General features: G+C 47.0%; 3 protein-coding genes across 6 annotated transcripts; all 3 read left to right on the top strand.

Moving 5' to 3' along the window:
- The first annotated feature begins 14,353 nt into the window (after positions 1 to 14,353).
- Positions 14,354 to 44,296, top strand: c34h2orf42 (chromosome 34 C2orf42 homolog). Of its 2 annotated transcripts, none has more exons than XM_080217005.1 (9): positions 14,354 to 14,461; positions 21,844 to 21,891; positions 25,836 to 26,701; positions 29,092 to 29,208; positions 30,920 to 31,021; positions 35,245 to 35,352; positions 37,895 to 37,995; positions 41,474 to 41,636; positions 43,519 to 44,296. In XM_080217005.1, the coding sequence occupies exons 3-9, from the start codon at positions 25,864 to 25,866 to the stop codon at positions 43,725 to 43,727; spliced, it is 1,638 nt and encodes a 545-aa protein (XP_080073131.1). In that variant the 5' UTR covers positions 14,354 to 14,461; positions 21,844 to 21,891; positions 25,836 to 25,863; the 3' UTR covers positions 43,728 to 44,296. The 2 variants fall into 2 exon arrangements, with proteins under 2 accessions (XP_080073131.1, XP_080073132.1); XM_080217006.1 differs by having other exon boundaries at positions 25,836 to 26,683.
- An 8,581-nt stretch (positions 44,297 to 52,877) lies between these two features.
- Positions 52,878 to 78,665, top strand: ankrd39 (ankyrin repeat domain 39). 3 transcript variants are annotated; one of them, XM_080217024.1, is made up of 6 exons: positions 52,878 to 52,959; positions 56,620 to 56,767; positions 57,795 to 57,898; positions 65,107 to 65,310; positions 68,706 to 69,166; positions 78,644 to 78,665. In XM_080217024.1, the coding sequence occupies exons 2-5, from the start codon at positions 56,665 to 56,667 to the stop codon at positions 68,859 to 68,861; spliced, it is 567 nt and encodes a 188-aa protein (XP_080073150.1). In that variant the 5' UTR covers positions 52,878 to 52,959; positions 56,620 to 56,664; the 3' UTR covers positions 68,862 to 69,166; positions 78,644 to 78,665. The 3 variants fall into 3 exon arrangements, with proteins under 3 accessions (XP_080073150.1, XP_080073151.1, XP_080073152.1); XM_080217025.1 differs by lacking the exon at positions 52,878 to 52,959 and adding an exon at positions 52,978 to 53,199; XM_080217026.1 differs by lacking the exon at positions 52,878 to 52,959 and adding an exon at positions 53,225 to 53,303.
- Positions 78,666 to 80,053: 1,388 nt separating this feature from the next.
- LOC145361252 (myoferlin-like) lies at positions 80,054 to 203,651 on the top strand. The gene is made up of 51 exons (XM_080216885.1): positions 80,054 to 80,079; positions 80,634 to 80,742; positions 81,985 to 82,048; positions 86,583 to 86,737; positions 88,807 to 88,935; positions 91,180 to 91,242; positions 94,297 to 94,347; positions 99,527 to 99,557; positions 101,419 to 101,534; positions 103,068 to 103,191; positions 105,659 to 105,762; positions 108,834 to 108,902; positions 110,277 to 110,320; positions 111,126 to 111,202; positions 114,908 to 115,023; positions 116,228 to 116,341; positions 118,724 to 118,901; positions 121,230 to 121,354; positions 124,638 to 124,738; positions 125,332 to 125,524; positions 127,263 to 127,418; positions 128,741 to 128,872; positions 130,006 to 130,169; positions 131,430 to 131,544; positions 133,160 to 133,262; positions 135,467 to 135,606; positions 138,495 to 138,662; positions 139,232 to 139,343; positions 141,441 to 141,518; positions 143,049 to 143,230; positions 145,014 to 145,172; positions 147,735 to 147,836; positions 149,591 to 149,752; positions 151,393 to 151,546; positions 157,499 to 157,551; positions 158,242 to 158,298; positions 163,567 to 163,662; positions 165,992 to 166,120; positions 173,458 to 173,613; positions 177,910 to 178,001; positions 179,079 to 179,249; positions 179,978 to 180,126; positions 181,670 to 181,809; positions 184,148 to 184,236; positions 184,982 to 185,077; positions 186,865 to 187,006; positions 188,998 to 189,097; positions 192,209 to 192,402; positions 195,600 to 195,709; positions 200,403 to 200,550; positions 203,559 to 203,651. Exons 2-51 carry the CDS (start codon positions 80,668 to 80,670, stop codon positions 203,613 to 203,615), a joined length of 5,835 nt encoding a protein of 1,944 aa, XP_080073011.1. The 5' UTR covers positions 80,054 to 80,079; positions 80,634 to 80,667; the 3' UTR covers positions 203,616 to 203,651.
- Positions 203,652 to 212,813: the final 9,162 nt, after the last annotated feature.

The raw sequence follows: 212,813 nt of genomic DNA on the forward strand, positions 1-212,813 counted from the left end.
GCGGGTTAGGTTGGCCATGCTAAATTGCCCCTTATTATCAGGGGGATTAGTAGGGTAAGTGGGGTTACAGGGATAGGGCCTGGGTGGGATTGTTGTCAGTGCAGACTTGATGGGCCAAGTGGCCTCCTCCTGCACTGTCGTGAATCTATGAGAATTCCCTGTTCTATGCTATCGCACAGGGATACTTTGGCAACACTTTGCAGCTTTCCTGGCAAGTTTGTTTAAAGTTAATTTGTTAGTGTCACAAGTGGGCTTACATTAACACTGCAATGAAGTTAATGTGAAAATCCCCTCATTGCCACACTCCGGCACCTGTTCGGGTACACTGAGGGAGAATTTATCACCTAATCAGTATGTCTCTTAGACTGTGGGAGCACCCAGAGGAAACCCACGCAGGCACAGAGAGAATGTGCAGGCTTTGCACAGACAGTGACCCAAGCCGGGAATCGCACCCAGGTCCCTGGCGATGTGAGGCAGCAGTGCTAACCACTGTGCCACTGTGGAATGCTGCCTTCCATCTTCCCTGCATCAGCCCACACTGTTGCTGTGCATTCAAAATGTTAAACTTGGAAACCTAGCAGCAAAGGGTGAGGGAAAGAGAATTTAATGTTTATGACAATGGCACACTTCCTCACTTAGCAACCAACGTGCACTGCTGTCAGCTTTATATTTACTTATGAGTGTCACAAGTAACCTTACATTAACACTGCAATGAAGTCACTGTGGAAAATAAAATCCCCTAGTCGCCACACTCCGGCGCCTGTTTGAGTACACTGAGGGAAAATTTTAGCATCTAACCAGCACATCTTTCAGATTGTGGGAAGGAAACTGGTGCACCCAGAGGAAACCCACACAGACACGGAGAATGTGCAGACTCCGCACAGACAGTGATCCAAGCTGAGAGCTGAACCTGGTTCCTGGTGGTGTGAGGAAGCAGTGCTAACCACTGTGCCATCTTCATGCACGTGTTTGTGGGGAACAGCTTTCTCCATACAGAGCAGCACAGAACATTCATGGATTAAACCAAGGTATTTTCTTTGATTTGATTATTTATTATTGTCACATTTGATTTGATTTCTTATTGTCACATGTATTAACATACAGTGAAAAGTATTTTTTTGCACATTGTACAGACAAAGCGTACCATTCATAGAGAAGGAAATGAGAGAGTGCAGAATGTAATGTTGCAGTCATAACTAGAGAAAGATCAACTTAATGTAAAGTAGGTTCACTCAAAAGTCCGACAGCAGCAGGGAAGAAGCGAGTCGATTGGTACATGACCTCAGACTTTTGTATCTTTTTCCCAACAGAAGAACGTGGAAGAGAGAATGTCCAGAGTGCATGGGGTCCTTAATTATGCTGGCTGTTTTGCTGAGGCAGCGGCAAGTGTAGATGGAGCCAATGGATGGGAGACTGGTTTGTGTGATGGATTGGGCTACATTCACGATCTTTTGTAGTTCCTTGTGGTCTTGGGCAGAGCAGGAGCCCATACCAAGCTGTGATACAACCAGAAAGAATGCTTTCTATGGTGCATCTGTAAAAGTTGATGAGAGTTGTAGCTGACATGCCAAATTTCCCTAGTCTTTTGAGAAAATAGAGACATTGGTGGCTTTCTTAACTATATGTCGGCATGGGGGGGACTAGGGCAGGTTGTTGGCGAACTTGACACCTAAAAACTTGAAGTTCTTGACCCATTCTACTTTGTCCCCCATGATGTAGACAGGGGCATGTTCTCCTTTACACTTCCTGAAGTATGCATTAGTATACAGTGAAAAGTATTGTTTCTTTCACACTATACACACAAGGCATACCGTTCATACAGAAGGAAAGGAGAGAGTGCAGAATATAGAGATCGATGTAAATTGGTTTACCAAAGATTCCATGATTAATCTGAGAATTCATTTGGTTCTTAACTCTCTCCCTCTGCTTGTATTTACTTCCAAGTTCATATTAGTTAAGGTGCAAAATATAATCTGAATCTCTGGGTGTTTTTAGTAAATGGAAGCTTGCTGAAGTTTAAGCACCCCCCGACCCCTCTCCCGGAAGGTGAAGTTATGAAGGGTTTGAAGTGAAGAAATCAAATAATCAAATTCTAGTTTTGAGTCTAGCTGTGCAAGGTTGCAGTTTGTGAATTTACAAGGGACGCTTGGAAGTGAGGAGCTCAATGGAGATGAGATTGGATATGGAATTCTACTTGGGAAAATTGAAACGCAGCTCAGAACAGTTGAGTTTTTGATTCAAGCTTTTAGCAATTGGGTTTAGATTATTATTCTCTGATAGAAACCTAATCTGCTCTGTGCATTATCCAGCTGTCTCCGGAACTGGAGACACAACTGGAGTGCTGTGTGCAGTTTTGGTCACCGCATTTGGGAAAGGATATATTGGCCTTGGAGGGAGTGCACAGAAGGTTCACTAGGCTGATACCGGAGATGAAGGGGTTAGCCTATGAGGAGAGATTGAATAGACTGGGTCTGTACTCGTTGGAGTTTAGAAAGCTGATGGGGGGGGGATCTTAGAGAGACATATAAGATAATGAACGGGATAGATAGGGGAGAGGTAAAGAGATTCTTCCCGCTTTGGACAGCGGAACTCGAGGGCACAGCCTCAAAATAAGGGGGGGGAGTCGGGGTGGCAGTTTAGATTGGAGTTGAGGAGGAACTTCTTCACTCAAAGGAGTGCTTTGGAATGCTCTGCCCATTGAAGTGGTGGAGGCTACCTCGCTGAATATATTTAAGTCAAGGGTAGATAGGTTTCTGATAGACAGGGGAATTAAGGGTTATGGGAGAAAGCAGGAAAGTGGAACTGAGCCACTTCAGATCAGCCATGATCTTGTTGAATGGCGGGGCAGGCTCAAAGGGCTAGATGGCCTACTCCTGCTCCTATTTCTTATGTTCTTACGGAACAATGTCAGAGATTTCCCTTGCCCGGAAGGTAATTCCAATTTCCTCTGTTTATTTACTTTTTTTTGAACTCATTTGTATCCAGTTTCCAAGTGAAACGTTGGGCGGCACAGTGGTTAGCACTGCTGCCTCACAGCACAAGGGACCTGGGTTTGATTCCCAGCTTGGGGTCGCTGTCTGTGCGGAGCCTGCACGTTCTCCCTGTGTCTGCGTGGGTTTCCTCCCATGGTCTGAAAGAGAGCTGGTTAGATGCCCGAACTGCCTCTGAATTGTGGCATCTAGGGGATTTTCACAGCAACTTCAGTGCAGTATGGAATAAAGATGAATAAATAAACTTTATTTCCTTCATCCTCCACTAACAGGCATTCCTATAGCTGCCTGGGCCTCAAGCACTGCAATTTCTTCCCTAAATCTCTCCCGTCTCATTTTCTGCCTCTTTTTTTAAAAAAAAAAATTCTCCTTAACATTTAGCTGCTGGACCAAGCTTTTGAGCACCGAAAGCAAAAGCAGAAAATTCTGGAGAAACTCAGCACTTCTGACAGCATCTGTGTGGAGAGAAGAGAGCCAACATTTCGAGTTTGGGTGACCCTTCATCAACTGAAGACAAGGTCTCACCACCCTCGGGAGAGAAAACAAATTCTTGCCTCTGTTCTAAATGAATGACCCCTTATTTTTTGTGGCCCCGAATACTAACAGGAAAGGTCGTCTCCAGACTGACCCTGCCACAATCCCTCAGGATCTTATACGTTTCATTAAAGTTGCATCTCTACAGTTCTGATGAAGGGTCGTCCAGACTTGAAACATTGGCTCTATTTTCTCTCCACAGGTGCTGTCAGACCTGCTGAGTTTCTCCAGTAGTTTTCTGATTTTGTTTCAGACTCCAGCATCCAGGGGGAGGGGAGGTGATGGCCTGGTGCTATTATCGCGCAATTCCTAATCCAGAAACCCAGATAATGTCCCAGTGACCCCGGGTTCGAATCCCTGCCATGTTAGATGGTGGAATCTGAATTCAATAAAAAAAATCTGGAATTAAGAATCTACTGATGAGCGTGAAACAATTGTGGGAAAAACCCATCTGGTTCGCTAATGTTCTTTAGGGAAGGAAATCTGCCGTCCTTACCCGTTCTGGCCAACATGTGACTCCAAAGCCACAGCAATGTGGTTGACTCTCAACTGCACTCTGAAAGGACCTAGCGAACTGCTCAGTTGACTCAATCGCTACGAGGTCTCAACAAAGAAAAGAAAAACTGGACAGACCACCCTGGCGTTGACATAGGTGGCATTGCGGTCCTGTGGACCCATAGCACATGGACTGCAGAGTGATTCAAGAAGGCAGCTCACCACCACTTTCTCAAGGGGCAACTAGGGATGGGCAATAAATGCTGGCCAGCCAGTGACGCCCAGGTCCCATGAATGAATAAAAAGAAAAATCCTCAGTCTTTTTATTTTCATCGCCTGACCCATGTGGCTATGTCTCAGATTTGATTTGATGACAGTTACTGCACAGCACCTTGGGGCACAATGTAAGGTTGACGGTGATATATAAATGCAAGTTGTTGAAGGTTTCCTGGAGGTTTGGATATACAAATTTCCTTGAAAGGAAAATCCAGCCGGCTTATTGGTTAGCATTTCTTCCTTTTGTTCATGTGGGCCACAGTTTTACTTGGTAATTTTTACAAAGTTAATCAGATTTATTCCAAAATACTGATTGGATGTTCTTTTCTGAATTGCCAATGCAAGATGAAAAGACCTGTGATTTGCTGGGTTTGTGTGGCATCTCTGCCTGTGTTTTGTCCCTTTTGTATATTCTTACCCTTGGTGATCTTTTAGTCAGCTCAGTCCCTCCTTTCCATTAATGTTCCCCATGAAATGGAACCTACAGTGGTGGCGGCATCTTGGGATCTTCATGTGTACATATTTGCAGAGATTACCCATGCGATTTGAACCCATTTTATATCCTCAAGCAACGGCAGCACAGCAGTTAGCACCGCTGCTTCGCAACTCCAAAGACCCAGCTTCGATTCCCGGCTTGGATCACTGCAGAGTCGACACATTCTCTCCATGTCTGCGTGGGTTTCCTCGGGGTGCTCCGGTTTCCTCCCAAAGTCTGAAAGCCGGGCTGGTTAGGTGCTAAATTCTCCCTCAGTGTACTCGAACAGGCTCCAGACTAGGGGATTTTCACAGTAACTTCATTGCAGTGTTAACGTAAGCCTACTTGTGACATTAATAAACTTTTAAAAAATATAAGCTTTGAAGAACTTTACTTTGCATCAGTTCCATCTTCCTTTTAAAGTGTTAAACGTTTGTTGAAAGTGATGCAGGTTGTTGGGTTGTCTGGGCAGGACAGCATAGTTTTGGTGTTTCTCCTCAATTCAATCGCTTCTCAAAGTGCGTGGAAGATTATACACTGCAATTAGAGGGTAAGATTGCTTTAGGATGCAGCCTTTAGTGGAAGCATAATCCTAACATGAATCACTGCCTTCACAAGAAAATGTGGAATGACCTTTTTTGTTGAAAGTTGAAGTAACTTCCAATCTTGAGGAAAAATACCTATGCTTGATAGATCCAGACTGTTCTAAAATTGTGAGTGGGATTGTTTTGTAATGCAAGTGTTATAATTCAGGTCAGAAACTTCAGTGTTTTTCCGCCTGGTTCATAAATTTTACACTTTGAATTTGGCATGGGTGAGCATGAGAGGTTTCACTTTAGGTATGATCCAATTGACCCACGAGAGAGCTTTTATTAAAGTTTATTTAAGGATATAGTTTACATGTACAGTAATAAAAATAGCCATAACTCTTACCAGTTACAAACAAGAAAAAATAACAACCATGTTATTGTATAAACCTTAACAGCTAAGTACAGTTCCAACCAAACACATCCCATAAACCAAATCCTTGCCATAGGCTTAGCACAGAAAATATGAATGCTGTCGTGATGCTGAAACTTAGTCCTTTGGTTGGATAATTGAAACTCGGACTTCCCAGCCTTCTAGCAGCCCTCTTGATGTGCACACAGACAGATTGAAGTTAGAACAGCTTCCCAAAACGTCAAGGAGAGAATTTAGTTACCAGCTAGCAAACCACCAACAGCAGAATTTTCACTCCAGGAATGTAAGGAGGCCTGCTTCCAGCTACCTGGCAGACTTTTCGGTACCAGAGAGAGTGATAAAAGAACTGTTTACCACTTGACAACTAGGGCAGGTTCTGACTTTAAAACCAAAACTGAAAATGTATCCTTGGATTCTCCTGGGGAGGAACCACCTGCCTTTGACTTGTCAACTAATCTTTCCCCTCACAACGCAGCGTTGCAAAAGATCCCAGAAAGTAGCTGAGGCTCCAAATAAAAATAATCAAAACCCCATTTAAACCACTGAAGCAGCAATAAAAGGACTTCTAACCAGACATTTCAGCAATAATGAAACCAAAAGGCCTCCTTATACGGAGAACATGATTTTTAAAACAATTTTTTTTCTTAAAGTACACAGTTATAAAGCAGAGGTTGATTCTCCCCTCTGGGAACTAACACCAGAACATCCAGAGGAGTACTTCACCCTGTAATCTGTAAAAAGTGTGTGAGAAGTGGTGTCACCTGCTCCTCAGTGACTTCTAGTTGTTAAATACAAAATAAATCCCTAACGTTCAATCTAAAATCAATACACCACAATTTTTTATCAAACTAACAGTGAGCAAATTAACTAAACTATTAACAAACTGAATAAATCCCATTAACTATTCCTGAAGAAAACAAGACTGTAGTGGTATGATGTTCAAATAAATACAAATCCCACTCATTAACAAAACAGAATTTAGTCCCTCTCTAAATTACAACCAAGTTTTGTGTCTCCCAGAATATTCTGAGCCTTTTCTGTTGATTCTTCTGTCTGGAACTTCTTCCTTTGGTACTTTTTCTATCGAGATGGTGCTTTCTCTAAGACATCGATGAAGCTATGAGAGCCAGCAATTCTCTCTCCCTGTCTCTCAAGAGAGGGAGCTGTGAGCTGTTAGCTCTGGCAGGTGGCAGTTGCTGTACCTCTTTGTTCCACTGCCCCCTTCTTTTACACCACTGATCAAATATCAATATTTCCCAAAAATAGCATAGGTCCAAGGTTGTCAAAACCATCAGATTTAAATTTAATAGGTTTTTGGTATTGAAGTATCTGACTCAAATTGATTGGCTAAATTCAAAAGCATGTTGTCTTGGTAACACTGCTGCTTGGCCTTAAGATATAAATGATTCAGTTTGGGTACTCGATGTACTTGAATTTTAAAAAAATCTCTAAGCACAGAAAAAGCACCACTTTTTAACTTCCTACCTCCCAATCTACAATTATTCTCCCAACTTCGCAACAACACTGGCATCACAGAAGGGCAGCAGTTAGGAATTTGTTGTACTTCCTCGTGGCCATAATTTTCTGGGCATTGCCTTAGTTTATTCAAGGGTGGAACAGCCTTGATCTTTGAGTGGTCTGCTGTTCCTATTTCTTACGAGCGTTTGATGATAATGGGAGCGGGAGGCAAATTGATGACTCTTTAATGTGGTCCTGGTGGATGCGAACACAAACAGGGAAATAATACCTGGCTAGGTTGCTGGCTGCATACGCAATATTCCCAATTTAGATGAACAAACAAATTAGGAGCAGGTAACATTAGAAAAGGAATTTAAATGTAGATTGTGGAGCTCCAAGATAGAAGTATCTATGCATCCTTTTTTTTATAAAGTTCACGTAATGTCAGAAGTAGGTTTGCAATAACATTGCAATGAGGTTACTGTGAAAATCCCCTTGTCGCCACACTCCGGCACCTGTTCAGACCAGGAAAGATTCTTGCTGATCTGATTACCTAAAAACCTGAAGATCCTGACCATTTCAGTTTGACCCTGTTAATGTAGAGGGGGGCATGTTCTCTACAGTGCGTCCTGAAGTTGATGACTATCTGTAATTAAGAATCTACTGATGATCATGAAACCATTGTCGATTGTCAGAAAAACCCATCTGGCTCATTAATGTCCATTGGGGAAGTAAATCTGCTGTGCTGACGCAGTCTGGCCTACATGTGACTCCAGAGCCACAGCAATGCGGTTGACTCTCAACTGCCATCGGGCAACTAGGGATGGGTAACAAATGCTGGCCCAGCCAACGATGCCCATGTCCCACGAACAAATAAATAAAATTCAATAAGATCATGGTTGATCTGATTGTAGCCTTAACCTCACATTCCTGCCTATATTCAATAACCTGTCAACCCCCTCCCCTTCCCCACGCTTATCAAGAATCTATCCCGCTCTGCCTCAACTGCGTTTTGAGGAAGTGTGTAGCAAAGACTCAGCACCCTCTGAGGAAATAATTCTCACCTCTAAATGGATAACTCCTTATTTTTGAAGACTGTGGCCCCCTAAAGCTGGATTCTCCCATAATAGGAAACATCATCTCCATATTAACCCTGTCGCATCCCCTGAGGATCTTGTACATTCACCTGTTACTCCAAGATCCAGCTCCAAGATCCAGCTCCAAGCTGAGCCTGGGGCAGCTTTCCCTCAAAAGACAACCCTCCCATTTCCGGTGTTAATCCCATAAGCCTTTTCTGAACACCTCCGACACATTTACATACTCCCCTAAATAAGGAGACCATACCATATGCAATACACCAGATGTGGCCTCACCAATGGCTTGTACAACTGAAGCACTGTAAGAAGTCTCACAACACCAGGTTAAAATCCAACAGGTTTATTTGGTAGCGCACTAGCTTTCGGAGCGCTGCTCTTTCATCAGGTGAGTGGAGAGATCGGTTTTCCAAACGGGGCATATATAGACAAAGGCACAATTACAAGATAATGGTTAGAATGCGAGTCTTTATAGGTAATCAAGTCTTTATAGGTACAGACAATGCAAGTGGAGAGAGGGTTAATCACAGGTTAGAGAGGTGAATTGTCTCAAACCAGGACAGTTAGTAGCATTTTGCAAGCCCAGGCCAAATGGTGAGGGTTATACGTAGTGTGACATGAACCCAAGTTTGAGGCTGTCCTCACGCGTATGGAACTTGGCTATCAGTTTCTGCTCGGCGATTCTGCATTGTGTGTCTTGAGGGGCACGTTGAAGATTGCTTACCTGAAGATCGGAGGCTGAATGACCTTGACCGTTGAAGTGTTCCCCAACTGGAAGGGAACAACTCCTGCCTGGTGATTGTTGCGCGGTGTCCGTTCATCCATTGTTGGACCGTCTGCATGGTCTCGCTGATGTACCATACTTCAGGACGTCCTTCCCTGCAGCGTATGAGGTAGACAACGTTGGCTCAGTCATATGCATGTGCACTGAAGTATTACCTCCCTTTGGTGTTCATTTCCACTCACAGTAAACACTAACATTCTATTTGCTTTCCTAATTACTCGCTGTACCTGTGTGTGCCATTTACAGTCCATGCTGTTGGACGCCTCGCTCCTTCTACACCTTGCAATGTATCGACATTTGAATTCCTTTTCCAATATTGAGATAAGTTGACCTTAATTTTGTGTCAGCTTGCCTTACTTAATCACAGTTTTGTCACTCATTTATTAACTTTAACCTCCACTCTCAATTTCCTGCAGTGCAGAAGGAGGCCGTTCGGCCCATTGAATCTGTACCGACCACAATCCCATCCAGACCCTCTCCCTGTAACCCAATGTATGTACCATTCTAATCCCCTGACACTAAGGGATAATTTAGCAGAGCCAATCAACCCAACCACATCTTTGGACTGTGGGAGGAAACCGGAACACCCGGAGGAAACCCACGTAGACATGGGGAGAATGTGCAAACTCCACATAGACAGTGACCTAAAGCTGGAATTGAACCTGGGTCCCTTGCGCTGTGAGGCAGCAGTGCTAACCACTGTGCCACCATGCCGCCCCAAATTTTGAGCACATAAAGTTTATTTATTCGTCACAGCAGATTTACATTTAGTGTGAAATTTCCCTGGTCGCCACACTCCAGCACCTGTTCGGGTACACTGAGGGTGCATTTAGCACCTAACCTGCACATCTTTTGAACTGTGGAAGGAAATCAGAGCAGCTAGAGGAAATCCACGTAGACACAGAGATATCGTGCAGACTCAACAGGCACTGACCTAAGCCAGGAATCGAACCTGGGTCTCTGACACTGAGAGGCAACAGTGCTCACCCACTGTGTACCTTGCCGCCCATAATCTAGCTTTGGAACAATTGAGCTTTTATTTTAGTTGTGCTCTCCCACCAAATCTCTGGAAACGTAAAGACAAGATGCTGGAATCTGAAACAAAAAAGAATGAAAATGCTGGATAATCTCAGCGCACCTGACAGCGGCCGTGGAGAGAGAATAGAGCCAACATTTTAAGTCAGGATGACTGTTCATCAGAGTTCAGGAAGTGTACATTGGCCTTGAAGCGTGCAATGATTCTAAACAACACCAAAGTTTAAATGGAGGCCTGTATAAATTCGATAATCTGCATTCCCCAGTACTTAAATGAAAAATAGTGGACCAACTCAGCAGGTCTGGCAGGTCCATTGACTCTTCTACAGAACTGATTTTCATCCTCCACGGTTTTTTTATTTTTGTTAACAACCTCTCTATCTTACACACTCTCCATAAGTATCTGAAACTTCAATCAAACTATAGATTATTTCTATAGATAAGTACATGGAATTTAGTAAGATAGCAGGTTATAGCTAAGCCTAATAATCTCTAAGGTAGGGACGTGTTCGGCACAACTTTGTGGGCCGAAGGGCCTGTGTTGTGCTGTAGTTCTTCTACGTTTCTATGTTTTTCCAAACTATCCTTACCTTGATAAATTCTAGGACGTAAAAAACCCTCGTTTGTGTAATCCCGCCTTGTAATTTGGAGTCCAGGTAAATTCTGCACTGCACTCCCTCCTAAGAAGGTATTGCTTATTCATGACATTTTAAAGAACTAAGTGGCATAGTGGTTAGCACTCCTGCCTCATAGCACCAGGGACTCGAGTTCGATTCCCGGCTTGGGTCACTGTCTGCCCACTGTCTGCCTGGGTTCCCTCTGGGTGCTCCGGTTTATTCCCACAGTCCAAACGATGTGCTTGTTGGTGCCAGAGTGTGGCAACTAGGGGATTTTCACAGTAACTTCATTGCGGTGTTAACGTAGGCCAACTCGTGATATAAATAAATAGACTTTAAAGATCTGCTGTCTGGAACTGCTCACAGTACTGCAGGTGTGGTCTCACCAGAGTTTGGTATAGCTGAAACAAAAGGCATACCTGATTTGCATTATATGTTCTATGGGTATAAAGGTCAACATCCATTAGCTTTTTTAATTCATTTATGGGACACGGGGCATTGCTCGTTGGCTTGCATTTATTGCCCATCCCTAATTTCCCCTCAGGGCAGTTGAGATTCAACAACATTGCTGTGGCTCTGGAGTCACATGTTGGCCAGACAGGGTAAGGACGGCAGATTTCCTTCCCTCAAGGACATTAGTGAACCAGATGGGTTTTTCCAACAATCAACAATGGTTTTATGGTCATCAGCAGATTCTTAATTCCAGATTATTAAAAAAAATTGAATTCAAATTCCACCATCTCCCATGGCAGGATTTGAACCCACGTCTCCTAGAAAATTAGCAGTTTTTGGATTTCTAATCTCGTAATACTACCACTAGGCCATCACCTTCCTTAAAAATGATGTGCCTATTCATGACACTTTAAAGATCTAAGAACCACCCCCCTGCTCCAAATTCTAGTGTTTCTGGTGTTTTGCCATTTAGAAAGTTTCCTGTTTTCCCCTTTTGGACCAAAGTAGATGACCTCATATTTGTCTACATTGAAATCCACTGATTTAATAATTTTTAACTCAATAATTTACTCAATTATTTAATTTTAATCAATTTGTTAATTTTTTTTTCTAAATTTCTGCAATGCCATCTAAATTTGTCATTGGCGGACTTGAGAATGTGGTTTTCATAACAACTAGGAGCAGGAGTCGGCCATCTGGCCCCTCGAGCCTGCTCCGCCATTCAATAAGATCATGGCTGATCTTTTCGTGGACTCAGCTCCACCTGCCTGCCCGCTCACCAGAACCCTTAATTCCTTTACTATTCAAAAATCTATCTATCCTTGCCTTAAAAACATTCAATGAGGTAGCTTCAATTGGTCAGGGAATTCCACAGATTCACCTTCAGGTGAAGAAGTTCCTCCTCAACTCAGTCCTAAATCTGCTCCCCCTTACTTGACTGTGTCCCCCTAGTTCTAGTTTCACCTGCCAGTGGATACAAGCTCCCTGCTTCTATCTTAGCTATTCCCTTCATAGTTTTATATGTTTCTATTAGATCTCCCCCCTCTATCTTCTAAATTCCAATCTGTCTCACCTATACATCTTGGGATGTTAATTTAGTATGGCCAATCAACCCAGCCTGCACATCTTTGGAGTGTGGGAGGAAACCAGAGGAAACCCACGCAGACATGCGCAAACTCCACACAGTCACCCAAGCCGGGAATCGACCCTGGGTCCCTGGTGCTGTGAGGCAGCACTGCTAACCACTGTGCCACCATTGACTTCAATCCCATAAGCTTCAACTAGCTAACATCTCAGCTTTTTAGCTAAATTCAACTGTTAGCACCTGATCTTGTGCTTGATCTATGTCTTGTCAGTTTGGATCTCGTATGCCTACCTTAAGGGGATTATGAATTGGATTCCATTTGAATTGTTTTTTGGAGCAGGCAAGGAGATGGATTAATGGCTTGCCTAGCCCCCTCTGCACATTGGCTTTGTAACTTTAAGAATGGATTAAGAATTAAAAAATTTATTTTTGAGGGACTCCTGTGCAGTATTTCAAAATTTTTTTTAAGGGGTGACCAATCTGATAAGACAGAGTACAGGAATGAGATAGAGAATCTGCTGAACTGGTACGACAACAATAATCTCTCCCTTGACGTCAACAAAATGGTCCTTAATTATATTGGCTGCTTTGCCTAGGCAGCGGGAAGTGTGGACAGTGTCAATGGATGGGAGGCTAGTTTGCATAATGGACTGGGCTGCGTTCACAACCCTTTGTAGTTTCTTGCAGTCTTGGGCAGAGCAGGAACCATACCAAACTGTGATACAAGCAGAAAGAATGCTTTCTACTGTGCATCTTTAAAAATTGGTGAGAGGCATAGTGGACATGGCAAATTTCTTTAGACTCCTGAGAAAGTAGAGGCATGGTGGGCTTTCTTAACTATCGCGTCACCACAGAAGGACCAGAACAGATTGTAGGTAATCTGGACAGCTGGAAACTTGAAGCTCTCAACCATTTTCACTTCATTTTATTTATTATTGTCACATGCATTGGGATGCAGTAGAAAGTATTGTTTCTTGTGTGCTATACAGACAAGACATACTGTTCATAGAATACATGAAGGAAAAGGATTTATTATTCATATATATTGATGTGCAAATGAAAAGTATTGTTTCTTGCGCTGTACACACAAAGTTCATACTATATATAGGGGAGAAGGAAAGAAGGTGCATAATGTTTAAAAGGAGTTCCTTAAAAATTTATTTATTAGTGTCATAAGTAGGCTTTCATTATCCAGAATTAAGATGACCGTAAAACCATTGCAGTAACACTGCAATGAAGTTCCTGTGAAAATCCCCTAGTCACCATATTCTGGTGCCTGTTCAGATTCACTGATGAAGAATTTAGCATCTTTTGGACTGTGGGAGGAAACCCACATGGGGAGAACATGCAAACTCCACAGACAGCGACCCGAGCTGGGAATCGGACCCGGGTCTCTGGCGCTCTGAGGCAGCGGTGCTAACCGCTGTGTGCCATTGCAGTGTTATGTAGTCGTAGCTAGGGTGTAGAGAAAGATCAACTTGATATAAGGTAGGTCCATTCGAAAGTCTGCATCACCATTGATGTAGAGGGGACTGTCCTCCACTATCCTTCCACCATGCTTGGTAACAGTCAAAAGCATTGTTCCTTGTAGGTTATAAAGCCAAAACATACTGTTCATAGAGTACAGAGGGGAGAAAGAGAGTGCAGAGTATAGTGCTACAGTCACAGATAGGGTATCAAGAAAGATCAGCTTAATATATGGTAGTTTTTACCAATAAAAGCCTGGTTTTAAACAGTGTTGTTCTCAACAACAACAAGACATTGCCACCTCAGCTCCTCTCCCCAGCTGCAGGAGAGGATAGAGCATGCTGGGAAATGTAGTCAACCCGGTGGTAGGAACTACGTCTCCCAGAAAGCCACCGGCGGGGGACACATGTGGGGGGGCGGAGCATTCTGGGAAATGTAGTCGATCCGGCGGGAAGAACGACATCTCCCGGAACGCCATAGGCGCTGCCTTCCTCAGCTGGGAGGGCGGGCGGTGGGGCATTCTGGGAAGTGTAGTTGACCCGGCCGTAAGGAGAACTACATCCCCCAGAATGCCGCGGACGGCGGCAGCCAATTGGCGCGGCCGTTACAGCGCAGCGCCGAGAGGGTTTTGTAAGGCGAAATGGCGGTGCGTCTTGAGGGAGCCCCGGCTTCGAGCGGGGAGGGTGTCTCAGGCCCGGAGCACTGAGGGCAGGACTGGGCTTATGGGGAGGGGTGGAAGGTGAGTCTATCTCTTTCTCTCTTTAATTTAATTATTTAAATTCTCGGCGAGAATCGATATGAAAGGCGGCGAACGAGCGGCTGCGGAGTGGGCTGTGACGGTCGGGCGTTTTTCTTTGGCAGTTTGTCCTCCCAGGTTGGGCTGCTGGGCGGGGCCTAACGCTTTGACTGACAGCCGACCTGACCAATCAGACTGCAGTATGGCTCGGGGCTGAACCAATTGGGGCTGACGCTATGGGCGGGATGATGAGTGTCGGGCGGGTGGCCTGTCAATCAAAGTGCTGGTTCGGATGGGAGGACTTGCTATCAGTGGTTCCAGCTGTGATGAGGCTTAGATCTTCATCCTACGTTTTTTTTAACTTAATGTGCACAGAGTGGTCTAAATTCGATAAGTTATAAAACCATTGGAGAATCTTAGCATCCTTTACGGTGCAGAAGAAGTCCAAAAATGTGTAGGTTAGGTGGATTGACCGTGCTAAATTTGCACCTTAGTGTCCCAGGATGTGTCGATTGGAGGGATTAATGGGGTTGTGGGGATATAGCCTGGGGAGGGATTGTTTTCAGTGCAGAGTCGATGGGCTGAATGGACTCCTGCACTGTAAGCATTCAATGATTCTTTCTATGATTTGATTCATGGAGGCTATACCACATATTAATCCCACTAGTCCCCCTAACATTAAGGGGCAATTTAGCATGGCCAATCAACCTTCACATCTTTGGACACTAAGGGGCAATTTAACATGGCCATTCCACCTAACTTGTACATCTTTGGACACTAAGGGGCAATTTTGCATGGTCAATCGACCTAATCCGCACAAATTTGGACACCAAGGGTTTAAATTTATCTATTAGTGCCACAAGTGGGCTTACATTAACACTGCAATTAAGTTACTGTGAAAACTCTTTAGTCACCACACTCTGGCACCTATTTGGGTACACCAAGGGTGAATTTAGCGTAGCCAGTGCACCTAACCAGCATGTCTTTCAAACTGTGGGAGGAAACCCATGCGGACACGGGGGTAAGAATGTGCAGACTCCACACAGTCACTTGAGGCTGGAATTGAACCCCGGTTCCTGGCACTATTCAGGGAGAAGCAGAGGTTGTGTGGTAGAGCTGCTAACCATTGCGCCACCTTGTCACCTAAAACTCAAGAACAGCATTTCACATCCAGTCATTTCTAGGAGTAGAATGTTGCAGAATTTGATGTAGCTTGGTATTTTACTGGGATGGGTCATTTCAATAACCTTCCCCTCCCTCCACCGAAACCTAGCAGCCCTTTTTTCTTAAGATAAAGGCAAAATATTGCAGATGCTGGTGTCTGAAACAGAAAATGCTGGAGAAAGACTAGAGTCAATGTTTCAAGTCAGCATGGCCCTCACAGACTCAAAATGTCAGCTCTTATTCTCTGTCCACAGATACTGTCAAACCTGTTGAGATTTTCCAGCAGTTTCTGTTTTGTTTGAGCCCTTTCCTCTTTTGCTTTTAGCTTTGGGTCATTTACCCCATTCACACTGCATGAGCTTGCTGTCACAAATTGACTCCCACAAGAGGTAGTACAGTGGTTACCATGCTGCCTCACAGTGTCAGGAACCCAGGTTCAATTCACAATTGGGCCACTGTTGGTATGGAGTTTGAAGATTTTTGCGTGGATTTCTTCCCACAGTCTGAAAGACATGCTGGTTAGGTGCTAAATTCTCTCTGTGTACCTGAACAGGTGGTGACTAAGGGATTTTCACAATCGGGTGGCATGGTAGCACAGTGGTTAGCACTGCTGCGTCGCAGCTCCAGGGACCTGGGTTCAATTCCCGGCTCGGGTCACTGTCTGTGTGGAGTTTGCACATTCTTCCCATGTCTGTGTGGGTTTCCTCCAGGTGCTCTGGTTTCCTCCCACACTCCAAAGATGTGCGGGTTAGGTTGTTTGGCCATGCTAAAAAAAATTGCCCCTTAGTGTCCTGGGATGTGTAGGTTAGAGAGATTAGTGGGTAAAATATGTAAGGATATGGGAGTAGGGCCTGGGTGGAATTGTGTTCGGTACAGACTCGATGGGCCGAAGGGCCTCTTTCTGCACTGTAGGGTTCTATGACGATTCCATGAAGATCCTACCTCACAATTGTGTCTTCACTTCAAAAATTCATCAGAATGTGATAGGCTTTGGGGGCGCCTGTGACATCTAAGTCATTATATAGATGCACGGGGGCACAGTGGTTAGCAGTGCTGCCTCACAGTGCCAGGGATCTGTGTTCAATTCATGGCTTGGATCACTGTTGATTGGCCATGCTAAATTGACTCAGTGTCAGAGGGATGAGCAATGTAAATACATAGGGTTACGGGAATGGGGCCTGGATTGGATTGTTGTCAGTGCAGGCTTGTTGGACCAAATGGCTGCCTCCTGCACTGTAGAGATTCTATGATTCAATATCACCTAAAATTCACATTAGGTCTCCCTGAAAGTCCTGATGCATTGACCTCCATGGGATTTTCTGGGAAGATTGTTCCCTCAGACCCTCCGTGAATGTCCCTGACTTTGAACTGCAACCTTTATTGGCAGCACAGTGGTTAGCAATGCTGCCTCAAACCACCAGGGGCATGGATTCAATTCCCAACTTGGGTCACTGTCTGTGTTGAGTCTGCACGTTCTCCCCGTGTTGGTGTGGGTTTCCTCTGGGTGCTCTGTTTCCCTCTCACAGTCCGAAAGACACGCTGGTTAGGTGCTAAATTCTCCTTGGTGTACCCAAACAGGTGCTGGAGTGAGGCGACTAGGGGATTTTCACAGTAACTTCATTGCAGTGTTAATGTAAATCTACTTGTGACACTAATAAATAAACTTTAAACATTTTTTAAGTATAATCATCTGATGTAAAGCTTTTTTTGGGATTACTAAGATCATGAAGGAAGTTCTCAAAATGGAGAAATCCAATATTTTGCAAACCTGGGCAAGGTAAGGACAAAGTTCAGCCACATACTTTATTTCATCCTTAATACTGTATTCAGTTCTGCCTGAAACCAAACTTTAACCATTAGAAAATTTTCATAATCAGCAATTCTCCCTTAGTCAGATTCACTGGAGCTTTGGGATATGCCATTTTATAACAGTTCTGAGTGTGAGTAATGCAGTGTGATGGAGAGATGTGCACATCATCATAAAACTCTTCAGTGGCATTACAGGGAGTCAAGTAGTTTGATTTGATTTCTTATTATCACATGTATTGAGATACGGTAAAAAGTATTGTTTCTTGCATGCTATACAGTCAAAGCATATCATACATAGAGAACGAAAGGAGAGAGTGCAGAATGTAGTGTTACAGTAATAGATAGGGTGTAGAGAAAGAGCAACTTAATGTGAGGTAGATCCATTCAAAAGTCTGGCAGCAGGAAAGAAGCTATTCTTCAGTCAGTTGGTATATGATCTCAGATTTTTGTATCTTTTTTCCAATGGAAGAAGGTGGAAGAGATGCGAGGTGGTGGGTTCCTTGATTATGCTGGCTGCTTTTCTGAAGCAGCAGGAAGTGTAAACAGAGTCAATGTGTGGGAGGCCAGTTTGAGTGATGGACTCCCACATCACTCAAGGCTACTCAAGTTTCTTGCGGTCTTGGGCAGAGCAGAAGCCATACCAAGCTGTGATACAACCAGAAAGAATGCTTTCTGTGGTGCATCTGTAGAAGTTGGTAAGAGTTGTAGCGGACATGCCAAATTTCCTTAGTCTTCTGAGAAAGTAGGAGCATTGGTGGGGCTTTCTTAACTATAATTTTTGCATGGAGGGACCAGGACAGGTTGTTGGTGATCTGCCTTGAAGTTCTTGACTATATCAACGTTGCCCCCATTGATGTAGACGGGGCATATTCCGCACTCCTAAAGTCGATGACTATCTCCTTTGTTTTGTTGACACTGAAGTTTCTAAGTGAAGTGAAGAAGGTGGTCAGAGTATCATTGTTCTAAGAAGAAAGAACTTGCATTTTTGTACTGGGGCTATTTTGGGAATTTAGGATGCTGGAAAGAGATTCACAGCCAGTAAATGACAATCTACTTCATAGGGACATAATCAGACAAAAACTGACACTGATCCAGAGGAGACTGTTTTGTGATTGTTACAGCGCAGGTCAGAGACTCCAAAGTATTTTGTGAAATCCGCCCAGATCATAATTTTTGCAATTTAAATTGGCTAGGGCAAGCATGAGATGTTTCACTTCATGTACAGTTAAAATGACCCACTGGGGAGCTTTTATCAGATAAAATTTATTTAAAAATGCAGTTAACATATAGAAAGAAAATTAGCAATAACTTTTACCAATTACAAACAAGAAAAACAGCCATGACATTGTATAAACCTTAACAGCTAAATACTGTTGCAATACAACAAAACCTCCCTATAAACATGCATGGCCAAGGTCAAGAGAATTAGCATGGCCAATGCACCTAACTAGCACATCTTTCAGACTGTGGGAGGAAACTGGAGCATCCAGAGAAACCCATGCAGACATAGGGAGAAAGTGCAGACTCCACACAGACAGCGACCCAAGCAGAGAATTGAACCTGGGTCCCTGGCTCAGTGAGGCAGTAGTGTCAACTGCTGTGCCACTTTGCTGCTCTTTTATTGGAATTAGCACAAGAAATCAGAACACTCACATGATTTTTCAGCTTAGTCCTTTGGTTGGATTCTGCAGCTTTCTTGACACACAGACAAGCTTGAAGTCAAAAACTGCCTCACAAAACACCAGGGGAAGAGAGAGAGAGATAGAACATTGCATCCAGCCTGAAGTAAAACACCTTCTCACTAAAACAGCAGCCCAAAGCTGAACGAAAGAGCTCTTGTCGCCTGATCTGTCAATCGTTCTTGCACTTAACAATGCAAAAGGTCATAAACTTCCAGAAAATGCATTAAACCCAGATTAAAAAGATCAACGTTATCAAAATACATTTCTCAAAAGAGATCAAGATTTAAAAAATACATGTCTTAAAGGTGCAGTTGCATCACAAGTTAGATAACCGTAGAGTCCCTACAGTGCAAAAGGAGTCCATTCAGCCCATTGAGTCTGCACAACCACAGTCCCACCCAGACCCTATTCCTGTAACCCCACACATTTACCCTGCTGATCCACTGACTCTAAAGGGCAATTTAGCATGGCCAGTCAACCTAACCAGCACACCTTTGGACTGTGTGAGGAAACTGGAGCACCCAGAGGAAACCCACACAAACACAAGTGCAAACTCCACACAGTGCACCAAGGCCAGAATTGAACCTGAGTCCCTGGCACTCTGAGGCAGCAGCGCTAACTACTGTGCCAGCCTGTCACCCCGGATGATAATGAAATGCTATTAGATAAATATTCATGCACCATTAACTAAAACTGGCTCATGAATCATTACAAACCTAATGTGGCATGCCCTCTGGTTGCCTCCAGAACATGTTGTCTCAGAAAACCATCCAGAACACCATTCAGAAATTCCCCACCTTTCTATCTGACTATATGCCTCGATCTTGTTCCGGCCAATGATAACCCCTCTAGGATATTGTTTTGAGGAATTCACTGATGATAATGCCATTAAATGTCAAGTGTCATTGCCTGGCATTTGTGTGTCACAAATGTTACTTGCTGCTTATTAGCCCAAGCCTGTATATTGTCCGAATCTTGCTGCATTTGTACATGGACTGCTTCAGTATGTGAGGAGTCATTGTGCAATCATCAGCGAATATCCCCACTTCTGACCTTATGGTAGAAGGAAGATCTTTGATGAAGCAACTGAAAATGGTTGGGTCGAGGACACTGACCCTGAGGAACTTCTCCATCAGTGTCTTCGAGCTGAGATGATTATTCTTCACAACCTCAGCTATACTCTTCCAACGTCTGTATTTACACAACTATTTCACAGTTGCTACCACAAGGTCTGTAACTCCCTCGACAATCATAAATCATTTTCTGTTTCATAATTCTACTGGGCGGCACAGTGGTTAGCACTGCTGCCTCACAGTGCCAGGGACCTGGTCCGATTCTGGCCTCGGGTGACTGTCTCTCTGTGTGGAGTTTGCATATTCTCCTTGTGTTGGCGTGAGTTTCCTCTGGGTGCTCCAGTTTCCTCCCACAATCCAAAATATGCGGGTAAGGTGGATTGACCATGTCAAATTACCCCTTTGTGTCAAGGGACTAGCATGGTAAATCCATGGTGTCACGGGGGTAGGACTGTTGTCACTGCAGGCCTGATGAGCTGAATGGTCTCCTTTTGCACTGTAGGGATTCTCTCATTCTCTCTTTGTGATGCCAATAAAGTCATATGCTCTGAGAGATCTTGGAGGGCTATGGGGCTGCAGTGACGAATGTGATTGCAATGATAGGGAGAGACAAAGTCATGGATGGAATTGTACAATTGAACACTCTGGTGAGATGTTTTATACAATGAGTGTAGGTGAACTGACAAGGGATTACTGCTCGAAAATAAAAATAGATTTTATAGATTTGATTTCATTATTGTCACATGTATTGGGATGCAGTGAAAAGTATTGTTTGACTTATTATTGTCACATGTCTTGGGATACAGTGAAAAATATTGTTTCTTGCGCGCTGTACAGACAAAACATATTGTTCATAGAGAAGGAAATGAGAGAGTGCAGAATGTAGTGTAACAGTCATAGCTAGAGTGTAGAGAAAGATCAACTTAATGCATGGTAAGTCCATTCAAAAGTCTGACAGCAGCAGAGAAGAAGCTGCTCTTGAGTGGACTGGTACATGACCTCAGACTTTTGTATCTTTTTCCCGAAGGAAGAAAGTGAAAGAGAGAATGTCCGGAGTGCGTGGGATCCTTAATTATGCTGGCTACATTGCTGAGGCAGTGGGAAGTGTAGACAGAGTCAATGGATGGGAGGCTGGTTTGCGTGATGGACTGGGCTACATTCACGAGGTTATTGAAAGAAGCAATGCTTCTCTAGAGGCATTATTGAGGCAGGTGCTAGAACATATTTCTTAAAGGGATTTTGATCAGTATTTAAAGAGGAGAAATGTAAAATAATACAGGGGAAAGTTAAATTTATTTATTAGTGTCGCAAGTAGGCTTACATTGACACTGCAATTAAGTTATGTGAAAACCCCCAAGTCACCACGCTCTGGCAGTTGTTTGGGGTACACTGAGGGAGAATTTAACACCTCACACGCATGTCTTTTGGACTGCGGGAGGGAATCGGAGCACCCTGAGGAAACTGACGCAGACGCGGGAGAACGTGCCGACTCCACACAGTGACCCAAGCTTGAAATCGAACCCAGGCCCCTGGCATTGAGAGGTAGCAGTGCTAACCACTGTGCCACATGAAATAACCTGAGAGTAACAACTGGTATAATGTGCTGCAGATTTCTATGATTTTATAATCTTTTGTGTGATTTGTAATTTTTTTGCAGAAATCTGATCAAAAGTATGGGAAGAACAAGCATGAAAAAAACAAGAAGGTGGGTAGGACAAAGAAATGTACGGCACAGGAATGGGCCCTTCGGCCTTTTGAGTCCGCACTGATCGTGATGCCCGAACTAAACTAAATAAAACCTTTTGCCCTTACTCAGACCATATACTCCCTTCCTATTCATGGACGCTCCAGATACCTCTTAAATGTTGCTAATATGCCTGCTTCCATCACCTCCTCTGGCAGCACGTTCCAGGCATCCACCACTCTCTGTGTGAAAAACTTCTCCCACACATCTCCCTTAAATTTTCCCCCTCTCACCTTGAACCTATGCCCCCTTGTCATTGACAGTTCCACCCTGAGGAGAAAGCCTCTGCCGATCTACCCTTTCTGTGCCTCTCATCATTTTGTAGGCCTCTATCAGATCTCCCCTCAGCCTCCATCTTTCCAGTGCAAACAATCCAAATTTATCCAACCTCTCCTTATGGGCAATGCCCTCAAGGTCAGACAACATCCTAGTGAACGTTCTTTGCAATCTCTTCAAAGTTTCCGTGTCCTTCTGGTAATGTGGTGGCCAGAACTGCACGCAGTACTCCAAATGCGGCCTAACCAAGATTTTGTGTCGCTGCAACAGGATTTGCCATCTCTTGGACTCAACACTCAAGTTTGGCATAAATGTGTAGCATAAATTAAAACAATTACAATAGAGGCAACAATTGTGATGATTTAGTATTTTGGGCAGTTTTGAAATGAATATTTGAAGCCATACATATTTGGTTATTCCTGCATTGTAGTCACTATTTATATAGTACTTTCTTTGGATAACGGCAGTAGTCCAGAAATGCATTATCTTATACAAACTGAGTACTTGTTGTGTGCCTGCTAGATTTTAGAATAATTGGAGGAGAGCTTACTCAATTGTTAATTTTCTCCAGAGCATTGGACTTTTTTTATTCATTCGTGGGACGTGGCATCGCTGGCTGGCCAGCATTTATTGCCCATCCCTGATTGCCCTTGAGAAGGTGGTGGTGGTGAGCTGCCTTCTTGAATTGTTGCAGTCCACGTGCTGTGGGTTGAACCAGAATTGTCAGACACTTTAAGACTTGAACAGCAGGTTAGGTGTAAAGATTCGCAATCTAATCAGTAATCTGTAAACTGTCTATGCTTTATATGCTCTGTCTGAGGCCAGAACTCTCCATTCACCTGACGAAGGGACTAACCCCGAAAGCTAGTGAGTGTACTATCAAATAAATCGGTTGGACTTAAACCTGGTGTTGTCAGACTTTTTACTGTGTTTACCCCAGTCCAACGCCGGCATATCCACATCATTTGAACCAGAATGCCATTAGGGAGGGAATTCCAGGATTTTGACCCAGCGACTGTGAAGGAATGGTCAATATATTTCCAAGTCAAGATGGTGAGTGGCTTGGAGAAGAATTTGCAGGTGGTGATGTTCCCATGTGTCTGCTGCCTTTGTCCTTCTAGATAGAAGTGGTCACGGGTTTGGAAGATGCTGCCTTGGCATCTTTAATGAGTTGCTGCAGTGCATCTTGTAGATGGTACACACTGCTGCGACTGAGTGTCGCAGTGGAGGGAGTGGATGTGGTGCCAGTCAAGTGAGCTGCTTTGCTCATGATGGTGTCAAGCTTCTTGAGTGTTGTTGGAGCTGCACCCATCCAGGCAAATGGGAAGTATTCCATCACACTCCTGACTTGTGCCTTGTAGATGGTGGACAGGCTTCGGGGAGTCAGAAGGTGAGTTACTTACCACAGTATTCCTCGCCTCTGACCTGCTCTGGTAGCCACTGTGTTTATGTGGTGAATCCAATTGAGTTTCTGGTCAATGGTACCACCAAGGATGTTGACAGTCGGGGGGGATTCAGTGATGGTAACACTACTGAATGTCAGAGGGTGGTGATAAGAGTGTATCTTATTGGTGATGGTCATTGCAATTGTATTTACAATTTTTTGTTACCTTCTTGAATGTTGGTGAAAAGTGAGACAGAAGCTTTTTGTCTTGCACTCAACAGGGCTAATGCAAGAATGACAAATTTCAAACTGTCACAATTTATACTTGATCTGATGAGTGCAAGAGGCAAAGGTATGGCAACATGCTTCTCTTTACAACATTTGCATTCAAGATTTGTATCAGCAAGCTGGTATCTTTCTGGTGACGTTGTGTGGGTTGAAGCCCTGTTGTGAGACTTGAAGACTGGCACTCCAGTCTGTTTCTGAGTCAGTACTGTGCAGTTCAATTGCCACACGTTTGGGATGAGATCGTAATGAGCCTTGTACATGTGCTCAAGGATTCCATCAGCCTGTGGTGTTTTAGCCAACATTCCTCCCTCAACGATGAAAATTAAGAATTAGCTGGTCATTTATCTCAAGGAGGCTTTTGGAATGTTGGTGGCATGCCATGAATGATTTGTTTTCCACTAGCACCACTGTCATTGCCCTCAAAAAATAATTCTTTGATCATTTGGTGGTACAGAACTTGAATATTGCTGCAAGGAGAGACGTGTTGCTGAAACTTTTCACCTAGCACTCAGCAGGACAAATGTAAGAGTGCCACGTTTCAGACTGTCACAACAACTTACACTTGGCCTGCTAAGTCCAAGAGGAAGAGTTTCAGCAACATTCTTTCCAACTTTCAAACAATCACAACCACTACAGAAAAGCATTGGCTGGTAAATTGACTGGATTATAAATAAATGTCATTTGAAATGTGGCATACTTGCATTTGTCCTGTTAAATGCAAGTTGAAAAGCTTCAGCTGCATGTCTCGTTCAGCAAAATGTTACTTATTTGGCATAATAAGTTGTTAAATAAATGCAAGACACATAGATTTGAATGACCAAAAACAAGGCCAAGTAGGTAGGTTTTAAGGAGTATAATTAAGGTGGAATGATTGAGGAAGGCAATTGTAGCATTTATGGCTCAGGCTGCTGAAGGTAAGGCGCCCCATTGAAAATTGGGGATGTGCAGGAGGCTAAAATAGGGGCGAGTGCAGGGATCTCAGAATTCTGTGGTTGATGCAAATAACCCTGAGGGGGAATGTTGTATCGTATTTCCCATGGCTTTGCCTGTTGATATCCTGTCAATGGTGACACTAGGAGGGGGCACAGTGCTGCCTCACAGCACCAGGAACCTGGATTCAATTCCCGGCTTAAATGACTGTGCAGAGTCTGCACGTTCTCCCCGTGCCTGCATGGGTTTCCACCAGGTGGTCTGGTTTCCTCCATGTTTGAACCTCTTAGTTGCTGTAGAGTTAAGGGAACACAAGTCCAGCTTCTTTTCAAAATATCTTTATTTCTTTGCTCCAATTCCACATACAATTCAACCCAGTGCCACCTGTGGCCTCTTTAGAAATCAGTGACTTATATTGAATAATTGACTTCAAATGGGTCTGCTAACCCATTCCTAACACTCCCATACTCCAAATACGTGCAGCTAGATTGGCCATGCTAAATTGCCCCTTAGTCTCCAAAGATGTGTGGGTTAGGTGGATTGACCATGCTAAATTGCCCCTTCATGTGCAAAGATGTGCAGCTTAGATGGATTGACCATGCTAAATTGCCTCTTGGTGTCAGGAGGACCTGCAAGGTAAATACATGAAGGGGATGGGACTGGGTGGGGTTGTTGTCAGTACAGACTCGAATGGCCTCCTTCTGCACTGTAGGGATTCTATGAGTCTGAAAGGGAATAATATTTGTTGAGACAAATGTCAAGCCTTTTTATGAAGGAAGACATGTATTTGTGCTATATACTGGTGGGTTAACCAGGTGGGACTGGAAGTGCTGTGAGTGACCTTTTTTCCGACCATTGTGCTAATAGCCATTCCCAAAATGGACCTTTCCAGATCTGGTCCCTACATCTTCATTGCAGTGACAGTCAATGTCAGAGGCAAGTTGTGTCTTTTGTGGTGTGCCTTAGTTATCTCTTAAGATCTTGCCATCCCATTTTGACAAACTTAACTCCCTTTCCTCTCTGGTAGGTTTTTAACAAGACCAGCCCCATGAGAGATGGAGCAGCACCCAGAGAGGACGAAAACCTTGGCTTTCCTAGCCGACCTCGGCAAACCTACTCTCCGTGGCATCAAGAAATGCCCCAAGTGCGGCACCATCAATGGCACTCGCGGGCTGAGCTGCAAGAACAAAAGTTGTGGTGCTGTCTTCAGGGATGGCGTGCGGAAGCAGCCACCCAGCATTGACGCAGTTCGAATAGTCACCGGCTCGGCGTCGCAGGTCTACTCAGTGAGGCTTCGGGACCGTGGGCCTGACTACCGCGGCTTTGTGGAGCTTGGCACGACGGAGGCAATCCAGACAGTCGACGGCACCATCATCACCCACATAACTGGCCGCTGCTTAGTGCCGACCTGCTTCAAGGTGTCCTCACAAGAGGTGTCCGAGAACCAGTGCCAGCACATCAAGCTCGCCATGGAATGCCACATGGAAGCCACGCCGCACACTCTGAAGAGCTCGGTGCTGAACTCACTCCACGTGAGCGCCGAGACCAAGCAGGCCATCTGGACGCTGGCCACGGAGTCGAGTGGACCCCTGGTGCAGCGCATCACCAAGAGCATCATGGTGGTGAAGTGCAAAGCCAGCCCCAAGCACAGCTTGGGCTTTCTGCACGTTTCCTTTCATGAGAAGGCGAGGATGAAAGGCGTGACAGAACGCAAATTCTACTGCTCCTGCCAGGCTTTCAAAGCCAGCAAGCCTGGCTCCAACAAAGGGGAGTCCCCAAAACGCTGCATTCACTTCTACGCCTGTGTCTGCGCTTTTGCCAGCGATGAGAAGCTGGGGCAGGAGTTTTCCTACTTTGTCAACTTTGATTCCGCCGGTAGGTACAGAGGTCCAGGTAAGTAAGCTGCATCATTCAGTGAACTATCAGACAATGTTCAACTGGAAGCTGTACTGTTTTCCTGTCTGGAACCTGGAGTCAGCACCCCTGAGAATCATATAACTCCTACAGTGCAGAAAGAGGCCATTCAGCCCATTGAGACTGCACTGACAACAAGCCCACCCAGGACCTATCCCCATAATCCCACACATTTACCCTAGCTAGTCTCCCTGACACTAAAGAGGCAATTTAGCATGGTCAATCCACCTAACCTACACACCTTTGGACACTAGGGGGAATTTAGCATGGCCAATCCACCTAACCCGCACATCTTTCTTTGGAGTGTGCACCCGGAGGAAACCCACACAGACACGGTGAGAACGTGCAGACTCCACCAGACAGTGATCCAAGCCGTGAATCGAACCCGGGACTCTGATGCTGTGAGGTAGCGGTGCTAACCACTGTGCCACCATGCCCCCCAATGATTTTGAGCATTCCTTCGTACAAACTGTTAATCTGGGTTCTGCCCACCCCCAACTCCCTCTTGCTCTCCCGGTTGGTCAATGACACCTCCCCCAGTACTATTACGAGAGCACAGTAAGAATTCTCACGACACCAGGTTAAAGTCGAACAGGTTTATTTGGCAGCACGAGATGAAGGAGCAGCACTTTGAAAGCTTGTGCTGCCAAATTAATCTTGGATTTTAACCTGGTGTTGTGAGACTTCTTACTGTGCCCACCCCAGTCCAACGCTGGCATCTCCACATCATGACTGTTACGGGGAGAGCAGGGCACAACCGATCCCTCAACCAGCACCTAACATCAGAGTACCCGATCATTAACACGTTAGTGGGAGCTTGCTCTGCCTGACTTTCCTGCCCACCTTCCCATATTTGGGAATTCCCATATCTGCCCTGGGTGGCACAGTGGTTCGCACTGCTGCCTCACTGCGCCAGGGACTTGGGTTCAGTTCCGGTCTGGGAGGAGTTTGCACATTCCCCGTCCGAAAGATGTGCAGGTTGGTTGGATTGGCCATGCTAAATCGCACCTTAGTGTCCAAAGATATATAGGTTAGGGGAATTAGTGGAGTAGATGCAGTGGGTTGCGGGGTAACTCTGGGTAAGATTTGGTGCAGACTCAGTGGACCGAATAGCCTCCTCCTGCACTGTCGGGATTCTATGATTACAATGACTACACTCTGAACTCTATGATACTTCGGGAGATGAGAATGATTCCAGACAAATGCAAACCTTTGTTTTACACATAATTCTGTTAACTGAATTGAGTCATAGAACCCCTACAGTACTGAAGGAAGCCATTCAGCCCATGGAGTCTGTATCGACCACAATCCTAACCAGGTCCTATCCCCACACATTTACTCTGCTAATCACCCTGACACCAAGGGGGAATTTAGCACGACTGATCAACCTAATGCGAACATCTTTCGGACTGTGGGAAGAAACCGGAGCACCCGGAGGAAACCCACGCAGACACGGGGAGAATGTGCAAACTTCACGCGGACAGTGACCCAAGGCCGGAATTGAACCTGGGTCCTTAGCACTGTGAGGCAGCAGTGTGAACTGCCCTGCCACCATGCTGCCCTAAGATGCCCTGAGTCGCTCGAGATGTGCTAGGCAATGTCAATAATATTACTGGGGAGCCACTAATAAGTTCACCAATTTGGTTCAATCGAAAATACAATACAAGTGAAGGTATGTACCATTGTTATGGCTTCATGATTCCCTGAAACAGTGCATGTTTTATATCTGTAGAAATGATTCTACAGATGACTGCATGAAAATAAATATCCTAAGGCGTCCTTCATCAATCCATGGTGCTGCAGCGAACCATAACCTTGTGCTTTGTCATGTATAGATCTGTTGTAAGCAAACACTGATCAAACAACAGTCAGAGAATCAAAGAATCATAGAATCCCTTCAGTGCAGAAGGCAGCCATTTGGCCCATCATGTCTACCGACCACAATCCCACCCAGGCCCTATCCCCATAAAGGGAAGAAAATCTGCCATCCTTACCCGGTCTAGCCTACATGTGAATCCAGAGCCACAGCAATGGGATTGATTCTCAGCTGCCCTCGGGTAACTCGGGATGAGCAATAAATGCTGGCCAGCCAGTCACGCCTGTGTTCCACGAATGAATTCAAAAAGTAATGGTCCAAAGGTGTGCAGGTTAGGTTGACTGGCCATAGTAAATTGCTTCTTAGTGTTAGAGGGATTAGGGGATAAATATGTGGGGCTTGGGGGGGGGGTGGATGAGACTTGGTGGATTGTTGTCAGTGCAGACTTGATGGGCCAAATGGCCTCCTTATACACTGTACATTCCATGATTCTATGAATATTTACTTTGCCGCTCTTGACTTGTTTGTGTCGGATTTAATTTCTTTAAACCAGGTCTTCAGGCAAATGCTGAGACACAGTTGCTGGCGATTTATCCCCAAGATCCCACCTCCCAGGCTGCGGTGAGCGCAGTTTCAAAAGCAAAGAAGAAGAAAAAGGACGATGTCACCGGTAAACACTTGAGTGCTGCTAGAATTTTGCCTTTTGTTTTACGCGGGAACTTTACAGAGGCTGGGCTGAGAGCTGCCTGCGCTGACAGGGAAACATACCCGTTTTCAGATTGTACTACGCGCAACAGGGGAGAAGCCTTCTCTGCTTTCCCCAAGAATGTACCTCAGAGCCCACCCCAGTAGAGCCTGCATTCTGCTGCTGTTACATGTTACACATGTGGCTTCTTTTCCAGCCATCTTGAGAGTGAGATTCCAGTTGTCCCACCATTGCTGCCTTTAGGTAACACACCTCAAACTCTGAAATTCCATCTCTAAAGTTACCTGCCTCTCTCTTTCCTTGAAGGCAGTCCTTGAAAGCTATCCCTGACCAATTTTGCTCACCTGTCCTAATATCTCCTTATGTGGCTGGGTGTCAAGATTTGTTTGATAACACCTCAGTTAAACATCTATAATTCTATATTGCAGAGAGAGGTCATTTGACCCATTGAGTCTCCCACCCTGGCCCTATCCCCGTAACCCCATGAATTTATCCTAGCTAGTCCCCCTAACACTAAGTAGCAATTTAGCATGGCCGATCCATCTAACCCGCACACCTTCGGACTGTGGGAGGAAACCGGAGCACCCAAAGGAAACCCATGTAGACACAGGAAGAACATGCAGACTCCCCACAGACAGTGACCCAAACTAGGAATTGAACCTGGGTCCTTGGCGCTGAGAGGCAGCAGTGCTAAGTCCTGTGCCATCATGCTGTCCTAGCGGTCCTTTGGAAGTATATCTCCATGCGTTGATTGTCACTGGGGTCAATCCTGGAGCTCCGTATCTAACGTCTCACAGGCGGCTCAATTTCTCAATGGCAATTAGGGACGGGCAGTAAATGTTGGTCTTGTTAGCCGCCTTCCTATGCCACGATAAAAAGCAACAATTTGTATCACATTAAATAAGGACCAGTTTCACACTTGTAAACTCATCAATTCAGTCCGTCACCCTGATTAACAACTGAGAAGCTCACAAAGGCGGAGTCTCTTTTCACACGGGTGGAATGTATTTTGTCCTCCTTCAAGGAGGTGTGTTCTTTTGGATGTGCAGAGAGCCAAGACTCACATCGGCAAGTGAGAACGGTTATGTCCACAATTCCTCCTTGGCACAGTGGCACAGTGGTTAGCACTGCTGCCTCACAGCACCAGGGACTGAGGTCCGATTCCCAGCTCGGATCACTGTCCGTGTGGAGTCCGCATGTTCTCCCCGTGTCGTGTGGGTTTCCTCCCAAAGTCCAAAAGACATGCTGATTAGGTGCTAAATTCTCCCTCAGTGTATCCAAACAGGTGCCTGAGTGTGGCGACACAGGGATTTTCACAGTAACTTCATTGCAATGTTAATGTAAGCCAATAAATAAAAAAAAAAGTTTATTTATAAACTTTAATGTAAAAACTTGAACTTGATGTACTTTAAAACTTGTGTTAATTTTCCACTGTCTTAATATTTGTGTACTTTTTGTATGATTTGCCTTCCTGAAGCTTCATCTCACTGCACCTCTATTTGCCTGTAGACAGTACCCTGGCTGCGTGAGTGTGCTTCGTGCCCCTGAGGAAGGGAAAGCACCTTCACAACAAAGCCAGTTAGAGAAATGAATGAATGTTGTCTGTTAGTACAGCATCTCACGTGGACTGATGCCTATGTAGTGACTGTTATTTCTCTCTCTCTCTCTCTTTCAGTGAGTCAACCCATCGATGAATCCCAAGTGACCCTGTCATTTCAGGACTGGCTTGCTAGTGTCACAGAGCGCATCAACCAGACCATGCATTACCAATTTGATGGTGAATTTTGCAAAGCTTTTAGCTTTGATATGATTTTGCAAAGCTTTCAGCTTTGCTAAAGGGGCTGTTACTCAGTAATTTTACATTGATTGGTCCCTTACTGGGGAGGCAGTGGCCTAGTGGAATATTGCCAGAAACTCAGCTAATGTTCTGGGGACCCGGGTTCAAATCCCGCCACGGTAAACAGTGGAATTTGAATTCAATAAAAAATATCTGGAACTAAGAATCTACGGTGGAGCGTAGAAGGCTGAGGGGTGATCTTATAGAGGTCTATAAAATAATGAGGCGCATAGGTAGATCAGTGATAATAGTTAATATCTTTTCCCAAAGGTAGGGGAGTCTAAAACTAGAGGGCATAGGTTTACGGTGAGAGAGGAGAGACACAAAAAGGTCCAGAGAGGCAGTTTTTTCACAGAGGGTGGCGAGTGTCTGGAATGAGCTGCCAGAGGTAGTCATAGAGACGGGTACAATTTTGTCTTTTAAAAAGCATTTGCACAGTCACGTGGGTAAGATGGGTACAGAGGGATATGGGCCAAATGCGGGCAATTTGGAGTTTAAAAAAGGGGCAGCGTGGACAAGTTGGGCCGAAGGGCCTGATTCTATGCTGTAAACCTTTATGACCTCTACTAATGACCATGAAACCATGTTGATTGTTGGAAAAATCTGCTCACTAATATCCTTTAGGGAAGGAAATCTGCTGTCTTTACCTGGCCTACATGTGGTCCAGAGCCACAACAATGTGGTTGACTCTGCAAGGGCAATTAGGCTTGGGCTATAAATGCTGTCCAGCCAGCAATGCCCATGTCCCATGAATGAATAAAAAAAAATTGGTGTTGATACTGCCAGTAAAATAATTTATAATTTTTACATTTTTTTTAATGGCTTGAGTGGGTTTGCAACAGGCTAATTCGATGTCTTTTGAGGGGAAACAGGCTGTGAATGTTACATGCCAACTCCTGTGGAGTACTTGACCGTCACCTATGCTGAAAGACAGCAGAAATGGTCACTGCAGAAAAGCTTGCAAGAACTAGGAGCAGGAGTAGCCTATTCAGCCTCTCGGCCCTGCTCTGCCATTTGATAAGATCATGGCAGATCTGATTATGGACTCATCTCCATTTTCCCGTCTGCCTCCATCACGTCAATCACAAATCTATTTACCTCAGCCTCGAATGAACCATCCTTGACTGCTCCCTGGGGAAGAGAATTCCAAAGACTAACGACCCTCTGAGAGAAAAAACTTCTCCCAATCTCTGTCTTAAATGTGGAGTCCTTGTTTTTAAACCATGTGCCCTAGTTCTACACTGTTCCATAAGGGGGGGGACATGATATGAAACAGATGTTTTTTTTTATCCAGTAGTTTTCACCCTTGTATCCTTGCTGCAATCAGAATCTCAGGCAGGAAGTTCTCAGACTTGTTTCCCGTAATAAATACACTCTTTAAAATGAGCATTTGGAGCCCATTCCAAGTGGCACGGCAGCACAGTGGTTAGCACTGCTGCCTCACAGCTCCAGGGATCGGGGTTCGATTCTCAGCTTGGGTCACTCTCTATGCTGAGTTTGCACAATCTCCCCATGTCTGTGTAAGTTTCTTCCAGGTGCTCCGGTTTCCTCCCACGCTCCGGAGATGTGCGGGTTAAATTGATTGGTCATGCTAAATTGACCCTTAGTGTCCCGGGATGGTTAGGTTAGAGGGATTAACGGGGTAAATATGTGGGGTGATGGGGCTAGGGCCTGGCTGGGATTGTTGTTGGTGTTGACCCGATAGGCCAAATGGCTGTCTTCTGCACAATAGGTATCCTGTGGTTTCTATAAATAAATGAGGTAAAGGTATTTGTGAACAAATATGCAGTTTGGGGAGCTGCGTCTTGAGGAGGTGCATTATCTCAATGGAGGCATCCAATCAGTAAATAGAATCGTAGAGGTTTAGAGGTTGTCCATGCCACCCTACGTTGCAACCACAAAGCTAGTCCCAATTGCCCCACATTTGGCTCATATCCCTCTATACCCATCTTACCCATGTATCTGTCTAAACACTTTTTAAAAGACAAAATTGTACTGCCTCTACTCCTTCCTCTGGCAGCTCGTTCCAGACACTCACCTCTGTGTGAAAAAAATGCCCCTCTGGAACCCTATTGTATCTCTCACCTTGAACCTGTGCCCTCTAGTTTTAGACTCCTGTACCCTTGTGCAAAGATGTTGACTATCTAGCTGATCTATGCCCCTCATTACTTTATAGACCTCTACGTGACCACCAAAGGTGATCCTACAAAGGTAAAATTGCCACATTTCCTGATGACCACAGGCAGTGAGTGACTGGTGATGATTTAACCTGAAGATCACCACACCTCAGCCAGTACAGCAATTGAACCCTCACCGTCAGTGGCATTGCCCCACATCACTAACCAGCCGTCCAGCTAGCTGAGCTAAACTGAACATAGTAATTCTAACATAGTAAAATAGCCAAGGCTCTTCACAGGAGAGAGTTAGTTATACAAAAGCACGTGTATATATAAAGTTTCAAATGCTGTAATAAGTAGCTCCAGATAGGATTACCAACTCTTGTTGGATATATTCCTTGAGGTTTCAACAGATCACCTCCAGCAGCCTTTATTCTTTCCTCCCCAAATCTGGCACTTATTGAGAAATGAGAAGTGTTGAAAGAAAATTATCTTTTTTGTTGTATTTATTTTTGCCTATATTTCTCGCAGCAGCATCTAAGAACATAAGAACATAAGAATTAGGAGCAGGAGTAGGCCAACTAGCCCTTCGAGCCTGCCCCGCCATTCAACAAGATCATGGCTGATCTGAAGTGGCTCAGTTCCACTTTCCTGCTTTCTCCCCATAACCCTTAATCCCCTTGCCTACCAAAAACCTATCTACCCGCATATAAGAACATAAGAAATAGGAGCAGGAGTAGGCCATCTAGCCATGTCGGGGTCCTTAATTCCAGGGCGTTCCAGGATAACCCTGGAGGGTTGGCAGCGTTAGCTCCATCTGGCCCCTCAGTCGTCAGCAGCACTCTTCGAACACGGATGTCAGTCTGGAATATTGGTATTCACTGCCAGCCGTTCTATCTCTAAAGCTGTGCCTGTGATCTCCCCATGGTTTAAAGTTAATGAAGTAATTATACCCTAGCTGGAGAATTTGATTGCAGCAATATGTCACCGTTCTGACTTACTGTAGTGTTTTTCCATCACTCACTGATTTATGTTGGCTCCCGGTAAATGACAGGCTTGGTTTTAGTGTTCTTCCCCGGCCTCCTGCTGCACCACCTCCGACAATTCTGCAAGACATCTGTCCTCCTCCAATTTTGGCCTCTTGTATCATAACGCAGGATGCTATTCGTCCCATCAAGTTCCTGCCAGCTCTCCGTAGAGCAATGCAGTCAGTCCCATTCCCGACGCTCTATCCCCACAACTGTACAAGCTTATCTCCTTCGGTGCTCCTCCAATTTCCTTTTGATCGTCATCACTTCCACCACCTTCATAGGTGGCGAGCTTCAATTCCATCCCCCTTTTATTTTTGCATCTCCCCCACCATTCGAAGCTGTGCCTTCATCAGCCCTCAGTTCTAGAAATCACTTCCCAAATCTTATCTCCCAATCTCTCTCTCTCTCTCTTTTAGGATACATCTTCAAATCTATCTCCTTTGAGATTACTGCAGCACAGTGGTTAGCACTGCTGCTCTTCGCTCCATGGACCTGGGTTCGATTCCCAGCTTGAGTCACTGTCTGTATGGAGTTTGCACGTTCTGCCCGTGGGTTTCCTCCCACACTTCAAAGATGTGCTGGTTATATTGATTGGACGTGCTAAATTAAACTGTAGTGTCCAGGGATGTGATGGGTTAGAGGGACTAGCAGGGTAACTAAGCAAGGATAAGGTCCAGATGGAATTGTTGACGGTGCAGATTCGATGGGCCAAACAACCTCCTTCTGCACTGTAGAGTTTCTGAGTCACCCGTACCAATGTCTCCCTTTTTTGACAAATGTGCAGTTTGGGGAGTTGGAGCTTGAGGAGATGCATTATCTCAACAGAGGATCAATACAGTAAAGGTAAAGTTGCCATTGTCCCAGACGATCACAGGCAGTGACTCCACTCCGTGAAGCATCTTGGACCATTTTGCCACTTCAGAGGCACCATATAAAGGCAGTTTGTTGCTAAAAGCATCTATATAAATGCAGATTGCTGCAGGCACTGGTAAAATGCAAGTTGTCATTCATGCAGGGAAGCCCGAGCCACTGGTGTTCCACGTGCCTCAGACCTTCTTTGATGCCCTGCAGCAGAGGATTTCGATGGGAAGCAGAAAGAAACGTCTACCCAACTCCACCACAGGTAACACATCTTTCTATAGGTATCACTCCTGGGGCTAAAGGGAGAAGGTGGGATCAGGATATTTGATTTGATTTATGATTGTCACGTGTACTGGGATACAGTGAAAAGTATTGTTTGATTTATTATTGTCACGTGTACTGGGAACCAGTGAAAAGTATTGTTTGATTTATTATTGTCATATGTATTGGGATTCAGTGAAAAGTATTGTTTGATTTATTATTGTCACGTGTATTGGGACACAGTGAAAAGTATTGTTTCTTGCACGCTATACAGACAAAGCATACCATACATACAGTGGAAGTTTTTTTACATGGGGGAGAGGGGAGCAGATACGATAGTAACTTTTAAGAAGTGTCTTGACAAATACACCAATAGGATGGGAATAGAGGGATCTGGTCCCTGGAAGGTAGGGGGTTTTAGTTCAGTCAGGCAGCATGGTTGGTGCAGGTTTGAAGGGCCAAAGGGCCTCCTCCTGTACTGTAATTTTCTTTGTTCATAGAAACACATTTACCCCACTATTTCCTAGAACCTATACATCCCAGGTCACTAAGGGGCAATTTAGCATGGCCAATACACCGAACCTGCACATCTTTGGACTGTGGGAGGAAACTGGAGCACCCATAAGAAACCCACACAGACACAGAGAGAATGTGCAAATTTCACGCAGACAGTGACCCGAGGCCAGAATTGGACTGGGTTCCTGGCGCTGTGAGATTGCAGTGCTATCCTCTGTGCCATCGTGCCATCCAAGGAGAGGGTACAGATTATAGTGTTACAGTCATATTTAGAGTATAAAGAAAGATCAGTTTAATATAAGATAGGACATGTGAAAAGTCTGATGGCAGCAGGGAAGAAGCTGTTCTTGAGTCGGTTGGTACGTGACCTCAGACTTTTGACAGAAGAAGGTGGAAGACAGAATGTCCTGGGTCTGTGGGATCCTTGATTATGCTGGCTGCTTTGCCAAGGCAGCAGGAAGTGTCGACAGAGTCGATGAATGGGAGGCTGGTTTGTGTAATGGACTGGACAACGTTCATAATCCTTCATAGTTTCTTGGTCAGCAGCCATACCAAGCTCTGATGCACCCTGAAAGGATACTTTCTATGGTGCAGCTGTAAAAATGGTGAGAATCGTAGCAAGCATGCCAAATTTTGTAGCCTCCTGAGAAAGTAGAGGCATGGGTAGACTTTCTTAACCATAACGTTGGTGTGGAGGGACCAGGACCAGGTTGTTGATGACCAGGTCACCGAGAAACTTGAAGCCCTTGATCATTTCCATGTTGAATTTGATGATCAGCCATGGTCAAAATGAATGGTAGTGCAGGCTCAAAGGGCCAAATGGCCTTCTCCTGCTTCTAGTTTCTATATCTTAGTTACCTGCATTATCGAAAACCCCAAGTCAAGGTGAAAGTGTGTGGCAAGCAAGTGCGTGCCCATGGTCTGCTCAAAAGGATTTGGTATTGCACTGCATTGTACAGCATGCTTTTGCTTCTGGTAAATTAAGTTCCAATTCAGTTCAGCAAAGTGGAATGAAGGTTGCTTTGTCTGCTGCCAACCTTCCCAGGGCAAGTGCATTTGGAATAGGATCATAGGACCAGGAGTAGGCCATTCAGCCCATCAATTCTGCTCCAGCATTTAACATGATCATGGCTGATCCATTCACTTCAATTCCTTAGCAAGCCTATTGCAAAAGGCCGTTAATATATGTTGGTCAGCAGGAAATTCAAGAGGGATTGATGCAAATATGGACCCCCATATCACAAAGTACTCATCCAACAATCTCTTTAGTGTCTTTTATACTATTTGCCTCAGCCGCTCCTTATGGTAATGAGTTCCACTTTCTACCCACTCTCTGGATAAACATGTTTAACTTCAAGTCCTGAATACTGAAGTAGGGAGGCACAATTAGGTTAAAATTGCAGCCTCACAATGCCAGGGACCCGGGTTTGATTCTGGCTTGGGTCACTGTCTACGCGGAGTCTGCACTTTCTCCCCGTGTTTCCACCGGGTGTTCCGGTTTCCCCCCACAGTCCGAAAGACGCGCTGGTTAGGTGCTAAATTCTCCAGTGCACTCGAACAGGCACTGGAGCGTGGCGACTGGGGGATTTTCACAGTAATTTCATTGCAGTGTTAATGTAAGTCTACTCATGCCACTAATAAATAAAACTTTATAAAAAAACTCCTGGGATCAAGGGGAGATTTTGTTTTTGGCTGTGCTGAATTCTGTTGGCTGTCGATGGGCTAAATGGCCTACTCCTGCTCTTATGATCCTATTCCAAATGCACTTGCCCCAAGGAGGGTAGCAGCAGACAAAGGCAACCTTCATTGTGCTTCGCTGAACTGAATCAGAACACAATTTACCAGAAGCAAAAACGTGCCATGCAATGAAAGGTAGTACCAAATCCTTTTGAACTGAACAGGGGCACGCACTTGCTTTTTAAATCTCTCCTGCCTCGGGAGAGAGGCAGAACAAAAGCTGTTACTCTTTTCTGTTGCGCTTTTGAGCGATGCTGACTGATGTTTGATGTGTGTGTTGTGTCTTATAGGTTTTGTTCGAAAGGATGCTGTGCCTCTGGGAACGTTCTCCAAGTACACTTGGCAGATCACAAATGTTCTGCAGGTCAAGCAGATATTTGATACCCCGGAGGTAGGTGCTCCGCAATAAGGCTATGTAAGAGTAGGTTCCATTGAGGTAAGCCCTAGCCTCAAAGTTTATTTATTAGTGTCACAAGTAGGCTTAGGTTGACACTGCAGTGAAGTTGCTGTGAAAATCCCCAGCTGCCACGCTCCGGTTCCTGGTGGCACAGTGGTTAGCACTGCTGCGTCACACCCCCAGGGACACGAGTTCGATTCCCGGCTTGTACCACTGAAAATGTGGAGTTTTCACGTTCTCCCCGATGTGTGCGTGGGTTTCCTCCCGGTGCTCCAGTTTCTTCCCACTGGTTAGGTACATTGACCTGAACAGAAGCCGAAGTGTGGCAACTAGGGGAATTTCACAGTAACTTCGTTGCAGTGTGACTGTAAGCCTTACTTGTGACTAATAAATAAACTTTATTTTATTGTTCAGGTGCACTGAGGGGCAATTTAGCATGGCCGGTGCACCTAACCTGCACGTCTTTTGGACTGTGGGAGTAAACTGGAGCATCCAGAGGAAACCCACACAGACACGGGGAGAACATGCAAACTCCGCATAGACAGTGACCCAAGCTGGGAATCGAACCTGGGTCCCTGGCACTGTGAGGCAGCATTGCGAACCACTGTGCTGCCCTTGAGTCCACAGCAAGAGAAAATGCTTGTCACTGCATTTCAGCGAACTAATGGAAATCGGGGAGATGCCTGGCGTGGTTCAATGGCTGACCACTCAAAGAATCGTACAGCGGGCCTATGCAGAATCTTTATAAGCAAAGCTTTTTCCCCACAGTGCTGCAAATCCTCCTTTGTCAAGTGTGTGTCCAGTTCACTTTTCACAAGTCACCATTGTCTCAGCCACTGTGTTTCAGATTACAACAACTTGCTGTGTGTGTAGAAATAATTCTCCTCTCCCCTCTGGGATTTTCCACACATTATTTCAAATCTGTGTCCTCGGTGACTGACCCACCCCTGTTAGCAGAACTAGTTTCTCCTTATTTACTCTCAGCAAAACTATTTTTCATCTTGCCTTCTATGTTGGAATCAAGTGTTTCCGGACTGGGTACGACAAATTGAAAATAGAGTGAAGATGTCTCAACACTGGTGCTGAATTTTGATTTGATTTATTATTATCACATGTATTGGGATACAAAAAAAAGTATTGTTTCTTGCACGTTATGCAGACAAAGCATACTGCTCATGGAGAAGGAAAGGAGAGGGTACAGAATGTAGTGTTACGGACATGGCTAGGGGGTGTACAGAAGTTCAACTTAGTGCAAGGTAGGTCCATTCAAAAGTCTGGTGGCAGCAGGGAAGAAGCTGTTCTTGAGTCAGTTGCTACGTTTCCTGAGACTTTTGTATCTTTTTCCCAACAGAAGAAGATGGAAAAAAGTACATCCTGCTTGAGGTCCTTGATTATGCTGGCTGCTTTTCTGAGGCAGCGGGAAATGTGGACACAGTCAATGGATGGGAGGCTGGTTTGAGTGATGGACTAGGCTTCATTCACAACCCTTTGTAGTTTCTTGGGGTCTTGGGCAGAGCAGGAGCCATACCAAGTTGTGATACAACCCGAAAGGATGCTTTCTGTGGTGTATCTGTAAAAGCTGGTGGGAGTTGTAGCAGACATGCTGGATTTCCTTAGCCTCCTGATAAAGTTGGTGGGCTTTCTTAACTAAATTCTGTTTGCTAGTATTGGCAGAAACTGGGCCAGATTGGTGCTGGAAACTGCTGAGCTTGTTGCCTCATTTCCCAATTCGATATTTTTCAAAGCACAGAACAGCACAGCGTGGCATGGTAGCACAGTAGTTAGCACTGCTGCTTCACAGCTCCAGGGACCTAGGTTCGATTCCTGGCTTGGGTCACTGTCTGTGTGGAGTTTGCACATTTTCCTCATGTCTGCATTGGTTTCCTCCGAGTGCTCCTGTTTCCTCCCATGGTCCAAAGATGTGCGAGTTAGGTTGATTGGCTGTGCTAAAATTGCCCCTTAGTGTCCTGAGATGAGGTTAGAGGGATTAGCGGGTAAATATGTAGGGATGTGGGGGTAGGGCCTGGATGGGATTGTGGTCGGTGCAGACTTGATGGGTTAAATGGCCTTTTTCTGCACTGTAGGATTTCTATGAATCTATGAGCACAGGAGGAGGCCATTCAGTCTGTTGTATCTGTGCTGGCTCTCTGCGAGGCCAAACATCTAGTCCTGAGCTCCTCCACCTTTGCCCCATAGCCCTGCAATTTTTTTTTTTGTCCAGATGATTATCTAATTTCCTTTTGAAAGCCATGATTAATTCTGACTCTTATACACCCGCCAGATCCTAACCACGTGCTTGGCAAAAACAAAATTGTCCTCATTGGTCCTTTGCCAATCACTTCAAATCTGTGTGACCTACTTCTTAATCCTTCCACCAATGGGAAGAATTTCTCTCCATCTCGTCCATGTGGACCCATCACAATTTTGGACGCCTCGATCAAATCTTAGCTCAACCTTCTCTCCGTGGAGAACGGCCCTAGCTTCTTCCGATCTGTCCATGTAACTGAAGTCCCTCATCCCTGGGACCATTCCCATGATCTTTTCTGCCTCCTCTCAAAAGTTTTCACACCCTTCCTGAAATGCAGTAGAATAAGGTTCTCTGGATTTGTTACCACCCTTCCAGCCTGATAGAATTTTTGATTCTGATTTTTGATTTGATTTATTATTGTCACATTCAAAGAACAGTACAGCACAGGAACAGGCCCTTTGGCTCTCCAAGCCTGCACTGAGCACGTTTACCTATTGAAACCAACTGCTTATATCCTTCTATTCCCCATTTGTTCGTATATCTATCAAGATAAGTCTTAAATGTCACTAACCATCTCACTTGGTAATGCATTCCAGGACCCCACCACCTTCTGTGTAAAAAAAAACTTCCCCCCGCACATCTCCACTGAACCTTTTACCCCCTTATCTTGAACTTGTGCCCCCTTGTGATTGTCATTTCTGCCCTGGGAAAAAGCTTCCAACTGTTCACCCTATCCATACTTCTCATAATTTTATAAACTTCTATCAGGATGCCCCTCAGCCTCTGTCTTTCCAGGGAGAACAATCCCAGTTTATTCAATTTCTCCTCATAGCTAATATCCTCCTGGTAAATCTTTTCTGCACTCTTTCCAAAGCATGTACATATATATAAAGTGAAAAATATTGTTTCTTGCGCGCTATACAGACAAAACATACCATTCATAGAGAAGGAGAGGTCGCAGAATGTAGTGTTACAGTCATAGCTAGGGTGTAGAGAAAGATCAGTAGGTCCATTCTAAAGTCTGAAGGCAGCAGGCAAGAAGCTGTTCTTGAGTCGGTTGGTATGTGATCTAAGACTTTTGTGTCTTTTTCCCAACGGAAAAAGGTGGCAGAGAGAATGTTCGGGGTGCACTGAGTCCTTGATTATGCTGGCTGTTTTTCCGAGGCAGCGGAAAGTGTAGACAGAGTCAGTGGATAATCCAGCGCTCTCTGTTCCATCATTCAGATGCCCCTGGAAGTTACCCGCAGTTTCATTGAAAACCGCGATGGCACTTACGAGTTATTTAAGTGCCCCAAGGTTCAAGTAGAAAGTATTTCGGAGACTTACGGACGCATGGAGAAGCAGCCAACAATTCGACCTCTGGAGCTCAAGACTTTCCTGAGAGTTGGTGAGTAATGAGGGCATTGCTATTTGGGAGTTTTTATAGTCAGAGGAAGCATCCAGGGGATACAATCCATTCTCACTGCTCCATAAACTTTTGCTCACAGAGGTTTGCTGTGTGGTACTTTGTCATTCAGCATGCATTCAACATCGTCTACACTGCCTGTTGCGTTCAAGACAAACATGATTTTATTGTACATTATCTAGATTGCCTATCACTTAACACATTTTTTTGAGTGCCAGTGAATTTTGTCTCCGATCATTGTCCCCAGCACCAGTACTAGGCAGGCTGGCTGACCTGTAGTTCTGAACCCATTTTCAGCACAGGTGTTGAATATCTAAGGAGGATCAGATGATTCATAGAATCCATACAGTGTAGAAGGAGGCCATTCAGCCCATCAAACCTGCACCAACAATAATCCCACTCAAACCCTGTCCCTGTAACCACACATAATTGTACTCATTCAGTACCTCAGGCATGTCCTCTCCTTCCGCAAGCAAACCTCCTTTGTAATCTTATTCAATCCTATTACCCTCTGAGGTATCTGCATTCCTCCAATTCAGTCCTCTTGAGTATCCCCCATTTTAATTGCTCTGCCATTTGTGACTGCACCTTCAGCTGCCTGGGGGCCCCAAGCTCTGGAATTTCCTCCCTCAACTTCACTTTGGAGTGTGGGAGGAAATCGGAGCACCCAGAGGAAACCCATGCAGACATGGGGGAGGACGTGCAAACTTCACACAGTCACCCAATAGCAGAATTGAACTGGGGTTCTAAGCACTAGAAGATGGCACTGCTAACCATAGTGCCACCCTTGGATTCAGCAATTTCCATCCATGCTTTCCTCAGTAACCTAGGAAATGTCCGATCCAGATGAGGTAGCTTTCTGGTTTGAGGACTGCCAATCACTGAAGTACATCCTCATTATTGGGACCTTATACTGGGACCATTATTGCGAGTACACCTCCTTTATATTAGCATCATCCTGACTTCTGGTGAAAACAGATGTAAAACACTCATTCAGGACCTCAGGCACACCCCCTTCTCCCACCAGCAGATCTCCTTTGTAGCCCTGAAGAAACTCCACTTTTGTTTTGACTGCCATTTTACTGTTCGTGTTAGCTGCTAATCTGTTCTCAGATTCTCTCTTTGCCTCTCCAGTTCCTGTGCTCCTTGATTTGGCCTGGTCCATGCCTATCTCTCATCTCCTCCAACACTATTACCCTCTGAGGTATCTGCATTCCTCCAATTCAGACCTCCTGAGTATGCCCCAGTTTAATCGCTCCACCATTAGTGGCTGCATCTTCAGCAGCCTCCAAGCTCTGGGATTTCCTTCCCATCACCCTCTCTACCTCACTTTCTCCCTTTGGGCATTTCTTAAAACGAACCTGTTTGGCCAAGCTTTTGATCATCAGAGCTAATGTCTCCTTACGTGGTTCATTGTTGTACTTTGTTTATAATGTGTCTGTGAAGCAACTTGGGATAGTTTGTTCTGTCCAAAGGTGCCGTAATGCATGTATCGTATCTATAAGAAATAGAAGTTGTTGTCTTAAGATTGAAGTCACACCAAAGGCACTAATTCCTTGGAATGGTCTTTGCTTTATGGTATTTATAGGATCCCTACAGTGCAGAAGGAAGCTATTCGGCCCATTGAGTCTGCACCAACTACAATCCCACCCAGGCTCTATCCCTACAACCGCACACATTTACTCAAGCTAGTCCTCCTGACTATTTAACCTGGCCAATCAACCTAGCCTGCATATCTCTAATAGCAAAATTCAGCCTCTTGTGGTGGTGTCTCTGTTGGGGGCTAGTCAGTGGACTGTAGCAAGATGGTGCTTTGATTTGTGGCTATTGTGAAATTCACTGCGGAATTTTCGTTTGCATCCAGGGAACATGTCCCCTGAGCAGAAGGAGCCCACTCCATTTATTATTGAATGGATCCCAGACATCCTGCCCAGATTGAAGATTGGGGAGATGAGGATTAAGCTCGAGTACGGCCACCACCGGAATGGACACATTGAGTACAGGGAGCAGCAGCCATCTCCGGAACAGAGTTTCGAGCTTAGTCCATCCCTAGCCACCATTAACATTCACTGAAATCAGGGGGCAATGATGTAGCCGTCGCCGCTACCTCTTTCAGAGGTAGGTATTGGAATGAAAGTCCACTACAGCAGCTAACACGGGACACAAAAGGAACTCTGGGAAGCCCGGCTCGAATCCTACCGAAGATCTGCCAAGTCATTTGGCTTTACGGGATTTGGAGACTGACTGCCTCTGAATGATCTGTTCAAGGACATGTGGGTTGCATTCAGATGCACTTATCATGTTTGACCCATTGACTTGCGAATCCCATGCACTCTTTAATTATGACTTTGAAAGTGCAGCACAGTATTTAAAGGCTCCTTCCTGGGAGCAATATTGCGCTTTGATTTCCGTTTGCTCTTTTTTTTTACCTCAAAGAGGTTGTCAGCTTATCATACAAATCCTGGAAAAGTAACTTAATACTGCTGTGCAGAGAATCATTTTGAGCTGGTTGCGTGGCCCCCACGTGGGAGTTAATTCTGCTTTGTCCCGGGCTTATGACTCAAGTTTGTGTTGCGGCTTGTATGTAACCGAAGGTGGTTATTCACCTTGTTGCGTAAACAAAAAGAAGCCCGTTGGCAGAATTACTGCATGTGGAGTCTCTATTGGTGTTACAGACAGGACTGGAGGGGTCTATTCAGGGTGGTGAAACCCTTACAGTGCAGAAGGAGGCCCATCGAGCCTGCACCAATGGCAATCCCATCCAGGCCTTATTCCCCCAACTCCACAAATTTACCCTGCTAATCCCCCCTGACACTCGGGGGCAAATTAGCATGGCTGATCCACACACACACACATTTGGACTGTGGGAGGAAGCCGGAGCATCCGGCCGAAACCCATGCAGACACGGAGAACGTGCAGACTCCGCACAGACAGTGACCAAGCCGGGAATTGAGCCTGGGTCCCTGTCACTGTGAGGCAACAGTGCTAACCACTGCGCCACCCTCATTCATGTCAGTCTCAACTTGCACTGGCAAGCACCCGACACCCCTGAAGCTGTATCTTGGAATTAATCGTTGCCTGCAGAGAAAGCACGGGTACAGGTTTGGGCCTTTCCATCTTGCAAAAAATTTAAAAACAGTCAAAGTGAGAACTTTCAACTTTGCACCGAAAAGCAATGAACACAAAAGCTTTCTGAAATTAATCCCTCGCAAGGAGTCCTCACATGGCATCTCATCAAATCATAGAATCCTTCAGTGCAGAAAGAGGCCATTCGGCCCATCAAGTCTGCACCGACCATAATCCCACCCAGGCCCTATCCCCATAACCCCACACATTTACCCTAGCTAATCCCCCTAATACTAGGGTCAATTTAACATGGCTAATCCACCTAACCTGCATATTTTTGGAATGTGGGAGGAAACCCACACAAACACGGGGAGAACGCACAAACTCCACACAGACAGTGACTCAAGCCGGGAATTGAACCCGGGTCCCTGGTGTTGTGAGGCAGCAGTGCTAACCATTATGCCACTGCGTCATCCTTACGTTGCCCACAAAGTGTACTGCAACTCGTTTTCTATAGAATCATAGAATCCTTCAGTGCAGAAGGAGGCGATATTCGGTCCACCAAGTCTGCACCAACTACATCTCCACTCAGGCCCTATCCCCTTAATCCCATGCATTTACCATAGCCAGACCCTTGACACTAAGGGACAATTTAGCATGGCCAATCCATCTAACCTCCACGTCTTTGGACTCGAGTGCAGGAGAGCAAGACAGCAAAGTCCCACAAGTTGCTGCAGTGCAAGCACGTTAAGTGACTGTGTGTGTGTCTTTTTGATTGTGTTGCTTAAGGGTGAAACAGCGGTCACAGCATTGGGATCATTCCCTGCTCCTCTTCGAATGGTGCCGTGGAATCTATCGCACTCACCTGAAGGCACCTCCATGATCTCCATTTAACAGCTGAAGACAGCATCTGCGACTGTGCCGCACTCCTTCAGTATGGCATTTGGGAGTATCAGCTGAGACCATTGTGGACAAGGCGCAGTGGACCTGCAACTGAACACCAGAGCTCAGAAGAGATGTAAATGTTCCTTCTTTTCTTTTAAGCTTATTTTGTTCCCTGTTGGTCCTACTCGGTACCTTGACATACCTAAGTTGCATTTTTATATAGCTTTTTGCAACCTCCTGATGTCCTCCAGCCCTGATTGGACAATTAAGTAATTTAGGGCTTGCTGGATTGTAAAGCCATTGGCTCCAATTTGCAAATGCATTGTCCATAAACAGTGAGAGATAACAATTGCATCATCTGAATTTAAAGAGGCTGTTTAAGGGATAAATATTGGGCAGAGCTCCAGGAAGAACTTTCCTGCTTCCCCTTTGGGATTGTACCTTGAGAACTTTGGAGCCCAATTAAGAGGCAGGATTGACAATTGTTCTGAAGGACAGCACCTCCCACAGTGTGGCATGCCTTTAGTACTGTGCTGAAGTTCTTTATTTATATGATCATGAGATGTGACGATGAAACCATTATTCATTGCCCATCCCTAATGGAGCCTGAGAGGTTGATCGTGAGCCGCCATTTTAACTGCTTGTCCATATGATGTAGTTACATGCACAGTGTCAGGGAGGGAGTTAGAGGATTTTGACTCAGCAACAGTGAAAGAACAGCAGACGTACTTCCAAGTCAGAACAGTGTGTGGCTTAGAAGGGAGTTTGAAAGTCCTAGTGCTCCCATGCATCTGCTGCCCTTGTCTTTCTAGGTGGTCGAGATCATGGGTTTGGAAGGCGCTGTCTAAGGATGAGTTGCTGCAGTGCATCTTGTCGTTGGTACACACTGCTGCTACTGAGCGTCCGTGGTAGAGGGAGCGAATCTTGAAAATGGTGGATACGGTACCAATCAAGCAGGGCTGCTTCATCCTGGATGTTGTCGAGCTTCTTGAGTGTTGTTGGAGCCGCACCCATCCAGGCAAGTGGGGAGTATTCCATCACACTCTTGACTTGTGCTTTGCAGATGGCGGACAGGTTTGTACATAGCAGACAACTTCAGTTGATTTGGAGGAGTCAGGAGGTGAGTCACTCTCCGCAGCATTCCCAGCCTCTGACCTGCTCTGGTAGCCACAGTATTTATATATCTGCGTCCTGTTCAGTTTCTGGTCAATGGTAACCTCCAGGACATTGATAGTGGCAGAATCCAACGATGGTAATGCTTTTGGATGTCAAGTCGAGAGGGTTAGGTTCTCCCTTGTATCTGAGGAGATACTAATGGTGCTGAACATTGTGCAATCATCAGTAAATATCCGCACACCTGACCTTATGATGGAGGGGAGGTCATTGATGAAGCAGCTGAAGATTCAATCCAGATTATGCGCTTTGTTTTAGCGCAGGAACCCTGACTTGGAGCTGAGCGCGTTACTACTGTTCCAAGGCTGACACCTTTATTCGTAAATGTTGCAGGAAGTGTGACATTTCCTGACCATACAGACTGCACGGCAAATTTATATTTTCCTCCTGTACGTTTGCTCCTTTTCTGAAAGTATTAATTCACATTGAAGTGCTGCTCCTTCACCCAAGCAGTCATTCCCCTTGTCTGATTCTAGTTCCAGCAGCATTTCATTATGGAGAAACTTTCACCCAAAACATGTTGCCCACTTGTGCAACATTTAGCAATGGCAGTGACTGCACACCAATTCTTACACTGTGTTTATTTATTAGTGTCGCTTCCATTACATTGCAATGAAGTTACTGTGAAAATCCCCTAGTCGCCACACTCTGGCACCTGTTCGGGTTACACTGAGGGAGAATTTACCACCTAACAGCATGTCTTTTGGATTGTGGGAGGAAACCGGAGCACCCGGAGGAAACCCACGCAGACACGGGGGGGGAGAAGGTGCAGACTCCGCACAGACGGTGATTCAAGCCGGGAATTGAACCCGGTACCTGCTGCTGTGAGGTGGCAGTGTTAACCACTGTGTCACTGTGCTACCAGATATTGAAACTCCAACCTGTCTATCCCTGGCCTATGGTGGTGGTCCACACCAGGGACTTGTCTTTACCCCAATGAGCCATTGGGATGCTGATGCAGGTTAATAACCTTCCCAAACTACTGCTCAGCGCAGCTCAGCTTAACACAAAGACAATAGGTGAATTAGAGGCTGGCAGCCAGAGTTGTCAAGAGGGGAGGTGTGAGTGTGATACAATTAGGCGAATCAAAAAGCTATCAGCACTTCTAAAATTTGTCAGAGAAGAATCATTTAGCTATATAGAACCATAGCATCCCTACAGTGCACAAGGAAGCCATTCGGCCCTTCGAGTCTGCACCAATCACAATTCCATCCAGGCCTTATATCCGTAACCACACACACTTGCCCTGCTAATCCCCACCTGACACTAGGGTCAATTTAGCATGGCCAATCAACTTAACACACATTTTTTGGACTGTGGGAGGAAATTGGAGCACGAGGAGGAAACCCACACAGGGGAGAATGTGCAAACTCCACACAGACAGTGACCTGAGGGTGGAATCGAACCCGGGTCACTGGCACTGTGAGGCAGCAGTGCTAACCACTGTGCCTCCCATTGAGTTGGAGCATTCCTGTTGCTGAGTACTGAGTTCCTTTCTACCATCCCTCAGACCTTGGAGAGAGCAAGCAGGAGTTAACTGCAGAGCCAACAGCAATTACTCTCAGTTCTCCCATTTTCTAATGACTTTCAGTGAATTATATGATGCTCTTTGTCCAGAAATCCTACATGAATATACGCTCGGCATTAACTGGGCTCGTTTAATCCTGTGCTCCCCCCCCCCTCCCCGATTGTGGAAATGATGCTTGGATCTTTGTGGAAAACTGGTTGGAATAAATCCTGTATCATCAATTTTCATTTTTGTCTTTCTCCTCATTGTGTTCTTAATAAGTAATTATATTGGTGTAGCACCCTCCAGTTGGCAAGTGCCAGGTCAGGATCGGTGCTTCAGAAGTGCTGACTAACGACCTCGAAGAGACGGGCATCACCCCTCGTATTTGGACATCCCCACCATTGGCAAGTCAACCACCTTCCACCTTTTGACAACCTTCTCCTGCCAAGAGCAAGTATCGTGGGGAGCTATTGAAGAGACTTGGGTGAGTTTCTGTGGTCCACCGTGCAGCCACAGTGCGCCAGGGCACTGGTGGATATTGAATCCAGTGGCAGGGGCACTGATGAAGTGATGGGTCCTACCTTGCATGCTGTTCACCTTCAAATATTGTTGCACTGCATCCATCCCAAGTTCATTCACCTCTGCCTCAGATCACACCCAGTCATGTCAGCCGCAGTGGTAAAGTTGAGCACTGACGTCTTTGTCTTGCCCAATTGGGATATTGGTACAGTATAAAAGAAATCTGGAATCTAACCGCCATGTAAGGTGTGACAGTTTATGAAGGAGGATAGTGTGGCCTCTCAACCTGCTGAACCTTATCCTTCTACCTGGCAACTGTTCAAGGCTGAACCAAACAATTCGCAATCTTGGTGTGGGATCTGACTTCAAGGTGAGTTTTTAACCATCTACCTGCTCCATCACTAAGACATTTTTAATCATCCATGGGACATGGGTGTCGCTGGTTGGGCCAGCATTTATTGCCCATCCCTAGTTGCTCGAGGGCAGTTGAGAGTCAATCACATTGCTGTGGCTCTGGAGTCACATGTTGGCCAGACGAGGTGAGGACAACAGATTTCCTTCCCAAAAGGACATGAGTGACCCAGATTGGGTTTCCGACAATCAACAATGGTTTCACGGTCATCAGTAGATCCTTAATTCCAAATTTTTTTTTATTGAATTCAAATTCCACCATCTGCTGTGGCGGGATTTGAACCGGGTCCCCAGAACACTAGCTGAGTTTCTGGATAAATAGTCTAGTGATAGTACCACTAGACCATTGCCTTCATGTTAGCTACTTTCACCTCCCTAACATTCCTCCCTCCCTTCACCATTCCTCCCTCCCTTCACCCCACCCCCCCCAACCCCAACCACCACCCCCCACCAGCCCTGTCCCCCTCTCATCTTATCTACTGCGGGAATCCTCGTGTAAAGTTAAAGTTTATTAGTCTCGAGTAAGCTTATGTTAACACTGCAATGTAGTTACGGTGAAAATCCTCTAGTCACCACACTCCTGTGTCTGTTTGGGTACACCGAGGGAAAATTTAGCACCCAACCACATCTTTTGGACAGTGGGAGGAAATTGGAACGCCCGGAGGAAACCTATGCAGACACAGGGAGAATGTGCAAACTCTACACAGATGGTGACCCAAGCCAGGAATCAAACCTGGGTCCCTGGTGCTGCGGGGCAGCAGTGCTAGGTGCTGTGAGGCAGCAGTGCTAACCATTGTGCCAGCATGCCGACCCTTGTTACCACAAGACATGCCTATTCCAATGCCCTCATGAGCTTGAGCTCATTTGAAACTCTGCCTCCTGTATTTGAGCTCACACCCAGTCCTCACGCAAAAGCGAAACATTACGGATCCAGGAAGTCTGAAAGATTAAAAAAAAATGCTGGAGATACTGGCAGCAGCTGCAGTGAGGGTGACGGAGTTGGACACTGGCCTGCTGGTCCCTACTGGGCATTTCCTGTATTTGTTGCTCTTCTCTCTCTCTCTCTCTCTCTCTCTCTCTCTCTCTCCTTTAAGACGCTCCTTAAAACGTACCTCTTTGACCGAGCTTTTGGTCATCTGTCTTGATATCTCCTCGTGTGGCTTGGTGGCAAATGTTGGCTACGCTCCTGTGAAACACCTCAGGATATCTTACTGAATTAAAGACACTCCATAAATGGAGGCATTATTGGTTTGAATTCCATGTAATAAAACTGCCAAATATTACAAAGTCATAAAAGTCACCTTGTCATGGAGGAATATGCTGCCATTCTGTTACTGGGATATGAGGGGGCAGGGGGAGGGGTGATGGTGTTGGTGCAGAGGTGGGCAACTACACTTGCCCTGAGATAAAGCTGGGGTTTTCTCCAATCATTAAGTGCACAGCTACAGCAGGAGGTAAAGAAAGTAAATGGTCCATAAGTTCATAACATATAGGAGCAGAATCTTCTCCGCCATTCAATCATGGTTGATGGGCTCCTATTCCCCATTTTCCTGCCTTCTCCCCATCCCCATTTTCCTGTCTTCTCTCCATAACTTTCATCCCATTACCAATTAAAAAATCTAACTCCTACTTAAACTTACTCACTGTCCCAGCATCCACCACACTTTGAGGTATTGAATTCCACAGATTCAGTAGTTTCTCCTCAACTCTGTTTTAAATTTGCTACCCCTTATCCTAAGACTATGGCCTCTTGTCTGAGAATGCCCCACAAGAGGAAGCATTCGTTCCACATCTACTTTTATCATCTTGTATACCTCAATTTGATCTCCCCTCATTCTTCTAAATTCCAGAGAGTCTCGGCCTAAACTCTGGTGTGTGAGAGGATTTGAGTATAGAAATAGGGATGTTTTGCTGCAATTATATGGGGTATTGGTGAGACCACATCTGGAGTATTGTGTGCAGTTTTGGACTCCTTATCTGAGGAAGGATGTCTTTGCTATAGAGGGAGTGCAGCGAAGGTTTACCAGGCTGATTCCTGGGATGGCAGGTCTGTCATATGAGGAGAGACTAAGTCGGTTGGAATTATATTCACTGTAGCTGAGAAGAGTGAGAGGGGATCTCATAGAAACCTATAAAGTTCTAACAGTTAGGGTATATTCAGAAAGAATGTTCCTGATGGTGGGGGAGTCCAGTACTAGGGATCATAGTTTGAGGGTAAGGGGTAAACCTTTTAGAACTGAGGGGAGGAGAAATTTCTTCACCCAGAGGGTGGTGAATGCGTGGAATTCACTACCACAGAACATAGTTGAGGCCAAAACGTGTGATTTCAAGAAGAAATTAGATGTAGCTCTTGGGGCTGAAGGGATCAAGGGAAGGGGGGGATCAGGATATTGAATTTGATGATCAGCCATGATTGTAATGAATGGTGGAGCAGGCTCAAAGGGACGAATGGCCTACTTCTATTTTCGATATTTCTACTTGAATGGCACAATCCCAATGGTGTGGAGTAGGGAATGCTGAGAGTTTGATCGTGCATGTGGGGAAACAATGTCCCACATGCCCAGGCAGGGCAGTGCTTAATTTGGAGTCGATGTTCCCACATGTGTCGACTGGGGCTCAATATGAAACACGCTGGTCTCAAAAGTCACAAGGGTGTGGGTTTGAAGTCCCACTCCAGGCACCAGGGAATCTAGGCTGACACTCCAGTGCAGCACCGAGGGGACGCTGCACAGTCAGTGGTGCTGCCATTTGGGTGGAGCGTTTAAGCCGATTCCCATGGCATCTAGTTTGAAGAAGCACAGGGGAGTTATCCCTGGTGTCCTGGCCCTCAACAACATTGCAAAAAGAAAAGTGGTCAGCACTGCTGTGTCACGGCACCCCCAGGACCTGGGTTCGATTCTGACCTCGTGACTGTGTGGAGTTGGCACATTCTCCCTGTGCCTGCATGGGTTCCCTCTGGGTGCTCCAGTTTCCTCCCACACTCCAAAGGTGTGTAGGTTAGGTGGATTGGCCATGCTAAAATTAACCCTTAGTGTCCAAAGATGTGCAGCTTAGATAGATTGGCCATGCGAAATGCTTAGGTGGATTGGCCATGTGGAGTTCCCCCTTAGTGTACAAAGATGTGCAGCTTAAGAGGACTGGCCACACTAAATTGCCCCTTACTGTCAGAGGGACGAGCAGGGTATTACATGGGGTTATTGGAATAGGGCCTGAGTGGCATTGTTATCAGTGCAGGCCTGATGGTCCAAACGGCCTCCTTTCTGCACTATCAGGGTTCTATGCTCTTTAATGGGAGCTTACCTTATTTCCAGCTGGGCAGCAGTGACATTTCACCGGCTCTGAAGGCGCGGTGGCCACGAAAGGCGCTGTGTAAAGTCCAGATGTTCTGTGTTTGCTGGGGCTGGCGGTCTGGAAGGGGGCAGAGGTGGCCGGGTGAGTGATTGGAACCACTGAGATTGTGTGGGACTCTGTTCACAGCGGCAGCGTCTGCAAACCGCAAGCTTGCAGCAATGTTAAACCCTGAAAGGATGACTGGGGTTTGCAATGAAGTTTGGTGACAAGGTTTGTGGTTTTTAAAGGAAGTTCCGCGATGGGTGATCTGGTCTCCCTGATTGGCTGCTTAAATTTAGATACATTTGGGATCCCGCCCCTTCTGCTCTGTGATTGGCTGCCAGGCTGCTCTGTATCTCTTTGCCTGGTTATTTTCAGAGGCTGCTTGCTGCTTTAAGCAGCTCTCCAGAGGTGAGTTTGTACCGACGAGCACACACGGTGATACTGTTTGAATGTTGCTGGAACAAAGTGCTGACTCACCCAGAGCTTTCTTGATGTTAATTCTGCGGTTTGCACTCAGCTCTGTGCACCCTAGGCCGGATCTTCTCCCCACGACCCTTGTCTTTATCACACGCTCCCCGGGATTCAGCAATTTGCCAGTTTCTAGTCGGACTTGACGCGGTACAGCCTCCTGGGCTTGTGATACAAGAGGTGGGCACGTCTGGCCTTCTGTTCTTCCATGGGCCGAGAGTGTCACTGGCAAGACCAGCATTTGCTGACCTTCAACTGAGTGGCTTGTTGGACCATTTTAAAAGGTGGTGAGACTGTGGAATTCGTTGCCATGGAAGGCCAGTTCATTGAGTATGTTTAAAGTTTATTTATTAATGTTACACATAGGCCTACATTGCAATGAAGTTACTGTGAAAACCTCCTAGTCATTCAGATACACTGAGGGAGAATTTAGCACCTAACCAGCATGTCTTTCGGACTGTGGGAGGAAACTGGAGCACCCGGAGGAAACCCACACAGACACGGGGAGAATGTGCAAACTCCACACAGACAGTGACCCAAGCCAGGAATTGAACCTGGGTTCCTGGTGCTGTGAGGCAGCATTATTAACCACTGTGCCACCATGCCGCTCTTTCAAGAGGGTTTTGGTAAATCTGTGGAATTTGTTGCCGCAGAAGGCTTTGGAGGTTGGGTCATTGAGTATGTTTAAGACAGAGATATATAGATTCTGGATTGGTAAGTGGGTCAAAGGTTATGGGGAAAAGGCAGGAGAATGGGGTTGAGAAACATATCAACTCTGATCAAATGGTGGAACAGACTCAATGGGCCAAATGGCCCAATTCAGCTCCTTATCTTATAGTTTAGAGTCAGCCCACATTGCTGTGCAGCTGGAGTTAACTGTAGGCCAGATTCAAAAAGGCAGAATTCCTTTTCTGAAGAACATTAGCAAACAAGCAATGATGGTTTCACCATTTCTGTGACTAACTTTGCATTCCAGATGTTTTCATTAATGGAATTTAAATTTCACTCTTATTGTAATAGCCCCCAAATCCCAGTGCAATGGAACAAGGTACAATGTGGCTTTTCTGTACAGTGGGCAGAACATAGAACATATCCGAGGAAAAAGGCTATCACTGTCCACCCTATCTAAACCTCTAATCATCTTACATGTTTCAATAAGATCCCCTCTTAGCCGCCTTCTTTCCAGCGAAAACAACCCCAAATCCCTCAGTCTCTCCTCATAGGACCTCCCCTCCATACCAGGCAACATCCTGGTAAACCTCCTCTGCACCCTCTCCAAAGCCTCCACATCCTTCCTGTAATGTGGGGACCAGAACTGCACACAGTACTCCAAGTGCGGCCTGCACTGACAACAATCCCACCCAGGCCCTATCCCAATAACACCATGTATTTACATTGCTAATTCCCCTGACACGAGGGGGCAATTTACCACGGCCAGTCCACCTAACCTGCTCATTTTTGGACATAAGGGCAATTTAGCGTGGCCAATCCACCTAACAACACATTTTTGGACACTAAGGGGCAATTTAGCATAGCCAATCCACCTAACCTTTGGGCAGTAAGGTGGCATAGTGGTTAGCACTGCTGCTTCACAGCGCCAGGGACCCAGGTTCAATTCCTGGCTTGGGTCACTGTGCGGAGTCTGCACATTCTCCCCGTGTCTTTGTGCGTTACCTCCGGGTGCTCTGGTTTCCTCCTGCAAACCAAAAGACGCGCTGGTTAGGTGCATTGGCCATGCTAAATTCTCCCTCAGTCTACCCAAACAGGCGCTGGAATGTGGCGACGAGGGGATTTTCACAGTAACTTCATTTCTGTGTTAATGTAAGCCTACCTGTAACACTGATAAATAAACTTTAAGCTGAACTCACACATCTTTGCACTGTGGGAGGAAACCCATGCAGACACAGGGAGAACATGCAGACTCTACACAGACAGTGACCCAAGCTGGGAATTGAGCATGGGTCCCTGGCATTGTGAAGCAGCAGTGTTAACCAGTGTGCCATTTTTGGGATTCCTGAAGTTAAACGAAAATGCTGGAAATGTGGAAAGAGGAAGTGAATATCAATGCCCGAATATTAGAATTCAAAGGTGTCTGGAGGTGGAACGGTTTGAATGAACGCTGAATTGGAGAAAACATGAGGGGACATCTGGGATTTCTCATAGCACCCATGTGGAGGGCAGGAGTGGTGAAATGACAAGCAACTGGATATTTAAAAAGATGTTTGTTTATCTGGTGCTTTTCCCGATTGCCAAACGCCTCAAAGCATTTCACCCCAACTGAAGTACTTTTCAAACAGAGTCACTTGTGGATGACACAGCCTCAAATTTGTGCACAGGAAAATTCCACAAACAGCCAAGTGATAATGACCAGGTAGTTTTGTTGTGATGTTGGTTAGGGGATAAATGCTTTTGGGATGCCTGTGGCGAATTCCCCTGATTTTATTTGATATGTTATTGTCACCTGTGTTGGTATACAGTGAAAAGTATTGTTTCTTGCGTGCTATACAGACTTAGAATTCATAGAATACATAGGGGAAAAGGAGAGGGTGTAGAATGTAGTATTGCAGTCATAGCTAGGGTGTAGAGAAAGATCAGTTTAATATTTAATTTCTTGTTGTCACGTGTATTGGGATACAGTGAAAAATATTTTTTGATTTATTATTGTCACATGTATTGGGATACAGTAAAACGTATTGTTTGATTTATTGTTGTCACCATGTATTGGGACACAGTGAAAAGTATTGTTTGATTTATAATTGTCATAGAAACCCTACCGTACAGGAAGAGGCCATTCGGCCCATCAAGTCTGCACCGACCGCGGTCCCACCCAGGCCCTACCCGCACATCATGTGTATTGGGATATGGTGGAAAGTATTGTTTGATTATTGTCATGTGTTTGGGACACAGTGAAAAGTATTGTTTCTTGCACACTGTCCAGCAAAACATACCGTTCATAGAGTACGTAAGAGAGAAGGAAAGGAGAGAGTGCAGAATGTAGTGTTATAGGTATAGTAGGGTGTAGAGAAAGGTCACCTTAGTGCGAGGTAGGACCATTCAGAAGTCTGACAGCAGCAAGGGAGAAGCTGTTCTTGAGTTGGTTGGTACGTGACCTCAGACTGTTGGTGGCCATGCCGGTTTGTTACATTCTCTGGAACAGGCGGATGCTCCACGTGGGCACTGGTTCTACATTCCTGGGGCAAAGAAGTGGGGCTGAAGGGGTGCTGGAGCCTGGTTTTGTGATGTAGTTGCCGTCTCGTGCAACTCTGGGCGCCTCTGGCCAATTACAGCATTGTCACTGCAACCTCCTAAATCAGTTGAGGCTGACAATCAACCCTGGAATTTTCTAATGGCTCAGATTTTGCCTGCGATCCCTGTTTCCCAGTTAAAAACTTCGCCGACAATGAAATTTTATCCGTATGGTTAGAGGTTTGTAATATCACTGAACTTGGACCAGTACTGATTTTCACAGTGACTTCATTGCAGTGTTAATGTAAGCCTACGTGTGACTCTAATAAATAAACTAAACTAAAACCTCGGAGGAATGTTTTAATCATTAAATTCCTGTGTTCCTGTTGATTGCATCTCTGTTCTCCCTTGCAGCTGGGGTCCACCAGATAGCCACTCAACAACAGAAGGCAAAGAACCATGGCTTCCGATAGCCATAGTTTGGATTGTAGATGCTGTTCTCATGACTCCTCAGTGCCCAGTAGTGTACACCAGACACTGGAGGAGATGGACTTTGATAGAGGTACATTTCCGTTTCTGTGTGGGGTGGGCCATTGAACCAGCAAGTTAATGCATTGATATTCTGCCTTCATTAGAGGCCATTTCTTCCCTAGGAACATTATCTGTGGTGTTACTAAGGCAATTTGGACCGAAGAATGAGTTTGCATTGATGTACAGTGCCTATCACTGCCTTGGGATGTCCTGAAGTGTCCGGCGGATAGTCAAGTATTTTTGGAAGCTCTTATTACAGGGATGAATAGGTGGTACAGTGGTTAGCGCTGCTGCCTCACAGCACCAGGATCCGGGTTCAATTCCTGGCTTGTGTCACTGTCTGTGTGGAGTTTGCTCAAACTGGAGTGGCACAGTGGTTAGCACTGCTGCCTCACAGCGCCAGGGACCTGGGTTCGATTCCAGCTTGGGTCACTGTCTGTGTGGAATCTGCATGTTCTCCCCAGGTCTACATGGGTTTCCTCTGGGTGCTCCAGTTTCTTCCCGCAGTCCGAAAGATGTGCGAAATTCTCCCTCCGTGTAACCTGAAGAGGCACCGGAGTGTGGTGACGAGGGGATTTTCACAGTAACTTCTTTGTAGTGTTAACATAAGCCCAGCTTGAAACTGGGATTGCTTTCCTTGGAGCAGAGAAAGATAAGGGGAGATTTGGTAGAGCCATTCGCAATAATGAAGGGTTTTAATTGAGCGAATCAGTTTTTACCAGCAGCACAGTCAGTAGTCAGAGGAGACTAAGAAAGTGAAATAAGTGGCATGAAGAGATTGTAGTGAGTTGCCCACAGGAGAAAAGGGGTAATCAGGTGCAGATCCAATGGGCCGATTGGCCTCCTTCTGCACTGTGGGGATTCTAAGAAAACAGTTCAACTTCAGCTGCTTATTGCCTGAAGGGCTGTGATCTGGGAGGTACAGCCTGAGAGGATGGTGGAAGCAGATTCTATAGGAGTTTTTAGACAGTGATGAGACAGCGCATTCAAGATGGAAGATGTGATGGTTAAATAACTGGCGCACTCCCTGACACGGTTTCTCTTCTTCCCACATGTAGGCATCTGGTCCGCAGCCAGTACCGGTGACTTCAGCAGGGTGCAGAGGTTTCTGGAGAAGGGAACAGACCCGAACGTGCCCGACCTATCTGGCTATACTGCATTGGTGAGTGATGATGTGACTCTCTCCACAGCTGACAGTAAAACAGTCAGGCCCTGCTCAAACTGGGGTGGTGCAGTGGTTAGCACTGCTGCCTCACAGTGCCAGACCTGAGTTTGATTCCCTGCTCGGGTCACTGTTTGTGTGGAGTCTGCACGTTCCCCCGTGTCTGCGTGGGTTTTCTTGGAGTGCACTGGTTTCCTCCCACATCTGAAAGACATGCTGGTTAGGTGTATTGACCCAAACAGGTGCTAGAGAGTGGTAACTTCATTGCAGTGTTAATGTCAGCCTTCGTTCTGACATACAGATAAAGTTTACCTTCCATTCCTTAATTGTACTCTTTTTCACCGGATGTGTGTGTGTCGCTGGCAATGCCATCCCTAATTGCCCCTTGCTGCCTCACAGCACCAGGGATCCCAGTTGAATTCCTGTCTTGGGCCACTGTCTGTGTGGAATCTGCATGTTCTCCCCATGTCTACGTGGGTTTCCTCTGGGTGCTCCGGTTTCCTCCCACAGTCCAAAGATGTGCGGGTTAGGTGGATTGGCTATGCTAAATTGTCCCTTAGTGTCAGGGTGACTAGCTAGGGTAATTGCATTGAGTTGTTGGGCTAGGGCCTGGATGGGTTGTGGTCAGTGCAGACTGGATGGGCCAAATGGCCTCACTCTGCACTTTAGGATTCTACGATTCTGTGAACCCAATTCAAATTGAACCACTGACTGCCTGAAGCATGAACCCAAGAAGGAATTCACCTTAACAACACTAAAGTACCTTACTCCCCCTTTCTCCCTGGGCAAATATGGCCCACCCTCTCCGTCAAACTGTTGCATAGTCTCAACCAGACCTAGAAGGACAGAGAGGACAGGAGAATCAGGAAAGCAGAGAGAGAGATAAGAATTTACCTGTTAAAAACCTGTTTAAATTAGTTGAAAGCACTTTGTTCCTTGTAGAACTGTTTAAATCATTTAAAAGCATTTTTGTGGGCTTTTTGCATTTACCGCTTTAAGAATTCTGAGGGAGTGGTTCGAAGGGAGTTGTGGGCCAGCAAGCTTTAAATCAGCGCCAGGTTTAAAAGGAGGCCTGGTATAGACAGCGGGCAGCATCGGAGTGGGCAGCGGAGTGAGGGGGAAGCAGAGTGAGCTATTAGGGCTTAATATCAAAAGGGCTGGAGAGAAAAAGGGCCAGGTGAGTTCGTGTCGAAATTTTCAATACTACTACAGTGAATAATGGAGGGGCATGTGATGTGTTGTTTCTGTATAATGTGGGAGCTGGTGGACCCCAGGGTCCTTCCCAGTGACCATGTCTGCAGTAAGTGCAGGTTGCTGGAGGATCTCCAGCTCAAGGTAGATGAACTGGCCTCTGAGCTACAGACACTGAGGCTCATCAGGGGGAGAGAGGGTGCCATTGTCAATGGGGTGCAAGTGACATCCACCCCCCCTAGACAGGCTAACTCTAAGGGTCAGGAACAAGAGGGGGCTGCTGAGAGGAGGAAGGGGGGTGGGGAGCAGAGGCCTCAGCCTCTCAATCTGCATAACAGGTTTGAGTTCTTGCTTCCAGTGTGGACGAGGACGAGGGAGGTGAGGTCGGTGAGCAAACTGCACACGGTACAGTGATGCAGCAGGACATAGGCAAGGAGAAGGTGAAAAGGAACGTAGTAGTGATTGGGGATAGTGGGGTGAAGGGTATTGACACTGTCCTTTGTCACAATGACAAAGTGCACAGAAGGGTGTGTTGTCTGCCTGGTGCTCGGGTTCGGGATGTCGCATCTGGGCTGCAGAGGAACCTGGAGTGGGAGGGTGAGAATCCGGTCGTTGTGGTACATGTGGGTGCCAACGACATAGGCAAAATGCAGACTGAGGATCTGGGGAGGGAGTATGAAAAGCTGGGAATGGAATTAAAAAGTAGAACCGACAAGGTGGTTATCTCTGGGCTACTGCCTGAACCGAGTGCAGACGGGCGTAGGGTTGACAGGATTAAGGAAGTGAATGGGTGGCTCAGGGATTGGTGTGGGAGGAATGGGTTTGAATTTATGGGGCATTGGCACCAGTATTGGGGTAGGTGGGACCTGTTCGGGTGGGATGGGGTTGGTCTGAACCGTGCTGGGACCAGAGTGCTGGCGAATAGAGTGAAGAGGACTGTAGACAGGGCTTTAAACTAATTGGGGGGGGTAGGGTGCGAGGGTAGGTGACATTACGGGGTCTAAAGGTAAGGGAAGAGGCCGAGGATGTCCCAATAATAGAGGGAGTGGGGGTGTGAGTATGGTTGGTGGCGTTATAGCAAATAGGGTCCAGGTGAAGGCTGGGTTGCGGGCACTTTATCTGAATGCATGAAGCATTCGGAATAAAGTGGATGAGCTGGTGGCGCAGATTGGCACAAATGGATATGATCTGGTGGCCATTACAGACATGTGGCTGCAAGGTGACAGGGACTGGGAGCTGAATGTCCAGGGGTATCAAGTGTTCAGGAAGGATAGGCGGGAGGAAAAAGGGGGGGGCGTAGCTCTGCTGATTAAGGATAGCATCAGGGTGGTAGCAAGGGATGATATTGGAGCCAAGGAGCAGAAAGTGGAATCGTTGTGGGTAGAGATTAGGAACAGCAAAGGGAGGAAGACACTGGTGCGTGTTGTCTATAGGCCCCTGAATAATGATCTGGAGGTGGGGCGGGCTGTTAACGCACAAATAAGCGCGGCGTGCAGGAATGGGATGGCCGTAGTTATGGGGGATTTCAATCTACATATTGATTGGTCGACCCATGTTGGACGCGGTGGGCTCGAGGAGGAGTTCTTGGAATGCTGCCGGGATAGTTTCCTGGAACAGTGTGTGTTGGAGCCGACGAGGGAGCGAGCTATCTTGGATCTGGTGTTACGTAATGAGGCGGGTAGAATTAGGGACCTTGCGGTGAAGGATGCTCTTGGGGAGAGTGATCATTGTATGGTGGAGTTTCTGGTGCAGATGGAGGAGGAGAAAGTGGGTTCCCGGACCCGCTTCCTTTGTTTGAACAGAGGGGAGTACGGTAGGATGAGAGAAGAATTGGCGAATGTGGACTGGGGGAACACGTTGGAAGGTAGGTCTGCTGAGGAGCAGTGGAGGATCTTTAAGGAGATCTTTCTTGGTGCTCAGCGGAAATTTATTCCGATGGTCAAAAAGGACAGTAGGAGGAGAGGTAATAAGCCGATGATAACGAAGGAGGTGAAGGAAAGTGTTAAATTAAAAGTGGATGCGTTTAGAGTAGCTAAGAGTAGTGGGCGAGAAGAGGATTGGGAGAGGTTTAAATGTCAACAAAGTTTGACAAAGAAGTTGAGAAAGAAGGGTAGGAGAAACTATGAAGCTGGGCTAGCGCTTAATATAAAAAAGGATAGCAAGAGTTTTTATAAATATATAAAAAGGAAGAGGCTGGCTAGGGTGAACGTTGGTCCCTTAGAGGATGAGAAGGGGGACTTAGTGGTAGGGGATGGGGATATGGCTAAGGTATTGAATAACTTTTTTGTTTCTGTCTTCACGGAGGAGGACGTGAATAATTTGCCGGATGTTAGAGATGGAAAGGTGGTAGGACTGGAGGGTCTTAATGACATTACTGTTACTAGAGAGGCGGTGCTCGACAGACTGGAGGGGCTGATTGTGGACAAGTCGCCAGGACCGGATGGAATGCATCCGAGGGTTCTGAAAGAAATGGCGGAGGTGATAGTGGATGCCTTGATGGTTATTTTCCAGACATCGCTGGATTCCGGGGAAGTGCCGGAAGATTGGAAAACTACTAATTTTACGCCGTTGTTTAAGAAGGGTGCCAGGCAAAAGGCAGGGAATTATAGGCCGGTTAGTTTAACGTCTGTTGTAGGTAAAATGTTAGAATCCGTCATCAAGGAGGAAATAGCGAGGCATCTTGAGAGGAATTGCTTGATAGAGCAGACGCAGCACGGTTTCGTTAAAGGGAAGTCGTGTCTGACAAATTTGCTGGAGTTCTATGAGGATGTGTCTAGGGCGGTGGATAGAGGAGAGCCGGTGGATGTGGTCTTCCTTGATTTTCAGAAGGCGTTTGACAAGGTACCTCACAGGAAATTATTGCAGAAGGTCAGGGGACATGGAGTTGGGGGTAGGGTGTTAGCGTGGATAGAGGATTGGTTGTCAAATGGGAGGCAGAGAGTGGGGGTCAACGGGTGCTATTCGGATTGGCGGATGGTGACTAGTGGAGTGCCCCAGGGGTCGGTGCTGGAGCCTCAGCTATTTACCATTTATATAGATGATCTGGAGGAGGGAACCGAGTGTATGGTGTCGAAATTTGCTGATGACACCAAGATTGGTGGAACGGCAAATTGTGCGGAGGGTGTGGAGAGTCTACAGAAGGATCTAGATAGGCTGGGCGAATGGACCAGGAACTGGCAAAAGGAATTTAATGTTGGCAAGTGCGAGGTGGTCCACTTTGGTAGGAATAATGGTAGCAAGGACTATTACTTACGTGGCGAAAAACTGCAGCAGGCGACGGTGCAGAGGGACCTCGGGGTCCTTGTGCATGAGTCGCAAAAACCCAGCTTGCAGGTGCAGCAGGTGGTCAGGAAGGCGAATGGGATGCTGGCCTTCATAGCGAGGGGGATTGAATATAAAAGTAGGGAGGTCTTGCTGCGGCTGTATAGGGCATTGGTGAGGCCGCAGCTGGAGTACTGTGTGCAGTTTTGGTCGCCGTACTTACGCAAGGATATTTTGGCCTTGGAGGGAGTGCAGAGGAGGTTTACTAGGATGATGCCAGAGTTGAGGGGGTTGAGCTATGAGGAGAGGCTGAATAAATTAGGCTTGTACTCGTTAGAGTTTAGAAGAATGAGGGGAGATCTCATTAAGACGTATAAGATGATGAATGGGATGGATAGGATAGAGGTGGAGAGACTCTTCCCGCTCAGAAAGGACAGTAGGACTAGGGGGCACAGCCTCAAGATAAAGGGGGGGCGGTTTAGAACGGAGTTGAGGAGGAACTTCTTCACTCAAAGGTTGGTGAATCTCTGGAATTCCCTGCCCGTTGAAGTGGTGGAGGCTGCCTCGCTAAATATTTTTAAGACGCGGGTTGATGGGTTTTTGATGAGAGAGGGGATTAAGGGTTATGGGGAGAGGGCGAGAATGTGGAACTGAGCCATGACAGATCAGCCATGATCTTATTGAATGGCGGGGCAGGCTCGAGGGGCTAGATGGCCTACTCCTGCTCCTATTTCTTATGTTCTTATGTTACTTATCCTGTCTTTCTCTGACATTAGTACAGGGGCCTGGGATGTCCACTGGTGTATAGTCAGCTTGCAAGTTGGGCAGTGGACCGTTCACATCATAGGATCCCTGCAGGGCAGAAGGAGGCCATTTGGCCCATTAGACCTGCACCGACTCTCTGAAAAAACATCTTAACCAGGCCCACCCCATCTCCACAACCTCACATATGTACCATGCTAACCCCGTCTGACCGACACTAAGGGGCAATTTAGCATGGCCTGTCCACCTAACCTGCACATCTTGGGACACCAAGGGGCATGGAGGAGAACACAGATAGTGACCCAAAGCCAGAATTGAACCTGGGTCCTCGGCAGCAGTGGCACCATGCCTCCCCAATTCTCCCTCAGTGTAACTCGAACAGGCGCCGCAGTGTGGCAACTAGGGGATTTTCACAGTAACTTCATTACAGTGTTAATGTAAGCCTACTTGCGACACTAATAAATAAACTTTAAGTCTTTTATCCCTGCTCCCATTCCAGTAAATCTCCTGTCCATCCTCGACATCTTTCCCACAACAGTGGTCTACAGAATTGAACATAATATTCCAGCTTGGGCTAAACCAGAAAGATCTAGACAAATTTCCTTGTATTGGTACTTTAAACCTCTGTTCATCAGCTATGTGATCCCTGTGACTTCTCAACTTGCAGGCATTGTGACTGCTGTTCATGCATGCCACCTTGTGGCTGATTCAAAAACAGCAAAGACAAGAGGCCAAGGGCCTTCATGACACCAGGAGGCACAAACTGGTCCAAAGTAACAATCCCAGCACCGTCTCATAACAGACAGCGATGTTTCAAAGTGGCTAGGGTTCCACTGAGTGGCGTGGTTTCATCTCCCCAATCTGGAGAATCTACCCCGATTCTCAGTCCAAACCGCAAGCAAGTATAATTTATCATGGGCAGCACAGTGGTTCGCACTGCTGCCGCACAGCACCAAGGATGCGGGTTCAGTTCCTGGCTTGGAGTACAGTCTGTGCAGAGTTTGTATGTTCTCCCCATGTCTGCGTGGGTTTCCTCTGGGTGCTCCGGTTTCCTCCCACAGTCCAACAGATGTGCAGGTGAGGTAGATTGGCCGTGCTAAATGGACCCTTAGCGTCAGGGGGATTAGGAGGGCAAATATGTAGGGTTGTGGGAATAGGGTCTGGGACGATGCAGACTCGATGGGCCAAATTGCTCCTTCTACACTTAATGATTCTCTGAAAATTTAGCGTGGCCAGTGCACCTAATCAGCATGTCTTTCGGACTGTGGGAGGAAACTGAAGCATCCGGACGAAACCCACGCAGACACGAGGAGAATGTGCAGACTTCACATAAACAGTGACCCAAATTGGGAATTGAACCTGGGTCCCTGGCGCTAACCACTGCCATGATGTGGAGATGCCAACATTGGACTGGGGTAAACAGATTAACCAGTCTCATAACACCAGGTTAAAGTCCAACAGGTTTATTTGGTGGCAAAAGCCCCTAGCTTTTGGAGCGCTGCTCCTTCATCAGGATTATTATTTTTTATAGATAATTTTCCCACTTACAGTGGGAAAGTTCAGGCAGTGCTCCGAAAGCTTGTGGCTTTTGCTACCAAATAAACCTGTTGGACTTTAACCTGGTGTTGTGAGACTTCTTACTGTGCCACCATGCCGACCTCAGTACGTGAAACAGTATTTGTTTGCTTTTAAGTGGCGCGGTGTGTTGTAAGGCACAGCCTGAAAGGGCAGTGGAAGCAGATTCGACTGTGACATTCAAAAGGGAAGTGAATGAATACTTGGAAAAAGAGAAGAAAAACTTAAAGGGCTTTGGCGAAAGGGAGGAGGGTGAAGATGACTTGGGTAGCTTGCTTGGACAGGATGGGCCGAATGACCTTCTGAAGATTCAGCCAAGGGGCTACAGCCCAGCCCAGTGCAAGTCAGCTAGTTAGGCGATTACGGGAGGGGTTTGATTTGACTGCCGCTATCTGATCTTCTGCATTTATTCTCCCCAGCACTACGCCAGCCGCCGCGGCGATTATGAGATCTGTGAGTATTTACTGAGGAAGGGTGCCAACAGCAATGCTCAGACCAAAGGCGGGGCGACCCCACTCCACAGAGCAGCCTACTGTGGCCACCTCCCCGTCCTCACATTGCTGCTGTCCTATGGAGCCATGCCCACAATCACAGACGATGATGGTGCAACGCCTTTACACAAGGTAACGTGGCAACACCTTCAGCACATGTTCTGTTTCTGATGCGTCATTCCTTTTGTCTTGGTCTTTTTTTTTAAATAAAGGGGGAGATGGTGGCCTAGTGGTATTGTCACTGGAGTAATAATCCAGAGACCCAGGGAAATGCTCTGGTTAGTCAGCAGCTTTCTCCCAGGGTGGAAGAGTCAATTAACAGGGGCCATAGGTTTAAAGTGTGAGGGGCAAGGTTTAAAGGAGATGTACGAGGCAAGTTTTTTCTACAGAGGGTGGTGGTTGCCTGGAACTTGTTGCCGGGGGGAAGTAGTAGAAGCAGATACAATAGTGAATTTTAAGGGGGCATCTTGACAAATACACGATTAGGATGGGAACGGAGGGATATGGTCCCCAGGAGGGTAGGGGGTTTTAGTTCAGTTGGGCAGCATGGTCGGTGCAGGCTTGGAGGGCCAAAGGGCCTGTTCCTGTGCTGTAAGTTTCTTTGTTCTTTGCACTTTGACTTGTGTTCAAATCCCACCATGGCAGATGGTGGGATCTGAATTCACTAAAAATCTGGAAGTAAAGCATAATGAGGTGAAGTGAAGTGAGGAGGCGACCTTCCAAAAAAACAAACTCTCATGCTGTCTCACGGGGAGGCGATGGCTTAGTGGTATTATCGCTGGACTATTAATCAAGAAACTCAGCTACTGTTCTGAGGACCCGGGTTTGAATTCCATCACGGCAAATGGTGGAATTTGAATTCAATAAAAAAATGCCTGGAATTAAGAATCTACTGATGACCATGAAACCATTGTGGATTGTTGGAAAAACCCATCTGATTCACTAATGTCCTTCAAGGAAGGAAATCTGCCATCCTTACCCGGTGTGGCCTACATGTGGCTCCAGAGCCACAGCAATGTGGTTGATTCTCAACTGCCCTCTGAAATGGTCAGATGAGCCATTCAGTTTCAAGGGCAACTAGGGATGAGTAATGAATGCTGGCCTATGTGTCACAGATAAATTAAGAAAAAGGTGAAGGGTTTGATGGTGTGAATTGGAATGTTAATTGGACTCTTAAATGCCCTCTGGAATGAACCATAAATACTGAATCATGATGTGGAGATGCCGGCGTTGGACTGGGGTAAACACAGTAAGAAGTCTCACAACACCAGGTTAAAGTGGGGAGCTCTGATCTCCCCACTCATCTGATGAAGGAACAGCGTGCCAAAAGCTAGTGGCGTTTACTCCCAAAAAAAACCTGTTGGACATTAACCTGGTGTTGTGAGACTTCCTATCGTAAATGCTGGTCAGCCAGCAAAGCCCACAACCCATGAATGAATAATGTAAAAAATAATAATACTTCCTCATCCTTAATTGCTATAAAAGCAAAGACGCCTAATTCTAGGAACATCTTTCATGCCCTCAGAATGTGCCAAAACATCTTACTGCCAATGAAGTACTCTCAGAATCCCGACAGTGCAGAAGACCATTTAGCCCATCAGGTCTGCACCGATTTTCTGATAGAGCATCTTACCTAGGCCCACCCCATGCCTTATGCCTTAGGGGGCACAGCCTCAAGATAAAGGGGGGGCGGTTTAGAACGGAGTTGAGGAGGAACTTCTTCACTCAAAGGGTGGTGAATATCTGGAATTCTCTGCCCGTTGAAGTGGTGGAGGCTGCCTCGCTAAATATTTTTAAGAAGCGGGTTGATGGGTTTTTGATAAGAGAGGGGATTAAGGGTTATGGGGAGAGGGCGGGAAAGTGGAACTGAGCCACGACAGATCAGCCATGATCTTATTGAATGGCGGGGCAGGCTCGAAGGGCCAGATGGCCTACTCCTGCTCCTATTTCTTATGTTCTTATGTTCTTATCCCCATCACTCCACACATACGATTTTGCTGGGGCTAGTGATCAGAGTTAGAGATGTCGCTTGCACCCTTCAATCTAGAAGAAACTTATTTTAACTTTTCCCTTTAGATGAGAAATGTTTCTTTGTGGCCACTTGGTTGTGATGCAAGGGCCCCAGGGAGGAGCGCTGTAGGGATCTCGCCTCAACATCACACTGCATTTATGTAGCGCCACAGTAAAACAGCCTGGGTGCCTTGAGACAGAGTTATTGAACAAAGTGTGATGCCAACCCACAAGGGATAGTGGAAAGGGTAACTGGAAGTTTGGTCAAAGAGGTAGGTTTTAAGGGATGTCTTAAAGATGGAGAGAGATGGGTGATATAGGGAGGGAATTCCAGAGCTCAGGCTCCCAGGCATGGCCGCCAAGGGTGGAGCGATTAAAGTCGGGCAATGTGCAGCAGGCCACAATTGGAGGAGCACAGATCACACTTGTCCTGGTATCACTTTAAAAAAACACGATCTGGCTATCTGTGACAGCTTACTTCTGGTGTGCAAATTGGCTACTGCATTTCCTGCACAACAGCAGTGATTGTGCTGCAGAAAGGGTGGCACGGTGGGTTAGCACAGCTGCTTCACAGCGCCAGGGACCCAGATTCAATTTTGGCCGCGGGTCACTGTCTGTGCAGAGTCTGCATGTTCTCCGTGTGTCTGCATGGGTTTCCTCCCACAGTCTAAAGATGTGCAGGTTAGATGGATTGGCAATGCTAAATTACTCCTTAGTTGAAGTTTATTTATTAGTCACAAGTAGGCTTAAATTAACACTGCAATGATGTTACTGTGAAAATTCCCCAGTCGCCACACTCCGGTGCCTGTTTGGGTTACACTGAGGGAGAACTTAGCACCTAACCAGCAAGTCTTTGGATGTGGGAGGAAACTGGAGCACCCAGACAAAATCCACGCAGACACAGGGAGAATGTGCAAACTCCACAGTGACCCAACCTAGGATTCTAACACGAGTCACTGGAGCTGTGAGGCAGCAGTGCTAACTATTCTGCCACCATGCTGTCCAAAGATATGCTGGTTAGGTGGATTGGCCATGCTAAATTGCCCCTTAGTGTCCAAAGATGTGTATGTTAGTGGGATAAATTTGTGGAGTTGCTGGGATAAGGCATGGGGATAGCCTGGGAAAGATGCTCTTTCGAAAAGTCGGTGCAGATCCGATGGGCCAAATGGCCTTCTGCATTGTAGGTTTTCTGTGAGTATTTCACTGGCTGTAAGATGCTTTGGCACATTCTGAGAGTGTGAAAGGTGCTGCTCGAATTCTGAGTCTTTGCCTTTATAATGATTGGAAGGATTAGAATGTTTAAGCAATGAGCTGCCATAACTTTGACTTTTGAAGAGTTTGTGGGAAGCGTTTTAGCTAAGACCCGTAGAGGAGCAGCCCATAGTACAGACAGCCTCGGTGACTGTGCAGTTTGAATTGTAAGCAGACTGTTCTGCCAGCCCGTCCCTCCTGAATGTGGCGGGTCTGAATGCCCGCCGCTCTGCTTTTTGTTTTGATGGGTGTCTTTTGTTTGTCAGGCTGCAGAAAGGGGTCACCAGGAGGTGTGCGAGGCCTTGCTTCAGCACAACCCAGCCTTGAGGACGGTGAAAGACAAGAGATCCAGAGCACCTCACGACCTGGTGAGGGACCACCCAGCATTGAAGGAGTGCCTGCAGCCCGGGATGTTGACGTGATGCCTGCTCCCTGGTACTCAAGTTGTTGACAAACCTTCCCTGCCCTAACAATGGAGCGCTCTCAATCTTGGCAAAGGTCCACCCACCCCATTCTTTAGTCCTCATGTCACTGCATCGTCTCACGGATCAGTTCACTGATCAAGTCTTGCCTGATTTCTAACACGCATGTGAAATCTCTCAACTGGGGAAAAATTTGATGGAACGAATGATTGAAGATCTGGATTCTTTTGTTTTGTGGTTTGCTCAGTACCACAGTGAAGAGATCATCACTTCATTCAACACCCCTGAAGCAGTGACACTTTGAGGTATTAAAAATGTTCAAATTAACTGGCCGTTGTCCATCACTTTATTTTTTTCCATGCTGACATTGCTGTTCCCTTTTTTTGCTCCCCCTCACCTCCAAGTTGAAGATGACAAGACATATTGAGAAAGTGGTTAATATGGTATCTTGAACTTCGTGGCCAGAAGGTTTGCCATTCACGCCAGTGGGACTCTCTGGTCCCGTTGGCAGTGCACCCCTGCTGCGGGTTTCCTGATGATGTCATTGGGAATTTCCATTGACTTGGATTTGCTTTATTATTGTCCCATGTATTAGCGTAATGTTCATAGAGAAGGAAAAGAGAGAGTGCAGAATGTATTGTTACAGTCACAGCTAGGGTTTGGTTTGATTTGATTTATTATTGTCACATGTATTAACATACAGTGAAAAGTATTGTTTCTTGCGCGCTATACAGACAAAGCATATCATTCATATAAAGGAAAGAAGAGGATGCAGAATGTAGTGTTACAGTCATAGCTAGGGTGTAGAGAAAGATCAACTGAATGCGAGGCAGCCCCATTCAAAGGCAGCATGGAAGAAGCTGTTCTTGAGTTGGTTGGTACGCGGTCTCAGACTTCTGTATCTTTTTCATAGAACATAGAAAAACTACAGCACAAACAGGCCCTTCAGCCCACAAGTTGTGCTGATCATATCCCTACCTACTAGGCCTACCTATAACCCTCAATCCTATTAAATCCCATGTGCTCATCCAGAAGTCTCTTCAAAGGCCCTAACAAATTCGCCTCCACCGCCACCAACGGCAGCAGATTCCACTCACCCACCACCCTCGGAGTGAAAAACTTACCCCTGACATCTCCTCTGCACCTACTCCCCAGCACCTTAGACCTGTGTCCTCTCGTAGTGACCATTTCAGCCCTAGGAAATAGCCTCTGAGAATCCACCCGATCTATACATCTCAACATCTTATAAACCTCTATCAGGTCACCTCTCGCTCTTCGTCTCTCCAGGGAGAAAAGACCGAGTTCCCTCAACCTGCCCTCATAAGGCATGCCGCCCAATCCAGGCAACATCCTTGTAAATCTCCTCTGCACCCTCTCAATAGCTTCCACATCCTTCCTGTAATGAGGCAACCAGAACTGTGCATTGTACTCCAAATGGGGTCTGACTAGGGTCTTATAAAGCTGCAGCATTATCTCCCGACTCCTAAACTCAATCCCTCGATTGATGAAGGCAAAAAGGCCCGATAGAAGAAGGTGGAAGAGAGAATGTCCGGGGTGCATGGGGTTCTTGATTATACTGGCTGCTTTTCCCGAGGCAGCTGGAAGTGTAGATGGAGTCAATGGATGGGAGGCTAGTTTGCATAATGGACTGGGCTTCATTCACAACCCTTTGTGCTTCCTTGCGGCCTTGGGCAGAGCAGGAGCCAAAAGCTGTGATACAGCCAGAAAGAATGCTTTCTATGGAGCATCTGTAAAAGTTGGTGAGAGTCATTGTGGAGAGGGGGGATCTTATTGCAACTTATGGGATACTGCGAGACCTGGATAGAGTGGACATGGAGAAGATGATTCTACCAATAGGAAAAATTAGAACGGAGGGCACAACCTCAGACTAAAGAGACATTCCTTTAAAACAGGGATGGGGAGAAATTTCTTCAGAGAGTGGTGAATCTGTGGAACTCTTTGCCACAGAAGACTGTGGAGGCCAGGTCATTGAGTGCCTTTAAGACAGAAATAGGTTCTTGATTGATAAGGGGATCAGGGGTTATGGGGATGAGAAAAATATCAGCCATGATTAAATGGCGGGCAGACACGATGGGCCAAGCGGCCTAATTCTGCTCCTGTGTCTTATGGTCTTATGGACATGCCAAAATTCCTTAGTTGGCGGTGGGACTGGAGAATCCGAGCGCTAACAAACAACCTGCCACCTCCCGCCGGCAGGAAACACATGGCTGGGAGGCTGAAGAATCTTGCCCAGTTTGGGGAGATATTGAGTACAAAAATAGGCAAGTTATGCTTGTACCATTTATAAAGGTCTAGTTATGCCCCAAATAAAAGTATTGTGGCTGGTTCTCATCGCGAAACGTTAGGAAGAATGCGAGGGTCTTCAAGAGGGTGCAGAGGGAGATTTACCAGAACGGTCCCAGGGATGAGGTGGGTTTTAGCTCAAAGGTGAGGTTGGAGAAGCTGGGGTGGTTCTCCTTGGAGCAATTGAGGGCAGATTCGATCGAGGAAATGATTTGATTGGCTTAGCAGTACAAGACAGAGGGTGGTGACAGACAGAGGGTGGTGACAGACAGCTGCTTTAGCGACTGTGGGGGGCGGGGGGGCTAGGATCAGTAAGTTTGCTGATGACACAATGATTATGATGTGGAGATGCTGGCATTGGACTGGGGTAAACACAGGAAGAAGTCTGACAACACCAGGTTTCAGTCCAACTGATTTATTTGATGGTAAACTCACAAGCTTTTGAGGTTTCCCTCTTTGTCAGGTGAATGAAGAGTTCTGGCCTCAGACAGAGCATATGAAGCACAGACAGTTTACAGATTTCTGATTAGAAAGCGAATCTTTACACCTAACCTGCTGTTTCAAGTCTTAAAGTGGCTAACAATGTGAGTGGAACCTCACTGTGCTGTCTGGAGACAATACACATCTCTTTAACCTGTGATCAGTGCTCCTTCCACTCACATTGTCAGCCACTTTAAGACTTGAACAGCAGGTTAGGCGTAACGATTCGCATTCTAATCAGTAATCTGTAAACTGTCTGTGCTGTTATATGCTCTGTCTGAGGCCAGAACTCTCCATTCACCTGACGAAGGAGCTAACCCGAAAGCTAGTGAGTTTACTATCAAATAAATCGGTTGGACTTAAACCTGGTGTTGTCAGACTTTTTACTGTGTTTACACAAAGGTTAGCCAGGCCACTGCTGCAGAATTTCTGGATTGCTGTATGCCCGTGGGGGTTTTCCATTGCCTGGATGTAAATCTGTCCCTTCTAGGCCACCAGATTTAAAATTGCTGCATGTGGCATCTTGCTGTGCGCACATTGGCAGCAGTGTTTCCATCGCGATGGCTACACTTTTTAATCATTGAACAGGAAGTGCTCTGAGCTGTGATGAACTCACTATTCTAATACAAATAAGATTGCCAACATGTCCTACCTGATGTAGATCTGTCTTAAGATAGGATAAATTGGAATAGTCTTATCGGCAAGGCCTCCTATGATGTGGGAATGTGTTACAGCACATCTGTAGTTCATAAGATATAGGAGCAGAATTAGGCCTTTCAGCCCATCGCATCTGCTGTGCCATTCGATCATGGCTGATGTGCTCCTCATTCCCATTTTCCTGCCTTCTCCCCATAACCCTTCAACCCATTACCAATTTAAAAATCTGTCTAACTCCTCCTTCAATTTACTCACTGTCCCAGCATCCACCGCACTTTGGGGTAGCGAATTCCACAGACTCACAACCCTTTGGGAGAAGTAGTTTCTCCCCAACTCTTTTAAATTTGCTACCCCTTATCTTCAGATTATGACCTCTCGTCCTTAAATGCCCCACAAGAGGAAGCATCCACTCCACATCTATTTTATCGGTACTGTTTATCATCTTGTATCAATTTGATCTCCCCTCATTCTTCTAAATTCCAGAGACTATTGGTCTAAAGTGTTCAATCTCTCTTCATATGCCAAACCTCTCATCTCTGGAATCAACATGAGAACATAAGAAATAGGAGCAGGAGTAGGCCAACTAGCCCTTCGAGCCTGCCCCGCCATTCAATAAGATCATGGCTGATTTGTCGTGGCTCAGTTCCACATTCCTGCCCTCTCCCCATAACCCTTAATCCCCTCTCTCATCAAAAACCGATCAACCCGCGTCTTAAAAATATTTAGCGAGGCAGCCTCCACCACTTCAACGGGCAGAGAATTCCAGAGATTCACCACCCTTTGAGTGAAGAAGTTCCTCCTCAACTCTGTTCTAAACCGCCCCCCCTTTATCTTGAGGCTATGCCCCCTAGTCCTACTATCCTTTCTAGCGGGAAGAGTCTCTCCACCTCTATCCTATCCATCCCATTCATCATCTTATACGTCTCAATGAGATCTCCCCTCATTCTTCTAAACTCTAACGAGTACAAGCCTAGTTTATTCAGCCTCTCCTCATAGCTCAACCCCCTCAACTCCGGTATCAGCCTAGTAAACCTCCTCTGCACTCCCTCCAAGGCCAAAATATCCTTGTGTAAGTACGGCGCCCAAAACTGCACACAGTACTCCAGCTGCGGCCTCACCAATGCCCTATACAGCCGCAGCAAAACCTCCCTACTTTTATATTCAATCCCCCTCGCTATGAAGGCCAGCATCCCATTCGCCTTCCTGACCACCTGCAAGCTGGGTTTTTGCAGCTCATGCACAAGGACCCCGAGGTCCCTCTGCACCGTCGCCTGCTGCAGTTTTTCTCCATGTAAGTAATAATCCTTCCTACCATTATTCCTACCAAAGTGGACCACCTCGCATTTGCCAACATTAAATTCCATTTATCAATCTAGCAAACCTCCTCTGAACTGCCTCCAATGCCACTACATCTTTCAAAGATCCCTCCATTTACACGGGAATCTTACCCTCATCCCGGGATTAACCGGATTGAGCGACCAGGAACCGAGCATTTGCCTCTTTCTTGGAAGAGAAAACGAAAACGCGGAGGCCGGCTGATTTGTGTCCTCCCTGAAGGTGCTTGGTGTCCATACTATTTGGACATTTCTCTGTCACTGTATCAAAGCGTGCATCAGAAAGTCAATGCAACCTTTCTGTCCGCTTCCCAGCAAGGCTGACTGCAGAGACTTACTCTGGCTCATGGGCCAGTATTAGCTGAGGGCTGGGGCTGTTGTGCCTTCGGCCAGTTCCTCCTATCTGTGCTGCTTATTGTTGCCCACTGTTACTTGGCCTCCTTTCTGTCACATGACAATGGAGCGTAGAACCAAGGTCATGTGACACTCTTTTTGTTTTCTGCTGTCACAAGACCTTGGTTCCATTGTGTTGCCATGTGACCCTCCCCCTCCACCCCATTGTGGCCCGGTACCACCCAACCTTTGTTCTATAGTCCAGTCATGTGACCTTGGTTCCGCCCTTTGTCACTATTGTTGCTGGCTGTCATATGACTCTCCGTTACACTACTTTTTCTTTCTTTCTCTCTCTAAAGTTGTCTACATTCTGCCAGGGGGGGAGTGAGGAAGGGACAAAGCTGGGGGGTGGGGTGGGGGGATCTTGGACAACGACAAGCAGCGGCAATGCCTGAAGGCAACAGTCAAGCCAGTTCTGAGAGCGATGTAAGAGACGAGACGCTGGAAGGATGCTGAGCGTGGGCAAACTAGCTGCCTACAGGCCGGAGAGCTCCCGGCTCTTCGTGTCTGTGCTGTTCAGAGGTGAGCGGAAAGAATGATAAAATTCTTGTAGTGCATCATGAGGCCATTTGTCCCAGTACGCCTGCACCGACCCACCTTTTTATTGTACCTAGATGCTATCCCCATAACCCAATGTATTTACCCCACTAATTCCCCTAACCTGTACATTTTTGAACAGTAAGGGACAATTTAGCATAGCCAATCCACCTAACCTGCACATCTTTGGATACTAGGGCAGTTTAGCATGGCCAGTTCCGCTAACCAGTACATCTTTGGACACTAAAGGGCAATTTAGCATGGCCGATCCACCTAACCTGCACATCTTTGGACTGTGGAAGGAAACCGGAGCACCTGGAGGAAACTCACTCAGGCACAAGTAGAACATGCAAACTCCACAGTCAGCCAAGGCCGGAATTGAACCCAGATCCCTGGCACTGTAAGGCAGCAGTGTTAATCACTGTGCCACTGGGCATTGTGGGTGACTTACAGCAACAGCTTCACCCTGTACAGCTTCACTCACCCTGCATCAACCTCCCTCCGCAGTCAATGGCTGCTTCCAAACCCAGCCCAACATGGCAAATCGAGGAGGTTGAGAGGAGATCGGATGTACAAGGTTACAATCGTGTTGAATAAGGTGGACAAAGAAAAAATGCTGGTCCCATAAGAACTGCTAGATGCCTGTATGGAAGAAACTTTTTTACCCAGTGAATGGGACAGGCTCCGGAGTATGACGACTATGGGATTTTCACAATAACTTCATTGCAGTATTAATGTAAGCCTAACTTGTGACTCCCATAAATAGAATTTTAATACTTTAAACTATGTGTACAATTCTGTCTCTGCATTAACTGATCCACATAGCAAAACGTTCCTCCTGTACCAAGGCATCTCTAACTTCTCGACTGAGGTTTTACTTTAAACACCTTTTACTGAGTCAAAATTTAATCTTTCAGAGCTGGAACAATGACAGCTGGTGGAATTCAAATTCAGTTAGTCACTTGGAACTAAAAATGGTCTCAGTAACACTAACCATGACAACTGCTGTGAAAGCCAGTCTGGTTCACTAATGTCCTTTAGGGAAGGAAATCTGCGTCCTTACCCAGTCTGGCCTACGTGTAACTGCAGAGCCACAGTAATGTGGTTGACTCTCAACTGCCCTCTGAAATGGCCTAGTGAGCCAGTCAATTCAAGGGCAACTAGGGATGGGGCAATAAATGCTGGCCCAGCCAGCGACGCTCGTGTCCCACGAATTAATATAAAAGTCTCCAGAGTCGAAATAGAATTGAATGAGGGACAAATCTCATGGGGAGGTGATGGTTGAGTGGTATTATTACTAGATTATTAGTCCAGAAACACAGCTAATGTTCTGGAGACCCAGGTTCGAATCCCGCCAGGCAGATTATGGAATTTGAATGCGATTAAAAAAAATATCTGGAATTAAGAATCTACTGATGACCATGAAACCATTGTCGATTGTCGGAAAAACCCGTCTGGTTCACTAATGTCCTTCAAGGAAAGAAATCTGTCATCCTTAACTGGTCTGACCTACATGTGACTCCAGAGTCACAGTAATGCGGTTTATTTTCAATTGCCCTTTGCAATGTTTGAGCAAGCCGTTGGGCTCAAGGGCAATTTGGGATGGGCAACAAATGCTGGCCACACCCTGTCAAAAGAAAAAGACACTGCCAAAGCCAGCATTTATTGCCCACCCTGAAATACCCTTGAGAATATGATGTTGAGCTAATTCTTCAACCATTGAAGTCTGTGTGGTGTAGGTACACCCACAGTGCTGTTAGGGAGGGAGTTCCAGGATTGGTATTGGACATCAGTCAGTCCGTGTGGTGTAGGTACACCCACAGTGCTGTTAGGGAGGGAGTTCCAGGATTGTTATCCCCCTGTGTTATTTGAGGTGGGTGGGGGGTGGTATGCAGGGGTGGGGGTATGTTGCGTTACTGGATGCCATATTTTGCTGAGCCTTTATTCATTAACTCATTGAAAACTTTTGAACATTTGAATGGATTCCACTGAGTCAGTGAGGTAAGTAGGTCAGATGGTAGGGTGGTGAAGTCAGAGGTTGCGGGGCGAGTCAAAGCGGGGGGGGGGTCATTCAGGTTGGTTGGATGGTCAGGGAGGGAATTGGAGTGAGAGGGTTGAAGGCAAGGGGATATCAGTTGGGGATTGGTCAGCAGATGAAGGAAGGAGTTAGAGAATTGGAGGTTTGGAGCATTATAAAATCCTATAGGGCAGAAGGAGGCCATTTGGCCCATCGTGTCTGCACTGAGTACAATCCCACCCAGTCCCTAACCCCATGCCTTTACCCTAGCTAGACCCCCTGACAGTAAGGAGCAATTTAGTATGGCCAACCCAACAAACATCTTTGGACTGTGGGAGGAAACTGAGCACTCGGAGGAAACCCACGCTGACACGGGGAGAACATGCAAATTCCACACAGACAGTGAGTGTCTTTGGTTGTCGGCAGTGTGGGAGTTGGAGGGTCAGTGTGGGAAAGCCCGGGTGGGGTTGATTTAAAGTAAAGCTTATTATTAGTGTCACAAGTCGGCTTACATTACCACTGCAAGGAAGTTGCTGTGAAAATCCCCTAGTCGCCACACTCCGGTGCCTGTTCGGGTACACTGAGGGAGAACTTAGCACCTAACCAGCGCGTCTTTCAGATTGTGGGAGGAAACTGGAGCACTTGGTGGAAACCCACACAGACACAGGGAGAACGTGCAGGCTCTGCACAGGCAATGACCCAAGCTGGGAATCGAACCTAGTCCCTGGCGTTGTGAGGCAGCAGTGCTAACCACTGTGCCACCCTATTGCTCCACTCTGGTGGGGAGCCAGGAGGTTAGTTTTAGGAATTAACCTAGGAATTAAACATGGATTTTTTTTTCTATCTACTATTTCCTGGGTAACTATCCAGGTCAGTAAGTCTGAACCCTCCCAAGTCTGTATCTCAAGTTGAGAGTTTTTTTGGAGGGTTCTAGTGGTCGAGAATTGCTGGTTAGGGGTTGAAACTTGCAATTCCCTTGGCGACCTTGTGGTGGGACTTCCGAGGGTCCTGGAGTGCAGCTTTCAGGGTGCATCCGATCTCTGGCCACCTGGAAACAGGAAGATCTGGACTGTTAGACTTCTTATTTGTTACCCCTCCTAATTGGACTGGAAAGACGCACCCCCCCCCCCCCCCCACCCTCCCAGCTAATTGGTATGGCATGGTGTCCCAGTGGTTAATACAGCTGCCTCACAGTGCTAGGGACCCAGGTTCGATGCTCGGCTTGGGTCATTGGCCGTGCGGAGTCTGCATGTTTTCCCCATGTCTGTGTGGGTTTCCTCCAGGTACTCCAGTTTCCTCCCAGAGTAGAAAGATGTGTAGGTTAGGTGGATTGGCCATGCTAAATTGCCCCTCAGTGTCCAAAGATGTAAAGGTTAGGTGGATTGGCCATGCTAAATTTCCCCTTAATGTCCAAAGATGTGTAGGTTATGTGGATTGGCCATACTAAATTGCTCTTACTGTCCAAAGATGTGCGGATTTGGTGGATTGGCCATATGAATTACCCCTCAGTATCAGGAGGATTAGCAGGATTAATGTGTGGGATTGTTGTTGGTGCAGATTTGATGGGCCAAATGGCCTCCTTCTGTACTTTTGGGGATTCTATGATTCTAATCATTCTTTGAGTGTAGTTAAGATTCACATGTAGGCCAGACCAGGTAAGGATGGCAGATTTCCTTTCCGAAAGGACATCAGTGAGCCAGATAGAGTTTATACAACAATTGCTGCTCGTTTGACGTTCACCAATACTGAGATTACCTTTATACTCCATATTTTAATAAATTGAATTTAAGGTTGAACCCATGTGTAGGGTTGAATTACTAGGCTGATGACATTATCTTGACCCCGTTGGTGTCAATTTAACACTAGCTTCTCTGCTTTTGAGTCCTATCCCTCAAGGAATGAATCCCCAATGCTCTTATTGCCCTACATTGCGGCCTTTGATGTGTCTGTCTATCTCAGATCCCTCTGTCTGTTAGCCCAGTCAAACCTGCTTTCCCAGGACTGTCACTTCCTGATTCTCCTGAGCAAACACCACCATCTCACACCTTGTGTCTTGCCAGGGAAAAAGAAGAGGACGAGCTTATCGGAAGAGGATAAGAATGTCAAGTGGACTGAGGCAAGTAGGAAAATGTTCTCCATGTGATCTCCTCGGGCAGTGCGAGGGAGGAAGGTTGAGTCAGTGGGTGGCACTTTGCACTGGCATTTGGAGAAATGTGTGCAACGCGGGAAGAGTCAAATGTTAGATTATTGGCATCACGTACACTAATGAATGTCATTTCCAGTCATAGTTTGGAGTTGATCAGCCTCAGTTGATGACAGATGGCACAGAGCTTTAACCACTGATTGGGATGGACAAGATTGGCACAGAGAGGGAGAGTGCTATTGAAATGGGGTGAGGCAAGAGAGAGCGAGGGAGAGGTCTTCGAGTGCTGGGTGGAAGCTCTGGCATTAGATGAGGCATTGTGCCAATGCAGGGAGAGTCATGGAGGAATATGCAGGGTACAGTGACAGAGGGAGTGTGGTGTCGGGTGGTACAGTAAGGGATGTGTCACAGGCTTGGGTGTGCAGTGTTGAGTGTCACAGTAAGGGTGTGTGGTATTGATCATAAGACTGTAAGATATAGGAGCAGAATTAGGCCACTCGGCCCATCGAGTCTGCTCTGCCATTCAATCATGGCTGATGTTTTTCTCATCACCGTTCTCCTGCCTTCTCCCCGTAACCCTTGATCCTTTTATTGATCAAGAGCCTCCCTATCGCTGTCTTAAAGACACTCAATGACCTGGCCCCCACAGCCTTCGGAGGCAAAGAGTTCCACAGATTCACCAAACCCTCTGGCTGAAGAAATTCCTCCTCATTCTCAGTTTTAAAGGAGTGTCCCTTTACTCTGAGGTTGTGCCCTCAAGTTCTAGTTTCTCCTGTTAGTGGAACCATCCTCTCCACGTCCACTCTATCCAGTCCTTTCAGTATTCTGTAAGTTTCAATTAGATCAATCCTCATCCTTCTAAACTCCATTGAGTACAGACCCAGATTCCTCAACCGCTCCTCATATGACAAACTCTTCATTCCTGGGTATCACAGGGAGAGAGGGGTGTGCGGTATTGGGTGTTGCAGGGAGGGGTGTTTTGTACTGGGCGTCACTGGAAGGGCTGTGTGGTGTTGAGTGATACTTGGAATGGTGTTGTGTGGTACAGGAAAGAGTGTGTGATGTTGGGTGTCATATGGAAGGGTGTCGAGTGCCACATGGAAGGATGTGTGCTGTTGGGTGTCACGAAGGTGTGTTGGGTGTCACATGGGAGTGGTGTTTGGTTTTGGGTGCTTGGGTGCAGTCAGCCTCATTTTGGGGTGAGTTGCTGTTTGAAGGGCTTAATTATAAATGGTCACCAACCCTATTTTGAATCTTTTAGACACTGGACTTTAAGTTGAAAGGACATGCTCTCGACGCAAGATCTTCTCTGCAGATTCAGCTGAAAAGCAAAGATAAAGTTGGAAAGGGCAGGTAACATTCTTCTGCACGTTGCCACGAGCTTACTCATTGAGTTGGTGAAGCAATGTCCTCACATTTATGTTCTGTCTGGCTAAGCAAAGTCAGTAAAGGCTGGGTCTCTCAGAGTTGGAGTAGGGAGAGAGCTGGAAACCCATGCAGACTCCACTCAGACAATGAGTGACTCAAGCCAGGATTTGAACCCGGCTTCCTGGTGCTGTGAGGCAGCTATGCTAACCACTGTGCCACCATTTCCCCCCACAGTCTGAAAGACGTGCTGGTTAGATGCTAAATTGTCCCTCAGTGTACCCTAACAGGCGCCAGAATGTGGCGACAAGGGGATTTTCACAGTAACTTCATTGCAGTATTAATGTAAGCCTACTGTGACACTAATAAATAAACTTCATTAAAAAAAACCTTGCCGACTATCCTTGAAAATTAACTTAGGTTGTGTGTCCTGTTTTTGAGTTGTCAACTGTGAAGGTAGTTAAGTGGATGGAATGCCAGGGTGTCCAGTGATAAGTTAACCCACGGTAACTGGATTTTATCTTTCTTGCTCTCCCCCACAGACTTATCGGTTCCATCAATGTCCAGCTTGCCAGTATGGTCAGTGAGAAGAGCAAAAATGTCTCTTTTGTCAAAGTTCCTCTGCTGGATAAGAGGAAACAAAAAACCAAGGTGAGGTTTCTGTAGGAATGTAGAGTGGACCTTATGTGCTCTCTCTCACTGACTGTCTGTCTGTCTGTCTGTCTGTCTCTCTCCTGCCTGCACTCCCACCTTACACCCACTACAAAGCTGAGCTCATCAAAATGCTGCAGCTTGATATTTGCATCAAGGGGAAGTGACAGCCTAGTGGTATCACTATTCTATTAATCCAGAAACTCAGCTAATATCCTGGGGTCTCGGTTTCAAATCCCACCATGGCAGGTGGTGGAATTTGAATACAAGAAAAAATATCTGGAGTTAAGAATCTACTGGTGACCATGAAACCATTGTCAGAAAAACCCATCTGGTTCACTAATGTCCTCTGGGGAAGGAAATCTGCTGTCCTTATGTCGTGTGACCCCAGAGCCACAGCAATGTGGTTGACTCTCAATTGCCCTCTGAAATGGTCTAGCAAGCCACTCAGTTCAAGGGCACAGTGGCACAGTGGTTAGCACTGCTGCCTCATAGCGCCAAGGACGAGGGTTTGATTCCCGGTTTGGGTCACCATCTGTGTGCGTTTCCTCTGGGTGCTCCGGTTTACCCCCACGGCCCAAACATGTGCAGGTTAGATTGATTGACGATGCTAAATTGACCCTTCGTGTTCTGGGGCGTGTAGGTTAGAGGGATTAGTGGGTAAATGTATGGGGTTACGGGGATCAGGCCTGGGTGGGATTGTTGTCAGTGCAGACTCGATGGGCCAAATGGCTCCTGCACTGTAGGGATTCTATGATTGAATGATATTTAATCAATCAATATCCTTCATCTTTTTACCCTTAACCCTAAGAATCTAACTGACATAACATTAATACTTCTGTCCACCAATGCCTCAGCCCAAAGCCTCCTCCTTTAAGATGCCTCTTAAAATGTCCTCCTTTAATTAAGATCTAAGCCATCTGTCTTAAAGATGCCTCAGTGTTAAAAGCTGTCTGACCAGGCTCCTTCCTGGGTTTTCGTTGGTTAAAAGTGCTGTATGCATGCAAAGTGTTGATGTTGTACCCAAATGCAAGCTGTGAGCCCCCTCCCTGACTTGACGGAGCCTTCTGCCACTCCCTGCACGAGAGATTTGATGGGAGGGGGGAGGATGATGGAGGACGACCAGTGCTTGGATGACAACAGGATCCAAAGTGGGCCGCCGGGCTGGTCTGGGCTGGGGGGAATGAAACAGAACTGGTGGGAATTCATGCGTTTGCTTGTCATCGCCCTCTTGTTTTTCAGAACACTCTCAGCTTTGAAATCTTCCATGAGCCTCCCCTGATCAAGAAGAAAGAGAAGATAGAGAGTAAGTGAGACACTCCATGAAGCAACGTTTTCACGTGTTAAGCAACAGTGTTTGGCTCTAAGCCTGGCGATCACAGGGAATGCGCTGTTGTTGGGAAACTATCACGCTGGAAAGCAACATAGAGAAGGCAGCATACTCTCGCCGAGAGATAGATTCAGTGACTGGAAACAGTGACGAATAACTTTAAGCTTAAGAACATCCATTTTTGGACCAAAAAATTAACAGATCGGGGTCCTTTCAAAGGGTCAAATGTGGGGGACTGGGATGATTGAAAGAAACGTAGAAACTAGAAGCAGGAGGAGGCCATTCAGCATTTTGACCTTTCTCTGCCATGGCTGATCATCAAATTCAATATCGTGAATCCGCCCCCTCCCCCAAATATCACTTGATCCCTTTAGCACCAAGAGCTATATCTAATTTCTTCTTGGCCTCAACTACTTTCTGTGATAGCGAATTCCACATTCACCACCCTCTGGGTGAAGAAATTTCTCCGCACCTCAGTTCTAAAAGGTTTACCCCTTATCCTCAAACTGTGACCCCCTACCCCTGGACTTCCCCCACCATCAGGAACATTCTTGCTGAATCTACCCTGTGTAACCCTGTTAGAATTTTATAAGTTTCTATGAGGGCAGAGTGGTGGCGTAGTGGTTAGCACTGCTGTCTCTCTGTGCCAGGGACCTGGGTTCAATTCTGGCCTCGGGTCACTGTGTGGAGTCTGTACGTTCACCCCATATCTGTGTGGGTTTCCTCTGGGTGCTCTGGTTCCAAACTCCAGTAAATCTCATCCTAACCAACTTCGTGTCTCATCATATGACAGACCTGCCATCCCAGGAACCTGCCCTGGTAAATCTTCTTTGTACACCCTCCATAGCAAGGACATCCTTAGATAAATCTTGTACTTCTGAAGTCCCCCCACCGTGGGGAACATTCTTTCTGAATCAACGCTGTCTAACCCTATTGGAATTTTATAAATTTCCTATGAGATCCCCTCTCACCCTTTTAAACTCCAACTCATCAAGAAACTTGAATATAGATAGTTTGATCCCTTTACCCCCAAGAGCTATATCTAATTCCTACTTGAAACCACACAACATTTTACCCTCAGCTACTTTCTGAGGTAAGCGCTCCAGGATTCTGCCGAGAGCTGGTGTGGTCAGTGGGCCCAACCTCTGCAGTTGCGACTCCATGCACGGAGTTCCCAAGATAGTTAAAAGTCCGGCACAAACGAAATCAAAAATATTGATGAAATTTGATTTGATTTATTATTGTCACATGTATTAACATTCAGTGAAAAGTATTGTTTCTTGCATGTTATGTAGACAAAACATACTGTTCATAGAGAAGGATTTGAGAGAGCGCAGAATGTAATGTTACGGGCATAGCTAGGGTGTAGAGAAAGATCAACTTAACGCGAGATAGGTCCATTCAAAGACCTGGCTGCAGCAGGGAAGAAGCTGTTCTTGAGTTGGTCGGTACGTGACCTCAGACTTTTGCATCTTTTTCCCGATGGAAGAAAGTGGAAGCGAGAATGTCTGGGGTGTGTGGGGTCCTTAATTATGCTGGCTGCATTTTCCCAAGGCAGTGGGAAGTGTAGACAGAGTCAATGGATGGGAGGCTGGTTTGTGTGATGGATTGGGCTACGTTGACGGCCTTTTGTAGTTTCTTGCGGTCTTGGGCAGAGCAGGAGCCATACCGTGCTGTGATACAACCAGAAAGAATGCTTTCTATGGTGCATCTATAAAAGTTGGTGAGAGTCACAGCAGACATGCCAAATTTCCTTAGTGTTCAGACAAAGTAGAGGTGTTGATGGTCTTTCTTCACGATAGTGTCATCATGGAGGGACCAGGACAGGTTGTTGGTGACCTGGACACCTAAAAATCTGAAGCCCTCGACCCTTTCTACTTTGTTTCTATTGATGTAGACAGGAACATGTTCTCCTTTCAACTTCCTGAAGTCGATGACGTTCTCCTTCATTTTGTTGATATTGAGGGATATTGTTGCCACACCAGTTCACCAGATTCTCTATCTCATTCCTGTTCTCTGCCTTGTCATTGTTTGAGATCTGACCCACTACGGCGGTGTCATCAGCAAACTTGAAAATCAAATTGGAGGTGAATTTGGCTGCATCGTCATAGGTGGACAAGGAGTACAGTAGGGGGCTGAGAACACAGCCTTGTGGGGCACTGGTGTTGAGGAGGTGGTGTTGCCTATCCTTACTGATTTTGGCCTGTGAGTTAGGAAGTTCAGGATCCAGCCACAGAGGGAGGTGCTGAGGCCAAGGCTGCAGAGTTTGGAGATGAGTTTTGGGGAATAATGGTGTTGAAGGCTGAGCTGTAGTCAGTAAGTAGGAGTCTGACTTAGGTGTCCTTGTTACCTAGGTGTTCCAGGGTTGAGTGCAGGACCAGGGAAATTGCGGCAGTAGGCAAACTGTACTGGAATCAGGTAGTCCGGGAGGCTGGAATTGATTTGTGTTATGACTAACCTTTTAAAGTTAACCCTTTATGCTTAGAGAGATCAAGATTGTAAAGGAGAGGGTGTTTAGTTGCTGCTAAGCGAAATCCTGGTTGGACTATCAATGATAGGCTCGCATTGCCCTGGATTGATAGGGGATTTGATTGTTGTTCTTGGCATTTTGGAAGAAAGATTCAGAGGTTAAATCAGAGGTTCATCTGCTCGTGAATGGAGTTGGCACAGTGAGTCAAAGGTGGCATACTGGTTAGCACTGCTGCTTGACAGTGCTTGGGACCCAGGTTTAATTCTGGTCTCGGGTGAATTTCTGTGCAGAGTCTGCGTGTTCTCCCGGAGCTGGGTGGGTTTCCTCCGGGTGCTCCGGTTTCCTCCCACAGTCCAAAGATGTGCAGGTTGGTTGATTGGCCATGCTAAAATTGCCCCTCGTGTCAGGGGATTAGCAGGGTAAATGTGTGGGATTATGGGAGTAGGGCCTGGGTGGGATTGTGGTCAGTGTGGACTTGATGGGCCGAATGGCTTCCTTCTACACTTAAGGGATTCTATGAAGAGTCTCAGACAGAGAGACACAACCAGAGCAAGTCCATTCAGGAGAAAAGTTAGGAAGCACATCTCCATATAAAAGGGGGTAGAAGTCTGGAGCAAGCTTTCTCCTCCAAAATGCACAAGATGTTCGCTTGATTAATCATTTGAGAATCCAAAATAGAGGACATTAAGAGGTAAGGAGGAAGTGGAGATAACCTATGATCTCACTGAATAGTGGAACAGGCTTGAGGGGCTGAATGGCCTCCTGTTCTGAGTTTGGTTATTGGACACAGTGGCACAGTGGTTTGCACTGCTGCCTCACAGTGCCAGGGATCTGGGTTCAATTCCCGGCTTGGGTCACTGTCTGCACAGAGGCTGCGCATTCTCCCTGTGTCTGTGTGGGTTTCCTCCGAAAGTTTGAAGATGTGCTCGTTAGGTGCTAAATTCTCCCTCAGTTTACCCGAACAGGCGCTGGAGTGTGGCAATTAGGGGATTTTCACAGCAACTTCACTGCAGTGTTAATGTAAGCCTTACTTGTGACTGATAATTTTAACTTTACTCGGTGTCTCACCATGCTGTACCTCCCCTGGGATGCCTTGATCGAGGGTCTGCAAAAGCCAGAAGGCGAGACCATCAACTTAATAGTAACAGAGATAGTTGGGAGTACTTGGCAGGTCTGGCCACTTCTGTAGAGAGAAATAGTGTCAATGTTTTGAGCTGATGTCCTTTCATCAGAGATTCAGTCGGTTTTGAGCAAGGCTTGGGTGCCTGATGGAAACCTTGCCTTGAGCTTCACTGGAACGGTGCTTCAGGCCAAGGACAGGGATGTCAGTGTGGGTGCAAAGTGGGGAATTAAAATGACAGGCTACTCAGAACCTCAGGGCCATGCTTGCACAGAGTGGTCACCCAGCTTGCATATGATCTGCCTCTTATGTTATTTTAACCCCTTCATTAACTAACTGGCCTGATACAAAGCCGGAGGGTATTACTGTCAAACCTGATTCAGTCTCTGGTGCTTGTCCCGTAGAAGTGCTGATGCCATCTGGCCATGACTGTGTTCCAATCCCGACCGTGAGGAGGCCATTCAGCCCATCAAGTCTGCAATAACCACAATCCACCCCAGGGCCTATCCCCATAACCTCACATTTTTATTCTGCTAATCCCCTGACGCTATGGACAATCTTCCATGGCCAATCCACCTAACCTGCACATCTTTAGACACTAAGGGGCAATTTAGCAAGGCCAGTCCCCTAACCTGCACATCTTACGGACTATGGGAGGAAACCGGAGTACCTGGAGGAAACCCACGCAGACGCAGGTAGCAATATGCAAACTCCACAAAGTGACCCAAGGCCAGAATTGACCAGTCCCTGGCACTGTGAGGCAGCAGTGTTAACCACTGGTCCACATAACTCATTCTGTCGTTAGTCTGAGACTTTGATTCAGTAAATTCCTTCCTTTCTAATAGGTGAGGTGTGTGTGTGTATATACGTGTGTCTGTATGTACACTGTCAAGGCTATACTCAATCTGTATTCTTCTCAGGCAAAGTGGGGCAGCCAGAACTGCGCGACACCACAGACATTCCCAAGTTACAGGAGTTTCCATTGAGATCACGATCACCGACTCCAGAAGCCAGCTCCCTCAAGGAAACCTCAAAGGTCACCAGGAAGTTCTCGGACAAACCTCAGGAATTCCAGGTAACAGATGAGAGGAGAGTTGTGTATGAAAGCCAAATGCCTCACCATGAATCATTCACTTGTGCGCAGTCTCACAGTGACTGGAGGATGAAACAGAGGGGAGGCAGTGGCATAGTGGCATGGTCACTATGCTAATAATCCAGAGACCCACAATAATTCTCTGGTTCGAATCCCAACTCGGCAGAAATTTGAATAAAAAAAAAACTGGACTTAAAAGTTGAATTATGACCGTGAAACCATTGCCGATTATTGTAAAAGCCCATTTCGTTCACAAATGTCCTTTAGGGAAGGAAATCTGTCATCCTTGCCCTGTCTGGGTACACTGTGGGGCGGCACAATGCTTAACATTGCTGCCTTACGGCGCCAGGACCTGGGTTCAATTCCCAACTTGGGTGATTGTCTGTGTGGTGTTTGCACATTCTCCTCATGTCTGCATGGGTTTCCGCCGGGTGCTTCGGTGCTGGTTAGGTGCTAAATTCTCCTTCAATGTACCCAAACAGGCACTGGAGTGTGGCGACTAGGGGATTTTCGCAGTTGTGAATGTCAGCCTACTTGTGACTAATAAATAAACTTTCTTTCTGTACGTGTGACTCCAGGTCCACACATTAATGTGGTTGGCTCTTAAACGTCCTCAAAGATGGGCAATAAATACTGGCTGAGCCAGCAATGCCCACATTGCATGAATGAATAAAAAAAAGCCAGTTACAATGACTTGGGTTCAGGGCTCACGTGAGGCTCGGGGTTGAGGTTGGGAATGTGAGCCACTGTGTTGGGAATATTGGACCCATCCTGAGAAGGGAGCGACATAGCTGCTGAATTTGCCCTGTTTAAAACCGTCGGAAGAGTGAATGACTGGTCAGGAATTGCTACACTATCAGAAGGGGGTGGAAGCTTTGGAGAGAGTGCAAAGAAGGTTCATCAGGATGTTGCCTGGTCTCAAGGGCATTAGCTATGAGGATATGTTAAATAAATTGGAATTGTTTTCACTGGAAAGACTGAGGCTGAGGGGAGACCTGATAGAGGTCTACAAAATTATGAGGGGCATTTTGGAATGGGGGCATCTGTGATGGCAGGGAACTGATATGGATTTAGATTTGATTTGATTTATTATTGTCACATATTGGGATAGTGAAAAGTATTGTTTGATTTATTATTGTCACGTGTTGAGATACAGTGAAAAATGTTTAGTTTATTATTGTCACATGTATTGGTATACAGTGAAGAGTATTGTTTCTTGCGCACTATACAGACAAAGCATACAGTTGCTAGAGAAGAAAGGAGGGGATGCAGAATGTGGTGTTACAGTTATAGCTAGGGTAGAAAAATATCAACTTAATGCGAGGTAGTTCTATTCAAAAGTCTGACAGCAGCAGGGAAGAAGCTGTTCTTGAGTTGTTGGTACGTGTCCTCAGACTTTTGGATCTTTTTCCCGATGGAAGAAGGTGGAAGAGAGGATGTCCAGGATATGTGGGGTCCTTGATTATGCTGGCTGCTTTATCAAGGCAGCAGGAAGTGTAGACAGAGTCAATGGATAGAAAGCTGGTTTGCATGATAGACTGGGCTACGCTTACAACCCTTTGTAGTTTCTTGCAGTCTTGAGCAGAGTAGGAACCACACCAAGCTATGATACATCCAAAAAAGATGCTTTCTATGGTGTTTCTATAAAGATTGGTGAGAACTGGAATGGACATGCCAAATTTCCTTCACCTCCTGATGAAGTAGAGGTGTTGGTGGACTTTCTTAACTGTAGCTTTGGCATGGAGAGAGCAGGACAGATTGTTGGCAGTCTGAACATGTAGGAACTTGAGGTTGTTGACTGTTTCTACGTCATCCCCGTTGAATTTGGATAGGACTCTATTAATGGCATGTTGTTGTGATGTGGAAGACGCTGTCTGAAAGGGTAGTGGAAGCAGAATCTGGACAAGAGGAAAATTCTTAGTATTGTTTGGGGAAAGAGGTGGGAGTGGGATTAACTGAACAGACATAACGAAGAGCCAACGCCGGCACAATGGGCGGAGTGGTTGGATGATGCTACAGAGGAGCCGGTTGTGACATTTCCTTGTCGTTAGGTTCGAATCCGTGTTATCGAAGGCCGTCAGCTGCAAGGTGGTAACATCAAGCCCGTGGTGAAGGTGTACGTGGGCGACACTGTATTCCGAACACGAATCAAACGGGGAAACAACCCTGTCTTCGACGAGGTAAGAGGCACTGTCTTTATGCTGCAGAGGCTGACTCACACCTTTCTTGGGCCGATAGATAATCGATTTATTGATTATTGATCATTGTGGCAAGTGCTGAATTGTGATGCTGCTACAAATAAAACAGGTCATCCTAATTCAGAACAGAGTTATAGGCAATCATTAAAATCAGGCATAAAAATAATATAAGATCGGTACAATTCTGAGCATACAGATAATTACAATAGATCACAAAATGCTGATCTCCTTACTGTACAGAACAGAAATGAGAGGCCTTTTACGCTCTGCATTTTGTATAAAAGTCCATCGTTCATATATCGTCAGGCTGAGTTCATTCGATTCTCAATCATTTGCATCCTATTTACCAGCCTTATGAAGCAGGGTACTGGGCTTTGTCACAGTCTGATCGTTCCCTGTCTTCTTTCCAGAATAATTATGGGGCGGCACAGTGGTTTGCATTGCTCCCTCACGGCGCCAGGGACCAGAGTTCAATTCCGGGCCTTGGGTGACTCTCCGTGTGTACAGTTTGCACGTTCTCCATGTTTCTGTGTGGATTTCCCCCAGGTTCTCCAGTTTCTTCCTGCAACTCTGGAGATGTGAGGGTTTCGTGGACTGGCCATGCTAAATTGCCCCTTAGTGTCCAAAGAAGTGCAGGTTAGGGGGATTGGTCATGCTAAATTGCCCTTTAGTGTTCAAAGATGTGCCACGTTAGGTAGATTGGCCATGCTAAATTGCTTCTTAGTGTCCAAAGGTGTGTGCAGGTGAGGTGGATTGACCATGCTAAATTGTCCCTTAGTGTCCAAAGATGAATGGGTTAGGTGGATTTTCCATGCTAGCTGCCCCTTAGTGTCCAAAGATGTATAGATTAGATCGATTAGTCGTGTAAATATCTGGGATTACGAGGAAAGGTCCTGGGTATGATGCTCTGTTGGAGAATTGGTGGAAACCCAAGGAGCTGAATGACCTCCTTTTGCACTGTAGGGATTCTATGATGTCTCTCCTCCTCAATTTAATTGCATGCTTACTTTTGTGTTGTTATGGCAAGTGAGCTAAGTGGAGATCCAGCCAAGATCGGTTAGGAGATTCACTTTGTGTCGGCAGGGATAAACTATCCTTTATTAAGAGAAGTCCAGAATGAAGGGACGTTAAAATTAGAGCTGGCCCATTCAGAGCAGCTGCAAGGAAGTATTTGTCACACAAAAAGGGTGCTGGAAATCACACATATTGCTCCAGAAGGCTGTACTCCAACTGAAGTTTGCCTGAGATGGATGTTGTTGAGTGAGGGTACAAGGAATTGGGACAAGGAAATAAGTCAACAAAACAACGAGACCCATCAAACTGTCGCAAAGTGGAAAGGTCTCATTCAGCATAAATACAGCTTGGTAAACTAGATAGTAATAACAAGATAAAGGCAAAGCACTGCCAATGCTGGAATCTGAAACAAAAACAGAAAAATGCTGAAAATCTCAGCTCTGACAAAGGCGCATCCTGACTCGAAACATTGGCTCTATTCTCCCTCCACAGATGCTGTCAGACCTGCTGAGATTTTCCTGCACTTTCTGTTTTTTGTTGTAGACATTAATAACATTGTTTTGGTTATGGATATCTTTAAAACCAGAACTGGATTTCTCTTGTAGACTTTGCTTGTGGGCTTCTTAAACTTTCGTAGTTTCTTTGGACCCTGTCATGCTTCTCTGAGAAAACAGTGGGGAACTTTGGCTCCTCAGGTTCCCAGGTACTTCAAAAGATGCACTAGGTTTGGACATAGCCCTTTTGTTTGCAGTGAACTGTGTATTGATGTATGTCACTTCTGGCAAATGTAAATAAACCATGTTACGAACTCGACTGATTATCCTCAATTGGTTGTTAGCGCTGTTGGAGCAGTCAGGATTGTACAGCAAGTGCTGCCCATTCACCATATCGCGAATAGGTTATCCACTATTATCTTCCTACTGCAAGCCCACCTTCACCAGCCAGCAGACAAATTGGGATTCCTACAGTTCCACACAGATTGACCAGATCAGCCATCTTGTAAGTCGGGCCCTTGACTTATCCATGGCAATGCATCGACCAATCAGAGTTGATGCACCTTTTCTCCTGTAGTACAAATGGTTGCAATTTGTCTGAGATTTGCGTTTGTCCTGATGAGTGCAGGATGAAAAGCTTTGGCAGTGTGCGTCACTTTTTAGCAATGTTCAAGTTCTGTGTGACCAAGCAACTAATGCTGCTGTTCTGTCTCGGCAGATTTTCTTCCAGAATTTTAATAAGCTCCCAAAAGAGGTCTTTGACACGCTTATACACCTTCAGGTAGGTCAGTGCAGGGTTGAACTTGGATTACAGTTAAAAGATTTTTTGAACTTAGAGCTAGGAATCAGGCCTTTCGGATCTGTGCTGGTGTTTATGCTCGACAAGAGCTTGGTCCCACTGTGAAACTGCTTCAGTATCTGGACCCTGGTTCTTCCTCACTCATCATTGGGGTGGCATGGTGGCACAGTGGTTAGCAGTGTTGCCTCACAGCGCCAGGGATCCAGATTGAATTCCGCCTTCGGGTCACTGTCTGTGTGGAGACTGCACATTCTCCCCATGTCTGCATGGGTTTCCTCCGAGTGCTCCAGTTTCCTCCCATAGTCCAAAGATGTGTGGGTTTGGTTGACTGGCCATACTAAATTGTCCCTTAATGTCAAGGGGATTTGGACTGTAAATATGTGAGGTTACGAGGATGGGACCTGGTTGGATTGTGTTTGGTGTAGTCTTGATGGGCCAAATGACCACCTTCTGCACTGTAGATTCTACAGTCAGCAGGGAATGGAACGGGGCATTGTCTGCTCATTCGACAAAAACTTGTCCATTCAAATTCTGTCCCACTGCCTGATCTTTGCTGAAACCGCAATTCATTCAATACCACCAAATCCCTGGGCTGAAGGAGGGAGAACAAAAATCGAACCGGGTTCCTGCTATTGGCCCTTGAGAGGGTACAGAGGGAGAATGGTTCCAGTGATGGTTCCTTTCACCCTATTATAGAAAGGATATTATTAACCTAGAAAGAGTGCAGAATAGATTTACTAGGATGCTACCGGGACTCGATGGCTTGAGTTATAAGGAGAAGCTGGATAGACTGGGACTTTTTTCTGTGGAGCGTAGGAGGCTGAGGGATGATCTTATAGAGATCGATAAAATAATGAGGGGCACAGATCAGCTCGATAGTCAATATCTTTTCCCAAAGGTAGGGGAGTCTAAAACTAGAGGACATAGGTTTAAGGTGAGAGGGGAGAGATACAAAAGTGTCCAGAGGGGCAGTTTTTTCAAACAGAGAGTGGTGAGTGTCTGGAACGAGCTGCCAGAGGTAGTAGTAGAGGCGGGTACAATTTTATCTTTTAAAAAGCATTTAGACAGTTACACGGGTACAATGGGTATAGAGGGACATGGGCCAAATGTGGGCAATTGGGATTAGCTTAGGGGTTTTGAAAAAAACGGGGGCATGGACAAGTTGGGCCGAAGAGCCTGTTTCCATGCTGTAAACATCTATGACTCTATGACCAGGGGGCTTTCGCTCTCAAGGTAACATTGAGGAAGCTGGGATTGTTTTCCTTGGAGCACCAGAGATTGAGGGGGAGATTTGATGGTGGCGTACAAGATTATGACAGGTTTAGATAAGGTCGACATTGAAAAGCTGTTTCCATTAGCTGACGGGACAAGGAGTGTGGGGGGAGACACAGATTTAGGATTTTGGATGAGACATATGGTGGGGAGGCATGTGAGGAATAACTTTCATACCCAGCAAATGGGAATGAGCTGGAACTCTTTGTTTTATTCATTCGTGGGATATGGGCGTCGCTGACTAGCCAGCATTTATTGTCCATCCCTAATTGTCCTTGAACTGAGTGTTAATTAGATAGATCGTTCTAACAGCTGGCACAGGTACGATGGGCTGAATGGTTCCAGGGCTTTCCTGGAAGGATTTATGACTTGTATAGTCTTGAGAGGATGCTATAATTCTGCATTGTAATGGCTTGATGAACAGTAACTGCATGTTACATAGAAACTTGTAGCAGGAGTAGGCCATTCGACCCTTTGAGCCTGCTCCATTGTTTATTTTGATCATGGCTGATCACTGAATTCAATATCCTGATTTCCCCCTTCCCCCCCCCCCATATCCCTTAATCCCTTTAGCCCCAAGAGCTATTTCAAATTTCTTCTTGAAATCACACAACGTTTTGGTCTCAACTACTTTCTGTGGGAGTGAATTCCACACATTCACCACCCTCTGGGTGAAGAAATTTCTCCTCACCTCAGTTCTGAAAGATTTACCCCTTATCCCCAAACTAAAACCCTGAGTTCTGGACTTCCCCACCATTGGGAACACTCTTTCTGAATCTATCCTGTCTAACCTTGTTAGAATTTTATAGGTTTCTATGAGATATCCTCTCAGTCTTCTAAACTCCAGTGAATGTAATCCTAACTGGCTTCGTCTCTCCTCATATGACAGACCTGCCATCCCAGGAATCAGCCTGGTAAACCTTCGCTGTACTCCCTCTATAGCAAGGAAATCCTTCCTCAGATAAGGACACCAAAACTGCACACAGTACTCCAGGTGTGGCCTCACCAATACCCCCATAGTACTTCACACAGGGAATACAGACCCATTATGCCAGAGATTATAATTTGACTGAGGCACTTGCACATAATTCAATCACCGTTTTAAAGTTGTACATTCCGTACCTAGTTCTGCAAAAGCACTTTTAAGACCAGGCTAAACTAGCAGAACGAACAGAAACTTGAGAAGCAGGATTGGTTGGAACAAAGAGTTTCTCTGCAGCACAGGCCAGCTGAGAAATGAAACAGAGCAAAAAAAATAGGGACAGTTTAGCATGGCCAATCCACCTAACCATTGAGACATTATAATGCAGAACTTGGGGTCATAGTTTGAGGATAAGGGGTAAACCTTTGGGACTGAGGTGAGGAGGAGTTTCTTCACCCAGAGGGTGGTGAATGTATGGAATTCACGACCACAGAAAGTAGCTGAGGCCAAAAATTTGTGTGATTTCAAGAAGAAATTAGATTTGGCTCTTGGGGCTTAAGGGACCAAGGGATATCGGGGAAAGAGGGGGGCTATCAGGATATTGAATTTGATGATCAGCCATGTTCAAAATGAATGGTGGAGCAGGCTCGAAGGGCTGAATGGCCTCCTCATGCTTCTGATTTCTGTGTGTCCAAAAGTTGTTCTTCAGTGATTACAACAGTGAGCTTAGGTAGTTCTGCCCTCTGTTGTGCATCAGGTATGGAGCTGAGGACTACCAACTCTTGAGCTCTGAGAATAGTCATTGCCTTTCATCCTGACAGAATCTTCCCTCTTTTCTGAAGGTGTTAAATTCACGCTCACTTCGATCTGATTCCATGATTGGCGTTTTCAAGGTGAGTCTTTTCACATCAATTTGAGGCCACGCATGTTTCAGGTACAGTATAAACTGTTAACAAACACCTTTTACTTAGACATTGCCCAGACAGAAAAGTCACAGGTACAGTGAGACTGCCTACCAGGCTGCCCCAGGTCACAATGCAAAGGAAATCTTGTCAAATTTAAAACAAATTTGGGGAAAGGGCAAGAGAATGAGACTGAGAATAAGGCAGCACAGTGGTTAGTCCTGCTGCCTCACAGCGCCAGGGACTAGGGTTCAATTCCTGGCCTTGTGTCACTGTCTGTGTGGAGTTTACACATTCTCCCTGTGTCTGTGTGGGTTTTCTCTGGGTGCTCCCCTTTCTACCCAGAGTCCAAAGATGTGCGGGTTAGGTGGATTGGCCATTCTAAATTGCCCCTTAGTATCCAAAGATGTGCAGGTTCGGTGGATTGGACAAGTTAAATTGCCCCTTAGTGTCCAAGGATGTGCAGTTTAGGTTATCTGGAATTCTGTCACAGCATGGGTCTCCCAGAGGTAACGTTTTTGGGACATCCTCAGAACATCCCTGAAGAGGCTAAACATTCCCAGTGGCCCATGGGAGACCCAGGCTTGTCACCCAAAATGGAGGAGGCCCCTTCGGGGAGGCACCGAACACATCGTGAGACTCTGTAGGGTATGTGCAGAGGGGAAGCAGAGGTATGGGATGGAATGTGCAAACACCCAAACACCCTGACCCTTTAAACACCAAGCAAGTCATCCTCCCTCCGAAGCAAGATAGCGGAGAGGCTGCATTCCCTCAAGAGCAGCAGAGCTGAACTCTGAAAGAGTTCTGGACAACATCAGAGAAGAGCTGCATGATTGGGAGCAGCTTATGAATAAAGTTGTTTCTCATCCCGCACAAGGCAGACTGCTATCGGTTTCCATAGCAAGATTTTCCTGGAACAGCTCACTAGCCTGTCGCCACTATGTACAAGATGGTGCTCAATTGAACATCAGGATCTCAGATGGTGACTGTAAAGGATGGAGAGAGCATTGAAGGATTCCAGTAGGGCGTGTGTGGAACAGATCTCAGGTGTTCGAACAGAACTACGAGCTTTTGGAGCTCTGCTCCTTCATCAGCTGAGTGGAATCATCACTCTGCTCACCTGATGAAAGGGCAGCGCTCCAAAAGCTCGTGCTACCAAATAAACCTGCTGGACTTTAACCTGGTACTGTGAGACTTCTTACTGTGCCCACCTATTTCTAGGGTGAGAACCACCTCCTGACATTGCAGAGGACAGACAACGGCCTAGTGGTAATTATTGCTAGGTGGTTAATCCAGAAACTCGGCTCATGTTCTGGGGACCCAGGTTTGAATCTCACCACGGCAGATGATGAAATTTGAATTCAATTTTAAAAATCGGGAATTAAGAATCTACTGATGATCATGAAGCCATTGTCAATTGTTGGAAAAAGCCCATTTGGTTCATTGGAAGGAAATCTGCCATTCTTACCTGGTCTGGCCTACATGTGACTCCAGAACCACAGCAATGTGGTTGACTCTCAACTGCCCTCTGAAATGGCCTAGCTAAGCCACTCAGTTCAAAGGCAATGAGCAACGGGATGTAAATGCTGGCACAACCACAGGCACCCATACCCCAAAAATAAATTTAAAAAGCTGGATCCACCCCGTAGTCAACTTTTCTCAAAGGTATTCTTCGAGCTGACATCCACCACACGGGAGCCTTAATTTTGCACTCCTGTCCCTAAAACCTGGAGGCGAGAGTGTGTGACCACCATGTCACACATAAATAATCTCCGCAATCTAAAGATGTGTGGGTTAGATGGATTGGCCATGCTAAATTGACCCTTAGTGTCCAGAGATGTGTGGGTTCAGTTGATTGGCCATTTTGAATTGCCCGTTCATGTCACGGGATTAGCAGGGTAAATACGTGGGGTTATGGGAATAGGTCTGGGTGGGATTGTGGTCAGTTCACACTCGATGGGCCAAATGACCTCCTTCTGCACTGTAGGGAGTGTATGATCCATATCTTGCCCCTTATCCTTTCAATGCACCAGAAAGATATCCACACATCAATTGAGTTTTGAGGGAGGAATGTTGGCCATAAGAACATAAGAAATAGGAGCAGGAGTAGGCCAACTAGCCCTTCGAGCCTGCCCCGCCATTCAATAAGATCATGGCTGATCTGTCGTGGCTCAGTTCCACATTCCCGCCCTCTCCCCATAACCCTTAATCCCCTCTCTCATCAAAAACCCATCAACCCGCGTCTTAAAAATATTTAGCGAGGCAGCCTCCACCACTTCAACGGGCAGAGAATTCCAGAGATTCACCACCCTTTGAGTGAAGAAGTAAACCTCCTCTGCACTCCCTCCAAGGCTAAAATATCCTTGCGTAAGTACGGCACCCAAAACTGCACACAGTACTCCAGCTGCGGCCTCACCAATGCCCTATACAGCCTCAGCAAGACCTCCCTACTTTTATATTCAATCCCCCTCGCGATGATCCCATTTGCCTTCCTGACCACCTGCTGCACCTGCAAGCTGGGTTTTTGCGACTCATGCACAAGGACCCTGAGGTCCCTCTGCACCGTCGCCTGCTGCAGTTTTTCTCCACGTAAGTAATAATCCTTCCTACCATTATTCCTACCAAAGTGGACCACCTTGCACTTGCCAACATTAAATTCCATTTGCCATTTCCTGGCCCATTCGCCCAGCCTATCTAGATACTTCTGTAGACTCTCCCCACCCTCCGCACAATTTGCCTTTCCACCAATTTTGGTGTCATCAGCAAATTTCGACACCCTACACTCGGTTCCCTCCTCCAGATCATCTATATAAATGGTAAATAGCTGAGGCCCCAGCACCGACCCCTGGGGCACTCCACTAGTCACCAACCGCCAATCCGAATAGGACCCATTGACCCCCACTCTCTGCCTCCTATTTGACAACCAATCCTCTATCCACGCTAACACCCTACCCCCAACTCCATGCCCCCTGACCTTCTGTAATAACCTCTTGTGAGGTACCTTGTCAAACGCCTTCTGAAAATCCAGAAAGACCACATCCACTGGCTCTCCTCTATCCACCGCCCTAGACATATCCTCATAGAACTCCAGTAAATTTGTCAGACACGACTTCCCTTTAAGGAAACCGTGCTGCGTCTGCTCTATCAAGCAGTTCCCCTCAAGATGCCTCGCTATTTCCTCCTTGATGACGGATTCTAACATTTTGCCTACAACAGACGTTAAACTAACAGGCCTATAATTCCCTGCCTTTTGCCTGGCACCCTTCTTAAACAACGGCGTAACATTAGCCGTTTTCCAATCTTCCGGCACTTCCCCGGAATCCAGCGAGGTCTGGAAAATAACCACCAAGGCATCCACTATCACCTCCGCCATTTCTTTCAGGACCCTCGGATGCATTCCATCTGGTCCTGGGGACTTGTCCACAATCAACCCCTCCAGTCTCTCAAGCACCGCCTCTCTAGTAACAGTAATGTCATCGAGACCCTCCAGTCCTACCACCTTTCCATCTCTAACATCCGGCAAATTATTCACGTCGTCCTCCGTGAAGACAGAAACAAAAAAGTTATTCAAGACCTGAGCCATATCCCCATCCCCTACCACTAAGTCCCCCTTCTCATCCTCTAAGGGACCAACGTTCACCCTAGCCAGCCTCTTCCTTTTTATATATTTATAAAAACTCTTGCTATCCTTTTTTATATTAAGCGCTAGCCCAGCTTCATAGTTTCTCCTACCCTCCTTTATCAACTTCTTTGTCAAACTTTGTTGACATTTAAACCTCTCCCAATCCTCTTCTCGCCCACTACTCTTAGCTACTCTAAACGCCTCCGCTTTTAATTTAACACTTTCCTTCACCTCCTTCGTTATCCACGGCTTATTACCTCTCCTCCTACTGTCCTTTTTGACCATCGGAATAAATTTCCGCTGAGCACCAAGAAAGATCTCCTTAAAGATCCTCCACTACTGCTCAGCAGACCTACCTTCCAACGCGCTCCCCCAGTCCACCTTCGCCAATTCTTCTCTCATCCTACCGTACTCCCCTCTGTTCAAACGAAGGACGCGTGTCCGGGAACCCACTTTCTCCTCCTCCATCTGCACCAGAAACTCCACCATACAATGATCACTCTCCCCAAGAGGATCCTTCACCGCAAGTTCCCTAATTCTACCCGCCTCATTACATAACACCAGATCCAAGATAGCTCGCTCCCTCGTCGGTTCCAACACACACTGTTCGAGGAAACTATCCCGGCAGCATTCCAAGAACTCCTCCTCGAGCCCACCGCGTCCAACATGGGTCGACCAATCAATATGCAGATTGAAATCCCCCATAACCACGGCCGTCCCATTCCTGCACGCCGCACTTATTTGTGCGTTAACAGCCCGCCCCACCTCCAGATCATTATTGGGGGGCCTATAGACGACACCCACCAGCGTCTTCCTCCCTTTGCTGTTCCTAATCTCTACCCACAACGATTCCACCTTCTGCTCCTTGGCTCCAATATCATCCCTCGCTACCACCCTGATGCTATCCTTAATCAGCAGAGCTACGCCCCCCCCTTTTCCCTCCTGCCTATCCTTCCTAAACACTTGATACCCCTGGACATTCAGCTCCCAGTCCCTGTCACCTTGCAGCCATGTCTCTGTAATGGCCACCAGATCGTATCCATTTGTGTCGATCTGCGCCACCAACTCATCCACTTTATTCCTAATGCTTCGCGCATTCAGATAAAGCACCTTCATCCCAGCCTTCACCTGGACCTTATTTGCTGGAACGCCACCAACCATACTCCTGCCCCTTACTTCCTCTATTATTGGGACATCCTCAGCCTCTATCCTTACCTGTACCATCTCCTTAACCTTAGACCCCGTAATGCCACCTACCCTCACACCCTCCCCCCCCCCCTAATTAGTTTAAAGCCCTGTCTACAGTCCTCTTTACACGATTAGCCAGCACTCTGATCCCAGCACGGTTCAGACCAACCCCATCCCACCTGAACAGGTCCCACCTACCCCAATACTGGTGCCAACAGGCCATGGAGAACTAATTGAATAGTGTCACGGGATTTTTTACAATGCAACGCCATGTCTCGTGCTTCCCAATAGGAATTTACCAACCCTTATCTCATGATTTCACAAACAGTTTGATGAACTTTGCCAAATGTTCTCTTACAGCTGGACATTGGCTCTATCTATGATCTCCCAGGTAAGTGATGTTGCCATCGTTTCGTGTAATGTGAGCATCTTGCAGAGTGTCAAAGAGGGAGCAAGTCCAGACGAAAAGGGTTATCTAACAAGCTGCATGGCCTAGGCTTATCTTTGCTTGAGTATAGGAGAGGTTAAGTGGTGATCAGATTGAGGAAATGTTGAGCAGGTTGGGTCTATTTCCGTTGGAGTTTAGAAATGGTGGCACAGTGGTTAGCACTGCTGCCTCACAGCACCATGGACCTGGGTTCAATTTCCAGTTCTGGTCACTGTCTGTATGGAGTCTGCATTTCTCCCCGTGTCTGCGTGGGTTTGCTCCGGCTGCTCCAGTTTCCTCCCACAGTCCAAGGATGTGTAGGTTCAGTGCATTGGCCATGTTAAATTGCCCCTTAGTGTCAAGGGGGATTAGCAAGGTTAAATGCATATGATTATGGGGATAGGGCCTGGGTGGGATTGTTGTTGGTGCAGATTTGATTGGCTGAATGGCCTCCTTCTGCGCTTTGGGGATTCTGTAATTCTATGAAGAATGAGAAGTGATCTAATTGCAGCATACAAGATTCTCAGGAGTCTTGACAGGGTAGATGGTGAGAGGATGTTCCCCCACATGAGGGAACCTTGTCCTCAGGGGCACAGTTTAAAAATAAAGAGACTTAAGATGCCCGTGAAGAGGAATCTCCTCACTCTTGAGGGTCAAGAATATTTCAAATTCTCTAGAAGTGTGGAGGCTGGGTCTTTAAGTATATTTAAGGCTGAGTTAGACAGATTTTTGGCCTGCAGGGGACAACCCCCATTAGATCAGCCATGATCTTATTGAATGTGGAGCTGGCTGCAAGTTCTAATATTGTTGCATAGAAAACCAGGAGTTGAGATAGGGAAAAGCTGTTTCTCTGGCTAATGGAGTCCTGAACACGGCATGGTGGCACAGTGGTTAGCACTGCTGCCTGACAGCGTCAGGGACCTGAGTTCAGTTTCCCGCTTGGGTCACTGTAATGAGTTTACACTTTCTGCCTGTGTTTGCATGGGTTTCCTCCGGGTGCTTCAGTTTCCTTCCACACTCCAAAGATATGTGTGCATGTTAGGTGCATTGGCCATGCTAAATTGCCCCTTACTGTCCAAAGATGTGTCGGTTAAGCGGATTGGCATGTTAAATTGCCCTTTAGTGTCCAAAGATGTATGCATTAGGTGTGTTGGCCATGTTAAATTTGTCTCTTAGTGTCCAAAAATGTGCAGGATAGATAAATTGGCGATGCTAAATTACTCCTTAGTGACAAAGATATCCAGGTTAGGGGGACGAGCCAGGGTAAATGCTTGGGGTTACTGGGGTAGGGCCAGGCCCTACCCTCGATGGGATTGTCATCAGTGCAGACTCGATGGGCTGAATGGCCCCCTTCTGCACTGTAGGATTCCATGAAAAGGCCATTACCTTAAAGTAAAAGCAGACAGACTGGGGCAGTGTTGGGAAGCACTTCGTCACACAATGTGTGTGTGAAATCAGAAACTCTCTTCTTTCTGCTGCTTAACTTGTAACTCCTTGTAAAATTTGGTATTCTTGTATCTGCCCATATGAGTACAAGATGAGAAACTTGAACAGTGCATCTCTTTTTCAGACTAAACGAAGATTTGTTAGCAAGCGAAGGTTGCCACACATGGGAGTGTTAGAGGGGAATAGCATGGGTGCATCTCAGGAAGGTAGATAAACACATAAGGGGGAAAAAAATAGGTATGCGGGCTAACAGAGTTCGATGAATTAGAGCGGGAGGAGACTTGTGGAGTGTAGGTGACCAGCATAGAGTATTTGGGCTGAATGGCCTGTTGCTTGTGCTGTGAATACAGTATAATGCTATGGCGGTTTTCTGCTGCAGGTCATGCGGTGTTACGGAAATGGCTGCTCCTGTATGAGCCAGATGACTTGCGTGCCTTGGCCAAAGGGTACCTGAAAGTCAGCATCATTGTCCTGGCAGCGGGTGATGAGGCACCGGTGAGTACAACCAAATTTTATTGGTTCTTTAAGGATTGACTTGAAGGGGCTCAGGTAAAGAACTTGTCTTAATATCCTCCCTCGGCCCAATGTCCACACTCCCAAAGCACCTGAAGAGTCACAATTGTTGCAATGTTGAAAGGGCTGCAGTTGGAGTCCTCGTGATAATATCTCATTCAAAAAAAACAGCACTTCAGACACTGCTGCACTCCCTTGGTACTGCACTGGTGTATTATAGCCTAGGTTAAAAATGAAGTTTCTTTATTAGTGTCACAAGTAGGCCTACACTAACACCGTAATGAAGTTACTGGGAAAATCCCTGAGTCACCACACTCCATTGCTCGTTCCGATACACCAAGGGAGAATTTAGCACCGTCAGTGCACTGAACCAGGACATCTTCACAGAGACCATGAGGACAGATTCCACATCTTTCAGACTGTGGGAAGAAACCCGAGCACCCGGAGGAAACCCATGCAGACAAGGGGAGAATGTGCAGACTCCACACAGACAGTGCCCCAAGCCGGGACTTGAACCCAGGTCCCTGGTGCTGTGAGGCAGCAGTGCTAACCACTGTGCCACCGTGCCATTAAGAGCTGACTTGGGATTTGAACTGGTTGGACTTTAACCTGGTGTTGTGAGATTTCTTACGGTGTTTACCCCAGTCCAACACTGGCATCTCCACATCATGACATTGGGATTTGAATCCATGTTCCGCGAACATTAGCCTGGTCTTCTAGATTGCTACTTCAGTGACATAGCAGCTATGCCATTGACTGCCCATCTGGGCACTTCTAAAAGACACCACTGTGTGGGTGGTTAACAATAGCAGCACTTGGTAATTAATCCTGTCCCAAGACAGGGTGTTAGTATTCAGCTACTAATTTAAACCCCTCCAAGCATTCCAGTTCAATGAGACAAATAAGAGCAGGAGTGGACTCTTAATTCTCTTAACAATCTTCCTTTATTTAACACTTTAGATACTAACTCAAACTTAAACAGTTGCAAGACTTCAACTCTTTTACTGTAATCCCAGTTGAATATTAGCTCTTTAACTGAAAACAAACACTACCTGGTTGCAATGAAATGGCGGAGTTCATTCCCCATGTAAAACCTGTCCTCATGGTCTGTCTGAAGATGTTCTTCAAGCCACATTTCATCTTGCGATGCTTGATCATTAGAGACAAAAGACTGCACGTATCTTTTATCTACACATTGTTTCAGTTTAGGGGGATTGGCCATGCTGAAGTGCCCCTTTGTGCCCAAAGATGTCCAGATTAGGTGGATTGGCCATGCTAAATTGCCTCTTAGTGTCAGGGAGACTAACTAGGGTAAATGCATGGGGTTATGGAGCTAGGACCTGGATGGGATTGTGGTCAGTGTGGACTCGATGGGCCAAATGGTCTCTTTCTGCACTGTAGGGGTTCTATGATTGGATGAAATATGTGTACAAAATACAAGGAAGTAGAAACTGTGTTTTTTATAAAAGTGGGAATGTAATTTTTTTTGTAATCGAAGTCCCTTTGCTGCACTAGATAGACAAGAGAGGGACAAACGAGGAGGATGATGTTGAGAGTAACCTGCTACAGCCAATCGGCATTCTTTCCCGATGGGTCACTTTTGAACTGAACGTCTACAGAGGGGAGGACATTTCACACAGTAAGTATGTGAGGGAGATGTCACAACACGGCTGCTTCCCCACCAGTGCCGAGTTGGGAGAGTCTGGCCACACTGTGGCTGAGTTGTGCTGCTTTTGTGGTCTGCCATTGCCCCGCCCTTCCCTCCTGGGCGGCACAGTGGTTAGCACTGCTGCCTCATAGCGCCAGGGAGCTGGCTTCAGTTTCTGGCTTGGGTCACTGTCTGTGTGGAGTCTGCACGTTCTCCCCGTGTTTGTGTGGGTTTCGTACGGATGTTCCGGTTTCCTCCCACAGTCTGAAAGACATGCATTGACCCAAACAGGCCCTAGAGCCAAACGGGCAACTAGGGGAATTTCACTATAACTTCACTGCAGTCATAGAAAGAGTCATGAATTATAGAAACCCTACAGTGCAGAAGGAGGCTATTTGGCCCATCAGGTCTGCACCGACCACAATCCCACCCAGGCCCTATCCCCATATCTCTACATATTTTACCCGCTAATCCCTCTAATCTACGCATCTCAGGACGTTGGTCATGCTAAGTTGCCCCTTACCCTAACCCGCACATCTTTGGACTGTGGGAGGAGACCAGAGCACCTGAAGGAAACCCACGCAGACATGAGGAGAATGTGCAAGCTTCACACAGACAGCGACCCAAGCTGGGAATCGAACCCAGGTCCCTGGAAGTGTGAAACAACAGTGCTAACCACTGTGCTACTGTGCCACCCAGTGTTAATACAAGCCTTACTTGTGACTAATGAATAAACTTTACCTTCCATTCCTGTCTTGTATTCTTTCGCTGGATGTGTGTGTCGTTGGCAAGGCCAATGTTTTATTGCCCATCTGTAATTGCCCCTTGAGAGAAATTAACAGGCAACCACATTACTCAGTCTGGCCTACATGCAACTCCAGTAATGGTGGCCGACTTCCTTCCCTACATTAAGTTTTTTTTGTAAGTTTTTATTTATTAGTGTCACAAATAGGCTTACATTAATACACAGCAATGTAGTTACTGTGAAAATCCCCCAGTCGCCACACTCCCGCACCTGTTCGGGTACACTGAGGGAGAACTTAGCACCTAACCAACATGTCTTTCGGACTGTGGGAGGAAACCGGAGCACCCGGAGGAAACCCACGCAGACACAGAGGAGAATGTGCAAACTCCACACAGACAATGACCCAAGCCAGGAATCGAACTCAGGTCCCTAGTGCTGACCACTGTGCCATCCATGTACCAGATGGATTTATACAACATCTGCTAATCGTTTCATGATTTCAACTTTCAATTCCATTTTATTTTAATTAATTGAGTTTAAATTCAGCCAGCTGCCATGATGGGATTGGAACCCATGTCCCAGGAATGTGAGCCTTGGCCTCTCCATTACTGGTTCAGTGGCCTCAGCCAATCAGAGTCAGCTTGCCAACCATTCAGTACCCCATCTCTCCTGTAGTATAAATTGTTGTGATAGTTTTGAAATTTGGCATTCTTGCATTTGTCCTGATGTGTCCGACGTAACGCTGAGGCAACATGCCTTTCTTTGCAGCAATACTCGAGTTTCATTGCCAGTGGGAATCCGTGCCATCAGCCCCGCTCTCTTCCTGCCGTATTTGATCAGTTCCTTTATACTGAATGAATACAGGGGGAGTGAGGGAAGGGTTGTCATAGGTCAGAAGACCATCAAAGAAGAGATAAATTGACAAATAGGGGTGGCACAGTAGCACAGTGGTTAGCACTGCTGCCTCACAGCGCCAGGGACCTGGGTTCGATTCCCGGTTGACTGTCTGTGTGTGTGTGGTCCATCAAGCCTGAATTGACAACAATCCCACCCAGGCCATATCCCCATGTATTTACTCTGCTAATCTCTTGACACTGAGAGGCATTTTTTTTAAAACCATGGCCAATCAACCTAACCTGGGTGGGATTATGGTCAGTGCAGACTCGATGGGCCAAATGGCTTCTTTCTGCACTGTAGGGTTCTATGATTCTACCTGGAGGAAACCCACACGCTGACATGGGGGGATCGTGCAAGCTCCATATAATTAGTGATCCAAGCCGGGAATCGAACCCGGATCCCTGGAGCTGTGAGGCAGCTGTGCTACCGTGCCACCCCTATTTGTCAATTTATCTCTTCTTTGATGGCAGCTGTGCTAACCAGTGTGCCACCGTGCCTCCTTTTCCTGGGAAAGTTTAGGGTGGATTCTGATTGCACCTGTCATTCCCATCTGGCCGGTCTCCCATTTTTATTCACGCTGAATGCAGAAATGAAAATGGCGCACAGCGCAGTACAGAACAAGGTGCAAGCTCGCAATCAAATGCTTTGCACCGTCACATGCAGCCACGATCTACCCACTTTGAACCAGACTACTAAACCAGCCAGCATTGGAAGGAACATAGGGAGGTAAACTCGAAGTACATCGTATTGCCAATGAAGCAGAGAGAGGTGAGGGCGGAAATGGTCGTCACATTCACTCTGTTGCTCTCTTTCCAGTGGCCAAAGGACTGATGTCAAACTTGAAGCACATGTTTGGGGTGGATTCTGATAAAAAGGATGGCGTCGACTCATTTCTGGAAGTCAGCTTTGCCGGAACTAAGGTGAGATCACGTCGCCCTTCCTCCCTTAGCCATCCAGCGCTGTAATGAGTTTGTGCCGTGCGCATCTTGAATTTCAGGGACTGAAGTTTGATACCCTCCCCTGCAGTCTGTCATGTCGTGGGATGGTGATGGTTGGGGTTGAGGGGAATGTCCCATTGCAGGGGTAGGGGAGAGTGTCCCGGGTTGGGGTGAGGGGGGGAAGCAATAGGTGGAGGAGTTTCCATAACTCAGTCTTGAGATATGGCACGTCGCTGGCTGAGTGCTAATGGCCCACCTGTGATTACCATTGAGAAAGTGGTGTCAGCCGTGGCTCAGTGGGTCGCACTCTCCCCTCAGAGTCAGAAGGTTTCAGGTTCAAGTCCAACTGCAGGATCTGAGCACAAAAAAAAAATTAGGGTGTCATTTCAGTGCACAACTAAGGGAGTGCTCCAGTGCGAGGTGCAGGGCAGCATGGTGGCACAGTGGTTAGCACTGCTGCCTCAGCACTGGGGACACGGGTTTGATGTCCTGGCTGGGTCACTATCTGTGCGAAAGACATGCTGGTTAGGGGGATTGTCCAATTTAGCATGGCCAATGACAAATTGCCCCTCAGCGGGATTTGCAGAGTATATACAGGTGGGTTCCGGGGATAAGTCCTGGATGGAATTGTTAGAATTTGCTACTGCAAAGTGTGGTGGATGCTGGTTCAGTGAGTAAATTTAAGGAGGAGTTAGATTTTAAATTGGTAATGGGTTGAAGGGTTATGGGGAGAAGGCAGGAAAATGGGGATGAGGAACATCTCAGCCATGGTCGAATGGCGGAGTGGACTCGATGGGCCGAATGGTCTTAATTCAGTTCCTATATCTTATGAACTTGTCAGTGCAGGTTTGATGGGCCAAGTGGCCTCCTCCTATACCATAGGGATTCTATGATTTTGACCCTGTAACAGCGGAGGAACTATATAAGCTGAGCTGGTGCATGACCTTGGAAGGGCACACGTTGGGTTTGTGTTCCCACGCATCTGCCAGGTGAGACCAGCCACAGGTTTGGGAAGTGCTGGCTTGCTGCTGCTGAAGTGGAAACTCATTGCGTGATCCCTGTGCGACACATTAAGGACCTGTGTTCCCATTGGGAGAGATATTACTGAAGCTCAATATCAGCTCGAGTGACAACATTTCAGTTAGACACTTTACACTTTTCAACGTTGTGTTCAGCAACTTCCAGCTGCAAACTCTGTCCTTTCCATTGCTGGTTTCACTTCTACGTTTTCACTTCAGCCTGCTCCAGGCCCATAATTTATTTCTTTTCCTATCCATCTCCATTCCCTTTGGCCCTGGGAGACGAATACTTCCGTCACTCGCACTTTGCTATCTTCCAGCCCATCACAGATCTTCTTGCCCTTATCCCATCTGCTCCTTGCTCAAAACCGACTGAATCTTGAACTTTTCCCACTTCTGCTGGAAGGTCATAGAGCAAACTGACCTTGACACAAGGGCACACACAGTAGCAAAGTGGTTAGCACTGCTGCCTCACAGCGCGGGGGACCCGGGTTTGATTCCTGACCTTGGGTCACTGCTGGTGTGGAGTTTGCACATTCTCCCCATGTCTGTGTGTGTTTCCTCTGAGTGCTCCGGTTTTCTCTCTCAGTCCCAGAGATGTGCGGATTAAGTGGATTGGCCATTCTAAATTGACCCTTGTGTCCAATGATGTGCAGGTTAGGTGGATTAGCCATGCTAAATTGCTCTTTTGTGTCAGGGGGACTAGCGGGATAAATGCATGGGATTATGGGGATAGGGCTGGGTGGGATTATGGGCAGTGAAGACTCAATGGGCTGAATGTCCTCCTTCTGCACTGTAGGATCCAAGATTCTATGACACCATGGTAAAGGAAGCTGTTGAAGTGAGGGGTTGTTTGGAACACTATAGTCAGGAAGAGGGGGGGTGGGATAGACACAGTTTTCTGCAGCTGGCTGTTTTGGGCTGGAGAGGAATTTGCAGTGGGAGGGGAAGAGTCCAGGATGTACCAACAATATACAGTTCTGCTGAGTATGGACTGCTAGGGGCTATACTTCAGCCATGAATAAATTGGCATAGGGTAAATCAGAAGACAGTTAAATGCATGGTTCAAAGGCTGCTGTGCAAGAAATAAGTTTTGATTCGTGGGGCCCTGGCACCAATATTAGGGTAAAAGTGGGAGATATACTGTTGAGTCGCTCTTCATTTGAACCATGCTGGGTGACTGTTCAGGTGAGTCACAGATCACAGGTGAAAGAGAGGGTGGCACAGTGATTAGCACTGCTGCCTCACAGCACCAAGGACCCTGTTCAATTCCTGGCTTGGGTCACTGTCTGTACGGAGTCTATCTGTTCTCCCCATGTCTGCATGGATTTCCTCCGGGTGCTCCGGTTTCCTTCCACAGTCCAAAAGATGTGCGGGTTAGGTGGATTGACCATGCTAAATTGACCCTTAGTATCCCAAGATGTGTAGGTTCGGTGGATTGGCCATGCTAAATTGCCCCTAAGTGTCCAAAGATGTGTATGTTAGGGTGATAGGCCGTGCTAAATTGCCCCTTAGTGTCCAAAGATATGCAGGTTAGGTGGATGCTAGATTGGCCCTTAATGTCGGGGGGATCAGCAGGCTAAATATGTTGGGTTAGGGGTATAGGACCTGGGTGGAATTATTGCCATAGAATCATAGAATCCCGACAGTGCAGAAGGAAGCCATTCGGCCCATCAAACCTGCACCAACCACAATCCCACCCAGGCCTTATTCACATAACCCTACGTATCGCTGCAGACTCGATGGGCCGAAGGGCTTCCTTCTGCACTGTAGGGATTCTATGAACTCTGTTCTTCTCTCCCCAGGTGTTGTCTGAGCTGCCAAGCATTTTCAGTTTTTATTTGCAGTCTTACCTAATTACAGACCTCAGGCTCGCTGCACCCAACTGTGTGGGGAGGGGGTTGTGCAATAAACGCCAGAGATTGGTTCACGATTTTCTCTTACACTGTGATACTCTTCCAAAAGTTGGGGATTAAATGGGTGGGGGGAGAAAGTTGAGCGGACAGCGGGAATCTAACACTGTCCTCCTTGCAGGTAGCGACGAAAGTCATTGAAAACCACGTCAACCCAGAATGGAACCAAGTGATTTATCTGCGCAGCCGGGTATGTTTCACACCACTGCTTTTGAACCTGGAATTCAGAATCACAGGCCAAGGGAGCCAAGGTTTGGAAAGACGTGACTGCACAAAATAGCAGTGATACTTAAACTATGGGTTCCCAGAATGTGCAAAAGGGTTAAAATATAAAAATTGGCAGATCATATGCAGCTGTACAGAACCTTAGTTCAGCCTCATTTGGAATATTGTGTACAATTCTGGTTGCCACACTACCTGAAGGATAAGGAGGCTTTGGAGAGGGTACAGAAGAGGTTTACCAGGATGTTGCCTGGTCTGTAGGGTATTAGCTTTGAGGAGAGGTTTGGGGGTGACACAGTGGTTAGCACTGCTGCCTCACAACGCCAGGGACCTGGGTTCAATTCCCAACTTGGGTCACTGTCTGTGTGGAGTTTGCACATTCTCCCTGTGTCTGCGTGGGTTTCTTCCCACAATCCAAAGATGTGCAAGTTACGTGAATTGGCTGTGCTAAATTGCTCCTCGGTGTTAGGAGGTTAGTAGGGTAAATAAATAAGGTTATGGGGATAGGGCCTGGGTGGGATTGTGGTTGGTGCAGATTTGATGGGCCGAATGGCCTCCTTCTGCACTGTCTGATTCTGTGATTAGTGAACCGGGTGGAATTTGTGACAATTGATGCTGATTTTATGGTCATCATTGTGAACATTATATTTATATTCAAGATTTTATTAATTGAATTTAAATTCTATCTGCTGTCGTGGTGGGATTGGAACCCATGTCCCCAGACCTTTAGCCTGGATTACCATTCGACATAGGAGCAGAATTAGGCCATTCGGTCCATCAGTTCTGTGATATTATCACTATGCCACTATGTCCCTTTAAAGATTATTAAAGGAACATGTAGGTCAGAAAAAATTATTGCTGTTTCCAATACCCTGGGTCAGGAGTGAGGAATCGGGCTGGTGCATTTAGTTATTATGACGATAGTATGGAAGAGCTTTCATTGGAGTGACTCGAAATAGATCAGTTGGTGGAGGTGATAACTTGCAACAAGAAGTTGGGTTTCCCATGAAGAAAACGTTACCGTGTCTGGTCAGCATACAGTGTTCAAGCCTCGCTTGCTGTAGGGTAACAGAGACACACGTTCTACTTCTTCATAAAGTATCTTTATTTCTTTGATCCATTTCCACGCGTCATTCTCCACCAACAACCCAATGCCATCTGTGACCCCTTTATATATCAGTGACTTCTATTGAATTATTGACATCAATAATTGGAAGATCTGTTAAGCCATTCCTAATATACAGTGGCGCTTAGTGTTGGCGAATGGTCTTGGGGAATTGCAGGAAATTAGATACTTTTGGGCCAGTGACGATATCACCTTTTGTATTTATTTTCCCCACAGTTTCCTTCCTTGTGCGAGAGTATTCGCTTCACGGTGTGTGAACGGTAGGTGGAGATTGCTTCATTTCATTCTCTGAAGCAGGACAGGCTGGTGTCTGGTTCCTGTCGCATTAGAGACTACCCTGCTTAGCTCGTGCTGCCATTTTGACCTTCCCTGCAACTTGTTGCCTCAGCTAAACTCATCTCCAGGGAAAAAAAGTCACAGTCTATCCATCGCCTCCCTATAACTCACGGTATAGTGGCACAGTGATTAGCACTGTTGCCTCACAGTCCAGGGATCCGGGTTCGATTCCCAGCTTGGGTCACTGTCAGTGTGGAGCTTGCATGTTCTCCCCATGTCTGCATGGGTTTCCTCTGGGTGTTCCGGTTTCCTCCCACAGTCCAAAAATGTGCGGATTAGGTTGATTGGCCATGCTAAATTGCCCCTTAGTGTCGGGGAACTAGCTAAGGTAAATGTATGGGGTTATGGGGATGGGTCCTGGAGTATGATTGTGGTCAGTGCAGACTTGATGGGCTGAATGGCCTCCTGCATTGTAGGATTCTATGAAACATGTGGGACTCCAGGAATAGGGCCTGATGGGATGCTCTGTCAGAGAAACAGTGCAGACTCAATGGGCTGAATGGGCTCCTTTTGCACTGCAGGGATTCTGTGACTCTCTGAAACCATCAAGTCCAGGTAGCATCTGAGTAAATGTTTGCTGCAATCTTTCTGGTTCAATAATATCCTTGTGGTTGTGCGTCGGGTCAGAGTTTTTAATATGCTTTAATATGCCTGTTTTAATATGCTGAAGAACCTCAGTTCAGTTGTCCATGAAGCTTACTGAAGATCTTGAATGGTTCCTGTTTTCAGGAAGAGTGCCATCAAAAGTATTCCTTTGGGAACAACGTTCTTGAGCATCTCAAAAATCTCATCCAACGGGTCAGAAGGTAAGGGATGTTTGTCTCCATGTTGATGAGGAGAAGCCTTTCTTCCACCTTTCCATTTAACCAGGACATCTCAGCTCCTGCTTTGTTCCATCTGAAAACTCAAATTGCCTCCAAACAGCCACAAAGCCTTTAGTTTGCTCCCAAATCCTGTGTAACCTTGCTCAAAGGCAATGCATCAGGATAGGGACTGTTATCCGACTGGAATACTGAAACCTTTTTCCCCAAGTATTTTCCCCTTGTGCGACCGATGAAAGACAGACAGTCAACTCAGCATTCACTTTAATGGAATCTTCCTTTATTTAACAGTCCGAGTCACAATGCTCAAAATAAATATACGTGAGTCGCAACACTTACTTGAGCACAGCCAGGAGGTGGAGATGCCGGCATTGGACTGGGGTGGGCACCGTCAGAAGTTTCACAACACCAGGTTAAAGTCCAACAGGTTAATTTGGAATCGCTAGCTTTTGGAGCACTGCCCCTTCCTCAGGTGAGTGGAGAGATAGGTTTCATAAATGGCATGTTTAGGCCAAGACACAATTGTCAGATAATGGTTGGAATGTGAGTCTTTACAGATAATCAAGTTTTTATTTTGCCAGGGCTTGCAAAATCCAAATTCCTGTTCCCGTGCTGTAATTTTCTTTGTTCTTTGTTCTAACTGTCCTGGCTTGAGCCAATTCACACCTCTTTAACCTGTGATTAACCCTCTCTCCACTTGTACCATCTGTACTTGTAAAGACTGGATTACATATAAAGGCTCACATTCCAACCATTATCTTGCAATTGTGTTGTGGCCTATATGCGCCGTGTTTGTGAAACCGACCTCTCCGCTCACCTGAGGAAGGAGCAGCGCTCCGAAAGTTCGTGATTACAAATAAACCTATTGGACTTTAACCTGGTGTTGTGAGACGTCTTAAGGTACTGCACTTTAACGTACTCAACTCGTACTTAACCTTAATTAACTTTTTGATGAATAACAAATAATACCCATTTGAGTGAACTGTCCAGGTCTGCCTTGAAGTGTAGATCTTCCTCGTGGTTGTTTCATCTTCTCTGAAGATGATCTTCAGGGCACAAATTGCGAATGTGATCTTCAAGTTCCTGCTGGGGAAAAAGACTCCAAGTACCTCTTTTGTCCTCAACTTTGCACGTTCTTCCAGAAAGTTCTCTGGCACTCAGCCAATGATATCATCGAAAACACATGATAATGTTCGATTATAGCCAGTAGTGTTATTCATAAACAACTCCCAAATGTTTATCCCAAGTTGCATGCAGCATCACCATCAGGGACCTGGGTTCAATTCCTGACTTGGGTCACTCTCTGTGCGGAGTCTGCACGTTCTCCCTGTGTTGGTGTGGGTTTCTTCTGGGTGCTCCAGTTTCCTCCCACAGTCCGAAAGACGTGCTGGTTATGTGCTAAATTCTGCCTCAGTGAAACCCGAACAGGCGCTGGAGTGTGGCGACTAGGGGATTTTCACAGTAACTTCATTGCAGTGTTAATGTAAGCCTACTTGCGACGCTAAATAAATAAACTTGAAAACTTGTCTCTGGACTGACTTTGGACTGTTTTAAGACATGAAATTGTAGGAATGTGCATTTGTCCTTCATTTCCTTGGAATACTGTGTAGAGTTCTGGTCACCCTATTATAGAAAGGATATTATTAAACTAGAAAGAGTGCAGAAAAGATTTACTAGGATGCTACCGGGACTTGATGGCTTGAGTTATAAGGAGAGGCTGGATAGACTGGGACTTTTTTGTCTAGAATGTAGGAGGCTGAGGGGTGATTTTATAGAGGTTATAAAATAATGAGGGGCATAGATCAGCTTGATAGTCAATATCTTTTCCCAAAGGAGGGGAGTCTAAAATTAGACAGCATAGGTTTAAGGTGAGAGGGGAGAGATACAAAAGGGGCCAGAGGCAATTTTTTCACACGGAGGGTGGTGAGTGTCTGGAACAAGCTGCCAGAGGTGATAGTAGAGGCAGGTACAATTTTGTCTTTTAACAAGCATTTAGACAGTTACATGGGTAAGATGGATACAGAGGGATATGGGCCAAATGTGGGCAACTGGGACTAGCTTTGGGACTTTTAAAAAAAGCAATTTGGGCAGAAGGGCCTGTTTCCACGTTGGAAACAGCTATGACCTTATTGATAGGTTTGCATTTTTAGAAACACTTAATGATATATCAGTTTTCCAAAACAGATGTAGTCACTGATGTCTCCTTCTGCAGAACGTATTAACTGATTAATATGCAGTGGAATAACTTTTAATAAGTTTTATTATCCAAACTGCAACTGCTTTAATTTATTCATTCATCACAAGTACTCTTAATTAATACTGCAATTAAGTCATTGTAAAAATCCCCTAGTTGCCACACTCCAGCGCCTGTTCGGGTACACAGAGAGAATTTAGCACCTAACTGGCATATGTTTTGGACAGTGAGGAAATATAAAGCAAGTTAGATGCAGTGAACACTGAATTGTTGAATTAAGACTGACATTAAAAGGCGGCACGGTGGCACAGCACTGCTGCCTCACAGTGAAAGGGAGGAAACTGGAGCATGAGAAGGAACTCCACGCAGACACGGGGAGAACGTGCAGACTCCACACAGTGACCCAAGCCGGGAATTGAACCCAGGTCCCTTTTACTGTGAGGCAGCCGTGCTGTGCCACCGTGCCGCCTTTCAATGTCAGCCTTAATTCAACAATTCAGTGTTCACTGCATCCAACTTGCTTTATATTTCCTCACTAGACTTAAGAACTAAAGGAATAGGAGCAGGTATAGTCCATTCGGCCCTTCCAGCCTTCTCTGTCAATTAATAAGCTCATGGCTTTTGAATGGACCTACGTTGCATTAAGTTGATCTTTCTCTATACCCTAGCAATGACTGTAACACTACATTCTGCAATCTCTCCTTCTCTATGAATGATATGCTTTGTCTGTAAAGCATGCAAGAAACAATGTATTTCACTGTATGTAAATACGTGACAACAATAAATCAAATATAACAACAAACTAATTCTGCATCATTTCTGAAGAGTTATTTTTAATTAGTTATTTAAAATTAGCTTACTTACTGACTAAAAATCCTGAGGGCTTAATTTTCCAACACTTGCCAATGGCAATATCTTCCAGTGCCCCACTGATGGCGTCCCCCATGCTTCTCCGGACGTACAGCTGATTAACAACACAAATGCCGTTGACATCAGTGGAACTGGAAGATCCTGTCTCTCTCTCTCTCTCTCTCCTTTCCTTCTCTATGAATGGTATGCTTTGCCTGTAGAGTGTGCAAGAAACAATACTTTTCACTGGATCCCAATATGTGTGACAATAATAAATCAAATCAAAAACCATTGTCGGAAAAACCCATCTGGTTCACGAATGTCCTTCAGGGAAGGAAATCTGCTGTCCTTACCCTGGTCTGGCCTACATGACTCTCAACTGCCCTCCAAGGGTAACTCGGGATGGGCAGTAAATGCTGGCCCAGCCAGCGACACCCATGTCCCACGAATGAATGAAAAAGAACTCAGCCGGGAGTACCGAAGCTTCTCCCTATGGGAGTTATCAGTGAGCATTGTGTATGATGATCCTTAACCCCCAGCTTCAGGTTACCCCAGCTCATGTCCAGACCCCTTGCCTGCACTTTGCTGTATGTATGCTGTGTGGTTGGTGAGTTGGTAATTTTGCATGCTGTTTTCTAACTGAACAGATGATGAGATGCCCGGCTTCCTGCCGATGTTTGGGCCGTGCTTTTTAAACCTCTATGGGAGCCCCCGGGAAGGGCTGGACGGCACCGACAAGAATGATGAGCTCAACCTTGGAAAGGTGACCGACTTTATTTCCTTACTTGACTGTGTCTGTGCAGAGTTTGAACATTCTACCCCCCACCGTGTCTGCGTGGGTTTCCTCCCGGTGCTGCGGTCTCCTCCCACACTCCAAAGATGTGCGGGTTAGGTAGATTGTCCATGATAAATTGCCCTTCAGTGTCAGTGGGGGGCGAACAGGGTAAATATGTGGGCTTATGGGATAGGGTCTGGATGGGATTGTGGTCGGTGCAGACTCAATGGGCCAAATGGCCTACTTCTGCGCTGTTGGGATCATATGGTTTTATGAAGCCTCTGACATTCTCATCCTGGGGTGGCACACTGGAAAGTCCAACAAGTTTATTTGATAGTAAACCCACCAGCTTTCAGGGTTTGCCCCTTCATGAGGTGAACGGAGAGTTCTGAGAACTAGTGGGTTTACTCTCAAATAAACTTGCTGGACTTGAATCTGGTGTTGTGAGACTTCTTACCGATGTTACCTCAGTCCAACACCGGCATCTCCGCATGGCATGGTAGCACAGTGGTTAGCACTGTTTCCTCGCAGCACCAGGAACCCGGGTTCAATTCCCAGCTTGGGTCACTGTCTGTGTGGAGTCTGCACATCCTCCCCGTGTCTGCATAGGTTTCCTCCGAGTGCTCCGATTTTCTCCCACAGTCCAAAGATGTGCGAGTTAGGTGGATTGGCCATGCTAAATTCCACCTAACCTACACACTTTAGATACTAAGGGCCAATTCAGCATGGCGAATCCACCTAACCTACACAGCTTTGAACACTGAGGGGCAATTTAGTATGGCCAATCCGCCTAACCTGCACATCTTTGGACACTAAGGGGCAATTTAGCATGGTCAATCCCCCTAATCTGCACACCAAGGGCCAATTTAGCATGGCCAATCCATCTTACCTGCATTTTTGGGCACTAAGGTACAATTTAGCATGGTCAGTCCTCCCAACCTGTACATGTTAGACACTAAGGAGCAATTTAGCATGGCCAATCTACCTATCTTGCACATCTTTAGTCAGTGGAAGGAAACCAGAGCAACCAGAGGAAACCCACGTAGACACAGGGAAGGAGGTGCAGACTCCGCACAGACAGTGACCCAAGGCCAGGAGTCAAATCCGGGTCCCCAGCACTTTGAGGCAGCAGTGCTAACCGTTGTGCCCCCCAATATATTCAGCATAACATTCTGATTTCCCTCCCTCATAGAGCGAAGGCGTCTATTATCGAGGGCGGATTTTGATAGAATTGAGCACAAGGATGGACGAAATTTTGGGGAAACCCATTGACAACTTGTCCTCTGCAGATTCTTCGAGTGTACAGGTATTCCTGTGATAAACTTGCGTTTTTCCACACGTGCCGTGGTTTGATTCGAGCTATCAGGAATTGTGGATCGCTAGTATGGGAGAGCAAGTGTTGGTTTCAGCATTCTTATTTCTATGAAGGGTCTAGATTAAATTAAACCATTCTTAAATTGCTAATGGCAACATATAATATGATATAAACATGATTAAGTGCCCACATTGTACAAAACTCTTCAAATCTCTTTTTTTCCCCTATATCTCTACCTGAGTGAACTGTGAATGTACAAAGGAGCTTAATCACATGACAGCCATTCTCTGCCATCTTGTAACTGATGTTGTCTCTCCCCATTCAGCCATTATCCCTGTGTGCTTTGACCCCGCTGGTCTGGCAGTTTCTCAATTCTAAAGTCCTCATCCTGGGCTTCAAAAAAAAGAAAAATAGAGGCAGGAGGAGTCCATTCAGCCCATCAAGCCTGCCCTGGAATTCATTGAACCCCTTCGGTGCAGAAGGAGGCCATTTGGCCCATTAATTCTGCAATGAATACAAGCCCATCCAGGCCCTATTCTCATAACTCTACATATTTACCCTGCTAGTCCCCTGATACTAAGGGGCAATTTAGCATGGCCAATCATATCTTTGGAGTGTGGGAGGAAACCAGAGCACTTGGAGGAAACCCATGCAGACATGGGGAGAATGTGCAAATTGCACACAACAGTGACCCCAGCGAGGAATTGAACCGGATCCTTGTTGCTGTGAGGCAGTAGTGCTAACCACTGTGCTGCCCATTCATTATGGCTGATCCCCTATCTCATCACCATTTTGCTGCTCTTTCTCCCTTTCCCCTTGATGCCTTTAGTGTCAAGAAATCGATCTATTTCTTCTTAAAGGCATTCAGTGACTTGGCCTGCAAGGCCTTCTGTGCGAGAGAACTCCACAGGTTCACCACCCTCTCAACGAAGCTGTTTGTCTTCATCTCAGTCCTAAATGGCCTTTCCCCATATCTTGTGACCCTGTAATGACTTCAGTCAGGCCATTGAGGTTGGGCTATTGAAGTAGGAATTCCCTGATTAAGGATCCAACTGATGGGCCAATCAGGGAGTCTTTGCCTTGTCCTTAACTGGGTGTTTCAGTTCCCCTCGCACCCCCCAAGTTAAACTGTTGACTGATAGCACTCTGTGTACTGCTGTTAGAGTTTGTAAATAAAGGGATTTTGCTGAAGGGACTTCTGTCTCCAAAGACTTATTACAGACCCCTTGTTCCAACCCCTCACCTCCCCCCTCAGCCAGTGGAAACAACATTCATGCACCCTATCTGTCCATCCCTCGAAAGAATTTTATCCGTTTCAATGAGATAATGCCCCTGTGACCTTGCACCCTCCCTACCTCTGATGGTAGCAGGGTGGTGAAATTATGGGCAAGGAATGCAGAGGCCTGGAGTAATGCTTTGGAGACATGAGTTCAAATCCCACCATGGCATCCAGGAGAATTTAACTTCCATTGACGAATATATCTGGAATGTAAATGAGTCTTCTAATTAATGTTGCAAGAAGTTAACGGATTCCAAGGTGTTCTATGAAGCTCACCTGACCTGTAACATTTTACGCTGAATTTGATTAGGACGAGCTTGAGGTTCACTCTGGGTGTGATTCAACTGGACAACGAGGAGCTTTTATTAAAAACAAAGTTTAATTAGGAGTATTGTTGACATGAATAGTAAGACATTCAGCAAGAACCTTTAACAATTACAAACCAGAAACACAAAAACCACCATGTTGTATGACTCTTAAGGAAGTATTTCTGTTCAACCAACCAACACGGTGGCACAATGATGAACACTGCTCACTGGATAGCCAAAAAGGTTTATTCTGTGACTATTGGACCAAAGGCGGCACGGTGGCAGAGTGGTTAGCACTGCTGTCTCACAGCGCCAGGGACCCTCGTTCGATTCCCGGCTTGGGTCACTGCCTGTGAGGAGTTTGCACGTTCTCCCTGTGCCTGTGTGGGTTTCCTCTGGGTGCTCCGGTTTCCTCCCACACTTCAAAGATATGCAGGTTACGTTGATTGTCCATGATAAGTTGCCCCTTCGTGTCCCGGGATGTGTAGGTTGGAGGGATTAGCGGAACAAATACATGGGGTTACAGGGATAGGGCCTGGATAGGATAGTTGTCAGTGCAGACTCGATGGGCCAAATAGCCACCTTCTGTACTGTAGGGATTCTATGATATGCTATGAGAAAGTAAAATACAAAAAATGTAATTCTATTGCACATTACTAAGTTTATTTAGCACCCACCTGTCAAATGTTGTCTGGTGGGAGCTTTGCAACGTTAAAGATGCTACCTAAATGCAAACCATTGTTGTGGGAGGGAGGTGAGAGAATCTCTTTGATTGCGTTTCTACAGAAGTACTTGCAGCGACGGAGGTACAGCCTCTGTGTGGTGTTCTATTCAGCAACGCAGATGCAGCACGTGAAGGAGCCGGTCCAGTTCGAGGTCAGCATGGGCAACTACGGCAACAAGTACGACAAGTCGTGTAAACTTCATGCGTCTACCACGCAGTACAGCCGGACTGTATTTGATGGTAAGCGATTGCGTCAGGGTCCATTGGAAACAGGTCAGGCTTCCGCTGAACAAAGAAGAATTCGGGATATGTTGCCGGCAAGTTTAGGGTACCCTTTCTTGTCTGATTCCCCGCTTGCGATACTCGGAATGGATCAATGGTCATGGGGAGAAAGCAGGATTAGGCTGTTGAGGGATGATCAGCCATGATCGTAATGAGTGGCAGAGCACGCTCGAAGAGCCAGATGGCCTCCTCCTGCTTTTATCTTCTATGTTTCAACGTATGCTAAACATTTGCAGTGAAACTTGGGTCTTTGGAGCGACACCAGGGCAGCACAGTGGTTAGCACCGTTGCCTCACAGTGCCAGGGACCTGGGTTCGAGTCCTGGCTTGGGTCACTGTCTGTGCGGAGTCTGCACATTCTCCCCGTGTCTGTGCGGGTTTCCTCCGAGTGCTCTGGTTTCCTCACACAGCCGGAAAGATGTGCCAGTTAGGGAGATTGGCCGTGCTAAATTGCCGCTTAGTGTCAGGGGGATTAGCAGGGTAAATATGTGGGGTTATGGCAATAGGGCCTGAATGGGATTGTGATCAGTGCAGACTCAATGAGCTGAATGGCCTCCTGCACTTGTAGGGATTCGATGATAATTGTGGTGTGTTAAGTTCAGTCTGGAGTCTGAGTTGCTGTGGCAATATATACTTGCACCTGAGTGTTGGAGAACAATGTATAGTGATGGTAGAGGCCCCAGTGTTCTTTCTATCACAGGAATCTCTCCCATTGTTGACACTGCCATTGGCGTGTTGGAAGGATGTGGAATTTGAGCATCCACCTTTTTGGCCATGTTATGACTGCAGCTTCCTTGGCCATTGAGTCCTGGGGCGGGAATTGAACCGAGGGCTTCTGGCTCTGAGTCGGGGGAGGGGAACACTATCCACTACGCCACAAGATCTCCCAGGTATAAGATGGCCACTAATAAATCGAACAGTGTTTTCAGGAGAAATGCTTTTACCCAGAAAGTGATGGGATTGTGGAACCCACGACCAGGTGGAGTGGTTGAGGTGAACAGTATTGACACATTTAAGAGGAAGCTGGATAAATTGGAGAATCCCTGCAGTGCAAAAGAAGGCCATTCGGCCCGTCAATCCTGCACTGACAACAATCCCAACCAGGCCCTATCCCTGTAACCCCATATATTACCTTGCTAATCTTCTGACACTAAGGGACAATTCAGCATGGCCAATCCACCTAACCTGCACATTAAAAACAAAGAAAATTACAGCACAGGAACAGGCCCTTTGGTCCTCCATTGACCAAACCACCCAGCTGAACTAAAACCCCTTACCCATCTGGGGACCATTTCCTCTATTCCTATCCAATTCATGTATTTGTCAAGACGCCCCTAAAAAGTCACTATTGTATCTGTTTCCACTACCTCCCCGCCAACGAATTCCAGGCACCCACCACCCTCTGTGTAAAAAAACTTGCCTCGTACATCTCGTTTAAACCTTGCCCCTCGCACCTTAAACCCCTACCCCCTAGTAATTAACTCTTCGACCCTGGGAAATAGCTTCTAACTATCCGCTCTGTCTATGCTCCTCTTTGGACTGTGGGAGGAAACTGGAGCACCCAGAGGAAACCCACACAGACACGGGGAGAACATGTAGACCCCACGCAAACAGTGACCCAAGGCCGGAATTGAACCTGGTTCTCTGGTGCTGTGAGGCAGCAGTGCTAACCACTGAGCCACCGGGCTGTCCTAAACACACGACGGAGAAAAGAAAGGTACGGTGACAAGGTGAGGTGAATATAGAGTGGGAAGTGTGAACTGAAATGTTGGGCCAAATGGCCTGTTTCTGTACTGTAAATACTTTGTAACGTACATAAGAACATAAGAAATAGGAGCAGGAGTAGGCCAACTAGCCCCTCGAGCCTGCCCCGCCATTCAGTAAGATCATGGCTGATCTGTCGTGGCTCAGTTCCAAATTCCCGCCCTCTCCCCATAACCCTTAATCCCCTCTCTTATAAAAAACCCATCAACCCGTGTCTTAAAAATATTTAGCGAGGCAGCCTCCACCACTTCAACGGGCAGAGAATGCCAGAGATTCACCACCCTTTGAGTGAAGAAGTTCCTCCTCAACTCCGTTCTCCGTTCTCCACTGTCGTATCCACAACGTATCACCACTGTCGTTCTCACTCACAAGCGATAATCATAGTCCTTTATCCAGTTGAACGTAAAGTTTATTTCTTGGTGACTTTTGGCATTACCGAGGCAGTGATTTGCAATGAACATTGCGGCTAGTTTATGGGAGCACTAATCTCTCCGTAAAAACCTAACCCTCTGTGTCTTTGCAGGAAACTACTACTACTACCTCCCCTGGTGTGACGCCAAGCCGGTGGCAGCCCTGACGTCGTACTGGGAAAACATCGACCACCGACTCGACAGATTAAACATTCTTCTCAAGATCATTGACAAACTGGTGAGTACTCCATCATGGCCAAAAGCAGCAAGTGTTCGGAAAGCACCCACCAGGTCGGGCAGTCTCCGTGAAGAGAGGAGCAGAGGTCACACCTTCGACAAAAGGTTGCTGCCCTGAAGCATGAGTTCCCTCCAAAGCCTGTTTGCTGAATATTTCCATCATTTCCCCATTTAGGGTAGCATGGTAGCACAGTGGTTAGCACTGCTGCCTCACAGCGCCAGGGATCCAGATTCAGCTCCCGGCTTGGGTCACTGTCTGTGTGGAGTCTGCACATTCTCCTCCCTGTCTGCATGGGTTTCCTCCGGGTGCTTCAGTTTCCTCCCACAGTCCGAAAGATGTGCTGTTTAGGTGCTGATTTCTCCCTCAGTGTACCCAAACAGGCACAGGAGTGTGGCAACTAGGGAATTTTCACAGTAACTTCATTGCAGTGTTAATTGTGGCTAATAAATGAACTTTACATTTTCCATTTCACAATTCCCCTCGGTTTCTCTGGATGTTGCCTCCATGATATTTGGAGTTGGGGACCAAGTGTAGTGTGTCAAAATTCACAGATGACACTGAGATGAGTGGCAGAGCAAAGTGTGCAAAGGATATTGAAAGTGTACAAAGAGATATAGATAGTCTAAGTGAGTGGGTGAGGGTCTGGCAGATGGAAGACAATATTGCTAAATGTGAGGTCATCCATTTTGGTCAGTATAACAGCAAAATTGACTATTATTTTAATGGTAAAAAATTGCAGCATGCTGCTGTGCAGAGGGACCCGGGCGTCCTTGTGCTTGAATCACAAAAAGTTGGTTTGCACGTGCAGCAGGTAATGAAGAAGGCAAATGGAATTTTGTCCTTTATTGCTAGAGGGATAGAGTTTAAAAACAGTGAGATTATGTTGCAGCTGTATAAGGTGCTGGTGAGGCCACACCTGGAGTACTGTGTACAGTTTTGGTCTCCTTACTTGGGAAAGGATATACTGGCACTGAAGGGGGTACAGAGGAGATTCACTAGATTCTGGAGTTGAGAAGGTTGGCTTATGAGGAAAGACTGGGCAGACTGGGGCTATACTCATTGGAGTTCAGAGGAATGAGGAGAGATCTTATGTAAACATATAAGATTATGAAGGGAATCGATAAAGTAGAAGCAGGGAAGTTGTTTCCACTGGTGGGTGAAACCACAATGAGGGGGCATGGCTTCAAAATAAGGGAGAGCAGATTTAGGACTGAGTTGAGGAGGAACTTCTTCACACAAAGGGTTGTGAATCTGTGGAATTCCCTGCCCAGTGAAGCAGTTTGTTACTTGACCCATGAATGAACACCATGTAGGATGGCAGAGAACTGGGAGGAGACCATTCAGCTCATCAAGCCTGTTCCACATTCAAATGGTTGATCTGCAATTTAACCCCATTTGCCTGCTTTGGTTCCTTAACCCTTAAACCTCCTTTCCCATCAAACATTTATTCATCTCTGTTCCGAAAAGGTTCCATTGACCCACCAGCTTCAGCAGATATTTTATCTCATGACTGAGAGTTGCAGTTTTCCATGTTTTTTTCTGAACGTTTATCTCCATGTTCGTTCCTTCCCTTGTTTGGGAGAAATGGGTCATATGGAAGAGACTACAAAACGGTCAGGTGACAGATAGCCTGGGTCTCCCACCCTGGGCCATGCCAAGAAAGTGGTGCCAATCCCTACAGTGCAGAAGAGGCCATTCAGCCCATTGGGTCTGCACTGTCTCTCTGACAGAGTATCTTACCCAGGCCCTTTCCCCTGCCCTATCCTTGTAACCCCACATATTTCCCATGGCTAATCCATCTAACCGATACATCTTGGGACAATAGGGACAATTTAGCATGGCCAGTCCACCTAACCGACACAGCTTTGGAGTGTGGGAGGAACGCCACGCAGATACAGGGAGAATGTGCAAACTCCACTCTGACAGGTCACCCAAGGCTGGAATTGAACCCGGGTCCCTGGCATGGTGAGGCAGCAGTGCTAACCACTGTGCTGGCACGACATTGAACTGAGGGGGAGAGGAAGATAGTCAGTAAATAATGTATGATGTTGCTGCAATTCAACAGCCATCTGACTCTCGGAGGGTGGAATCTTGCTGTCTTTAAAGATCTTCAAAGGTCAAAAACGGGTCACAACCCCACTGGCAATGCCTGCTTGCCTGATCTTACTGGATGGAGGCATCTTCTGTGGATGCTTGTCCAGTTATTGTCACGAATAGGCTTGTACTGCGATGAAGTTACTGTGAAAATCCCCTAGTAGCCACACTCCGGCACCTGTTCGGGTTACACTGAGGGAAAATTTCGCACCTAACCAGCACATCTTTCGGACTGTGGGAGGAAACCGAAGCACCTGGAGGAAATCCACGCAGACATGGTGGAGGGGGGAACACGCAGACTCCGCACAGACAGTGACCCAAGCTGGGAATCGAACCCGTGTCCCTGGTGCTGTGAGGCAGCAGAGCTAACCACTGTGCCACCATGCCACCCTACAGGATGGTGAGTGGGATCTGCCAGGCTTTGCCGTCAGTGTGGGGGCCCGTCTGCTGCATCTCGATGACATCCCAAAATTGTCTCCAATTCACCAGGCTTTTTTTTTCTTCATGGACATGGGCATCACTGGCTGGCCAGCATTTATTGCCCATCCCTAAGTGCCCTCCATTTCAGAGGGCATTAGTGAATTGACCACATTGCTATGGCTCTGAAGTCACATGTTGGCCAGACCGGGTAAGGATGGCAGATTTCTTTCCCTAAAGGGCATTAGTGACCCAGATGGAATTCTCGGACAATCGACAAGTGCACTCATTCCCTATCCGTCTCTGCTGCCAAGGAGCAATGCGACTCAGTCACTCCCAGTTGGCAGTGACGGGGATGCATCGGGCCTCCATCCTGGCGGAAATGTTTCAGTATTTTCTCACCACCCACCACAAAAGCCACCTCCAAGAAGCTGGTAAGAACCCTTCCCTCAGTGTCCGGACTTGAATGTGGAAAATGGGTACCTGGAGAGGGTACGGAGGGCTCACTTGGGAAGGGTCAGTGGGACAGAAATTCCTCACAGGTGGCACTTGAATGGTTCAGGTGTCTGTTCCACTCAATGCCCGGTGTTCCAGTGGAAGGGACCTGCAGCCCTGTGTTAAACCGGCACCATTTTGATATCGCCCATCGGCACCAATACAGAAATATCTGTGCCATTTAGGCCTAATTAGGTATAGTTAGGGTAAGCGTAAGGATCACATTCGCCCCAGAGGGTAACATGCCACACTGTCTTACTGTTTTCATGTCGTTTAGAGAACCAATATAGAAGACATCCGGACAACATTGCCATCTGAGGGAACGCGTCTCACTGGCATGTGGGTGAAGATGCTTGACCGCCTCGTGAAGGATTGCAAGTAGGTGACACAAGAAACTGAGCCGCCCACAATCTAATGGTGCATTCAAGACTGGCACTTGGGCAGTAAAGGGCATTTTGGGCTGACCAGAGTAAGCTCTTCCCAGTCCTGTCCCTCACTTGCCCGCCTGGTGACTGAGTGTGCCGTTCAATCTCCACTGGCTGCCATTTATTTGACGGTATTTAGTCAGATTGTTTGATTTATTCTTCCATGCCATGTAGCAAGGCCTGTGTTTCAGTACTCCGATTTCCTCCCACAGTCCAAGGATGTGCAGATTAGGTGGATTGGCCATGTTAAATTGCCCCTTAATGTTCAAAGATGTGCAGGTTAGATGGATTGGCCATGCTAAATTGTCCCTTAGTGTCAGGGGAATTAGCAGAATAAATACGTAGGGATATGGGGATAGGGTCTGGATGGGATTGTGGTCGGTGCAGGTTTGATGGACCGAATGGCCTCCTGCACCGTGGGGGTTCTATGAATCTAAGAAATGACGTGGCTCCGTAAATACCGACACTCGGCTGTTGTGTGTTACTCAATGCGGGGTCAAAGTTGAATTGACTTTCTCTTTATCCTTTCTCACTCCTTTGCTTTAGCCGCTCACTGCCGCCACTGAAAAAGCTTCCTCAAGTGACCGCCCTCGATCAGCAAATACACGAGCAGCAGGTCTCCCTGCTGAAGAAGATCAAGAAATCTGCGGACAAACTGAGGGAGAAAAACATCAATGTGGAGGAAAAGCTGCCAGAAGTGGAAGAGTGGCTCGAAAAGCTCTCCTCAGTAGCCCAGGAGGTTTGTCTTTTGGTGTCTAAAAGTGAGGTGGGGGGGGAAGAGATGTTCTCACGTTGTTCAAAGAAAGACTTGTTTTTCACTCGTGCTGTAAAAAATTCTGCAAGCTCCCACGGCTAGGTCAGTAAAGTTTATTTATTAATATTACAAGTAAGGCTTACATTAACACTGCAATGAAGTTACTGTGACAATTACCTAGTCGCCACACACCGGCGCCTGTTTGGGTTACACTGAGGGAGAAATTAACACCTAACCTTTCGGACTGTGGGAGGAAACCGGAGCACCCGGAGGAAACCCACGCAGACACGGGGACAACGTGCAAATTCCATACAGACAGTGACCCCAGCCAGGAATCAAACCCGGGTCCCTGGCGCTGTGAGGCAGCACTGCTAACCCACTGTGCCACCGTGATGACCAAATCATTATGTTTATGCAATGTGGATTGAGGGATGAATGTTGCCCAGGGCACCAATTCCCTGCCTCCTCTTCAAAGTAGTGTCACATCACCTGAGAGGGTGAATGGGACCTTTGCATCTGAGAGATGGCATTCCCAAAACTCAACACTCCCTCAGCGCTGACCCTCTGACAGTGCGGCACTCCCTCAGCGCTGACCCTCTGACAGTGCGGCACTCCCTCAGCACTGACCCTCTGACAGTGCGGCACTCCCTCAGCACTGACCCTCTGACAGTGCGGCACTCCCTCAGCACTGACCCTCTGACAGTGCGGCGCTCCCTCAGCGCTGACCCTCTGACAGTGCGGCACTCCCTCAGCACTGACCCTCTGACAGTGCGGCACTCCCTCAGCACTGACCCTCTGACAGTGCGGCACTCCCTCAGCACTGACCCTCTGACAGTGCGGCACTCCCTCAGCACTGACCCTCTGACAGTGCGACGCTCCCTCAACGCTGACCCTCTGACAGTGCGGCACTCCCTCAGCACTGACCCTCTGACAGTGCGGCACTCCCTCAGCACTGACCCTCTGACAGTGCGGCGCTCCCTCAGCGCTGACCCTCTGACAGTGCGGCACTCCCTCAGCACTGACCCTCTGACAGTGCGGCGCTCCCTCAGCACTGACCCTCTGACAGTGCGGCACTCCCTCAGCGCAGACTGTGCCACCATACCAGGTCTGGAGTCATGTAGGCCAGACTGGGTAAGAGTGGCAGATTTCCTTCCCTGAAGGACATTAATGACTGATAATGGGTTTCATTTGTTGCACGTCAGAGGGCGGTGTCTGGGATGAGTTGCCAGAGGTAGTAGTAGAGGCAGGTGCAATTTTGTCTTTTAAAAAGGCATTTAGACAGTTACCTGGGTAAGATGGGTATAGAGGGATATGGGCCAAACACAGGCAATTGGGACAAGCTTACTGATGAAAAACTGGGCGGCATGGACAAGTTGGGCTGAAGGGCCTGTTTCCATGCTGTAAACCTCTATGACTCTAATTCAGGCCTGGAAAGGTGCATCAGAAGAGTTTAATGAAGATTGTCCTCTGTTTGAGGCTGTGTTCAGGCAAGGGAGGAGGTTTTGCTGCGATGCACAATCCATGTCGCTGGAAAGCTCACGTTCCAACATCGAACACGCTGGCCAGTCCCCTCACCATGCATCTGGCGAGGGACAGGCAGCGTGTTGGCAGGAGCAGTGGGGAAGGAAGGCTGCAGGAGGGGTATCCAGAGTCTGTAAGTTGAAGCCCAGTAGAAGCAGCGATCAGCAGCTGACACATTCTCCTCTTCTCCTGACCCCCGCAGCCTCAGAACAGCCTCCCCGACGTGATTCTCTGGATGCTCTGTGGCGAGAAGCGGGTGGCCTATGCTCGGATCAAAGCACACTCGGTCCTGTTTTCCAAGGACAGTGAGAAATCCTGCGGGAAATACTGCGGGAAGCTCCAAACGGTGTTTATGATGGTAGGTCAAAACTGGCTTCAGGTGGGTGTTGGTGTCGGATGTGTGAGTTTGTTTTCCATTTCAAACTCCTCAGTGTTCCCCCAGTCCACATGTTATAATTCTTCCCCATATATTCAACACTTCAAAGATACAGGAATGTGCTGGACTATAAATAATATATAAATATATTCCTGTATAGGTATTGTTACAAAGGTGCTCTCCTCTCTGAGAACAAGCACCTAACGATTTAAAGAGGAATACCTCGCCTCATAATCTGTTAAAGAGCGTGTGAGGTGTGTGGAGTTTGCACGTTGTCCCCATATCTGCGTAGATTTCCTCCGGGTGCTCCGGTTTCCTCCGACAGTCCAAAGATGTGTGGGTGAGATAGATTGGCCATGCTAAATTGACCCTGGTGTCTGGAGGATTAGCGGGGTAAATACACGAGGTTGCGGGAATCAGACCTGTGTTGGTTTGTGGTTGGTATAGACCTGATGGGCCGAACAGCTGCCTCCTGTACTGGACAGATTCTGTAGTGTCAGTTGTTGCGGTTATCTTTCTGATGCAAAAGCTGAATAGTAACGAATTGTCAGGATAAAACCTGGGATGTAGGGGAATGAGTAAGGATAACAATACCTTCAAGCTTTTGGTCCAGAAAGCATTGGCAGAGATAATTGCAGCAGATTATGCACCCCTGCCTGTACATTCGGGCAGTGCATGGGATATGGGGAGGCACTATCTTCGTGGTATTGTCACTGGACTAGTAATCTAGGGACCCAGGACAAGATCTGGGTTCGAATCCCACCAGGGTAGATGGTGAAATTTGAAATTAATAACCAAAAAAAAACTGGAATTGAAAAGCAAGGACCCATTGCTGTTCATTAATGCCCTTCAGGGAAGGAAATCTGCCACCCTTACCTGATCTGGCCAACTTTCAAATGCCCTTTGAAATGCAGTTAGAGATGGGCGTTACCAGGGGTCACAGTCTGAGGATTTGGGGTAGACCATTTCTTCTGTGTCTCCTGACATTAGGGTCAATTTAGTTTGGCCAATCAACCTAACCTGCACATCTTTGGGTTGGGTGGATTGGCCGTGCTAAATTGCCACTTAGTGTTAGGGGGACTTGCAGGGTAAGTACATGGGGCAATGGGGAGACAGCCTGAATGGGGATTGGGGTTGGTGTAGGCTCAATGAGTCAAATGGTCTCCTTCTGCACTATAGGGGTTCGATGATTCTATTTTCCAGAGATGATGAAAGTTGACTGCTTTGCATTTTACCCACTGTGGTACTTATCTCATGTTTAGCTACAGCCAGTAACGGCCCGATTCTTGTCGTCCTGTTGACAGCAACCACTGGACAAGTCCCAGGACAAGAGGAGTGTCGCTCAGCTGCGAGTACGGATCTGGTTGGGACTGTCTTCTGATGAAGAAGAGTTCGAAAAATACATTGATGGAAAAATCCTGGTGTCTGCAGAGAGAGTGAGTTGAGCGGGTAGGGGGTTTAATGTATATTCCTTTTTCGAATATATTTTGTCGAACACCGTTGGGTTCAAATGCATCCCCTGAAGGGAACCCCCCCCCGCCCCGCCCCATTGAAGAATTCCCTGACAGATGCTTGCCTCATCCCCAGTATGGCTGTCAGTTGGATACACCGCTGAGGACCGACTGTGTGATCAGTAAGAGATCTCTCAACACCAGGTTAAAGTCCAACAGGTTTATTTGGAATCACGAGCTTTCGGAGCACTGCCCCTTCGTCAGGTGAATGGAGAGGCAGGTCTCACAAACGCGGCATATAGAGGCAAAGACAAAATAAGATAACCTTTTCCTGCAGTTGTGTCTTGGTCTATAAATGCTGTGTTTGTGAAACTACCTTTCTGCTTACCGATGAAGGAGTGGCGCTCCGAAAGCTTGTCATTCCAAATAAAACTGTTGGAATTTAACCTGGTGTTGTGAGACTTGTAACTGTGCCCACCCCAGTCCAATGCCGGCATCTCCACAACTATGTTGATGGAATAGCCAGCTTAGTCCCGTTAGCTTCCAGCTCCTCTTACATATCCTGCCTTCTGAACAGACTCTCTGGAGGCAGAGAGATTGCACAGCAAAATATGGAGAGTGGAGGATAGTTATGGCGAGTGGGGGGGGCGGTCACGGCGAGTGGAGGGGGCGGTCACTGCGAGTGGAGGGGGGGTGCGGTCACTGCGATTGGAGGGGGGGTGCGGTCACTGCGAGTGGAGGAGGAGGTGCGGTCACTGCGAGTGGAGGGGGGGTGCGGTCACTGCGAGTGGAGGGGGGGGTGCGGTCACTGCGAGTGGAGGGGGGGGTGCGGTCACTGCGAGTGGAGGGGGGGTGCGGTCACTGCGAGTGGAGGGGGGGTGCGGTCACTGCGAGTGGAGGGGGGGTGCGGTCACTGCGAGTGGAGGGGGGGTGCGGTCACTGCGAGTGGAGGGGGGGTGCGGTCACTGCGAGTGGGGGGGGGTGCGGTCACTGCGAGTGGAGGGGGGGTGCGGTCACTGCGAGTGGAGGGGGGGTGCGGTCACTGAGAGTAAAGAATTGTTATTGTGAGAGTCGCAACTCTTCTCTTCAATGTTAGAGCTTTCTGCTTTTAATTGCAGTATGAAAACCAGGCAAAGGTTATGGGCCACTGGGGTACCAGTGGATTACTGCAGCATCCATCATTCTCCGACGCCATGGGGAAAACACGGCTGTCAAGGAAGGACTTCTATCCTCTGAAGGGCTGGCAGTGGGATGGAAAATGGACTGTCGACCCTGAACGGTGGTGAGTTTGCTTTTTGGCTTGTGAGGCATTGGCTGGGGTGGGGTAATGTCTTGAGGATCCCAAAACTGACATTAATATTTGTGTAAAATTGAGCAAGTCCAAACAAAGATTTTATGTCACTTTTTAAAAGGAGACCTGGCGGCTAGACCTGCACACAGCCAACTCCCACATAAAGCACTGGGATAAATCATCGATGACCTGTTTCAATGATGTTGATCGAGGGGTAAATATCAGTCAGGACACCAAGGGGAGTCTGCACTCCTGTTCCTTAAATAGAGCTTTGGACTCTTATACCTCCAGTTCCAAGAGCAAAAGGGGCCTCAGATTAACATTTCATCGGAAATACGGCACCCCTGACAGTGTAGCTCTCCCTCAGTGCTACATTGGGCGAGTGTCATAGAATCCTACACTGCATAAGGAGGCCATTCATTCCATTGGGTCTGCGCCGACCCTATCCCCCTAACCCTGCCCTAACTCCCCCTAACCCCGCCCTAACTCCCCCTAACCTCGTGCATTTACCGTAGCTAATCCTCTTGACACTTGGGGCAATTTGGGACTGAGAGGGGAAACTAGAGCACCTGGAGGAAACCCATACAGATATCGGGGAAAATGTGCAGACTCCACACAGACAGTGACCCAAGCCAGGAATCAAACCAGGGTCCCTGGTGCTGTGAGACAGCAGTGCTAATCACTGTGCAGCCCACGTCAGGCTGGATGACGTGCTGAGGGCTCCAGGGTGGGACATGAACCTGCAGCCTACTGACTCAGAGGCATGCATGATATCCATTGAACCACTGACTGAAAACACAGTGGTCAAGCCCAGTTGTCCACCCTGGTTGAAGGAGATGGGTAGTGAAAGTGGGAGGAGGGACGGCTGGGTGACGCAAAGAGGGGAATGAATTTGCATGTAGAAACAAAGAAACCCTACAGCGCAGATGGAGGCCCATTGAGTCTACATCGACTACAGTCCCATCCAGCCCCTATCCTCATAGCCCCACATATTTACCTTGCCAACTTAGTGTGGCCAATTTGCCTAATCTACATATCTTTGGCGTGTGAGAGGAAACTCGTGCAAACTCCACACAGCCTGGAATTGAACCCAGGTCCCCAGCTGTGAGGCAGCAGTGCTAACCACTGTGCCACCCATGTGTCTGAGGTCCTGGTGAAGGATGCATTAGGGAGGCACATGTGTTTGAGGATGATTCTGTGTTGGAATTGTCATTGACGGCCTCTTACTCTCTGAATCCCTCTTTTTCCCAGCTTGCTGTTTGGTGCTGACGCAGGGCACAGTGAATTTACAGACGATGTTTACGAGAACGAGACCCTTTTGGCCGGAGGTGAATGGATCCCAGCTCTGGAGCAGTACACAGATGCAGTGGGTGTTGCACAGCTCTCTCGGTAGAAGACAGATCAAAACGTGTTCGGGACTTTAAACTTGTGTGGCAAGGGGGAGAAACATCACCATCAGAGGACAGCCCAGAAGGAAGGCTTGTGTTTTAAGACTTGGCTGGGTTCCAGTTCGGATCCCTGAGAGAAAAGGGCAGACCGTCATAGAGCCACGACAGCACAGAGGAAGGCCATTTGGCCCATCGTGGACGTGCTGGCTCACTGCAAAGCAATCCCAATTAGTCCTATTCTATCCTCATAGCTCCACAAGTTTCTAACCCTCAATTATCCATCCAATCTCCTTTTGAAAACATTCTCCATCCTCCCTTCCACCACCCTTGTAGGCAGCCAGTTCCAGCTCATAACCACTCGCTGGGTGAAAAATGTCCTGCCTCCAATCTGCATCCCTCATCTTTTTTATTAATTCATGGGATGGAGGCATCTGTAGCTGGGTCAATGTTTGTTGCCCATCCCTAGTTGCCCTTGAACTGAGTGTCTCACTTGGTCATTTCAGAGGGCAGTTGGGAGTCAACCACATTGCTGTGGCTCTGGAGTCACATGTAGGCCAGACCTGGTAAGGGTGGCAGATTTTCTTCCAAAAAGGACATTAGTGAACCAGGTGGGTTTTTCCAACAATCGACAATGGTTTCGTGGTCATCATTGGACTTTTAATTCCAGATTTCTATTGAATTCAAATCCCACCATCTCCAGTGGTGGGATTCAAATGTGGGTCCCCAGGGTATTACCCTGGATCTCTGGACTGCTAGTCCAGTGACAATGCCACAACACCAGTGCATCCCTTCTCTTACCCAAGACCTTAAATCTGTGACCCCCCCTTAGTCCAACTATTAATGGGAAGAGCTTTGTCGACCTTATCTAAATCTGTCACAACCTTGTACGCCTCGATCAAATCTCTCCCTGAATCCCCGTCCCTCAAGAACAACCCCAGCTTCTCCAACCTCACTTTGGAGCTAAATTCCCCTTGTCCATGGAACCGTTCTGGCAAATTTCCCTCTTGTGGACCCTCACATCCTTCCAAAAAAGAACTGGAGTAGTTGTGGCCTGACCAGAGTTTTACATCAGATTTGTACAACATGGTGCCATGGAATAGAGACTTTCATAGAATCCCTACAGTGCAGAAGGAGTCTGCCTCAATCACAATCCCACCCAGGTCCAATTCCCATAACCCCATGTATTTACCCTCATTAATCTCATTAATTTAGCATGGCCAATCCACTGAACCTGCACATCTTTGGACACTAAGGGACAATTCTGCATGGTCAATCCACCTAACCTGTACATCTTTGGACACTAAGGGGCAATTTAGCATAGCCAACACACTTAATCAACATGTCTTTCAGACTATGGGAAGAAACCAGAGCTCCTGGAGGAAACTAAGCAGACACAGGGAGAACATGCAGACTGTACACAGACAGTGACCCAAGACCAGAATCGAGCCTGGGTCCCTGGCACTGTGAGACAGCAGTGTTAACCCACTGTGCCAGCTTTGTATTCACCTCTTGTTCTGCAGTTGTTGTTTTAAAAGTGTTCTTGGTAGAAGTCTGAATCGTAAATCACTGCCCGGCTTCTCTTGTGCCTTTCAGAAAGGGAACCGCCACATCCCGATGGAAGACATTGAATGTCCTACTGGATGGGAATGGACAGAGGAATGGAGCCCTGACTTGCATCGAGCTGTGGATGAACATGGTAAGTTGGCATGTGCCAGCGAAACTGGCCAAAGACATTTCACTGCTGATAGCAATCTATTCAATTTCATCTGAACCTGTCTGAATTATTGATAGAACTGGCTCTCTCTGTGACATTTCCTGCCTCTTCCCTTTCAAAACCATGGGACCTGATGAGCTCCTCTGAGCCACCCTCGCTCATTACTCCAAGCTGTTATTGCACCATCCGAGGCCTGTTACCTCTCCCTGAATGCTAATTGTGAGTCTTACCTCGGTGCTCAGCACTGTGGCAGACAATTGTGGGTTTGGATCCACTTCCAACAATACTGACAGTGCGGAGGGAGCGCCGCGCTGTCAGAGGGTCAGTGTGGAGGGAGCGCCGTGCTGTCAGAGGGTCAGTGCGGAGAGAGCGCCGCGCTGTCAGAGGGTCAGTGCGGAGGGAGCGCCGCGCTGTCAGAGGGTCAGTGTGGAGGGAGCGCCGCGCTGTCAGAGGGTCAGTGCGGAGAGAGCGCCGCGCTGTCAGAGGGTCAGTGCGGAGGGAGCGCCGCGCTGTCAGAGGGTCAGTGCGGAGGGAGCGCCGTGCTGTCAGAGGGTCAGCGCTGAGGGAGTGCCGCACTGTCAGAGGGTCAGTGCTGAGGGAGCGCCGCACTGTCAGAGGGTCAGTGCGGAGGGAGCGCCGTGCTGTCAGAGGGTCAGTGCGGAGGGAGCGCCGCGCTGTCAGGGGGTCAGTGCGGAGGGAGCGCCGTGCTGTCAGAGGGTCAGTGCGGAGGGAGCGCCGCGCTGTCAGAGGGTCAGTGCTGACCTTTGCACTGTCTGGGGTTTACAGTGTTGGAGCAGAATACTATGAGAGAATACTACGAATGCAGTGCACTATCAGACAGTATTGTGGGACTGTGGCACTGTTAGAGATACCACTTTACAGATGAAGAGCCCTATCAAAGACCCCAGGGCACTACGATGGTACAGTGGTTAGCACTGCTGCCCTCATGGTGTCAGGGACCGAGGTTCGATTCCCAGCTTGGGTCACTGTCTGTGCGGAGCCTGCACGTTCTCCCCGCTGTCTGAATGGGTTTCCTCCAGGTGCCCTGGTTTCCTCCCACAGTCTAAAAGATATGCTGGTTAGGTGCTAACTTCTGCCTCAGTGTACCCAAACAGGCCCAGAGTGTGGTGACTGGGGGATTTCCACATTAACTTCATTGCAGTGTTAATGTAAGCCTACTTGTGACACTAACAAAATAAACTTAAAGCTATTTCCTGGAAGAGCTGGGGAATTCTCCCCGGTCTCCAAGCCAGTACTTATCCCTCAACTAATAGCATGAAGATGGATTGTCTAGCTGTTACCACATCGCAGTTTGTGAGAGATTGCTGTGCCCTTCATGAAGTTTAGTTAATTATTTATTAGTGTCACAAGTAGGTTTACATTAACAATGCAATGAAATTACTGTGAGAATACTCTGGCACCTGTTAGGGTACACTGAGGGAGAATTTAGTGTGGCCAATGCATCTAATCTGCACATCTTTTAGATGTGGGAGGAACAATGGCACAAGAAAGGGCCAGTGCCACAGTGGTTAGCACTGCTGCCTCACGGCGGCAGGGACCCAGGTTTAACTCCGGCCTCGGGTCACTGTCTGTGTGGAGTTTGCACATTCTCCCAGTGTCTGCATGGGTTTTCTCCCACAGCCCAAAGATGTATGGGTTAGGTGGTCTGGCCATGCTAAATTGGCCTTAGTGTCAGGAAGATTAGCAGGGTAAATATGTGGGCTTACAAGAGTAGGGTCTGGATGGGATTGTGATCGATGCAGACTAAAATAGGCCGAATGGCCACCTTCTGCACTGTAGGGATCCTATAAGACCTGGAGGAAACCTACGTAGACACAAGGAGAACGTGCAAACTGCACAGACAGCGACCTGAGTTGGGAATCGAACATGGGTCCCTGACGCTGTGAGACAGCAGTGCTAACCACTGTGCCATCTAACACTTGGAAAGGACTTCACCGGCAGTGAAGGGGTGATCCTCAGGTTGCGGGAGGTGCTGTCGAGATGCACAGCTTTCTCTACAACTCCGCCTTGTAGCTTATTCTGTCCTGGGATCTCTGTTCTGTTTTTGTTCCTTATCCTCTCTATATTGTGCCTTCCTGTTCCCAAACTGCTGGCAGGAACCGTGGCCTCCAGGGGGACGGGTTGCTGGGTATTTATCTGGTACGTGTTTTCTGCTTCACTTGAAGGATGGGAGTACGGGAAAGCTGTTCCACCAGACACTTTGCCCAAGCACTGGAACCCCGCTGAGAAAGCCTACCACACCCACCGACGGCGACGCTGGATACGGAAGCGCTCCAGGAAGCCTGGCCGGCCTCGTCAAGTTAAGGTGCAGTACCATTGGCATCATGGTTCTCCATATCCCGCTTCTCACTGTGAACCACACTTCTCCAGAGGGCTGTGGAGGTGAGGTTTGGATTGTGGGGTCCCGTCCTCTATCGGAAACATGAAACGGGACAACCCCCCCTCCTCCCCCAAGCTGGGTATCCAAGATTCGAGATGGAGTGTGGGAGTTCCCCTCAGTGTGCCTCAAATTGCCATCCCAAAGAGCTTTCGCTGGTCTTAATCACTTCACTGTTTGTGGGAGCTTGCTGTGCACAAATTGATTGTATGACATTTTTCACATTTCAACGGCTCATCTGCTGTTCAAATTCTCATCTTTGCCCTTGTTACCTGCAGCGTGACTGCTCTGACAGTCCCCTGGCACATTCTCTCTAGACTTCAGGACAGAGAAACTAGAAGCAGGAGGAGGCCATTCGGCCCTTCGAGCTTGCTCTGCCATTCATTTTGATCATGGCTGATCATCAAATTCAATATCCTGATTTTCCCCCCCTTCCCCCGATATCCCTTGATCCCTTAAGCCCCAAGAGCGATAGCTAATTTCTTTTTGAAGTCACACAATGTTTTGGCCTCAACTACTTTCTGTGGGAGTGAATTCCACACATTCCCCACCCTCTGGGTGAAGAAATTTCTCCTCACCTCAGTCCTAAAAGGTTTACCCCTTATCCTCTAGCTATGACCCCCTAGTTCTGGACTCCGCCACCATCGGAAACATTCTTTCTGAATCTACCCTGTCTAATCCTGTTCGAATTTTATAAATTTCTTTGCGATTCCCCCTCACTCTTCAAAATTCCAGTCAATGAAATCCTAACTGACTTAGTCTCTCCTCATATGACAGACCTGCCATCCCAGGAATCAGCCTGGTAAACCTTCGCTGTACTCCCTCTATAGCAAGAACATCCTTCCTCAGATAAGGAGACCAAAAGTGCACACAATACTCCAGGTGTGGCCTCACCAACACCCTGTACAATTGCAGCATAAAAACGTCATCTAAAACTCTGCTGCCCGGATCTTAACTCGTATCAAGTCCTGGTACTCCTGTCAGCCGCTGTGCTTGCTGACCTGCACTGGCTCCCAGTCAAGTCGTGTCCTGATTTTAAATTTCTCATCCTTGCTACCAAATTCCTCCATTGTCTCACCCCTCCCTATCCCTACCTCCTCCATCCCCTGCAACCCTCTGGGAAATCCACCCTCCTCCAGTTCCGACCTCCTGACCATCCCCACTCTTAATAGAAACATAGAAGATAGGAGAAGAAGGAGGCTGTTCAGCCCTTTGAGTCTGCTCCACCATTTATCACAACTGTGGCTGATTGTCCAACTCAATAGCCTAATCCTGCTTTCTCCCCATAACCTTTGATCCCATTCACCCCAAGTGCTATATCCAGCCACCTCTTGAATACATTCAGTGTTTTGGCATCAACTACTTCCTGTGGCAATGAATTCCACAGGCTCACCACTCTTTGGGTGAAGAAATGTCTCCTCATTTCTGTCCTAAATGGTCTGCCCCGAATCCTCAGACTGTGACCCATGGTTCTGGACTCCCCCCACCACTGGGAACATCCTACCTGCATCTACCCTGTCTAGTCCCGTATGAATTCTGTAAGTCTCTGAGATCCCCCCTCCCCCCTCCATTCATCTGCACTCCAGTGAGAACAATCCTAATGTAGTCAATCTCTCCTCAAACATCAGTCCCGACATCCCCGGAATCAGCCTGGTAAACCTTCACTGTGCTCCCTCGAGAGCAAGAATGTCCTTCCTCAGATAAGGAGGCCAAAACTGCACACAATACTCTCGGTGTGACCTCACCAAGACCCTACATAATTGCAACAAAAACATCCTGCTCCTGTACTCGAAACCACTTGCAGTGAAGGCCAACATAACAACATAATTGCTGTGTCATTGGCGTCCATAACTTCAGCTGCTTCGGGACCAGAGTTCTCCAATTTCACACCATCCATGTGTCAATAAGGGCCTTTCCAATTTTGATTCTGAATGCTCTCTTCCTAATTTTAAGATTGTGCCCGTTTTAATTAAAATTCTAGAGGTATAGGTTCATAGCTCCTTGGAAGTGGAGTCAAAGGTGGAAGGGTGGTGAAGAAGGCATTCAGCATGCTTAGTTTCATTGGTCAGAGCAATGAATACAAGAGTTGGGATGTCTTTTTGAAGTTGTACAAGACATTGGTAAGACCACACTTGGAATACTGTGTGCAGTTCTGGTCACCCTATTATAGAAAGGATATTATTAAACTAGAAAGAGTGCAGGAAAGATTTACTCGGGTGCTATTGGGACTGGATGGTTTGAATTATAAGCAGAGGCTGGATAGATTGGAACTTTTTCCTGGAGAGTAGAAGGCTGAGGGGTGATCTTATAAAGATCTGTAAAATAATGAGGGACAGAGATCAGTATATAGTCAATATCTTTTCCCAAAGGTAGGGGAGTTTAAAACTCGAGGGCACAGGTTTAAGGTGAGAGATACAAAAGAGTCCGGAGGGGCAATTTTTTCACAGAGGGTGGTGAGCGCCTGGAACAAGCTACCGAGGTGGGTACAATTTTATATTTTAAAAAGCATTTAGATCGTTACATGGGTACAATGAGTATGGAGGGATATGGGCCAAATGGGACTAGCTTACTGGCTTAAAAAAAGAGTGGCATGGACAAGTTGGGCCGAAGGGCCTGTTTCCATGCTGTAAACCTCTATGACTCTTAACCTTGTCTCTTGAATCGGCCTTATTCCTAAAGTGGTTTTCATTAAAACATGGGGACTTGCAGGATGAGTTGTCGCTTTTTGCTACAAGAATTCTGAGCGCTTTACCAAAATAAATTCCGCATAGGCCTCAAAATTGAGGCCTTTTAACTTATGACCTGATGTTCCACAGAGAGATGAGTTTGATCGCGAAGGCTGGGAATACGCCCCTCTGTTTGGTTGGAAGTTTCACGTAAAACAGACCAAGGGAGACACGTACCGACGTAGGCGTTGGAGGAGGAGAATGAGCCCCAAGGATCAGCAAGGCCCAGTGGCCATTTTCAGACTGGAAGGTTCTTTGGTACGTATCTTTGTCGGCATAGATCGGGTGAGATAGTCTCAAATGCACAATTATCGAACGTTTTTCATTACAAAGGGTGAAGCAAATGCACAAACACTAGAAGCAACAATGGTTTAGTGTCCAACATCAGTTCTGAAGGCTTGCCAACCCGCAACCGTACTGATGCACAAACTCCTGGGAGTGTTTGATGCGGGACAGTGTAGAGGGAGCTTTACTCTGTATCTAACCCCGTGCTGTACCTGTCCTGGGAGTGTTTGATGGGGACAATGTAGAGGGGGCCTCAATCTTTATCAAATCCTGTGCTGTACCTGTTGTGGGAGTGTTTAATGGGGACAGTGTAGAGGAAACTTTACTCTGTATCTAACCTCATGCTGCACCTGTCCTGGGGTATTTAGTGCATTCACAGGCTGCCCTAAGTGTTTTAGTTCTCTGATAGAGTTCCGTCATGTTGAGTGCAGACTGGTGCAGAAGGGATTGGATGTGTACTGGGTATCTGTGTGGAGTGACAGTGCTTTCAGAGTGTTCACTGTGGCAGTTCTGTGTGTGATGGTGTATCTGTTCTCTCTCAGTGTCGGCAAAACAATGAGGAGCAGCTGGACGAATTTGAGCCACAGGAGAAGATATCCACGCATCAGGAACTTTATGGGATGACTGCCCCCTTTATATCTTGCGTTCTGGACCGTAAGTTGCAAAGTGGTTTTGGAAAACTATAACTTCGGCTTATTTGTTCAAGTCTCACCACAGAGTCTAGTGTGTAGATATCTAGGCTGAGGTGAGAGCTCAGGACTGAGGACAAAACATTGTACCAAAACTGCCTATCCCCTCTGGTTGATATAAAACATCCCTTGACACTTTTGAAGGGTAGCTGTCTCCCATCCATTGATGCTGTCTACACTTCCTGCTCCTCAGGAAAGCAGCCAGCATTATCAAGGACCCCATGCACCCTGGTCACGTACCAAGCGACTCAAGAGCAGCTTCTTCCCTGCTGCCTTCAGACTTGCGAATGGACTTACCTTATATTGAGCTGATCTTTCTCTACACCCTAGCTATGACTGTAACACTACATTCTACACCCTCTCCTTTCCTTCTCCCCTTTGCACTCTATAAACGGTGTGCTTTGTTTCTGGTGCGCAAGAAACAATACTTTCCACTGTATCCCAATATATGTGACAATAATAAATCAGTTATTAAGTTGATCTTTTTCTACACCTGAGTTGTGACTATAACACTACATTCTGCCCCTCTTCCATTCTTCTCCGCTCTGTACTCAATGAACGGTATGCATGGCCTGTATTAAACTTCTAAAGTTTATTGATTAGTGTTACAAGTAGGCTTACATTAACACTGCAATGAAGTTACTGTGAAAAAGTCGTCACACTTAGGCACCTTTTGGGTACACTGAGGGAGAATTTAGCACCTAACCAGCACGTCTTTTGGACCGTGGGAGGAAACTGGAGCACCCGGAGGAAACCCACATCGACACTGGGTGAACATGCAGATTCTGCACAGACAGTGACCCAAACCTGGAATCGAACCTGGATCCTTGGCGCTGTGAGGCAGCAGTTGGTGGAGAAGGAACAATACTTTTCACTGTGTCCCAGTACACATGACAATATATGACATGGGGCACAGTGGTTAGCACTGCTGCCTCACAGCGCCAGGGACCTGGTTCGATTCCAAGCTTGGGTCACTGTCTGTGTGGAATTTGTACGTTCTCCCTGTGTCTGCATGGGTTTCCTCCGGATGCACCAGTTTCCTCGCACAGTCCAAAGACTGGGTTGGGTAAATTGGCCATGCTAAATTGCCCCTTAGTGTCAGGGGGACTAGCTAGGGTAAATGTAATGAATCATGGAGATAGGGCCTGGCTGGGATTGTGGTTGGTGCAGACTCAATGGGCCAAATGGCCTCCCTCTGCACTGTAAGGATGCTATGATTCTGTGAATAATAAGTCAAGTCAAATCAAATCTCCAGCACCCTGCCAATTTTTATCTCTCAGTCAGCATCACAGAAACAGATGATCTGCTCATTATTTGCATTGCTGTTTGTGCGATCTTGCTGTGCTCAAGTTCTGTGCCACTCTTCCTATATCACAACAGGGATTAACGTGGAAAGGATACTTAATTGGCTGTCCCACTGCTGTGATGGGCGCTATATGAATGCACGTACTTTGTTACTTGCAAGGACTGTTTTGCACCCCCCCCCCGCCCACCCCGACTGGGGATTGCAGTGTTGTGCCATGCCGCAAAGCGGGCTGGGTCGGCCCGGGGACATGACTGCCCCAATTTCCTTCCAAGATTCACGATGGGGAAGTTCCTCAGGCTGAGGCAGAGGAGCTTTTGACTTGGGAGAAGGAGCAGGCCATTCAGCCCTTCGAGCCTGCTCTATCTCCTGTCTGGCACCTTCAACTCTTGACCCTTCAGTTCAACAAGAACCTAACCAAATCGGCCTGGAAAAGCTTGATGGCCAGCCCCCGCCACTTTCTGGGGAGAAGAAAATTCCACAGACTGGCAACACTGGGAGAAGAAAGTTCTCATCTCCGCTTTAGAAGCATGACCTCTTAATTTGTTTTTAAAAACTCATCTTAGTTTAAACAGTGGCAATGCTTGCTGACTTGTGAATGCAGGGGCTCAGAGGAGTAAAGACAGTCAGAGTGTTGCTGTAACGGTGGTATTTAAAGTTTGCTGTTGGTATGTTTAGGGTTTAAGGGTTCATGTATTTGCATCGTGGTGAGCAATCCTTCTGACTTGCCCTGTCATTCTCTCTCCATCCTCTACACAGCACCCAATGTTTTCCAGTTCCGCGGCTACATCTACCAGGCAAGAGCTTTAATTCCCAACGATAGCAGCAGCTCCGCAGGTTAGTGCCTTGACATGAGATGGATTGCGTTTGTTTGGTGATGGATGTAGAGTGGGGGGGTGGGCATGTATGGCAGGGGGGAAGGGGGCAACAAAGCACTTGTGCGTTTGTGTGGGTATTAAAACAATTTATTTATTAGTGTTGTAAGTAGGCTTACATTAACGCTGCAATGAGGTTACTGTGAAAATCCCCTAGTCGCCACATTACTGTTCGCATACACTGAAGGAGAATTTAGCACCTAAGCAGCATGCCTTTCGGACTATGGGAGGAAATCGGAGCACCCAGAGGAAACCCATGCAGACACAGGGAGAATGTACAGACTCCACACAGACAGTGACCCAAGCAGGAATCTAACCTGGGCCACTGGCGCTGTGAGGCTGCAGTGCTAACCACAAATCCCCCGTGCCACCGTTACAGAAAAGTGCAAACATGTGTAGAGCAATGTGCCTCAGGAAGGGGTGGCAGCTGCAAAGACAATGGATTAAATTATAGGGAGAGAGCGTGATTTACTCTGTACCTAACCTTGTGTTGTACCTGCTCTGAGAGTGTTTGATGGGACGGTGTAGAGGGAGGTTTACTCTGTATTTAACCCCATGCTATACCTATCCTGGGAATGTTTGATGGGGACAGTGTAGAGGGAGATTTTCTCTGTATCTAACCCCGTGCTGTACCTGTCCTGGGAGTGTTTGATGGGACGGTGTAGAGGGAGCTTTACTCTCTATCTAACCCCGTGCTGTACCTGTCCTGGGAGTGTTTGATGGGGATAGTGCAGAGGGAACTTTCCTCTGTATCTAACCCTGTGCTGTATCTGTCCTGGGAGTATTTGATGGGCGTACAGTGCAGAGGGAGCTTTACTTTATATCTAACCCCGTCCTATATCTGCCCTGGGAGTGTTTGATGGCGGACAGTGTAGAGGCAGTTTTACTCTGTATCTAACCCCGTGCTGTACCTGTCCTGGGATTGTTTGATGGGGACAGTGTAGAGGGAGCTTTACTCTGTATCTAACCCTGTGCTGTATCTGTCCTGGGAGTGTTTGATGGAGGGACAGTGCAGAGGGAGCTTTACTTTCTATCTAAGCCTGTGCTGTACCTGTCCTTGGGAGTGTTTGAGGGGCAATGGAATACTGCACGATGACTGTGGTCAGTGAGTAAATTGAGCTCCATGTCCTGTTCCGAACTTCGTGTGCCAGTCCCGGGCTCAGTGTGGCTATGGGTGCATTAACTGCAAATTGCCACACCCTTCCTGTGAGATGCCATCAGTGCTAAAATCAGTGGCAGCTCCCACTTTGGCAGCACCAGGTTGGTGTTTGATGGGATTGCGGTTCAAACACAATCCCTGCTGCAGCCAAACGTGGGTGAAGTTCCAGGTTTCCACTTTGGATAGAGAGGAATGATTGGCACCATAAGCATTCAACTAATAGTCTGGGGCATGGAGAGGGAACGAGAGCTGGCACCTTAACATGAGTCCTGTGGCGGGTTTCATTTACCCTTCCATGAGGGCTGGACTGAAACCTTCCTCCTCCTCTTTCAGATCCTTACATCGAAGTGTCATGCCTGTACCAGAGCAAGCACACTGAGGTTATGAAAGGCACTTTGAATCCAATCTGGGACCAGACACTGATTTTTGAAGAGATTGAGATCTACGGCAGCCTCCGGGAAGTAGTTGAGAGCCCTCCGTTTGTCTCGCTGGAACTGTTCGACAGTAACCGTACGGTACGTTACCTTGCTGTGATCTTTTTATTCTTGAAGATACAAATCCTACTGGCGTTCTTGTCAGAGATCCTGGGGTATCAGCAACCCTTAGGTACACTTAGTCGCCTCTTAACTCATTTGCATAGCATATCCCCATATCTCGCCTTTGGTATTTGTTGTGGAAAAAAATCTGGTTTTGTTCACCCTCTGGCCAAGGTCAAAAGCAGAATGTTTTGAGGCCTAGGCAAGGAGAAGATTAAAGCAAACAGGCTTCCTTGAACGTCTGAAAATAATAACATTCTCACAAGCTGTTACAGAGAAGGCATGATTTTTTCCGAATAGGAGCATATTAACTTCCACATTATTTCCATCCCTTCGGAGACCCCATGTTATTTCCCCGTCCCAGTGACTGTAGCTGAAGAGTGACTCATTCATCGAGGAGCACCTCTTGTGAAGTTGGCCACAGTTGGCTGGCAGAGTAATGCAAGTTGGAAAGTTGCACTGTGTGTTACATATACCATGTGCTTCTGAGAGGTTTTCTCACCACTTCTGCATTCCAAGGTCCATTCAATTTCATTTGCTGGTCAGTCCATCGTCCATGGACGCAGACGTTCTGCTGTGTGATGTGCCCTGAAAGCAGAATGGAAACCAATCCCAGACCCTGGAGTGGGCACCTCATTGTCAGTTTAATCTCAGCAGTTAGGAGAGGAGAGTGATTTAAAGACAGGCGGAGGTCATTTGGCCCACCACCTGTGTGCCAGCCCATTATCAGAGCAATTTGGCTGTCGTTATCCGTTCACGGAGAGCGCAAGTCCAGCATTTATTGCCCACCCCTCGACAAGGTGATGGTCAGCAGTCACCTTCAACTGCTGCAGCCCATGTGGTGTGGTATAACCATGCCATTCTGTAATGGCCAAACCCAACTGAGGGCAGTTCAGAACCAAGCACACGGCTGTGGATCTGGTGTGGCATGACCGGTTAAGGGTGGCAGAGATCTCCTCTCCACTTGTGACCCAGATGGGTTTTGACAACAATATTTTTTTAATTCATTTGTGAGACATGGACATTGCTGGCTGGCCAGCATTTATTGCCCATCCCTAATTGCCCTTGAAATTGAGTGGGCTTGCGAGGCCATTTCAGAGACCAAATAAACCTGTTGGACTTTAACCTGGTGTTGTGAGACTACTTACAGTGCCTACCCCAGTCCAACGCTGGCATCTCCACATCATTTGAGAGAGCAGTTGAGAGTCAACCACATTGCTGTAGTTCTGGGGTCACATGTCGGCCAGACGGGGTAAGGACAGCAGATTTCCTTCCCTAAAGAACATTAGTGAATCAAGTGGGTTCTTCCGACAATGGTATCATGGTCATTAGTAGATTCTTAATTTCATATATTTTTTTATTGAATTCAAATCCCACCATCTGCAGTGGCGGTATTCGAACCTGGGTTCCCCAGACCATTAGCTGAGTTTCTGGATTAACCAATCACCATGACAGGATTTGAACCTTGTCCCTGAATTATTAGTCCCAGCCTCTGGATTATCAGTCCAGTAGCTTTACCGCTATGCTACTGCTCTCAACTGGTTGCCCGCTGGAAACCGTGGCCAGGATTTTCCCATTCCGTCCACCGCAGGACCGGAAATTTCCACCCCAAGTCAATGAATGGACTTCTGGCTGCTCTGTAAAATTGGCTGGCAGCTGGCAGGAGTGGGGAATCCCAGGCGGCGGACAGAATTTGTGTTAATGAAGTGAAGGGGGCCCGTTCAGAAGGAGAGGTGCTGATAGTTCTTTACTGTCTTCCCAGAGCAAGAACGAATACATGGGCACTGCCCTGTGCTACCCGAGCGTGAAGCTGGACTCGTCAGCGCATTACAGCTCCGTCCTACAGTGGCACCCAGTCTTTCGAGGACAGCGGTTCAGCGGCGAGCTTCTGGTGTCCTTTGAGCTGCTCATGAAACAGAGAGTAATCGATTTTTCTTGCATCATCTGAAATTTACCGACTGTACCCACTTGATAGACAGCTTGCGGTGGGGGGAGTGGGGGGGGAAGGGCCAAGGGGGCTGGGACTCATTAGATCATGCTTTTGCAGAGCTGGCACGAGCACAGTGGGCTGGATAGCCTCCTCCTGTGCTGCATGACTCTGGGCTATGAAAGGATGGACGTTTTCCTGTCTTGCATCCTCGGCAATTCATAGAATCCTTAGAGTGCAGAAGGAGGCCATTCGGCCCATCGAGTCTGCTCCAACCACAATCCCACCCCAGGCCCTATCCCCATAACCCCATGCATTTACCCTAGCTAGTCCACCCTGACACTAAGGGGCAATCTTAACACAGCCAATCCACCTAACCCCGCACATTTTTAGACAGTGGGAGGAAACCCACACAGACACGAGGAGAATGTGCAAACTCCACACACTCCACACAGTGACCCAAGGCCGGAATCGAATCCAGGTCCCTGGCGCTGTGAGGCAGATGTGCTAACCACTGTGCCACCGTGCCGCCCCGAATGATATTGCAGACAATAATGTGAATGGGCTGGAACATAAGAATGGAGTAGGCTATTTGGCCCCTCAAGCCTGCTCCTCTGCCATTCAATGCAAACATGGCTGATCTTAGAATCATCGAATCCCTATAGCGCAGAAAGAGGCCATTTGGCCCATCGAGTCTGCATCGATCAGAATCCCACCCAGGCCCTATCCCCGTAACTCCACTTATTTACACTGCTAACAGCTCTGATACCAAGGGGCAATTGAGCACAGCCAATCTACCTCACCCTCTTGGGCCTCAATTCCATTTCCTGCCTGCTCCCCATATCCTTTCATTCCCTCAGAGTACAGAGCATCCATCCATAGCCCTCAGAGGTCAGGAATTCGAAAGATTCATGACCCTCTGAGTGAACGATTGGAGACCCTGCCTCCATTTTGTTTCCTTCTCTTTGTTCGTTTTGTTGTTTCTGTAATGAGTCTTCAGAGGGCGAAGTCCCTTCACCAAAATCCTTTTACTTACAATTCCAACATCAGTACACAGAGTGCTATCAGTCAGCAGTCTACCCTTGGGAGTGCCAGAGGAACTGACACTCCTGGTTAAATACAAGGAAAAGACTTCCTTTATTGGCCCATCAATTGACTCCTTAATCAGGCAGTGATCTTTCTCCACACCCGAGCTATGACTGTAACACTACATTCTTGCACCCTCTCCTTTCCTTCTCTATGAATGGTATGTTCTGTCTGCGTAGCACACAAAAAATAATACTTTTCACTGTATCCCAATACATGTGACAATAATAAATCAAACAATACTTTTCACTGTATCCTAATACATGTGACAATAATAAATCAAACAATACTTTTCACTGTATCCCAACACATGTGACAATAATAAATCAAACAATACTTTTCACTGTATCCCAATACATGTGACAATAATAAATCAAACAATACTTTTCACTGTATCCTAATATATGTGACAATAATAAATTAAATAATAGTTTTCACTGTATCCCAATACATGTGACAATAATAAATTAAGTAATAGTTTTCACTGTATCCCAATACATGTGGCAATAATAAATTAAATCGAAATCATTCTCACCACCCTCACCACCACCCTCTGTGAGAAAAAACTGCCCCTCTGCACCCTTTTTGTATCTCTCCCCTCTCACCTTAAACCTATGCCCTCGAGATTGAGACTCCCCTACCTTTGGGAAAAGATATTGACTGTCTAGCTGATCTATGCCCCTCATTATTTTATAGACCTCTGTAAGATCACCCCACAGTCTCCTATGCTCCAGGGGGAAAAATCCCAGTCTATCCAGCCTTTCCTTGTAACTCAAACCATCAACTCAGGTAGCATCCGAGTAAACCTTTTCTGCACTCTTCCTAGTTTAATAATATCCTTTCTATAATAGGGCGACCAGAACTATGCACAGTAATGTAAGCTTCCATTAACACTGCAATAATGTTACTGAGAAAATCCCCTAGTCGCCACAGTCCAGTGCCTGTTTGGGTACACTGAGGGAGAATTTAGCACCTAACCAGCACATCTTTCAGACTGAGAGGGGAAACTGTAGCACCCGGAGGAAACCCATGGGAGATTGTGCAGAGGTCGTACAGACAGCGACCCAAGCCGGGAATCAAACCCGGGTCCCTGGCACGGTAAGGCAATAGTGCTAACCATTGTGCCACCATGCCGCCCAACATCTGCACCATATTCTGTTTCTAATTGGGAAGATGGATCGAGATTTCCTCGGGGTTGGGTCGTAAGGGCATTCCCGCAAGCTAAGCTTGGGAGACAATGAAATGGGATTAGGTGGGGAGGGGATCGGCTCGGTTTGGGGGAGCCTTTTATGTTTGGAGGCAGGTATCTTGAAGTCACTTGGAGTGGATAGTGTTACTGATGCTTGGAGATCTGATGTCACAGAATGTTGCAATTCGTAGGAACCAAAAGATCTGAGGGTTGGTTTTAGCTGTTGCATCAGTGGCTCCTGTCAGATTATGGTGTTGTGATTTTCTCTTGTGGTTACTTAGGATGAGGATCAGAACTTACCTCCGCGGCCACCAATGAAAGGCAACAACACGTACATGGTGCCAGTGGGAGTGAGACCACAGCTGCAGATGACCACGATTGAGGTGAGATCGCCACCCTGCAGCTTGCTCTTCTCTCCCTGTGGCTCCCTTATATAAGACCATAAGATGTAAGAGCAGAATTAGGCCATTCGGCCCAGCAAACCTGCTCTGCTCTTAAATCATGGCTGATAAGTTTCTCACCTCCCTTCTCCCGCCTTTTTCCCATAACCTTTGACCCCCCCGTGCCAATCAAGAACCGATCTACCTCTGTCCTAAATACACTCAATGACCCGGCCTCCACAGCTTTCACACAGTCCTAGAATCCCAACAGTGCAGAAAGAGGCCAATTGGCCCATTTAAGTCTGCACCGACCACAACCCCTCCCAGCCACTATCCCTGTAACCCCACATATTTATCCTTGCTAGTCCCCCTGACACTAAGTGGCAATTTAGCATGGCCAATCCTCCTAACCTGTACATATTCAGACTGTGGAAGAAAACTGGAGAACCCAGAGGAAACACACGCGGACATGAGGAGAACATGCAAACTCCTCACACACTGTGACCCAAGCCGGGAATTGAACTCGGGTCCCTGGCGCTGTGAGGCAGCAGTGCTAATCGTTGTGTCACCATGCCGCTGTTACTTTCTGTGGCAGTGAATTCCACAGATTCATCAAACCTTCTGGCTAAAGAAATTCCTCCTTGTCTTGGTTCTAAAGGATCGTCCCTTTACTCTGAGGCTGTGCCCTTGGATCCTAATCTCTTCGACTAATGGAAAAATCTTCCCCATGTCCATTCTATCCAAGCCTTTCAGTATCCTGTAAGTTTCAATAAGATCCCCCCCCATCCTTCTAAACTCCATCCAGCAGGACAAGGGCAGCAGACACATGGGGAACATCACCAGCTGCAAGTTCCCCTCCAAGCCGCTCACCATCCTGACTTGGAAATATATCGGCTGTTCCTTCACTGCCGCTGGGTTCAAATCCTGGAATTCCCTCCCTAACAGCATTGTGGGTCATCCCACAGCATGTGGACTCAGTGATTCAAGAAGGCAGCTCACCACCATCACCTTCTCAAGGTGTAATTAGGGATGGGCAATAAATGCTGGCCAGCCAGTGACACCCATGTCCCACCAATGAATAAAACAAAACTCCACGGAGTACAGACCCACACTCCGGCACTCTCCCCACTCTCTATCAGAGTAAGAATCTTGAATCAGGAGGTTCTGAGCCCGTCAGCCAGAATCACATTCCCAGTTGCAGCTGAAGAATCCCCCCCTTGCCATGAATTCTGGTCCTGACCACACTGTTGTTTGCAGGATGTTGCTGTGCACTGTTAGGCTGTCGCACCTCCTGCCTCACCATAGTGACTGTCCATGCGCTTGGTTCACAGAATCCCTACAGTGCAGAAGGAGACCATTCGGCCCATCGAGTCTGCACCGGCCACAATCCTACCCCAGCCCTATTTCTGTAACCCAACATATTTACCGTAGCTCGTCCCCGTCACACTAAGAGTCAATTTAGCATGGTCAATCCACCTAACCTGTACATCTTTGGACGGTAAGGGCAATTTAGCACGGCCAATCCCTCTACTTACCTTTAGAGTGTGGGAGGAAACCGGAACACCTGGAGGAAACCCATGCAGACATGGGGAGAATGTGCAGACTCTGCACAAACAGTGACCTGAGGCTGGAATCGAACCTGGGCTCCTGGCACTGTGAGACAGCAGTGCTAACCACTGTGCCACCATGCTGTCCCCCGTTGGCAGCAAAGTGTTTGGGAAGGCAATCAGTGTAACACAAGTTTGTCTTTTCCTCAGATTCTAGCCTGGGGGTTGAGGAACATCAAGAGCTACAACATGCTGAGGGTGACTAGCCCCAGCCTGGTGGTGGAGTGCTGCGGGGAGATGATCCAAACAGCTCCCATCAAGGACTTCAAGAGGAACCCAAATTTCCCGACCCCCATCTACTTCCTCACAGTGGTAGGTTCATGTGTTAATTCTCTCCATCTCCTTGTGCACCCAATTTGGAGCCCTCTTCCCCTCTTACCAGCTGATCCACTGTTGAGTGTAGGCTCAGGAGACAATGGAAGATCCTTGCTTCACCATCTCAGAGAGTGACCACACTGAGAGCTGTCATGTTCAACCCAATTTTGTCTCCGGCTGCTCTCAAACGTTGGGCTTTCCGGTGGTGGGGGGTTTGGGGGAAGGAAAGGTAGTAGGATTTAATGGACAGTGATCAGGAGCAGGAATCTTGGCTGATTTCCCTTCTCTTTCCAACCCAACGGTCAGTGGACAGTGATCAGGAGCAGAAACTCTGACTGACATCCTCCCTCTCTCATACCCAGGGGACAGTGATCAGGAGCAGGAACCCTGGCTGATTACCCCCCTCTCTCAAACCCAGGGGACAGTGATGAGGAGCAGGAACCCTGGCTGATTTCCTCCCTCTCTCATACCCAGGGGACAGTGATGAGGAGCAGGGACCCTGGCTGACATCCTCCCTCTCTCATACCCAGGGGACAGTGATCAGGAGCAGGAACCCTGGCTGATTTCCCCTCTCTCATACCCAAGGGACAGTGATCGGGAGCAGGAACCCTGGCTGATTTCCCACTCACTCTAACCCAGGGTTCTGTGATCAGGGCACGGATCCTCACTGATTTCTCCCTCTTCCTCTAACCGAGGTATCAGGGTACAGTGACCAGGAACAGGAGTCCTGGCTGATTTCCCCTCTCTCTCTCTAATGCAGGGGACAATGATCAGGAGCAGGAACCCTGACCAATTTCCCCTCTCTCTCCAACCCAGGGTACAGTAATCAGGAGCAGGAACCCTGGCTAGTTCCTCTCTCTACCCAGGGGTGACGCTTGCTGCATGAATCACAGAACCCGGACGCAAGTGAAGTTGTGTCACAGTCCCATCCCTCTGGCGAGAGAACATGTTTCCTTGTGACTGTGATGTGGAGATGCCGGCATTGGACTGGGGTAAACAGAGTAAGAAGTCTCACAACACCAGGTTAAAGTCCAACAGGTTTATTTGGTAGCAAAAGCCACTAACTTTCAGAGCACTGCCCCTTCGTCAGGTGAGTGGGAGTTCTATTCATATAAAAGAGATGTGTATTGTCTCCAGACAGTTAGTAAGATTTTTCAAGTCCAGGCAAGTCTGCAGAGTCGCTGAGCAGAGACCGATACCCAAGTTCCGCACAGGAGGACGGCCTCAACCGGGATCTTGGGTTTATGTCATACTATCTGTAACCCCCACAACTTGCCTGGGCTTACAAAATCTCACTAACTGTCCAGTCTGGAGTCAATACACATCTTTTTAACCTGTGCTTAATGCTGTCTCCTGTCACATTGTCTGAACCTTTTAAGAATTGATTAACTGTAAAAACTCGCATTCCAATCATTATTTTGGAAATTGAGTTTGTGTCTTTATATGCCTGTTTGTGAACACAACTCCCACTCACCTGATGAAGGGGCAGCAAGTGCTCTGAAAGCTCGTGGATTTTGCTACCAAATAAACCTGTTGGACTTTAACCTAGTGTTGTGAGACTTCTTACTGTGCCTTGTGACGAGTCATAAGTTGTTCAGAAGCAATAACTGTGATTTGTGACTGACATCTTGCCTCAGTTGCTTCCTGTAGATGCCGTCCACAGCCCTCCCATAATGCTGAAAGTGCTGGATTATCGAGCGTTTGGGCACAAGCCGGTAGTGGGGCAGGCGACGGTAAAGTCTCTCAGCGAGTTCATGTGCGACCCCTTCGCTGGCTTAGCTGACTCCGAAGGTAAGCAGCAAAATGCGTGTGAATGTTTTATGCCTGCCACACACCCCATCACGTGGAGTCCTGATAAGAGGTCACTGGAACATAGAACAGTTCAACACAGGAACAGGTCCTTCAGCCCACCATGTTGTGCCTAACATGACACCAAATTAAACTAATTCCTTCTGCCTGCCCTTGCCCCATATCCGTCTACTCCTTGCGTATTCATGTGTTTGTCTAAAAATCCCATAAACCACACCCCCACCCTATTGTATCTGCCTGCACCCCCACCCCGGCAGCATGTCCGAGATACCTCCCATTCTTTGTACAAAAATATTGGCCCCTCGCATACACACACGCACGTAGAGCGCTGGGAGTCTGGGTTCGATTCCCGGCTTGGGTCACATTCTCCCTGTGTCTGCGTGGGTTTCCTCCGAGTGCTCCGGTTTCCTCCCACGCTCCAAAGATGTGTGGGTTAAGTGAACTGGCCATGCTAAATTAACCCTTAGTGTCAGGGGGACTAGATAGGGTAAATGTGTTGTGTTATGGAGTTAGGGCCTGGGTGGGATTGTGGTCGGTGCTGACTCAATGGGCTGAATGGCCTCCTTCTGCACTGAAGAGATTCTCTGCCCCAAGTACGAGACATTTCAACTCTGCAAAATAAATTCTATCAACCCAATCTAAGACTTTCATAATTGGACTGGAAACATTAACTCTGTCTCTCTGTTGATGCTGCCAAATGTGCTGCATTTTGCCAGTATTTCTGTTTTTGTATCAGATTTCCAGTGTGCACCGTGTTTTGCTTTCATGCTAAACCTTATCGTACACCTTTTTGTTCTTTATCCCACTACATCACTTTTTCCTGTCTCCAAACCTGTAACATCTCTTAACACTTTCTTTGATTTGATTTGATTTTGATTTGATTTATTATTGTCACATGTATTGGGACACAGTGAAAAGTATTGTTTGATTATTGTCACATGTATTGAGATACAGGGAAATGTATTGTTTCTTGCGCACTATCCAGACAAAGCATGCTGTTCATAGAGAAGGAAAGGAGAGAGTGCAAAATGTAGTGTGACAGTCATAGCTAGGGTTTGATTTGATTTATTATTGTCACATGTACTGGGATACAGTGAAAAGTATTGTTTGATTTATTATTGTCACGTATTGGGATACAGTGAAAAGTATTGTTTGATTTATTATTGTCACATGTATTGGGATGCAGTGAAAAGTATTGTTTGATTTATTATTGTCACATGTATTGGGATACAGTGAAAAGTATTGTTTGATTTATTATTGTCACGTGTACTGAGATACAGCGAAAAGTATTGTTTCTTGCATGCTATACAGACAAGGAATACCATGTGTAGAGAAGGAAAGGAGAAAGTGCAGAATTTAGTGTTACAGTCATAGCTAGGGCGTAGAGAAAGATCAACTTAATACGAGGTAGGTCCATTCAAAAGTCTGACAGCAGCAGGCAAGAAGCTGTTCTTGAGTCGATTAGTGCATGGCCTCAGGACTTCTCTGAGGGTGGTGAATTTGTGGAACTCACTGCCCCATGGCGCGGTGGGGTCTGAATCATTGGTTACAAGAAGGAGATGGATGTATTTCTGACAGAAATAAGGGTTAAAGGGATGTGGGGAACAGGTGGGGAGGTGGATTTGAGATCAGGGAGGGATCAGCCATGATCTGATTGAATGGCTCAAGGGCTGAATTACCTCCTGTTCCTAATTCCCATGTATCCCTGGTGTCCTGTCCAGCCTTTTTCCCTCAGCCAAAAATGCTCTGGTTGCCATCACATTGCTATTTGGATGGCTTGCTGCGCACACCTTAGCGGCTGCATTTCCCATATAGTCATCAGGACTAAATTTCATTGAATTATAGGGTAGAGTCCCGAGGGTACGTTCGGCCCATCAAGTCCACCCCAACCACAATCCCACCCAGGCCCTATTCCTGCATTCCCATGCATTTACCCTGCTAATCCCCCTGATACTAGGGTTAATATAGCCCAGCCAATCAACCTAACACACACATCTTTTGGAGTGGCGGAGGAAACTGGAGCACCCAGAGGAAACACACGCAGATACGGGGAGAACATGCAGACTCCACAAAGTCACCCAAAGCCGGAATTGAACCTGGGATCCTGGCACTGTGAGGCAGCAGTACTAACCACTGCCACAGTGCAACTGTTTCAGAAGTGCTTCATTGGATGTAAGGCACTTTGGGGGCACTTGAGACTTTGAGAGCCATTTTGTAAATGCAAGTTTTTTTTAAGCCCTTTTAAAGGAATTAGCATCATAACTAGTGTCGGAGAATGGCACAGAAAGACCGCACAGAAAGAGGCCATTCAGCCCATCATGTCGGCCACCAGCTTTCTGCATGAGCAAATCACTTAGGCCCACTCCTCTGCCTCTTCCCAGCTGCTCTGCAAAAATACAGTTTAAGGAATGAACTTAAGGAAGGAGAGGCAGGCGGAGGCAGGTGTATTTGAACGATCTGAAAAGCAAGAACGTGGAAGTTTTATGGGGATAAGGCAAGGCAATGGGACTTTCCATTGTGAAATAGAAGGGGAGTGGCACGGTGGCACACAGCTCCAGCGACCCGGGTTCAATTCCTGGCCTCGGGTCACTGTCTGTGTGGAGATACGTTCTCCCCATGTCTGCGTGGGTTTCCTCCCACAGTCCAAAGATGTGCAGGTTAGGTTGATTGTCCATGCTAAATTGACCCTTCGTATCAGGAGGATTAGCAGGGTAAATATGTGGGGTTACGAGGATAAGGCCTAGCTGGGATTGTTGTCAGTGCAGACTCGATGGGACAAATGGCCTGATTCTGTGTTTCACATCTGCAAGATCTAAACCCCCAAAGTAAATTGGAGATAGAGTTATAGAGCCATTCAGCATGGAAGGCAGGCCCTTTGGTCCACCCAACCCATGCTGACCACAGTGCCCTCCTAGGTTAGTCCCAATTACCTGTGTTTGGCCCATATCCTTTCCCATCCATGTACTTAACCAAATGCTTTTGAAATGTTGCTATTGAACCTGCCTCAAGTACTTTCTCTGGCAGCTCATTCCATACACGCACCATCCTGTGCATGAAGAAGTTGCCCCTCAGGCTCCTTTCCCCTCTCACCTTTAACCTGTACCCTCTCGTTTTCAATTCCCCTTCCCTGGGAAAAAGATTCTGTGCATTCATCCTACCCATGCCCTTCCATTATTTTATACACTTTAATAAGGTCACCCCTCATTCTCCTACATTTCAAGGAATAAAGTCCTAGCCTGGCCAACCTCTCCCCATACCTCAGGCCCACTAGTCCTGGCAACGTCCTCAGAAATCTAACTTCTACACAGTATAACAAACATATACTGCCCTAGATCAGAACTGAGTGGCTATAAATATTGGGAAAGACTGAACAGGCGGGGTGCTATTCTCCAGAAAAGAATACACCGAGGAATGATCTGAGAGTGATCTTAAAAATGCTGAAGGGGTTTGACAAGGGAGACATGGACAAAACCAGAACTAGGGGTGGCACAGTGGTTAGCATTGCTGCCTCACAGTAGCACGGTCCCAGGTTCAATTCCCTGCTTGGGTCACCTTCTGTGCGAAGTTGGCAAGTTCTCCCCATGTCTGTATGGGTTTCCTCCAGTGCCCCAGTTTCCTCCCACAGAGCAAAGATGTGCGGGTTAGGGTGATTGGCCATGTTAAATTCCCCGTTAGTGCTAGGGTGACTAGTTTGGGTAAATGCATGGGGTTATAGGGATAGGGCCTGGGTGGGATTGTGGTTGGTGCGGACTCGATGGGCCAAATGGCCTCTTTCTGCACTGTAATATTCTATGATTCTATGATAACTATTGGATAGTTAATCAGAAACCCAATGGGGAATTCAGGAGAAACACCTTTACTCAGAGAGTGAGGAGAATGTGGAACACGCTACCACAGGGAATGGGTGAGGCAAATAAAGGAGAAGCTGGATAAACTGGGCAGGAAGGGATAACAAAGGATTGGGTGAGATGAAGAGGGATAGAAGAAGGCTTGTGTGGAATTTAAACACCAGCACAGGTAGGTTGGGCCAAATGGCCTGATTCTGTTCTGCGGACTCGATGCTGCATACAATCCTGGCCCCACCCTCGCCATGATGTGGAGATGCTGGCGTTGGACTGGGGTAAACACAGTAAGAAGTCTCACGACGCCAGGTTAAAGTCCAACAGGTTTATTTGGTAGTAAACGCCACTAGCTTTCGGAACACTGTTCCTTCGTCAGGTGAGTGGACAGTTCTGATCACAAACAGGGCATGTAAAGGCAACACACAGTACACAGAATGCTGTTTAGAATGCGAGTCTTTACAGCTAATCTGCTATTCAAGTCTTAAAGGTGCAGTCAATGTGAGTGGAGATAGCATTAAGCATAATTTCTTCCTTTGGACTCATGGTGAACAATCACTGAAACAACTATATGATGACATCAACAAGTTCCATCCCACCATCAGACTCACCACGGACTACGGCTGCATTCTTGGACACACACATCTCCATTAAGGATGGTCACCTCAGCACTTCACTGTACCACAAGCCCACAAATAACCTCAGGATCCTCCACTTCTCCAACTTGCACCCTGAACACGTTAAAGAAGCCATCCCCTACGGACAAGCCCTCTGTTTACACAGGATCTGCTCTGATGAGGAGGATCGCAACAGACACCTCCAGATGCTGAAAGATGCCCTCATGAGAACAGGATATGGCGCTCGACTCATCAATCGACAGTTCTGATGCGCTACAGCGAAAAACCGCAATGACCTCCTCAGAAGACAAATGTGGGACATGGTGGACAGAATACCCTTCGTCGTCCAGTATTTCCCCTGAGCAGAGAAGCTACGACATCTTCTCCGGAGTCTTCAACATGTTATTGATGAAGATGAACATCTCGCCAGGGCTATCCCCAAACCCCTGGCCTTCAAACAACCACACAACCTCAAACAGACCATTGTCCGCAGCAAACTACCCAGCCTTCAGGAGAACAGTGACCACAACACCACACAACCCTGCCACAGCAACCTCTGCAAGACATGCCAGATCATCAACATGGATGACATCATCTCACGTGAGAACACCATCCACAGGTACACGGTACATACTCTTGCAACTCAGCCAATGTTGCCAACTTAATACGCTGCAGGAAAGGATGTCCAGAAGCATGATACATTGGGGAGACCATGCAGACGCTACGACAACAGATGAACGAGTGCCACTCGACAATCACCAGGCAAGACCTGCTGGCGAAGACGTCAGTGGTCACGGGCATTCGGCCTCAGATCTTCGGGTAAGCGTTCTCCAAGACGGCCTTCACAACATACGACTGTGCAGAGCCGCTGAGCAGAAACCAATAGCCAAGTTCCGCACACATGAGGATGGTCTCAACCGGGATCTTGGGTTTATGTCACACTATCTGTAACCCCCATGACTTGCCTGAACTTGCAACATCTCATTTACTGTCCTGTTTGGAGACAATACACATCTCTTTAACCTATGCTTAATGCTATGTCCACTCACACTGTCTGTACCATTATGACTTGAATAGCAGATTTGCTGTAAAGACCCTGCATTCTAATCAGTATTCTGTCAACTGTGTGTGGCTTTATATGCCCTGTGTGTGGCTTTATATGTGATCAGAACTCTCCACTCACCTGATGAAGGAACAGCGTTCTGAAAGCTAGTGGTGTTCACTACCAAATAAACCTGTTGGACTTTAACCTGGTATTGTGAGACTTCTCACTGTGCCCACCCTCGCCAGCAGATATACAAGCGGGGAACCTGACTAACAGGTTTTCCCTTTAAATTGGGGCCAGTGGTAAATCTCGGTATCATGTAGTTCTTCAATGATCCACTGGAGGCAGCACACTTGGGAATGTTTCGTTGTCTTCTGAACTTAAATGAAAGTAGAGTTTATGCATCTTTTTAATTGAAAGTTCTCTTCCTAAGATGCCAATGTGACTTCTACCAAGAGTTTTAATGTTGAAACACCCAACATTGAGGTAAGACCTTTTATATGCAGTGGTTCCGAGGTGAGAGAGAAAATATGTCACGGGAGACAGCAGTGATATGGGCGGCAGTTCATTTCTGACAGAGATTTTTGGTCTCACCCCACCTCCCAGATCATTTTCATTTCATGTAGGCCCTATAATATTCCCATGTGGCAGATTCTAGGCACCAGGATTGTACAGATCTACATTTCAGAATCTCTTCAGCTGTCCACGTGAAGAGCAGATGCTGTGTGCTTTGAGTTAACCATGATTGATCATTCAATTCATAACATATGACAGTAGTAATACTCTGATTAATTAACACGGGCCCCATCCAGGGAATATTTGATGGGACTTTGTAAATGGAGCTTTATTTTGTATCTGTTCTGGGAGTGTTTGATGGGGACAGTGTAGAGGGAGCTTTACTCTGTATCTAACCCTGTGCTGTACCTGTCCTGGGAGTGTTTGATGGGGGACAGTGTAGAGGGAGCTTTACTCTGTATCTAACCCCGTGCTGTACCTGTCCTGGGAGTGTTTGATGGGGGACAGTGTAGAGGGAGCTTTACTCTGTATCTAACCCCGTGCTGTACCTGCATTTGATGGGAACAGTGCAGAGGGAGCTTCTCTCTGTATCTAATGCTGTGTATTATGTCATGATGCTATGATTTTACGTCTGGTGAGTTGGAATGTGTTGTCCTTTAGAGTACATCCGCAGAGGATGAAAGTCAGCCTGAGCAGGAAGCCACAGAAGGATTTCTGGTGAGTCACCTTGGAGCGGTGCGTAAACTGTTCCACTTGTTATTCTCATCTCCAGCATAAGTAATTTTCTTTGCTGCTGTTCCTGAACTCCAAAACTCATCCGCAGATGTGTCACCCTCCCAAGAGCCAGAAGACACATGGTAAGTTGGGAATGATTATCTCTCTCCACCTTTGCCGTCTTTTCCTGAGCAGCAAAGCTAAGATGGAAAACCGTGCTGTAGAACTGGTGCTTGCTGCAAGGCCAGCATTTGTTGCACATTCCTAATTGCCCTCGAGAAGATTTAAAACGCAGGTCAGAAACTCCACAGTGTTTTATGAAGCCCATCTGAACCACAAGTTTTCCCTCTTGAATTTGGCTAGAGTAAGCATGAGATGATTCCAGTGACCCATTAGAGAGCTTTTATCTCAGTTAATGGTCGGGTGTTGGGGAGAGTTGTAGAACAAAGAGAGCGAGGGGTACAGGTTCATAGCTCCTTGAAAGTGGAGTCATGGGTGGATAGAGTGGTGAAGAAGACATTCAGCATGCTTGGTTTCTTTGGTCAGAACAGTGAATACAAAGTTGGGACGTCTCGTTGAAGTTGTACAAGACATTGGTCAGGCCACACTTGGAATACTGTGTACAGTTCTGGTCACCCTTTTATAGAAAGGATATTATTAAACTAGAAAAAGCGCAGAAAAGATTTACTAGAATCGTAGAATCCCTACTGTCCTGAAGGAGGCCATTTGGCCCATCAAGTCTGTACCGACCACAATACCACCAAGGCCCTATTCCCGTAACCCCATGCAGGATGCTACTGCGACTAGACGGTTTGAGTTATAAGGAGAGGCTGGATAGACTGGGACTTTTTTCTCTGGAGCGTAGAAGACTGAGGAGTGATCTTATAGGGGTCTATAAAGTAATGAGGGGCATAAATCAGCTGGATAGTCAATTTCTTTTCCCAAAGGTAGGGGAGTCTAAAACTAGGGGGCATAGGTTTAAGGTGAGAGGGGAGAGATACAAAAGTGTCCATCGGGGCAGTTTTTTCACACAGGGTGGTGGGTGTCTGGAACAAACTGCCAGAGGTAGGAGTAGAGCCAGGTATAATTTTGTCTTTTAAAATGTGTTTAGACAGTTACATGGGTACCATGGATATGGGCCAAATGTGGGCAACTGGGAGTAGCTTAGGGATTTTAAAAAAAAAAGGGCAAGTTGGGCCGATGTCTATGACTCTAAACACAGTTTAATTATATTCTTAAACAATATGTAGTAAAAAAATTCGCAAGAACTTTTATCAATTACAAGCGAAAACAAAACAACCATTTTAATGTATAACACTTAACCAATGTATGTATCAGATGTTATAATCAAAACCAATAACCAATAAAGAAAGCCCTTCAAACTGATCTATCAGTGCACAGGCAAAAGCTCACATGATGCTGGAATCCAGTTCCCTGGGTTGAATGCTGAATTCAAATGATCTTGAAAACTCAGAGTAGCTTGTGGCCTTCAGCTCCCTAAAACAGACTTTTTACTGCAGGAAGGCAAACAAGGTGTGCTTTCAGCTAACTGGTAAAACTTTCAGAACAGAGAGAGAGAGACATTTTCCAGCTATGCTTCTGCAGTCAAAATGAAACTAAAAGTTGTCTGAGATTGTGAGATTTTAAAAGAAAACTTTGTTCGAAGGGACACTAACATCACAGTATGTACACCCACGGTGTTGTTCGGGAGGGAGTCCCAGGATTTTGAGCTGGCGACAGTGAAGGAAAGGCCGATATATTTCCAAGTCAGGATGGTGAGTGGATTGGAGGGGAATTTGCAGGTGGTGGTGTTCCCCATGTGTCTGCTGCACTTGTCCTTCTGGATGGTAGAGATTGCCAATTTGAAAGATGCTGTCACAGGAGCCTTGGTAAATTCCATTTACGATTGCACCATTTCCAAGGGTAAAGTCTGCCATTTCCAACATCAAGACTTAAAGTGGCGGGATTGGCAGAATTGAAATTTCTGAGAACTGAGAACAAGGTGGCACAGTGGTTAGCACTGCTGCCTCACAGCGCCAGGGACCCGAGTTCGATTCTTGGCTTGGGTCACTGTCTGTGCAGAGTCTGCGTGTTCGCCCTGTGTCTGCGCGGGGTTCCTCCAGGTGCTCCGGTTTCCTCCCACACTCCAAAGATCTGCAGATCAGGTGGATTAGCCATGCTAAATTGATCTTTAGTGTCAGGGGGATTAGCAGGGTAAATATGTGGGGTTACGGGGAAGGACCTGTGGTCAGTGCAGACTCACTGGGTCGAATGGCTTCCTTCTGCACTGTAGGGATTCCATGAAAACTGTTCTCCTTACAGCAGAGAAGCTTTGGAGGAGATTTGATTGAAGTGCTCAAAACTGTGAGGGAAGTTTGATTGAATAAGTACTAGAAAACTGTTCCTCTGGCAGAAGTGTTGACATGGGTGACGAGAATTATTTTTTTACACAGTGAATTGTGATGTGGAAGGCACTGCCTGAAAGTGCATGGAAGCAGATTTAATAATAACTTTCAAAAGGACAGTTGGAAAAAGAGTTGAAAAGGAAATGTTCCCTGAAAGTGGAAACTCAGGTGGCCAAGGTATTAAGATAGTAAGAGTTTTTATAAATACATAAAAAGGAGAAGGCTGGCTAGGGTGAATGTTGGACCCTTAGAGGATGAGAGGGGGGATTTAGTGGTGGGGGATGAGGAAATGGCTGAGGCCTTGAATAACTTTTTTGCTTCAGTCTTCACGGAGAAGGATGCGAATAGTTTGCCGGGTGTTAATGATGGAAAGATGGTAGGAGTGGAGGGCCTGAATGAGATCATTGTTACTAGAGAGGCAGTGCTCGACAGACTAGAGGGACTGATGGTGGTCAAGTCCCCAGGACCGGATGGAATGCATCCAAGGGTTCTGAAGGAAATAGCAGAGGTGATAGTGGATGCCTTAGTGATTATTTTCCAAACCTCGCTGGATTCTGGGAAAGTGCCGGAAGATTGGAAAACGGCTAATGTTACGCCGCTGTTTAAAAAGGGTAGCAGGCAAAAGGCAGGGAATTATAGGCTGGTTAGTTTAACGTCTGTTGTAGGAAAAATGCTTGAATCTGTAATCAAAGAGAAAATAGCAAGGCATCTTGAGAAGAATTGTTTGATAGAGCAGACGCAGCATGGTTTCGTTAAGGGGAAGTCGTGTCTGATGAATTTATTGGAATTCTATGAGGATGTGTCTAATGCGGTGGATAGAGGGGAACTCGTGGATGTGGTGTTTCTCGATTTTCAGAAGGTGTTTGATAAGGTGCCGCACGAGAGGTTGTTACAGAAGGTTAGGGGGCATGGAGTTGGGGGTAGGGTGCTAGTGTGGATAGGGGATTGGCTGTCAAATAGGAGGCAGAGAGTGGGTGTCAATGGGTGCTATTTGGATTGGTGGTTGGTGACTAGTGGAGTGACCCAGGGACCGGTGCTGGGGCCTCAGCTATTTACCATTTATATAGATGATCTGGAGGAGGGAGCCGAGTGTAAGGTGTCGAAATTTGCTGATGACACACAGATAAATGGAACAGCAAATTGTGTGGAGGGTGTGGAAAGTCTGCAGAGGGACCTAGATAGGCTGAGCGAGTGGGCAAGGACCTGGCAGATGGAATACAATGTTGGCAAGTGTGAGGTTATCCACTTTGGTAGGAATAATGGTACTACTACTTGCAGGGCGAAAAGCTGAAGCATGCTACGGTGCAGAGGGACCTCGGGGTCCTCGTGCATGAGTCGCAAAAACCCAGCCTGCAGGTGCAGCAGGTGGTCAGGAAGGCGAATGGGATGCTGGCCTTCATAGCGAGGGGGATTGAATATAAAAGTAGGGAGGTCTTGCTGCAACTGTACAGGGCACTGGTGAGGCCGCAGCTGGAGTACTGTGTGCAGTTTTGATCGCCGCACTTGCGCAAGGATATTTTGGCCTTGGAGGGAGTGCAGAGGAGGTTTACTAGGCTGATACCGGAGTTGAGGGGGTTGAGCTATGAGGAGAGGCTGAATAGACTGGGCTTGTACTCGTTAGAGTTTAGAAGGATGAGGGGAGATCTCATTGAGATGTATAAAATGATGAAAGGGATGGATAGGGTGGAGGTGGAGAGGTTCTTCCCGTTCAGGAAGGACAGCAGGACTAGAGGGCACAGCCTCAAGATAAGGGGGGGGGGGTGCAGTTTAGAACAGAGTTGAGGAGGAACTTCTTCACTCAAAGGGTGGTGAATCTCTGGAATTCTCTGCCCGCTGAAGTGGTGGAGGCTACGTCGCTAAATATATTTAAGACGCGGGTAGATAGGTTTTTGGTAGGCAAGGGGATTAAGGGTTATGGGGAGAAAGCAGGAAAGTGGAACTGAGCCACTTCAGATCAGCCATGATCTTATTGAATGGCGGGGCCGGTTCGAAGGGCTAGATGGCCTACTCCTGCTCCTATTTCTTATGCTCTTAAGGTGGCATATGGCATGCTTGCCTTCTTCAGCCAGGGTATTCAGTACAAGAGTTCGCAAGTCATGTTGCAGCTACATAAAACCTTGGTTGGGCCGCATTTGGAGTATTGCGTGCCGTTCTGGTCACCACACTATCAGGAGGATGTGCAAGCTTTGGAGAGAGTGCAAAAAAGGTTCACCAGGATATTGCCTGGTCATGAGGGTGTTGGCTATGGGAGAGGTTAAATAAACTAGGATTATTTTCACTGGAAAGACGGAGGCTGAGGGGAGACCTGATAGAGGTCTACAAAATGATGAAAGGTGCAGACAGGGTGGATAATCAGAGGCTTTTCCCCAGGGTGGAAGGGTCAATTACAAGGGGGCACAGGTTCAAGATGAGAGGGGGAAAGTTTGTTGGAGATGTGCGAGGGAGCTTTTTCACAGAGTGTTGGGTGCCTGGAACGCGCTGCCAGAGGAGGTCGTGGAAGCAGGCACATTAGCAACATTTAAGAGGCATCCTGATGGGTCCATGAACAGGGAGGGAATAGAGGTACGGACTGAATAAGGGCAGAAGGTTTTTTTTTGCTTAGTTAGGGCATCATGATCAGCATGGGATTGGAAGGCCGAAGGTCCTGTTCCTGTGCTAGATATTGTTCTTTTTGAAAACCTTACAGAATAGAGCTGGGAGAGTGAGACCAATTGGAGAATCTCTAAAAGAGCTGGCACAGGCACAGTTGGCTTGAGATTCACTGAGAATGGAATCTGACAGCTTTGTTCTATATTCAGACCCTGCTTTTGAAAGCCTTTGCTGCAAACGTAATAGCGATAATATGTTTCTGTTTCCTTTCTTCAAGGAAGACCACATTGTCGATTGGTGGTGTAAGTTCTACGCCTCGACTGGGGAGCATGATTACTCGGATTATGTGACGCAGGGCTACGATACAATAAAGGCGAGAGGCTTCATCATCTGTGGATAGTCCTCTGACTGCTGGGGCATTACAATGGTCTTGGCCAAATGCACCAAGCCCCCTTCAGCAGTCAACCCCTCATTCAGCGTTCGTTGACTCACAAGGGCCCCTGATCTTGCAACGCTCATCCTTATCCTCAATTTCAAATCCCTCCGCAGTCTTGTCTCAGCCTGGGGCAGTGAGATTTAACAGAATAATTTTGGGTACCGTGCTCCTGTAGTGGCGGGGAAATCACCATACGTTGGACTCAAGACTGGCTACAGAGTGAGGGATGGAACTGTTGAGAGTGAGAAACATCCAACGTTTTTTTCTTTGCCTCTTTATTAGTAAGTCCCAGTTTTCAGTTTTTCTAGGCCTGTTAATTCTTAACACCAACCCTTGTGGGCATTAACCTTGTATGAAACATTGGTTTTTCCTCAACTAAAGTATTGTGTCTGATTCTGGCACCATATTTTAGGAAAGATGTGAAGGCATTAGAGAGAGAGTGCAGGAGAATGGTTCCAGGGAGGGATGCTATGGTTCTTTTTTTATTCATTTGTATGTCGCTGGCTTGCCCGCATTTATTGCCCATTCCTAGTTGCCCTTGGAGGGTAGTTGAGAGTCAACCACATTCTGGAGTCACATGTAGGCCAGACCAGGTAAGGACAGTAGATTTCCTTCTCTAAAGGAGATTAGTGAACCAGATGGGTTTTTCCGACAGTGGTTTCATGGTCATCAGTAGATTCTTAACTCCAGATTTTTTTTATTGAACTCAAATTCCACCATCTGTCGTGGTGGATTCGAACCCGGGTTTCTGGATTAACAGTCTAGCGGTAATACCATTAGGCCATCACCTCCCCATGAGGGTCTTCCAGTCTATAAAAACTGAAAACTGGGACTTAGTAATAAAGAGGCAAAGAAAAAAACGTTGGATGTTTCTCACTCTCAACGGTTCCATCCCTCTCTCTCTAGCCAGTCTCAGGTATGGTGTCAGTCCCATGTATGGTGATTTCCCTGTCACTACAGGAGAACAAAGACCATGAGGGTCTTCAGTTATGTAGATAGATTGGAGAAGCTGGGACTGTTATCCTTGGAGTAAAGATGGTTGAGAGCGGATTTGATGGAGATGTTCAAAATCCTGTGGGGTCCTGGCACGATAGAGAGAGAGAGAGACACTGTTCCCATTGGTGGAATGTGCGAGAATCGGAGGGCAGCCATTTAACTGATCGGCAAAAGAAGCAATTATGCAATGAGTGGTTGGAGTATGGAACACACTGCCTGAGAGACTGGTGAGACAGATTATAGAAACATAGAAGATAGGAGCAGGAGGAGGCCATTCAGCCCTTTGAGCCTGCTCCACCATTCATCACGATCATGGCTGATCATCCAACTCAGCAGCCCAATCCTGCTTTCTCCCCATAACCTTTGATCCCATTCGACCCATGTCCAGCTGCCTCTTGAATACGTTCAATGTTTTGGCATCAACTACTTCCTGTGGTAACCATTCAAAAGGGGAATTGCCAGTTATCTGAAGAGGAAAGCATTTCACGGCTTCAGGCGAAAGGCAAGTGAGTGGGAACACAATGGGCTCTTACAGAGAGCCAGCACAGACATGATGGGCCAAATGGCCTCTTCCTGTGCTGCACCAATCCATTGATGCATTGGGGTCCTTCTATCTTCCATCAGTGCCAATTAGTTAGCAATCTGCAATGTAATAGGATGAGACAGTTTTCCCCATGTGTGGTACACTGAAGCCAGGTACACTCCTGAGATTTTCCAATAGTTGTCTGCACACAAACTCCTCCCCTTGCATGTGAGTAAGTTTAATGTTTCCTGAGCTATGAAGGAAGGGAGGGGTGAGGGACTCTGGTTTGTGCACTGTGCTCAGGGGGTATTTGAACCCACAAGCTGAGGCCATTTAAGATGCTCACAGTAATTTTTTTCCCTCTCCTCTCACTCTCCTTGTCTCTTTATCTCTATGCTAATCCTCTTCCCTCTTCCTCTCTGTCCCTCTTTTTCTCTCTGCCTCTTCTCCTTTCTCGGTCACCTCTCTCATTCTCCATTTTTTGTTCTCTTTCTCACTCTCTTGCGCTGCCTATCGCTATCGCGCTTTCCTGCCTCCATTTCCCTCTTTCTTTTTCTACTCCTTTCTCTGCCCCTCTCTTTGTGTCTTTCTGTTTCTCTCACCCTCCCTGTTCCCTACCCGATCTTTCCCCTCTCTCTCACCCTCTCTCGCTGCCCCTTCCCCTCTCTATTTCTTTCTCTCCTGGTATCACGTCTCTCTCTCTCTCTCTCTCTGTGTTTAACATGTCTCTCTGTCTCCCATATGCAGATTTATCCATGCTCGTTAGAAGATGTGCCTCAATTCAAGGGGCTTCAAGATTTCTGCCACACCTTCAAACTGTACCGAGGGAAAGTGTACGGGGAAATCGAGGACCCGATGGTTGTGGGTGAATTTAAGGTAATCAGTAATGGAGTTTGGGTGACCATTCATCACCCCTTTCAGCTGCTGACAGCTCAAAAGAGGCCATGGGTGGGTGGGGGAAGAGGGGGTCTGCAGCCACTCTGCCTGAGATCAGTGGGGGTGGAATCTGGGTGGTGGTGGGTGGGGAGCTAAGAGGATCAGTAGTATTGTGGGGGTGGGCCAATGTCTGTGGGGGCTAGGGGGAGGCAGGACAGCCACATTGTATCACATATTTTCTGCGCGTGTGCAGTTGGAGGCTCCGATCAGAGCTACAGGGTTTTGGGTGCGTTAAGCCCCACCCATAGGCTTCTGCAGCACAATTTGGAATTGCTGATATTTTTGCAGGGTAAAGTGCATATGGGGGCATCTCAAAATGGGTCTAAAAGTCAGATCTGAAACCCTTCCAGTTTCAAGTATGCCCAGCACTTGGAATCAAAATGGTAAAATAGGGCCCGACGAGTCCCAGAGGAACTGCCATGCCTGGTTAAGTACAAAGCAAGAAGTGCCCTCGTTGGCCCACCAATTTGGCCCTAAATCAGGGAGTTCATATGCAAATAGGCCCACCCCAATTAAAGTCATTACAATTATTGTCATTGTATTGGGAGACAGTGAAAAGTATTGTTTCTTGTACGCTATACAGCCAAAGCATACCATCCATAGAGAAGGAAGGGAGAGAGCACAAAATGTAGTGTTACAGTCATAGCTAGGTTGTAGAGAAAGATCAACTCAATGCAAGCAGGGTCCATCAAAAGTCTGATGGCAGCAGGGAAGAAACTGTTCTTGAGCTGTTTGGTATGTGACCTCAGACTTTTGCGTCTTCTTCCCGATGGAAGAAGGTGGAAGAGAGAATATGCGGAGTTCATGGGGTCCTTAATTATGCTGGCTGCTTTCCCCAGACAGCAGGAGGTGTAGACAGTGTTGAAGACGCTATATAATTGCAGCTGAATGTTCATACCTTGGGACGATGGCATGTAACACTTCAGCCCCTCCAGCCAGATATTTAATGTTGTCTCTTTATTTCTCCTGGGCTAGTCCAATGTGGCCAAGAGTTTAAGAGGTTGTTTCTGAGATTGAATAACTTGGCAGGCATACAGTGCACTCCCATTGTGTCTCAGGAAGTCCCATTGGGAAGTCTCGGGTACTCTCTGTGTTACCTGTGACTTAGGTGTTCACATTCTGACCACGCAATCAGAAAGTCACAGAATCAGAGAGGTTTGCAGCATGGCAACAAGCCCTTCAGCCCAACCTGTCCATGTCGCCCCGTTTTTACTACTAAGCTAGTCCCAATTGCCCGCGTTTGGCCCAGATCCCTCTATACCCATCTTACCCATGTAACTGTCTAAATGCTTTTCAAAAGACAAAATTGTACCCGCCTCGACTACTAACTGCCTCTGGCAGCTCATTCCCGATACCCACCACCCTCTGTGTGAAAAAATTGCCCCCTCTGGACCCTTTTGTATCTCCCCCCACCTCACCTGAAACCTATGCCCTCTAGTTTTGGGGCACAAGTTGTGGATTCTGGGGAAATGAAAGTTCATTTTTCATTAACATTGTGTTTGGCTCCCCCTGTTGACAGAGTGCTGCCCTTTCCCCTTTTTCAGAACCAGTCCAAAGCTGTACCTGCCCTCTCAGGTGGGCACTAGAATCCCGGGGCCACCATGTCAGCCTCTGACAGGCATTGCTGTGTGTGGGATCTTCCTGTGCTCAAAATGGCCACATCTCACTCATGGTGTCAAAAGTACTTCAGTGGTGCCTTTAAAAACCCCAAGGCTGCAAAAGGCACTGCGTGAATGCAAGTTGTGTTTGTTAGCTGCCCGTTCCCTGTTACAGGCTTAGAAACATAGAATCCCTACAGCAGGGAAGGGGGCTGTATGGCCAATCGAGCCTGCACCGACTCTCCGAAAGAGCATCTTACCCAGGCCCTCTTCCCCGTGCTATCCACATAACCCCACACGTTTAGCATGGCCAGTCCACCCAACCTGCACATCTTTGGACACTAAGGAGCAATTCAGCATGGCTTACAGTGTGTGTGTGTCAGGGAAGACTTGGTGAATGGGGTGCCAACCAAGTGCGCTGCTTTATCCTGAATGGTGTTGAGCTTCTGGAGTGTTTCTGGGGAGTATTCCATCACACTCCTGACTTGTGCCTTGGAGATGGTGGACAGGCTTTGGGGAATCAGGAGGTGAGTTACTCGCTGCAGGATGCCCAGCCTCTAACCTGCCCTTGGAGCCACAGTATTTATATGGCTAGATCCAGCTCAGTTTCTGGTCAATGGTAAAATCTAGGATTGTGGTGTGTGATCTAGCAGTGGTGATGGCACTGAATGTCAAAGAACAAAATCAGCCCGGGAAACAGGCCCTTCGGCCCAACAAGCCCGCGCCGCCATCTCAACACCACCAGTCCACCTCTCTACCCACGACCCCTATCTAATGTTTTATGGCCATCTAGATTGAGGGAAACTGATTTAGGGACAATTTATTCCTGCCAATCAGCCTAACAGCACATCTTTGGGGTGTGGGAGGAAACTGGAGCACCTGGAGAAAACCCACGCAAGCACGGGGAGAATGCGCAAACTCCCACAGACACCAGCCCAAATCCATGTGTCTGCACAGCAATCAGCGATAGTCACTGAGCTGTCGTCTTGTCCAGTTTAGGCACACACTAACGACATGAAGCACTAGGCCAATCTCGAACAACCAAGAGCAGCCCCAGTACGACCCATCGCGTGTATGCCCCTCATTGGACACAAGGTGGACCGACTTAAAACCTGTGAATGAAAAGAGAAAAAACATTATTATCATACTATACCCATTTACATTACCAGGGACGCCCCAATGCTAATGACCCTTATTTAAAAGGTTCTCCTACATCCACCCATCTCCAACTCAGTCATGTGCCTGTCTGTTACTCTTAAAGGACTCTAGCATGTTTGCCTCCACCACCTTACTTGGCAGAGCATTCCATACCCCCACTACCCTCTGTGTGAAAAACCTCCCTCTAATATCTGTGTTGTACCGCTCCCCCCTCACCTTAAGTCCATGGCCCCTTGTCCTATGTGTCTCTATTATAGGAAATAGCTTACCTCTGTTTACTCTATCTATACCCTTCATAATCTTATATACCTCTATTAGATCCCCCCTCAGTCGGCGTCTTTCAAGGGAAAAGAGCCCCAATTTCTTCAATCTTTCCTCATACCCCAGTCCTTCCATACCAGGCAACATCCTGGTAAACCTCCTCTGCACTCTCTCCAGAGTCTCCACGTCCTTCCGGTAGTAAGGCGACCAGAACTGTACGCAGTACTCCAAATGCGGCCTAACCAACGTTCTGTACAACTGCAACATTAGACTCCAGCTCTTATATTCTATACCCCTTCCTATAAAGGCTAACAGACCACAGGCTTTCTTCACCACACTCTCCACTTGCACTGCCACTTTCAAAGACTTGTGCACTTGCACCCCCAGGTCTCGCTGCGACTCTATGCACCTTACGAGCTTACCCTTTATCACATAACTTCCCCCTACATTATTCCGGCCAAAATGCATCACCTCACATTTATCCGGATTAAACTCCATTTGCCACGTATCTGCCCAATCAACCAGCCTATCAATATCCTGCTGTATTGCCAGACACTGCTCCTCACTGCCCGCCAATCCAGCCATCTTGGTGTCATCAGCAAATTTGCTGATCACGCCACCTACTCCCTCTTCCAAATCATTTATATACACTACAAAGAGGTCCCAGTACCGAGCCCTGCGGCACACCACTAGTGACAGACCTCCAGCTAGAAAAGGACCCCTCCACAACTACTCTCTGGCTCCTCTTTGCAAGCCAGTTCTCTACCCATCTAGATACCTAACCACATATCCCATGAGCTTTAATCTTCTGTACCAACCTACCATGAGGGACTTTGTCAAACGCCTTACTGAAATCCATATAGACGACATCAACGGCTTGTCCTTCGTCAACCGTTTTTGTCACCTCCTGAAAGAATTCTACCAGATTCGTGAGGCAAGACTTCCCCTTGACAAAGCCATGCTGCGTATCCTTAATCAGATCGGAACACTCCAAGTGTGCATACATCCTATCCCGAAGAATCCTCTCCATCAACTTACCTACCACTGGCCTATAGTTACCTGGGCTATCCCTCCTACCCTTTTTAAACAACGGTACCACGTTCGCTATCCTCCAGTCCTCTGGGACCTCATCTGTGTCCAAAGAAGAGACAAAGATTCGTGTCAGAGGCCCAGCAATCTCATCCCTCGCCTCTCTAAGCAGCCTAGGATAAATGCAATCAGGCCCCGGAGATTTATCGGTTTTAATGCCCTCTAAAAGCCCTAACACTTCTTCCCTCATAATCAATAGATCTTTCAATTGGTCTACCGCTCCCTCAATGACCGTACTAGACATCAAGCCCCTCTCCTTCGTGAATACCGACGCAAAGTATTCATTCAGGATCTCCCCCATTCCCTCTGCCTCTCAGCACAATTCCCCACGTCTGTCCCTGAGAGGACCGATTTTACCCCGAGCCACCCTTTTGTTCTTAAGATAGGAATAAAACGCCTTTGGATTCTCCTTAACCCTACCTGCCAAAGCCATCTCATGCCCCCTCTTTGCTCTCCTAACTCCCCGTTTGAGATCCCTCCTACTCTCTCTGTATTCCTCCAACGCTCTTTCTGTTCCCAGCTGCTTAGACCTGACATACGCCTCTCATTTCTTCCTAACCAGGACTTCTATATCTCTAGTAATCCACGGTTCCCTAATCCTACCTTTCCCATCCTTTCTCCTAACTGGCACATGCCTTTCCTGCACCCTTTGCAGTTTTCCCTTGAAAGACTCCCACATGCCTAATGTGGTCTTACCTTCCAACAGCCTATCCCAGTCTGTATCCCTAAGCTCCTGCCGAATCCGCCTGTATCTAGCCTTCCCCCAATTTAGCACCCTCCACTTAGGACAGCTCTCATCTTTTTCCATTCGTATCCTAAAGTAGACGGAGTTGTGGTCACTATTAGCCACATGTTCGCCTACCGCAACCTCAACCACCTGACCCGGCTCACTTCCCAGAACAAATCCAGTATCGCCCCCTCTCTAGTCGGGCTATCTACAAACTGTTGCAAGGATCCTTCCAATACACATCTTACAAATTCCTCCCCATCAGACCCCCCAGCTCTCGGCACCTTCCAATCCACCCCAGGGAGATTAAAATCTCCCACTACAACAACCCTATTCTTCCTACACTTATCCAAAATGTCCCTACATATACCCTCTTCCACTGCCCGGGGGCTATCGGGCGGCCTATAGTACACTCCTAGCATAGTAATGGCCCCCTTCCTATTCCTCAACTCCACCCACAAAGACTCAATTTCCAACCCTTCCATGTTATCCTCCCTCTGCACCGCTGTGATCTGCTCCCTAACTCAGAGTGCCACTCCCCCTCCTCTTTTCAACCCTCCCCGATCACGCCTAAAACACTTATACCCTGAAACATTTAGCTGCCAGTCCTGCCCCTCCTTTAACTACGTCTCTGTCACTGCCACCACATCTAAATTCCTCGCGAACATCAAGGCCCGAAGTTCATCCGACTTTCCCGTCACACTCCTTGCATTAAAACAGATGCACTGAAGACCCTCAGGCCCTCTTGGATCCTCCTTCTCCTGGGGGATTTCCCTATCAACTAGACTTACCCTGACCTCCAACTCACTCCCAGTGCCTGAGCTGTCTCTCTCCTCCCCACCCCCCCCTCCATACTAGTTTAAACCCTGCCTGAACACTTCAGCCAACCTCCCAGCTAAAATATGTGTCCCCTTCCCATTTAAGTGTTCCCTATCCCTCTTATACAAGTGCCCTTCCTTTGCAAAGACTTCCCAATGGTCAACAAAACTAAAACCCTCTGTCCTGCACCAATCCCTCAGCCATGCATTCAGCTGCAGGATCTCATTATTCTTATCCCTGCTATTGCTGGGCACTGGCAGCAGCCCAGAGATTGCCACCCTGGAGGCCCTCCACTTCGGCCTGGCTCCCAACTCCCTGAACTGCGTACGTATTTCCCCCCTACCCTTCCTTCCTTTGTCCCTCTCTCCTACATGTATAATTACATCCGCCTGGGTCCCTTGGCCCTTCAAGATTCCCTCTACCCACTCCAACACATCCTGTACCCCAGCTCCAGGGAGGCAGACTACCATCCTGGACTCCCGCTTTTGCCCACAGAACCGCCTGTCAATTCCTCTAACCCTCCCGGCCCCACCACTATTTCACATCCAGCCCCCTTCCTTCCCTCTGAGGCATTTTCCTCTGCCCTTTGTGCCCTTTCCACCTCAGTTAGCGCCTTACCCCTGCTATCTTGAGAGACTACCCCTGGGGTAGCCTTTGGAACATTACTCCTCTTTTTACCCTTCCTAACTGTAACCCACCCATTCCCCCTCCTTGACTCTGAAATCCCCTCTTGAATCTGGTTCCTATTCATTAATGCCTCATTTTCCCTCACTAAAAATAAATCCTCCAGCCTCAACTCCAGTTGCCTAACCCGGGCCCTCAAACACTGCAACTCCAGACATTTGGTGCAGACGTGGACTCGCCGGAGATGCTGTGTCTCCAAGAACTCACATATATTGCACCTTACACAACTGACACGTCTCCCCATGGTTCCTGCCATTTATTTGACTACCCTCAGACCTATGGACACACTTGACCAGTAACTCACCTTGCCTAACCCTGTCTCGCCAAAGCCCTTGCAGTACTCAATCAGCACCCACCTCGCTCTGCTGCCCGCTACCTACTGTGGCCTTGTTTTTATACTCCCTCACTCCCTTCCCAACAGCCCTTGTGCCTGGGACCCTCTATGGAAAGCACAAAGGGAAAAAAAAACCACAACCTAGCAATGCAAGGGGAGATGGTTATATTCTCTCTCTTTTTGGAGGTGGTCCTTTCCTGGCACCTGTGCGGCATGAATGGGCCTTTGATGGGCTGAACAATCTTTCCTTGTGCCACCATACTGTCCTTGGGAGTTTTATGTCATCCTGCTTGGGCAGCACAGCGGCATAGCGCCAGGGACCCGGGTTCAATTCCAGCCTCACGTTACTGTGTGGAGTCTGCACGTTCTCCCCGTCTGGGTGGGTTTCCTCCGGGTGCTCCAGTTTTCTCCCACACTCCAAAGATGTGCGGGTTAATTGGATTGGCCATGCTAAATTGTCCCTTAGTGGTAGGGGTACTAGCTAGGGTTACAAGCCTGGGTGCGATTGTGGTCGATACAGACTTGATGGGCCGAATGGCTTCCTTCTGCACTGTTGTGATTCTATGATTGTGATTTTATTGTCTCCTAATTTTGATTTTTTTTTTAGGGGTCATTTCGAATCTACCCTCTGCCTGAAGATCCCTCAAAGCCTCTCCCTCCATCGCAGTTCCGACAACTGCCTTCCAGTGAGCCTCAGATCTGCTTAGTGAGGGTTTACGTTGTCCGTGCCCTTAGCCTCCAGCCAAAGGATCGGTCTGGGAAGGTATGTGTTAGCCACTTTTACGCATATTACTCAGCTATTAATTTAAACACACTCCAAACATCCCAGTATAATGAGACTAACAAGAACAGGAGCTGACTTTTTAATTCATTCAACAATCTCCCTTTAATTAACACTTTAGATACCAACTCGGCGTGGTGCCACAGTAGTTAGCACTGCTGCCTCACAGCGCCAGGGACAAGAATTTGATTCCCGGCTTGGGTCACTGTCTGTGCGGAGTCTGCACGTTTCCCCGTGTCTGCGCGGTTTTCCTCCGGGTGCTCCGGTTTCCTCTCAGTCTGAAAGACATGCTGGCTAGGTGCTAAATTCTCCCTCAGTGTTACCTGAACAGGCACCAGAGTGTGGCGACGAGGAGATTTTCACAGTAACTTCATTGCAGTGTTAAGCCTACATGTGACATTAATAAATAAACTTAAAAAACAAACCTCAAACTTAAGCAGTTGCAGCTCTTTTACTGAACTTTAACTCTTAACTGAACATCAACTTCAACTGAATGTTGACCCTTACCTGGACATTAACTTGAACTGACCTTTAACTTTAATTATTTTAGTGAAAATAGATACTACTGAGTTTAAGAAAGACCTGGGCAGAAATATCCCCGATGTAGAATTTATCTTCATAGTTTGCACTGAAGAGTTCATTCAGGGCACACTTCTTACAATCGTGAATCTCTATTGAGTTATCATTGGCAGGCAAAGGACTGCCCACTTCTTTTTTCTCCAAATTTCTTCACTGGATCCAGAAGATTCCCTGTCATCCAGTCAGTTGTGTAACCGGAAACCAATCTCATGGCTCGAACAGCCAGTGAAATTACTTGTAAAGGGAGCCACTCTGCATAGTTCAAACTGCATGTCTCTCACGTAAAAGCAATAAAATGCAATGCCACCAAGTCTTCAAAAGTAAACAACTTCCCATATTTGGTCAACACAGGAAGCTTCAGATCCCTGACTCAGAGTAATTTTACGACCCACATCTCGTTTCAATTACAAGTTGACCAGCATGCTTAGCTCTAAGCCAGATTGGCCAATTTAGAACCACTTGTAAGAGGAATTTTTGGAGCTGTCCCACTGGAGTGCCCTTGCTCAACCAACACCTCGGCTACAAAAAACTGTGTGTAGTTAAAGAATGCAAAGAAATTGATTTGCCAATGCACACATCAGGAGAGAGATGCAGTCAATGAGGGTTGACTGTGCTTTCTGAACTAATCCCATAATTGTAAAATTGTTGTATTATTCTGAACATTTCAATATCCCGCCCAGCCTCGTCAATCAGACTAGAGGGTTAACCACTCAAGCCACTCACCATCCTGACTTAGAACATAGAACATTACAGCGCAGTACAGGCCCTTCGGCCCGCAATGTTGCGTCGACCAGTGGAACCAATCTAGTGACCTCTAACCTGAACTGTTCCAATGTTATCCATATGCCCATCCACTGACCATTTGAACGCCCTTAAAGTTGGCAAGTCCACAACTGCTGCAGGCAGGACATTCCACACCCTTACTACCCTCTGAGTAAAGAACCTACCTCTGACATCCGTCCTATAACTACCACCCCTTAATTTAAAGCTATGTCCCCTCGTGTTAGCCATTACCATCTGAGGAAAAAGGCTCTCGCTGTCCACCCTATCCAATCCTTTGATCATCTTGTATGCCTCAATTAGGTCACCTCGTAACCTTCTTGTCTCGAATGAAAATAACCTCAAGTCCCTCAGCCTTTCCTCATAAGACCTTCCCACCATACCAGGCAACACCCTGGTAAACCTCCTCTGCACCCTTTCCAATGCCTCCACATCTTTCTTATAATGTGGTGACCAGAACTGTACGCAGTACTCCAAGTGCGGCTGCACCAGAGTTTTGTACAGTTGTAACATGATCTCACAGCTCCGAAATTCAGTCCCTCTACCAATAAAAGCTAATACACCGTATGCCCTCTTAACAACCTTATCAACCTGGGCGCCAACTTTGAGGGAGCTATGCACGTGTACCCCGAGATCTATCTGCTCGTCAACACTACTAAGAGTCCTCCATTAGCCCTACATTCTGTACTCCTGTTACTCTTACCAAAGTGAATCACCTCGCACTTTTACGTATTAAACTCCATTTGCCACCTCTCGGCCCAGCTCTGCAGCTTATCTATGTCCCTCTGCAAACTGTAACTTCCATCCTCACTGTCTACAACTCCAACTTCGGTGTCGTCGGCAAATTTACTAATCCATCCTTTTACACCCTCATCTAGATATTTATAAAAATGACAAACAGCAGTGGCCCCAAAACAGATGCTTGAGGTACACCACTTGTAACCTACTTGGAAATATATCGGCTGTTCCTTCACTGTGGCTAGGTCAAAATCCTGGAATTACCTCCCTGACGGCATTGTGGGTCAACCCACAACATATGGACTCAGTGATTCAAGATGGTGGCTCACCACCACCACCTCAAGGGCAATTAGGGATGGGCGGTAAATACTGGGCAATAAATGCTGGCCAGCCAGCGACACCCATGTCCCACGAATGAATGAAAGAAGAGGTGTGGATGGTAGAATGACAAGCAGCTGTCATCTGAAAGTAAAAACAAGGCTGAAGCTGAAATATGCAAAGGAAAGGAATCACAAGTGGGGACAAGAGGTTATAATCCAAGATTGTTGAATGCAGTTTTGCGTTGGGAAGGCGAGAGATGCAGCACTGTTCCTGGAGCTTGAATACAGCTTCATTGGAACACAGCAGGAGATCAAGGAGAGAGAGGTCAGTGTGGAAGCCAAGTGGAGAGTTAAAATGGCGGGTAACTGGGGGTTTCACATGAGATTTCTCCCAGCCTAACCTTATCGGTTTGTCCAACTTCTCTTTTGAGATATTTGTGCCATTACACGTTACAGATTCCAGAAAAATTAGGGATATTTGACAGGGATAGTTTGTCAGCTTGGAGCAGGTCAGATCGCCTGGAACATTTGGGATTTGCTCTGTCTGCATTGATTGCAGTATAAAATCAGTACTGCATTCAAGCCCCTTCAATTTCCCAGAGGGTGGGTTAGAGTGCAGTTAGCCCATTGGACACTGACTCTGTTTATCTTTCTGTGACATACTGTGAATTTTGTACTTGTTGGGATGGAGTGTGACCCTGGTGGGGGATGGATCAATTTTCACTTTGGCCATCTAGTATTACCATCGAGGGCTCCTGGGATGTTGGATCGAAGTGAAGCTTTTGTCCTCCATCTCCCAAGCAGAAGAGTGGCACCACTGGTGTATTCCCCATGTTAGCTTCTCCAGATCTCTTGAGGTAACTCTGCTTCCCTTTGATTCTGGCCTCGACTTACCTACTGTCCCATTACCATTGACATTCACCTACCTTAGCTTTCAAATTATTTCCTTAAACCCCTCCCCACCTCTCTCCTCCCTTAAGATACTTCTTGAAACCTTTGACCAAATTTTTGGTCACCTATTATCTCCTTATGTGGCTTGGCGTCAAACTATGTTTAACACTTTGTTTTGATTCATTCGTGGGACATGGGCATCGCTGGCTGGGCCAGCATTTATTATCCATCCCTAGTTGCCCGAGGGTAGTTGAGAGTCAACCACATTGCTGTGTCTCTGGAGTCACATTTGAGCCGTACCGGGTAAGGATGGCAGATTTCCTTCCCTATAGGACATTAAAAGTTTAAAGATTTAAAGTTTATTTGTTAGTGTCACAAGTAGGCTTACATTAACACTGCAATGAAATTACTGTGAAAATCCCCTAGTCACCACAGTCCGGTGCCTGTTCGGGTATACTGAAGGAGAATTTAGCATGGCCAATCCACCTAACCAGCATGTCTTTCCGACTGTGGGAGGAAGCCAGAGCACCCGGAGGAAACCCATGCAGGCACCGGGAGAACATGCAGACAGCGACCCAAGCTGGGAATTGAACTCAGACCCCTGACGTCATGAAGCAGCAGTGCTAACTACTGTGCCACCTTGCGAACCAGATGGGTTTCTCCAACAATCGACAATCGTTTCATGGTCATCGGTAGATTCTGAATTCCAGGTATTTTTTTGTTGAATTCAAATTCCACCAACTGCCGTGATGGGATTCAAACCCATGTTCCCAGAACATTAGCTGAGTTTCTATAATACCACGAGGTCATTGCATCACTTGTGAAGTGCCATGGGGCCCTAGGAGTTGGATTGGTGGACGAATCTGCTTGTATTTTGCAGGTTGAGGGAGCTCTGAAGAAAGAGGGAGCTCTCAACAAGAAGAACTCATCAAAGATACTTCACATCAACTGTACCTCTTTTTTTTGGCAGTGTGACCCCTACATTAAAATCTCACTCGGAAAAGTGCTAGTCGATGATCGTGAGCATTACATCGCCAATACCCTCAATCCTGTGTTTGGCAAGTAAGTTGTTTCTTCAGTTTAAATCCACAAACGAAGCTGAGAGAGGAAGTGATGGTTCTCCCTGTCCTTTCTCCTTTCCTATTTTACAATCAGTCCTGGTACACTCTCACAGGGAGTGCCATTCTACACTAGAATCCTATAGAGCAGCAGAAGGCCATTTGGTCCATCAAGTCTGCACTGACCAGAATCCCACCCAGGCCATATCCCTATACAATCCATAGATGCGCGGATTAGGTCAATTGGCCATACTAAGTTAACCCGAGTATCAGCGTGTTAGCAGAGTAAATGTGAGGGATTAAGCGAATGGGGCCTTCATGGGATTGTTGTCAGTCCAGACTTGATGGGCTGAGTGGCCTCCTTCATAGTGGATGCTATGATTCTATAACCCCATGCATTTACCCTAGCAAGTCCCCCTGACATTAAGGGGCAATTTAGCATGGCCAATCCCCCATCTTTTGGACTGTGGGAGGAAACCGGAGCACCCAGAAGAAACCACGCAGACTCAGGGAGAAGGTGCAGACTTCACACAGACAGTGACCCAAGCCGGGAATCGAACCTGGATCCCTGTCACAATGAGGCAGCAGTGTTAACCACTGTGCCTCCTCCTCACTCTTGCTGGGTTCAGTCTTGTGTTGTCAGCAGCAGCCTCTCTCCCAATGTCACCATCAACACCCAGCCTCCCCAACCAAGTAGGCTATTCCATTATCTTAAGTCATCACAGATGTATTCAATTTTCATAATAAGTGCACGAAGATATGGATACAAATGCACACATATTTGGCCATGCTAAATTGCCTCTTATTGTCCAATGATGTGTAGGTTGGATGGACTAGCCATGCTCAATTGCACCTCAATGTCCAAAAATGTGTGGGTTAGGTGGATTGGCCATGCTAAGTTAGTGTCATTGGGACTAGCTACGATAAATGCATGAGGTTACAGAGATAGGACCGGGATGGGATTGTGGTTGGTGGGCCGAATGGCTGCCTCCTGCACTGTAGGGTTCTATGATTCTATGAATGGGGAGAGAGGGTTTTTAAAAGGAGAGATTGTTTCTAACAGTGGAAGTTCTTTCCCCAGAATGTTCCAACTCCAAGCCACCATTCCACTCAACAAGGATCTCAAAGTTGCTGTCTACGACTATGATCTGGTCAGCCAGGATGACAAAATCGGAGAGACGGTGGTCGACTTGGAAAACCGCTTCCTGTCACGGTTTGGAGCGCATTGTGGGCTGCCGCGGACGTACTGCACGTGAGTCAGTGCAAATGCCAGAGTGAGCGTGAGACCCACGGACTGCTGCGCAACAACAACTGGCATTTATATCAAAGGAAGGCTTGTATTAATAGAGCATGTTCCACGACCACCAGCTAGTGAAGTGTGGTCCCGATTGTAATATGGGAAGGGAATGAGGGAGTGCCGCCCTGTCAGAGGGCCAGTGCTGAGGGAGCGCCGCCCTGTCAGAGGGCCAGTGCTGAGGGAGCGCCGCCCTGTCAGAGGGCCAGTGCTGAGGGAGCGCCGCCCTGTCAGAGGGCCAGTGCTGAGGGAATGCAGCAGTCAATAGAAATGTAAATTACTGTCTTAGAGGCTGCATCTGGGTGGCACAGTGGTTAGCACTGCTGCCTCTCAGTGCTCGGGGGTCTGCATGGGTTTCCTCCGGGTGCTCTGGTTTTCTCCCACAGTCCGAAAGACATGCTCATTAGCTGCTAAATTCTCCCTCAGTGTATGCAAACAGCACCGGAGTGTGGTAACTAAGGTATTTTCACAGGAACTTCATTGCAGTGTTAATGTAAGCCTACTTGTGACACTAATAAATAAAACATTCCTTCTAGAGGTGTACGACAGGAAGAACAGGAGATTTGGGGGAGCAAAGTTGTCAGAGGTCGCTCGTGTGTGTTGCGGGAGAGAAGGAATGCGCACTTTTTTTCTAAAGGCAAGAGGGAGCAGGTCGTTGTATTTGGGATCTTTATTTCTCTCCACAGAGCTGGCTCAACTCAGTGGCGTGATCAGTTAACCCCGATAAAGCTGCTGAATAACCTGAGCAGCTTGAAGAACTACGCCATGCCCGTCTTCCGTAGCAATGGGCAAAAGATCGCCATCGGAGACAGGGAGTTCTCACTGAGTGACTTTGGTAAGGAGCTTGGGACGTGACAAGGTTGTGGTTGTTATGGGGACACGTGGCAGAACTGAGAGTCTGAGCCAATTCATGTTGTGGTTCAAGTTAGAAACTCCAAAGTGTTTCATGAGTTGTGCTGGAATCATAAGTTTGACATGATACGTTTCACTTCAGGTATGATTCGAGCGACCCACTAGGGCACTTTTATCAATTAAAGTTTATTTAAGAATATACTTAACATATGTAGGAAGAAAATTAGCAAGAATATTTATCAATTATAAACAAGAAACAAACAGTTATGATCCTGCTTAACCCTTAATAAACATGTATAAGCTGTCCCAATCAAAAACCAAAACCTCCCATCAACAAGAGATCCTTTTCACAGGTTTAACACAATAGAAACTAATGGTCACGTGGTATTGGGATCGAGGCCGTTAGTTGAATTCTGCAGTCAAATGCTCCGAACGATTTGAAGACAAGACAGCTTCCCAAAAACACCAGAGACACTCTGGTCCAGCCCCCAAGAACAGTAGGTTTTCATCCTTCAGTTCCTGTACTCAGCTAACTAACAGAATTTTCAAAAAACAGGGGTAGAGGGAAAACATTTCTTTTTGAGCTTGCTGTCCTTTTTAAAACTCACTCAACTGCAGCTCAGAACGGAAAATGAAACCTTAAACTTACTGGGGGGGGAAAATGCTGTCCAGAAACACATGACCATTCATCTGACAATGCAGGATCGTGAAACTAACCCCAGAGTAAACACAAACAACCCCATTTAAGCTGCTTAAGTAGCAATAAAAGGACTCATCATCATCAGCCCGGTAACAGTGATATCAGTGAAGCTGTGAGAGCTGTAGAAATCATGTTTTAAATTTAAAAAGTCTCTTAAAAGTACACTAATGTCCAAACTGAACAAGATAGAGACTGGAGGTCAATTCTGTCATGAAACACAGGGGTAGGGGAGGTGGAGGTCTGTTCCGTTTTTTCCTGTTTTAACTTCAGAGGATGTTACAAAGAGTTGTTATGACACAATATGTTGCGTCTCTGCCTGTGCCAGTCAAAGACAAGCCACCCAGCATTCCGCTATTTGGTCGGCACGGTGGCACAGTGGTTAGCACTGCTGCTTCACAGCGCCAGGGACCCGGGTTCGGGATTCCCGGCTTAGGTCACTGTCTGTGTGCAGTTTGCACATTCCCCCTGTGTCTGTGTGGGTTTCCTCCGGGTGCTGTGGTTTCCTCCTACAGTCCAAAGGTATGCAGGTTAGGTGGATTGGCCAATCCTAAATTGACCCTTAAAGTCAGAGGGACTAGCAGGGTAAATATGTTGGGTTATGGTGATAGGGCCTGCTTCGGTGCAGACTCGATGGGCCAAGTGGTCTCCTTCTGCATTGTAGGGATTCTATGATTCTTTTCCAATTATTCTGATCCCAGTTTTCAGCATGAGGGAAGTCCCCGAAGAACTGTCATAACCAACAGTGGAAAGACACTTACTTGGAAATTTAGTTATTTTTCAGTGCAGCTGATTAAATCCCTGCCCTCCTTTCTGTCTTACTGTACAGAGCCAAAGAAGATTCCTTATAGCTTCCTAGGGCCCCCGGAAGAACGGCTCGCTCTGCACATTCTCCGTTTGCACAATCTGGTGCCAGAACATGTGGAGACTCGGACATTGTTCAACAGCATTCAACCAGGGATTGAGCAGGTAGAAGCCAGAAGAGTTTGCTACTGTTTGTAGATGACACCAAGTTGGGTGGGAGGGTGAACTTTGACGAGGATGCAGAGATCCTTCAGCATGATCTGGACAGGTTGGGTGAGTGGGCAAATCAATGGCAGATGCAGTATAATTTGGATAATGAGAGGTTATTCACTTTGGTTCACTAACGCCTTTTAGGGAAGGAAATCTGCTATCCTTACCCAGTTGGTGTGAAGTTTGCACGTTCTCCCCTTGTTTACGCGAGTTTCCTCCAGGTGCTCCAGTTTCCTCCCATACCCCAAAGATGTGCGGGTTAAGTGGATTGGCCATGCTGAATTGCCCTTCAGTGTCAGGGGGAGTCGCTGGGGTAAATGCATGGATTATGGGGGTAGAGCCTGGGTGGGTTTGTGGTCGATGAAGACTTGATGGGCTGAATGGCCTCCTTGTGCACTGTAGGATTCTATGAAGAAGGCAGATTACTACCTGAATGGCTCTAAATTGGCAGAGGGGAGTATGCAGAGGGACCTGGGTGTCCTTGTGCACCAGTCACTGAAGGTAAGCATGCAGGTGCAGCAGGTGGTAAAGAAGGCAAATGGCATGCTGGTCTTTATTGCAAGAGAATTCAAGAAAAGGAGCAGGGATGTTGTTGTTGTAATTATACATGGCCTTGGGGAGGCTTGCGTGCAGTTTTGGCCTCCTTTTCTGAGGAAGGATGTTCTTACTCTCGAGGGAGTGTAGCAAAGGTTTATCAGGCTGATTCCAGGGATGGCAGGACTGATGTATGAGGAGAGATTGACTAGGTTAGGATTGTTGTCGCTGGAGTGCAGATGAATGAGGGAGGGAATTTCATAGAGATTGATAAAATTCTAACAGGACTAGACAGGGTAGATGTTCCCGATGGTGGGGGAATCCAGAACCAGGGGTCACAGTCTGAGGATTCGGGGTCAACCATTTAGGACGGAGATGAGGAGACATTTCTTCACCCGGTGAGCCTGTGGAATTCATTACCACAGGAAGTAGTTTATGGCAAAACATTGAATGTATTGAAGAGGTGGCTGGATATTAGCACTTGGGATGAACGGGATCCAAGGTTATGGGGAGAAAGCAGGATTCGGCTGTTGAGTTGGACGATCAACCATGATTGTGACGAATGGCGGAGCAGGCTCGAAGGGCCAAATGGCCTCCTGTTCCTACCTTCTACGTTTCTATGTTTCGAGGTCAGCAGTTGTGGGGAATGAATAATCTCTACCTCCCCTCCCCCCACCACCCCCATAAACCCAAAGTGCAGAATCATAGACATCACAGAATGGCTACAGCACAGAAGGAAGGCCATTCAGCCCCTCGTGTCTGTACTGGCTCTCCAAACGAGCAATTCACCCGGTGTCACTCCCCACCTTCTCCCCATCGCCCTCCGCATTCAGATAACAGTCCATTTCCTTTTCAAATCCCTCGATTGAACCTGCCTCCACCATATTGTGTCAGCGCTGCCTGAATCCGAACCACTCACCGTATGACAAAGTTTCTCCTTCTGCCTCTGTTGCTTTGTTTGCCGATCATCTTCGATCTGTCCCCCCCCCACCCCTGGTTCTGGATCCTTTCACTAATGGGAACAGTTTCTATCTCTTGACTCTGCCCAGACCCCTTATGATTTTGAACAATTCGTTCAAATCTTCTCTCAACCATCTCTTCTCCATGGTGGCACGGTGGTTAGCACTGCTGCTTCACAGCGCCAGGGGCCTGGGTTTGACTCCCAGCTTGGTCACTCTGTGTGGAGGATGCACATTCCCCCTGTGACTGCATGGGTTTCCTCCGGGTGCTCCGGTTTCCTCCCACAGTCCGAAAGAAGTGCTGGTTAGGTGCTAAATTCTCCCTCAGTGTACCTGAACAGGCTTTGAGTGTGGCAGCTAGGGGAATTTCATAGTAACTTCACTGTTACATTAACAGTATTAATGTAAGCCTACTTGTGACACTAATAAAATAAATTTTAAACTTTGTTATTTGGACTCTCAGTGTGGCTTACTTGTGCTTGGTAGAAGCTACATCTATTCATGTGTAGGGAATCTGTCCTCTGCAGGCAAAAGAAGCATGTCCAGGCATTGCATTGTTCTCAAATTAAACAAAAACCTGGGCAACAGTCACTCTCTGGAGCATTCTCTATGGCAACACTTTGCCCAATCTGAATTGGCTTGCCTACAGTCAGCACCCTTTTCTGACACAGTACAAATTATTGCCCCCTTGGTATTCTTGTGAATCTGTCCTGATAGGTGTTAGACAGAAACTTCGACGGCCTGTCTCTTTTTTTGCCCCTTACCCCACTGCTCAACTTAACCTTTTGTTCCTTGTGCAGGGCAAGCTGCAGATGTGGATCGACATTTTTCCCAAGAGGTTGGGCGCTCCCGGCCCACCCTTTGAGATCACTCCTCGGGCCCCTGTCCGGTGAGTGTGCTAGCGAGCCGGTGATTGTAATAACCGACGTGGGGGAGGGGCCGGTGGGGGGTGGGGGTTGCATGTGAGTATGAGTATGGAATGAGCTGCCAGAGGAAGTGCAATAGCAACATTTCAAAAGCATTTGGATAAGTACATGGAGGGGGAAGGATTAGAGGGCCAAGCATGGGCAATTGGGACTCGCTGGGAGGGCACCATGGTTGGCATGGACTTGTTGGGCAGAAGGGCCTGTTTCCATGCTGTGTTACTGTATCGTGCTTGCTAGTCCAGAAGGCAAGTTCCATTCATTCTTTCCTCAATGTTCCTCCTTTCTTCTCCTGAAGATGCTGACTCGCACTGAGGCAAAGTTCAGCCAACTGTTGGCCAGGTGAAGGCCAAATCCCCTTTTGTACCTTCCTCCAAGAGAGGCGGGCATGAAAGGCATCAGTAGTGCCCTCGGACACCGCATGCTCCCTCTCCAAGGACACCCAGCCGCGAATGTAGCCATGGTAGATGGGCAGACAGTCAGGTTGTACGACCTCCTCGATCACCTGCTGCCTGAACCGGCAGATAGCATGCCTTGCCAGGCCCAGGAGCAGGCTAGGATCCTCTGGCATGCCAATCTCATCACAGAGACTTGGTCACTGACTAGCCTTTAACCTGATAAACATATCCTGCCTGTCTGGTAAAGGGGACAATTGACAACTGGTGCGACTGTACACTCTTGTGTCGTTTTCTGAATTTTCTGTTTCTTTAGGTACGTCCTACGCTGCATAGTCTGGAACACCAGCGATGTCGTTCTGCAGGAAACCAATATAACAGGAGAGAATATGAGTGACATTTATGTTAAAGGGTAAGGATAATATCAACTGACTAAGTTCTTGTGTCACCCTGGGTCAGAGATTTCTCAAGCACATCAGTTAGGCTAACGCTGGAGCATAGTACTGAGAGAGTATTGTCGCCATCCTTCGAGTAAGGGATTAGACAGGAACAGGGGGGTCGGGGGTTGGCGTGGGAGGAGAGTGTACATACAATTAAAAAAGAGCCATTGTCATAATTTGGGGATTTGGAATATGGGTGACACATCTGGGCAACAGCAATGTGCGAAGAATTCTTTGTTGCAAGATTATACATAATCCTCTTGTTTACAGTGGTTAACTTAAGAAATAGGAGCGGGAGTAGACCATATGGCACCTAAAATGTGTAGTCCAAAATGGCTGACCTCTTACTGTGACACAGTGACCCCCAATTCTAGATTCTCTAGCCAGAGAGGAACAACCTCTCAGTATCTACCCCATCAAACCCTCTCAGAATGTTATATGTCTCAATTGGATCTTTTTTTAAATTCATTGGATGTGGACATCATTGGCTGGGCAAGCATTTATTGCCCAACCCTAATTGCTGGCTCAGCCACTTCACAGGACATTCACTCTTCCACCTTCTTCTGTCAGGAAAAAGATACAAAAGTCTGAGGTCATGTACCAACCAACTCAAGAACAGCTCTTTCCCTGCTTTTGAATGGACCTACCTCACATTAAGTTGATCTTTCTCTACACCCGAGCTATGACTGTAACACTACATTCTGCACTGTCTCCTTTCCTTCTCTATGAACAGTATGCTTTGTCTGTATAGCACGCAAGAAATAACACCTTTCACTGTATACCGATACATGTGACAATAATAAATCATATCAAATAGTCAAACAGATTGCTATGGGTCTGAAGCCTAATCTAGGCCAGACCAGGGTAAGGAAGGCAGATTTCCTCCCCTAAAGGTGAAACCATTTTTATGACAATATCGACAAAAGTCACCATGAGACTTTTGATTCCATTTTCTTTTTCTCTTTCATTGAATTCAAATTTTCCCCATCTGCTGTGGTAGGATTTGAACCTGGGTCCCCAGGGCATTTCCCTGGGTCTCTAAGTTACTAGCCCAATGACAATACCACTACCCCACTGCCTCTTATTCTTCCATATTCCAGGGAACGTAGGCCATCCCACTCGATCTCGCCTCATAGGACAACCTTCTCAAGCCAGGACTCAATAAAGTTTATTTATTTATTGAGTCACAAATAGGCTTACATTAACACTGCAATGAAGTTACGGTGAAAATCCTCCTAGTTGCCACATTCCGGGTACACTGAGGGAGAATTTAGCATCTAATCAGCAAGTCTTTTGGATTGTGGAAGGAAACCTCAGCACTTGGAGGAAACCTACACAGACACGGGGAGAATGTGTAGACTCCGCACAGTGACCCAAGTCGGGAATCGAACCCAAGTCCCTGGTGGTATGAGGCAGCAAAGCTAACCACTGTGCTACCATGCCCCCCTTTATATGATGGATCTTTGTTGCAGTGGCTCCAAGGCATTGGGGACTGAAATTGCTCCCCACAAATTAGATGTTTCACCAAAGCTCCATATAAAACTTCCTTCTTCTTATACCCCAAATACTTGGCTGTAAAAGCTAATGTACCATCATGACTAAAGGCTTCCTCTCTGTGAACACAATTTCCCTCCACTTTCACCCCACTCCAACTCAACACAGTTAAGTACAAAAAAGAGGCCCAAAAGGGGAAAAAAACACTTTGGAAATGTTTTCAGTCCACTCTGATTATTAACTGAACCTGTTGTTCCTTCACCAGCTGGATGGTCGGGTTGGAGGAGCAGAGACAGACCACTGATGTGCATTACAGATCGCTGGATGGAGAGGGCAACTTTAACTGGAGGTTTGTCTTCCAGTTTGAATACCTAACAATGGAACGAGTTCTTGTTGTCAATAAAAAGGTAAGGAGGCAATTTATAATGAAAAACGTGAATGATTTATTCCAGCAGTCGATGTGTTCTGATTCAGGTCAAATTCTACTACAACCTCTGATAAATCAAACCCATTCCTTTCCAGTCCCATTGTGTATAATACCAATGCACCAAATCTCTTTGCTTCAATATCAGTTTCATCCAATCCCAATGGATTAAACCCCTTCCCATTCACTCCCATTGTCTCCAGTCCCAGTGGATCAAACCCCTTCCCATTCACTCCCATTGTCTCCAGTGCCAGTGGATCAAACTCCTTCCCATTCACTCCCATTGTCAGCAATCCCAATGTGTGAGTTGGGTGGATTGGCCATGCTAAATTGCCCCTTGGAGTCAGTAGGACTAGCTTGGGTAAATGAATGGGGATAGGGGCTGGGTGGAATTGTGGTTGGCGCAGACTCGGTGGGCCAAATGACCGCCTTCTGCATTGTAGAGATTCCACGTCTAAATGTAGGTGGGAGTTTAAACTGGGAGGGAGCGGGGAGACTGCAGAACAGGATGGGCGGGTTCAAGGGAGTGGGCAAGAGCATGACAGATACATTGTACCATTGAGGAGTGTAAGATTGTACACTTCACCTAGAAGTTCAACAATGAAGAGGTCTTACTGCAATTGTATGAATGGGTTTGGTTCATTGGGATTGCTGACAAAGGGAGTGAATCGGAAGGGGTTTAATCCATTAGGATTGTGTAGAATGGGAGCGAATGGTACATGGTTTGATCCATTGGGATTGCAGACAATGGAAGTGAATAGGAAGAGGTTTGATCTACTGGAACTGGAGACAATGGGAGTGAATGGGAAGGGGTTTGATCCACTGGGATTGCTGACAATGGGAGTGAATGGGAAGGGGTTTGATCCATTGGGATTATGTAGAATGGGGGTGAATGGGAAGGGGTTTGATCCACTGGGATTGCTGACAATGGGAGTGAATGGGAAGGGGTTTGATCCATTGAGACTGGAGACAATGGGAGTGAATGGGAAGGGGTTTGATCCACTGGGATTGCTGACAATGGGAGTGAATGGGAAGGGGTTTGATCCATTGAGACTGGAGACAATGGGAGTGAATGGGAAGGGGTTTGATCCACTGGGATTGCTGACAATGGGAGTGAATGGGAAGCTGTTTGATCCGTTGGGAGAATGGGAGGAGACCGGACCACCCGGAGGAAACCCATGTAGACTCTGTACAGACAGTAATGCAAGCTGGGAATGGAACCCGGGTCCCTGGCGCTGAGAGGCAGCAGTGCTAGACACTGTGCCACTGGCAAATTTGTACCACCTGCAAACTTGAATTCTTCACACTCGGTCCCCCTGAGTTGCCTCTGCAGATTTTATCCATAGCTATTCCCTTTGGGAGCCTAGGTTGAAGGGATTTATCACGCGAAGTTCATGTTTCTTTGACCAGCAGTAGAAACCAGTTAATGTATCCATGATGAGCACAGGAGGTGATGACCTAGTGGTGTCATCGCTAGACTATTAACCCAGAAACTCAGCTAATGCTCTGGGGACCCGGGTTCGAATCCCGCCACGGCAGATGGTGGAATTTGACTTCAATTTAAAAAAAATCTGGAATTAAGAATCTACTGATAACAATGAAACCATTGTCGATTGTCGGAAAAACCCACGTGGATCCTTTAGGGAAGGAAATCTGCCGTCCTTACCCAGTCTGGCCTACATGTGACTCCAGAGCCACAGCTATGTGGTTGACTCTCAACTGTCCTCGGGCAACGAGGGATGGACAATAAATGCTGGCCAGGCAGCGACAGCCCATGTCCCACAAATGAATAAAAATAAATGTTTAACATGAAAACTGATTTGTGCTAATGCTGCAAACTTCATTGCTGTCTCTGTTTCTATCGGCATGCTGGCTGGGAATTTGACCCAAGCCATTTGTGAAACGTACCGCAGATGCATTTGTCACTCTCCATGACTCAGAGCGATTTTGAGAGAGTGTTTCTATTTCTTTCAGAACTATATTTGGAGTCTGGATGAGTCCGAGATGAAAATGCCTCCAAAACTAATTCTCCAGGTTTGGGACAATGACAAAGTCTCCTTTGATGACTATTTAGGTAATGTTTATTTAAATAGACTCGCGATTTCAGCTGCCAGAATTCCCTAGGTTTGAGTGGATTGGGAGGCAGCATAGAAACTAGAGGCAGGAGGAGGCCATTAGGCCGTTCGAGCCTTCTCCACCATTCATTTTGATCATGGCTGACCATCAAATTCAATGTCCTGATCCCCCCCCTCTCTCTCCCATATTCCTTTGAAGGAATAGGCGGTCAACTTCTCTGGAATTAAGAATCCACTGATGACCATTGTCGGAAAAACCCATCTGGTTCGCTAATATCCATTAGGGAAGGAAATCTGCCACCCTTACCTGGTCTGGCCTACATGTGACTCCAGATCCACAGCAATGTGGTTGACTCTCAACTGCCCTCAGGCAACTAGGGATGGGCAATAAATGCTGGCCCAGCAAGAGACGCCAGTGTCCCAGGAATGAATTTTTTAAAACTGGGTCGAGCGCTTTCAAAGTGTTCAGAGGGCTAATCTGGAGTCGATGGTTCAAATTGTAGCTCAGCCCAACAGTACTATTAGGGGCGGCACAGTGGTTAGCACTGCTGCCTCACAGCATTAGGGACCCGGGTTCAATTCCCGGCTTCGGGTCACTGTCTGTGTGGAATCTGCACATTCTCCCCGTGTCTGCATGAGTTTCCTCCAGGTGCTCTGGTTTCTTCCCACAAGTCCAAAAGATGTGCTGGTTAGGTGCTAAATTCTCCTCAGTGTACCCAAACAGGCCCAGAGTGTGGCGACTATGGGATTTTCACAAGAATTTCATTGCAATGTTCATGTACATTCTCCCGTGTCTGTGTGGGTTTCCTCCGGGTGCTCCAGTTTCCTCCAACAGTCCAAAGATGTGTGGGTTAGGTGGGTTGGCCATGCTAAATTGCCCCTTAGTATTCAAACGTGTGCAGGTGAGGTGGACTAGCCATGCTAAATTGCCCCTTATTATCAGGGGGCTAGCTGTGGAAAATGCATGGAGTTATGGGAATAGGGTATGATCAGAATTGTGCTTGGTGCAGACTCAATGGGCCGAATGGGCTCCTTCTGTATTGTCGGATTCTATGATTCTGTGATCTGACAGACAAGGGAATTAAGGGTTATGGGGAGAAAGCGAGAAAGTGGAACTGATCCACTTCAGATCAGCCATGATCTTATTGAATGGCGGGGCAGGCTCAAAGGTCTAGATGGCCTACTCCTGCTCCTATTTCTTATGTTCTTAGCCCCAAGAGCTACATCTCATTTCTTCTTGAAATCAGACAATGTTTTGGGCTCAACTACTTTCTGTGGGAGTGAATTTCTCACATTCACCACCCTCTGGATGAAGAAATTTCTCCTCACCTCAGTTCTAAAAAGGGTGAGACAGGGTGGATTCAGAAAGAATGTTCCCACTGGTGGGGGGAGTCCAGAACTGGGGGGTCATAGTTTGAGGATAAGGGGTAAATTTTAAAACCGAGGAGAGAAGCAAACTTATTCAAGAAAGGTGAGAGAGAAAGGGAACTTTGGGCCAGTTAGCCTGATACAGAATCTGTTACCAGGGAGGCTGGTAACAGGGCAGGGTGTAAGGACTGGAGGGGATTGTAGGGGACTGGAGCTTAACAGACAGAGCTGGTTGGAGAGGATCAGTGCCAATTGATGCTTCATTGATTCAATCTCCCTTTGTCCATATATTTTGATCCAGACAGTTTTAGTTGGTGTATGGAATGGTGCAGTTGCAGTATGATGTGGAGATACCGGCGATGGACGAGGATAAACACAGTAAGAAGTCTCACAACATCAGGTTAAAGTCCAACAGGGTTATTTGGTAACAAGCTGGCTTTCGGAGGACTGCCCCTTCGTTAGGTGAGTGGGAGTTCTGTTCACAAACAGGTCATATAAAGACACAAACTCAATTAACAAAATAATGGTTGGAATGTGAGTCTTTACAGGTCATCATGTCTTAAAGGTACAGACAATGTGAGTGGAGAGAGGGTTAAGCACAGGTTAAAGAGATATGTATTGTCTCCAGCTGGGACAGTTAACTCCATTCACATTGTCTGTATCTTTTAGACTTTATTACCTGTAAAGACTCGAATTCCAACCATTATTTTGTAAATCGAGCTTGTGTCTTTATATGCCCTGTTTGTGAACAGTACTCCCACTCACCTGACGAAGGAGCAGTGCTCCAAAAGCTAGTGGCTTTTGCTGACAAATAAACCTGTTGGACTTTAACCTGGTGTTGTGAGAGTCCTTACTGCACTTGTAGGAACCAGCAGGATTCAGTAGAGGGCAGAGGAGCATTGTAGGTGAAGCGCTACAATCACCCGAATGGTGAGCCTGGTTCTAATTATTTGGTGTACGTTGTGAAGCTCTGGAGTGGAAGTGGGGCAGTAGATGCATTCAACTCTTTGCCACCTCTCAGAGGAATTACAGATCCCCTTCACGTTGTTATGTGGGGAAAATCGCACACCCTATCACTTGTAAAGCAAAGTTTGAAAGTTCTAACTAAACATCACTGAAGTGTGTGTGCGTCTGTACTTGTGTGTGCGTCTGTACTTGTGTGTGCGTCTGTACTTGTGTGTGCGTCTGTACTTGTGTGTGCGTCTGTACTTGTGTGTGCGTGCATGTGTGAATGTGTGTGTGCATGCGTCTATGTGTGGGTGTGTGTGTACACGTTTGTGTGTGTGTGTGTGCATGCGTGTCTGTGTGTACGTGTGCGAGAGCTTGTGCGTGACAGTCTGTGTGTGTGTGCGTCTTTCTGTGTGTATGTGCGTGCACACGTCTATGAGTGGGTGTGTGTTGGTGTGTGTGTTTGTGTGTATGTGCGTGTGAGTCTGTGCATGTGCGAGAGCCTGTGCGTGACAGTCTGTGTGTGCGTGCGTGTGTGAGAGTCTTGTGTGTCTGTTCATGCGCAACCATGTCTGTTTGCATGCATCTATCTTTGGTTGCTCGTGTCTGTCTGTGAGCGTGTGCGCGTGTCTGTCTCTTGGTGTGCACCCAGGAGGCTCCAGCCATGTGGTGGGTACTGACTTGAATAATCTCCCCTATACTATTGCTGACCCTGATCCACACTCACAGAGGATAGTGATTTATCCACAAGTCCCAGCTCTGTGTTGACCCGAGAGTTTTTTCCTCCCTGGCAGGATTTCTGGAGATTAACCTGAATGCGTTCCGGAGCCCAACAAAATGGGCGGATGGTTGTACTTTGGACAGGTTCTTTAAGCTGAAGGACTCCTCGAAAAACAAACTACAGGACATGATCTCACTCTTCAAACAGAAAAGTATTAAAGGCTGGTGGCCATGCATTATGTACGAAGATGGCGAACCTTATTTAACAGTAAGATCAAATCTCATTGCGAGACCTGTTCTCCCTCACCCCAAACCTTTTGGTGTTGATCCACAACCAAGATTGGCACGTGGACAGTCGTTAGCACTGCTGCCTCACAGCACCAGGGACCCGGGTTCATATCCAGGCTTGGGTCACTGTCTGGAGTCTGCACATTCTCCCTGTGTCTGCATGGGTTTCCTCTGGGTACTCTAGTTTCCTCCCACAGCCCAAAAGACATGCTGGTTAGGTGTTAAATTCTCCTCAGTGTACTCAAACAGGGGCTGGAGTGTGGCGACTAGGGGATTTTCACAGTAACTTCATTGCAGTATTAATGTTAGCCTACTTGTGACACAAATAAATAAACTTACTAAGATCCCTGAACATCTCCTTTTGTGTTTCTCCCTCAAACTTTTCAACTTGGTTCTGCATGCCTGAATATCCAAGCGTGTCCATTTCGAATCTTTCAATCGACTTCCCAAGTTCACAGTTTGGAAGAGTTTCAAACCTTTGTTATTCTGCATGGGAAGAAATTTCTGTCATTACCCCAAACGGTGGAGCTCCAGTTAGACCTTCTTGTAAGGGGAATTGGCCGTGCTAAATTGCCCCTTAGTGTCCGAAGATGTGTAGGTTAGGTGGATTGGCCGTGCTAAATTGCCCCTTAGTGTCCAAAGATGTGCAGGTTAGGTGGATTGGCCATGCGAAATTGTCCCTTAGTGTCTGAAAATGTGCACGTTAAAGGGATTAATGGGGCAAATATGTGTGGTTACGGAGATCGGGCCTGGATCAGATATTCTGTGAGAGAGTCAGTGCAGATTCGATGGGTTGAATGGCCTCCGTCCGCAGTGTAGCATTCTGAGTCGATGATTCTACCATCGAATTGAGTCTCGGCAGTTTTCCCTTGTGATTTAATCCTTCTCATCCCAGTATGTATCTGGAGGATCATCAGACCTTATACCCCTCCAAAGGTTGAGGAGCTATCCAGCAACAGGAGTAGGAGCAGGCCATTCAGCCCATCAAGTCTGCTCCACTCGTCAATAAGGAACTGGCTCGTCTGGTTGTGGCCTTAACCTAACCAACTCAGTCTTGAAAAAATTCAAGAGCCTGCCCAGAAGAACCATCCTCTGGGAGATGAGTTCCCTCCTTGTTTCCATCTTCAATGGGAGAAACCTTACTTTGAAACTGTGCCCCTCAGCTCCCCCACCAGCCCCTCCTCACTTCCACAAGCCTCTCAGCATCCTCCTGTCAAGCCCGCTCAGAATCTTTCACGTTCCAGTCAGATTAACTTCATCACATCCTTGGATGAGACCCAGTCAATCCCCAATTGATCAGACAAATATATTCTGAATTGACTGAACTCCATGTTCCACTGGCTCCCTGCCCCACCCCCCCCGGGAGAGGCTCACCTCCTCCTGATCACAACACTGGCTCCAGCTCTCCTGGAGACACAGGGTGGGCAGTAAAGAGACGGGGAAAGATAGGGATCCCATTCCCAGCAGAGTGTGCCTGACTCCATACCCTCCCCATCCCCCACCAAAAAAAAAGATCAGTGTTGGCAAAATGAGCCGGAAAGCCACGTCTTTCCCTGGGGGGATGCGAGAGGAATCTTAGGGGTGCAACACTTCACTCGCTCCTTCGCTGGTAGTACATCAAGTATAAGTTTGTCTTTCTGTTGTTGACTGTTGGGAGATAGATGACAGTGGGCACATCAGAGTTGTGGTCTCTCCCTCTTTGCATCACTTGTTCTCTTTCTCCCTTTCTCTTCCCCTCTGTTTGTCCCTCCTTCTTGCCTTTCTCCCTCCTTCTTGCCTTTCTCCCTCTCTCTCTCTCCTTCTCTTTCTGCCACTCTCTCTCTCCTTCTCTTTCTGCCACTCTCTCTCTCCTTCTCTTTCTGCCACTCTCTCTCTCCTTCTCTTTCTGCCACTCTCTCTCTCCTTCTCTTTCTGCCACTCTCTCTCTCCTTCTCTTTCTGCCACTCTCTCTCTGTCTCTCTCTCCCTTTCTGCCCCTCTCTCTCTGTCTTTCTGCCCCTCAGATCAGCCATGATCTTATTGAAGGGTGAGGCAGGCTGGATGGCCTACTCCTGCTCCTATTTCTTATGTTCTCTCTCTCTCTCTTTCTGCCCCTCTCTCTCTCTCTCTCTCTCTGCCCCTCTCTCTCTCTCTCTCTCTCTGCCCCTCTCTCTCTCTCTCTCTCTCTCTGCCCCTCTCTCTCTCTCTCTCTCTGCCCCTCTCTCTCTCTCTCTCTCTGCCCCTCTCTCTCTCTCTCTCTCTGCCCCTCTCTCTCTCTCTCTCTATGCCCCTCCCTCTCTCTCTCTTTCTGCCCCTCTCTCTCTCTCTTTCTGCCCCTCTCTCTCTCTTTCTGCCCCTCTCTCTCTCTTTCTGCCCCTCTCTCTCTCTTTCTGCCCCTCTCTCTCTCTTTCTGCCCCTCTCTCTCTCTTTCTGCCCCTCTCTCTCTCTCTCTGCCCCTCTCTCTCTCTCTCTGCCCCTCTCTCTCTCTCTCTGCCCCTCTCTCTCTCTCTGCCCCTCTCTCTCTCTCTCTCTCTGCCCCTCTCTCTCTGCCCCTCCCTCTCTCTCTCTTTCTGCCCCTCTCTCTCTCTCTCTTTCTGCCCCTCTCTCTCTCTCTTTCTGCCCCTCTCTCTCTCTTTCTGCCCCTCTCTCTCTCTCTCTTTCTGCCCCTCTCTCTCTCTTTCTGCCCCTCTCTCTTTCTTTCTTTCTGCCCCTCTCTCTGTTCCCTTTCGCTCTCTCTCTCTCTCTCTCTGCATGTCTCTGCTCTCTCTTTCTGCTCTGTCTCCTCTGCACCTATCTTTCTCTTTCACCCCCTCTCTCTCTGCGCCCCTCTCTCTCTGCGCCCCTCTCTCTCTGCGCCCCTCTCTCTCTGCGCCCCTCTCCCTGTCTCTTTCTCTTTTTCTTTGCATCTCTCTTTCTGCTTTCTCTCCCTCTGCACTTCTCTCTATATCTTTCTGTCTGTCTCCCTTATCCCCTTTTCTCAGCCTACTCTCTTTCTCCTCCTCCCCCTCCCCCTCCCCCCACTGCCAGCTTGCCCTCTATTTCCTTTTGCCAGTCTGTGCCAACTCCCCCCCATCCCTTCCACAGCCAGGTACTAGTACTTCCTGTGATATGAAGTAATTACAGTTGGTATTCTGGTAATTAGTTGTTACTGATAGTTGATGCCTTGTCCACACTTCTGTTTCTGCTTTGGCCTCTCTAGGGTAAACTGGAATTGACCCTGGAACTGCTAACGGAGAAGGAGGCTGAAGAGCGGCCGGCTGGGAAGGGAAGAGATGAGCCCAATATGAATCCCAAACTGGAACCACCAAAGTAAGTCTGGAGCGCTGGGGTCGCCAAATAAAACTGACCAGATCATTGCAGCCGCATACCTTGCACTGTGCCAATAACCTCAACCTGCTAACCTGTAGCATACACTGCACTGAAACAGGCCCAACCCAGAACATAATACCTAGCGTTAGATGTAATTCTGTGCTCAGGCAGTAATTACTGAACAATCCTGAGTGCGCTAATAGTTACACTCGATGTGATTCTGTGATTGGGCCGTATTTACTGAGCAATCTTGAGTGCGCCAAGAATTACTAAGACCCAATTTCAGATTATCACTTGGGCTTACATTGTGTGCTTGCGAGAAGCAAAATACATTCACACAAGTGGTCTTGTCCTCTGCAGGCAAAAGAAGCATGTCCAGGCATTGCTCCTTTTTGCAATCAAATTAAAAACAAAAGCAGGAGGGATGCACATTCTCCATGGCAACACCCCAACCAATCAGAGTTGACTTGACAACCAATCAGCACCCTTCCCTCCTGCAATACAAATTGTTGTTCCCTTTGACAACCAGCTCTTCTTTCCAGCAATACAAAACTCTTACCTGCTTAATTAGTGACAAATTGGATTAACGTATGTGTTTCAACTGTGTATCTGTTTAAGATTTGAGCCCAAAAGTAACAGTGAGAAGTCTCTCAACACCAGGTTGTGATGAAGGAAAAGCGCTCTGAAAGCTTGTGATTCCAAATAAACCTGGTGGACTTTAATCAGGCGTTGTGAGACTTTTTACTGTGCCCACCCCAGTCCAGCGCCGGCATCTCCACGTTAAAAGTAATGGGCAACAGGATAGGAAATAATCATAAGTGGTATGTTTTGCCTGTACAGCGCGTAAGAAACAATACTTCTCACTGTATTGCAATACATGTGACGGAGAAACATAGAAGATAGGAGGAGGCCATTCAGCCCTTCTAGCCTGCTCCACCATTCACCACAATCATGGCTGATTGTCCAACTCGATAGCCTCATCCTGCTTTCTCCCCATAACGTTTGATCCCGTTTGCTCCAAGTGCTACATCCAGCCGCCTCTTGAATACATTCAATGTTTTGACATCAACTACTTCCTGTGGGAATGAATTCCATAGGCTCATCGAGTGAAGAAATGTCTCCTCATCTTCATCCTAAATGGTTTACCCCGAATCCTCAGACTGTGACCCCTGGTTCTGGACTTCCCCCACCATCGGGAACATCCTCCCTGCATCTACCCTGTCTAGCCCTGTTAGAATTTTATAAGTCTGTATGAGATCCTCTCTCCCTTATTCGCCTGAACTCCAATGAAAACAATCCTAACCTCGTCGATCTCCTCATACATCAGTCCCACCATTCCCGGAACCAGCCTGGTAAACCTTTGCTGCACTCCCTCCCATGACAATTAATAAAATGAATCCCTCAAAGGCAGCCTCTATTTCCCTCCCCACCCATGCCAATCTTCCTCCATCTCCCCACATTGTGACGGGGCTTTGACCCAGTGCTGTATTCAGTGTCTTGACACTATTTACCAAGAGGAGGTGGGGGCAGAATGGGATTTGTGATTTTAATCTACAGAATCTGTGAGCTACAGCAAGCGGAGCATTTATTTCCTCAGAAGAATGCAGTGAAGGGAGGGCGGTTGCAAAGTCCAAAAGGACGCATGGGAAATCATTCCTCTTGGCATGATTTAATTTATTATTGTCACATGTACTGGGATACAGTGAAAAGTATTGTTTGATTTATTATTGTCACATGTACTGGGATACAGTGAAAAGTATTGTTTGATTTATTATTGTCACGTGTATTGGGATACAGTGAAAAGTATTGTTTGATTTATTATTGTCACACGTATTGGGATACAGTGAAAAGTATTGTTTGATTTATTATTGTCACATGTATTGGGATACGGTGCAAAGTATTGTTTGATTTATTATTGTCACCTGTACTGGGATGCAGTGAAAAGTATTGTTTGATTTATTATTGTCACGTGTACTGGGATACAGTGAAAAGTATTGTTTGATTTATTGTTGTCACATGTATTGGGATACAGTGAAAAGTATTGTTTGATTTATTATTGTCACATGTACTGGGATACAGTGAAAAGTATTGTTTGATTTATTATTGTCACGTGTACTGGGATACAGTGAAAAGTATTGTTTGATTTATTATTGTCACATGTACTGGGATACAGTGAAAAGTATTGTTTGATTTATTATTGTCACATGTACTGGGATACAGTGAAGAGTATTGCTTCTTGCATGCTATACGGACAAAACATACCATTCATAGGGAAGAAAAGGTGAGAGTGCAGAATGTAGTGTTATGGTTATTGCTAGAGAAAGATCACCTTAATGTGCAGTAAGTTCATTCAAAGGTCTGATGGCCGCAGGGAAAAGACTGTTCTTGAGTCAGTTGGTACGTGATTGCAGACTTTTATATCTTTTTCCTGACAGAAGAAGGTGGAAGGGAGAATGTCCGGGGTATGTGTGAGGTCCTTAATTATGCTGGCTGCTTTCCCAAGTCAGTGGGAAGTGTAAAATGTTTGGAATTATCTAGTCTCCATTTTGGCCAAGCCCCGTGCTGTCACTGCTTCCTCTTTGCTCGCAATATCAAAAACCCTTCATAATTTTCAGTGCCTTCCTTCCTCCTCCCAACTTTCCATGCCATGAGGAGAAATGGGATCTGGTGTTGGGTGCAGCTGCCCAGCGCTTAGGGTGGGAGAACCCAGAGGTAATGAGTTTCCATTTCCCTATGGGTAAGACATTGGAAACATCTGTCACCCATCCAGACTATGGGCTATGGGAACGATCCTTTAAAACAGAGATGAGGAGGGATTTTTCCAGCCAGAGAGTGGTGAATCTGTGGAACTCTTTGCCACAGAAGGCTGTGGAGGCCGGGTCATTGACTGTCTTTATGACAGAGATAGATAGGTTCTTGATTAATAAGGAGATCAGGGGTTATGGGGAAAAGGCAGGAAAATGAGGATGAGAAAAGTTTCAGCTATGATTGAATGGCGGAGCAGACTCGATGGGCCGAGGGCCTAATTCTGTTACTGTCTCGTGGTCTTATGATTGTATGTATGACTCCAGTCTGACTCGATGTAGCTACTTCTTTCTTCTTTCATGAGTGGCGCTGGCAATGCTAACATTTGTTGCCCAGTTTCTGTACTGTAATTTAAGCTAGTCCATAATTCTTCTTGAACCTGGCTACCTAGGCCTTTCCAAAGGACACAAGAGACAACCACATTGCTGTAACGCTGGAGTGACATGTAGGCCAGAATGGGTAAGGACGGCAGATTTCCTTCCCCTTGAACGAGATAGGTTTTTACAAAGATCGACGATGGTTGTCAGTCTAACAGCAGCTAAAATGTCTTTCAGATGTCATTATAACCTTAACAGGGTTAAGTTCCTAAAGAGTGTCTTTAGTTGCTTCATCAATGACAATCCCTCCACTGATGACTGCACAATGTCAGCACCATTCGCCACTCCTCAGATACTCGAGCAGTCTGTGTCCAAATGCAGCAAGACCTGGACAATATCTCAGCTTGGGCTGACAACTGGCAAGTAACATTCACAACATTGGCAAGTGCCATGCAATAGCCATCTCCAACAAGGGAGAATCTAACCCCTCTACATTGGTAGCATTACCATCACTAATGCCCCACTATCAATGTCATGGAGTTACTATCAACATCTTGGGAGTCACTACTGACCAGAATACAGTGGCTACCAGACCTGGTCAGGGGCTGGGAATGCTGCAAAGAGTAACTCACCTCCTGACTCCCCAGAGCCTGTCCACCATCTACAAAGCACAAGTCAGGAGTGTGATGGAATACTCCCTACTTGGCTGGATGGGTGCGGCTCCAGCAGCATTCAAGAAGCTCGACACCATCCAGGACAAACCAGCCCCGCTTGATTGGCCCCCCCCTCCACAAACATTCACTCCCTCCACCACTGACGCTCAGTGACAGCAGTATGGACCATCTGCAAGATGCACTGCAGCAGCTCATCCTTAGCACTTTCCCAAATAGCAGACCCACCATCTAGAAGGACAAGGGCAGCAGACACGTGGGGAACTCCACCACCTGCAAGTTCCTCTCCAAACCACTCACCATCCTCACTTGGAAATATATCGGCCATTCCTTCACTGTCGCTAGGTCAAAATCCTGGAACTTCCACCGTCATAGCGCTGTGGGAGTACCGACACCACACAGACTGCAGCGAGTTCAAGAAGGCAGGTTCTCAAGGAGCAACGAGGGATGGACAGTAAATGCTGCCCTAGCAACACAGTGGCAAGTGGTTAGCACTGCGACCTCACAGCACCAGGGACCCGGGTTCGATTCCTGGTTTGGGTCACTGTGCAGAGTCTGCACGTTCTCCCCGTGTCTGTGTGGGTTTCCTCCAGGTGCTCCGGTTTCCTCCCATAGTCCGAAAGACATGCTGGTTAGGTGTTAAATTTTCCCTCAGTGTACCCGAACAGGCACTGGAGTGTGGTGACTCGGGGATTTTCACAGTAACTCATTGCAGTGTTGATGTAAGCTGACTTGTGACTAATAAATATAAACTTTAACTTTAAAGCTGAAACCCAGGTCCCATGAACAAATATAAAAACATGAGGCTGATTGTATATTGAGACGTGACACAGTTTTTAAGCAATGGTTACGACCTTTTCTCTGTCTGACTGCTCTCCCTTTCTCCCTGTTGTTTTGCAGCCGGCCAGACACCTCCTTCCTCTGGTTCCGTTCACCCTTGAAGGCATTGAGGCACATTGTCTGGCGCAAGTACAAGTGGTGGGTTATCTGCTCATTGCTGCTGGTGGTGCCAACAATCATCCTCATCGGTCTCCTGCACGCGATTCCTGTAAGTATCCACAAAGAGCCGCAGACCCAAAGAGACGGGCAGTGAATTCTGTGCTGTAGCGAGCCATGTTACTTGCATGGTCGACACTTTTATGCTGGGAAGGCAAAAGAAATGGGGAGTGCACCTCTTTGGGATTGAACCGTGACTGTTTGTGGATGGTGTGGTGGCGTGGCGGTTACCACTGCAGCCTCACAGGGCCAGGGACCTAGGTTTGATTCTGGCCTCGGGTGACTGTCTGCACACTCCACTCTCCCCGTTTCTGTGTGGGTTTCCTCCCACAGTCCAAAGATGTGCAGGTTAGGTGGATTGGCCATGCTAAATTGCCCTTTAGTGGCCAAAGATGTGTAGGTTAGGTGGATTGGCCATGCTAACTTGACTCTTAGTGTCCAAATTTGTGAAGGTTAGGTGAATTGGTCATGCTGGATGGACTTGCTCAGGTAAATGCATGGGGTTACAGGGATAGGGTCTGGGAGGGATTATGGTCAGTGCAGACTGAATGGAACGAATGGCTCCTTCCACACTGTAGGGATTCTATGGATTGTCAGGTATCTCAGCTATGAAGGATGCTGACGCTAACCTTTGTGTTTTGGAAGCCTGTGCCCCTCTTCCCAATTCCTCTGCCCTCCTACCTTGCCTCTCCTGCCCACTCACTGTGTTCACTCCTGTCCTGTCACCTGTTTGGGCTGAAACAGAGGGGATGGTGTCACTGGGAAAGGCTCACATTCCAACAGTGGCGACAATTCCCAATCTACTCTGCCGATAGTTAAACCCTTGGAGGTGTCATGAGGTTGCGGGCAGGCACTGTGAAATTACAATTATTACTTTCTTCTGTTCCAGTTCCGGCTCTGTTATCTCTGGTGTGTCCCCACCCCATTCCCCCACCAAACCTCATCCTCCTCCTACTTTTTAATCTACATTCTGCCTCTCAGAGACATCATCCTAAAGCACAGCGCAAGCTATCACATGTTCCCTGACTACATCCTGTCTTACTTCACCACCACCACCTCTCTCAAACTCCTCCACAGTTGCTCAATTATCCGATGCTCAGCACTGGATTTCCTCCAATTAAACATTGAAGACTGAAGCCCTTGTTTTCAGTTCCCGCTCCATTCCCTGGCTACCAAATCCATTCCTCTCCAAGGCAACAGTCTGAGACTGAATGGGACTGTTGCAAACTTGCTCTCGTGGTGGATCCTGTGATGAACTTCCACCAACCTGTCCATGTCACCGGACTGCCTAGTCATCGTGTTTTCAGTATGGAATAGTGCACCTTTAGCGGCAGTTATGTTGGTGCAGAGTGGGAGTGTTCGATGGGGACAGCAGAGAGGGAGCTTTACTCTGTATCTGACCCTGTGCTGTACCTGCCCTTGGGGTGTTTGATGGGAACAGTGTCAAGGGAACTTTATTCTGTATCTGACTTTGTGCTGTAACTGTCCTGGGAGTGTTTGATGGGGACAGTGTACAAGGAGCTTTACTCTGTATCTAACCCCATGCTGTACCAGTCCTGGGAGTATTTGATGGGATAGTGTCAATGGAACTTTATTCTGTATCTAACTTTGTGCTGTAACTGTCGTGGGACTATTTGATGGGGACAGTGCAGAGGGAGCTTTACTCTGTATCTAACTCCGTGTTGTACCTGTCCTGGGGGTGTTTGATGGGACAGTGTATAGGGAGCTTTACTCTGTACCTCGATCCGTGCTGTACCTTTCCAATTTAATTCTCCCCAAAAGAAGTTATTCTCAAAAGATGCTGTGTTTCTCTTCCAGTTGCCCATGGTATATGGAAACTAAATCACTAGCTTATATCAATGAGCCAGCTTCCCACTGCTCTTGGGGTTGAATCCAGATTAATGACCCTCTGAGAGAAGAAATTCCTCCTCTGCAACTTAAGTGCCAGACCCATTATTTTTAAGCTGTGCCCCTAGTTCTAGATTCCCTCATGAGGTGAAACATGTTCTCAGCATCCACCTTGTCAAGCCCCTGTCTTAGAGTAAGGACCACCTCTCGTTCTTTCAAACCCCAGCAAGCGTGGCATGCATGCCAAAGATCAAAAGATCCTTGTGGAACTCCAAGATGCTGAGGGGAGGGATCTGATGTTGAAACAGGGAAGTGGACATATTTGGAGCCACGCTCCCACCCAGTCCCTGAATACTGCGGGGGACTGTTACAGTGTTCTAAGGGCTGCCACCTTTTCCAGTTTTTCATTCATTCGTGGGACATGGGTGTCACCGGCTAGGCCATCATTTATTGCCCATCCCTAGTTGCCCATGGCCAGTTGAGAGTCAACCACATTGCTGTGGCTCTGGAGTCACATGCAGGCCAGACCGGGTAAGAACAGCAGATTCCTTTCACTGAAGAACATCAGTGAATGAGATGGGTTTTTCCGACAATGATTTCACGGTCATTAATAGATTCTTAATTCCAGATTTTTTTTAATATATTGAATTCAATTCCACCATCTGCTGTGGTGGGATTCGAACTCAGGCCCCCTGAGCATTAGCTGAGTTTCTGCATGAAGAGTAAGAAGTCTCCCAATGTTACGCTAAAGTCCAACAGGTTTATTGGGAATCACGAGCTTTCGGGGCACTGCTCCTTCATCAGGTGGGTGGAGAGGGAGATTTACAAACACGGCATGTACAGACAAAGGCATAATTGCAAGATAATTGTTGGAATGCGAATTATCCTGCAATTGTGTCATGGCCGATATGCGCCATGCTTGTGAACCCAACTCTCCACGCACCTGAGGAAGGAGCAGCGCTCCCAAAAGCTCATGATTCCAAATAAACCTGTTGGATTTTAACCTGGTGTTGGGAGACTTTTTACTGTGCCCAGCCCAGTCCAACGCTGGCATCTCCACATCTGGATGAATAGTCGAGCGACAATATCACTTGGCCTTCGCCTCCCCTGGATTAGCAGGTGCCAGTGGACGTTGTATTGCAAACTGGGAGGGTTTTATTTTTGGCGTACTATTTGCTTTCCTTTCTTTCCTTGAATTTGTTTCTCTAACAGAATGCTCTAGCAAACTTTTTGTTGCAGTCCACCAGATTTCACAGAAAGAAAAAGTGAGGAGAGGCCATCCGGACATCAGGAGGCAGACGGCACTGTGGCGAGGTTGTGGGGGGTTTGGGAGGGGGAGTGCAGGATTGTGATGGGGAAGTGTGGGATTCCTCGACACAGAGGGGGCGGCAACAAAGAACCTCATTCTGCCTCCTTCCACACCACCCCCCCCATCACCTTCCCCACCCCATTGTTCTGCTGTTGGTCACAGCCAGGGGTGCACGTCGGAGAGACAAGACTTTTGTGTGGGTGGGGGGAGGATGGAGACTCAGGAATCCTACCTTTGTTTGCGAACACTTCAAAAGAAAACTCCACCCCACCAGAAGAAAAACTCTTGCTTGAGCTTCCAACTTCCAAAGCTGCCTCTCGCTCGATGAATCCAATAGATGATGCCAAAGGCTCTTGTAGAATAAGTGTCTGAAGTCACAGGGACGCTTCTTGGAATGCTGGATTATACGCTCGCTGGCAGGGCCCAGCATTGTTCCCTGTTTACTTGCAATTTTTTTCTCCCAAAAAACTGTTTTTAAAGGGGATTTTTATCATCCAGATAACCTATATAAAAAAAAAGAATATTTTGTATGTGTTAAATATGTATCAGGCCACTGTAAATAAAATGCAGAAAAACATTGCTGTGATGTTGCTCGATATTGTCTTCGCGATCCGGAGATTGACTTCTGGTGGGGGGGGGGAGAAATTACAGGGACGGGCTGGAACCCAGATTGAGGGCTTTGGAAATCTTTGATGTTTTAGTAATGGATACCTTTCAGACTTAGCCCTAATGGAGGAGTTTGGATGGTTCATACTTGGAATCCGTAATGGCTAGCAGACAGACAGCTATAAATTGATGAAGGAATCCAGTGATTAAAGAATGATTTCCGAGCCATGTCTGATCTTCAAAGGGAGAGGTAAGGAGCCTTTAATTGTCTTCCAGAAAGGCCTTTTTTTTTAAAAAAAACAACTGTAAATAGTGTGGAACTGGTTCTGAAGTTTGTAATCTCATTCCCTCAGTAATCTCAACAGTCGCTGTGTAAGTCTGGAGATTTGGTCTTGTGGCTTTGACATTAATGTGACATCCTTGGATCTGATTTTTCATTGACCGACCGAAGATGACAGGTGAGGTGGATTGGCCATGCTAAATTTGCCCCTTAGTGTCCAAGGATGTGCAGGTTAGGTGGATTGCCATGCTAAATTGCCACTTAATGTCCAAGGATGTGTAGTTTAGGTGGATTGGCCATGCTAAATTAGAACATAAGAACATAAGAAATAGGAGCAGGAGTAGGCCATCTAGCCCTTCGAGCCTGCCCCGCCATTCAATAAGATCATGGCTGATCTGTCGTGGCTCAGTTCCACATTCCCGCCCTCTCCCCATAACCCTTAATCCCCTCTCTTATCAAAAACCCATCAACCCGCGTCTTAAAAATATTTAGCGAGGCAGCCTCCTCCACTTCAACGGGCAGAGAATTCCAGAGATTCACCACCCTTTGAGTGAAGAAGTTCTTCCTCAACTCCGTTCTAAACCGCCCCCCCTTTATCTTGAGGCTGTGCCCCCTAGTCCTACTGTCCTTTCTGAGCGGGAAGAGTCTCTCCACCTCTATCCTATCCATCCCATTCATCATCTTATACGTCTCAATGAGATCTCCCCTCATTCTTCTAAACTCTAATGAGTACAAGCCTAGTTTATTCAGCCTCTCCTCATAGCTCAACCCCCTCAACTCCGGCATCAGCCTAGTAAACCTCCTCTGCACTCCCTCCAAGGCCAAAATGTCCTTGCGTAAGTACGGCGCCCAAAACTGTACACAGTACTCCAGCTGCGGCCTCACCAATGCCCTATACAGCCGCAGCAAGACCTCCCTACTTTTATATTCAATCCCCCTCGCTATGAAGGCCAGCATCCCATTAGCCTTCCTGACCACTGCTGCACCTGCAAGCTGGGTTTTTGCGACTCATGCACAAGGACCCCGAGGTCCCTCTGCACTGTCGCCTGCTGCAGTTTTTCGCCACGTAAGTAATAATCCTTCCTACCATTATTCCTACCAAAGTGTACCACCTCGCACTTGCCAACATTAAATTCCATTTGCCAGTTCCTGGCCCATTCGCCCAGCCTATCTAGATCCTTCTGTAGACTCTCCACTCCCTCCTCACAATTTGCCGTTCCACCAATCTTGGTGTCATCAGCAAATTTCGACACCACACACTCAGCTCCCTCCTCCAGATCATCTATATAAATGGTAAATAGCTGAGGCCCCAGCACCGACCCCTGGGGCACTCCACTAGTCACCAACCGCCAATCCGAATAGCACCCATTGACCCCCACTCTCTGCCTCCTATTTGACAACCAATCCTCTATCCACGCTAACACCCTACCCCCAACTCCATGTCCCCTGACCTTCTGCAATAACCTCTTGTGAGATACCTTGTCAAACGCCTTCCGAAAATCAAGAAAGACCACATCCACCGGCTCTCCTTTATCCACCGCCCTTGACACATCCTCATAGAACTCCAGTAAATTTGTCAGACACGACTTCCCTTTAACGAAACCGTGCTGCGTCTGCTCTATCAAGCAATTCCCCTCAAGATGCCTCGCTATTTCCTCCTTGATGATGGATTCTAACATTTTACCCACAACAGATGTTAAACTAACCGGCCTATAATTCCCTGCCTTTTGCCTGGCACCCTTCTTAAACAATGGCGTAACATTAGCTGTTTTCCAATCTTCCGGCACTTCCCCGGAATCCAGCGACGTCTGGAAAATAACCACCAAATTGCCCCTTAATGTCCAAGGATGTGTAGGTTAGGTGGATTGGCTATGCTAAATTGCCCCTTAATGTCCAAGGATGTGTAGGTTAGGTGGATTGGTCATGCTAAATTGCCCCTTAGTGTCCTGAGATTAGGGGGAAATACGGGGGGTTACGGGATAAATCTGGGTAAGAGTCGATGGAAACTCAATGGGCCAAATGGCCTCCTTCTGCACTGTAGGGATTCTGTGACTGTGGGCCACAGTGCAGATAACTTGAAAATCTTTTGTGGGATGTGGGGCGGCACTAGCAAGGCGAGCATTTGTTGCCCTGCCATAATTACCCTTGAATGGCTCACCAGGCTAATGCCGAGGACAATTCAGAGTCAACCACATTACTTTGGGTTTGGAGTCACGCGTAGGCCTGACTGTGTAAGGATGGCAGATTTCCTTCCCTAAAGGAACCAGATGAGTCTTTTTTTGCCCTTGGTCATCACTGACAATTCCAGATATATGAATTTGAATTCCACCAGCTGCCGTGGTGGGATTTGAATTTGTTTCCCAGAGCATGAGCCTGGCTCCCAGGATTACTAATCTAGTGACATTACTGCTACGCCATCATCTCCTGCACATATTGGGAAGTGTTGGGAACATCAAGACTGAAATGAAATGCAGTTGTTGGGTCACAGGGAGAAAGCTACAGGTACAAATTTCATTTAACTGAAACAGACTCTGTAATAAACTTACAAACTCTGTTCATTCAATGCATATACTTAATGTTGTTTTATTGATTTTGTGCGGGTGGTGTGCTGGAACCTTCACAAGTCCCAGCAGGGGCCTAGTTTTGTTTATTTTTCTTTATTTATTAGTCACAAGTAAGGCTTACACTAACTCTGCAATGAAGTTACTGTGAAATTCCCCTAGTCGCCACAGTTCAGCATCTGTTTGAGTCAATGCATTCAGCACGTCTTTCAGACTGTGGGAGGAAACCGGAGCACCCGGAGGAAACCCACACAGACACAGGGAGAATGTGCAAACTCCACATAGACAGTCATCCAAGCCGGGAATTGAACCTGGGTCCCTGGTGCTGTGAGGCAGCAGTGCTAACCATGTGTCACAAGAGGTTTTTAACATAATATTAGGGAGAGCACATTAGCAGAAATTGAAAATTGATTTATTATTGCCACATATATTAGTATACAGTGAAAAGTTTTGTTTCTTGCGCACTAAACAGACAAAGCGTACCATTCATAGAGAAGGAAAGGAGAGGGTGCAGAATACAGTGTTACAATCAAAACTCGGGTGTAGAGAAAGATCACCTTAAAATGAGGTAGTCCATTCAAAAGTCTGATAGCAGCAGGGAAGAAGCTGTTCTTGAGTCAGTCGGTACGTGACCACAGACTTTTGTATCTTTATCCTGATGGAAGAAGGTGGAAGAGAGAATGTCCGGGGTGCGTAGGGTCCTTGATTATGCTGGCAGCTTTTCCGAGGCAGTGTTAATGTAGACAAGTCGATGGATAGGAGGCTGGTTTTGCATGATGGACTGGGCTACCTTAACAACCCTTGGTAGTTTCTTTGGTTAACAAACAAAATAAAAAAATGAGAATGCAGTTGAGGCTACGTTATTCAATGTTCTTAAGGCAGGGATAGATTTTTGAACAGTAAGAGAATTAAGGGTTATGGTGAGTGGGCAGGTAAGTGGAGCTGAGGACACAAAAAGATGAACCATGATCTTATTGAATGGCGGAGCAGGCTCGAGGGGACAGGTGGCCTCCTCTGCTCCTAATTCTCATTTTCTTATAAATTTGTCCCACACAGATTAGCAGCTGGAACTAGCTGGGTTCCAGAACGGTCAATGTTGGGGGGGGCCTCAATGATTTACAATTAATATCAATGATTTAGATTGGGGGATTGAGTGTTATGCACACGGGTTTGGACAATATGAAGTTAGATATGAGGGTACTACACGGAGAACTGAGGCCCAAACCAGAGTTAGATTCTGTGAAGGGACAAGAATATGGGATTTTCAACAATGGAGAATCCACTACCATAGAATCATAGAAACCCTACAGTGCAGAAAGAGGCCATTTGGCCCATCAAGTCTGCACCCACCACAAACCCATCCAGGCCCCATTCTCACAACCCCTTATATTTACCCTGCTAATCCCCCTGACAGTAGGGTTAATTTAGCACAGCCAATCCACCTAACCCACAAATCTTTGGAATGTGGGAGGAAACTGGAGCACCTGAAAAAACCCACGCAGACATTGGGCGAACGTGCAAACTCCGCACAGATAATGACCCACGGCCGGAATTGAACGTGTGTCCCTGGCACTGAGGCAGCAGTGCGAACCACTGCGTCACCATGCCACCCCAACACAGAAATCCACTTTAGTGGGACAAGTAAGTCAGCAAAGTGGTTTTCAAGCACTCTGAAACTGGGAAATGCTCATAGTCTGCAGAACAAATTTTCTTGGCAACGAATTACTGAAAATTAACATGCAGGTCCAGCAGGCAACTGGGAAAGAAATGGATGGGGGCAAAAGGGCAGGAGTACAAGAGTGAATAAGTTTCATTACAATTGTCAAAGGCCTTGAGATGACAGCTGGGAAACTGTGGGCAGTTTTGGCCTCTCAACCTAAGGGTGGCACAGTGGTTAGCACTGCTGCCTTTCAGTGCCAGGGACCCGGGTTCAATTCCTGGCTTGGGACACTGTCTGTGTGGATTTTGCGCATTCTCCCTGTGTCTGTGTGGATTTCCTCCGGGTGCTCCGGTTTCCTCCCACAGTCCAAAGATGTGCAGGTTAAGTGGATTGGCCATGCTAAACTATCCCTTGGTGTCAGGGGGACTTGCTAAGGTTAATGTAGGGGGACAGGATGTGGGTGGGATTGTGGTCGGTGCAGCCTCTATGGGCCGAATGGCCTCCTGCATTGGAGGGATTCTGTGAAGGATATATTCGCCATGAAAGGAGGGAGTGCAGCAGAGGTTCCATCAGACGAACTCCTGGGTCGAGGGCATTGCCCGATCAGAAGCGATTGAGTAGACTCGGCCCATATTCCCTGGAGTGCAGGAGCGAGGTGAGTTCATTGAAACATCGCGGTTTACAGAGGGTTGACTGCAGATTGTGGGTGTACCTTTCCTCTGGATGGGAAATTTAGAATGCAGGGTCACAGTTTCAGAAGAGGGGGAGTCAGGACGGAGGCAAAATCGAATTCAAAAGCTTGTGAACCTTTCAAATTGTTAAATTGTTGTATACTAAGTTCACGAATGAGTAGCTGAGGTAAATCAGTTATGATCTCATTGAATGGGGCAGCAGGCTTCAGGGGCCAAATAGCCTTGTCCTGGCAGTGCAGAGAGAGCTTTACTCTCACCCCATGCTGTACATGTCTTGGGAGTGTTTGATGGGGACAGTGTCGAGGGAGCTTTACTCTGTATCTAACCCCGTGCTGTACCTGTCCTGAGAGTGTTTGATGGGGGACAGTATAGAAGGAGCTTTACTCTGTGTCTAATCTCATACTGTACCTGTTTTGGAAGTGTTTGATGGGGACAGTGTAGAGGAAGCTTTACTCTGTATCGAATCCTGTGCTGTACCTGTCCTGGAAGTGTGTGATGTGAAATCTGAGTATTTCAAAGAATGATTTTTCTCGCCAGCAACAACCGTGGTCAGTACAAAGTGACCGTAAACAGCAAAGGAGCAGATAAAAACAGGCTTAGCTTTGCTATAAATTTCTCTGGATTTTATTTAATTATATTTAAACAGTAGCGTGAAGAAACAGTAGTCTGGTAACACGGGCTGGCTGAGGACAGTCATTGATTTGCCAGCCCGTCAAGATTCATCATTAGTCTGGATTTTCTTGTTTCAAAAAAAAGGATGATTCTGAGCAAGCATAAAAAGATATTTGTCAGCCGACGTTGTACAAATCTGTCACAATCAGATGGGATCAGTGCAGCCTGCTGAGACAGGTAACATACTCACATCTGCCCGCTTTACTTGAAGAAAAATACTTTTAAAATCCCGAGACTAAACAAAAACAGTACAGCAGCTATAAACACTTGAGTGCTGACATGTGCATCTTCATTCATTCCAGTGCTGAGAGAGGGTTTAAGTCCATGGTGCTTAAACTGACATTGCCACTAAAAGGGAGAGGGGAACCTTCACCTTAGCCTAATTTGTCCCGAGGGTGTTGTGGTGACACAATAACAGGTCATTTGGTCTCTGTCCTGTGGTCGGAGTTGAAAATCTGAAACCTCGCAGACACGGTGGATGGGATTAGCCTCCCACCCTCAGCCCTGCCACCTGTCGCAACTGGAAACATGAGCTGCTTTCTCATGGGTCTCGGAGGGATCTTACCCTGTCTGCAAAAGCAAAGCCACAAAGTTCCCTTGCTTGCTCACTTTTTATTTTGAACCTGACAAGCCTCTGTGTTTAACGTCTTCTGCAAAGCTACCCTTCCCAACCCCGCGCTGGGCCACGCACTGCACTTGAGGGCAGCACGGTGGCACAGTGGGTTAGCACTGCAGCGTCACAGTGCCAGGGTCTGGGTTTGATTCCCGGCCTTGGGTCACTGTCTGCAGAGTCTGCACGTTCTCCCCATGTCTGCGCGGGTTTCCTCCTACAACTCCAAAAAAAATGTCGGTTAGGTGCTAAATTCTCCCTCAGTGTCCCCAAACAGGGCCAGAAGGGGATTTTTCACAGTAAGTTCATTGCAGTGTTCATGTACATTCTCCCTGTGTCTGCATAGGTTTCCTCCGGGTGATCCAGTTTCCACCCATCGTCCAAAGACATGCGGGTTAGGTGGATTGGCCACGCTAAATTGTCCCTTAGTGTCAGGGGGACTAGCTAGGGTAAATACGTGGGTTTGTTGGAATAGGGCCTGGGTGGGATTGTGGTCGGTGCAGACGCGATTGACTGAGTGGCCTCCATCTGCACTGTAGGCTTCTGTTTTATGATATTTACAATAGCACGGTGAAACACTATTAGTTACACTGATCCCCAACTACAAATACATGAGGTTACGGGGATGGGGCCTGGGTGGGATTGTGGTTGGTGCAGAGTCGATGGGCCAAATGGCCTCCTTCTGTACTGTTCTATGTAAATCACTGGATTAACTTAAGGAATAGTAGTGCATGTTAAATGTTGCTTGATGGTTTCAATTTGTCAGTGTGTGGCTGCCCAGTGATTGCCATGTCGACACCAGTAATAGGCATGGGGGTGGGGTTAGTAGGGTAAAAGTGTGTGTCTGGGTGGGATTGTGGTCGGGGCAGATTCGATGAGGCAAACGGCCTCCTTCTGCAGTGTAGGGATTCGCTGATACTGAGCAACTTACCAGGCGAGATTTTTTATGGTCTCGCTCATCCCAAAACCATAAATTCCTGCCCGGGGTCAACGGCCATTGCCATTGTTCCCCCTGCCCTCCCCGAACCTCGTCTGCTCCAATTCCATGGCAGGCGGGGGCAGTAGAATTCCGCCCACTGTCTTTTAGTTCAACTGTACATTTTGTTACTATTCTCTTTCAGCCCCTTTTTCCTCAGGGCTCTGCATTTTATTAAGATCACTTGCCATTTCACAAAGGCCAATACTTTACCCCGCTATCTGCGAATAAAGGTACAGAATTCCCTGAAAGTGACGTCAGGTGGATAGGGTCGTAAAGTGTGCTTTTGTGACGTTGGCCTTTACAAATCGGAGTATCGAATATAAAGGTTGGAGTGTTATTTCTTATGTTCTTATGTTATGATAAGGTTATATAAGGCATTGGTGAGGCTGAATTTAGAGTATTGTGTACAGTTTTGGTCACCGAGTTACAGGAAGGATGTAAATAAGGTTGAAAAAGTGCAGGGAAGGTTCACAAGGATGTTTCCGGGACTTGAGAAGTTACAGAGAGAGATTGAATAGGTTAGGACGATATTCACTGGAGCGTAGAAGAATGAGGGGAGATTTGGTGAAGTTGTCCAAGAGTTTGATGGGTACAGATAGAGTGAATGCAAGCAGGCTTTTTCTACTGTGGCTTGGGGAGGAAAAAAAAACAAAGGGCATGGGTTAGGAGTGAAAGGAGAAAAGTTCAAAGGGAATGTTAGGGGGTTTTTTTCAACGCAGAGTGGTGGGAGTGTGGATGAGCTGCTGGATAAAGTGGTAAACGCAGGGTCACTAGTAACATTTAAGAAAAACTTGGACAGATATGGTCCAAGTGCAGGTCAGTGGGATGGCAAAAAATGGTTCAGCCCTCCCAGCCCAAAGATGTGGGCAATGTACCAGTGAAACACACTGAGTGCCATCTGCCCAAGCCACAGCCAACGTGGCAATCACCCTCAGCCCAGACAGAGTGAAGGGCCAGGTTAATGGCGGAGTTTAAGATGCTGAACCCAGCACCGGAGAAAAGGGGGCCCAATGGGTGACAATGTCCAGGCAGCGTGAACCAGATGCTCAAGCACAGCCCCTCCTCCCTCACTTTCTCTCACCCCCCTCCTTTCCCCCC

This window comes from Carcharhinus amblyrhynchos, chromosome 34 (genome assembly GCF_965287045.1).
Source record: "Carcharhinus amblyrhynchos chromosome 34, sCarAmb.v2.hapA, whole genome shotgun sequence".
Taxonomy (NCBI): domain Eukaryota; kingdom Metazoa; phylum Chordata; class Chondrichthyes; order Carcharhiniformes; family Carcharhinidae; genus Carcharhinus; species Carcharhinus amblyrhynchos.

Bases quoted from the DNA above. Each gene is read 5' to 3' on its own strand.
- ankrd39 (XM_080217024.1), top strand. From the start codon at position 56,665: ATGGCTTCCGATAGCCATAGTTTGGATTGTAGATGCTGTTCTCATGAC. The intron at 56,768-57,794 runs GTACATTTCCGT...TCCCACATGTAG, and splicing joins GGAGATGGACTTTGATAGAG to GCATCTGGTCCGCAGCCAGT. The intron at 65,311-68,705 runs GTAACGTGGCAA...TTTGTTTGTCAG, and splicing joins GTGCAACGCCTTTACACAAG to GCTGCAGAAAGGGGTCACCA.
- c34h2orf42 (XM_080217005.1), top strand. From the start codon at position 25,864: ATGGAGCAGCACCCAGAGAGGACGAAAACCTTGGCTTTCCTAGCCGAC. The intron at 29,209-30,919 runs GTAAACACTTGA...TCTCTCTTTCAG, and splicing joins GAAAAAGGACGATGTCACCG to TGAGTCAACCCATCGATGAA. The intron at 31,022-35,244 runs GTGAATTTTGCA...TCATTCATGCAG, and splicing joins CATGCATTACCAATTTGATG to GGAAGCCCGAGCCACTGGTG.
- LOC145361252 (XM_080216885.1), top strand. From the start codon at position 80,668: ATGGTCAGTGAGAAGAGCAAAAATGTCTCTTTTGTCAAAGTTCCTCTG. The intron at 163,663-165,991 runs GCGAGAGGCTTC...TCCCATATGCAG, and splicing joins AGGGCTACGATACAATAAAG to ATTTATCCATGCTCGTTAGA. The intron at 192,403-195,599 runs GTAAGATCAAAT...TGGCCTCTCTAG, and splicing joins ATGGCGAACCTTATTTAACA to GGTAAACTGGAATTGACCCT.